This window comes from Rattus rattus, chromosome 6, assembly GCF_011064425.1.
Source record: "Rattus rattus isolate New Zealand chromosome 6, Rrattus_CSIRO_v1, whole genome shotgun sequence".
Taxonomy (NCBI): domain Eukaryota; kingdom Metazoa; phylum Chordata; class Mammalia; order Rodentia; family Muridae; genus Rattus; species Rattus rattus.
This window is the reverse complement of record NC_046159.1, coordinates 107,992,441-108,236,233: the sequence shown is the minus strand read 5'-3', so window position 1 is coordinate 108,236,233 and position 243,793 is coordinate 107,992,441. Positions and strand designations below refer to the sequence as shown.

Sequence of the window (243,793 nt, the reverse complement as noted above, 5' to 3'; positions counted from 1 at the left end):
CCATGTCTAAATAAAATGTGAAAACTTAGGGACAAGGATGTAGCTCAGTAGTAGAAGGCTTATTCAACACATACGAGGTTCAACCCCCAGCACCAAAGCCAAACAACAACAAACAAACAAACAAACGTACATATTCCTCTCCTTGTCTGAAATTGACCGTAATGTGTGGGTTTACCCTATATCATCAATTCTTTGCAGGTCTCCGTAGGAGGATTACTATAGGTTTTGAAACCGGGAAATAGTCATCTTCCCCATTCGTTCTTTTTCAAGGTGGTGGTGCCTCTTCTGGGCTATGACTTCCATAGGACTTTATAACCTTCCAGTCAATTCCTGAAAAAAAAAAAAAAAAAAAAAAGATGTTGAGATTTTGATAGGAACTGCATTGGACGTCATTGCTGTTTATAAAAACACAATCGATTTTACACACTTATTTTGTACCTTAACACACTTCTGAACCTGATGTGTTCTTAACTATGATTCGTTACTGCTTCCTCCCCGCGGCATTGTGTTAGACGCTATAGAAAAAACAAAGATGTTCTAAGATGACATAGGTTTAACTTACTGGGTAAACAGGAGCCATGTTAGGAGCAAACAAGGAAGTTGGTAACTGCCACTTGAATGTTACAGACAGTTGGAATTCTGACAAGACCTTCAGGGCTGGAGAAGTCTGGAGCGGGGAGGGGAAGGATTAAAGGCTTGCTGTGCGCATGCGCACCTTCCTTCCTTTCTGCCTTCTTTTTCTCCTCTCGTTTTCTTTCTCTACTTTCACCTGCCGGGGTTTCTTTGAAAACACTGGTAGAGCATAACCAGAGATGGCCGCCAGTAACCTGGCTGGTCATCAGAATTTCTTGGAAAGCCTTTAAAATCTAGATCCCAGTCTCCGGATGCAGAGCTGCTGTGTCATGCTCCCAGGTGCTGGGTCACAGAAGGACAACTGCATTTGCATTTTGATCTGATTTTCTGCCCGAGTTGGGAATTTCTGGGTATGGTTATAATTATATCCACATGTGGCTCGGCATCGATCCTCACTCCACAGTACCTCTGTTCCTTTTCAGGACACTCTCACGTCCAGAAGGTCACAAGGGCACCTGGATAAGACATCGTGAGTGAACCTCTATGGCTTCTCCAGTATTGAAAGCCACATCAGTTGCACACGTTTCTAAGAGGGTTCACTGGTGCACGTGTTTATGAAGATGTCTCACAATATAAACAGGTGCTTATTTTTCACTGTATAAAGACTGTATAAGAACCTTTTGCTATACTGGCCACATTCCTCCGACTTACTTGTAGGGTATATTACCTATTATCCAGGATTTGGGTTTTGGTTTTTTTGTTTGTTTGTTTTTGGAGATTTTTTGTCTTTTTTTTTTTTTTTTGACAGAAATCTGCCTCCTCTACCTCCCAAGTGCTATGATAAAAGGTGTGTGCCCCAACTCCTGACCTTTTAATATTCTTAAAAAATTGATGTATGTATGTATGTATGTATGCATATGAATGCTCTATCTGTATGTGCCTGCATGCCAGAAGAGGGCATCAGATCCCATTACAGATGGTTGTGAGCCTCCATGTGGTTGCTGGAAGTTGAACCCCGGTCCTCTGGAAGAGCAGCCAGTGCTCATAACCACTGAGCCATCTTTCCAGCTCTTAATGCTTTTAAATAAACTAAGTATCTGGTTTCCAAAGTCTTTTGCATCTCAGCTTTCCCAGAAGCAATTGGTCTTTTAAAGATACCTTTAACTACACAGAATATTAGTTTGCAGTGTTACACACGTATATAAGCAGTGTACATGTTTTTCTACAGCCGTTTTCTCACCATGAAGCCTTTCAGATTTATGCATGTGACACTAATAGAACTAATCTGTTCTTAATAACACGTTAATATACCCGAATGGAGTGCCGAAATAATACTATCCTGCTGTATGACTATTTTCTGTCTCCCATGAGCAGAAATTCATTATGTTAATAGTTTTGTTGGGTTTGAAATGTAAATAAAAACATATCCAATTAAAAAATAGTTTTGTTGGTGGTGGTTTTTCGGTTTTTTGTTTTGTTTTGTTTTTATTTTTGTTTTTGTCTCTTTTTAGATTTCAGTTCTTTGTGCCACCCACATCCTTGAGTATGTCTCCTGAGACACACGTGGGAGTCTGTCTGGGGTATAAATGAGGATGGACGTTGCCCGAAATGCATATGGGCTTTTGATTTCACCCGGTTGCTTTCGGGACTATTGTGCACAGTAAGTAGCTTAACCATTTCCTTTTCTCTCATCCCTGATTTATGAGAATGTCTCTGGGAACCAATACCACCAAGTCTGTAAAGTTAGCATCAGGCTGGAGAGATTGCTCAGTGGGCAGGAGCTTCTCAGTAAGGCTAACAACCTGAGTTCGATGTCCCAGACCCACGTAGTGAGAAGAGAGGACTTCCTCACGTGGTCCTCTGATCTCCACACTTGTGCCAAGGCCCACTCCACTAAATAAATGCATGTAAAATATTTTAAATCACTAGGAAATAAACATCCACCTGGGGCTTTCATAGATCCCACTAGGGTAGCTTAAGAGGAAGGTTGGAAACAGGCTTCAGATGTTTGAGGAGCTGAGATCCTCTCTGCCCCACATATGTGTATGCACAACCACCTAAGACATTGACACATGAGTGTTACTCAACTGTATGTCACTGTGACTATATGGCTGACAGCATCAGCTACGGGAGGAGAGATTCACGCTGGTTCGTAGTTTCGGGCAATATAGCCTGTTCCCCAGGGGAGACCAAGGCATTGGTGTCGGTTGGGCTTTGGCAGATTATTCACCTTCTGGTTGGCCAGGAAGCAGAGAGCTTAATAGGAAATGGGACTAGGTTTTAACCTTCAAAACTCCACCCTCAGTGACTCACCTCTGCCAGTTACATCTCCTGCCATACAGTTTGACAATCTTCCAAAGCAGTGCTACCAGCTGGCACCAAATGTTAGCACATGAACCATGAGAGAGAGTTCACACTGAACTGCCTACAGAAACGTCTGCCTTTGATTAGACAAATCTATGTTGGCTGTGCTTGGATCGGTTAAGAAAAGGTTTGCTCAGCAAACCTTGCAGATACATATTTTGGTTTGTTTGTTTGCTCGTTTGTTGAGACAAGGTGGTATAGAAATTGCAATCCTCCTGCCTCAGCTGCTCAAGAGCTAGAATTACGGATGTGCACCACCACGTCCAGCACTGCAGATGCATTTGATAAGACAGCAGGATGTGATTTACCAGTCTCCAGGTGGTACTTAAGGCCCTCCCTTCGCCAGTTATGCTGACAGGAGGTGGTTGGTCCCTTTCTGGAAGCTCTAGATACGCATCAATGCTTAGGACAGGGTGCATGTCAGAGCTGCCCGGCAGCCTGTTGGGTGGTGTCACTGTGTGGCTTTTGCAAAGCCCGGAGGAATCTGAGAAGCAAGTGAGAGGAACGATGCATGAAAACAAAAGGCAGTGGAAAGAGTGACCAGCCAGCAGGCTCCGGCAGGCTAGAACGCTCTGTCCTTGTTACTGCTGCTTCATGAAAATGCCGCGGGCCTTCTGGCAGGGTCTACACGGTAGAGGCTTCCTAGGAAAACAAAGATGAGGGATGCGGACTGGAGGTTGGGGTTCTAGTTTCCCACTTCCCTGTAGATGCTCCACAGTGAGGTCAGAGAGCCCTGTGCCCCTCAGTAGGTGTCTGCTGACCTTTCCTCTGTCCTGGCTGCTTTCCCAAGAGGTTTTCCCCTCCCACTCACAAGCAGCAAGCTCTGGTCTGAGGCCTAGCAGGGCTGGTCTGGGAGAGAGGCTGGGTGGTGCCTGCTCTCTCTGAAGGTCAGCAGAGGGGAGGCAGCAGGGCCCTCAATCCTGGTCAAAGCATGTTTGTCACAAAACAGTGACTCTGGTTGGGATGTCTTCATTCCCTCCTGCTTTCTTCCGAGTTGGGAAGAACCAGCTGCTGCTGTACTAAGGCAGCCTCTCTTCAATTTTCAAGAAACCAGGAAAGGGAAGAGCTTGAGTTTCTACTCCATAGGAGAATTCTGGATTCACCTCTTCAGAGTCTCCTTTCTTTGACCTATAAAAATACCTGCTTGCAAAGAAGGGACCTAGCCCACATTCTCTTTCTGTCTTAAACAGTGTCTGTGAGGACAACAAGTAAAAATAGGCCTTTGCGGATACAATAGGACCGAACCAAACGGGGTGTGGTTTGCCTGGCAGCTGCACAAGCCCTTGTTTCTTTTGGTCTTGGAATGCTCCAGACTTGGCCTCTGCCTCATGAAATCCTAAAACACTAGCCCGAAAGTGGCTCCTTGGGAGTGAGACTCGGTCTCTAGAGTCAGCCATTCCCATCTTTCTGATCCCCTAGCATTTCACCCTCATAGAAGGCAAGCATTGGAGCTAGGGAGTGGGGGTGTCTCAGTAAGACCACACACACATACACACACACACACACACACACACAGACACACACAGACACACACACACACAGACACACACACACAGACACACACACAGATACACACACAGACACTCACACACAGATACACACAGACACAGACATACACACACACAGACACACACAACACACACACACAGACACACACACACACACATACACACACAGAGACACAGACACACACACACACACATACACACACACACACACACAGACACACACACACACACACACACACACACACACACACACACACACACACACACACACACACACACACACACACAAACACAGACACACAGAGACATAGACATACACAGACACACACAGACACACCCACACACACAAACGCACACACACACAGACACACACACACACAGACACACACACAGACACACACACACACACAGACACACACACACACACACACACACACAGACACACACACACAGACACACACACACAAACACAGACACATACACAGACATAGACATACACACATACACACACTCAGACACACACACAGACAACACACACACACACAGACACACACAGACACACACACACACACACACGGTGGAAAGGGATTGAGACACTCTGCATACATATGTGCACAAATACACATACGCACGTACACAAGCATTCATCATATTTCGTTATAATTGCTCATTTGGGATTGTGCCTTATTGCACTTCCTTAGCATCTACAGGCTGTATTTTAGCATCATAGTTCCTTAATAGGTGTTTATTATATGAGTCAAGGTTTCTTGGCACTTGTATTTCAGTCTCAAGTTTTTATTCTGTCTGTTTGCCTGTGTGCTTGCTGATTTTTTTCAGTGCCAAGGGCAGGTAGAATACCCAGGGACTCAAAACACACTAGACAAGTAGTCTAGCATTGCACCATCCCCTCCCCACCACGCCAGCCTGCTTCTGTTTCTCAATTAGCCCTAGCCTCTTCTTCCTTTGGGTGAAATGCGGGCAGTTTGAGCTCAGTGTAGAATACAGGGTTTGCTACAATGAAATGTAATTTTTTCCCCTAAGGAACTGCTCTCTTAGGAATGGGTTTCAGATATGTCACTTCTGTTACAGGTCCAAGAGTTGTTTTCAGGAAACACTGCCACCATTACCTCCGAGAGGCACGTCAGTGTCAGTGGTTGTTATTTTCCATCTACAGATGGGCAAATGGAGGCTCTCTTTTTCATTTACCAATTACTCTGCTTAAAGGAGCGTGAGGAGTGTGAGGAGCGTATGGGTTCCCAAGGTGTGAGAGACTGGTTCTTACTCTGAAGAAGGTTTCTTTCTCATCCGAATGGAGAGACCTTTGCACTTGAAGGCAGCTGTGATTTGGGAGCCCAGGATGTGAGGTGTGTGAAGGGGTCCAGCAGAACTTCCAAATGGAATAAAGAAGGTAGGTCAAAGAGTGTCCAGCCAACCGACGTGTGGACATCATTGTGCCATTTGAGCTGAATAGATTCTGTGCTATTTATTGTCCATTTAGCCTCTGTTGGTTTCTTGTGACTGCTGTAACAAATTAGCACAAACTGGTTGACTTAAAACAACAGAATTTTATTTTCTTCCAGTTTTTAGAGGCCACAAGTCTGAAATGAAGGTTTGGGCAGGGTCTGAGTCTCTTGAGGCTTGGAGAGGGGGGATGATCTGTCTCTTGTTTCTTCCAGTTAGTGATAGCCTCAGGCTTTCTTTGGCTCCTGGCCACTCCCGTCCAATCTGTTTCTGTGGTCACATTGACTCCTCCAATGTTGTAAAACTCCCCCTGCTACTCCCTGTAGGAATGTGTGTCACTGAAGTAAGGACCCACCCAGAATGTGGGCTAAGCCTCCCCTCTCATGACCCTCAACCGAAATCACAGCTTTTGCCATGGAATGAAGTAAGTACCCTTGGGTTCTGGAATTAGGCTGTGGACATTTACTGGGGCACAGGGAAGACCGTACTCTTCTCTGCCCTGGGCCGTATCTGATAATCTTTACCCCCATGCTCTGTCACCTGGCTTCCTTCGTCCTCTGGCTAACCCTTGGGCTTTGGAATGGGAGACATTAGCAAGTATCAGAGAAGAGGAGGAGGAGGAGACAGTGAGGCTCCTCTGTCTTTAGCAGGGTGCTCTCGATGCTTGTAGTGAGAGCCATGTTCCTCCATAGTTCCTGCTCTTCCTGGGCTTCTGTTCCCTTTCCTCTTCATCCCTGGCTTCTACTAACACTAGCCTGTGAGCGCCTAGCACCCTAACTACCCATAACTCTGCCTAGGTGCTGTAGATATGTCCTAACCACCCGACGTTCAACGCCTCAGTTGATTATGTCTTCAGGTTCCTGCCATGATCTGGGTTGATAAAAATCTCTCAAGGGGCAACATCTTCATTTCTAGAACAGAGCTATACTCAGGGAGCCACAGCTAAGATGAAGTGGGCACTGGATCCGGCATACAACCCAGTCGTCTCTTTGGGGCCTCCCATAGAGAAGTGCTGTTTCTATATCCTGCTGGTGTCTTGCTGTCACAATGCTTGCTGCTGTTGGCCTGGCTCCATGATGCTTTTTATTTTATTTTATTTTATTTTATTTTATTTTTTTATTCTTCTGCCCAGTGCTGTCTGCTGCCACACTGGTGTCTGCTGCTATTGACTGTGGCTGTCATCCTCCATGTACCCTTTAGTTTAGTGCTGACTCCCTCTAGTTTTATTTCATACCCTGTTCCTCAAAGGGGCCCAGCCGGCTCAGCAGTTATTGTCCCAGCGTCATCAGAGAGAAGATTTAGAAGGATGAGAAGTTACTAATGGTATTAAACATGGGGAGCAAGAAAAAAAAATCTGTCTTAGGACTACTTAATTGATGACAGAAGCCAGTGTGGAAACAGAGAAGTTAAGAAGCAATTATAATCGTCTGAGTGAGAATGTGGGGGTCCAAACCTGGGCAAAGGGAAGGTTCCCGTGAGATAGGAAATGAGGCATGCCGGAGCAGGCCATTATGAGTTCCTGGTTGTAAGTTCTTTTTAGTACTAAGGCCTCATTCAACAATTTTATGTTCTTTTCAAACAAACTTCACATTTTAAGGGAAATATGCAAATACCACTAGGTGTGCCGATAATGATAGAGCGTGATTTTTAAAGTTTTTTTATTTTGTGTATATATATATATATATATATATATATACATAGATGACATTATTATTGGCTGTTATCTTTTGGAACACGCTCAAGCAAATTCAAGAAGAAAAATTGAACTTGAATATTTTATTTAGTTTATGTTTTCTAGAAAAACAGAACTCAAACCGAGACATTAAGCCAATGTTTTATTTAGGAGCTGAATCCTGGGGCAGCAGCGAGTGTGAGAGGAGAAGGGAAGCAGAAGAAGACAAGGTGTTCTGCCAGAGGGTGCTCGAGTATCCACGGAAAGACGGAATGCCTGCACAAGTGGCTTTGCAGAACAGTAATGTGCTACAGGATGAAGCCATACCTCAAGTAAGGCCCCATCTTCTTGGGGACTTCCCCTCTCCTATTTCCCAATGATCGAAGTCCACCCCATTGGAAATCACTTTTCTCACATACTGGGCCATGTCACCTGTTCCCACTGTTAGCGTCTTCACAAGCTACAACCGACACTCTGCAGCACAGCCTTTAACCTTGGTTGAGGAGTACAGAGAAGCTAGAAACTTGCATCAGTACCTGCTGAGCCTGCTTGCCCAGTGGTGGAGGGGCAGGCGCAGGGGTGGGGTGGGGAAACAGCTCTAGGCTGTAGGTCTATATGTGCACAAACAGAGGGAGCCACAGACAGTCATGGCGAGACAGAATAAGCAATAGGAATGGACTCCGATGAACAGCGTGCCTGGGAGAGAAGGATGGGATAGAAACATGCAGTCGCATCTGAACAAGTGCTTGAGACTCAGAACTGGAGCCACACAGGGAAGATAGGTTTTTTGAAGGCTCTAGAAGCAATATGAGTTTATATTCTAAATCTGATTAATCCTAGACAGCATTGACTAATGAGGTAGGAACATGTGTTCTAGAACCAGGCAGACTTATGCTTAAAAGTCACCCTGTGTATACAGCGGGTAGTATCCTCATCTTCTCTAAGCCTCAGTACCCCTGCCCTTTCCGTGTGGGTGATTAAAATAGTCAGTTCCTGCTGTAGAGTTTGCCTGATGTAGGATAGAGTAGATGTTAAATAAACCCCAGCTTCCACGTCCCTTAATCTTATTCTGAGATGACTGTTTGACATCACCAATAGTATCTTCTCCAGAAAAACTCTCCTGTGCTATTCCTAAGTGCGGATGGAATAGGTTTTCTAACTTGAGTCCTTCCATTATTTTCAAGACAAGTGCCTCCCTCAGGGTCCTGTTATGGAGTACCACTGAAGCCGGTAGCTCCCGTCACAGGACACATTAGGCCCTCAGAAAGCAGCATGTTAACCCATGCCCATTGGTAAATGGTAGACAGAGCATACCTGAAACAGCCCATCTGCTCTATTAACTTTTACCCCTTCAAAGTAGGAAGGTTCTTGGATGCTGTAAGAAGGGACAGGCGGTGGGGTTGGGGATTTAGCTCAGTGGTAGAGCGCTTGCCTAGGAAGCGCAAGGCCCTGGGTTCGGTCCCCAGCTCGAAAAAAAAGAACCAAAAAAAAAAAAAAGAAGGGACAGACGGGACTGGAGAGATGGCCCAGTGGTTAAGAACACTGGCTGTTGTTCCAGGGGATCCAGGTTGAATTCCCAGCACCTACATGGCAGCTCACAACTGTCTGTCACTCCAGTTCCAGAGGATCCGGCCACCCTCACACAGACATACATGTAAGTCAAACATCAAATGAACATCAAAATGAATGAATGAATAAATGAATGAATGAATAAGGCACAGACAAATAGAGTGGAGGTGGGACCACATAAGAAAAAGGCCCTTTTATAATTTTTAAGAATTATTTTTTGAGAAATTTAAAATATTTATTTTAAATATAAAATATTAATATATTTATAGCAATTCTGGACCTGGAAAATAAAATTATAAGGATTGTTTTTAATGCATGCAAGTGTATGCCTGTATAGGTATGTATGCCATGTACACACAGGTGTCCACAGAGGCCGGAAGAGGGGGCCGGATCACTCCAGTTCTGAAACACTGGATGTGGGTGGTGGGAACCCAACCTGGATCTTCTGCAAGAGCAGCATGTGTCCTTAGGCACTGAGCTACCTTTCCGGCCCTAAGACTTTAAAAAAGATAGAGTGTGTATACTAGTTATTAAATATGATCCAAAATTTTGTTTCAGTATCAGTCCCCCTCCCACATTTTCTAGACAGGGTCTCGCTATGTAGCCCTGGCTGACCTGGAGCTCACTATGTAGACCAGGCTAACACTGAACTCACAGTGATCCCCTTGCTTCTGCCCCCTAAGTCCTTAGAGCTATGCATCACCACGCATGCCCAATGTAGCCTTTTAGATGATTGCCAGTCATAATTTAAAATTGCGATGACCTATATTCCCTACTTTAATTTTTTGTTATTAATACTTACTTTATTGCATATAATTTACAAAACTATTGGGTCTTTTTTTTTTTTACCCATCTCTCCTAAATAGAATGAAAGAATAAATATTTTAGTTTCTGATATATATTCTGAAACATTTTATTGAAACATAGTGGTACTTAATACCATAACCATGTAATTCCAGGTAAGATTTGGGTTAAAAATTAAATGAATTAGGGTCTGGTGAGAGGTTAAGAGCATGCTCTTGTATAGGCCTTCAGTTCAGTTCCTAGCAAAAACGTCAGGCAATTCACTCCTACCTAGAACTCCAGAAGCTCTGATGTTCTCCGGCTCCCAAGGGCACCTGCACACACATCCCGCACAGAACCATACACACATACAGAGCAAATCTAATAAAAACAGTGAATGCTGTCATCTGGCCCCTCTTCGGGCCTCTGATACAATTAATTAGAAATAACAAGCCTATGTATGGAATGCATGTGTAACGATGACTTACGATGTATGGTTTACAGGCAGAACTGCCATCCTCACTGTGTAAGCAGACACGGTGAGAGTCTCTTAAGAGTGACACTCATCTATATGTTCTTAGAACGCACCCCTTTGCTACTCGGGGAAGTCAGCGTCTGCTTGGAGATTAATTTCCAAGGAGCTTTCTGATAGGCACGTGATGCGCTGAAGGGCTCCCCCAGGTGCTCTCCGAGGTGGAATGGTCATAATCATCCTCTTACAGTATTGCTTAAGAAATTGATCAGCACTCCTTCTTTAAAGGGGGAACAAGAATACCCTTGGCAGGGAATAGAGAGGCAAAGATTAAAACAGACACAGAAGGAACACCCATTCAGGACCTGTCCCACATGTGGCCCATACATATACAGCCACCCAATTAGACAAGATGGATGAAGCAAAGAAGTGCAAGCTGACAGGAACCGGATGTAGATCTCTCCTGAGAGACACAGCCAGAATATGGCAAATACATTGGCGAATGCCAGCAGCAAACCACTGAATTGAGAATGGGACCCCAGTTGAAGGAATCAGAGAAAGGACTGGAAGAGCTTGAAGGGGCTCGAGACCTCATATGAACAACAATGCCAACCAACCAGAGCTTCCAGGGACTAAGCCACTACCCAAAGACTATACATGGACTGACCCTGGGCTCCAACCTCATAGGTAGCAATGAATATCCTAGTAAGAGCACCAGTGGAAGGGGAAGCCCTGGGTCCTGCCAAGACTGAACCCCCAGTGAACGTGACTGTTGGGGGGCGGCAATAGGGGGGGAGGATGGGAGGGGAACACCCATATAGAAGGGGAGGGGGACGGGTTAGGGGGATGTTGGCCCGGAAACCGGGAAAGGGAATAACGATTGAAATGTAAATAAGAAATACTCAAGTTAATAAAGAAAAAGACGATGATTAAAAAAAAAAAAAAAAAAGAAATTGATCAGCAAACTCGCTGTTCCCCAAACATCTCTAAAGTTAAACTTCAACTGAAGCATAGGCCAATTATCCGAATTAGTGACTTTGATGGACTCATAGTTAACCAGTCGTGGACTCTGTGGCTCCATCATCGTCTGTCAGCACAGGAGTTATAACCTATCATCGGGATATATAAAGAACTAATGACATCTACTGTAGGCAGCTAGTCAGCTATGCTCAACATATGAGGTCAATTGCTCATCTTCAGCATGCGACAGATAGGTCCCCAGATCCTGAATCAAATAGGTGCTGTAGATCTAGGATTCAATCCACCCCCTCCCAAGGCTATGGTTTTTCTAGTCTCCCCTTTTAAGACTCCACTTCCTCCTGCATACTCTGTAGCAACACTGTTTATGTACAGAGTTGCTGTGACAATTAAGTATATGTAAAGCAGGATTCTCAGCAGATGACAGCATTCACTATGGCTGTAGTTTAGGAATGATAATGAGTTTTTTCCCCTGGGAAAAATCGTGAAACCTTTCCAGAGAGGGGGAAAAAAAATCCTTACTTGGTGGATGACAGAATTAGGTTCTGTAGAGGTGGGCGAGTTGAAATATGTTTAAAATTACAACTTTTAAAAAAGTTGAAACCCTTACTTATAAGTTGACCTCATAGACTTCCATTTTCAAGCTTGGGAAATTTGATCATGAAAATGTTTGCCTGACAGTATAAAAATATAAGGCTTAGAAGGTGGGGATCTGGAGAGTTGGCTCAGTGGTTAAGAGCACTGGCTATTTTTACAGAGGACCTGGGTTCAATTCCCAGCACCCACATGACAGCTCACAACTGTCTGTAACTCCAGTTCCAGGGGATCCGACACCCTCACACAGACAGACCTACATGTAGGCAAAACACCAATGCACATAAAATAAAAATGAATAAATGTAAAAATATATAGGGCTCGGGACACAGCTCATAGTAGAGTCCTTGCCTAGCATGGATCTGGGTTCAGTCTCTAGCACCCAAAAGAAAAATGGTTGCATATAAACACGATCATTTAAGTGATGTTTTAAAAATGAGGAGAGAAGAGAATCAGAGTTGGGTCAGCAAAACAAACCTTTGTTACAGAAAAATGACAGCTATTCTGAAGACACAATGAAGCTTGAAAAGAAATTACTGGGGGTTGGGGATTTAGCTCAGTGGTAGAGCGCTTGCCTAGCAAGTGCAAGGCCCTGGGTTCGGTCCCCAGCTCCGAAAAAAAGAAAAAAAAAAGAAAAGAAATTACTGGGCTGGAGAGATGGCTCCCCTGGCAAAATGCTTGTCATGTAAGCCTGAATTTGACCCTCAAGAACTCCTATGAAAAGGCTGGTGTGGTGGGATGTGCTTGTAACCCCAGTGCTGAGAAGGCTAACGCTGTATGGTCCTTGGGGCTTCTAGAAGCCAGTCTAGCTGAACCAATGAGCTCTAGGTTCAGTGAGAGGTCCTGTCTCACAAAGTAAGGTGAAGGTCCGGAGAGGTGGCTCAGCAATTAAAGAGTATGTGGTACTTTTCAGGGGGACCTGGGTTCAGTTCCTAGCACTCACATGGTGGCTTATAACTGACTATAACTTCAGTTCTAGGGGATCCTGTACTCTCTTCTGGCCTCCTTGGACACCAGGCAGGCATACAATATATTTATATACATTCAAACAAAATACTCATACTCATAAATTTTTTTTAAATAATAAAAGGAGCTGGGGGAGAATTATTAAGGGAGATACCCTACATCAACCTCTGGCTTACACACACACACATACAAACACACACACACACACACACACACACACACACACATACATACACACACACAGAGTGTTGTGAAACCCACAAGTTACTAACTCAATCAAGTAGTGATCATCAGTCATCGAAGACACCATTGAGGGACAACTGATAGGCTTTAGGGTTTGACTTATGACAACCGAAACAACAAAAAAATATGAGAGTCCTTCCTAGTACTCATTATCCCACAATGTGCAGGGCTATGCAGATAAAATTTGTTCAGGATGAGGTCCTACTAGAGGATGGGTTCCTAATCCAATGTGATTGGTACTTACAGTACGATGGTCACGTGAGGATCCAGACACACAAGGAGAACACCATGTGAAGATGGATACTGAATTGAAGTGCTGCCGTTGTGAGCTTTGGAATGCCCCTGGCTGAAAAGGCAAGAGATTTTCTCTACAGGATTGACAGGGAGCAAGCTCTATATTCCCGCTTCCAACCTCTGGGAAATAGATGTTTATAGTCATAAGCTACCCAGTTTGTGAATACTGTGTTACCACAGCCAGAGGAAATCAATATAATGAAGAACAGATTGCCTCTGTGCACCTTAGCATCACCTCTCAGGCATGAAAGGTAGAGCTTTCACAAGGGACATTTGTCCGTTCCACTATGTGGCTAAGAGTAGACCAACTTGATGCTGCATCCCTCTTGGTAAGGTGCAATAAGGACACAATGTCACTTCTATTTGGTAGGACAACTACAGTAGGAGGCAGAGTTTATTTCCCTACCATTGGTTTTTTTTTTTTTTTTTTTTTTTTTTTTTTCTTCGGAGCTGGGGACCAAACCCAGGGCCTTGCGCTTGCTAGGCAAGCACTCTACCACTGAGCTAAATCCCCAACTCCCTACCATTGGTTTCTAACCTGGCTTTGTTATTTGCTTTTTATTTAAAAAAAAAAGAAAAACCAAAGCACCTGTTTTTTAATTAATTGCATTTATTTATTTTGTGTGTGTGCACGTGCCACAGTATGTGCGTGGAGGTCATGGGACAACCCGTGGGTATTGTTTCTCTCCTTCTGCCATGTGAGTCCTAGGCATTGGACTCAGTTCCTCAAGCCAGGTAAAAGGTACCATACCTATCGAGCCATCTCACTGGACCCTTGTTTGCTTACGTTTGCCAACATGATACTGTTGAAGTGGCAGAGCCAGGTCTAAGCCAAGGTCTCAGTAGACCTTCCACATTCCTTTGGCCATGCCCTCTCAATGTACCAGACTAAGGAAACAGGTCCTAACGGGTGTCACCCTCAATGTTGAACTGACTGTGAAATGTCCCCCACAGGCTCATGTGCTTGGACACTTGGTCCCCAGTAGGTGGCACCATTTTTGGAAGGTTATGAAACTTTAGGAGGTATATCCAGCCTAGAGGAAGCGGCCAACTGGGGGTGGGAGGGCTTGAGGTTTTATATCCCTACCACATCTGCTGCCTGTTCCCTGCTTTTTTATTCTGCTAAGATGTGAGGAAGTGAGTAGTCCCAGCTGCATGTATGAGCCATCATGGAACTACCTGCTGCCTTGTATTCCCTCCCATGATGAACTGGATTCCTTTAAACTATGAGCCCTTCCTCACTCAAGTGGCTTCAACCTGTCAGGTTGAAACAAGAAAAGCAACAAATACACTTGAAATGCCAGAGTGAATTAACGATCAGCAGAGCACAGCCCACCTCACAGAATGGTCTAGACAGTGGTCCTTACTGTCATGCTACTGAATTGAATTTTAGCAGGTCATTTGTTATGCAACCATGGATAACTGTTACACACACCCATATTATGTTCTTGCTGTTAAAGTAAATGGGAACTAGTCACGAGGACACAATCAGGAGAAATTACAGTGTGGGACAGTCTATGATAGTTGGCCTAGATGCTATACCAGTGTCAGTGTGCTGCAAAACAAAGTGGGAGGACTGGTTAGACAGGCTACAGCTGAGTTTTTCAACCCTTGTCTTCACTTGGCTTCTTAGACCAGGTATAAGGACCAGGGAACTATTGGACACTCAGCAGGTATTGTTGGCTCTACACACCAATTGATTGGATTTGGTTTATCAGTGAAAACTTCCTGTGCTAGAAACTTAGTGTTCAGTGTGGCAAAGTTGGAAGATGGAGAACTCTTTAGAGTTCCTGCCTACTGGTAGGTGGTTAAGTCACTAAGAGCCCTGCCCTTGAGATTAACACAGTTCTTCAGGAACTTAGTCAGTTCTCACAAGTATGGATTGTTACAAGAGCCAAATGGTTCAGCCTTTCTGTATCCTGGGTTCCTTTCTATTTCTCTGCCATGTTGGACTGCAATGGGGTGGGGGTGGGGGGCTTTTGTCAAAGGCCAAGCAGATATGATCACCTGATCATGGATGTTCAGCCTCCAAAACTATAAATCAAGTAAACTTCATTGTAAAGTATCCAACCTCATGGATCTTGCTACTGTGACAGAAAATGAACTAATGCAATGCCAGAAGAACCACACAATCAAAAATACCTGTGGGCATTGCTAAATGTCCATTTTGGGACACTGGACTAGAGAAAAAGAATCAAATGCAATGGTAAGATCTTAGACCAGGGTTAGTGGAGGGAAGGGTATATATCTGCAAAGCACTCACGGGTGGAAGGAGGAGGGTCAGGAGTTCCAGGTCATCCTTAGCTTCACAGAGGATTCACAGTCAGCCTGGGCTATGTAAGACCAAAAGAGAAAAGCAAGAGAAAGGGGCGGGGGTGGGGGGAGTGGTATTTAGAACAAAGGGAAAGATTCTTATATAAGGCATTTAGACAGTTGTAGAAGTGTTAATATGAACTTAAAGATATTATTAAATCATTGCTAATTTTCCCAAGCCTGAAATGGTATTATAGTTATGTTGGATGCCCTTATTCTTTGAAGGCATATGCTGGATTTATTTTAAGTGAGATGTCTGTTAAGAAATTCTAATACTCAACTCACTTTCAAATGCCTCAATGGACAAACATATCTATCCACAGGAAAAGTGAAAAGAATATAAACAATAACTGAACAGAGTTGAAAAGTATAAGTAATTGATTGTATTTCTTCTAACTTTGTAGGTTTTTACATCTTCAAGATAAAGGGCTGGGATGGGGAACCGTCTCTGCTTCGTGAGCCCTTACTAACATGATACATTAGGAGCAGGCTGCCGTAAATGAATCTGAGATCCCTTTTGGAGTTGCCTAAACCATGTGTGTGAGGCTGGACCGAGGTCTGGGGATGGGTGTGGGTACCTGGAGAACTGTGTACAAGCTCAGTTTCCCATGAAGTCACTCTTCCTTTCTTTATAAAACATCCCACCAAAAGTCGAGGCGCTGTGTGACAGACTGCCTTGGCACCCTGACAGCTGCACCAACTACTTCCTGGTTCCCAAGACAATAGAGAGAGCCCTGGCCAGCTGAATCCATTTGCAGACCCTCCATCTCCCAAGGGAGAGAGGCTGCCCCTCTCTGTGAGTGTTAATAAACATAGTCTCATCTCCTCTACTCAGGTCAGAGCCTGGTCTCTTCCTACTTTCTGCCTCTACCCTGCCTCTAAAATTTAATACTGGGCAGTGTATATGGTTTTTTAGGCAACCCCGGTGAACAGGTACCAAAAATCCAGGCTGCCTAAGGCCAACAACATAGTCTGTTTATCCCTTTCCCTGAGGAGGTGGCCCTCATTCCAAAAAGAGAGACAGGAGTCCTTTAAATAAGCCGCAAACCATTCTCTGCTCAGATAGTTGCCCAGGGAACAATGGATGTTGGAGTCTCTATATCTTCACTTCTCTTAATGACTCTGGCTTTGTAAATGTTCTTTCCACAGTAAAACTGAATTGTGTGTGTGTGTGTGTGTGTGTGTGTGTGTGTGTGTGTGTGAGAGAGAGAGAGAGAGAGAGAGAGAGAGAGAGAGAGAGAGAGAGAGAGATTGCCTATGTGAGCAGGGAGACTAGAGCTTGGTGTCTTCGGTGATGACTTCCATTTATCTTTCTGAGGCAGGGTCTCTCACTGAACTTGGTGGTTGGTCACTGGTTGGCTAGATCGGCTGGCTATAAACTACAGGGATCTGCCTGTCTCTGTCCCTCACGAGCTCAGGTTACAGATGCCTGTGACCAGTCTGTGGCTGCTTTTGCAGCAGGCACTGTACCACTGAGCCATCTCCTCAGCCCCATAGTTATTGAGCAGGTTATGTAGCCCAGGTTGGCCTTGGAATCACAGCAGTTCTCTTGCCTTAGCCACCTACATGCTAGAATATAAGCTGATACACCCAGAATAATATCCTAATTTGATTGTGTCCATGAGACACAATAGAATTCAAATCCAGGGTTGGGGATTTGGCTCAGTGGTAGAGCGCTTGCCTAGGAAGCGCAAGGCCCTGTTCGGTCCCCAGCTCCGAAAAAAAAAAAAAAACCAAAAAAAAAAAAAAAAAAAAAAGAATTCAAATCCAACTGCAGAGGGACCCCACTCTAGGGCAACTAACATTTAAAACACAAGCAAACTCAGAAGCCGCAGAGGGAAACACTGATAATGACTCTCTGTGAGTCCTTTAAAAGTTTTGTATGGTGCAGATGAAGATGAAGGAATCAGGCAGCCGCAGACAGACACTGCAAACAGAGCCAAAGACAAAACGGAACTGAGGGGAATTGTTCGAGATCCGACAGAAACCGTGCTTAGGCGTTATGCAAGGAGGTTTTAATTTCACAACTTTATCAGAAACAAAATGAACAGATACAGGGGCAAAATATGTGAACAGATATTTCACATACTAACATTAAGAATGGCGTTGGGCGTGGTAGTGCACACCTTTGATCCCAGCATCTGGGGGAGGTAGAGGCAGGTAGATCTCCGAGTTCCAGGCTAGCCAGGGCTACACCTTGAGAACTTATCTCACGAAACAACAAAGGCAAACCAAACAAACAAAAGATAGGAATGGTCAAATTTACTTGGAGAAAACGTTCACCTTCATAGTGTTTAGAAAAATGAAACCATGACAACATGCCCTTGTTTCTATGAGTGACAGATGCTTGAAGTTCAATAAAATAATGGTTTTTAGCAAAGTTATAGTAAGTGTAGGCTGCTGATAGCCATTGAATTGGTTACAATTTGGAAGCATTCCATTGTGTATATAGTGCTGGGTTTGAACCTAGGGCCTTACACATGCTGGGCAAGGAAGTGCTGTCACTGAGAGGCAGCTTGGCTGTTCTCATCTTGAACGTACATATATTATGACCTATTCTGGGATAAAGAAACAACAGAGGTTTCTAAAGACATGAACGTAAGGTTATTGCACTGTTTATTATAATAATAGGGGAAGTAGAAAGAATTAAATGTTAATTAGGCAGTGGTTAGCTTTATGGCTTGTCTAGTGGCTGAAAGATCTTCATGTGGAATGTTGCTGATAAACTGTTAGATACAGCATAAAGGATACTGAATATAATTTACTCTGTATAGAAGCATTGTATGCAGGCTGAAGAGATGGCTCAGTGGTTAAAAGCACTGACTGCTCTTATAGAGGTCCTGAGTTCAAATCCTGGCAACCACATGGTGGCTCACAACCATCTGTAAAGGGATCTGACAAGCTCTTCCGGTGTGTGTCTGAAGGCAGCTACAGTGCACTCATATAATTATAAAGTAAATCTTTTAAAAATTAAGAAGCATTATATGCATTTGATATCCTTATATAGAAAACATAGACCAAGACATAGTTTCGTTTAACTTGTGTAAAGTCAAAAAGGATTTTTTTTCTTTCTACACGAAACCACTTTGAAGTTTCCATTTATTTTAAACATTGTCATGTCTTACTTTTACAATTAAAAATGTGCAAAATATACTTCAAAACAACTTTCAAGATGTCAATCAATGCCCTTCTGATGCTTTTGTAGGAAATGTCTGAGCTACTGAAGGGAGATAAAGTTGCATGCTGGTTAAATGGCTTCTAGCTGTGAGTGCAAACACGGAAATGTACTGAGCCATTGCAATGAGGAAGCTGCTTCTCGCACCTAAGAAGGCTGCAGCAGAGCTGCGGGCAAGTTCCTGAAGCAGCTGAGGTCATTCACCCTTCTCGCTGGCTCAGGCCTGGCCTTCAGCAAGATTAAGATTTGGATTTGGAAAACCTGAGTGACCCATCAAGACAAAAACAATGTGATAAGAAATTTTCTTTCTCCTCTTCTTTTCCCTGTGTCTGGAGTTTCTTCAAGAACATGAAATGAGAGAGAAAACCATAACTTAAAGGTATTGAGATAGGAGAACATTTTGAGAAGGCACTTGGGTGGCGCTGTCTGTAACTGAACCTTGCCTGTGCTTGGCTGGCACTCCCTTTACAGCACGCAGAGTCTTGAGGTCCAAAGCCCCTCTTCCTGCAAAATGGTTATCCTGGTGGCATTGCTCTAAATAGAAGGACTTTGGTAGGGTAAACAGGAGGATTGTGAGCAAGCCTTAAGGTTTCTGTTCACTAGAAAAGCAGATCTTTTAAGAGGGTTTACCAGGAACCTCAGCCTTTAACCTTTCCTGCAAAGGTCAGCTACCACAGGCAAGGGAATCTAGATCCTGCTCAGTCCTGATGGCCTGTATCAGCTCAGGTCCCCACCCCGATGACTGTCCTATCTGCTTGGCTTCCCACCATTTTGCTTTTCTCTCTGCCTTGGCAGTTTGAGCCCCAGTGAATCTTTCTTTCTGCCCATAGACCAGTCTAGTTCAGTAGTTTCTCTGCCCCGAGTCTCAGGTATTAATCTGCGAGGACGGCCTCCATCTGGGGACTTTTTTCTGTTCTCAGTGAAGTGGCACATTCAGTTCCTGGTGTGGCGTCCGTTCATTTCTTTTAGTCATTTCACAGCTGTTTGCTGGGAGGAGCAAAATTGAAATACTTGGGGCTGATTTCACAAGTAAGCTGAAAACAAGGCCTTCCCAGTTCCTGTTTGTGATTTTCAAGTCAATAAAGCATGTCTGTCTTGGTGGATGTTTCTCTCTAACTGGTTTCAGTTGTCTGCTGAGCTGTCTACCTGGCTTCCCCTTGGCTGGGAAACCTCGGTTTGTGGCCATCCTGTTACAGGTGGATGGCTGCCCGGCTGCCCACCGTTGTTTGTTATTAAATTGGTGATGCAATTTCTGTTTGGCAGTTTGTGACTGCAAGGTTATTCAAGGATGCTGTTTAGAAATACAAGTGAGCTACAGAACGAGACATCGGAGCGGATGGTCGGTTTGTTCTGTTTTTTGTTTTTTGTTTTTTTTAGGCTGTTCAGGGACAGTAGACGAATGCACAAATTTGTTATTGTGGATTGTTATGAATCCCAAAGACGCACATACGGGGATCATTATTGTAGATTGGCTTGTGACAGCTGGCCCTGATTTACTTATTTCCTCAAGAAGACACTTTGAACAATTATTGAAATGCCTCCCCTCTGTAATTATAATAATAATGATGATGATTTTGCAACTGAATATGCAATTCAGGGCGTACACACTCAACTGTTTTTAGCTTGTTTCTCTTTTTACATTGATGTCAGCTGCTGTCTTGGCTTGTGAAGAGCTGAGAAGGACTTTCCAACCAAGGGTCAATGAGCTACATGAAGAGTCATCTGTGGCCAACCCGGGAAATTACTAAAATAATAATTTTAGTAATATACATTACAATACAATAATATTACAGTTAGTATGTACGGAGCAAGCTAACTATGGGCAGGGTTCTGCTTTCTCCTTTTTGGGGGTCTTTGGAGAAGAAACCTATTTTTAGTACTTATCTGCTCTTAAGATTAAAAATAATGTATCTTATTGAATAATAAAATTACAAGTGTTTGACAATGCCTCTGTTCCCCCCCCCTTTCTAATTAAGGAGCTTCAAAGGGAAAAGCTCAACTAGAATAAAGAGGTATGTACTGTGGGGTCAGGGGAGAGAGCAGAGAAGGGGAGTAGGAGCTGCAGAAGGACAGACAGCAATGAGGACAGACAGGGAAGTTAGGATAGTTTGGCAGTGATAAGCAGAAGGTAAGAGGGACCCAGACAGGAAGAGAGGATAGGGCAGAGAAAATGGGGAAAGTGGGGAAAGTACAGGGAGACTGCAGCAAGATTGATGGCCAGACCCTAGCCTGGCCTACTCAGGCAGGTCCTTTCTGTTCCGCCTGCCCATCTGTCCATCTGTCCGTCCATCTGTCTGTCTCTGCCCCCCACCATCCCCCAGCATGCACACATAGAGATGAATAAATAAGGCTAAGCCTGGTGGTCCATGCCTATCCCAGTGCTTGGAAACCTAAGGCAGGAAGAACTTGAGCTCTAAGCCTTTCTGAACTACACAGTAAGACTCTTTCAATGATAAATGGGAAGATACATAAATCAGTAAATTGGGGAAAGCAAATAAACAAACAAATAAAATAAAACCAGAAAGGAGAAACACAAGACTCAGATTGGAGGATTTTTTTTTCTTTTTAAAGCATGTGATGGTTAGTGTTGTTATCTTGAGAAAAGAATCATCCGTGAGATGGCCCTCTGCGCACCTGTGGGAAGACTCTTCACTGTGTATGGACCATTCCCTAACTGGACCCTGGAAGTGGGAGCTGGGCACTAGCAGGCTGATTTCACTGCCCTTTCCTGACTGCACGTCACATGATCAGCTGCTTTCAGCTGCTGCTCCTGACTTCTCCAGCGTGGGGGGACGGTGCCTTGAACTGTGAGCTAAAATGGGTCCGTTCTTCCTCAAGTTGCTTTGGTCAGAATATTTTATCACAGCCTTGGTGAAAGACACTGAGATAGGTGGGGTGAGGGGCGCAAGCCTTTACTCTTGGCACCTGGTAGGCAGAGGCAGGTAGGCCTGCCAATACAAGGCTAGCCCAGTCAACATGGTGAGTCCCAGGCCACCCCAAACCACACAAGAAGACTCTGTCTAATGATAGAAGGAGGAGGAGGAGGAGGAGGAGGAGAAGGAGGAGGAGGAGGAGGAGGAGGGGGGGGGGAGGGGGGGAGGGGAGGAGGAAGAGGAAGAGGAGAAGAAGAAGAAGAAGAAGAAGAAGAAGAAGAAGAAGAAGAAGAAGAAGAAGAAGAAGAAGAAGAAGAAGAAGAAAAAAATGAAACAAAGACAATATATGTCATATGAAATCAGTACGCCCCAACCCAAGCTGGATAAAATAAGCCAGAGGCTCTCAACCTTAATGCTGTATATTTAGTGTATGGCATCACTTTAAGTTAGTTGTGGAGTTGGGCAGAGATGGTTTTTAGAGCATTATTTGTAAATATGCAGGAAGAGCAGAAATCCAACTTTTAGGGACTAGCAAGATAGCTCAGTAGGTAAAGGCACTTACTGCCAAGCCCTCTTCTCCTATCCCTGCCCCCATATGAACAATTTAAAAAAACTCAAAAGCATGATGAAGCCTACAGAACTTCATGTTTGAAGGCCTGGCAGCAGGGCTCATTGGTAAGGGGGCTTGCTGCCAAGCTTGATGACCTAAGTTCAATCCTCAGGACCCACAAGGAAGAAGGAGAGAGCCAACTCCTACAATTACCCTGGGGCATGAGATGATTCAACTTCATTCCAACACTATAAGGACATCTAGTATATTTTTGACCTTGAATGTCAGTTCAATTCAGACTGATCTGGGATGTGGTAGAACTAGGAGATATGATTACATTCTCTTTTTTTGCTTTGTGCTATTGTCTGGGACATTCTATGTCATTCTGGATATCCCTGTGTCCCCTTGTTCTCTAACTTGCCCTCTGGGTTCTCCTCTCTAATGTAGAGTTGTCCAGAATTATTTTTTATTACCAACTTTCCTATCACAGTCACTCCCCAGTTTACTGTTTCTATATCTATATAGATGCAGATGTCTGTGTGCATATATGTGCTCATGTATATGTATGTATATATTTCCCCACTGACACTGATACTGGCTTTCTGGAGCCACAGCTCCTAATCTGGAAGAGAATCCAAAATGGTGCCTCTTGTCTGAACGAGGAAGGGTTGTCTTGGCAGATTCATGGGTGCCAATTCCTATGGAACTAAAGGAGTATTATCCTATCTAGATGATTCTACTCTTGTCTATCAATACTCGTCATTAGACATTTGACATTTGGTCTGTGGCCTTACAGAAACCAGATTACAGCCATCACCAACATCACCACCACTACCATGTATATTTTTATATTGACTACTTCTTACTAGACATAGGCCAGGTGTATTCTCTATACCTGGTACATGGGAGAGGATGGGCAATTGCTTACTGCAGTGAACAGACAGAAGTTTAACAAAGCAAGGGGAGTAGAGCCAGCCAGATGAAAGGGGGAAATGAGTGAACCTAGTCATGCCTGGAGTTTCACAAAAACCAGGATATGGCAGGGAAGGGAAGCACAGGAAGAGTGTAGCTTCAAAGCTCCTTAACCTTGGACATTTCAACCCGATGGATGGAATTCTCTTCTGCTGAGCCAGTACCACCCACCCACCCCCACCCCAACCCCCGAGGCCTTTGGTTCCAAATACACTAGGAATCAGTGTTAATTGCTCTTTTGAAATATCGTTTTTGTCGGCTCCATTCGGATGTGGCAATTTGCAAAGCAATCTCCAGCAGTTGACAGTTCATCCATAGCTGTGTGGTATCCAGACGTTTCCTGGGACTTCTGCCCACCTCCTATGCAGCTGGCAGTGTCTGCCAAACCAGGATATGTGCTCAGCTGGGATTAACTTGGAACCGAGTAGCGCTTTGTTGTGTCTAAGATTTGTTTAAATTCTACAAAGGTGAAGGGTAGTCCTACTTAATCCAAATAATAAAAGTGAAATTTAATAATTAGAACTGAGGATATAGCTCAGCTTGGTAGAAAGCTCATTCGTGCAAGTAGGAGGACCTAAATTCCACCTCCAGGAGCCATGTGAAAAAAATCAGAGTGGCAGTGTGCACGTATACTCCCAGCACTGGAAGGGTAGGTTGCCGCTGGCCAGCTAGCCTAACCTCCTTGGTGAGCTCCAGGTCAGTGAGAGGACATGTCTCAAAAAGGCAAAGTGGATGACACTTGAGTTGACCTCTGGCTTCCATGCTCATGGGCACAAGTGTCCATGCCCACGCTCTCCAAATTAAAAATTAGCAGGTGCTTGAAGACTGCCTTAGTCCACAGTGGATTGCTAAGGATGGGTTCAAGGACGAGGTCAGCAGGCTGGTGGCTGGGAGCCCAGGTCAAGAATCTGTATTCTTTGTATGATGCCCTCTAGATTTCTGTGTGGGGGGCTGGGAGAGTAAAGTTACTGTTTCCTTTTGAAGCTCTTGCCTTTTGGCCAGAGACTTTCTCAGCTCCTTCACACGCGCTTCAAGGTCGTAGCCTAGACCAAAATGTTTACAGAAAAAGCTAGGCACTTCTAAAGAGGACTCTCTGCCAGCTCCTACACTCCCAGTGCCTGGCTCCAAACAAGCTCAGCAAACCAAGGAAGGGAGAAAGTGGCCTCTGGAACCAAGAATTTTTAGGTTTGAGTGCCAAAGGAAAGCAGATGCATTCTGCCCTACTTCTCCAACCGCTGACACTGCTGCTGCTGCTGCCACCGCCGCTGCTGCCACCACTGCTGCCACCTCCTGGGAGAACACAGGCCTGAACTTCACACCTGAAGCCCAAGTCTGGGCTCACCCCTGACTGGGCTAAAGGCCCTGTGGGGCAAAAGACTGAAATACCCTTGCCTTAAGAAACAAACAGCCCCAAACTAATTACCTACATACTCAACAACAACAACAGAAATATCACACCTGTCCTTTTTGCATTTCTTTTTTTCCTTTTGGACAGCATTTTACTTAAAGAAGTGATTCCAGGGCTAGGGAGTAGAGCCTTAGTAGGAAAGGCTTGTGTAGTGTGCCCGAGGCCCAGAACTCCACTCCCCAAACTGGAGAACGTAGACTTCATAACTGTCAGTTTTGGGAATATATCAGAGACTCCTCCTTTTCCTCTCTGAACCCTGGGCCTCAGGGTAATGGTGAGGGCACAAACACGTGGGGTTTCTAAAGGAGAGGATGCGTAGGAGCTCGGTGATCCTTGATGTCCAATCATCTCAGTTTACTTGCTGGGCTGTTCTGAGAGTTGGGATAGCAATGGAAGCTCCGAGCATTCAAGAAATGTTTAATGGGGATGAGTTCGTGCTTCCAATCTCCAGGGGGACTTTCTTCAGTATCTTAGTTTTTTTCCTGTCGCTGGGATTTTTTTTTTTTTTTAAAAAGGCAAGCTAATAAAACAACAAACAGACTAAGAACAAACAAAAAAGGAAAGGGTTTTTTTTTCAGCTCATACACTCCATTCTGGCAGAGAAAGCAGCAGTTGGTCACACTACATTCAGAGTCAGAAAGCAAAGAGAGATGAGCCCTCATCTAAAGCGCTCAGCTCACTTTATCACTTTATTTAATTCAGAATTTGTACCCAGGGAATAGTCTCCCTTATAGTTGAAAGGGTCTTCTGCAGCTGGCGAGATCGCTCTGTAGTTGAGAATACTTCTTCTTCTTACAGAGGACCGGGTTTAGCTCCCAGAATCCACATAGTGGCTCATAATCAGCTGTGAATCTAGTCCCAAAGGACCCAACCCCTTGTCCTCATAGGCTTATGACCATCTTTTAAAGCAACGTGCATGCGTTCCAACACCAAAGGTCCCTATAACCCAATGGTTCTCAACCTTCCTAATGCTGCAGTCCTTTAATACAGTTCCTCATGTAGTGCTAACCCCCAACCATAAATTTTTTGTTGCTACTTCATAACCATAATTTTGCTATTGTTATGAATTATAATATAAACATTTGATATGTAGGATATCTGTTATGCAACCCTGTGAAAGGGTCCTTCAGCCCCCAAAGGGGTCATGATCCATAAGCTAAGAACTACTGCCATAGCCAATAGCAATTACAAAGTCTCTTAACTGTGACTCCTACAAAATAAGCAACTTAAGTACTTCCAACATAAAATGGCGCCGAGTAAGCATTCCCGTTCCAAACAGGAAGAATAGGGCACTGCACCAAAGCAAGACCAAAACCCAGTAGGGCAAACACCAAATCCTACAGCTCTGGGTCTCACATCAAAAGCTTGTAGTACAATCATCTGGGCTCCAAATGGGCTGGACGGCTTCACTCCTCCAGCTCTGCTGCCTACAACACACATAGCCTCACTCCTGTGTGTGGGCTGGCTCCATTCATCCCGTCAGCTCTCCTTGGCAGACATCCCATGGTCCTAGTTATCTCCAGTGCCCCCAGGCCACCTTCGAAGTCGCACGCACTGCCTTTTCAGGACCTCCGTGTGGGGATTCTGACCCTTGCACACATGACCTGGCTTCAGTGGCTCTGCAGTATCACTGCAGATCAGGACTCCATGACTGCCTCTAAGTTTTCATTTTTAGTGATTCCCAAACCAGTGCCATGTAGATGATGCCGTGTGCCAGTTCATGATGTAGTCCAGCCGCCCTGTACCACAGTCATAGCAACAGCCGTATGCTTTCTGGGCCAACTTTGGTGAAACACTTCCTTAGGTGGCTGTGTTTGAGCAGAGGACACCTTAAGCTTGGGCTTTCTCCTTTCAAACAAATTTAGACCATCATGAAACGGAGCCTCTGATGGGTGGGTCTTGCTCTCAGGGTGCCTTTCTCCTTTATCCCCATGCAGTGTAGGAGGTTCTTCTTCTGTGCTGCTGTCTTATTTAATGATTACACTGTCACTCATTACTGCCCCGGATGCTCTCCTAACTTGAACTTTCCTCTGCTAAACAAGTTAATCTATTAGCTTTAAATTCAACTTCATTCAGGTTCTTAGTTTATAGTCAAAATGAAGCCAGATTCTGTGGGATGATGTCACAGGTGAGGCATTGGATGAGAAGGAAGGATGGGCAGGAGAAAAGTTTGAAGGAAGAGGAGGAGACTGGAATGGAAAGGAGGAAGAGACCGGAGGGAAAGGGAGAGAAGCCGTGGCAGGACAATATGGCGGGTGACCTTAAGATCCCACGCTGTAGCTTTACAGGTTGTTATAAATGTTTTTAAGGGATGGATGTGTATTGGGTTTTGTATGGTTAGGTGGGCAATAAGATCTTATCAATTGGGCCAAAGGTAATTGTGTTGTGTGTTCTTTTATGTGTCGGTTTGAGTGTAGGAGACACTGGGCTGCCACTGCGGAGTTGGGATTTGTTTCCACCAAGATATCTAGCAGATATCTTGGGGCACTGTGGTGCTGGACCTAAAGGGGGTAAAAGACCTTTTATATTTTTTATATTTTTACAACAACAAGATTCTTACCCAAATATCACATGGATGAATGGTCTCTGGCCCAGTTCCTGGTAGTCTTTGGTTCTGTCTGATAGCTCATGGGCTGGACCTCCCCGTCTGTGTTTGTTCTGCACTCTTGTACTCTAAGGCCCTATCAGAACAATCATGAGACACTGTTTCCAGCCTCCCAGGGCCTTTTTAGTCCTAAGTGCCAGACTCTTCCACAGTCCACCATTTCCAAAGGCCTAAGAGCCATGTGGTCAGGGTTATCTAGCAATGACCCCACTCTTGGCACCAATTTTCTATCTTCCTTTCTCTTCCTGTTGGTATAAAATGCCCTGACAAAAGCAACTTATGGGAGAAAGGGTTTATTTTAGCTCACAGTTCAAAGGGACGTAAGATGGCCTGAGCTTGAGGTCACACTGCATCCGGTCAGGAAGCAGAGAACAACAGATGCTAGCACTCTGCCTGCTTTATTCATAGCACACACTTTAGAATCCCCACCTAGGGAATAGCCTTCCCCCATCAATCAACATAATCGAAATAATTCTTCACAGACCTTCTCAGAAAGCAACCTTCATCTACATTGTAACATACAAGTTCACTTGGAGGCTTTCCTTCTTTCCACTCTAGGTCCTGCCAGGGTGACACCGCTAACCATCACACTGACCAAAATTTGAACTGACAACCTCTGTGTCTTTCACTCTGTCTAGTCTCTGATTTTGTGGAAAACATAATTATAAATTGTCAGGAAGAAAATCCGAGGGAAGCAAGAGACATGTTTCTTGAATACCTAGCATGTGCCTGTGGTAGGGGATTTGACGAATAGTAACATAAATACAGACATATATAACACACATTTCACATGAAAAGCCTAGGAAAAATTGGGGATTTGGGTTCTGGATGCACATCTATGGACAGCTCAGTTGTACACATGTCTTTGGCATTGGTGTTTTCATCTGTTGTATACCACTGTAGAAGGACATTTTTCGTCTACATCAGAGTTTGCTTTGAAGACAGCAGATTGAATAATTTGTTGTGTTTCACCTGTTCTAAGCTTCGAGATCTGTTAGTGATCTCTGAGCAGCCCTAGTAAGAAAACAAGAACCTCAGGGGGCTTTATGTCAAGAGTGCTTTCCTTAGCTATTTCATTTTAGTCTTATTTTAACCAATCATGTAGAGTAATGAGTATATTCCAGTCTTCTTTCAAATATGTTTCACTCCTTTGCTATGGTTTAAACGTTAGATCCCCTCCAACATCCATGTTGAAACGTAATCCCCAGTTAAGAGATGGGGTTTCTCAGAGATAATTAACTGTAGAGGGCCTCACCTTTACTCATGGGGCTACTACTCTATTATAAAGAGGTGGGAGGGAGCTAGCTAGGCTTCTCTTCCTCCTCTTCCATTATTGTGAGGTAACACACACACATTCCCTCAGATGACATAAGCCATCTTAGAAGAAACAGAAAGACAAGACTCTCACCAAACACCAAACACACTGGCCATTTGATCTTGAACTGCCAGCCTTTGAAACTCTGAGAAATACATTTCTTTTCCTTATAAATTACCCTGCCTCAAGTGTTTTGTCATGGCAGTGTATAATCTACCAAGCACAGCAACTATAAAAATCCCTTCCTTAACAATAAGCAAATGCCTTTTGCCTTTAGCCAATTGGTATGTGTTCCTTTGCATAAAAATAGACCCAGCTGTGTTTGTTTTGCTTTATATCTCTCGTGGTCTTTATTACTATAACTTGGCTACATTTGATATTTGAACAGTACCTCATAGATTATTAGATTTATTCTCAATTATCAACTCATTTTGGAAGAATTAGGATCAAACAGGATGGGCTTTTGAACCATCGAGGGTCTGCATGGGTCACCGAGAGCTGGGCCTCTTTGGATAAAGCATTGCAGCAGTCAACGATCCATTGCTTTAAAGGCCAGGAAGTTTTTTAAGCCAGTCTTTTACAGTGGTTGGCTCTTCCTCATTATATAGGCATTAGCTTAAATATTACCTTCTTAGGGAACCTGGGCAATCTAAGAATTACTCTGGATTAGTCTCTTTTTAGAATTTCGCACAGACTAAAATTAGCTAGATGATTTATTATATGTGTTGGCCGATCAGAGAATGGTAGTAGCTTCATGAAGTGGATGAAGCCTTGTCTAGCTCCGCTACTCAACATTGTCTCTCTAGCATCTGGGAATGGCTGGGGCATCATAGCTTCCCTTGATCAGTCTTCCTTGGGGAGAGAGAGAGAGAGAGAGAGAGAGAGAGAGAGAGAGAGAGAGAGAGAGAGAGAGAGAGAGAGAACTGGAAAACCCCAAAGATAATTAGCTACCCTCTGGGAGAAGTATTTGCACATATCACACAGGCCTCTGGGGACAGGAAGATGGGCTCACTGGGGCTATGTTGCCATCACACTGCGGATCCCTGAAAATTGACGGCCCTCATGCTCTGTGATGGTGTATAATAGACCCCGTGTGTGAGGTACGATGGTACAGGGTGACCATCTGGCTGCTGTCAGTTCCCAGGCCTTCCCTGTGCATCTCTGAAAACAATCCCATCACCTAAAGCCATGCCTCAAAGGCGGAAGAGAGGAAAGATGGTCCCCTAGAAGTCTGGCTTGTCAGAGATCTCCTGAGGACTCTGCAGTTTCTTGAGTCTCCAATTTTTATTTTAACATTCCTACAAATTTTGGGCTGAGTACCAACACACCTGTTTGTATTTCTCTTAACACAGGAATACTTTAAGTTTGTCATCATCTGTGAGATTTGTGTCATAGGAAAACGGTGCTCTCCTAGCTCCTCATCCCAGGCTTGGCAATCATACCTAAGGGGCACACATGTACAGTGTGTGACACTCATTTTTCCTTTGTAGCACACTTGCCTCTGACTGGAACTCTCGGCACAGCTTCTTTATTGTTCAGTGAGCGCTCACTGAGCATCTACCACGTATGAGACTACAATCCATCGAGACTACAAAACGGGAGGTATCTTAGCAGGACAGAGCAGGACAAAAGAAACAGAAACCCACTGTGGTGGTTGTTAAGCTAAGGGAAGAGAACTCTGGATGTTAAGGGAAATGTAAAACTGTCGAGTGAATTTAAAGTAGGTGATGGGGAAGATTCTCCAAGATAAAATAATCCAAAGAACAGGCAGGGTAGAATGTGGGGTGGAGATATTCATTCCAGGCCAGGAAGAGACTATGCCTTGAGGACAGGGGATGTACACCACGTGGTAAGTAGCAATTTGGAATGCTTGTTTAGTGTTGCTGGAATAGAGATCTGATGAGGAAGGGTGTGTGTGTGTGTGTGTGTGTGTGTGTGTGTGTGTGTGTGTGTGTGTGTGTGTGTAAGGGAAGCAGGAAAAGGAGAGAGAGCCTGAGCACTCAGTGAAGGGATAATGAAGGCCTCCTGGTAAGCCATTTATAATGGAAGGAGAGAGCTGAAGCATGGTGAAGCCACAGAGGAGCTGAGCATGGTGATCCCAGCCCTCAAGAGAAGCAAAGGCAAGAGGTGCTCTGCAAACTCGAGGCCAGACAGGTTTACATAGTAGGAATCTGTCTTGAAAACAACCACCATGGCAACTCTCCCCTCCAAAACAAACAAACAAACAAACAAACAATTGCAGGAGGGTTGAACACTTTAGAAGAATTGGTTTAAAGTTGCATGGAGGGTCAGGCATGGAGAAGCCCATGGGCCTCAAACCTACTCGAAGAACTACAGGCACTGAGCAAAGCTGTGAGCTGGACAGTGGCTCCCCAGGGAAGAGCACACCAATTGTTGTCCACAGGGTCACACCTGAAAACGTATAACATTAGATGGACCCAACAGGTTATATTGGAGAATAAATATATACAAGTCCATAAATGCAATATGAATGAATGAAAAGGTGGCCCTGAATCTGAAGGGTAGGGACAGCTAAACAGAAGGTTTGGAGGGAGGAAAGGGACCGGAAAAATATTGTAATTAAGTTGCAATCTCAATAAGAAGAATTGGTTTAGGGGATGGGGATTTAGCTCAGTGGTAGAGCGCTTGCCTAGCAAGTGCAAGGCCCTGGGTTCAGTCCCCAGCTCTGAAAAAAAAAAAAAAAAAGAATTGGTTTATATCCATTTTTTCACAAAGTTTGGTCAGGAACTATATAATTCTATGCCTAGAAAAACAACAACAACAGCAGCAGCAGCAGCAACAACAACAATAACAACAACAATAAGAGAAAGAAGAGAAATTAGCAAGTTGTGGGTCCTCTAACTGGAGTGAATCACCAGCTTATCTTCTCCCTTTTAGAAACACTCTTTCCCTCCAAGATAATCTCTCTGTAGCTAACTTCCTCCATTACAGGCAGTTGTCTAAGTCAAGTCAGTGACCAGACTAGAGCATTACCTCAGGGGTCATTACCTCAGAGGTTATACCCATTCCCAACAAAGTCTCACACTTAAAGTATGCGGAATCTTCAACACTGAGTATGCTTGTGACCTAGCTGACCTTTCTAATGGTATCACAGTAGAGGCTCTACTAAAATTTCACCAATGGAAATAAAGCTAATAAAGAATTGGAGAGAGCTGATGGGCAGGTTAATGATCATAATCAAAGAGAGTAAAACTATTGGATCATTTATTGAGAAACTCTTTGTTTGAGGTTTGTCATCCTCTGGTTGACACAGTGATGGGATCCAAATTTCCAGGAGTCCAACCTCTTAGGCAAGGAGTGACACAATTTTGGGTAATGACAATGGGTGCAAGGAAATATTTATAACCCTGACAAACAGGTACTTGACAGGGGAGCATTATCTAACTCTGTCACGTATTTAGACCAGATGTTCCTTTTGTGATAAAAAGCTGGGATGATGCCTACTGTCAGGCTTTCTGAACAGTATGTATGCTCTGTGTGTGTGTGTGTGTACACGCGCGCGCGTGCTCATTATTCCTTCTGAAGAGGACACATCTTTTCTCAAGCATCTCCCTCTTTCCAAACATTTGAGCTAAATTTATGTTAATATTAAAAGCAAGCAAATTTACCACCCGAGACAAATGACACACTGCTTTCCAACTCTAAGAGTGTTTTCCTGGTACGTGGGTGAATATCATTTCTGAGTATATCAATACCATAAGACTATTAGTAAGAGAGGCTCATGAGAAATGTTTACAATGAAGGACATTAGAGACTGATAGCTGAACATACTAGCTTTTCTTTTTTGGCCTCCACCCGACTCTTGAACACGGTGACAAGGACATTTTTTTTTAACCCCAGGACAACTGTAGAGACAAAGGCCATGCATTATTATCACACTTCAATTCTCCTCACTTCTGTTTCCGTAAAGGATTTATAAACAGGCTAGGGCAGTGGTTTCCAAAGTCGGAAAGGTATTCTCTTTCCAAGCTCATCTAATTTTCCCTTCCTGTTCTATAACTAAGATTTTTTTTTTCAAAATGTCCTTGGCTTTGTCTTTACCTGTGCTTGTAAGAAAAGTCCTCTGTGCCACTCCTCTTCCAGCCTCCCAGGAAAGCCTCCTTGGGAGGGTCAGCTAGGAAAGGACAGCGTGGGAAACCTGAGGAAGCGGCCTCCAACCAGCCAGTCACGGCCCTGCGCGGTTGGGCTCACGGCGCGGCCCCTTTAAGAGCAGGCCACGTCCCCGCCCTCCTCCTGGCGGGGCTGGCAGTCGGCGGCGGCCGCTACGGTGCTGACAAGATGGCGGCTGGCGGGGCTGTTGCTGCGGCGCCCGAGTGCCGGCTTCTGCCCTACGCGCTGCATAAGTGGAGCTCCTTCTCCTCCACCTACCTTCCCGAGTAAGTGCGGGGCCCTGCGCTCGAGCTGTCGCCGCTGCTCGGCGAGAGCGCGGCCCGCCCGAGCGTGCGGTGGAGGGGAGCGGAGCCCTGAGGCCCAGGCGGGGCCTGTGAGGGGAACGCGCGGCCTCCGGAGCGTCTCGGTGCGGCGGCCGAGAGCTCCGGCCTGGGGGGCCGAGACCAGGGTGAGGGCCCCGGAGAGAGCTCGGGGCGGCGGCGAGGCGGGCCTGCGCAGCGGGAGTTGAAGCGGAGCGGGGCTCCAGGCCCGGGCCGCGGGCGAGCCTCCCTCGCGGTCGGAGGTGGTCAGGGCGACGGGGGGCCGGGTCTTTCCAGTACCGCTCGGACGTGCAGCACCAGGGACGTAAGCACGAGTTCCCGAGCCCGTATTAAAAGTGCTTAGCTCTGCAGGAGTGGCGAGAGAAGTTGCGGAGTCCATCTGCATCCTGGCAAGAACTTGGAGGACTGGCAAGAGGGGTGTCTTTGCTTTGGGGGCTGGAAGTTCTGAAAAAGATAGGGAAGGAGGGCAGGTCTGGAGGAGTGCCGCTTGTCCTGGAGAACCACCGTCTCAGCAGAAATGGCTTTATGAACCGAACGTGTAACTGGTACAATTTTGTGTTGCTATTCAAATTAAATTGCCACATCTCGGGGCGGGTACTCAACGGTGATTGTTTTCCATTTGTATTTTAAAAATTCCTCACGTCTTTTCAGATTTGATTTCTCAAGTCCAGTCCAGTCAGGGCAGCTGCAGGTGAAGAGTCAAGTCTCCCTTGACTGCCTACCTGCCCTCCTATCCACCCGGTCAAGGGTTGGCACTGAAGCAGTGTAGCTCTGGCCCGATGAAGGCTGACCTGTGGTTTGATCTGGCCGGTTGTGGCCTGTTGATGGCTGGTGTATGGCCACATCTCTGATTGATGTTGGAAGCCAACTTTTAATTTGAGGGTGAGCTGGATAAACACTAACCTTCAGTTGGAGTGAACTTGTTCCTTATGTGAACTAATAGGGGATTTTTAGTGGGCTTTTCTTTGGAGTTTTGTTTTTTAGTTTGTTTTGACCAACTGCTTTGAATCTGAAGATAACATTTTCTGTGTCGCTGCTGCAACCCCCCACGCCCCTTTAGTTAGACACTTTAGGTTGTCTGCCTTTCCTTTACATTCTGGTGTAGGCATGAGACTTGGATATCCCAAATCCCAGTCGAGTTACCTGTTGTACGGACATATTAAGTAGGAAGGCATTTCCAAAAGGAGTTGTTGATCTGATGGGATCGTGGCTTTAGTCAGCCTCCAGTTTGGAGCGGCCAGCACCTGCTGTTAGAGTTAGACTGTAGCTGGAAGGAGCCATTACTATAGCTTCCTTAAGGCCACAGAGAAAACAGCACTTAGTGCATCTTGTTTACCTCCAACGACATTTCAAACATGCAGCATAGTTTTTTATTTTAAAGCACTTTAGAGTTCAGTAATCCGAAGTTTTTCCTTTGAAGGAGTGTAGTTGAGTGTTAGGTTAGGAAACTTGAGTTTGAGAATTTCATCAGGCAGGCTGGTATGTGTCTGCCTTAGTTGTGAAATTCTTGGTTCTGAACTTAGGTTAGCAAGTGTGGATGCTATATCTTTGTATGACAGAAAATTTAAGAAAAGAGATTGATCCCCCACCCCTAAAATCACCTCTAATGGGGTGAAACAGTGGAAGGCATTATGTAATGCCTTAAGCAGGTGGGTTTTTTGTTTCTTGTTTTTTGTTTTTAAAGGCCTAGCCACCATTGTTGAAATTGTTCAGAAAAGATTTATAGAAGAAATCTAGGCATTTAGGGGTGGTGGTAATAATTACAAAAATGGTGATTATTTATGCCTTTCATATTGCTAATCTTTACTAGGAATACTTCAAGTGTTTTCACCTCATTTAAACCTTACCAGTCTTTTAAAGAATCCCAAAGAACTGGGCCTGGTGTTGGGCCTGGACGAGATGCCTGCAGCTTAGGAAGCAGAGGCAGGAGGATCAGAAGGGTGAGGTCATCCTCAGCTACCTAGTAAAGTTCAGGTCAGCTTGGGCTAGATGAGATCTGTGTTGTCACCCTTGACCCCAAGTCTTCATTTTCCAGATGAGGAAACAGGCATAAGAGGTTCAAATTTGCCTATGGTCATCCACTCAGATGAGGACAGAGTTGAATCCAGAGAACCTGCTCCACAGTTCATGACCCAGTGTGCTTTCTTTACTGCTTCTGTCCAAGTGTTTGTGGAGATTGGATAGGATTCTAAAGGTGTTTGTGTTTTAGTTGTTTAAAGACATGTAGGGGCTGGAGAGATGACTCAATGAGTGTGTTTTGTGAACAAGCTTGAGGACCTGAGTTCAAATGCTAGCATAGACAGCCTTGTATGGTGTACCTGTAACCCCATTGCTCTTGGTGGGGTAGAGACTGGAGGATCCCTGGGGCTAACTGGGTACTAGCTTCTAGGTTCAGTGAGAAAAGGAACAGGTGGAGAGTGATGGAGTAGGAAGTCCTGTGTCCTCCTCTGGCCTCTCAGGCACACACAGTTATCTGTACACATAGGTGCACATATACCACATATGGGTAGGACCCTCCCCCCATGAAGTCATGAAAAGGATTTCAATCTCAGATTTCTTTCTAGGACTTCTATTTCTTTTTTCTAATGCAGAAAACCATTTCTCCTTTTAACTCCTAAGATTGATTTGAACCTTAAAATGTTAAAACAAGTCTAAATAAAGATCACACATTTTTTTAATTTAAAGCTAACTCAGTGGTCTTTTGTTTTTCAATGTGTTTAAATGAATTTTCCTGTATTTTACTTTTTCATCTCAAATTTATACCTAATTTTGGAATTGAGAGAGGGACATGTAAGTGATAGTTGATATTGAACATACTACATATAAAAACATTTTATAAATCATTGAGCTGTATTCTTAAATGTTTATTGTTGTAGGCTGTAGTGATGTTGGTGATTGTTTATTGGGTTCTTAGTGTTTTGTTTAGTCTTAGGCACAAATGTGCAGTGAGTTTCATATGTTCTACAGCTGAGGAAGCTGAGGTCAATATGTAAGATACTTGCCCACATCGTACAGCTTTCCAGAGGCTTGTCAATAAGCAATTATAAAGCATTTTCGGTTCTCAATTGTTCTGTGCAATTAGATATGTTTAGTCCTCACCCTGACACCAATATGAATGTGATATATTTTACAGCTAGGGAATCTGAGATTTAGAGAGGTTAACTTGTTTAGGTCTGAGGTCAAAAAGCATCGGAGAGAGAATTCTGGTTCCCAGTTGGTGAACTGTTTAGGAAGGATTAGGAGGTGTGGCCTTGTTGGAGGGAATATGTCACTGGGGGTGGGCTTCCATGGCAGGTCCAGTCTCTGTCTGTCCGTGTGTGCCCTCCCTGCCCCCCCCCCGCACTCTTCTTCTCCCCCTGTGCCTCCCACTTGTAAACTCTCAGCTACTGCTCCAGTACTCTGTTTGCCTGCCTACTGCTATGCTCCCTGCTTCTGACGCTCACCTCTGAAACTGTAAGTAAGCCCCAGTTACATGCTTTCTTTTACAAGTTGCCTTGGTCATGGTGTTTCTTCACTGCAGTAGAGAAGTGTCCAAGATGGGCACTTACTGTTATCACCTGTGCTGTTGTGGAACAAATGGACTTAGATGGAGAAAACTGCCCGTTTACTTGTAGCAGCTTCATGTGCCTTCTTCCTTTTCATTGTCCACCTCCCCTCCCATCTGCCTTAGGTAGTCTCCATTAGAAGAATCATAAGACTTAACTCCTGTTCTTCAAATGTAACTTAACATACTGTTTACTAGAGCGCCTTGTGTGCCCCAGTCTTCCTCCCTAAGTCTATCTCCCACCTCTGCGATTGAATACTTGAGTAAGTGCCTGTCTGATATATCACATATTACAGCTTTTAGCCATTTGTATGGTTACTTGCTTAATATCTATTTCCCTCAAGTGGATCATGAACTCCATAAGGAGTATGTAGTGACCCCCATGATTGTGTCTGAACATAATGTTTATTAATGAATAGATGAGTGAATTAATTAGCTATTTTTTTTATATTTCTATTTTTTAAGTACTATTTTGGTTCGGGGTGGAATATCATGTTGACTTATTCAAAATAGAAAATAATTTATTTTAAATGTCTTAAGTGGTTTTCAACAAAGGTTGAGAATATCTTAAATGAAATGGGTAAGGATATAATGTTTGGAAGGACTTGGAATAGAGTTTCTAATCTGTGTCTTTGAGATATTTATTATGAAGTTATTTAAGATTTTACAGATGATATTTCTAATAAGACCTTTATTTCTAGCTCAGTTTAATGCAGAATTTGATTTTCCAAATAACAATAATTTAGAGGATTAGTACCCACATTTTGATTACTTTTAGGTTATGGTTTCTTCTAGTTCCTTGATTATAAGTGTTTTTTAGTTTTTTTTTAAATGTAATACTGCTTTAATGTATAATGTATGTACAGTACATTTTAGCTACTTAAAGTAACCAGATCAGTGAGGTTTAGTATAGTGAGAGATAAATGTGACTGTGACTGTAGTCATTTTACACCTTTTTGTAGTCTGTAGAGAGCAGTACCCCTTGGCCACCCTTCTCTCTGTAAGCAGTTCCTGCAGTGCCTCTCCAGGAAGATTGCCTGCTCCAGGTCTTTCGGATAGATGGAGTGATGAAAGGCATTCTTTCATTATTGACTTTTTCCTGGGGTCCTGGTTTTAAAGATCACAATACTATATCATATGTCAGTGCCATACGTGTTTTCTGACTGGTAATATGAATATGTATAGAGGTATCGCAGTTTGTATATCCATTAGTTGATGGGCATTTGGATTCTATCTATATTATGAACAATGCTTCCACAAACATTGTTTATGTGAGTGTAATATTTTGATTTCTTTTGCATGTATGCCTAGGGGTAGAATTTTTAGATTTAACTATTTGTGCAACTGTCAGGTTTTTGTTTTTTGTTTTGTTTTGTTTTTGGTCAGTTCTCTTTTGTCCTTTGTTATTAAAGAAGTGCCTAAAAACTACTTAATTACTTAATATAACTTTATAAACAAAAGCTCTATATTGACATGACCATATGGGATTAGATTATCTTGCCTTTAACTCAATTGCACTACTTTTTATGACAGGTTAGTCTTTTATCTTCCTTTATTTTTGTTGAGTGTGTGTGACTGTGTGTATGCGATTGTTTGAGTATGAGTGTGTGAATGTGAGCGTGATTGTGTGTGAGTGTATGTATGAGTGTATGAGTGAGTGTGTGTATGTGTGTGTGTGAATGTTGTGTGTGTGTGAATGTTGTGTGTGTGCTCTATACTTTCATCCTTGAAGATCCTTTGCTCCTCCCTATTAATGTGTATACTTTTCACATATTAGTGCTGAGAATTTGATTGAAATTTGACTTTTAGAATTATATTATTTAAGGATGTGGCATACAGCTTTATTTCCAGCATTCAGGAGGCAGAGGCAGGTGGATCTCCAAGTTTGAGGCCAGGTTGTTCTATATAGCAAGTTCCAGGCCAGCCTAGAAAACAGAAAAACCCTGTCTCAAAACAAACACAATTTATATTGTTTATATATAAAATATATAAAATATGAGTAAGATATTTCTGAAAGGGTCGAAAGTTGTTTATGAACTCGCTCCTCATATAAATGGAGGCATATATTTTTAAAGTGTCCTAACTCTAGATCACTTTAATTTCTCCCAGATCTTAGAATTTTGGGTAGTTGAAAATTCATACATCTAGGTCTTTGGCATTTGTTGAATGAAGTCTTGATTTTCAACAGACTGTGATACTTTGGATGATAAATTTAAAGACAGATTTTTAAAAATATTTTCTTGCTATATTATAGAATTTGAGCTGCAATTAGAGAGCTTTTCAGATTTCTGGCTATCTTTACCACAAAGAATAGGGTACTTTGTTGGCTTCTGGGTACTCGTTGGGCCTGTTGGAAGGTAAAGGGTGAGAATATCTGATGATGCTGTAGTCATCGTTGTTCAGTAGAGTGGCTGAGTTGAAGGTGATAAAGGCTGAGTTTAGAGTTTCAATGGAATTGTACTGCTAAGCTCTTATTTTGTTTACACTCACTTATAAAAGGAATGGCACAACAAGTATCATAAAATGCAAAAAGGAGTGCTGAAGTGTGAAGATGGCAGTCTGTGGAAACATTGTTATTAGAGGGTTCAGGTCTTTATGTCTTGGACAGAGAATTGAACAGGACACGGAAAGGGAGAGGTGAAAGTGTAAGTTTATTAAAAGTGCGAGTATTCGAGTATTCGTGCAGAGTGCACCCCACAGTATGGAAGCAGGCTCAAGCAAGCCTATGACTCGAGTCAGGAGTTCTTTTCTGGGAGTTCTTTTTATAATTGTAGGTGGAGGGAGGAGACAACCTCCAGGGGGTGGATTCTTACCCTGATTGGCAAGCGGGCTGCTATAAGTTCTGTTGATCTGCATCTAAGCGTGCTGTATATCCTATAATTTTGAGCTTATGGATGTCTTGAGTATGCAAGATGGTAAACAGAAAGTTTTCCTGACAGACCATAAGGACAGGTTGGCAGTAGCTGTACCTGGTTCCAATGTCAGTCTAAGCTGGCTTCTTTAGTTTTCTGTGTACTATGATGTGCCTGTCCATAAATTATCCATTAGAGAGGAGGTTCCAGGTGTTGCCTTACTGAGAAGGGACAGATAAGAATATATTTCATGAACAGGTGCTGTAAGTCACTGAGCTGTCTTAGACTTGTGTATCTCAAAATATTGGCCAGTTTGTTAGGACCATCCTAGCAAATATGCCTTGAATGTTCTTATTTAAAGATACATTTTTATTTATGTCTTTGTGTGTTCATGAATGTGTGACACCTATGTGCTGGTGCTGGCACTGTTAGAACACAGATGAGGGCCTCAGATCCTTAGGAGCTGGAGTTGCAGGGAGTCGCATGTCACAAGACATGAGCGCAGGAAGAACAGCAACACTTTTTAGTCCCAGAGCCATCTCTCTAGTCCTTAAACTATTATTTGCTGGTAGAAAGATTGATGGCTCAATTGTCTGAAAGTTGAACAACGATGCTGGTTACCTATAATCTTAACTTCAAAGTCATCTTTGATTTGCTTACATTCTCTATAATTTGAAGATAAATAAAGCACTCTGAATTTATGTATATTATCTATAACCCATATGTGCCATAGACCATCTTAGTGATTGATAAGGGAAGAATGAACATTTTAGATGCATAGGAAATTACTCCCCTGTCCTTTGAAGAGTTGTTGCAATAAACTAATAGGAGAAAAGGCCCATCATTTTATTAATATGCAAAAGGAAAATGTCAAATCTTGGGGGAAGGCTTTTGTGTACTTACTACCCCCAGCATAATATATGTATTCCTTTTCTATAAAGGTTAAGGAAATGGGGGAATGTTAATCATTTTAGGAAAGTAGTAATGCTTTAGTGGAACTCAATGGGCTTGGAGAACACACTGTGACTTGAATAAAGTCTGCTGCGCCCACAGAATAGATGACAGTGGTTTGTAAATTATTCTTTATGGGATTGAAATAGAAGATAAGTGGCATTTGAAAAGAGTGTGACTAGGTATATAAACAGAGTTCAATCTTTGTCCCTGTGATAAGAATTTGGTTTTCTCTTATTAGTGAGATTAAAGTGAGAGACTGAAGGCAATTGTGTTCCCCTTTGGCAGGTCCAGTCAGGATAGGAAGATAGTGGGTATGTCAGAAAACCTCTCCATGTGCTGGGAAGGGTAAAATAAAGTCAGAGGGACCTTGATTCTGAAATATGCTCTGTTGCCTTTTTTTAAAAATATTTATTTTTATTTATATGAGTACATTGTAACTGTCTTTAGACACAAACTAGAAGAGGGCATTGGATTCCATTACAGATGATTGTGAGCCACCGTGTGGTTGCTGGGATTTGAACTCAGGACCTCTGGAAGAGCAGTCAGTGCTCTTAACTGCTGAGCCATCTCTCCAACCTGCTCTGTTGCCTTTTAGGCTGATAAAGTTCTAGTCTTCAGGCTGTCATTTCTCAGCCCCACACAGTTAAATTGCTCCGCCCAATCCTGTGAGTATGATAGAGTTGTGGACTCATCTAATTTTACATGAACAGATCTGTAGAATGGCTTTAATAGGAGCATATTACTCAGTGACTTGGTTTGGAAATGTTTGTGGGGTAGTATACAGGGGTGGGTGAGATGGGTGGCTCCGTGGGTAAAAGCACTTGCTGCACAGCCCATGGCCTGAGTTTGATCCAAAGAACCCATGAAAGGAGAGGACTGGCTCCACACAGTTGTCCTCCTGCCTGCACACACAAGTTATGGCACATCATGTTCCTCCATCATGCATGCATGTACATGCACCTATGTACATACTAATAATAAGTAAAAGTGTTTTAGAAGATAGCACGTAAGTCTAGCTCTTGAAATTTTATTTGAAATCTACAACAAAAATGGTTTTATGGTTGATGGTCTCCCTTATGTTAAGGTTTAGTATATGGTATTGAAAATTTTAGCAGTTCTAAGATAAGAATAGTTAATATAGTTTGTACATTCTTGTGAGTATTTTGGGGTATTTCTGAGAAATAACACTGAAAAATACTTTCCAATATGTATCAGGACTTTGGCCTTGGTCAAAGATACTGTCGTGGGAGTGTGTTGTCAGTGAGTGAGTAGCTTGGGATTAGTGGAAGTTTGCTTGGCCTTTCATCAGTACAGTTTAAATTAGTGGACTCCACTGAGGGAGGACGGCCAGCTCTAGAAAGAAAGAGGTGTGTGGTGGGAAGTGCAGTGTGATAGGACACGGAACAAGGAGGTGCTCTGGCCCAGTCCTGGTGTTGACACTTCTACAGCAGTCTGATTCTCGGTTCTCTCTTCTCATACAGTGTGAGTGGTGTAGGGGTTGATGGTCTTTGGAAAGGGATGGCATAAAGTTGACAGAACAGAAAAACTTCTGTTTTAGGTTAGCATACACTGCTTCGGGTTTCATTTTAGTTTCTGCATGCATGTGTGCCATTATACGTTTTAAATATCCGTCCCCCTCACTCCCCTTTTCTAGACTCGGTCCAGCTTCTACCTTTTTTCTAGTTAGCTTTACTTCTGCATCCCCATATAGCTCATTTTCCTCTCTGTATCATGTCTTTTAAGATGTTTTAGAATAAATTTTAAAAGTCAGGCATCACACCCCAGTAATGCAATAAATTGAATGATTGCCCAGAAAAATATTTTGAGTTAGTAAAGTTACCTACATATAGGGGATGGGGAGGGGAATGGGGATGCGATAGGGGGCTTATGGATAGGAAACCAGGAAAGGGAGTAACATTTGAAATGTAAATAAAAAATATCCAATAAAAAAAGAAAATTGGAAAAAAAAAACACGTTACCTACATATAAATGAGCCTAGTAGGGTGGCTGGGCATAGTTTGATCTCTTAAATATTTATACACTTTTTGTATGTACTGTTGTTTTGTCTAATACAAATGAATGTGTGTATTAAAACCAGTAAGCCTTTCCCTAAGTCATGTTCATTTTTAATAATTTTTACTTTAGGTCGAAGTAGGGCAATCCTTAGTATTGGAATATGCATGAGACAATTTTTCAGTTTGATTTTTGACCACTGAGAGTTTCCCCATCTATCTCTGCACTGGAATGCTTATTTTCTTTCATTGGCATGCTTTCCCCAGTGGTTACTCTGTTTGCTTGTGTGGAGTATGTAGGCAGGGTTGTGTCCCCAGAGAGCTTTGAATCCTTAGAGATAATTATCACAGGCGCAAACATGCTCAATTCCATGGTGATAATAAGCTGAGTCAGTCTTTCCTTTGTGTGATAGTAAGTAGGTCCTACAGTGACCTTGTGTTTGCATCCAAAATGTCCAGGCTCTATTTGCACTTACTTATTTCCTCTCAATCTGAGTGAAGAAGGGCACACTACATTATCTTTTGCCTCAGTGACAGTCTGCCACAAATTACAGCATAAAATAATACATTTATTACATAATACTTAAGTGTCAAGGGTTTGGGCATAATTTAGAAGGGTGTTCTGCTCCAAGTCTCTTACAGGACTTCAGTCATGTTCTGCTTCACCAAAGCCAGCTAGGGAGAGTCTATTAGTAAGAGCTAAGTCACTTTTATGTATCTGGAGTTTAGAAATGGCACTACATTGCATTCCTTTGTTATGTTGTTTGAAATAAGTCTCTAGGCCATTCTCCAATAGAGATAGGCCACATGAAGAGGTAAATACCAAGAAGTCATTTGGAGCCTTTGGAATTGCTGTGCTAGAGATGTGTTCTCCTTATAGCTTCATCGATGTCAGTGGTGCGTTAGTAACAACTGATGTCACTTCCACTTCCAGCTTTCTCTGTCACTGTTTGACTCAGAATCTAAACACTCGTATTGTTATGTTCCTTTAACATTCTTTTATCAAGAAGTCTTCCCATTCTCTTGCCATTTTTTTTTTTAATTCATTGGGGTTTGTTGTTGTTTGTTGGTTGGTTTTGTTTTATTCTTTTAAGACAGGCTCTTGTATATCCTAGGGTGTTCTCAATCTGTAACCAGGTATGGCCTAGAACTTCTGACCCTTAGCCTTTTACCTTTATATTGCTAAGAATATAGGTGTTTGCTATCATGCCCAGTTAGTTTATTAGGAGTTAAGAATTGAACTCAGGGCTTTGTGCATGTTACTAGCTAGGCAAGCTACTAACTTGAGCTATATCCTTACCCCTACCAACTGCTGCTTTTAAAGAAACTGTCATTTGCCCTGAAAGGACTTTTATATTTGTATATGTCTAGTTGCTTTTTCATACTAGCATTTAACTACTTTCTCTAGTTTTAAACAGTACTGGGGATTATATTTTGAATCTTTTTTTTAAAAAAAAGATTTATTTAATCTATTTATATGAATACACTGTAGCTGTTTTCAGACACATCAGAAGAAGGCATCAGATCCCATTACAGATGGTCATGAGCCACTGTGTGGTTGCTGGGAATTGGACTCAGGACCTCTGGAAGAGCAGACAATGCTCTTAACCGCTGAGCCATCTCTCCAGCCCTTGAATTTTTTTTTTTTTAAAGACTATTCTCTAGGTAATATAATGTGCTTTGTGTTGTTAATATTTCAGGATGCATAATCTAGTGGTAATTTCTGGTAAGATTTCCCATTGGTTTTTTATTACTGGTATTAGCAGACATTGATAATCATTGTTGTAATAAAAATGTTTAACAAGAGTTATGAAAGTTGGACATACGCAATTATTTTATTTTCACACTTGTTAGTTGCAGCCTCCCACTAACTTTGTCATCAAACCCAAGGCCTCACCACACACACTAGTTGACTTTTATGCATAGAGATTGCTCAGAGGTCCTGAGTTCAATTCCCAGCAACCACATGGTGGCTCACAACCATCTGTAATGGGATCTGATGCCCTCTTCTGGTGTGTCTGAAGACGGCTACAGTATACTCATATAAATAAAAATAAATAAATAAATAAATCTTTAAAAAAAAGAAATTACCCTCTGATAAGAGCTTTTAGTTACTGAAAACAGGTCAATTGGTAAGCAAGATAAGTGTTTAATTCTTTCTTTTTAATGATCAATTGCAGAATAATGAATTAAGTTGGGTATTTCCCTAGATATGTAGTTTGGTTTTTAAAAAAGTCTTTGTTCATTAGGCTGTTTATATATCTACTATATTTTATCTTTCAAATTTTTAATTAACTTATATATATGGGTGATCTGTCTACATGTATGTCTCTTGCACCAGTTGCCTGCCTGGTACTTGATGAGACCAGAAGAGGGTGTTAGATCCCTAGAACTGGAGTTACAGACAGATGTGAGCTACTATGTGGGTGCTGGGAAGCAAACCTGAAGCCTTTGGAAGAACAACTAATGCTCTGAACTATTGAGCCTTCTCTCTAGCCCCTCCGCTATATTTTGAACAACTTTAGTAGTCATTACTTTTGATGCCAGATTGTAAACATTTTGAACAGTTGGAGGCTCCCTAGGCTCGTTCCTATGCTCCTTTGACATGGCCTCATTATTTGAATTTTTTTGACATAGGAAGTATGTCCTTTATATACACATTAGTAAAAGGATGATATTTAGAATATATAACTGGAAGCTAGGAAAAATTGTTGGCACCAGATTGTCATCTTTTTAAACCTCTATAGGAGACATGTCTAGGAAGTAATTTTTAAAGATTAAAATTTTTAAAGATTTTTAAAGAGAAATAATGTGCATTTTAGACTATTTTAATTATAGATTGGATTTGCCAGATTGTATTTTTTCATGTCACGTTTGTTATTTAATTTAACGAAACACTGTAATACTTTAATGTGTATGTGTGCCTGTGTGTTGTTATGTACCAAGTGCATGGGGGTACTCACAGAGGCCAGAAGAGGGACTTGATCTCTTGGAACTGGTGTGGTAACTGGTTGTCAGCTACTGTGCTGATGCTAGGAACTGATCCTGGGCCTCTGAAAGTGTTCTTCCCTCTGGCCCCATTGTTACTGTCAGCGTTGGCAGAATTTCCTGACAGCATTAGTGGAATTACCAGTTTCCCATTTCATTATTTGGGGTACACAAGTGTGTCTTCAAATATAACTTCCAAAGAAAAGCATCAGTATTACTAGGTTAAGTTTAAGAATTCTTTGCATGCCCAAAGATTATTCAACTGAGGGGGAATTTTAAAAATTGCTTTTAATCTTAAAATAAGTGTTTTTTTTTAAAAAAATAGTTTCTTATGGTTATATCACTAACTAGATACCCAATCACATTAATTAGCTTCTGCTTATTGTCTTTTTTTTTTTCATTTGGAGATATTTTTTCAGTCTATTTTCAGTTTTTAGAGATTCTTTTGTTTCTTTATGCCTTGTTTATACTATGTAAAAATATTTCCATTGTTTCAAATTAAGAAAAGTTTTTAGATTTAGTGTGTGTGTGTGTGTGTGTGTGTGTGTGTGTGTGTGTATGTGTGTATGAATGAATGTATGTATGTTTTACCTATCTGTCTGTGTACACATGCTGCTTACCTCTGGAGGTGGGAAGAAAGTCTCTGATCCCTTAGAACTGAAGTTATGAATGGTTGTGAGACACCGTGTGGGGCTTGGGAACCCAACCTGGGTCCTCTCTAAAAGCAACATGTACTTTTATCTTAGGAGCCGTCTGTCCAGCCCCTGTGGTTTCAAATTTTAAGCTGTCCGACTTCGTATCTGTCCCTTTAGCACTTTTTATTCCTTCTAATTTGAGTAGCCATTTTAGTTTTTGGTTCAAGCAAATAAAAGCAATTAGCATGTGTTTCTGTTCATTTACGTCTACTATGGTTTATCTTTATTAATGGAAGGACATCTAGGTTGTTTCAGTTTGGAATTATTAGAAATAAGGCAGTTTTAAACATTTGTATGTTGTTTTTATTTGGGCATAAACTTTTATTTCCCTTGAATCAGTGATTAAAAGTCTAGGCTGTTTGCTTGTTTGTTTGTTTGTTTTCTTGACAGAGCTTTTCCATGTAGCCTTGGATGTGGTGGAACTTGCTCTGTAGACCAGGCTGGCCTCAAGCTTATAGAGATCCACCTGCCTCCCAATGCTGGCACTAATGGCATGGGCCACTATGGCATGTTTAGTTACTGAATCACACAGAAAAAACCTTTGTAAGAAACGTAATATATACCTAAAATGGTACAGGTATTCCAGTTTCTGAGTTCTGTTTATGTGTGTGTGTGTGTGTGTGTGTGTGTGTGTGTGTGTGTGAGAGAGAGAGAGAGAGAGAGAGACATGCAAGGTCTGCTTTCTCTTCTACCTTATGGTTTGGGGATTGAATTCAGGTCATTACACACTGAGCCATGTCAGTCATCAGAGGTTTCTCTGAATTGGTAATAGCCTTGAGCCATCACTGTTTTTAAGTTTAGCTGTTCTGATAGGCAGGTATTGATAAATGTCTGTAGACATTTGAGATGGCTGTGGTGCTGCACATGTTTTCATGTGCTTACTCAATGAGTTGTTAGCCTCGTCCTGCCTGTTTTCTAATCAAATTGTTTGCTTTTTTCTAAAAGCCTAATGGTTATGAATACTTGTGTATTTTAGATGTAATTCCTCTTTCGAACATATAAATAGGTCCTTCCAGGCTGTATATTCTCATTTTATCCTTTTAACAGAGTCCTTACCAGAACAAGATTTTAATCTTTCTGTAGACTGATTTTTTGCTCTTACAGATTAGTGGGGTTTTGTGTAAGAACTTGTCTAGGATTTAGAGAAAGGATAATCGTATATTGTGGGTAGTGATATGAGAAAGGAAAGAAAAAATAACATTGTGTAGCTATTTTAGAAATAGTACAGAGATCCCTCACAGAACCTTAGTTCCCAGCAGCCCTACTCCTGGGTATGTAAAAGTCATTACATCAAAGAGATACCCACATCCCTGCTTATTGGCAGCACTAGTCATAGGAACCATAATTACAGAGTCAGCCAAGATGTCCATCAGCAGATGAATGGATTTAAAAAATTGTGTGGTAACAGAGATGGCTCAGTGGTTAAGAACACTTGCTGCTCTGCATTTGATTGAAGTTTTATTGACAGCATCTGTATAGTGGCTCACGATCATCTAGAACTCCAGTCTCAGGGGTTCTGGTGCCCTCTTCTGGCCTCCAACGCATACACACAAATGATTCACATACACAGGCATACTTGTGTATACACAGATTATTTTTAAAGATGTGTGTGTGTGTGTGTGTGTGTGTGTGTGTGTGTGTGTTTGTGTGTGTGTGTGTTCATGAATATATGTGCGTGGCAAGGAGCAGGGGTTGGGAAGAATACTGTTTAACTATAAAAAGGATGCAATCCTGCCATCGCATGACTGAAACTTGAGGACATTATGTTAAGTAAAATAAATTAGGTATAGAAAGACAAATATTGCAGAATCTGAAGACATTAATCACATAATAGTAGATGTGCAATAGTACTTAGTAGAAACTAGGAGAGAAAGCAGTCATAGATACAGTTGCTATAGTTCTCATATATTAGAAAATTGGGCAGGTTGGGTTTGATCAGTGGTAGAGCATTTGCCTAGCAAGAGCAAGGCCCATGTTCGATCCCCAGCTCCGGAAAAAAGAAAGAAAAAAAAAAAAAAAAAGAAAATTGGGAATCCCAGAGCAATTAATTGTACATATCAAAATAACTATAAAGACTTGAGTTCCCAGGATCATAGGCATGTTGGTATTTGAGGAATAGAAGTTCTAAGTACTCTGGTTTGGTCATTATACAGTGTATTTGCACATAGATTTGATTTATAATGTCACATAAGTGAGTACAAATATTATATGTTAGTTAAAAAAAAATAGAAACCTGGGAGCTGGAAAGATGGCTCAGTAGTTAGAAAGACCATTTGGTAGTCTCAGAGGTCCCGAGTCCATTTCCAGCTTTCATGTTTGTTGATGTACAAATGCCTGAAACTCCAACTCCAGAGAATCTGACATCCTCTTTGGTCTCTGTGGGCACTTAAATGCAGACAAGCAGGCAAGCAGTCACTCACCCAAGTGGGGACACATACACATTCCCCCCTCTCCTCCCCCCCTCCCTCCTTCCTTCCTTCCCTTCCTCTCTCCCTCTCTCCCTCCATCTCTCCCTCCCTCTCTCCCCTCCCTCCTCCTCCCTCCCTCTCCCTCCCCCTCTCTCTCCCTTTCTTTCTCCCTCTCCCTCCTCTCTCTCCCTCCCTCTCTCCCCCTCCCTCCCTCTCCCTCCTCCCTCCCTCTCTCCCCTCCCAACATACTCTCACACACTTTTTAATGAGTCCCCTCCTTCCTTGGAGCTTAGTTTCCATTGTTGCTGAAAAGAAATTGTTGGGGGTGGGTGTGGGTGTGGGTGTTAGGAAATAGTTGGGCATTAAAGCCAGGAATGGAAGCTACTTTGTGCTGGTAGAGATGGAGCCCCCGTTAGGTCCTAGCTGCTGCCAGCCAGGCCATTGCCTCCTTCTCAAGGTTGCCCAGCACCCCTGACTCTGTGCAAGAAGGGACATCTGAACCCCCCAAACCCCAAACTTCCAGGCCTGCTGGTTTGTGTGTTCTGTTCTACATTTGTTTGTTTTGTTTTTCCCTTTTTCTTGCTTATCCTAGCTAGAGGTCTGGAATTTTTGTTTGTTTTGTTTTAAGTACTGAGGCTTCGTCTTCATTCTTTTTCCCTAGTTCTCATTTTTAGTTTGATTTTTACTGAAATTTTGTTTTTACTTTTTATTTTTTGTGATAGTCAAGGTTACATGTCTTTTTTTTTTTTTTTTCCTAGCTTTTTAGGGTGAAAGCTTAGGTGGTTGATTTTAAAATCTTACTAATTTTCTAGTATGTATTTAACACATCTGTTAGTGTTGTTTTCATAGTATTACACCGTTTCAGTAAAATTTCTTTTCTTTAAAATTTTTTTTATCTAGTTCGATTTATTTCTGTGTTTATCCTGAGGCTTCCTTGATTTGTGTATTACTTGGAACTGTGTTGTATCTACTAAGTATTTTAAGATTTTTCTAGCTATCTTCTGTGAATGATTCTAATTTAATCCCGTTGAGGTCTGAGCTGCTCGTGTGTTCCTAACAGGTTTTCCAGTGGTAGTGAGTGTGCCTGTGTGAGTTGAGGAGAATGCACTTTGCTGTAGGTGAAGTGTTCTGTGTACGTCAGTTACATCCAGTTGATTGATAGTGCTTTTTAGTTCAGTGGTGTTCTGAGTGTCTGCCTGCTGAATCTGTCAGTTGCTGAAAGTGGGAGGTTGGGAATCTGCAATTATAATAGTGCTTCTTGCAATTCTGACAATTTTTCCCTCCAGTATTTTGACACTTTTTTTGTTTGGTACTGTCACATTAAGAATTGTTGTGTCTTCTTGAAGAATTGACATATTTCATTAATGCCCCTCTGTCCCTGATGATTTCCCCTTCTTAAGTAAGCCTGATGGATCCGGCCATCCCGCCTTCTATCTAAAACATGCTGCATTTTCATCTGGTTCTTTACATTCCCCCGAGTCCTTCATTTTTATGTGGGCTTCTCATAGGTGATGTATTGGAGCAGTTGTTTTTCTTACCCATTCCAGCATTTTTTTAAGTTGGTTTAGTTCAGCCATTTACATACAAATTGATTATTGATATAATTGGATTGATAGCTACCATATATAAAACTGTTTTCCATTTCATACACTTGTTTCTTGCATCTTTTTTCTATCTCTGATTTGAAGAGAGCCTCCAATGTAACTTTATTTTTTTACATATTTATTATATTTCTCTTAAATTTTTTAGTGCTTGTGTTAATACAAGAGTGTATTTTGTACACTTCTAGAGGGTTAGAGTCCGCAAAGGCTGGAACAGGAAGCTAAAAATTCACACCTTGAACTGCAAGCTTGAAGCAAAGAGAGCAACTAGAAGCAGGCAAGAAGGCCGTATTACCTGAACCTCCCCAGACAGTGCTATCAGCTGAGGCCCCCGTGTTGAAATGCCTGAGACTGCAGAGGCATTTTCTTATTTAAACCATCATGCTGCTTATCCTAAAGATTGCTAAATATGTTTATAATTAATCTAACTCTAACTTTAATATTAAACTACTTATGAGTGGTATAGATAGTGATTTTTAGAATATATTCTGTTCCTCTTTTGTTAGAACTGTAGCAGAGTGCCACAGAGTAGGGGGTTTGTAATAGGGAATGTATTGGATTACAGTTTTCGAAGCTGAGCTATCCAAGATTCAGGAACTAGCGTGTGGAAAAAGGTCTTCTGTGGGAAGTGTCCTGTGGCAGAAGGGTAGGAAAGGGCGTGAGGGTAACAGAGACTCTGCTTTATCCTTCCTGAATGTGCTCAGTGTCAGTATGCAGGATATGTGACAAAATCGAAACAGTCAGGAGTCTGCTTTATGACTACTTATCTCGGGAAGTTCTCGTATTGATTGGGAAAATATTGATTCTTTGTCAGTTTCATACATGTGTACATTGATCTTACACACCCCCAACATGCCATCATGATCCCAACATGTTTCCTTCTCATCTTTATGCCCTCTCCTTTTTTATAAAACAAAGCAACAACAACAAAATCTCACTGAGTCCAGGTAGTGCTACCGACTGGACTGTGGACTGATCTTGTTGTGCAGGTAATCAGATAATCATGATTGCAGTGAGGTCATGAATAGAGCAGCCGTGTCATGCCCAGCATGCTGCATCTCACAGGTTCCACCCCATCCTTCAACTTGTACATTCTTTCTCCCCTTTCCTCACTGTGTTGCGGGAGTGTGGCAGAACAACGGAGAAGTTGTCACATTTGAGTACTTAACAGTCATTTTTTCTCAGTACTTTGACCTAGTTATGACTCTTTTCATTAATTGTTGCTTGCTATCGAATCCGCTTCTCTGGTAGGGGTTGAGAGCAGCACTCATCTGTGGGCATAAGCAAATATCTGGAAGGCATTTTGACATGGGTTGCCCCCACTCTCATGACCTGTGATCTCTAGAACCATGGCTTTTTGACTAGGTTTACAGTGCCAGGCACGAATTCCCTTCTGAGGAGCAGGGCTTAGAGCCAACCAGAAAGTGGTTGATTATCCTGTAATCTGTAATCTTCACGCCATTACTGTACTGGTGGGTACTTCTTACCTGGTAAATTAGTATTGTAATGACCAGGATTCATTGCTGGGTCATACCTTTGATGACTCAACTCTCTGACCTGTCTGCGTAGCACCTTCCAGCGTTATGAAGATTAACTGTGAAGAAGTCTCGAGGTCAGCTCCAGGTTGATTTCTGTATGTCCAACAATCAAATGTGTGCTGAGGGGCAGTAGAGTATTTAAGATCTAGTTTTTGTGGTCATGAAGAGCAGTGGGACTATTGTTTTCGGGAGTGAGGGGTGGGGGAGTAATGGAACTTTTTTGATGAATAACTTACAAGGAAGCATCTCACTCCTGGTACTAAGTTTCATTTAATAACCCATGTCTTCTGAGAAAATTATTGCTCACCCACACAGGAAACTGTGTTCAAATTCAAATACTTTTACTTTCTTTTTAATAGCTTACAAAGTAGTGGAGGATCTTTAATACATTCTTAGTTTTGACTACCCCTGTCTCTTCCTCCACTCACTCACTATGACCTGCCCCACTTAAACCTTTAACCCTGAGTACTCCCTCTCTGTTTGCCTGTAGAGTTTTGATGAGAAGTTTAATGTAATTCTTATCTTTGTTTCTCTGTAGTGGACTTTTTCCTACTCTTTGTGACTTTTTTTCATGACTTTCTCCGTGGTTTTGGTTTTCTACCGTTTGAATATGCTATGCCTGTGTGCTAGTTTTTATCAGCTTGACACAAACCTAGATTTTCCTAAGAAGAGGGAACCCTAATTAAGGGGTTTCCCCTATCAGAGTGGCCTGTGGACATGGCTGTGGGGCATTCTCTTGGTTAATGATTGATTGCTACCATAGGCAAGTGGTCCTGGGTTGTATGAAAAGCAAATAAACTTGAGCAAGCTGTAGAGAACAAGCCAGTATGCTGAGTTCCTCTGTGCTGCTTGCCTCTGCCCCTGCTTCAGTTCTTAGTCTGATTTTTCTTAAACACAGCCGTCTACCCCCTACCTCCCCTGTTTGGTTTTGGTATAGCTTTTATCACAACAATAGAGAAACTTAACCAATATAGTCTAGATGTAGATTTTCTTCCCTGTTTTCTTTCTATTATTTTTTTGTTGTTGTATTTGTTTCTTGGTTTTGTCTTGTCTTCCTGGATAGATTGTTTGATATCTGTCTGTTATTGGCTTCTAAAATTTCTCCGTCCCTGTATTTCCTTAAGTATTTCTGTTCCTGTTTTTTTATTGCAGCTATGCATATGTCATAGCTCTTTGATTTCTTGCTGCCCTTAGACACCCCCAATCTCCCCTCACTCCCTTTTCAGCTTAGAAGTTTCTGTTAGAATATTTCCAAGCACAGCTTCTTTCTTTAATGTTACTACCTATCCTATGTACTACCTACTTATTTCCTTAGAACCCTTAAAGTGATACTCATAGTTATTGAAAAACATTTCTTATCTGGCAATTCTAAAACCTGTATTACCTCTGAATCTGGTTCTAATATGTTATCTATTCAAAGTTAAAAAGAAAAAGATCTTTGAGGAACCTTTCCCTCTCCGCTCCCAGTCTTTCCTTCTCCCCTCTCATGTCCTCTCCTCCCAGTTCCCGTGCAGCCTCTTATGCATTGGGATTACAGGTGTTTGCTTGATACTGTGTTCAGTTCTAGCATGCTTTCTTATTGTGAATTCATTGGTAAGTGTCCATCCAGTTCCTTTTCTATGACATGTCATCACAAGGAGGTAACCTATAACCTCTGTACAACATTGTCTTCCTGAGGTGGTGAGCCTCCAGGCAGGGTGCTAGGAATTCAACACTGGTTCTCTGCAAAAACAAGGTCTTTTAACCACCGAGCCACCTCTGCAGCAGCCCTGTTTGTTTTTCAGTTGATAGCATTTGGAAGAATACTAGTCATATTATTATTATTATTTTTTTAAGTTTCACAGTTAGGGTTTGTGTGTGTGTGTGTGTGTGTTTTTTTTTTTGACTCTGGGTATTATTTTAGGCTTCCTGTTAGAACCTCATTCTACAGCCTTTGTTTCTATTCTTTTCCAGCTTCTCTCATACCTCTAGATTGGCTCCTTCTTGGCCCAGCATTCTTTCTAATGCTTTTTAAAATTTATATTAATTAGAGGCTTCCTGTGCTTCTTTTTACTGTTTATATACTATTCTCTTTCAAACTGCAAACATTGTATAACTTTGTGGTAGTTCCAATAGTTTTATGATGGTGAATTATTTCCTCTTTTTGACCATTGATTTACTATTTTAACTAATCACTTCAGTTTTCTTTCTTTCTATTCTTTTAATTCTAGGAACATTTTAGTGGATAAACCAAATGATCAGTCTTCCAGATGGTCTTCAGAGAGCAACTATCCCCCCCAGGTAAGATCACATGTAGCAATCTACATTAGACCGTTAGAAGGTGGCATAGATGGGCACTTGCTCAATTGCTGTCTGTTTTCTAGGATCCGTTGAGAGTTGATTTTTGTCTTTGGGATTGTGAGCAACATTTTCTTTTTGGTCTGTTAAATTTTTATTTTATGGGTAAAAACAATATAGGATCTGATGAGACACTTTTACTTCCTATTGAAATTTTAAATTCTGATTTATATTTTTAATGTATCAATAAGGATGCAAAATTAAGTTGTTTTGTTTTGTTCTTAAAAAAAAAAAACCAACTTATGAAGAAAATGTTAGGTAAGGACTATAGAGCTGCTCTGTGTAAGCCAGGTTATGTTCTCATTCTGTTACACTCACATCATTCTGTAAATGTTAGTAAGTTGAATTTTGACTGAGTGGCCTTTTGAGAAAAGTCAACATGGTTTGTTACACTATTATTTATTTTTTAAAAATTATCTTTACTTATGTGTGTATGTGTTGAGTGTGGATGAGTGTGTGCAGGGGATATGCAAGGATGAATTATGAGAGTCCGTCCTTCCATCATATGAGTTTTGCAAGCACCATCACCCACTAAGCCATTGTGCTGGCTAGGAATGCTGTGTTCAGATGGCATGCATAGACGGTGCTATGGCCAGGAGCTGTAGACTCCGTTTTCCTGCTAGGTACTGCTCTTATTTACAGAGATGACTCTTTCATTATGCATGCTTACGGTGTAATAGACGCATTTATAGTGAGTGTCTGTCTCTTCGAAGGTGTCATAAAGTAGATGGGTAAACAATGTAGTAGAGTTCATGGGAACCTTGTTTCTACACTTACTTTTCTTTTTCTTTATTTGTTATAATAGCTATTTGGGTCACTTGATAGTTATATACTTTATCTCAAAATGTTATGTATTACCCAAACATGGTGCCACTATATTGTCAGAGCGAAGATTGTATTTTTATTTACTTTGACATTATTACTGAAATTATAATGTTTTACTGTGAATTTTCCATTTTTAACTATTTTAAAGGTAATATCATTTAATGTTTTTATATATTTCTTTCTCATTCGTTAAAAAAAGTATTTAGTAAGTACTCAAAAGGCACCAAATCAAATATTGGGAATAGAGCTGTGAAATGTTTTCTCTGTTCCTGATGAATCAAGCAGAATCCTGAATCAGCATTCCATCTATTTTTTTTAAAGATTTATTTATTTATTTTATGTATTATGTACACTGTAACTGTCTTCAGGCACACCAGAAAAGCACATCAGACCTCATAACAGAGGGTTGTGAGCCAGCATATGGCTGCTGGGAATTGAACTCAGGACCTTTGGAAGAGCAGGCAGTGCTTTTAACCACTGAGCCATCTCTCCAGCCTAGCATTCCATCTATTGCATCATTGGATAAAAGAAACCTAAAGTTTTGTAATTAAGTAAACTTAGTTTAATTTTGAAGTAGATAACATGTAATCAATGTGTCTTAGTTGTAATTGTGACCCAGATCTGAGATTCTTTGTGGACAGTTTCAAGGGGCATGAGCAGTTTGGAAAGAATAGGCACAGTTTTGGTGTATAGATAAATAACAAGAAGTTTTATATTATTAGTGGTTGTTGGTTGTACAACTTGTTTCTGACTCCTGGTTTGAAGACTGTGCAAAGGACTTGATTTAAAGCCGTGTGTGTGTATTTAAGGCTTATGAAAGCTAGGACCTTTAAACAGCAGTGACAGCCAACTATTGAATTCCTGAGATATACATATATACATATATACATATATACATATATACATATGTACATATATACATATACACATACACATATACATACACACACACACACATATATATATATATACATATATATATATATATATATATATATGAACTTGATTCAAAGTAGTTATCTTCAGATTAATCTTAGAACCACACCTGTGAGGTCCGAGACTGTACGATACCTTTTAGAGCTGGGATTACTTGAGCATCTTCACCCATAAATCGGCAACACTGATCTCCATGACTGAACTTTACACACGCCTAGCTGAACCAAGACCAGCTAAGGCAAGGAAACACTGAACACCAACCCAATTATTCATGCAGTACAGGAATGCCAGAAACTCGTTTCAGTCCTTGGGCACCCACTTGCAGAGGCGAGGCTTTGGAATGTCATGCCAAAACCAGGACTAGAGCCTGATCTGGATCCAGAGCCAGAGTCAAGCAAGATTAGTCCTTAGATACAGAGGGTAGGAAGAAGTGGGAAAGAAGCCTTCTGGGAAGTAGGAAGGGAGTGTGAGAGTTGACAAATGGAACTTAACAGTCAGATGTCTATTGTTGTAACTAATAGTTTACTCTCAGAAGAGGACTAAGAATAGAATTTGATTCCCTGAACAATATTTTAACAGTGGAAAAATGACACCTCAACCATTCTGCTACTTAGTCCTTCCAAGAAACTACAGATAGTGCCATTGGAAAAAAAAAAGGTGACCCTAAAACAGCAGTGACAACTAATTATTGAATTCCTGATGCATAAGTCCCAATGCAAAAACAGTAGGTAACATGAAAAACCAATTACCCTCCCCCTACAATTCCAGCACATGACCACCACTAAGAAAGAGGCAGCCTACTCTGAAGAAACAAAGGATATTTCATACACTACTACAGCCTGGCAATTTCAAGGTTGTGTCAAGAAGTAAACCAAATCATCTGGATTCTCACTTATAGACCAAATGGACTTAACAAATAACTACAAAACATTCTCTTCTAAAACTGCAGAATGCACTGGAACTTTGTCTAAAATTTTATTTTAAGACATAAAAGAAATCTTAACAATTATAGGAAAATAGAAATAATTTCTTGTATTCTGTTTGATTACAAGGAAAGAAAAAACTACAAACCAACAGTAAGAATGACTATAGAACATATATAAATTCACGGAGGTTTAACAGCACACTATCAAAATTAAATAAAAACACTTTAAAATCAAGTGAAAATGAAACACAATATACCAAAGCCTGTGGGATAGAGTGAAAGTAATCCTGAGAGAGACAGTTGGAATTAGTGCCTACATGAGAGATCAGAGCTCATAACTTAATACTGCATCTCAGGGCCATAGAAAAGTAAGAACAAACTTGGCATCGTGGGGCATGCCTTTAATTTTCACACACAAGAGGCAGAGGCAGGAGGATCTCTCCATTCAAGACGGTTAGCTGTAGCTCTGAGGGGTCAGGGACAAGACAACTGTTAGGGTTTGTTGGCTGCCAGCCTGGTTGGAAAAACAAACAAACAAACAAACAAACAAACAAGAATGAAAAGAAAAAAGAACTTCAAGTTCAGGGAGTTGTATTATTTAAATAAATCCTGTCTGTGAGAGATTTATTACTGGCTCCAAGTATGAAAAACACATACACAGCCTTTATATTTTGATATGCCTTAAACAGTGCAATAGCCGGGCCACTTCCTAACCTCCGTGTGGTCAATCCACCTCCCACCAATAATCCTGACTTATCAATTACCAAATTCTATATCCTACCGTGGCTGCTCTGTACCCATTGGGCAGCCCTCTGGGCCACGCTCTTCTGGCTCCTTCACATGGCTGATATGTCTCCTGTCCTCCACTCTTCTCAGTATGCTGTCTCCTCTCTTCCACCTCTCTTGGCAAGGCAGACCTTCCTCCTTCCTCCTCCTCCTCCTCCTCCTCCTCTCCCCTCCTCCTCCTCTTCCTCCTCCCCCTCCTCCCCCTCCCCCTCCCCCCCCTCCTCCCCCTCCTCCTCCTCCTCTTCTTCCTCCTCCTCCCCTCCTCCTCCTCCTCCCCTCCTTTCAGTCTCAAATCCTGCCTCTGTCTGCCCTGCCCAGCCATTGGCTGACTGCATCTTTATTTACCAGTCAGAACCAACTGGGGGCAAGGACTATCAGTGTCTTTCTCATGCAAACAATTTTGGGGACCCAAATGAGTATCAGAATATAAGCAGCATTAGGCCCACTATGGGGAGTGAGTTGGCCTCAAAGGAATAACGTGAAAATAATGGAGGTCATTCAACACCTTCTTTTAGCCTCTATACACTATTTCCTCATACACACAAATAAATACATAAATAATAAGTTCAGGGAGAAATTAATGAGAAACAAAAAGTAGTACCAAAAAATTATTAAAACAAAGAGCTGTTTTTTTGAAAAGATAAACAAGATCTATAAACTTAGACAAAATGACCGAAAGAGATATCTCAAATTTATAAAATTAGAAATGGAAATACTTTAAAAATATCTGCTCACTGAGTGTGATGACACATGCCTTTAACCAAGGACTCCTGAGGTAGGCAGAGACTGGCAGATCCTAGGCCAGCCAGATTTACATAGCAAGTGCCACACCAATCAGGGCTACTTAGTGAGACCCTGTCTCAAAACCCAACATAGGTATGTACATACTTGTGCTCTATTACGTTGGGAAATCTGAAAGGAATGATGTGTTTCTAGGTTCATATAACCTACCAAAATTAGACTATGGTGAAATAATTTAAACACTTCTGTAACAAGCCAAGAGATTGAATAAATAATAATAAAAAATCTAACTAGAGGGGCTGGAGAGATGGCTCAGCGGTTAAGAGCACTGACTGCTCTTCTCGAGGTTCTGAATTCAAATCCCAGCAACCACATGGTGGTTTACAACCATCTGTAATGGGATCTGATGCCCTCTTCTGGTGTGTCTGAAGACAGTTATAGTGTACTTATATATTAATTAATTAAATAAATGAATAAATAAATAAATATCTAACTAGAAAAATATAGTTCCAGTTGGATTCACTGGTGAGTTTTACCACACCTCCAAAGAACTAAAAGTAATTCTTCTGAAATTCTTTCATAAAATAGGAAATGAAGAAACATTACCAAACACTTAATTATAAAGGCAGTATTATTTGTATCAAAATTCTGTAAGCACACAATTAGATTAATCTATTGCCATAAAATTTCTCAGCAGAGTTCTTACAAACTGAATATAGGAGCACATAAAAAGGATCACTACTTTGATCAAGTCAGCTTTAGTCCACAGATATTGGAGGGGCTCAACATTCAGGAATCAGGGAATGTAATATGTCATAGGAATGGACTCAGTGACCATAATTGCACGATCGTCTCAATGGTTGCTAAAAACATTTTTGATATCATACAACTTGTTATCATGATTAAAAAAAAAAAACCTGAAGTGGGAGCTGAAGATATGGTTCAACAGTTCAGACTGTTAGCTGCACTTCTGGAAGATATGGGTTCAATTCCCAGCACCCACATGGCAATTTAAAACCTTCTATAACTCTGGAGGGTCCATCACCCTCTTCTGGCCTTCACTGGCACCAACAATACTTTTATGCATGCAGGCAAAACACCTGAGGAGCTGAGTGGAAGGAACATATCTCCATGTTATAAAGGCTATATATAACCAATCTATAGCCGACATACTAGATGGGGCAGCGCTCAAAGCATTTCCACTAAAGTCAAAGAAGATAAGGGTGTTCATTTTCATCAGTTATTCTGTACAGTTCTGGGATTCTTAGCTAGAGGGTCAAGACTAGAGAACAAAAGGCATAAAAGTAGGACAGATCTGCAGATGATTATAAGATTCTACAGACTGTATCAGAAAACTCTTAGAGCTGACAGACACTTTGAGTAAAGTGGCAGGCTACAAAATCAGTAGCAGTCTTGTACACCAGCAGCATGTTGAGAAAGAAGTTAAGAGAACAGTCCTATCACAGTTCACACCCATATCCTGAACTAAATCTAACGAGGGATGGGAAAGACATTGAAAACATTAAAGCAGTCAAAAGAGAAATTCAAAAAGGCACTAGAAGATAAGATCACTGTGTTCATGGATTGGAGGACATGGCTATAACAATAGTAGTCTACAGGATTGAACGGAATCCCAATAAAAAAGCCAATACCATCTTTAACAAAAATAGAAAAAGCAATCTTAAAATTTATTTGGGAAAACAAAAGAATTCCAATATCCAATATTATCGATCCTGTGTTGTCTGTCCACTCCTCTCCACACACCCCACTCCCAGAAAGAAAGAAAGCAACTGAGCAAGGAGAGGTGTTATTATGGAGCCAAAGTTTAGCGTGATACTGCACAATCAGAAATGCAGATCAGTGCAGCAGAGTAGAATATCCAGATACAAGTCCATGCTGCTACAGCCACCCAGTTTTTCACAGAGATGCTAAAAATACTCAATAGAGTAGAGATAGACCCTTTAACATGATATCTGGAAAAACTGGGTATCTGCATGTGAAACTTTATGGTGTGCTTTTCTGATATTATACCTGAGAATCTGTAGTCAAATCTAATACCATAAAAATTTACTCATGTGCTTTTTGTGTAGTGCTTCCAAGTTTTAATCTAAATTATATCTAAATATTTTAGTCTAAAATGAATTTTGATCAGTTTTGATTAATTGTAAGTGTCGTGTGTATGTATAATTATGCAATGAGATTTTTTTGATCTGCCAACTTCATTCTGTGGGAATAGGTAGTTGCTATTTTTGAATTTTAATCTTGCTCTATCTGGTTAGTCCTGGTCTGGTGTGTCTTTATTTCATTCAGTATCATTCACTGAAATGATCACTATGCTTCTTTCAGTCTGTTTTCAGCATTTAGGAGAATATAGTTGGCAGCCTCTGTTGAGTGAAGAATAGTAACAGTCATTATTAGGGTGTTGTATATTATTCTCTTAGCTTTAAAACAAAATAAAACGAAAACTTTTGAAGCCTGCCATCCTAAGTTGGAACTTTCTTACTATTCTGTTAGCTGTCAGAAGTTCTAATGTCTAAAGTTGTTACATGTGTTAAGCAGAGAGTATAGTTTGTTTCTTCTTTTTTCCTTTTTCCCTTAGTACTTGATTCTGAAGCTTGAAAGGCCTGCTATAGTTCAGAATATTACATTTGGAAAATATGAGAAAACTCATGTCTGCAATTTGAAGAAATTCAAAGTTTTTGGTGGAATGAATGAAGAAAATATGACAGAGCTGTTGTCCAGGTGGGTTTGGATGTAGGGTAGAATGGACTGTCTTTGAAACATACTGCAGACCTTGTCTACTTTCTTCATAAGGACTCTCTCTGTGCCCCTTTCTGGTTTTATCCCTAGAACCTTTGTTAATACTGCGGCTTAAGTTAATAGGTTTTTGTTTTTGTTTTTGTTTTTTTAAGTACCAGATAGATACTGGTTAAAATTGTTAAATAATGGAGAATCAAATATTTGTTTCTTTTTTCCCCACTCATAATTTTGATCTGTCAATAACTTTAGAAATATTTTCTACTTTATGATAATCTCTGATTCTGCCAAAGGCCTGCGTTCAGTTCCCATCACTTCCAAAACAAACTACCCATTTGTGGGTAGTAGGACAAAAGCCATGGCTATTAGAAAATATAAATCTAACTCAAAGCATGAATTGCCTATTCCAGAAATAATACTATAAGATTTTGCAGTTAGAAATGAAAAAAGGGGAAGGTTCGGTAATTGAAAACAAAAAATGACAGCATGTCTTACCATCTGGAAAGAGCACTATAACCAGGAGTTCTAGAACATTAAATCCCAAGCATGAGGAAAGGTCATACAGTCAGCAGAAACAAAGCCATGGCGATTTGGAATGTATTTGTGACATAGTTACCCCATTAAGAAAATACTTTATTCTCTGATTTAAGTCATGTGAGTATTTTAGGGTGTCAGGTGGTCTGATGGTAAGGGATTTTCCTTTAAACATTTGCATCAATCTTGGTTAAACAAGAGATGATATGGGTTCGTTTTTATTTAGGTTAAAGGAGATATTAAATCAGAACAAGATTGCTTTTTGAAATTTGTGGATGATAAAAAGATAACTAAGAAATATAATTACTTGACAAATTCTAATATTTGGCCTTTTGCAGTTGTTAGATATGACTGACTTGTTTTTAATTCTTTTCCTACTACTTGAAATTTTTTAAGATTAAATTATACATTAAAGGTAGCCATACATTTCCATACAGCTCGCCACATTCTCTGGTTCGTGTGGAACATTCCTCATTTGCTTTTGTGTAGTTGTAAGACATACAGTATTGCAGTTGACTTGGATGTTCACATTTTGACCAGTTTCCATTTTCAGCCACTTGTTTATATTGTCTTGAGTATACAATGTAAGCTTTGGTGTAAGTTAGCCTCTGAGTATAGGATTAGAGTGGTTTACTGTGTTTACTAAATTATGAAATCATGTTTGATAACATGCAGTATTCTCCCCCCCAACAGCGGCTTGAAGAATGATTATAACAAAGAGACATTTACCTTGAAACATAAAATTGATGAACAGATGTTCCCTTGTCGATTCATTAAAATTGGTAAGGTTTTAGTGTTTTTGAATTAAAACCATTTTTTAATGCCTTTGGTTCATAGACTCTAGTGTATGGATGAGGTTTTATAGGTTTCTATGTTTTAGTTTTTAAATTAGTTTGTGGTTATTTTGTGCACTGGTTTTGACTGCTTTGTGCCCCTAAGGCAGAGATAAATAGTTGGAAGAGATCACATAGCCCATCAAGCTGAAGAGATTCTGTTGGCCCTTTACAGACTGTTTACCTACAATTATTTTATGAATCCATTTTTAAGTGACAGTTAACTTCATGAGGATATTTTCCAAATGTTTTCGTACTTGGAAGGGTTCTTACAGGGTTTTGTGAGGGTGTAGTTACCTAATTACCTTAATTATCTATGGAGGCTTGTCATTAATTCTAGAGCTGTCATCTGAAACCAAACCCTGATGAGGTTTTGAGGAACTGGAATGTGATTATTTGCTTTGTTCTTGTTTCACCTTTTACACGAAATGTTAACTAAACTGACTTAGTCAATCTCATAGTTCAGATTTACAAACCACAGTTCAGAAACACTGTCTTAACACATATATTTACCATCAAGGATTTTAGCTTATGATGGTGCTTGTAATACGTGCTTCTTGGGTTCTTTGTGTTCCTTTAGATTTAGTGTTACGAGGGCAGGGACATTGAGGACTGAGCCTTCGGATTTCCATTTCTGCTTCACCTTTAGAAGTATTTTATTAAAATTAGAATCAAAGAAGTCAAATTTATTAGTGAAGAACAATAATTAATGCCAGAGTCCCACACATTTGTATTTGAATTTATTTTTGTAATAATAGTGTTCAAGAATAGAGGCTTAAAGGAATAGTTGAAACTCAAGACTATGGTATGAATTATTGTATTTATTCAGGTTCCAGAAAAGCATTGATTTATTAAAGCCCTTTAAAGACTTGTGTTATAGTCTAATTTCTTCCATGTACCTAGTAGTTGAAAAGAAATATTGGATAGGCAGTCAAGTCTTTTAAAATTTCAGTTAGACAGCTATGTCATCTTCAAGTGATCTGTTTCTTATTGTAACTTTCTTTTTTTTTTTTTAATAGTTTTTTAATGACTTTATCCATATGCTTTACCTGCATGTATGTGTGTGCAGGTACTATGTACCTATGTATTTATGGTGCCTAATGCATGAGGAGGTCAGAAGAGGGCATCAGATCCCCTGGATTTGGAATTATGTGTGGTTGTGAGCTGCTATGTGAGTCCTGGGAACTGAACCTGGGTCCCCCGGAAAGAGCTGCAAGTACTCTTAACTGCTGAGCCATCGCTTTATCTCCCCCACCTCCGTTGTTCTCATTACGACATCTAGTGTGCCCCACACATATACAGCAGATGTGCAGCTTGACTTTCATGTGGGTCCTGAACAATTAGAACTGGGGCTATTCCAAAAGATGTTTCCTGTATGTGGGATATGTTCCTCTATCTGGGTTGCCTTGTCTGGCCTTAGTGGAAGAGAAAGTGCCTAGCCTGGCAGAGACTTGAAGTACCAGGTGAGGGATGGATACCAAGGGGGCCTCCACCGGCTCAGAGAAGGCATGGGAGATGGGGGAAGTATTGTGGGAGGGTTGAGTGGGAGGGGGGCAGTGAGTGGGATATAAAGTGAGTAAGAAATAAAAATAACTAATAAAAAAAAGACATCTAGTGTAGTATTGAATTAGTAGAGAAATTGGCTTCTTTGTCTTGTTCTGACTTGATTAAGAGTACTTAATATTTCCCCAGGTTTATGTTTAAGGATTAAGATGAATTTTTAAAGTAATTGAACACATTTTTTTCCTTTTAGCTTTTGTTAAGGTGGTAAATTTCTTCACTGTATCTCTTTGGATTGAATCATCTTGTCATTGAATCATCCTTGAATGAAGTCTGGTTTCTTACAAAGAATACTGGAGATATTTTTGTTGTTGTTACATCTTTCCTACTATTTGGATGTGTCTTCAGAGATGAGATTGCCTTTAAAGATTTGTCCCTTTAACTTTGTTTTCAGGGTTCTATATTGATATATTGATACATATTTGAAATTTACTTTCTATAGTTGGATATATGTTAATAAAAATATCTGCTCTATATAGTGCCAGTATATATCATCTCTTATATTGTCTATTTATGGTTTTATTTATTTAGGAATAGATGTATCATGACTTATGTTACAGTTTTTATTAACTAAGAAAATATGATGGCATCAGTCAGATTTGCTTTTTAATATCACAAACCATATTTTAAAAATTAAACACTTGTTTTTAAAATGCATTTGCTAAAATCAGTAATATGTTTGTGTTGTTTGTCCTTTTGAGACAAGAGTTTCACTTTATAGTCCAGACACTCTTGTTCTTTCTACCATAGTCTCCTGAGGGCTCAAAATCTAGGTGTGTGGTATGTGCATAGTAATTTTGATGAATAAATTCATATAGACTTAAACATTAGTGACTTTGCTTTGTTAAACTTTATTTGAATCATATTAATTTTTTCTCTTTTTGCTTTTCCTCCTTAAAGTTCCACTTTTGTCCTGGGGGCCCAGCTTTAATTTTAGCATCTGGTATGTTGAACTCAGTGGTATTGATGATCCTGATATAGTGCAACCCTGTCTGAACTGGTACAGCAAGGTAGGACCGTGCTTTAAAATTAGACTTTGATACCTAGCAAGGGAGAAATGTGCCAATTTCTTTATTGTGACCAATTTAAAATGTTGGTAATAGTAAGGATTATGAATAATCAGCTAACATTTTTAAGCATTGTGGTTTGTCAGCAGTCTTAGCTAATTTAAATTATTACTAGTCTATGAGAAGTAATTATCAATCCTCATTATTTTATACATGAGGGAATAGAGCAGAGCGGTTCACACAGTTGTAAAGTGCTTGGGCCAGTCTTTGGGCTCAAGCAGCATGGCTGTTATTATCTTTACTTAGCCCTCAATTTTATTTATATACAGTGATATGAGTATTTTGAATGCATTTTTTAGTGGGTTACTTACACCCTGGTAGAACATTTTATGTTTGACCACGATTGAAATGCCTGAGTCGGCATGCTAGCTAGATGTTGCTCACTCTACTAGAACCGCTGTTACATACATTACAATACACCAGGCCAAAGGCAAAAAAATAAATCAGCAGTATACAGAATCACTCTGATTATTTGATGCGTTTACATATTGACAGTTGTATTGTATAAGGAATAGGTATTTGACAATGTTGTATTAGTTGAGAAGTGAGGTAACTCTAAACTGTCTGTTTTTCAAGTCTTTGGTATATTTTTTATTCACGGGTAATGTTTATTGGTAAATCTTTTTAGTTGCATACAGTGTTTTATGTAATTGGTTTTTTTAATTCTCATTGTAAAGCAATGCGCTTAGAAAATTTAAGGTAATTTCAGAACATATTTTTAACTTGTTTGTTTCTCAACTATTTTTCTGAGCTTGTATTTGTTTCTAGCGTTCACCCTGTTAAAGAAAGTGCTTTGTAAATTGAGTGCTGACTTTGAGATTCATGCTGTGCTTTATCTTAGTCTCTGCACTGGAATATTATTAGTTGATGTCCTGGGAATTGTAAAATGTACATCCTAAAGGGGCTTTTAATATAGACATTTTTTGTTGTTTTGTTTTTTGAGATAGAGTTTCTCTGTGTAGTCTTGGCTGTCTTGGAGCTTGCTCTGTAGAGCAGGCTGTCGTCAAACTCACAGAGCTCTACTTGCCTCTGCCTCCTGAGTGCTGGGATTAAAGGCGTGTGCTATCACTGCCTGGCAGCTTTTTGCTTTTTCTTTTTTTTCCTTCTTTAGTAAAAGGCTTTTGAGTTATATCTGGTTTGGTCTCCTTTGATAGCATACTTGTGACCTGGGCTAGTTATTACAGTAGCATTCAGTTTCAGTCTTACTATTTGACAGGTGAAAATAAAGGCAACCAGTGTACAAGATTAAATACAGCGCTTGGTGTATAGTAAATGCCCAGTTTACTTTGTTTAATCGTTAACTGTTTCCTACGGTAGCAGCTAAGCAGCTCTCTTTTTTTTCCCTACTTTTCTTGTGTTCTAGTAGTACCGCGAACAGGAAGCCATTCGCCTTTGCCTAAAACACTTCAGACAACACAACTATACAGAGGCTTTTGAATCCCTGCAGAAGAAAACCAAGATTGCACTGGAGCATCCAATGTTGACGGATATGCACGACAAATTGGTGTTAAAGGGTGACTTTGATGCTTGCGAGGAGTTGATTGAAAAAGCGGTAAATGGTAAGAAACTATGAAACTTGTATTAGGAATATTGCAGTATTTACAGGAAACCTTCTAAAAGAGTATATGCTTCCTGCATCTATTCTCTTTTACATATTTTTCTGTGCTCTTTATAAAGTTTGCTTATTTTCTTGGAGTAGGGAATTCTTTAATTAAGATAGGTTTATAATATCACAGGAATTTAGAAAAAGAAACAGGTTTGAATTCATTTACCTACATTACAATGTCATGCTGGGAAACCAGGAGCTTAACTAACAATAAATCAGGAAAACATTTGTTGGTACTACTGTTATCAGTGATTTATTGCTTTAAGTGATTCTTTTCAATAGCCAGTGTTCACTTTTTAATAGTATGATTTGCATAGGAGGGGGTTACATAACCAAAAAGTATTGACAGATGTAACAGACAAGGAAATCGGCACTAAAATGATTTTCTTTGTAGTGTGAATGAGATAATACATAATCTTTGATTTTTCTTGTAGAATTGTGACTTCCTTAAGTAGCCTATAATTTGGCTTTCAATATGTATATATGATATAATGAGATGCTTTGAATTTTAATATTTAAGGTTTCAGTTATTTGAAATAGAAAGAAGGCTCTGTTGTTTTTTAGTGAATGAAAAGAACTTTCTTTTATCCTTTTCCCCCGTTTTTTTCTTCCACAGTGGTTTTCATAGTGACCAAGAATATTATAGATACTCAGTATAAAGCTTGTGAAGGGCCGCGGTCTGGCTCATTTGTAGAATACTTGTTTAGCATACCCAAAGCTCTGGTTTTGAACGTCAGCATTGCATGAACTAGGCCTGATCCAGCCCTGGAGAGAGTAGAAGCAAGAGGGTCAGTAGTTCAATGACATTTTGAGTGACACAGCAAGTTCCAAGCTTGCCTGTGCTACTTAAGACTTTATCAGCAAACAAACTTGTGGAGTTGAATCCAGCATATCTTTTTATATAGAGAATAAGGAATAGTAATAATGTATTTTAGTCCTTTGATTTCATACATTTTAATCTCTTTGCTGTTGTTATCCATTATTGCTAGGTGTTTGCATTATTCAGAGATTGTGTTAGGTAATTTATAACTAAGAAAACCAGAACTTGTTCTTTTCTGCTTTAGTTTTTAACTTTGCCCTAAACCAACTGCTCCCATTGTTAAGTACATTGGCAAAACTACTCCCAAGCCTTATACACCACTGTAACTTACTTGATGACGACTCCTATTTACAAATAAGGGAGCAATAGTGTTGAAATTGAGGATACTTAAGAAGAATGCTGATAATTAATGTCATATCAAACTATTAAAAATGAAAGTATATAAATGTGTCTCAATTTCTAAGTGTGAGTTTGCATATTTTTTCTCATCTCAGCATGAGAGAGGTATATAGGTCATTTTATAATTTTAAGTTGACCTGTTTTGCATCTTTATTACTAAGGCATCTGATTTTATTGTGTTTGTGATATAACGTAATAGCAGCTACCATGTGTAATTTCATTCGATTGTAAGGTAGATTAATGATAATTACATTTCTAAACTGACTTCAATTGAATGCCCATTGTTAGGAAAAGCTGTTAAAAGCTCATGCAACTCTCTTTCCTGTAGTTGCTTGCAATTCTGAGTCTAGAAAGGGAGCCTGGTTTAGCAGAAGTGATAGTAACCCAAACTTAGAGCCACATCGTATCCTGTGTTGCCAAGGGCTTTCTCAGTTGCCTGGGAGCACTTAGTTCATAGTGATTCCTTTCAGGGTTCTTCAGCTCGCTGCTGACCTCACTGATGATGATTTGTTGAACAAATAAGGAAAAGAACAGTGGAGAAATTTTTGGCTTCTCTTCCACTGAAAACGTAGAAGAGGCCAAGAAGTTTTTGCCCACTGCGTAGGAAAGTAGGACATCGAAACATCTTTTATCCAGCTTCTTACAATGGAGCAAGCAAAAATCTCTTTTTTTTCTAACACCTAAAATTTTCATATGAGAATAAGACTAAGCTTTGTTAAAAAAAAAAAAAAAAGACAAGCTCATTTTGCCTTTGTAGAGGTTGGTTTATAGATATATATATAACGGCACTATAAGCTATACATACTTGGAATATATAGTGTGATCTACATGTTGACATGTGTGTGTGCCCACATACCTGACCCACCACCACTCTACATAGTAGCAAGCATTGACAGTCCCTGCGTTTTCCTTCCTTCTCTTGTGATCTAGCCCTCCTTCATTGCTTGCCTTTTATCCTTTGGCAGCTGTTTGCTTTCTGTCACTATAGATGAGATTGAGTTTCTGTAACTTCATGTAAATAGACCATACTCTTGGACTTCTTTCAGTTGACTTATTTGGAATTTCATCTATGTTTGTCGAAACTCGTTTTCTCATTGCTAAGTCAGACATGATACAGATATACTAATTTTCTTCTGCGCTCATCTGTTGATAGACATTTGGGCTATTCACACTTGCGGGCTATTGCTGTTGATATGAACATTTGTATGTACATCTTTGTATGGAAATACACTTTCACTTCTTTGTGTAGATACTCAGGAATAGAACCAGCAGGTGACATATTATTGTCTGTCTGTTTTAATGTTTAAACTCTCAGTTCTTCAGCATTGCTGTCTTTTCTCCATACAATAATGCATAAAAGTTTCATTTGTGTGGCAATGATTAAGATAAGGTCATGACATTGAGAAGGAGTAAGGAGGGTATGGCAAGAGGTGAAAGGAAGAGTGGCTGGTGAAAATGATGTAAATATGGTGCTCATGTTTGGAATTCTAGTAAAACAAAATAATAAAAATTTAAAAAGCCAGTTGCTATGCACAATTGCCCATACACTGTAATGTCTGTCAATAATTGTAATATTAGCTATTCTAACCTATGTCTATGTTTTCTGCTTTCAATTAATAATAACTAATGCTTGTCATATTGTCATCTTTGAGTCTTCATTGGTGAAGCATTCGTTCTTATCTTCACCCATTCTTCTTTTAGTGAATTATTTTCCTATATCTGTGTTTTGAAACTTCTATCTGGAGACAAGTCATTTATTAAGAGAGATATGAGGGACTTTAAAATACATTCTTTTAGTGTTGAGGAGATATGATTCTAATGGGGTATGATTTTAAATGTCATAATGAAACCCACTATTTTGTACAATTAATATATATTAATAAAAAAGAAAATAATAAAGTACATTTTTCATAAGTCAGATGGTACAGGCCTGTATTTAGTGATGGAGGTAGAACAGATGTATACCAAGTGGCTGTCTAGGAAACATCAGACTCTGTCCCCAAAACAAACAAAACAAAAGTAAAACATCCCAGACATACACAATGATAATATATGCTACAGTCTGTGGTTTATTTTTTCATCTTACTGCATCTTTCGAACATTGGAAATTTTACCTTGTGATAAGAATTTTTCTGTGTGCTTGTTAATATGCTCTTGATGTTAGAACTGAGCATTTTCTTGCCTTAACTAAAGATCAGAACTTCTCTTTGTTTTCTTAAAAGAGTTTTATAATTAAGATTTTCATTCATGATTATGTTTGGTTTTGAGTTAATTTTTGTGTATGGCACCAGGTAGGAATCTAATAATTTTTTTGAAAATGCAGTATGTCTCACCAGTATCACACCGTCTTGATTACTCAGCTTGATAGTAAGTCTTTAAATGAAGTACTGTGAGTCTTCAAGCATTGTTCTATTCCAAAACTATTTTGACCATTCTGGGTGCTCTGAATTCTCATGTGAGTTTTAGAACTTTAGAAGCATGTGACACTGGTTGTTAGTGCCTAAAACATATCTAATAGGGTTTTATTTTGTTTATAATACAGTCATGGATCAACTTGGCAAGAATTGAAATCTTCAGTGCTTTATTTCAAACATGGATTGTACGTTCTGTTTTTCCAGTTCCTTTAACATTTATTTTATTGTCTTAGTTCTTAGTAGCTGGGTCTTGGATATGATAGGTATATTGGCATTCCATAGTATTGTAGGGATAATCTCTGTGTACTGTGTGGAAGAATTCTCAGTCATTTAGAAGCTGATGGCCTATTAGCAAATCAAAGGAAGTAGAAGGTGGGAGTTCTGGTAGAGAGATAGGAACTCTGGGAGGTAGTCAGTCCTGGGAAGATCACCCAGGGAAGTTAGATGTAAGAAACTGAGGAGAGGTAACCAGCCATATGGCAGACATAGACTAATTTAAATGGGTTAAATAAGTTAGGAGCTACTAAGAACAAGCCTAGCGTATGGCCTAGGCATTTTTAATAAATTAGGAGCCTCCGAGTGGTTACTTGGGAACTGGAGCATGGGTAGAAAAGCCCACAGTTATATAGTATTTTATGTTTTATGTTCCTATTACAAATAGCACTTTAAAAATTCAAGTTCTAATTGGTAATTGCTAGTATATATGAATGAAACAAGTATTTTTATGTTAGTTTTCTACTCTGCAGCCTTGCTAAATTCACTTCTTTTGGTATCCTGAGGGACTCGGCAGAGGTTTAGTCTTGTCATACTGTTAGAAGACAGATCCTTGTCACATTTTCATCCAGTCATGGTATTTTTAGGTTTTTTTCTTACTGTAGTAGTTCAGACTTTCCATAGTATATTGAATATTGTGGAGACAGGAGATATCTTTGCTTTGTAAAGCAGTCATTAAGTATAGTGCTAGTAATAATTTTTATAGACACCTTTTATCAGATTGAGGGAGTGTAGTTATAATCTTGATCAGGAATAGATACTGCATTTTATCAAGCATGTTTCCTGCGTCTCTTTGAGGTGGTGAAAAGATCTTCCCTTTTCAACTTCTCATACCTTAAGTCGCATTAATTTTCATTTTTAGGTTCAACTTTGCAATACTTTGAAAATCCTTGTTTGGTACTCATTTTAGGTCTTGTTATGTTTGATTTATAAAATTGTATGGTGTATTCCTATGTGTAGTTGAGTAGTTTGGATACTGGCCTACAATTTTGTTGTAATGTGTTGATATTTCTGACCTTTAGAAAAAGAATGAGGTGAAATTAGTCCCAATTTAATTTTCTAAAGAAAATTTATATAAATTAATAGTACCATGGTGGACTTTTAAAAGGATGAATGGTGAAAAGTGGGCCTGAAGTTCATTTTGAGATTTCTAAATTTCAAACTTATTACATTAATAGATAAAAGGCTGATTATATTTTATGTTCTTGAATAAGTATTGGTAATTAATGCCTTTTGAGTAATATGCACAGTATGCACACCTCATTTAAGTTGATAAATATATCAGTATAAACTTGTTCATTTTTTTTAAATTTCCTTTTTGAATCTTTATGCTGTGATTTATTCTTATGGTTTCTTTTTCTTCTCCTTACTTTGTTCTTCCTCTTTTGCTCTTTTTTCTTTCTTTCTTTTTTTCTTCATTCCCTGAGACAGGGTCTTTTTATGAATCTTTTTATGAATCTTTTTATGTTACTGGCCTGTAACAAGTTTTATACTCTAGGCTGGCCTTGAACGTGTGGCAGTCCACCTGCTTCTGTCTTCTTAGGGTTGGTATTCCAATTGTGTTTCCCCCTTTTTTTAATTTTAGGCTGGCTTTTTATATCTCAGATGTACTTAACAGTGTCATCATGTATTATTTCCTTGGATCTGTCATAGATTTAGATTGGTTTACCCTGAATTCTTCCCCATGGTTTTATCAGTGAGAAGGTCGTATATGCTCCTCTATATTTCTCTCAGATTCTGATTCACCTAGTGAACTCAGAAGGTAATCTCTTCTTGCTGTGTTAAGATTTGAATGCTTGCTTGCTCGCCTGGAAGAGGTTCTTAGAGTTGGGTATTCTGTTTTTAAAGGGGCCTGGTGGGAACACTTTACCTAACTGTTCAATTCTATGATGAGTACAGGACTCCTCGGGCTCATTTGCTTCAGCATATCAATTATGATATTTTAAGAATCATCTATTGACATGTAAAACCGAACTCTTAGGGCAATTAAGTACTATTTAATATCTTTCTAACTGTTTAAAGTTTGCAAGATTTCCTGGGATTTTGTTGTTGTTTATATTGGTTAGTTATTATGAATTGTTATATTTTAAAATCTCCACACAGTTACAAGCAATTTATTTGGCTTATTGGTTGTTTAGGATTAACTCCTGCTTTGTTTTATCTTTTCTGTTATTTTCTACACTCTGTTTACTATTATTCTTTTTCTGTTTCTCTTTGAGATTTCCTCCTAACCCCCCCCCTGTGTGTGTGTGTGTGTGTGTGTGTGTGTGTGTGTGTGTGTGTGTGTGTGTGTGTGTGTTTTATATTGAGACAGGGTCTAGCTGGCCTAGACCTTGCTTTGTAGACAAGGCTGGTCTTGAAGTCACAGAGTTCCTCCTGCTCTGTCTCCTGAGTGCTGGAATTAAAGGCATGCACCACTATGCCTAGCCTATGCCTAGCCTTTATATCTTTTTTAACTAACATCTTTAGATAGATGCCAAGCCAATTATCAGATTTTTAAATTTTTTTCACATGGATTAAGGATCTAAAATTAGATCTACATATGTTGTTGTCTGGTTCAGTATTTTCATTATGTAATGAAATGGCTTTTTTTGTGAATCATAGTTTTATAGTTTTAAGTTACATGGAGTTTTCTGGTTATTGTCCTTGTTTCTGACTTGTAGTGGAGTTGCGCAGTGGTCAGGTCCATGTCCTTGCAAACTTAGACTTGCTCCATGGCCAGACTTGTTCAGCTTTTCTGTGCCTCATGCTTGTGCAGCCTGTGGCTTGGCAGTGGTTGGGGGGGCAGTGCTCTGTAGATCCCTAAGTCAGGTTTGCTGCTCCCATTGCACAGGCCTTTATCAGTAGCTTCTGTTTGATACAGTTACTAAGAAGAATAGACGTTCAGATTGCATGGCTCTTTGTGGTTCTCATTTTCTCCCTAGATTTTGTTGTCATGTTTTTAGCTATACATCATAATTTCTTAAAATTTTAGTTAAATTTTACTATGAGTTGCTTACCCACTTTTACATAGTATTTGCAAAATGTATCTTTTTCAGTCTGTTAATGACAATATTATCTATTTTAAGCATGGTTTCTTTTTTTTTTTTTTTTTTTTGTTTTTTTTTTGGAGCTGGGGACCGAACCCAGGGCCTTGCGCTTCCTTGGCAAGCGCTCTACCACTGAGCTAAATCCCCAACCCCGCATGGTTTCTTATAACCCATTCTGCTTTAGAGTTGAGGATGACTTGGAACTTGTGACCCCTCGCCTCCATCTTTTGAGTGCTGGGTTTAGATGGTTGTTAACACGCCCAGTTTTATGTGGTGTGGAGATTGGAGCCAGGGCTTTGTGCATGCTAGTCAAGCACTTGCTGAATTACAGTCTTTAGCCCATTTTCAGTCTTTTAATTCCAACTTTTCTGTATCTTGCTTTAAAGAAGTGACTTATAAATGTTATTTACTTTTTATTGTTAATTAATTTTTTGTGTATATGGTGCGTGTACACGTACAAAGGCCAGGTGAGGATGATAGGTGTCTTCCTTTAACATTCTCTTACTTTGTCTCTTGAGACAAGGTCTCTCACTGAGCTTTTCTCACCAGCCCCTCCTGAGCCCCTCCTGACCCCCTCCTCTTTCTGCCCTGCAGGAGGGCTTATGAGCGTCCTGGACAGCCAGCTCTCCACTTACATGTGTGTAGGGCATTCCGGGCAGCCAGCTCTCCACAGCACATATGTGTTTTGTCATCCTTTTTATTTCTTCCTCGTGGTTGTCATTTTAGTATTTTCCGTTTTCCCTCCGTTTGTTTGGCTCTAATATAGTCTGCATTATTTTTCTGATAGAAATTATAAGTATGCAGGTAGTATGGTGAGTGCCTTTTTGTCTTCTAATACAAGGATTATAAATGCAGTTTCAACCTTGTTTACTTATGCCTGCCCTCACTGTCATTTATGATGGCATACTTGAGGCCCTGCAAATATTGCTTCATTTTATATAGGGTTCCTGAGTTTTCCCCTATCTTTACTGATCTGATATATTCTCTTTAGTACTGTGTACATCTTTGATCTTACATCTAAGATTTTAATCCTTTGACTTAAAGCTCATCTTTTAGAAATTCTTACAATAACAAAGGCAAGTCTCTTTTGTTTGTCTGAATCATTCGTCTCTTAAAAATGGGTATTTTTGTTGGATATAGAATTTTTTTGGCTGATAGTTATTCTTTTAAACACATTTTGAATATTATTCCACTGTTAACTGTCTTCTATTGTTATTGTTGAGAAAAGTATGTTGCTATTTGACTACTTGTTTCTTTCAGAGAAATCTGCTGTTTCCTTGGGTTGTTTAAATAGTCCATTTGCATGTTAGTTCTTTTGTGGAGTTGTCTTTAGTTACGGTGTTGAACTCGCCAGCCTGTTAAAAACTGATTTGCTTCATCTAGCTCACCACAGCAGAATAGTTACAGACACATGTGCCCATGCCTTTTTTTTAAATGTAGATGTTGGAATCAGACCTCAGATGTTCATGCTTGTATAATAGGTGCTCTTACTCACTAAGCTGTCTCTCAAGCCTGTTCCTTCTCTTTAAGAATTACCTTTTGTTGGATTATTATCAGCAATACTCATAAGTTAACCATTCCATAGGCTACACTGTGGAGACTGTTTATTCGAATGCAATGTCACACCAGAGTTTCCAGTAAATACTTCTAATCCCCTAAAGGGGTAGGAGCTCCATGTCCAGAAGAGCGTTTCTGAAGCAGTAGCTCAAAGATGAAGACTATCTTTTCAAGAGTTGCTTTGAAAAAAATGGAAATCCCTTCTGACATCTAACAGAGACGACGAAAATACTAGCACGTACAGTGCTTTGATCTTTAGGACAAGACATTTAAATAAAATATACTCTTAATATGAATTACAAAAAAAACCTGATTTGCTTTACTCTTAATTTCATCTTCTTATCCTAATAAAGTTGACATTTCTGTTTACTTTTTCATGCTTCTTTGCATTCTTTGTTCCATTTCAGTTATTGTATTATTACTAGCATCTCTTAACACTTTGATCATTTCTTTAATGTTTCAGTTTTGTTCTTTTCATCAACTTTGACGATTTCTGCTTCATGTCTTCGGGTGTGAGCTTTTCCGTCTGTTTATCATGTCTCTGCTGAGCAGCAGTTATGTCTGTTTGGTGCTACGGTCTTGTGCCATGACCTGCTTACTTTTTACATTCATGGTTTGTATTTAGATTATCTTCGTCTATTGCATGTGTTCTTACTTAATCTGGTTTATTGTTACTAATCTTCAGATGTTCTGGGTGTGGTGGCACAGCCTTTGACCCTAGCACTCAGGAGGCAGAGAACAAAACAACAGCAATAACTAGTTTCTGAAAGAGGAGTTTCCCATGGTTAATTTAAAGGAGCTTCTCCTGATGAGTCAGGCACTAGAGCTGTTGTTGGGAATAGCAAGTTGTTTCCTTAGTCTTTTTTTTTTTTTTAAGATTTATTTATTTATTTTATGTACAGCATTCTGCCTGCATATGTGACTGCAGGCCAGAAGAGGACACCAGATCTCATTACAGGTGGTTGTGAGCCACCATGTGGTTGCTGGGAATCAAACTCATGACCTCTGGAAGAGCAGTCAGTGCTCTTAACCACTGAGCCATCTCTCCAGCCCGTTTCCTTAGTCTTTACCTTGGGATTTTGTTCATTCTCAGCAGTGCTCAAAAATGCAAAAGCTACCTTCTCTTCCCGTATAACCACCAGTCTGCTTCCTGGCACATGGCTTCTTCCCCAAATCCCTACTCACCTATGCCTTCATGCCTTTGCCTATGCCTGTTCTCTTTGCTGTTTACTTTCCTATTCACTGTTTACTCCAACTCATTCTTCATGGCTAGTTCTTTTCAAATAGCTTCTTTTATGCCTTCCCTGGTAATCTCTCTTAACTCCTACTTGATTGAGTGCCATATTTCTCACTTGGTGCATAAAAAGATTGGTAGTTTTCTTGCAACTATAATTCCAAGCTCTACTACATCATCGTCATTGTCATCACTGTTTCTGCCATAGCTACTGCTGCCACTGCCGCAGCCAGCGCATATGTTTGAAGTTTTACAATGGACCTTGTATTTTTTAAGTTCTTTCTATGAACTTTATGATTGTCATACCTGCTTTCTAGGGTATGTGTACTATTATCATTGTCTCTGTTAAATGAAGCAGAGTGATTAATTTGTAAGACAGCATAACCAGTCAGTGACTTAAGATATGGGGTTCCATAGTCTGGTACCAATATCTGTTTAACAACTGTGCTTTACTGTTGTAAATTTTTAGTAGTTCCAGAATATAACCTAAAGTGGGGAATTATTTGGGCTCTCAGTTTCAAGACATTTTGGTTTAATGTGTTTGCCTGTGTTGATTCTGGGTCATTAATGATGCAGAATATCATGGTGGGGGGAACACGTGGGAGAAGCTACTTCCTGGCTGGGCAGGAAGGAGAAAGAGAGGGAATGGGGCCAGGGACTGGGTTTATCTTTGATAGGACACTTGTAGTGGTCTACTCCTTCTAACTAGACTCTACTTCCACAGTTTCTATCTCCTCTGTTGCTGTTGTTAGGATTTCTTAGTGCTGTGATAAAGCGCCACTAAAGCAGTTTGGGGAGTATGTTAGTCTGGTTCACTAGAGGAACAAAATTTATAGAATGAATCCTCCCCTTCTCTCTGTGTCTGTCTCTATACACACACACACACACACACACACACACACACACACACACACACACACACACACACACACACCACAAGGACTGTAAACTAAAATGTCTTGAAACTGAAAGCCAAAATTATTCCCCACTTTAGGTTATATTTTGATAACAGCTACAGAAAGTTACACACACATACACACATATGTAGAAAGAGAGAGATTTATTGGAACTGGTCCCCCTAATTTTTCTAAGGCTACAAAGGCAAAGAAAGAAAGAAATTCAATGATTATATAGGGTTGGTTACAACAGCTTCATGATCAACCCAGAAAAGAAAGCTATTAGGGTTGTTGTTATGTTCCAAGTATGCACGTTGTGGAAAAGAGACATTTTATTATGTTTTTGAACAAGTCTGTGTTTTCAGTGTCAGGGGAAAGTCCTCATTCAGATAGAAATTGGAGTCAAAGGAGAGATTCATGAGAGAACAAGTGTGGTCTTGGTTATATATGTGGATAGATGGAAAAGAAGAGTGTGACCCAACAAGAAGCCCAAAGCGAGGTGGCTTTCCTGGTTGGTTGATTCACTGATCTAGTTTCTCTGTCTTCCTCTGCGCTGCCATTATTACAGAGTTGGCTGTTTCCCTAGGTCTACAAATAGGTTTTATATATTGCTTATGTATATGAAAATGTGTCCAGAGTATAAAAGTCTCTTTTTTTCTTGGCTAATGTCTGTTTAGAAGCACGAAACATTATTTACAAGTCCTCTAGAATATTCCTCCTGTTTCCTTATCTAGAATTGGGTTCTAGATATCATTTATAAATTGGTGTAGGGTGTGATAATTATTTGGAGTAGGGTAGATGTGTGGTGGAAGGACAGCCTCTATGTGGAGACAGTAGCTAGTGTAATAACTCCTCCAGGACGTAGATGAAAAGTGTACTGAGGAAAGATTCAGAAGGAAGGCAAAGCAGAATCTGAGTCATCGCTCTACTAAAGACATTTGTGAGTTTGATGAATCTCCTTAATTCTCTAAACAGGCACTTCTCCATCTTAGATTAGGGAAGTGCAAATCCTTCTTTGGCTTGTTTTTAGGGTTAAATGAACCAAGACACAACAGATTTTTAACATTTGGCAGCATCAGTAAATACAGTTCCATTGCTACTGGCAGTACCTTCATTTCTCTGTCAGTTTGTACCCAGAGAAAACTGGAGTTCGAGTGTTAGAGTGTTTTCTCTTTCTCTGAGCTTATACTATAAGTACCTACACCAAAGCTGTTGGCATTCCTAGTTCCTTATTTTTTTTTTCCTTTTGTTTTTGTTTTTTTGTATTCTGGTAACAAAATGTATGGGCTCTAAGTACTTTTAATGGGAAGACATTGGAATTCAAATATAGATTATTATAAGAGGCTATGACTTTAAAGGTAATACATAGAGAGTAGTGATGCGAATCACCAGGGCAGACATTCTTCCAGGCTTTCATTATTCTTCCTTTTCTTCATTTGTGTTTATATTGATGACAGAAATTAATAAGGTGTATATGGTTGTATAAGGTATAATATATTGATGAAATAAAGCATATATTCAAATTATTTATGAGTTATTTTCTGCTGCTTCTGGTTTCTAGCTTTCAACTGTCCTTTTTTCCCTCCCATTTTCCTTCTTGCAGAGTCTTTGTTGAGGTTACATATTTATCCATTGAGTGCATTAGTAACTTTACAGCAACTAATGTGGGAACATCTACTTAATATGGGCTGCTGCTGCTGCTGCGTTTTGTTTCTGTTCTTGTGTCAACTAATAATTTACTATTTATATTTGGGTAGCATACAGGGAAACTATATATGTTATACATATAATATATATAAGAAAATATAATTCTTATTTTTTTTTATACTTGCAGACGGCTTGTTCAATCAGTATATCAGTCAACAGGAGTATAAGCCACGGTGGAGTCAGATTATTCCTAAGAGCACCAAAGGTGAGCTGCCCGCCTGGCCAGTTGTGTTTCTTCCTTACAGTCTATTTTCATTAGATAGCCCAAGCATTCTCCTGCTCTGTTAATAGAGAACAGGTGTTTAATATTAAAGCATAGGTTATGTAACTAGATGGGGGATTATTATATATAATTTTTTTCCACTGAGGTTCTGTTTATGAGGTGCTGTTCCTGATGAGCAGTAGCTCCAGCCCTAGGTTACTGTATTGAAACTTTAAGTTCTTGTTTCATCACTGTGACAGCATATCGAGCAATGCTGTTTGTTCTTCATACAGAATATGTTCCAAACTACTATAGTGTGTAATATCATAGGTACACTGCTGTCGCTGCATATGCTCCTGGAAACCTAACTTCTACAAAATATCTCACTAAACAGGACCTTTTAAGAGTGAAAGGGACAAATGATGAACTTTATACACAGATAATAGTAAGGTTGACATAATTCTAATTAAAGCACAGTACAGTTGCATCTTAGAGGCACTTGATTTGAGTATCCGAATGCCTTAGTGATTACATCTCATGCTTTCTTCTGGGAGGTGCAGATCCTCAGGGCTTTTATGTCTAATAGGGACCAGTTTGTTTGTTTTTGATTTGAATCTGATTCAGAGTTGAGTCTTCTTCATTAACCCATTATTTTTGTATGGGGAGATTTTGTCACTTTATTGTAGATTGTATTCACTCTTTTGTCAGATAGAAGCAATATTTTGTTGCAGATGTTTACATTAAAGAAAGATGGCTCTGGAAGTGTTCACTTGGTTCTTGGTCTTCATATATTTCTCTTCCCTTGTGAGAAACCTTTTATAGCTTTAATCATAATTATATGCATGGAAATTTTCCCTTGAACTTATATTTGCTGTATGAAAATACTTGTATTTTTTTAGTCCTTTGTAAGGTGATTTTATTCAGACACATATTTGTAAACAAACAGATTAAATACACAAAACACTAATACCAAAAATTAATATCTTAGTATTTTGTTAATTTGTTTTTGAGAGAAACAAATTAGACTGGCTGGAGGAGAGAGAAGGGCAAGGCCTCAGTGATACTGATCTGCAAGGTCTAAAGGGCACCTAGCTGTGACAAAGGAGGAGGAATTATTGAGTGCAGTGTAGATGAAAGGATTTGGCTTTGTTCTGGTTTCTGTATACAATCATAGCTTAATAGTGACATTTTGGTCAATAATGATGGTCCCAAGAGCTTTTAATTGTGCTGAAGAATTTCTATCTAGTGTAATTACTTCACCTTTTCTGTAATTATGTATTCTGAAAAATGCAGACATTGTAGTTGCCTGAGGTTATTACATAATGTAGTAACATGCTTTGCCATATGGCTAGGTATAAAATAGGCAATCCACGTAGATTTGTGTAAATATACTGATGTTTGCACAAAACCAGAATTCACCTAATGATGCATTTCTTATAAAGTATTCAAGTAACTGTGGCTGTAGAAAAGTTGACGTTATTTTATAGTGCTCCTGGGAAATTAGTACAGAGTTAGATGATGTCAATTTACATACAAAAACCGGGGAAGTTTATTTGCCAAACTAATTTATGTCAACTAATGGGAGATTTATTTAGAAAACCTTAGGCCTTCTAGTTTATACCAAATGTGATACTAGCATCCTGTAACCTTAGAGCTAGGAATGTAACTCGGTGGTTATCCTTGCTTATTATTTGTGAGGGTCTGTGTTTGATTCTTAATACATGTGCAGACACACTATATTCTAGAATCCTCTAACCTTTTGAATATTTGAAGCAAAAGTATTTTTCTTTTATGAATTCTTTTACTTATTTTTAGTATTTTGAAGAAGTACATGTGGAATGTTTGTTACTACCCTTTATAGACTTACAGTGGGTTTACTTCTCTAGAATATAAGGTTTTACTATTTCTTTATAGAAAATATATTTTCTTCTCCAGGTGATGGAGAAGATAACCGTCCAGGAATGAGAGGGGGCCATCAGATGGTCATTGATGTTCAGACAGGTGAGTCGCACTTCAGTATCATTCTAAAGCTACATGCCATAATGTATCATTGGCCTGCATTTAACATACTCTACAGGAGTGGACACTTCTCTCTCCATTTATGATTAAGGTTAAATATCATTCACTAAACTGAGTAAAAACAGTAAGCACTGGCTGCGCATCTGAAAGTCAACAGAGAGCAAGGTGAGCAAGGAGCTGCTGTGCTGATGACATTAGATACCTAAGAGAGACATGGCCCTCCTTTATAAAACTTCACTCTGTACAGTGCCCTGGTTGCTCAAGCAACATTCTACTTTTTTCCAAGAGTATGTATACCATTTTATTACTTTGTTGTGCTTCCTTTGTACTTAAGGAATAAAAGCATTTATTTTGTAGACTCATTTTGTGAATAATGAGAAAAATAAACTTAGTTTGGATACTAAGTTTCGACTGTTTTCAAAAATTGTTGGTAATAAGATTGAAGACTTCACTTTAAACTGTGTTAAATATATATAGTAACATTAGAATTTGAGAATACTGTTAGAGTCTTTGGAAAACTTTTCTTTCAAGGTATAGGATTTTGCTTCCTAATCTGTGCCCCTGCTCGCCCATCTTACATAAATAGGCTTGACTAGGATCCAACCTCTTAGGCGTTTGTTTCCTGTGTCAGAGTAACAAGTTTGCCTATGTTTGCTCCCCCCACCCCCCAGCTGAGGACCGAACCCAGGGCCTTGCGCTTGCTAGGCAAGCGCTCTACCACTGAGCTAAATCCCCAACCCCCTATGTTTGCTTCTTAAAGAGGCAGATTTAGATAGAGAGTATTTTCTTATTATTAACACACTAAGGGAAATTGTAATGAAAAACCCCTTAAATTTCCTCAGCAAAATGTACTTTGTTCCAGTTTGGCAAGCTTGACACTTAAAGCCGACCTTTTAGAGGCTGAAGCTCCAGAGTGCTTGTTGCTCTGCTGTGTGTGGGAAAGAGACCATACATGACTAGGCATATTGATTAGCATAGGTCAGATACAGGATACAGTAGCCGTCATGCTCCTTTCCCAGCAAGGCTTAAAAGGGAAAAGATAAAATAGCCACAAGTGAGTCATGTATGGAAATAAATTAAAAGGCAAGTATGGCTAGGCATCATGGTGCATGCCTATAAGACTAGTAAGTTTTAATTTTGGCTTATTTGGTGTGGTTGTATGCCAAAGCAGTTGTCCTTCCTGGTGTTTCATATACCTTGTTTTCTTAAAAATTAAGGTTAATAATTCTACATTTCAGTGTTCTTTTCCAGTCAGTAGTTTGATTGGAAGCTTGCTTAATGCCAGATCCAGGTGTAAAGTAATCAAAAATTTTAATATTTAATTGCCAAAACTTGTTCCATCATATGAGAATCATACTGTACTGAGCATAGTAGAAGAGGAGTGTGACACTTTGTCCTGCTGTATCTATCAGTATGTTAGTTTTACTAACTAGTCCCTGAAACTAATAACCTTTCTACTTGACATTCTTCAATTGTGAGTCAGGTTTCAACTGTGATTTAGGTAAAACAGGTTATGTGAAAAGACATGTATTTTCTTTTCAGCATAGAACGTCTTAGTTTAGATTATTTATTCTTCCTGTGTAATTATTGCTGAATTTTAGGAACTTAAACTATAAATCCCATGATTGCCCTCTGAGTAGATTATAAGACTCGGGCAACATATCCCCATTATTTGATACATGCAAGAGAAGCTGATGGGGAGTTGTCACAGAGGCTCTCTTCTGTAACTTCCTGAATCTTGAACTACCTCTGTAGCAATTATATTAAAGCACTTTAAAAAACTACCTTAAGCTTTCAATGAAGTGAATAAGGAGGAGTTTGGGTTGTTAACTACAGTCAGACATTCATGTGGCTATAATTCTGCCCTTTTCTATTGTGTGTGTTTGATTTGTGTGTGGGTGTGAGTGTCACAATGTGTATATGGAGGTCAGAGGACAACTTTGTATAGTCAAGTGAACTCAGGTCATCAGGCTTTATCCACTGAGCCATTTCACTGGCTCCTGCCTTCTTATTGACACTTGACTTTGTGTGTGACTTTTTGGCTGTCTCTATTAGAACATAGTTGGTACGGCCTATAGTTTCATAATGAACAACTTGTTTAATTGTAGTGTGCCATCTTGTGGAGGTTTATGCAATCAGCAGTCTGATTTACTAAGAGTGAATGGTAGTTACTGCAGTCGAGCACTTGAAGTAAAACCCATTTTACTGTACAAAAATGTGTGCACATGGTGTAGAAAAGCCAGATTCTTTACTTGTGTTACTATACCTCCTTTATTTTTAATTCATGTTCAGTGTGTAGATTGTAGCACTGTAGATCCATGGTATGTTTGGTTCTAGTACTAAATGTTTTATCCTTTCTAATTGTAACGTTTGTGAAATACTAGTGTGTGGATTGTTTGGTGATTGCCTGATGTGGTCCCTTACATGAAATTGGCTTTAAATTTTGCAAATAGACTGCCGTTAATCATATCACCACCGATCTCTCTCATTCCCTATGTCTTCCTTTTCAGTCAGTTCTGAGCAAGTTCAGATCCTAACCCCTCTGCTTAAACTTTTCTGTAGTTCCTTCAGTGTTTGTGGGACTAAGTTTAAGCCCTAATAGTTGAACCTTGACTTGAACTAGTCACTGCTTGTCTTTATAAACTACCTGTCTGGTTACTACCTTTGTGTCGTGATTTTTTTATACATTTTCTTTAATTTACTTATTTATTACATAGTTTAACTTCTTTGAATGCAATGTATTAGTTTAGCCTTCACTGTGTCTTTATGAAAGATAACCAAATCACATTTTTGAAATTAGGAAACTAGTGGTTCAAGAACGTTAGCAGCCATACAGCTGTAGTTAGAGAGTGGAAATTGAAGCCTGACTTTGGAGTTTGTGCCTTTAAAACACTGTCGCTGTGCTCTGTCTCCGTATCATTGTTACTCATTTTACTTTGCTTGAACAGCTTCCCTGTGCCTCATTCTGCTTACCAGGACAAAGCTCCTCTTACCACAGATCTGCACTGAGTCCCTCAGCCAGGTTCTCTTCCCCTTTAAGAACCCCTGTTGTGTTTTTTTTACCTTCATACGGGACTTGGTCTACTCTGCCCTGTGGTCACTTACTTACCCTTTATAGTCACAACCATATTGTAAGTTCTTTAAGGATAAGGGACTGTTCCAACTTTCTTTTCTGTGGTTTTTTAATTCAAATCAGTGCTTTAATCTTTTCAAATAGATATTGTTGGAGTGCTAAGAGAAATGCATAGCCAGATAGCCTATATTCCTTTAAGGGGAAAATGAAGAGAAGAAGGTTCCTGGTGAGGAAGATTGTGTTGCCTCAGGGTATCCATGCATGTTGTTACAGGACTCTGTGTGTGTGTGTGTGTGTGTGTGTGTGTGTGTGTGTGTGTGTGTGTGTGTGTGTGTGTGAGTGCACATGCATGTATTCTCAGTAGGCCAGATTCCCTGCTAAGATGTATGCTTTTCCTTTCTTTCTACACTGTACTTCTTACCATAGTTCTTTCCAGACAGCTTCATAGTTTAAACCTTTTTATTTTTTATGCATTAGTGACACTTTTTGGTATTTGTTTCTAGATGATTTATCTTTGTGATACTTAAGTGATTAGGTGATATAATTAAAAATTTTGTTATGCCTCTTTCATTCGGGTATATCAAAAAAATCAAGTTTTTACAGAATCCATTTCACTGTACTATTGCTTCAGTTGGGCTACAAAGCTTCCATGGACAGGAATGACATCTTGGCTCAATTCTGTTGGGATGCTTGCCCTGTGCCAGATTTTATTTTGCTCAGCTATCAATGAGGCTGTTGTGGAAATGTGGGCTTTCTTTGCTGTGAGAGTTTATGTGTACAAAGAGACCTGCTTTTCAGAAAGAACATTGAGAACTCAGAGCCTAAGAGGAAGGGTCATTAAAGTTAATGAACCAGGGTAACCTTATCCAGAGGGTGCTCAGAAGTACTATAAAACAAAAGGTCAATCGCTATTGCTATTTTAGTTATGTGGTCCTCCCTCTACAAGCTTCAGAAATTAACGGGGTTAATTGCTGTTATAGTGAGGTCTTGGCAAATAATCTTAAGCCAGATGAAAATTATTTGATTTCTTCTTCCTGTAAAAGTCTGTGTCTGGACATTACTATATGTCATTTAGGAAACAATGCCATTAAATTAATGATAATGGATCATTTTATAGTTATGAAATAACACAGATTTTTAGTAGTTTAAAATAATTATCATTGTTTCATAGTTTTACAGTGCCAAAGGGATTCCAGGTATTGGTTAGTTTGGAGTCCAGTTCAGTAATACTGTTGTTACTGTGTCTGGGAACTGAAAGATAACTGGAGGTTTGTTTTTGTTCATTTTTTCTTTTTAAAAATAGAAATGTTCATTTTTGACAACTTTCAGAATGTTTTTTTATATAACTTAAATCTGGTGGACCTCCCAACAGAGTTTTGTAAATAAAATACAAAAACTGGGGAAGATGGAATGAATGGTGCTTGGTCACTCTGCATTGATCTCCTGCCATTGTTACCAGATACCTCAGAAAAATAGCTTAGGGGAAGAATATTTATTTTGGTTCACAGTTTTAGAGGTGTTAGTTCATCATGATGACCATCAAGCAGAGGGAAGAAAGGAGGGAGGATAGACAGGAACTGAGAGAAGATACTACTCTTAAGAGCATTGCTTCAGTGACCTACTTCTAGCTATACCCACCTCTTAAAGTTCCTAGAACCTACTGAAATAGTGCTTCTAGTCATGACCAAGCCTTTAAGAGTTGCCCTGTAGGGGGTAGAAATTCAAGTCCAAAATCTCTGATAAGACTCGAGGTAAGCTTTTAAAGGTATCCCCCTATAAAATAACTTAGGTAAACTTCAAACATAAAATTACAAGAGTAAATATTTTCATTCCTAAATGGAGAAGTGGACTTACAGAAATGAAATTTATAGTCTATTTCTGTACCCAGGGTATGTGAGTTATGTTATGATATGAGAAAGAGACCTGCTTTTCAGAAACAACATTGAGAGCCCAGCTGTAAGAGGGATTTCTTCCCACCATTCGATTGTTAACATTCACATGGCCTCTCTTTAAGGCTAGTTTTTCTTGTTGCCTAAAGCATTCCTCAGTACAATCCCATGTTCCTGAAATCTCTTAAGTTCCTGGTGTTCATTTATATCTTTGACTTCGTTCTTACAGCCTCATACATTTCCCTTTCAGGAACTCTCTGTACACATTGTCTCACTTCTAAGCCTTCCTTTGAAATCTGAGTAAAAACCTTGATGATTTTGACTCTAGCTTTCTATATGTCTGCAAAACCAGCATCAGGTAAACTACACCAAAAGCTGCTGCCAGTGTAAGTAGGCTCAGAGCTCTAGGTAGATCAACATGGTGAAATAATCTTTGGGAAATAACTTCATTCGGTGTGAGGTCATAGTGCCCTGGAGGCACTGACTTCTCAATGAAAAGTCTTCTAATTTGTTTACTCTTTGCAGTGGATGGGCATCTGGCCAATTCCTGACACGTTCCCATGGCATCTTTCCTATTGTCCATTCAAAAGAACCTGGCTTCTTTTGAAATGGTACTAAGCTCTTCAGAAACCATGTCTTCATGTTTTAAACTTGTCCAGTTTCCCCAAACAAACCATGTTTTTCACACCTTTCTTTCTGCCCTTTGCTCGCAGTTCCCACTGGAACAGCACTGAGCTCTACTCCGCCATCCTAGCTCTCCAGCCTGTTCCCTACACTCTTCTAACGACAGCAGCCAGTGACAACAGGCCTGCTTCTCTGGAGTCAGGTTTCTGTGTCAGTCAAGGCTTCTTGTCACTGTGACAACAGACCTGAGAAAAGTTTTAGGGGATTTTTGTTCAGTGTAGGAAAGGGTTGGCAGAACTGCTCACACGATGGAGGCCAGGAGAGAGGACAAGAGTGCCAGGACAGCACATTGTCTTACAAGACATACTCCTACTAACCTACCTTACAACTAAGGCCTCCTGAGAGTTCCAGAAACTCCAGATACTGCCACCAACTAGGACCGACTTCAAGAATAGCCTTTGGGGGGTTGGGGATTTAGCTCAGTGGTAGAGCGCTTGCCTAGCAAGTGCAAGGCCCTGGGTTCTGTCCCCAGCTTTGGGGGGAAAAAAAAAAGAATAGCCTTTGTGAGATACTTCATTTTTGAACCATAATGTCCAGTTTGCACTAGAACTCAGTCTTCCTCCAGTGACCTGTTCTTACTCTGAGAGCAGGTGAAGCATTTATGGATGTTTTACTTAAAATTTGAAATACTATGAGAACATGACAGAATCTTAGATGACAGCCCAGCTGTGACTGGAAAGAGCTTTTTTGGTGTCCCAGTAGTTCCACAGGCAGTTTTAGATTTCACATCTTCACGGCCCGTCACAATTTAGATGACAGCTACCATGTGTACAGTCTTACACACATTCTTCAGTGGGTCCGAAGCTTGACCGTTTGTAAGTACGTAACAAAGGAAAGGCATTATATAGGAAAGGGTCTGTAATGTCGTGTTGTATAAAGATTCACAGAGACAAGTAATTTTGTTACAGTAATAAAGTACAGTAGACATTTCAGAGAGACAGAGTATTCATTTCTTAAGGTATTAGATTAATCTTTAAAAAGGAAGACCAGTTCTTATGGGACTACCAATGTTTTATTAGTTTATTCTTAAGTTTTAGCTAGTAAACCATTGCTCTGGTATTAAGGCGACATCACCTTTAATGTGATCCTCCCCCCATAATCCCCTAGTGACAGTCATGTGTCCTCATGTTATTCTTTTTCCCTGTGTATTCTAAATTTTGATTTTTACAGTTTCGAGTGATTCTGTCAGTCTTTAGTAGCTAAAGGGTTGCTGCATTGTTAAGTTGATAAATATAAACAGCACATGATCTAACAGATTCTTAAACTGGCTGCACCAATTTCATCTGGGATACTTTAAAAATACAGGCTCTTTATCTACTCAAAAAATCTTTAGAATCAGAATTCTGGGGGACATGGTCTAGTATCTGATTTTAAGTAAATTTCTCAGAATATAGTTCTGCACAGTCTTTCCACATACTCAGGTTTAGGAATGGCTGGAGTACATTCTGAAAGCTACACATGTAAAGATACCGCTTTAAAAATTATGAAAGTACCTTCTTAAGTATGCTTTGAAACAATTGAGTGAGGCTGGTGCCTAAACCCTTATCCTTAAGGCATTTTTTAATATATACTTTTTTTGATTTTCATAGAGACTGTTTATTTGTTTGGTGGCTGGGATGGAACACAAGATCTTGCTGACTTCTGGGCATACAGTGTGAAGGAGAACCAGTGGACATGTATTTCTAGAGACACTGAGAAAGAGGCAAGTTCCTAGTCTTTTCATTCGTCTGTGTCATGGTAGGAGTGTGGTTCTACACTTTCTGCATGTTTGTCTTCTTCTCTGATGTTTCCCTACAGTTGTAGCAAAAGAATTTTGAAGTAAGAAAATCAATTAGTTTTAAGAACCCTTGCATTTGAATTTCTATCCCTGGCTCATCAATTGCTCCTGTACTTAGCCAGGTCTGTTCTGTCGAGTTAGACAGCAGGAGGTTTCTGTTGTTGTTGTTGTTACTGTTTTTTAACTTTTGAGCTACTTTACCTTAGCAGTGTAATCAGGTAGTATCTTCTCATGCCTCAGCACTCTACTCTTGTTCCCCACATCCATCCATCCATCCATCCATCCATCCATCCATCCATCCATCCATCCATCCTCTCCTTCCTTTCTCTCTCTCTCTCTCTCTCTCTCTCTTTCTTTCTCTCTCTCTCTCTCTCTCTCTTTCTTTCTTTCTTTCTTTTTTTTTCTTCACATGCACTGGTAAGGATGGAACGTGGGGCCTCAAAGTACAGTGTTACTCAGTTAGTCTAGCCTCCACCATCTTATTGTGTTTCCTCTCGAAAACATTCTTTTGATGTCTACTTTTGATGTCCACACTGTCTAGCTTTAAAAAAAAAAAGACCGTTTATTTTCTGTGTATGAGTGTTTTGCCAGCATGCATGTATGTGCATCACATGCAGGCCTGGGGTCTGCAGAGGTCTTAAAAGGCCATCAGATTCCCCCTGAACTGGAGTTAGGGATGGTTGTGGCCCACCATGTGAGTTCTCCTTTGCAAGAGCAGCAAGTGCTCTTAACTGCTGAGCCATCTCTCCAGCCCCTTGTCTCACTATCTTAACCCCTCATTATTTCACTATACAATCATGTGTAGTCAAGACAAAAATAGTTGTTTATATAGATATAATATAGAATGTTGGCACATGATGAAATTGCCTAACAATGCATTTCTAAGAGTGACTCCTCATCATTAAGCTAGACCTGTCAGTTTTTTTTTTTTTTTTTTTTTTTTTTTTTTGAGTATTTCTTATGTACATTTGGCAAACTTCCCTTCCCTCCCCCCCTTCCTTATCCTCCCCACCCCTCCCCCATTGCCCCCTCCCCCAACAGTCTAGTTCACTGGGGGTTCAGTCTTAGCAGGACCCAGGGCTTTTTCCACTGGTCCTCTTACTAGGATATTCATTTCTACCTATGAGGTCAGAGTCCAGGGTCAGTCCATGTATAGTCTTTAGGTAGTGGCTTAGTCCCTGGAAGCTCTGGTTGCTTGGCATTGTTGTACATATGGAGTCTCAAGCCCCTTCAAGCTCTTCCAGTTCATTCTCTGATTCCTTCAACGGGGGTCCCGTTCTCAGTTCAGTGGTTTGCTGCTTAGACCTGTCAGTTTTATAAGTGACAGGTTTAAGTAAAATAGTACTTATATATGTATTTGTGTTTGTGCCTATATATGTATAAATGAAACATTTCTATAATAAAAATAGCTTTTTGTTTATGGCTTTGAATTAAATAATTACATAGTTTTATATATATATATATATATATATATACACACATACACACACACACACACACACATATATATATGGAAAAGGAAATTTCACCTTTTGATTTTATTTAGGAAGGCTGATTCAAATATCTGGTGACGTGCCTTCAGTCTTTGAAAATTGGGTACTTGCTTAACATAGTCATTTGGGTAATACTTGTTTTTCATAAGACCTTGAAATTCTAATTTCTTTTTTTTAATCCCAAGTACATTAAAAAAAAAAGGTGGTCTTCAATCTTCAGTGTTGAAGTATCATTTTCTGAAATGTTTTCTTCTGTACTCAATATAAATAAAGACATACCTAAAATCAATTTGCTTATTCTCAGGTGTTTTGAATTGAGTTAATTACATCTGTAACTGTTCTTTCAGTAACCATAGAGTTCATCTTAAAATCTTCCCTCTTCATTGATTGTGTCAAATTCACGCCAAAGGTCCATTGATGTCAGTGCTTCATTTCAGATATCCTTTCTCCTCCTCTTCCCCTCTGCCCTTTCTAACTTATGAAATTACCTAGGCTGGCTTTGATTTGTGATACTTCTCCATTCCTGGAATTACAGAAATGCACGGCCATGCTGAACAGCCTCTTAGGGTTGCCTTAAGTTTGAGTCCAGCTGTGTCTACATAGAGAAGGTCCACATTAACCTGTGCCACACATCTAGACCCTGCCTCTAAACAGTAAACACAATTAGTAAGTTATTAGTCTTTCAGAAACATTGACTTCGATCCCTGCTGCGTTACCTCTACTGTTAGTGACTAACAGGTCTTCAGTGTTGTGTGCCTGTAAGCCTTGGTTTGCTTGCGAGGCAGTAGGTTATCTGGGGGCAGTCACTGGGAGACATCTGTGGGCTAGCCCAGGATTCTTCAGCTGAGACTATGTGACTGTGCTTTACTTAATTGTTTTGCCTATCTGTAGGCTTGTTCTTGCAGCAAGAACAAGCCTGCCAGGGGATGAAGCCATGAACAATTCACCAAGTTTTTTTTTTTTTTTCCTCTCTTGTGAAAAGGAGCCAGATAACTAAATCCAGAGTCAGTGTATGGTGGAATCTTAAAGGGTACAGGGACGTATGTATGGAGGGAGCCATAATAAACCAGTGAGTCTACCCATACTTCTTCTTCTCTAGTGAAAGCCTCCATGTGTCATGCAGGGTGAGGCCTCACCCACTTGCCAGCAGTACACCCTGACTGTGTGACAGTCGCATTTAACCTTCTCTGCAGCTCAGCCATGTCTTCCCTCATCTCATTTGCCAGTGCTTTCCCTGTGTCCTCAGTGGGATCCAGTGGGATCCCCTGTCTCCAGCTTCAGCCGTGGTTCTCTAAAGCTCGGTTTAGACTTCCCTTGTTCATTCAGCCTTTCTTGATGCTACAGAGAATTCAAGCCTCCTTTGGTGTGCCCCTTCATTTGAATTTGTATTCTTGTTTTCCCACGTAGAGTCTGAGTTCCCAATAGGCATGAAGCATATTATTTAGGACTTAGTTTAAACAACTAATAGATATGCTTATTCTTTTTTAAGTAAATAGATGAAGTAACTTAATAAAAAGTTAGTGTTGAAGTATAGCAAAAGAATGATAAATACAAAATTCAGAAGATTGGATATGGGTGTGGGGCTTTCTTTATTGGATGTTTTGTGTTTTTGAGACATTGTCTTACTAGATAGGGCAGTCCAGCTTCAAATCAAGGCTGTCCTTGGGCTTCGCCACACCTGGCTTTACCTGTTCTGTGCTGGAGTAACTATGTCACTATGCCTAGCTCCTTCTATTATTTTTTATACCATATTCATACATTGTAATATGAAGTTAAAAATGACAGTAATTACTTGGATGAAAACATTTTCTGTTACTTTGAAGCTAATAAAATATTTTAGTAGTGGAGCTCAGGTTTCTTATAATTTGTTTCTCCATCATGCCTGTGGTGGTTTAAATAAAAATGCCCTCCCCCATAGGTCCATATATTTAAAATGCTTAGTCATCGGGGTATAGCATTATTTGAGAACGATTAGGAAGTGTGGCCTTGGAGGGCTTTGAGATTTCAAAAGCCTATGTCATGCCCAGAGACTTTTTTTTTCTCTTCCTCTCCGCCTACTGATCAGAATGTAGTTCTCAGCTGCTGCTACATGCTGCCATGGAGTTCCCTCCATGATGATAATGGACAAACCTCTGAAATGATAGGGGAAGCCTCCCAAAATTAAATGCTCTTCTTCATAAGAGTTGCCTTGATTATGGTGTCTTCTCACAGCAATAGAACAGTGACTTAAGTCAATGTCTAAAAATCTTCAGTTGGTCTATCTATGAACTGAATGGTAACGTTGTCCTGACATAAATAGCTCATTGTTTCTAACATTCAGAAGTTACTAGTTTGCATACCTAATTTTTTTGTACCAGTGAGTATAGGTTATTGTTGGTGGAATCTCAAGGTGTGTGTTTCAAAAGCATGATATACAATCAGCAAAATAACTTAAACCACTTGAATTTATTTAAATATGTGTCTAGTAAAACACTTAGTGGTCAAAGGCTAATAAAGACTGAGTTCTTTTTTTTTTTTTTTTTTGGTTCTTTTTTTTTTTCGGAGCTGGGGACCGAACCCAGGGCCTTGCGTTTCCTAGGCAAGCGCTCTACCACTGAGCTAATCCCCAACCCCTAAAGACTGAGTTCTTAAGGAGAAAATAATTTTAAATGTTTATGTGGCTAGGCTAGTATGTTTTTGTTGGTTTGAAATGTTCTTTAAAGTAGTTAATGATGAAAGAATGCTAGAATGAAATAATAAAAGGCTGGGGTGTTATTAAGTGGTAGAGCCACTGTACCTTGTACAAATACCTTGTACTTGTCTTGTACAAGAGCCTGGGTTTCTTGGCACTACAAGTAAGCACAAAGAAAAGCATTTTTATTAACCATGATCCACGTTTAGTATTCTTTCCAGGCTAACAGTATTAATAAAAATGAGTTTTATAGCAAGAGATGTCTTCTTTAAAAAGGCTGGGTTAGTTTTTCATAAAGGGAGTTCTGGAAAATGTCATCTATGCACACACACATATTTTAATTGTTATCTCTTGTTTTCTTAAACATCTCTGACTTCATAGGATTAGTGAGACAGAAGGCATTAGACAGAGCTCTGCTTACTGGATACTGATTTGTATTAGTGATTTTCAAATCTAGGGTTTTAGGATTTTTTATTTACTTAAAAAACCTACTAGGGTTTTCTCAGGTTATTTAGGTTATGCTTATTGAAAGGTATTATGTTAGAAATACCTTTAATATTTATCAATTAATTGTTTTCAAAAATGGCATTGTTTCAGATTTTTAGATATTATTAATGACTAGGTTAATCAAGGACAACTAGATTCTTGTATCTGTTTATATATTTACTCTCATAGGACATGTTTTACATGAAAAAAAAGGAGAAAATTGGACCATATTTAGATGTATTTGAGGCATGGGAATGGATCTTTAGGAGCCTTTCCAGGCAGCCGTATATAGCTTTCTTTAATGTTGTGTCTCAAATAGACAAATCTTTCTTTTTTTTATTGGATATATTTCTTTATTTACATTTAAAATGTTATTCCCTTTCCTGGTTTCCTGTCTATAAGCCCCTTCTCCTCCCCCTCCCCCATAAGGGTGCCCCCCATCTACCCCACCTTACTTCCCCCCTTTTCCCGACATTCCCCTGCACTGGGGATCCAACCTTGGCAGGATCAAGGGCTTCCCCTTCCACTGGTGCCCAACAAGGCCATCCTCTGCTACATATGCAGTTGGAGGCCTAGGTCAGTCCATGTATAGTCTTTGGGTAGTAGTTTATTTAGTCCTTGGAAGCTCTGCTTGGTTGGCATTGTTATTCTTATGGGGTTGCAAGCTTCTTCAACTCTTTCAATCCTTTCTCTAATTCCCCCCAACGGGGTCCTGTTCACAGTTCAGTGGTTTGCTTCTTTATTTGACATGCTCTGGTTGTGTCTCTCAGGAGAGATCTATATCCAGTTCCTGTTAGCATGCACTTACTTCTTAGCTTCATCTATCTTATCAAGTTTTTGTGGCTGTATATATGGGCCACATGTGGGGCAGGCTCTGAATGGCCGTTCCTTTAGTCTCTGCTCTAAACTTTGTCTCCATATTCCCTCCTATGGATATTTTTGTTCCCCCTTTTAAGGAGGAGTGGAAGCATCCTGGTCATCCTTCTTCTTGAGCTTCATGTGGTCTGTGGATTACATCTTGGGTAATTTGAGCTTTGGGGCTAATATCCACTTATTAATGAGTGCATACCATTTGTGTTTTTCTGTGATTGGGTTACTTCACTCAAGATGATATTTTCTAGTTCATTCCATTTGCCTATGAATTTCATGAAGTCATTGTTTTTGATAGCTGAGTAATATTCAGCTAGTATTACTTTTTTTACTAGCTGTTTTTGATAGCTGGTAAATGTACCACATTTTCTGAATCCATTTCTCTGTTGAAGGGTATCTGGGTTCTTTCCAGCTTCTGACTATTATAAATGAGGCTTCTATGAACATAGTGGAGCATGTGTCTTTGTTGTATGTTGGGGCATCTTTTGGGTATATGCCCAAGAGAGGTATAGCTGGGTCCTTAGGTAGTAGAATGTCCAATTTTCTGAGGAACCTTCAGACTGATTTCCAGAGAGATTGTACCAGTCTGCAATCCCACCAACAATGGAGGAGTGTTCCTCTTTCTCCACATCCTCACCAGCATCTGCTGTCACCTGAGTTTTTTATCTTAGCCATTCCGATTAGTTGGTATGAGGTGGAATCTCAGGGTTGTTTTGATTTGTATTTCCCTGATGACTAAGAATGTTGAACATTTCTTTAGGTGCTTCTCAGCCCTTTGATATTCCTCAGCTGAGAATTCTTTGTTTAGCTCTGTACCCCATTTTTTTAATAGGGTTATTTGGCTCTCTGGAGTCTAACTTCTTGAGTTCTTTGTATATTTTGGATATCAGCCCTCTATCAGATGTAGAATTGGTAAAGATCTTTTCCCCAATCTGTTGGTTACTGTTTTGTCCTAAAGACAATGTCCTTTGCCTTACAGAAGCTTTGTAGTTTTATGAGGTCCCATTTGTCTATTCTTGATCTTAGAGCATAAGCCATTGGTGTTTTGTTCAGGAAATTTTTCCCAGTGCCCATGTGTTCGAGACTCTTGCCCACTTTCTCTTCTGTTAGTTTGAGTGTGTCTGGTTTGATGTGGTAGTTTGTTAGTGGTAGTTTGTCATGTAGTTCGTATCACTTAGCGCTTTGTGTCTGTTGTGATAAAATTCATGGTCTTGTTTGCTGGTTGGATCGATTTTATAAAACCTGTACATGCTTTTTCACTTATGTGTTGGTCATGTGAAAAGTACTAATTCATTTCTAAATGTTGGCCTATTTTATCATATGATATCTCAAAACACATTTGTTCATTTGCTGTCAGTCTCAGTACAAAAGTCTTGGAGCATTGAGAAGATGTTGAGATCAAGGACAGTCTTCCATAATTCTGTTTCTTTAAAACATGTTTTATATCATTAGCAACAGAATTGGTCCATTTTACTTCAATTCTGATATCGCTCTTTTTTCTAAGACAATGTCTGTCTCGATTATAATTTCTGAATAAGCGAACTATTTGGGTTTTGTTGTTTTTGTTTCCCGAGATAGGGTCTCACTTATGTAGCCTTGGCTATCCTGGAACTTACTATGTAGATCAGGCTGACCTCAAACTCACAGAAATCTGCTTACAACTCCTTCCCTAGGGCTGGATCTCCCAATATAGTCCATGGGAAAAATTACTGTGTGAATTTGGAACGCCAACAACTATATAGATGTTTTTTTAGACAACCATTCTACACAAAATTGGCATTGTTTCATACTTTTCAAGTCTCCTTAATGTTTGATGCAATAGAAGGAAGTTGAAGTAGTTGAACCACATCTGCTTCTGCATTCAGACTTTTGGTGTATCAGAAAAGCATTTAACCTCTGGGAACTTTTGCCTATAGATGAGAATGAAGAGACAAATGTTTAAGTATTATCATGGAAAGAACTTTGGTTGTAGACTGCCTGAAGGACCCCAGAGAGAGAGAGGGAGAGGGAGGCGTTTGTTTGGATTGTATGATTTTTACCAAGTCCACTGACTATAATTAAGTTATGTATGACTAGAGACAGCCTCACATACTCTTCCTCTTTACCTCATAACTTCATTGCTTTCTAATGTCTTTCCCATTTCACCAGTGACCTTGACTATAAAATAGAGTGGTGAGTGTGAACATCCTTGTCTTTAGATCTTAGTTGTAGAATATTTGTATGTTACTGCTAAGTGATGGTTAGGCTTCAAATTTCCTCATTCCTTTATCAGATTGAAGCACTTTCTACTCCTCTTTTGCTATGTTTTTTTTGTTTTGGTTTTTTATTATGAACATACATTGAATTGTATCAAAAATTCCTTTTGTATTGGTATTAATATTTTTTATTCTATTAATGTAACAAATTACCATGATTATTTCAGCCATAAAATTAGTCTTGAATTCCTACAAGAAACTTTTTAATGAAATATACTATTCAAAATTGCTGGATCTGGTAATAAGAGATGGCTCAGCAGTTAAGAGGGTGTGCCACTCTTTCAGAGGACCTGAGTGCAGTTCTTAGCACCCACCTGGCAGTTCACAATGTCTACTTTCACAAAATCTAATTCTTTCCTGATCCTTGTGGCATCAGACATGCACATGGTACACATATATGCATGCATGCATGAAAAACACATAAAATATATAAAATAAAATTAAATAATTTTTGAAATCACTAGATCCTATTGATGACATGTTAACAGTTATTTTTATGTGCATGTTCTTAAAGTATCCTCACTATGTATCAATTAGCTTTCCTTTCCTTTTTCCTTCTTTTAACTCTGCTACCTATGATATTAGTAATTTAGTTTCAGAGCTGTTATCTGCAGAAAATTTACTTAGAGGTGAAATAGAACAGATTTTTAAAATGGAGCTTGTCTAAAATTGATAATTTTTTATATGAATGCTTGATAAAATGTACCAGGGCAGATAGATATGAGTCCACTGTTAGAGGAAGAACTTAGAATGATAATTCACTTTTTATGTGGAAGGGCTCTCCATTTCTATCTCACAACATTTGGTAGGTCATATTTTTTTCAAGGATTGTATCTATTTTATCTACATATTTTATTTGTCAATTTTTTACCTATACTATTAACTATTGTTAAATTGTACTTGCTTTTCTTAATAAATATTTTCCTTGTAATTTCTGTTATTCTTTAGTAATATTCCTGAGCTTATTTCTGATGTTGGTAGAATTTTCTCTCTATAAGAAACTAGCTTTGTTGGTGTTTAAAATACTGTCAATCTTTGCAAGGACCTCCATGTTCACATTCTCTAGTTGTTTTCTGTTTTCCTTTCCATCACTTTAATTTCCCATTCCCCTCTCCCTGGGGTACAGTTTACTTGTCATTTTAGTGGTATTAATGATACCTGAACAGAAGCAAGAGTTCTGTCTCTTGATTAAAAATTAAAATTTCATACTAAAGAAAATGGGCTTCGGGCATATAACTTCATCTTTGTTTCTGAGGTTATCTAGCCATGGAGGAAACCCTCCCCTAAGATTTCTTCTTATCTATGAAATCTTAGCAAAAGAAAGTTCTAAAATATATGTATTAGAATAATTTGTACAAATACAAAAGATTCCAATCAGCTTACTTTCTCAATTGCTATTACTAATGTCAAGCCTTTTGTGTGTGTAATATTCCCTCATTTAGTCAAGTTAATTACATTATGTTACTTCTCTTAAAATATTGGTATTTTGTGTTCGGTCTTGTTGTAGGAACTTACAGTGGCTTTTTATTTCCTGCAGATTACATCCGGGCTCAAGTTAGGCATTCAACAGTCTTCCTATGTCTCATCATCTCAGTCATGAGCATAGACATTTTAGTAGCAGTTTGATCTTTGCTTATTTCTCTCTTCCGAGGAAAAACAACTGTTTATAAAAGTGAGGAGGAAAGGGCTTTCTGATGTTTTAAATCTGATTACAGAGGGACTCAGATATCATCATCTCTTTCTAGTTTTGAGACTAGTAGTTCAGACTCTGAAGTAGTGATAATGGCTTCATTGTAGGATTTTGTAAGGATTTGATGAAGCACATCTATCCTCAGTAATAATGGAAACAGAATTTAGCAAATATGCAGGTTGGTTTTTGTCAGCCTGACACAAACTTAGGCATAACTGGGGAGCTGGAATCTTGACTGAGAAAATGTACTGGCCAGTTTTATGTCAAGTTAAAAAAAGGTAGAGTCATTCAGAGAAAAAGTCAAACTAAGGCGACTGATGTTTACTTTAGGGTTACACACACACACACACACACACACACACACACACACACACACACACACACACACCCCTTATGCATATATAAGATCATACACATAGTTTTTTTATTTTGATTTTTGTTCACAATACTTTTAAAGACCCCATATGCCTTAAACTAGATTAAGGTGTAATAGGGAGTTGAGTTGTGTTCAAGGCAAGTAAAACACAATGTTGCATAAGATATTGAATCAAGTACCAGAGAGGAAAGAGTGGTTTATGCTTGTTTCCTGGCTGATTTAAAACACTTGTAGGGTAAAGTTTGTGTCTCCCACTGCTTCTTTTGCTTTCTTTTAGAGATTATGATCTAGTCTACCGTGAGATCCACATTAGTTGACTTGTTAGGAGTTTTAATGAAGTACAGCAGAGGAGAGCATTTCTACTCTTTGCTTTTTGATACCCCCTTTTCTTTCCTCCCCTTTCTCCAGAATGGTCCTAGTGCCAGATCATGTCATAAAATGTGCATTGACATTCAGCGGAGACAAATCTACACATTGGGCCGTTACTTGGATTCCTCTGTGAGGAACAGCAAATCTCTGAAAAGTGATTTCTACCGTTACGACATTGACACCAACACCTGGATGTTACTAAGTGAAGACACTGCTGCCGACGGTGGACCAAAATTGGTGTTTGATCATCAGGTTTGGTGCAGTTAATGCTAGTAAAGTTATTAGTGCTGAGTAACCTTTGCTCTTCAGGTCTGCTTTAGATGTGTATGCTGTGCTGTCTAACTGTTGATGCCATTGCAGGTAATAAAATTACTTTAGGAAGTACAAGGTTATTTTTATATTTTTTAGTTTGGTACAAGATAAAATATTAAGCTATTAATCTTAATACCTATGTAATTATTAATGTATTTAAAACTTTAGTGTAGAGAGTAGATGGAGCAGTATTAGAAAAAAGAAATTTAGAGTTTTACAAGTATACACACACTGTAAGAATTATAACTTACCCTATTAATATTTTTGTTCTGTTTTTCTGAAAGAAATTTAAAATCATTTGTTAATGAGTTTGAAATCTAGAGCCTTCCTTCCAGTTAAACTAAAATTTACTTACTTTTGTTTGTAATCAGAAACTTGTTACAAAGCTATGTAGGAACTTGGCATATTCTAGATTAACTTTAAACTCAGCATATGATGGTGTTGTGGACAAGACAGTCATGACTAGTGATGTAGAAGCCACTTTAATTATTATAGATGTCCTCTTTTCATCATCCTTATCATAGTCAAAGGGAACAGGATCTCCTTTGAATTTTTAGGCAGTTTTACTTAGTGAAGCTGTTTAGAACAGCTTTCAGAGTGTGGGAGAGACTTAAGGTCTGTCCACTGGATCAGCTAGTGTTGTATGTTACTTGGGAAATCAGAGGTAATGATAGAATTGTGCTGGTTTCCACCTTTGGCCTACAGTCTAACGTAGCAGCTAATTCCAGACCTTTATTTATTGTTTCTTTATAGACCATTTTGCTTTGCTTTGAAAATTTTTTTTACAGTTTTGTTAATGCACGGCTGGTATAGAGAAAAAGATTTACATCTGCTAAGTACTGAGGGGAAAATAAAAATGGCAATGCCCTCTGGTTAAGTTTGGAACTCTGCGGGATCTTTTTTCTTCTTTCTTTTTTTTTTTTTTTTTTTTGAGGGGGAAAAAATTTATTTGATTTATCACTGTTCATCATCAAAGGAAGTTAGGACAGGAACTCAAACAGGACAGGAACTTGGAAGCAGGAGCTGATGCAGACCCAATGAAGGAGTGAGTCTTTCATGGTCTTCTCATCCCGGTTTTCTCATCCTGCTTTCTTATAGAATCTGGGACCACAAGGTCAGTGATGGCATAACCCACAATGAACTGGGCCATTTCTCATCAGTCTCTAATTTTATAAATGCCCCTTGGCTGGATCTTATGGAGGCATTTTCTCAATTTAGGCTTCCTCCTCTCAGATGACTATAGGTCATATTAAGTTGACACACAGCTAGCTAGACAAGAGACGTGTTGATGTGATGTAGAGAGAAATGAAAAGGCCTTGGGGGGCTTTCATCTGCCTGTGCTCCAGGTCACAACAGCCTCTGCAGATTATAAATTGGTGTGGGACAATCTCTGCTCTCACCACTGAATCTCCCTCAGTTCCTCTTTCGTATTTATCAGTGTTAACACTGAATGCAAAAATCACCAAGGTGCTGCTCGGCCTAGTAGAAACTTCTGTTCTTTTCCCACACTCAGACAGCTGGACTGTCTTCTCCATGTATTACAGCTGTACTTCTCTCTCCACTACAGTATGATTGATTTGTAAGTAATCCATTAACTGTAGCATCAGTCTTAAAAAAGTAGTGATTGTTTTACCCTTTTAATATTTAAAACATGAAATTGTGGACTGACTGGTCAACCCTGGAGAATAAATTGATTAAGTGATTCTCCTAAAGGAATAAATCTGTCTTGTTCAGAGAAAACTGATTGAAACTCAGGCCTCAGATCTCTTAGTTTTGTGCAGGATCTTTCTGATTGAGTTTTTCAAAGCCATGCTTAATCTTTTTTTTTTTTTTTTTTTTTGTATTTCATAACACTTTATTAAGAAGGAACTGATGTCAGCAATGCTATGTGAATAATGACAAAGATCAAGGGAAACACATCAGAGATCATGTAGACAGTAATATACATTGTATATACATTGTATAATATATAATATACATTGTCCTTTATATAATCAATATATAATAGTTAAGGAAACTTTAATCCTTATTAAGCAAGCATTTTTGCATGTATTGCCTTCTCTTTATCTTTCTGTGCCTTTATCATTTGTTTAGCTTTAGACAATTCTGCCTGGACAGCTTTATCTCCTGGGTTCTCTCCCACGCCTTCTTAAGAGCAGCCAATATTCTTTTAAGTTCATATTCTTTTAAGCCTTGCCGTCCTTGCGCTTTTCCATGTAGTGCCTAAGTATTTCAAGGGTCCATTTCAAGAGCTTTCAAGCAACTGTCAGTTGCTCCCTGCTAATTTGACATCTTCAATTTACAAGCACCAATACTCAGCACACAACTTAAGGCTATGGGTTGCAATCTGGATAGATCTGCTTTCTTAATAACAGCCTTTGAACTATCCACACACCTTAAAACCTTTGCATATTTTTTAATAGTCATCTCTCAGTTCTGAGACTTGAAAAAAGTATTTCCAATCTTTAATTTAATGAACATTAATTTAATAAAATTTTATCTACATCTTTTAAGTCTACTTCTGCATCCTCGGGGAAATCTGGATGACTGTCACCAGAGCCACTTTGGGGAATATTCCCCAGTCATCCCCTTCTTTCGATTCTCCACATTCTACAATAACATAGTTTGGCAGGTTTTTCACCACTCACTTCTACATTTTCAAGAATCCTTGCCACACCTAGCCCTTTTATTACTTGACCAAATACCACATGTTTCCCATCCACATGAGGAGTTGGACCTGTTGTGATAAAGAACTGATAACCATTTGTATTGGGGCCTGCATGTGCCATGCTCAGCAAACCCTCCCGGTCATGCTTTTAAAGTTCTCGTCTTCAAAGTTTTCACCATAAATACTCTCTTCACCTGTCCCATTCTGATTTGAGTAGTCTCCACCCTGAATCATAAATTTCTTAATAATTCGGTGGAAAGGACATCCTTTAAAATGAAGAGATTTTCCAGTTGTGAATCCAGTGCCCTTTTCTCCTGTACACAATGCAGAAAAAATTTCTGCAGTTTTAGGAACAATATCTGCAAACAATTCTAAAACAATTCGTCCAACCCACTCCCCACTGATGTCCTCGTCAAAGAAGACTGGCAGGGTTTTGGAATTGGAGGGCGTGGCTGCTGGGGATAGGTGGGACGTCTTTGCTGCAGGTGCTGGAAAGCAGGACACGAGTGCTTCGTGCGCGGCAGGGGCTCTATTATCGCCATGCTTATTGTTGATGGCATCCTTGGGGTTGTTCTCCTGGGAGCAAAGAACTCTAAAAGATGTTAGGCTGATTCTGGTTGTTTAAGAACAGAACATGAGGGTGATATTATCAAGGAACAATTTATCTTTTTGATCAAAAATTACTAATACTTTACCAGAAAAGTACTGAAGTTTTCAAAAATTACTTGTATAGGTTGAAAATAGAATAGCTCAGGATATTCTGGCTGTGGCACACAGAGTTGTATGTGACATTTGTTTGTCTGTGATAAAATTGGCTGTTCCTTGGAAATTAGCTAGTATTATATAACTAATATTGGGCTTTTACCTGATCACATGGTGTAAAAGAATGGTAAAAGAGAGGAAGACACCAGGACTTGGTCCTGAGTCATCTCGTCACTGACAGCCTGTGCTGCACTGCTGAGCATGCGGCGTCTGTCGCAGCCTCCAGTGTACAGTTTATTTTGTGTAAATGAAGTGGTGAGTTAGAACTTACTAACGTGTGCCTTTGACACTCCAAAAACCATTTGTGATACCACGATGCTTTAGGGCTCAATACTTCATGTTTTAAAATTCAGAAGAATGTAGGAAAGAAAAGGATATTTTAAAAATTACTTTTCCATTTTGACTTTTAACATTAAAAAAATGAAATTCAAAGAATCATATTTCTGGTGAACATATGGCAGCTTAGCTATCAGACTTTTCATGTTGTTGCTTTGCCTAGGAGAATTCCAACAGAAAGGCTTTTTAAACCATATGTAAATCACACATCCAGAAAAATTGGGAGCCAGAGAAAGTTCACAATTTATTGTAAGTTTAATCAAAAACAACAGAAAACTTTGGTTCATGTGCTAAAGCCCACACAGTGCAATGAAGAGAGCTTGAGATACAAGGTAACCCTGCAGTAATACAGCAAACTCCTCAATGCAAGAACAGAGCAGCCACAGGGAGAGAGGTTAGCTTATAGCAGTGTCAGGAAGCACATGGTGTTTCCTAAAAGGGAAACACTTTGACTGGGGTGGGGTAGGGGGAGGGAATATTGGTTCCTTTGCAGTAGTAGCTAGTGAGCTAGGAGGATTCAAATTATGAGAACCAGGCAGTGAGATGGCTTAGTGGGTAAAGGAACTTATTGCCAAGTTTAATCTCCAGCATGGACAAGATGAAAGGAAAGAACTGACTCCTGCAAGTTATCTGACATCCATACGGACACTGGCACATGTGTGCACACACAGGTATATAAACAGACTTATACAGAGACCTTGAGATAGACGACCTCTAAACCAGATGCATTCTAGGGTCCTTAAGCCCTATTGTCCCTCTTCAATAGGAACTCTCTGAAAGCTGTTGGGTCCGAGGGAAACCAACTTACTTAAATGTGCAAAAATTATATACAGTTACAAGCACCGGATCTTTAGAGAAACACTTTAAAGAAAATAATGGAGGGATTGGAGAGATGGCTCAGTAGTTAAGTGCACTGACTGCTCTTCCAGAGGTCCTGAGATCAAGTCCCAGCCACCACATGGTGGTTCACAACCATCTATGATATCCGTGATGTCTTCTGGTGTGTCTGAAGACAGTAACAGTGCACTCACATACATAAAATAAATAAATCTAACAAAGAAAATAATGGAGAAAAGATACTTTCTTTTGAACAAAAGTAGTAGGTGAGAGTTATATTTCAACAATCTAACAGTTGTAACAACATAATGAAGCCTGAAACTGAATATAACTACATACAAAGTATATGTTGAAAAATGCACATGTGATAACCAAATTATAAGAGCAGGTGAAAGAAACCACATACAAATCAGAAATGAGGGCTGACAAGGTGGCTCCGGGATGTAAAAGCACCCGTGACTCAAACTTAGTGACCTAAGTTCAATCCCTGGGCCCCTGGGAAAGGTGAAAGCCAGAAACTACTCTACAGAGTTCTCACCCAACCACTGTGCACACACACCTTCACCTCACAGTGTAAAAACAGGAATAAAAATCAAAGAAGAATATATCATTTTCAGAAATGGAGACTGATCTATTAGCATAAATGAGAATAGGGATTATAGTAGCATAATACAGACATAAAGTATACAGGGAAGACTGCAAATGACAGTCAGCCAGCTTCTCTTAAGATATTAATAACACTAAACTTAAAACCACTATTTTTAGCTAGTAGACAAAATTATGAAGCCACTAAGAATTAAAATGAGACTGGTATCCATCTACTTTCTGTGCTCTTTTGGCTTTCCATAACTATGGTGAAATAACTGAAGCCTTTAACTTAGGAAGAGAAAAAGACTAATTTTGGCTCCTGGTGGTGATGTTGTAGTCTAGGTGGCATCATTGCTCTGGGATTCTGGTAAGAGCAGCACATTATGACAGAACCGTGTGGCAGAGCCACACTGCTAACATGAACTGATGCACAGAAGAGAAAGAAAGGGCAGACCAGGGTCTCAGTCTTCTTTGTGCTCACAATCCTAATGGTCGAATGACCTTCCAAAGACCACAGCAACTGTCAGTAAAGCCAGACTATTAGCCTGTAGACCTTTGGGAGGCACTGCCCATATAAATATAGCAAATGCCTAGAAACAAAAGAGCAACATTTAAAAACATATTCAAGAAAAAAATAATACGAGCCAAGTGTTAAAGTTCTTACTGAACTGCCCTTTAAACAAACTACACACTTTAAGAAATTATGGAATGTGAGCTAGCCAGGAAGTAACAGGAAGAGTCCTGTGAAGATCCATCTTGACTTCTTTCTGTACCAAAGTGGGTAATTGACAGAGCAAATAGATAAAGATGCTGTTGCAGGAGAACACTTTAGCAGTGATGCTGAAAACAAGTGTTCTTCCTATAGGAAGTCACCAGTTTGTGCAAGCTTTCTTGAAGGTAGACAGCAGCAAGATCACATCCAGCCACTAAAATCAGGAACTAGAAGTCTGTATACCTTGAGCCAATAGTACGCTATGGGTTAGGGACTAAATAGCAGGGCATCCTCTAGTCTGATGAAGTAGCACTCAGCTGTGATAATTCATGAAAAATTAGAAAATGGGTAGAATATAGAAGAAGAAAATTGGGATTCTCCACTGCCTATTGGGTTTTAGAAAATATCAACCCGATAGAGTAGATAAGTAGTTTTCAACTTTTAAATACAATTAGGGTTTGTTTATAGAGTGTGTGTGTTGGGGGAAAAGTGGGTGTTCATTTTGTAGCCCTAGCTGGTTAGAAGATTACAATGTGGACGAGACTAGCCTCAAACTCAAAAGAGATTTGCCTTGGCTTCCTGAATGCTGAGATCAAAGGTATGTGTCACTACACGCACTAGTTGTTCAAATTTGATTTATAAATTTTTATGAAAATACCACAATTTATCATTTTTTAAACTATTTCTCAAAGATCAAAAAGTACAAAATAGCACAGTTAAAATATGTGTTCCCCTTGCAGGGGATCCAAGTTCCTAGGCTCTACGTCCAGTAAACTACAACTACCTATAACACCAGCTCCGGGAGCCAGACCTTCTTTTGAGATTCAAGGACACTTTTCATACATGTGTACATGTCCATGCATAGACACAGGCACACACATTTAAAGCTAAATGCTAAAAAATATAGATGAAAGACTAAATAAAGATATAAAATGAAGAACTAATTATTAAACTGGGTAAACAGCATCAAGATGCCTAGAGTGATGAAAATTCATTGATAATTAACTAATAAAAAGTAATATGTATCAGTACAGGAATACATAGTATAAAAATAAAAGTTATCCCTGTTCCATATTCTATGTGCTGGCAGTGTGGGGAAGTCTCCATGCTAGTACTGTGCCCCTCTCTGGTTTTTGTGAATTAGCAAAACCAAGATGCTTATACTGTAGCCCTGATGATAGTTAAGAATGTCACACCAAAAACTCAAAAGGAAAGAGCAATACCAGGCCAGCTAGGCTATAGAGAGAGACCTTGTTTCAAATAGACACACACACACACACACACACACACACACACACACACACACACACACACACACACACTCACGAGAGAGAGAGAGAGAGAGAGAGAGAGAGAGAGAGAGAGAGAGAGAGAGAACACATGCTAGAACCTCTTTGTAGTAGTTTTTCTTTTAAATTGGTCTTTATAACTATTAAAATAGCTTTGTGTTAAAAATTAAAAAGTAATTATATGATAAAAGCAGTTCGGTGGAAGAAGAGCATCAAACTTGTAACAACAGTGTTGTGCTTCAGTGAAAACACAGATGTTTTCTGAACATAATCTATTCTTCAAGCATAAGTGCCACATAGCTTTGATAGCTGAACTTGAGCTTGACTTTGAGATGGGATTTGATTGTTAATATCTTGTAACAAACATCTTTTCCCCTGTGTTATTTTATAGAAGGCTGCAATTTTTATTTGAAGGAGTGTAAGAAATCAAGGTTGTTTTGAATCACGTTTAAGTCAAGGAAAATTAAACTTATAAAAAGATGCAGAGTTCTTCACGCTATGGAAATCAGTCTGGAGATATGTTTGCAAATGGTTTTTGTTTTTGCTTTGTTTTGTTTCAGACAGGGTTTCCCTGTCTTAGCTGTCCTGGAACTCACTCTGTAGACTGTGCTGGCCTCAAACTCAGAGATCTGGCTGCCTCCTGAGGATCTGGGATTAAAGGGGTGTGCCCCCCACTACCTGCTCGGTGTATTATTTTACAACATAGTTTGAAGAGTTCTGTTAAATACGTGTAGAAGTTAATTTAGCTGCATCACTCTAATTTGCATGTTGGGTATCTGCTCTCATTAAACAGTGACAGCATCTCAAATTATGATGCTTTCCTAGTACTGAAAGGTCGGAGTTTTTCTGAGGAGGATTAAGAGGAGCATATGACCATGAAATATCCATAGAGTTATGATCAGTATGTACTTATAGTGAGAACCAGTATATCATGATCATTGTGACTTTGGTAAAAATGTTTATATCATAGCATCAAGAAAACAAAGTTCCTTAACTTAGTATATTTTAATTAGGATGAATGAAAATTCAAAAGGTATTTTAAAAACTATACTGAATTTCTGGACAGAATGTGTGTATAATAATTAAGACATATTTAGCCTCATTAAGAGCAAAGTTCAGGGTTTCTTTGAGAATGTGAAAGCATACACACTAACCTCATTTTGGTACCTGGGACAGGAACAAATGAAAACCGTTCAATCTGTTGCTTTGTTCTTATAGATGTGTATGGACTCAGAAAAGCATATGATCTATACCTTTGGTGGTAGGATTTTGACATGTAATGGCAGTGTAGATGACAGCAGAGCCAGCGAACCACAATTCAGTGGGCTGTTTGCATTCAACTGCCAGTGTCAAACCTGGAAACTTCTTCGAGAGGACTCCTGTAATGCAGGCCCTGAGGACATCCAGTCTCGGATTGGACACTGCATGCTGTTCCACTCGGTAGGACTGTTCTGTGCATTGTTATTTTGTCTTGTGTATCTATAGGAAAGCAAAGCTTTCTGTAGAAATAAATGATTAGTACAGCAGTGGCAGGAAGAATAGAACATTAGCTGTGAACTGTCCTGTAGTCATTCCCATCAGCTTAGAAACCCCTAGATGATTACTACCTGAAGATAAAGCTCGATGCTTTCACTATTGACCGCACCGCTTGCCTAGCTAATGTATAGTTAGCTTTCCTTTTTAGGACTTGATAATTTACAAACTTTCCTTAGCAACTAGAAAGATAGTTTTAGGTTATTTTTTAATTTTGGATTGATTTTATAGAATTAAAACAAGAGTTTATTGGAAAAATCTACAAGAAGAGTTTCCTTTCACTTTTTGAATCATATACTGAAATCCTCCTTTTGATGAACAGAGCCCTAGAGCATATGGTCTTGAGCATGCCTGTTTAAAGTATTCATTCTAGGAAGTACAAAAAGGATGTAAGAGTGAATTCCCATGTACAGTTGTCTGTTTGGTCAGTAAACAATCTGTATGTTTTTAATATTGTTTTCCTACCTTAGTTTCATTCTCTGTCATCTTTTAGAGCTTATTTCATTTTATTGTGTTGGGAATATTTTCAGGAAGACTTCAGCTAGGATGTCCTGATTTTGCAGGCCCTTCATGTCTGTGGGCTATGCATCCACAGATTCAAACAACTATAGATGGATAAATATTTTTAAAAATTTTTGTCTCCACTGAACATGTACAGACTTTTAAAAAAACTTTATTAAAAAACTGCTCTTGTGTCCTATAGTATAGTTCATACTAGGTATTAAAACTAATGTAGAGATGGTTTAAAGTACCCAAGAGGATATGTATATGTTATATGCAAATCCTAAAGGACTTTGGGGCCATCAGGATGAGGACCTGTGCTGATACTGTGTGACAACTGCACGTACAAATAACACTGTTCTGTGTGACAGACCGATACAACCTTAAACATGGTGTTTACCATCATCATACCCACTCACAACAGAGCAATGTTATTGATAATGCCCAGTCTGCATTTGTGCTGTTCTGACTCCCTGAGTGGTGTCTTTTCAGAATTGGTTTGTTGAGGTCAGGATCCCATTACATCTGTGTACTGCACTTCTCTCCATCCATATCAGTACCTAGGCTCTTCTTTTCTCCACATGCATGCTACTTACTTCTGCTTTAAAAAAATCAGAATCATTTATAGTCTACTATGTTCCCCATCCTCGTTTGACTGTTGTATTGTCATTCTGTCTTTTAATGTATTTCTCTATCATACTTTCTGTAAGCTAGTATTTCTATCTGGAGGCTTGGTCTGTATTCACTATCCTTTCCGGGGAAGCCGCGAGCAAACACCAGCACTTCACCAATACTCTGATCATAGGATATCAATAGGCATTTAATGTCTAGTTGTAGTGCTTTTTATGTGTACCAGTGAGTTTAGGAACTATTAGTTTGATCAGTTATGAAATTTCCCGTAACATTTTACCTATTGCTTTCAGCAATAGTCATCGATAGTCATTGTGTAGAGTTCATTAGATATCACACAATGGTGATTTTCACATGTTCTTGTTTCTTCTACATTTATTACTTGTAATTCTACTTTAGAATTAAAGAACAGCAAAGCATTATCCTTGTGTCATGAATTGTTTGGTTATTCTAAAATGAAACCATATGATTCTTGGGCCAGGCCTTAAGGTGCACACCTGTGATCCCAGCAAGTTGGAGACTTTAAAGACATGCAGACCATGAACCTGGGCTATACACAGCAAGTTCAAAGCTATTCTGGAACATACAGAAAACCCCCATCTTAAAAAAATCTAAGTGAATGTTGGGTATGGTGGTACACGCCTTTAATATGAGCAGAGGCAGTGGAACTCTGTCAGTTCCAGGCCACTCTGGCCTACATAGTGAGTTGTAGGTCAGCCAGGGCTATGTAGTAAAACCGTCTCAAACAAGTAAATCTAAGTGAATGGATGAATGTCTGATTACTTGTCGATTTGCATGTTAATAGATTCAGGTTTCAACGTTAGCCAGTGAATCATATAAAATATTGTAATCATGAGCTCATGAATTTTTATATACATATTTAAAAGTAAATACTGTCTTTTTATCAGTTTTTTTTGTTTTGTTTTGTTTTATTTTTTAAATCTGTCTTTGGCCATAAGGAACTTCTTCTTTACCCTTATGTGCACACTTAATTTCTTTTGGCAAAACAAAGGGCAAATCATGAGTTCTTGCTAATAAACCTAATGCAAGTTAATTCTTTTCTTTACCTAGTGACTTTGACTTTTGTGCTTGTGTATCTTTGAAGATTGAGGTCTTAGTTCATGGCTGTTACAGTATGTTTCATCAGTGATTTGTTGTCAAAGCTCACTGTGCTTTCCTGGTGAATTTTAATTTAGGACTTAGACCATAAAAGTATATTATCGAAAAACTGAATTTAAAATCAGTACAATATTTCTGATATGGTTAGAATTCTATGTATAAAGTCGTAGCTTTATATACAGATAGATTTTTTTATTTTTGTTTCTGTTTTTAAGTTTAATATTCTAATAAAATATATGTGGTTATAAATTAAAACTATAACTCAGGGTACTTTTAGAGAACTCTGGTTTATTTTAGGAGTGAGAAGTTAATTTCTTCCTTATGAGTAGCTGTCCTTTATTATGTTTTGACTTATACAAACACATTTCTTGCTTGCTTGCTCACTCTTATTTCTGCTCTCATAGTTATACAAAAGGCAGTGTCTTAGTTAAGGTTTTATTGCTGTGAACAGACACCATGATCATAGCAAGTTTTATAAGGACAACATTTAATTGGGACTGGCGTACAGATTCTGAGGTTCAGTCCATTGTCATCAAGGCGGGAGCCTGGCAGCATCCAGGCAGGCATGGTGCAGTAGGAGCTGAGTTCTACATCTTCATCTGAAGGAAGCCAGGAACAGACTGTGCATCCTCAGGCAGCTAGGAGGAGGGTCTCCAAGCCCACCTCCACAGTGCCACACTTCCTCCAACAAGGTCACACCTTCTAATAGTGCCAGTCCCTGGGCCAAGCATATGCAAACCATCACAGGCAGCAACCTGGCTATTCAGTTTTAGTAGGATACCTTAGCAGTGGCAGTGTGGAGAGACCTGCCTCGTCCTCCTTCATTTGAGCAAAGTAGTGATATGTGGGATCACTCCGGAGACTGTTCACATAGGGATGTAAAGTGTGAAGGCTCATTCTCAGTGCTTTATTGGAAATGACAACTCCCTTTTCTCTTTTTTTTTTCTTTTTAGAAAAACCGTTGTTTATATGTGTTTGGTGGCCAGAGGTCTAAGACCTATTTGAATGATTTTTTTAGTTATGATGTGGACTCTGATCATGTAGACATAATTTCAGATGGCACCAAGAAAGACTCTGGAATGGGTAAGAATATTTCCTGTGTTGTAACTGCTTTTTATAGGAAATTAATGTCCATTTTCTTCTCTTTGTAACCTTCTCTACTTTAATCGAAATAATTCTAAATTAAAGGAATAAAACTGTCTAATTCCACTGTTCAAAATCACATGATTTACTATTATTTTAAGGAAACTATAGTGTGTGAATTTCTGAAGTAAACGTGTATGTCTGTGCTTTGGGGAATGGGCTTTGTGAAAAAGCAGCATCTGAAGAAATATTCTGACTTTGGCGACACCACCAACTTGAGTTCACTGTAGTAAACTGTAGGTGAGGCATGAGCACAGCAGAGTGTGGTCTCTAGGGTAGCCTCCTGCAGTCATTCATATCTTGCAAATGTGCGAGCTTATCATCTAAGTAGGACCTCCTACTAAAAAGGTGGTTATTTACTACCCAGATTCTGTACATTGTCCTGGCATGGTTAGTAGTAATTCATCGTACACACTACTTTTTAAAGTCTCATTTTGATAATTAACAGTTAACCAACACAGTAATTGCTTTACCTATGAATACTTTATCCAGAAGAGTAGATTTGATTAAGGCCCAGTTTGGCACTGGAGATAGAATTTTTTTGGAGCTGGGGACTGAACCCAGGGCCTTGCGCTTGCTAGGCAAGCGCTCTACCACTGAGCTAAATCCCCAACCTTGATGTCCTTATTCTTAATAGCTAAAAGTATAACATTATATAAATGAACCACATTTTCTGTATCCATTCTTCTGTTGTGGGACATCTGGGTTGTCTCCAACTTCTGGCTATCACAGACAAGGCTGCTATGAACATAGTGGAGCATGGTGGCATGGCACCTTTTGGGTATATGCCCAGGAGTGGTATGGCTAGATCTTCAGATAAATCTATATCCAATTTTCTGAGAAATCTCCAGATTGATTTCCAGAGTGGTTGTACCAGTGTGCAGTCCCACCAGTAATGGAGGAGTGTTCCTCTTTCTCCACATCCTTGCCAACATATGCTGTGACCTGAGTTTTGATCTTAGCCATTCTGATTGGTGTAAGGTGGAATCTCAGGCCATTTTGATTTGCTTATCCCTGATCACTAAGGACTTTGAACATTTCTTTAAGTGCTTCTCAGCCCTTAAACATTCCTCTGCCTCTGTTTTTGATTGAGTTGTTTGTTTGTTTGTTTTTGGTTTTTTTTGTTTTGTTTTGTTTTGTTTTGTTTTGTTTTGTTTTGTTTTTTTGGGGGGGGTGATTAGCTTCTTGAGTTCTTTATATATTTTGGATATTAGCCTTCTATTGGATGTGGGGGGTCAGTGAAGATTTTTTTTTCCCAATCTGCAGGATGACAATTTGTCTTATTGACTATGTTCTTTGCCTTACAGAAGCTTTCCAGTTTCATGAGGTCCCATTTATCAATTCTTGATCCTAGAGCATGAGCCATTGGAATTCTGTTTAAGAAATTTATCCTGTGCCAATGAGTTTGAGGTTCTTTCTCATTGTCTCTATTAGATTCAGTGTATCTGGTTTTATGTTGAGGTCTTTGATCCATTTGGACTTGAGCTTTGTGCAAGGTGACAAATCTGGAAATACTTTCATTTTTCTACATAAAGATTGCCAGTTAGACCAGCACCATTTATTTAAGATGCTTTCTTTTTTCCATTGTGTATTTTTGGCTTCTTTGTCAAAGATCAAGTGTCTGTAAGTGTGTGGTTTTATTTCTGGGTCTTAAATTCTGTTCTGTTGATCAATGTATCAGTCTCTACCAATAAATTTAGCTGACATATGCAAAAAGGATTCCCTTATCAACAGTGCTTTTACAGAATAAATCTTAAATACCTGTATTGGAGCTGGGAAGGTGACTCTGTCAGTAAAGTGCTGCTGCAGAAGCATGAGGCCCCGAGTTCAGCTCGACAGCACCCATTTAAAAGCTAGGCAGGGGGTATGTGTCTGTAAGGCCTGTGCTAGGAGTGAAACAAGCAGGCCATGGGAGCCTGCTCTGCCACTCTAGCTGAGCCGATGGGATGGTGTCTGTCTCGGAAAATAATAAGGTAGAGAACAATGGAAGAAAACACCCAGTGTTGACCTCTGGCCTCCACTGGCAGCGAGCATGCACACACACAAATACATATGTTGTTGGCATCATTTATGGGCACTATGTTAGAGAACCCTTTTTTAATTAAAGTTGTTTACATAGAAGAGGAAAAAAGCTGGTCTAGTGAGATGGCTCAGTGAGTAAAGCCCTTGTGGTACACACCAGGTAACCTGAGTTCTATCCCTGGATCTCATGGTTTAAGGAGAACTGAGTCCTAGAAGTCACCCCCTGACCTCTTGCAGACATAATTTATGACAAGTAGCCTATTTACTCACAAACAATTGCAATAAATAAAAATTTAAAAGAAGAAAATTTTTCTTTAAATAAAACAACACTGAAGAAAAATGCGGAATCATTTGGCGCTTAGGAACCATTCTCAGATCCTTCTGACTGGAGTTCAGGTTAGAGGTTTATTCGCTATTTTCTTTTCTTTGTGACTACCAGTAAGATGGACAGTCTTATAGCCTAGTCTCTGATTCAGTGACCAGGTCTACAGTCTTATATCCCTAGAGTTTTCCCAACAGTAAAGAACTGAGTAAATGGAAGAAGTGGAAAAAAACACTTGAAAATTTCCTCAGACCCAAAACACTTCAGATTACAAATGGCCTCTACAAAAAGAAGAGTTGAATTTTCAGAAGACCAAAAAGTCTTCTTGCCATTAAGGCAGATCATTGTGTATCATAGTGCATTTTTACATACTGTCAGAAAGAAGCCCTCCTAAACTCTCCTAGAGCAAAAAGGGCTGCGCTCATGGAAACACGAGTAAGAAGACATAGAAACTCTCAGTGCCATTAGATGCTACAAGATAAAGAAGAGGAGCTTCTGAAACTTCTTAGAAAAGTTACTAAACTAGAGATATTTTTGTAGCCAAAATAGTGAAGAAAAAAGAAAAGAAGAAATATTTTTAGTCTACTAGGTAAATCCATGTTTTTCTTCTAGACCTACCCAGTTAGACAGCAGCTTAAACAGTTGCAAAATCATCTCTCTAAGAACAAGAAATCCAGAGTAGACCATCTGGGACTGATACAGTGATTCGGTGGTGTCTCCAAGGCCCCCAGGTTCACTCTTCTGCTGCACTGTTTTTAATAAAAGGCATTAGCTACCTGGAGACAAATTACTACAAACACAAACACTACGCTACAAACATCATTCCTTTCCTTCAAAAGGAGGTGGGCAGGGAATGTGCTCCTTGTCCTGACAGCTCCCGGTGGGATTCTGCTTAGATTTCATTGGCTAGAGCTGTGAAACCAGGCTTCACTAGAGAGTCTGGGGAAGCATGTGTTTAGAGGAAAGGGATTTGGAAATAGCTGTTGTCTCAAGATAGGTAGAACTTTTATATACTATCTTTTTTTTCCTTTTCTTTTCTTCTTTTTGGAACTGGGGACCGAACCCAGGGCCTTGTGCTTGCTAGGCAAGCGCTCTACCACTGAACGAAATCCCCAACCCCTATATACTATCTTTTTTAGGAAGATACTTTATATACTAACAAAACAATAAAAGTGGCAAAAGAGAAACACAGAAGCTAAGAAAAAAAGAAAATTGAAGGTAGGAAAACAAAGGGGATTTCTAAGATGTGACCCAGTGAGCACCAGTAGGGCACGGGGTTTTAGATCAAAGTAGGCTTTAAAGATGTATTTGAGCATTTGTAATAAAAATACTAATAGTCAGGTAGCATGTGACATAAAAGATTGGGGATAGGAACATGATAGAGAAAAGAAATTTTTTAAGAAAAAAAGATCATTACAAATTAATTTGTTTGGTCCTATAACAAGCAGTACTTTTTAAAAACAATAGAATACAAAAACTACAATCAGCTTAACAAAAAAATTGGAATTGAAATTTAGTGGGATGATAGTATCATGTAGTCAGCCTTTCCTGAGACAGAAAGTTGTTTGGCCATACCTGGGACAGCAGCCTCAGCTTATGATTCAGAAATACAAGCTTAGATGTTCATGCTGTCTTTCTGTCTACTAAGATCTCACTGTAGGAGGATATTGTGGAGGTGCATGACTTAATTTATAATTACTTCTGACTTGTAAGAGTTATTCTAGATTTTTCTGGCATTCCTAGGGGACACGGGGACATGTGATTCAACTCTCCCTGTAAAAGCTTCAAGGATGGTAACTGGTAGAACCAGGTACATTGAAAGTTATGAGAGGATAGACTTCAGAAACACAGGTGGTTACGTTCATTCTCGCAGAGCGTTTGCAGACGAGCTACTAAGTAGGATTTGATGGACAGTAATAACTTCATGTCTTTGGTGGTATCATTTCTTAGTTTTACTGTTAATTGAATACTAATGGCATGCTATTAATCGAATCCATCAGGGCCCCGTCTTCATGTCAGCCCCAGCAGCTGTTGTTATTTCGACCTTACTATATACTAGATTATCTTTTATTGATGGTAAGATTCTGATATGGTTAATCAATCATTGAAGCTAATTCAACTACATGGTGATAGAGCAGAGATTGAAGATTTCACTGTACTGAACCTCTTCTCAAAACTTAAAAAAAAGAAAAGTCAAAGAGTAATAATAGTGGAAACAAAGCTACTTTAAAAATTTTTATTGTGATAAATTTAATGGTTATAATTTGAAAACATTTAAATTAAGAATAATCATATAGTCATTTACAACATTATTATCTTTAATCAGTTATGACTACCAAATTGTGGCAGTTCTTTTAATATGTTTTTTGTTGTACCTACAAAGGTGATCTCATGGTAGAGATTCTAAAGCAGTGGCAACAACAGAACTCAGAACGACACACGCAATCCCACTGTTCAGAGTAATCTTTAACATTTGATGCATCACCTCCTAATCTTTCAAAGGGTGTGTGTAGTCAGTTTTGGTTTTGATATGTTAAATTTTACATAATTTTTTGTGATGATTTTTCATAGTTTTATTTCTGCGAACTTAACAGAAAGGCAAGTTGTCTCATTCACTAGTTACTGCTGTTGCCAACTCTTCCAAAATTAGCATTAATGTTTGCTGTGCATTGTTTAATTTTTAATTGGTTTACAGGGAATTAACCACACAAAGCACACAAATCCATTCATTAATTTAATAGTATTTGATTGTTTACTAGCATTTAAGGTTTTTTAGACCCTCTCTCCTCAAATTGTTCATTAACTTCTATTTACCAAAGATTGTTTTAGGCAATAAGGATCCATTATGTGGGCCCCAGGGAATAAGCTAATTCAAAAAGTTCATATTCCAGTGAAGACTGGTGCAGTTGCATTCTTAGCACTGAGAAGAGAAGAAGTTGGGTGCTTTGCTAATGAGTAGCATGAGAGGCACCCTTACGATACAGTAGTTTGGGAAAGCATCTCTGAGGAGGGAATATTCATAGTAAAAATGAGGAGTAAAGAATTAGAACCACCACACAATGTTTGTTTTGTTTTTTCTTAAATAAGCTTTTATAAGATTTTGTTTCTGGGGGTTAGATTTATTTTGAGGATACCACTATTAAGTATACATTTTCTAAGTGGCTGATTTTTACAATAATCCTAACAATTTCATTGCTCAAAAATCTCTATACTAGTATATTATGTGTTCAGTGTTTTACTGAGAACTTTTCTGGCAGAGTTGAACATTGAGTTTTAACTAGCTGGTAAATGTGCCCACCTAAAACTTGAAGAGTTATGCTTGGGATTGAAGAACACACTGACTCAGTTGACCTGAAGTTAATCTTTTACTTCTCTGTTGGTTGGTTTTGGTCTGCCCCCATCTGTACTGCCCCTTTCCTTTTCTCCTTCCTTCCTGCTCTCTTTCTCATGCCTTCCCTTTTTGCTCTCCCTCTTTTTATTTTCTTTCTTAAAGTATTGTAGTATCTGGTGGGGATTGAGAACCCCAGTTTTAGCTCTAGGATTCTATTTCTGTTCTTAGGTAGCCTTACGCAATGTCTTAGACCGTGCATCTGCACTTGTAAATTACCAGGGATATAGTTGAAGAAAGAGGAGTCCTGGCCTGTGCATGGCCTCTGTGTTAGTGGAGGTAATCTAATCCTTTAGTTTGACTGGTATTGTTGGGTATCTTCGTTTTCTCCAGTGATGCCATCACTACCCTCCGGTAGCATTGATTCATCCAGTCACCATCAGGTCACCTCACTGTTGCATTACTTATGAAGGACAGAGCCATAGACCTAACATTTAATCTGTAGGTTGTTTCTGGTCACTTATAGGTGCCAAATGATAAGCCAGGCGGTAGGAATACAGTGATGAATGAATATGGGCTCTGTCTTCATATAGCTCTTTTTGTGAATGGAGGAGACAAAGCAGTAAGCTGATCTAACTTTTTGATTAGAGCTAATTCAGATAAGAGGAATCTTTTGCTTTTGACAACCTGACTTCATGAGAGGTTATAGCTTAGTTCCCCAGCCCTGTTCTTGCTGCTGTATTCCTTCTGCACTGCTTATCTCATTAGCACCGATTATTGCCTTTAGATATGACATTGCTCTTGCCTTTGACCCTTCTGCTATCCTAGACCCTGGTTTCCCATCTTACTTCCAAAATCTAATTTTCCTCACTCCTCAGATCTTACCTTGTAGATTTTGGTCTGGAAATTCTTTCCCAGCTTCTCAAGACGGGCTAGGAATTGAAGCATTGTGGTTCCATCCTTAGTGGCTAACACTATCAAGGGGCAGCCTTGACTGTGCATTCCACAAGCTTGGGAAAACTCTGAGGAGGGACACATATTTTATTCAGAATTTCTTTAAAAGCATCTAGACTCTTGCATACCTTAAATCTCCTGTTGACATATACTGTATAAAGTTAGATATTCAGAAGACCTCATATCATAAAGCATGGCATGTTGTGTTGTGTTTGCATAGAATTATTTTTACTTTAACCAGTGTACACTTACATTTTATCTCACTAAAGCACTACTCATCTTTTAAGGCAAGAAAAAATTTTTTGTCATGAGGTGAAACACTACTTAAATTCCCACATTGTCAAATGTGCCTAGAAAACACCAGTTTTACCTGTTATGTAGTTGTTTTGTAATGTATTAAGCCATTCTGGTATTTATTAGCTGTTTTTCTGAAGCTTTTTTCTTTCAGTTAATTACTGTAATTTGAGATGGATTTAATATATAATTACATGTTTGTGCTTCACTCATGTGGGTTCTTTGATTAAAACTACATTTACAATGTGAGTTTTACATTGTATTGTTTGAAATCATAGAATAAGTTTAACTATTGAAATCCCCAGTTAGAGATGATATATCTCTTATAGCAAAATAGCTCTTCTTTATTAACGCTTTCTATGTGTCAAATACTATAAAATCTTCAACCGTTGCTCTTTATAATTATTTAAATATATTTCACAGATTCAGCATCAGTATATAAAAAAACCTTCAACCTTTTTATTTTCTAACTCGATTCAACTCTTATTTTCTAACCTGTATATAACAACAGTTTTGCATTTCCCTTAGAAGAAAATTATAATGTAATTGGTGGATGGCTGTAGCTTAGAAAGAAGGGATTTATTAGCATTATTAGTGTTGTGTTTAACATCAAAATTCAGTATGCTAAAAGTTGGGTTTTTTTCTAAATTGCCTTTGTTAACACTGAACACAAGTCGTTTAGCATACTTCTCACATTCAACCTCCGTGTTTGGCGCAGTTGTGAATTATGCTTAGAGGATATGTGAGGCACGCAGCTTTAGAGTTAGCTGTGGGCTGTGTTAGACCGCTGCTTCTGCTTGGCTGAGGTCAGAAAGGTACATGTTGCAGAAATGTAACCCTCCTGTATTGCAGATCCCAAATCCAGCATTGGTGATGAAGAGCTCTAGAGCCTCATCCTGCTACTGTGGTAGCTTCCTGTTTCCTTGTTTTGGTCTTTAAATCCTGTCTCCTCTGACTTTCCATACTTGCCATTCTTTATTCCATTGTGTTCTGTTACAGCAGATTGATTGTTTGGTAAATTGAATCAAAAGACTTGGTCTGCGCCTTCAACAGTAGCATCTTGTCTAGCATCTCTGGACCTACTAATTCATGGGACAATGAGAGGAGGATTGGGCCAGCTGAGCTTAAAGTGTTATCCTTCTCTGACACTGTATTAGATTTACTCTTTCCTCTCGTACAAGGGTTGAATGAGTCAGTGTATCAGTTTATTTCCCTGAAAACCTTAAAACAAAATCATACTTTAAAGTTGTCTGTGGGAATGTATTTATCATGCTTATTAACATTGAAGAAAACAGAAAGTTGTAAGAAGTTGCTTTGGTTTTGACCCTCTTATATTATATCAGTGATTAAGACCCAGTCAGGCAGTACAGAGGTCCTAAGCTAATGACTTCTTGTTATTCTTACTGTAAGTACTGGTTAGGATGGTGGTTTTTTCATGTATCTTTTTTGAGACAGGGTCTGGTGCATCCCTGAGTAGGCCCTCGCTGGCTGTGTAGCTTGATCTTTCAATACTTCTGCCTTGACATTACGTGCATGCACCGTGACCCCTAGTCTGTGCAGTGCTGGGAACGGGTTATATGCCATATGTACAAATATACATGTGTACAAAACACATATATACATAAAGTAAAATACACATTTTTGTTTAAAAAAATGACAACACTGTTGTTGCCTACCCAAGAGCCACTGCCCCGCCCCCTTTTATCTATACCATAATTTTTTTTTAATGACAGTTACCCAGTCCCAGGGGAGGAATCATAGCTACTTTAGCCAGTCGTTGTTATCCTTACCGAGGTTCTTACATTTTACCTCTGTGTGTGACTCAGGTCTAGGTAGTCACACATAGCAAAGTGTTAAAAGGCATTTAGAAAAACATGCTTTGTCATGACAGTAGAGAGGTGCTAAGGGAGTGCTCTATCTCGTGAATGCTTTATGAAAGTGTGTGACACTTAGAGCTCCAGCTGGCGACTTTGAGAAAAGAGGTGTAGGCCAGGAGCTCTGCAGAGATGGGAGCATAGCACTGTGATTTAGTCTGTGTGCTAAGACAACCTGGAGCTTGTGTGAGTTAGTTAACTCCTCGGGCTTTTCTGCCTTGGGTTTAAAAGTATTGTAACAAATAGAGGGCCTGTGGAGAGCTGTTCTTGTCTCACGTTTCTGTAGTAGACAGATTGTTCTTTGTCTGTGTCTTAGCTAAAGAAACTAATGAAGATGTACTTTGGACCATAAAGCAAAATAGAGATGAGATTAAGTTATTAATTAATATAACAGATTTCCTCAGAAATTGAAAGGACTTAAAAATATTAGTTTCTTTGACTCCTTTCTAAGGTTTTTTTTCTAAGTAAAAATTCTGTATTCTGCTTATCATGTTGTCAAACCAGGGAAGGGGAAAAGAAACAAATAATATTCAGACTGTCACAATTTCTTATTTCCCCTCTTACTTTTCCTGTTTTATGTTTTAAAGATGCTAACAAAAAGTAGGGAAGATGAAGAATTATCACAATTTTTTTAAACAAACCAAAAATATCAGAGTGACAGATAATTGCTGTGTAATTTACTGTTTTCTCAAGTATATTCAGAATCCAGTTTTTAGTTTATTTTATAAAGGTAGTACTTATAATTAATAAAGCAGGATTCAAACAATAATATAGGATATTATAGTACAAAGTATTATTACTGAAGTAGTAAACTAACACAGTTTGCTAATTTCTTTATCCAAATTCAATCTAAGAGAAGTAAAGATGAGAATGTGATGGTTTGTATGTGCTTGGCCCAGGGAGTGGCACTATTAGGAGGCGTGACCTTGTTGGAGGAAGCATGTCACTTGTTGGAGTGGGCATTGATATCCTCCTCCTGGCTGTGTAGAAGACAGTCTGCTCTTGGCTTCTTTTGGATGAAGATGAGAACTCTCAGCTCCTCCAGTGCCCATGCCTGCCTGGACACTCCCATCATTCCCACCTTGATGATGATGGGCTGAACCTCTGAACCTATAAGCTAGTCCCAGTTAAATGTTGTCCTTTATAAGAGTTGCCTTGGTCATGGTGTCTGTTCACAACAGTAAAACCCTAAGACAGAGAGGAAAGCGAAGTCTAAGAACTCAGTCTAGGTGACCTAAAGGCTTTATCTCCAAACTACCTTGAATAATTGATTCTTAGCCCATCATTATAGAATAAACACTTAGCAGTAGCCCATTCATTGTCAGAATCCAAAGAGAAGCCTTATGCAATGCAGGTGATCAAGGAGTTTAATTTGGGGGTTGGGGATTTAGCTCAGTGGTAGAGCGCTTGCTAGGCCCTGGGTTCGGTCCCCAGCTCTGAAAAAAAGAAAAAAGAAAAAAAAAAAAAGGAGTTTAATTTGGGGCTTACATTTCTAGAGGATTAGACCCCATGACTGTCATAGCAGGGAAATGGCAGCAGGGAGCTAAACATGGCACTGGCACAGGAGCTCAGAGCTTACAACCTCATCCAAAATGGGAAAGCAGAGACAGAGAGGAACTAGGAATGGTGTGGGCTTTTGAAACTTCAAAATCTACCCCCACCCCACTCCTACCCCACCTCCAGGAAAGAGTTCCCCTATTCAAACGTAGGAGACTGTGGGGCCATTCTCATTCAGACCACCAGAGCAGGAACTCCTGAGGTGCTCAGAGTTGGTGAAAGCAGAAGCGTGCTGGCCTCTGAGCTCACTAGTTCATTTCTTCTCTTCTTCTCTTTCAGTGCCTGCCTTACGTTGAAAATACAGAGCCCCTGTATAGGGCTGTGGTCATTGTTGCCTAGGCTCACTCCCTTAGTGCTCTTCCCTAGTATTTACCATAAACCCACTGGCCGCTGAATCCTCACCTTTATATAATCCAAAGAATATATTGTTCCTTCCCTGAAAAACACTACTGCCTCATAGGTCAACACGAGTAGACACGAAAGGACTCTAGTTGTCTCAAAAAGAGATCAGTAAACTCACAACATATGTGATCAAACCCTCCATCTTAAATTCTTCCTAAGCTTCCTGAGTGCTAGGATTATAGGGGTGTATGTCACCTTGCCTGCATAAGATGATACTGTATCGTGGTTTGGACTTGTGTTTCTCAAGGACTAATGATGTTGAGTAGCATTTACTGTGCCTATTGACCACTTCTGTATATTCTTGGAAATGCCTTACCTGTTAAGAATGAGTTATCAATTATTTACCCTGGACACAGGACTTTAAATCTATGACTTGCACATCTTTGTTCCCATTCTGTAGGTTACCGTTCCATTTTTAAAATCATTTTCACCCTTGTTCTGGTGCTCACTCTTGTGCACAAACTCATTTGTGTGTTCCCGCTGTCCTCCTCTTCCTCTCCCTTCCCTCTTTCTATGTGTGTGCATGTGTGTTGTGTGCTGTTCTACTTTTGACACTGAAAACAAGTAGTGAGCAAAGCAACCTCTGCCTTTATGTTGATTACATTCTAGAGCAAGAGGAAGGCTGTAAACATTGTCTATTGTTTAATTCAAAAGATTGTGAGGTGTGTTAAAAGATAAATACAGTGGGCATATAGAGCAAATTAAAGATACATAATGAGTTAGTTCTAGTCTGCTGATTATTGTAACTATGGCCATCTTAAGTGTTCCTTTCATTTTTAGTTCCAATGACCGGATTCACACAGAGAGCAACTATTGATCCAGAACTGAATGAAATACATGTTTTATCCGGACTTAGCAAAGACAAAGAAAAGAGGGAAGAGAATGTCAGAAATTCATTCTGGATTTATGACATTGTGAGGAATAGCTGGTAAGGACTCTTGTCTGTACTGCAGTCCTAGTGATACATAATGATGTTGGTTTATTTAAAAATGAGAGGAGTGGGAGGCTTGTGTTAATTTGTGATATTGAAAGAATGCTAAATTTTTGTTATTAAATTTTGAGACAGACTTATTATATAGCCCTAGCTGGCCTTGGACTCACAATTTCCTTGCTTCTCCCTGGGATTATAAGTGTGAGCTACCCTACATGGCCTAAAATATTAATACTTTTAAAAAAAGTATTGTAAATAAAATCAGTACTTATGTACACAGCGGTATTAAAAGTGGAATTTTACTCTGTTCACTTTCTGATACTTCCTTTTCTGGAGATTTTAAAGAGTTATATGCTGGTCTAGGTTCTGCCACCAAGTAGCTTATCTAGCTAGTTGAAACTAATGTTCTGTAAACATCTCCATGTCCTAATGCTGGTAAAGGGATAGGTTTAACTTAGCATTTCCAAGCCAAGCCTTGTCCCAGAGCATCTGGCTAAGCAGAAGCTACGTGTTTTGCTGGGGAAACACAGTTGCGGAAGATCCAGCTCTTGTATTCAGTGACAGAACAGAAACCCTTCCAAGAACAGCTCTATTTTCTATGGCAGTATGCTTGGCAACTGAAAGCTGTTGTTTTCTGAGAAAGACGTTCTGTTTGCATTCAGAGCAAGAGTGCTTGAGTCTTCTACTGTGAGTACACAGTAAAACACCATATCAGTCTGTTCGTGTGAACAATTCCTGTTTCCCAGTACAAGATAGGTAGTTCTGAAGTGAGCTATTTTGAAAGGTCAGAATTCGTTCTAAAAAGTGTGTGTCCTTTTATGAGAGTTACTGTCTTTGCACTCTGATGTGAACAAGTGTATATTTGTTTCTACTGTTAATTTGGGCACTGGCAATTGATTTACTGGCTATAGTTGTATAAACAATATGGCTGCTGGTGATCCTCTGAAGTACAGTGTCTTAAAAGCAGTGTCTTCCAGGTCTTGTGTCTATAAGAATGATCAAGCTGCAAAAGAGAATCTGAGTAAAAGTCTTCAGGAAGAAGAACCATGTCCAAGGTTTGCCCATCAGCTCGTTTATGATGAATTACACAAGGTATGCTGACTACTCTGATTCTGTACATTTTCAGTGAAATGCAGTCTGAAGGTATCTCTAAATGGGTCTTATTTCTGATTATTTCTAAATGCATTTGAGTGGAAAGTTTTACAGAGGTGGGCATTTAACAGAGTATATAGCAGGCATTTAATATTATTTTTAATAGCCCCTCAACACAATAGGGATTGAATTTAGGGCCTTACACATTCTAAGCAGGCACCATACCTATATATCTGTCTTCCGCCCTGTTTTTAGTTTTTATTTTAATACTGGGTAAGTAGCCTAGGATGCTTTGTACTCTTTGTAGCCCAAGCAAAGCTTAGAATCCTCCTACCTCAGCTTACCAAATACCTAGGACTACAGGACTATCCTACTCTCCCCAGTTTTTCCTAAAATTCTTGAAGAGAATTTGTATGGTCCATAATTCTTGGCACTTCTTATGTTATTTGTATTGCTCTATCCCACTCTAGAACAGGGTCTCACATAGTATTCTAGGCTGGTCTCAAACTCTAGCTTCTGCCTTAGCCTTCCAAAAGTTGAGATTACAGGTTACACCATAACATTTTCCTATTTTGAAAATTGTCACTGGCTTCTTTATCACTCTACAGAACAGATATATAACCTGTATTATTATATATATGTTGTGAATATCTGTCTTAGTTCAGATTTTACTGCTGTGAACAGAACCCATGACCAAGGCAACTTTTATAAGGACATTTAATTGGGTGTGGCTTAGAGGTTCAGGAGTTCAGTCCATTATCATCAAGGTGGGAACATGACAGAGTCCAGGCAGGCATGGTGCAGAAGGCCTGTAGAAGACTGGGTCCCAGGCAGATAGAATGAGGGTCTTTAAGGCCATACCTACTCCAATAAAGCTATACCTCCTAACAGTGCCACTCCCTGGGCCAAGCAAATCTAAACCATTACAATGTCCAAGTATAAAATACAGTTTTTGCATTTTGAAAGGGAGAAGGCATTAGCTTTTCAATTATATAAGAAGTCATTTCATCTATATATTTCTGGTATAAGTGACCCCTCTCTACCCGCATTGTAAAAATAATTTTTGTGTCATTAAGTGTTCAGAGTAGTTTCTATAACTATTTTCACTAAAATTTTATGTGTAATTTAGTGACTGGACTCAGATTATCTTGAAATTTACTTTTGTGTTTCAACTATAGAGGAACTTTTAATATTTGTGCTATGTAACTTGAAACCAGAGAAACAGTAACATGAAAAGGAATACAAGCCATTACTCCTAGAGTTTTCCAACTTATGAGGTTAATGAAGAATTTTCATTTAATGGGCTAGAAATAATATTTATTTTGTAATATCTCACACATGCTAAGCTAGGACATAGAAATGTTTTCAAATTTTCAGGAAAATGTTTTAATATTTAATATATGTTTAGAATAACATTAAACTACTCTAATGTGAAATCGCTACTGGAATTCTTTTACATTTCTTGTTTAGTAGTAATCAAACAACGGAACAATATTCTGAAAGTTTTAAGTATCATTTACTAGTTGGCATTTAGGTTAAAGCAAAGGAAGATATTAACATTTTTTATTCTCTTGCCCTTCAATGCTTCTATTAAATATTGTGTCAGAATTATTTTAAATATACTATTTTCTAGTTTGATCGATACTTAATTAACTGGATAACCCTTTCATTTGGAGTTATCCAAAAACTATGTTCGATTAGTTTATTCCTACATTGGCTTTTCTTTTATCTTCCATTATCACTGTAATTATGATAGTATGATTTTAATACAAATGTAGGTTAGGAAAATGCTTTAGAGTAGAATGAAAATGGAGAAAAATCATGGAAAACCTTTGGTAATAATTTAAAAGATTGTCAAATGAATAAGGCAAAGAGAGTTAACTATTATGTACTCCTGGTAAAATAAATTTTATTAAGACCTTTGTAGTCTTTAGAGTGTGTATGTGTTCTTTAATTTCTGGTTTGTTGTCTGTGCATGTTTCTTTCTTTTTTTATAGGTTCATTATTTATTTGGTGGGAATCCAGGAAAGTCTTGCTCTCCAAAGATGAGACTAGATGACTTCTGGTCGCTGAAGTTGTGCAGACCTTCGAAGGACTACTTACTGAGGCATTGCAAGTACCTCATCAGGAAGCACAGGTATAAATGCAACTCACTGAGTTGGGCAAGGTTGCTCTCACCTTTGATACTAGCACTCAGGAGGCAGAGGCAGACGGAGCTCTGTGAGGTCAAGACCTGCATGACCTACATAGTCAGTTCTAGGATAGAACTACATAGTGAGACCCTGTCTAAAAAGAATTTCTTTAAAAACTAAAAGACTTTAATTAGCACTGTTAGTTACTCTTCGTATGACCTAGCTGTGGGATGTGGGTCTCTTGCTGTGATTGTCAAGTTCTCTAAAGGTCCTGGGTTTTATAAATGTCTGTTCTTACATTTTGCTTTTTTCTTTCAAAGGAAGATACAAAGTAAGGATACATACAGGTGCTAATTTTTTTTTAAGAAAACAAGTGAAATTTTGTGAGCGTTAGTAGACAAAAATGTCATCAATTGTCAAATTATTAGAAAATTGTGTGACTGGTTAGACATGATTTATTCTAATTTAGCAAGTCACTAAAAATGTAGAAATGTACTTGTTTGGGTTACTGACAGTCTTAAGTGCTAATAAAAACTCGTAGTTTAGAAGGTCATCATTTATTTATTACTATATGTTAGTGTCTGATTCTTAGTCTCATAACTAGATAATGGAGTAAAAACTACCATTGTCATTATTTTGTCAAACTAGAAAACTGAGGGAATTTTTAAATTTTTAAACTCATAAGGTCACTCAGCTGAACTGGTAAAGTGAGGGTTTGATCCTGACCGTTCTGGCTACAGAGAACTCCATGTAACTACTTTGCATGTGGTATGTATGGGGGTATACATATATATACATATGTGTGCATTTTTATGTTTATCACATGTATTTATGTATTAGATTTTATGTAGAGTATAAGTACCTAAAATGTCTGTATGTGTATAAAGCAAGCCTGTGCCTTTTTAAACTGTGCTTACTTACCTTTCCCAGCTTTCACAAGGGTTATTTAGAGAAACTAATGCAGAAGCTACTGTGAGGCATCCATCTTTGTAAATAAACAAGTTTATTTCCTGTAGAATCTAAAAGGAGGAAGTATGACTTTCATAGGCAGTATGACTAGGAATGAACTATTAATAAGGTTTAAACAGTAAGGCATTTTTGAGCTAGCTGGAACAACTGGTATGTGGAAAGTTAAGGTTAGCTTTTAAAAGACTTCTAATGCAGCCCAGAGAAGCAATTCAGGCCTTTAATCCCTGCACTTAGCAAGCAAAGTCAGGAGGATGTATATGAGTTCAAGGCCAGCCTGGAATATATATATATATATATGCATACACACAAAAAGAATAAGTAAAGTTCTTTTAAGATTTATTTATTTTATGTATATGAGTACACTGTAGCTGTCCTCAGTCAGACACACCAGAAGAGGGCATCAGACCCCATTACAGACAGTTGTGGGCCACTATGTGGTTGCTGGGAATTGAACTCAGAGCCTCTGGAAGAGCAGTCAGTGCTTTTAACATTGAACAATCTCTCTAGCCCATAAGCAAACCTTTAAAAGACAAAAATAAATATGTATTCGAGGTTCTTTTTCCAATATTAGCCGTTAGCCATCGAAACAAATGCCAAAAGTTACCATAAGAAAGGACTGAGACAGCCTGTTCTGTATTTTTATGTCACTACTACTGCTCTAAGTAGTGAAACTGCATACATGGTAGACTTTAAACACTGCATTCTGTTTCAAGGGCTTTTGTGGGTTAAGTGTTGAGATGAATTGGCCATTCAGCTAGACTGACTCCAGAGATCCTTCCTGTCTCCACCTCCTGCAAGTGTGCACTGCCACTCCAGGCTTTTGACATGGGTTCTGGAGCTCTGGACTCAGGACCCCATGCTCGCTCAGTAAGCACTGTACCTCCCCTGCCTTTCCTTTAGGTTTTAATGAAGCAAGTAATGCCTGAAAACAGTATTTGATAGTTGGTTATAGCCTTTACATTTTTACTACATATAGACTTTATTTAACTGAAAATTAGGAGTCTTATTCTCTTGAGTCAACGAGTGACATACCATAAACAGTATTAATATGCTAACAAGTACCAATCATGTAATGCTGTATGGTATTCTGTTTTATATGTAATAGACTGGTCTCCTCTTATTAGAATCTTTGGATTACATCAACTTACTAAATGTCTTAGCTAATGCTGTAATATTATTAAAAATTATATTCCAAAAATACAAATGATGATATGATGGGTTAGCAAAGTGTTCTCCAGAGAGTTACTTTTTATTTCTTCTAGAAATACATGCATAGATCATTCATTTTCCCATGCCAGCCTAATTTTTTTTAATTGTTATTGTTTATTTTCCTTCTTTAAAGATATTCTGGGTCAGGGTTATAGCTCAGTGGTAGAATACTTTTCCTAGCCATAGCTTTGGTTCTTAGCATTGCAAAATAACTATAACACCTCCTCGCTCCCCACCCCTGAGACAGGGTTTCTCTGCATGGCCCTCACTGGCTTGGAACTCACTCTGTAGACCTGAGTGCTGGGATAGAAGGCATATACCATCACTACCCAGTGACTATAACACTTTCGATGGGCAGGTAGGATCATAGTTTATAAGAAGAAATGTGTAGTCAAGTCCTAAAGAGAATAAAAATGGATTAAAAAGTAAAGGATCCTTTGAACTTTTTTCCTTCTTTATTTTATTTATTTATTCACTTTACATCCCCCAATCGTAGCCCCCCTCCTCTCCTCCTAGTCCCACCCACAACCCACCAACTTTTTTTAATGACATGCTGTTTCTTTTTCTCTTTTAAATGATTTATTTATTCTTAGTTTATGTGCATTGGTGTTTTGCCTGCATGTATGTCTGTGTGAGGGTATTGGAGCCACTGGAACTAGAGTTGGGAGCTGCCATATGGGTGATGGGGATTGAACTTAGATCCTCTGGAACTGCAACCAGTGCTTTTTTCACTTGCACTCCTCTCTCCAGTCCTGGATCCTCTAAACTTTTAAATATGTGGCAGAAGACTACCAGACCGTCAGAGTATCAGATCAATTCATAAAGTAACTAAAATTAAAAGACAACAAGTTTACGACCAGGAGTTTACTCCAGTGGGGCAAGAACTGCTGATTCATCTCAGAACTTGAACCACTGAAGTCTTGAGATAGAATGTAGAGAATATAAAGGCCCACCAGTCATGCACTCTTAGAGTAGAAGTGGATATAGTAATAGAGTAACACAGCACATACGATCTCAGCCTTTCTGACAGCCACTTTTGGCATTTGTTCCAGTAGCTAGTGTCTACTGTTAGAAAAGGTCCTGGAATACATACTCACTTGGTCTTCTTAAAATTTACTTCCGGGGTTGGGGATTTAGCTCAGTGGTAGAGCGCTTGCCTAGCAAGCGCAAGGCCCTGGGTTCGGTCCCCAGCTCCGAAAAAAAAGAAAAGAAAAAAAAATTTACTTCCTTTCTTTCTATCTGTCTCTCTATATCAATCAGTCTATATCTATCTATCCCCTCCCTCCCTCCCTCCCTCCCTCCTTCCCTCCCTCCCTCCCTCCCTCTATCTATCTATCTATACATGCTGGTTATTGAATCCAGACCCTGTGCATGCCAGACAAGCATTCTACCACTGAGCTACATCTCAATATAATACACATTATTTTTTTATTTACTCTTTTGTACTAAATTGCTTACCTTGACTTTTCTGGAGACTGCCTTCTCAGTTGTGGATTGGTCAGCCACATAGAGCCTTTAGAAGCATTAATAAAGCCATTCATTTGAAAAATACTTTTTTGAGCACCTGTGTGTGGCAGACATGGGCCTGGTCTCTGAGAATATTTCCTCTCTTATAAATGGAGCCTAACAGTAAGTATATGCTAGGTTGTAAGAATAGGATTAAAACAAAATATAACGAAAGATGCCATGTCTACTTACAAGGGAGCTGAGGGTGTTATTTCCAGTAAAAATACGTGATTTTTTTTTAAAAAACAGTTCTACCCAAAGGCTTAAGAAAATAACCACTTAAGGTGGAAATAGCTGTTTAAGGTGGAAATGTTCTAGCCAGGTGATTCAGGGCTCTTGGTTTAAAGGAGTGTTCGTGCTTACATTAGTTGAGGAGGACTGTGTGTAGAAGTAGAATGAGTGTAATCAAAGTAACAGATCAGAAGGACAGATTGTGAAAGGCTCCAGCTCTTACCTGAGGAAATAGGGGTTAGAAACTTTCAACAATAAGTGATACGTTCAGACTTACCAAAAATGGGGTAAAAGGTCATTGGGGAGTCTTCAAAAACAGTAGGCTTCTGCATTGGGAAAGCTAAGTCCAATTTGGGAAGCTTTTGTGTGCTTTGGAAGTCCTCTGTGAGCATTTCAAGAAGTACCTGGACCTAACCTTACTTTATTCAGCCATCGGCAGAGAGTTTACAGAATGAAAAGAGCAGAGTGATGTTTGGTGTTATCTGGAGGCACACTACAGGGCAGGCTGAGATGCACCCCAAGGTTCTGGTGAGCACCAGAGGTTCTACAAATAGAAGTTTTGGACATTTTTGTATGGATGTGAGACAAAGAGGTATCAAGGAGCATTCAGATGGATAATAGAAGGCCCATTTTAAACATTTGAAAATGTGGACCTTCTGCTAAACTTTTGCCAAATTTAAGTTTACTATATTACATATAGAAACTTGTTTCTATAAAGTGGCTAACACATTTTGATAGAAATAACATATTAATTAGACAGTCTTTGATTATATGGACATCTTACTACTAAGATGACTTTTTATTTTTCTTGGGGAAAGTTGTTTGTTCTATTTAGATAAAGTATAGATTTTGAGGAAATGAAGAATCTTGTGAAGCAATTGGCTTTTCATATAATATTCAGCTTCTAAAATTGATGATATGTGTGTAAAAAGGAGCAAGACTTCTTATAGTATTAAAATCATATTTAGCAATAGAGAAGAATTGTTGACTAAGCATAGTTCTAGACTGCAGAAACCAATTTTGGAAACACTGTTTACTGGTTAAGAGGAGCCGAAAGTGGAAACAACAACGTCCACAAACAAGAGGGAAGATGGAGCTTTTGGGACACTCATTTCCTTAATGAACTTAATAGAATGCAAAGTAAATGTGGGTTTATGTCACATTGCAGAGGATCGCGGTATGCATCGGGTACCTCAGTTAAAACAGTTATTTTCGCAGAAGCCCAGGTGTAAAGGCCCCTTCTCTGCTGAGTGAGGCCAGATGAAGAGTTGTGTGTTATGCTGCATCCCGTGGCTTTATTGTTTGCCTCGTTGTCTCCTACTGTCAGCTGGCTGCTTCTGAGCTTGATTTCTCTAGGGCCTCAGAGCCTAGGTACATAATCGAGACTTTGAGTCCAAGGAAGCAATTTTAGTCTCTAACCACTTGGTTTTGATGTGACACCTTGTGGTCTTTTAAAGTTATTGTGTGAGTATGTATGCATACTTACATGTGTGTGCACACTACAGTATGTGTATGGAGGCTAGAGAAGTCTTAGAAGGCTTAGGGAAGTCAGTTGTGAGGAGTGAACTCCCCTCAGCGTCAGTAACAGAGATGGTAAAGACTCTGCCTACTGAGGCGTCTTGCCAGCCTTCACACGTTCCACAGGGAAAGCCTGTTCATAGGAAAAGATAGGAAGCTCTGTCACGGACGTCCTCGCAGCACAGCTGTGTCTGTGCCACAGAGCGTTTCTATTGCCTCTACAGAGCCGACATCTGTACTGTGCATGGGAGGCTTCCTCTCTGGGTGCTGGAACACAGTGTTTTTAGACACCCAGACGAGTTCATCTCTAAGCAGTGCGCCTTTACAGAGCTGACATCTGTACTGTCTGCCTGGGAGGCTTCCTCTCTGACATCTGTACTGTGCATGGGAGGCTTCCTCTCTGGGTGTTGGAACAGTGTTTTTAGACACCCAGACGAGTTCATCTCAGCAGTGAGCCTTTCTGCAAGCCTTAAAGGCATTTCTTACAACTCAAAGTAATTGTTTCCCTTGTTTTGTATTTTCTAGGTTTGAAGAAAAGGCCCAGATGGATCCCCTTAGTGCTCTGAAGTATTTACAGAATGATCTTTATATAACTGTGGATCATTCGGACCCAGAAGAGACAAAAGAGGTAAAGAAAAATAGATAAAATTCAGAAATAGAATATTCTTTTAAATGTTTTTAAACTATGAAGAAACTATGATGCACTGCTCTTAAGGGTGCTCAGTTCGGTGAAATAAAAGTGAACAGCTGTAGTGGTAAATGCCTACACTCCAGCATTGGGAAAGTTGAGGCAGGAGGATCAGTCGCTAATTAAAGGCTAGTCAAACTGACAAGGTGTCTCATAATATCATCCATCTGAGGAGAAAGACAGAAATTGAACAGGCATATTTGATTCATTCAAAAATAATTTTTAGGTATAAAATTTCAAATTAGATGTTATTCAGGATTTATGGAGAAAAAATTTTAAAGTCTAGGTTTTATACATTATCATGAAATGCTTTTCTGTTGAAGTTCAAGAAAGAGGAATTAAACTTCCCTTGTTTGTATGGAGAAAGTAGAGAGAAAAAGAGGTTAGCAGGTTTGTAATATTTGCAGTGTTGATATTTATAAGAAGGTTCTAGCAGTATAACCTGACTATGACCTAGTAACTTCCTTCAGCTAATTCCTAAGCTTGAAAAATGACTCAGGATTTAGTTCCATGCAGTCTCGAGATTTCTGTCTTGCAGGCATATTTGCCTGTCTGCTGTGTGAACATGTCTTCAGCAGATCTTAGTCTCTCTTTCCAGCAGCCTCAGAGATCTCTGTCCCTTTGCTTGCCATTTTTGTTCATTTCAGCAGCATCTGAACTGCATCCATTTTGACTTTCAACTCGCAGCTGGAGTGGATGAGCTGCAGCTCTGCTCCTTAACCTGTTCCTTGTTCAGTGCTGCCTCACTTTGGCTCGTGACTGCGATGTCAAGCACTTTTCTTTCTTCAGTATTAACATGGATTTGGTTCAATGTCAGATTCTTGCAGGCAGCAGTATCATTGTGTTTTTAAGGCAATAAAGCCTGCATATCTTCCTCACCAAAACAGAGGGGGATGCGCTCTCCTAGCCTGCTGTGAGAATAAGTTCTGACTTTCTCACTTGGATTGGTTATAGTTCTCACTGGCTGTAGAATTAACAAACTACAATTTAGAACGCTCAATTTGGTGACAGGAAGTTGCTTTTCTTTGAGTGTTTGCCTGATTCATATCTTTTGAAATATGGGAAATTATTACAGTTTTGCTGAGTAAGAGTAAGTTTGGTTTAATCTGCTATGATTTATTATACCATGTAGTTATGAGAATACATTAATGAACATTTTTGTTACACCAAGCATTTGAGAGTTCTAAGTAGATTTCCTTGTGTTTTCTTCATGTTCTATATAAAATGACCATAACTAGACACATGGATTTTCTCTTTATTTTTAAAAAACCAGACCAAAACAATACTTCAGAGTAAATAATTTCAGCCGTGGGAGCTGTAAGTAGGTCAAATAAAGCATTTTGGTTTTAGAATTGATGGGGAGAAATCAGAACAGGGAGCTTTTGTAAATTCAAACATAGGCATTTTAAAGTATTGATAGTCAGCTCTAATATTTTGTGAATTATAATATTTTATATGATATAGGTTACCATTGCTTTGTCTAAAAGCTTAAGCACGAGTTCTTTAGCCCTAGAAGTTAGTAAGACAGTATGTGCTTGTGAACATCAGAACTGTCCCTTAACTTCACACTATACCCTCACGCTCTGTTCTGTTTGTGTGTATAACGAAACACAAGAAACTTGATGCTGGGAATGGTGGGTCTAGAAGACCATAATGTAGTTTCAAAATGGAGAATCAGGTTTAACTTTTAAACTACCTTATAATCCAAAAATCTGAGTTATTTTTTCCCTGTGTATATGTTTTATGTTTTACACATTTTCTCATTTTTAACTTCTCATTAACCAGAAGTATCTTATGTTTTGAGTAGATGTGGCTATTATCATAATCATCATTGTTTTATACCTAGTATAATATACCTATACCTAGGCAGTGACTATTGCCTACAGTTGTAAATCAAAACCTGGTTCTTTGTTTCCTTCAGTCTCTAGAATGTTGGTTCTGAATTGGTGATGAACTTGCAATAAGTGTATAAAAATTATATTGATTCTACGCTTTTGTAAGTCTCAGAATCCTGTGTTTTGTTTTTTGGGTTTTTTTTTTAAACTAATAAAATGGAGTAGTTAAAAAACAACCACCAAAAACAAGAACCAAACAAACAAAAAATCACGAAAAAGAAACGGGATCAACTGGTGCGAGAGGACCTGTGTGTGTGTGTGTGTGTGTGTGTGTGTGTGTGTGTGTGTGTGTGTGTGTGTATGTATGTGTGTATATATATATATATATATATATACACACACACAATGTATGTATACATTATATACATGTATGAAAACATTATGATGAAACTTATTATATGTAATTAATATGATAATATAAATGATGTATTTTTTCCTAGAACAGGTTTGAGGTAAAAAATGCCAAAATCAAACCTGCCATTTTTCAAAAGGACATTATAATAAAAGAGTGGGAAAAAACAAGTTTTCAACTACTAGACCACATTTTGTACTAATTATACAATTCTTCTCTTATGTTCCCAAAATATTACTCTCATTCATTTAATAGCTGTGTTGATTCCTTACACAATGCCAGGCATTGTTGGAGTAGGAAATATATTTATAAACAGAACAAGATCCTAGTTCAGAAGGTGCTGACATCCTATAAACATATCAACTAAGCAAATTACATACTTCATTATAATTTGGTTGGCAGTATGGAAGGATAATGTTATAAGAAGGGTACAGGAGCAGTGTAGAGCTCACACCTGAGATCTCAGCACTTGAGATGTGCAGGCAGGAGAATATGACAGTCCAGGTCATTCTCAGCAACATTGTGCATTCAAACCCTGCCTGGGCTACATAAGACCCTGTGTGAAAAGTCTGTGGAAGGGCTCATAGTTTATAAGGGTAAGAACTGGGGTAGTTGAAGTCTAAAATGAGCTTATCACATTAGGCCTCAATAGAAATTAGATTTGCACAAAGACTTGAAAGATGTAAGGGAGTTCTCTGAAGACAATTTCCGACAGCGGGAACAGAGGTCCAGGGGAGTATGGGAGCATCTGGGCATAGTTAGGACAATGGCGAGGAGCTCTTGCTAACTGAAGTGGAGAAGTGAGGATGAAAGAAGTGTGATATGGGGCACACACAGCGATTGGGAAAGCAGACTGCGAATGGCTTCATACGCCTGCTTAGAATATTTCAGCTTTTACTTTGACTAAGGAATTAATTCAGATATGGTGCACAGGAATGGTAAGACTGCTGTATTTTAATTAGACCACTCTGACTACTGTATTAGGAAAGACTAAAAGGGGAGCAGGGATAGAGCCAGGAAGACCCATGAGAGAGGCAGCAGAAATCCAAACAGATTATGTCGTTCAGATCACAGGAGCAGCAGGAGACTGGTAAGAAGTAAAAATAGATCAGCAACATACAGGTAGAATGGACATATGAAGACGTTAGTGTAATTTAAAAGGAGTGAGCTGAAAGTTTTAACCTGGAAAGGTAGAATTATCATCAGCTGAATAAGGGAAGCTGTGGCACAGCTTGTGGTCCTGAGGAAGAGGGTTCCTGACTGAAATACGAGCCTAATTTGCATACGGCCATCTCGAAGTGTTTAGGTGCCAGTTAGTCATTTGAGAAACTTGAGAACGAGGTCTGTGATACGAGTTGGTATTGGTTGAAATGATAGTAGTAGTACATATCAGTTCAGTGTACTGTGTCCGTTTGTTAAACGACTTCTCTGGAACTTCCCATAAGGAATCAGTGAAGTTCACTTTTCAATTTAGGAGTTAGAAAAGAAGAAAAACTCAAGATAAAATAGAATATTAGTGAAGTAGAAAACATGCTATAAAAAATAAAGTACAACTGTGATGTGGTTCTTTAAAAAACTAAAATGGATAACCCCTTATTAAGATTCATGAAGAAAACATAAACCGTCAACATTACATGAAAAAGTGAAGTCATTAGAAGCCCAGCAGTATGAAGAAAGTAGCAAAAAGATACAGTCAAAAATGTTGTCAGCACACTGAGGAACTGGGCAGACTCCTTAGAACATGTAATTTATCAAAACTCGCATTAGAAGAAATGAGATCTTAAAGAATTCTACAATTGTTACTTAGTTATATTTGTAATAAAAACTGTTCTGGCACAATACTTCAGCCTCGGTGTCTCTGTAAGTACTTTAATTAATCATTTTAGAAACATTAAAATTCTATATAAGTTCTCAGAAATTAGATGAAGATAATTCCTAAATCTTTGGGTGAATCCAGCGAAATTCTGCTGTGAGAGTGAAGCAAAGTGTACAGACTGGGACTGGAAAGATCACTTTCCACCAGTCTCTCTTCAGAGGACCTGGGTTCAATTTGAGGCAGCCACATGGTGGCTCACAGCCATCTGTGACTCCAGTTCTAGGGCATCCGGCATCCTCATCTGCCCTCCATGGGCACCAGAGAGACCTGCAACCAAAACATTCATATGCATAATAGTAAAAATAATTTAAAAAAGTTAAGTCTGAAATATTGTCCCATTTTGGACTTCTGAAAGGCAGTGTATAAACACTAGATGACAATTTAAAGGCGTCCAAGCTGATGGAGCTACGAGGAGTGTGAGTTCAAGGATAGTCTGGGCAACACTGTGAAAACTTTGTTTCAAAAAATAAACAATGAAGACGAGAAAACAGCATGTTTTTTAATCTAAATGTAGTGAGGTTTGTTTGTTTTTGTTTTCCAATATTTGGTGATTAGATCTGTACAATATATGCATAAAAACAGGCTAATGATAAATGAAAAGCCTCAGAAGTTATTTCTCTTAAGTGTGCTAGCTGGCTAATTTCCTCGTTTTTGTTTTTGTTTCTGTTGTTTTTGTTTTTGTTGTTTACAGTTTCAACTCCTAGCCTCAGCCCTGTTCAAATCTGGCTCAGATTTCACAGCTCTAGGTAAGTGTGCCAGCGGTCTGTCTTTTCACACTGACATCTGGTTGGGTTTTGGTCTCTTGTGTGGAACATTAGGTGAGACACATATCCAAATAAGCACACACATTGTTTCGTGGCTGCTCAGAGGGACCATTGGTCAGCTCCTGCTTGCAGCTCGCAGTTGACATGCCACGTGATGCAGCAGATGGCAGCAGAAGCCTGGTCAAAACCCTGATCTCTGCCACACTGCCTGTTTCTTCTTGTTCTTTGGGGAGTTGTGTTGTGTCAGGAATTGGCAAATGGGGTGGGGAACGAAATGTTTTGAAAGTAAAAAAAGTATATATCTTTTTTTTTTAAATGAAAAGTGTTACTTGTTGATAAATTAATTCCTCAAGTTCCCTTTACATTTTCCCCTCAGGAAGTAGTCTCCATTAAGAAATACTCTTACTTAGTATTAACGAGTTACTTGGAAAGAATGTTGGTGCTAGGGATTGAATGGTATTAATGAATGATGAACTAACTAGAATCCCAGTAGTAAAAGAAAAGATCACAAGAATTTGAAAATTACACGAAGTCAAGTAGCCTTTGCACAGGTACACTGTCAACATAATAAACAGCTTATAGACTCTTTGGAAATCATCGCCAGCTACACTTTAGTGTTCTCTTGTTCTCTGCCTGTCCCCTTGAGTCTGCAGCGTCCTCCCTTGATTCTTATATCCCATGTGTTCTCTTACTCTCCATCTCCCTTCTTGAGGCCTCGTTTGTCTTCTCTCACTGCTCCTTTATAGTTTTCTGGCATCTTCTCCATCAATAAACACATGAAAAAAGCTATGAAATTTCAGTACACATAACAGAAACCTAATAAGTTAATTAATTAAGCCAACCAATAACTGGGCTAAAGAGCTGAACAGACAGTTTTCAAAAGCAGACATGCAAATGGCCAGTGAGTGGTTTTAAAAGTTTCCGATATAGCTAGTTATCAGACAAGTCCATGCAAATGAGAAATACTTTGAGACTCCACTGTAGTCTTCAGAATGGCTGTTCTCAAGGAGATATGATACCAAACTCTGGCAAAGGACATAGGGAAAGAGGATCCCTTTTTCAGTATTGGTGGGGGGTGTAAACTGCTACAGCAACTATGGAAACTGATGTGGTAGTTTCTTAAAAGCTAAAGTGCAAGTATGATATGATCCAGCTACATCATTTCTGGGTGTGAACCCAAAGGACTCTATCCCACCCCAGAAATACACATCTTTATTCATTGCTGTTCTGTTCAGTAGGAAATAGAACCACCTTAAATGTCTTGTCAGCAGATGAGTAGATAATGACAGTGTGGTGCATGCACACACACAATATTAGTCATCCATCAACAAAAGTGAAATATGCAGTAAAATGGGTGGAACCAGAAAATGGTATACTAAGAGAGGTCACTCAAACTCAGAGAGACAAGCACTACGTGTGTCACACACAGATCCTAGCTTGTAAATTTCATGTGTTTATTGATGGAGAAGATGCCAGAAAACTATAAAGGAGCAGTGAGAGAAGACAAACGAGGCCTCAAGAAGGGAGATGGAGAGTAAGAGAACACATGGGATATAAGAATCAAGGGAGGCTCTGCAGACTCAAGGGTACAGGCAGAGAACACAGGCAAGAGATGCACAGGAGGACTGTCGGACAGGCAGAGGATCAGGTGAGCTAGGAATGTATGACAACACCAAGAGGAAACCTGTTACTTTGTGTACTGATTTAAAAGTTAAAGTACACCAGCAACTAAAGTAGGCTATCATAAAAAGAAGTCTGGGATTCTGTAGAAGTTTCAGAAACCAGAGCTTTATGCTGGTGAGTTTTCAAGACTGTTTTTATTAGGACAGCTCACGATAGGCAGCTTCAGTCTTTGCCACATTGTACTTGTTTAGTTCTACACTGGTCTAGGACTAAAGTGTCTTTTGCCTCAAAGACTAATCTTTGAGACATGAGAAATTGTAGCTCTGAAGTTTGCATTGTGAAATATAATTGTATGTGAGTTCATACTAATCCACTTGATGCCGTGCTGTTAGTATTTTCTCAAGAGTTGTGAGTAGTGTGCATAATATACATATTGCTCTCCATTCGGAATCAGGTGACTCCTGGATAGTGTTAGTTTACTTTTTTTTTTTTAAGATTTATTCATTTATTATATAAAGTACACTGTAGCTGTCTTCAGACTTCTGGTGAGAAGAGGGCATCAGATCTCTTTACAGATGGTTGTGAGCCACCATGTGGTTGCTGGGAATTGAACTCATGACCTCTGGAAGAGCAGTCGGGTTCTCTTAACCGCTGAGCCATCTCTCCAGCCCGTTAGTTTACTTTTTAAATTGGTGGTTCTTTTTTTTTTTTCCCTAAAAGTAGATGATTTCCAGAAGAAAAAAGAGCATCTCTATATGATTCTAGTGCTATTGCCTGGGATGAGAAAGATAGCAGTGTTCTTGGGATTTTGCCTAGCTTTTTCTGTAGCAAGTAGTTGAGGCATCCCTAACAATTAAGGTAACCCTTGTCTCCACTTCTAACTCCAGATCAGAATAGTGTGAGAGAATTCTGATAAGATAAGAAAGTAAAAGAAGAAGATGGAAAACTGTCAGTCCCTAACCCCAGAGTATGCAGGACTCCACAGGCTAAATTAGCAAGTACTGTGAGACATCAGTGCACTGGGTGTGAGATATCAGTGCACTGGGTGTGAGATATCAGTGCACTGGGTGTGAGACATCAGTGCACTGGGTGTGAGACATCAGTGCACTGGGTGTGTCTTAGGCTATAAAACATTGCAGCCCTGTCATGATGAAAAACTAGGAGAAACATAAACATTGCTGGAAAGCTCCTGCCTTTCCTAATTGTATCCTTTGAAGCAGACATTGTGGTACCCAATCGTGACTCTGCCACTCGTTTCAAAGCATCTGTGCTTAATATGTACAGATAGCACAGCCCAGAGCCGTTATTTTTATTTATTGATGGGCAGCACTAAACTGTCTTTGGCTAATGTTTAGCCATTAAGACAAGAATTTCTTGACAGTGATTAAATAGCTTAGGATTGTGTCAGCAAATATTTTTACCATTTAGCTTAATTCCTTTCTCCTGTTTTCTACCCTGCTCCCTGCCAGAGAACATATTTTGTCAAGAACGGTTTGTTTTTCTTGGAGTATAGATGGCTTATTCCTAATAGATCCTCTCCTCTTTAGCGCAGTCGCTGTCTTCTCATGGTTAGTAAGAGCAATGGAGGTGAGAAATGATAAGGAGCAACAGACTTGGCTTTCCCTGTATTCATGTGGGTTCAGGCTTTGTATTGTGTCAGTGAGTGTCCTGGATTCTTGCCTGTAAATGTCACTTTTATTTCCTCAGAAAAAGTGAGATGAGAACTATAACCAAGCTGTGCAAATACATGGCTTAGTCTGAGCCCAGACTGTTTCCTTCTTTGTTCTATCTCTAAGCCTAAGCCTAGAAGCTTCTAGCCTCCATACAATCTCATCTTCCAAGCTGACTGATTCAACCTGGCTTTTCTCAGCTTCTGACTGCATTGCTCTGCTTGGCCACATGCTGACTCTAACAATCTGCTCTAATCTTCTGGCTCCTTCTCACTCCGGCTCATTCTGTCTTCATGTGTCTAGCTTGTGCTCTCTGTTACCTGTCTGTAAAACTGTTCAGTAACATGGACACACACAACACAACACACACTGCACTACCTTTGTTCCCTCTCTCTGCTCTAAAGTAGCCTTTTCTTCTTGTCTTTTCTTGTGCAAGTTGGGCATATTCTTTCTCTGACTCGTTCTGTCAAATCTTTTTTCATTCATTTCTTTGCCTCTCAATTAGACGTCTGTTACAGTTTTTACTACAACAGATGTCCTTTCAAACATAGCTGCTTCCTTACACAAACTAACCCTAGAGGTGTGTACTAAGGGCATGTCTGCATTCTGGCTGGATTCTATCTTTGGATATGATCCCTTGGCAGAGCAGCCATGTTGCTGGATTAAAATTCCTCTACACCTGTAAAAGGAAAATACTGACTAAGTATTAAGTGTAAGGTCCTGCTCTACCTGTATCTTTACCCAACACTACATTATAAAGAGACCTGTTGATATGTTTGATTCTGATTATTCAAAGTAATTATGTTTTATAATCTACAGGGACAATAAATTAGTGAAGGCAAGTCATCACCACTCTTGTGGGAAATTCAGAGGTTTCTGCAAGCCTCTCCAACAGACTATTGCATACATTGATTTCTTAGTATTTCTATTTAATGCCTCCTTGTTTAGTATACATTATTTGTTAACATTGAACTCATGGTTAGGAGGACCAACGCCCTTACTAGAATGAAGCTTGTGTAACCTGTTCTCTCTGAAAGGCATATCATACCTTCCTACTCTTAGAAACCCTAGACAGCACTAGCCTGCAGCTCAAGCACATTGAATGGTGAGATCACCATCAAACATCACAGAATATGAAAAAACTGTGCCTCCAAGCAGAGTGAAGTGACACCTATATATGCTTGAGACCTGAAACAAGAAGGCAGACTTTAGTTGGAATGTGCTTCTGGAGCTCAACTCTTCTGCTATTCTGCACCTGTCTATAAATATTTGCAGAAGTGCACAAGTCTTGGTTATGGAATTACAAATAAATTTCAATGATAAATGATGACTTCATAAATATGAAGTTTTTAAATAATGAAGATTTTCTATAAATGTGCATATATAAGCACATGGTTTTTAATAGGCTGGTTTTGTTACATAGTGTAAAAACATACTCTATAGCATATTTTATTTAATTGTGTGGCTTTGAAATATTTTTATGAAACTGCTATATCTGCTCTTGTCCTTATGAAGGGATGGATACTAGGGACCCTTCATAGTTGAAAAGTTCATCTGATGGTAGTGTAAGTTTTGATTTTTTTATTGGTAAATAATGTTGAAAGTCAAGATACTTTTGAGGACTAAATGAGCATATCACATTGCCCTACACACTCAGTAAATGCAATATGAGTAAGTAGATGGACTTTAGAGTCTTCCTCTCCCACTGTCTGACAAACCTCATTAAACAGCTAAATTTCTTAAGTGATTCTAAGAATGCAGTGTATATGTACAGCCTAGAAATGATAATGTTGGCTGTTAGTGTAACTGATTTTGTATTGCTCAAGTTATTTACTACTACAAAGAATCATGGCTCCTTGGGAAAATAACTGACTCCGGAGTAGTGTTAGGAATAAGATTGAGCCCTTCAGCTGCAGCAGCCATCTTCCAGTAACTCACCAAAATGGAGAACACAAAGGGAAAGGAGGAGAGGCACTCAGTACATGTTCTCTAGGCCTTTTAGGAAACATGGAGTTGTTCCTTTGGCCTCATACATAAGAATCTACAAGAAGGGTGATGTTGTAGAGATCAAGGGAATGGGCACTGTTCAGAAAGGAATGCCCTATAAGTGTTAACCACGGCAAAACCAGAAGTCTTCAGTGTCACCCAGCATGTCGTGAGCATCATTGTAAACAAGCAAGTTAAAGGCAAGATTCTGGCCAAGAGGATCAATCAATGTGCGGACTGAGCACCACAAGCACTGACGAGCAGAGACAGCTTCCTGAAGCGGGTGAGGGAGAACGATCAGAAGAAAAAGGAAGCCAAAGAGAAGGGTGCCTGGGTTCAGCTGAAGTATCAGCCTGTGCCACGCAGAGCAGCACATTCTGTGAAGAGTAACGGGAAGGAGCCTGAACTGCTAGAGCCCATTCCATATGGATTCTTGGCCTAATGGACAAAAAGGAAATGAAGGACAGGATTGCAAAAAAAAATAATAAGATTGAGGTTTGACTCATAACCATCTGTAAGAGATCTGATGCCCTCTTCTGGTGTGTCTGCAGACAGACAGACAGACAGACAGATCTATCTTTAAAGAAAAAGAAAAAGAATAAGATTGAGGGCTGAGGGCTGGAGAGATGGCTCAGCAGTTAAGAGTACTGACTGCTCTTCCAGAGGTCCTGTGTTCAATTTCCAGCACCCACATGTCAGTTTACAACTCCGTGTAACTCCACAATCTGACATTCTTACACAGGCATACATGCCAGCAAAACACATATAAACATAAAATGAAAAAATTATTTAATTAAAAATTATTTTTAAAAAGAATAAGCTTGAAATCTTACTGTATAGAAAAGTGAAGAAATGCTTAAAATTGGTGGGTCTGTTTCCTACTGGTCAAGTCTGAGATGATGTGAATATCAAATGAGCAGGAGAAGAATTGAGGAGTGCACACTGACCAAACAACTGAGTTAAACAGAATGCCAGTTAGAAAGACTCACAGTCAGAACATCACAGTGGCTTAGATAATTGCTTTCTCAGTGATTACTAAATCATAGTAATAGAGTCTTGAGAAGCACAGTATTTCTGCAGTGTCGAACAATTCCCCATTAATAGTTTTAATTTCAGAGGTAGAACTAAAAGTTGATCAGAGAAATTTGGCATAGGTCTAGTTAACAGTATAACATTTAGACCATCAACAGTACTGACACTGGTCTAAGCTGAAGACCATGTGCTTTCTGAGATAATGCACTGAGAGGGACAGTGTCACTCTGTAGTATTCCACCAAGACTGCATAGTCAACATCTGATCAAGGAGACAAAATTAACCCAAATTTAACACACACTAAAACTTTTCTATATGCTTCAAAAATATCCCATTAGAAAACAGAGATGCTGCAGATCTGATTCAGGTCAAAGAGACTTCAAAACTAAATGCAGTATGTGATCTTAGATTAGAACTTTGGTTAGAGATAAATGAATAACTTCAAGATTGTTAGGTGTCCTGAGTTTAATATATAGTTAGGGTGAAGATGTAGCTTAATGGAATAACACTGCCGAGTTCAGTGTCCTTTATTCATCCCTAACACCACAGAGAATATGTGTAGGGTTAGGACGGCGTAGAAGAGGAAGGGATGGTTACTCATATGAACGGAGAGTCTGTGCTTAGCTGAAACAAGTTCAAGAATTCAGGAGTGAGGCTGTATAGAATCCACAGGTGCTTCCACACAAAGGTTAGGGAGCTGGGCTGGATACATCCACAGGACGCAGTGCCAAGGGACATTGAACCACAGACTCACCGGCCAAGGGTCCCTGAGGGAGTGAGTGGGGATAGAGGAGGAGGAGGAGGAGGAGGAGGAGGAGGAGGAGGAGTGAGGGGAGTGAGGAGGACTGAGTGAGGAGGCGTGAGGAGGAATGAGGAGGGGGGAGGAATGAGGAGGAGGAGGAGGAGGAGGAGGAGGAGGAGGAGGAGGAGGAGGAGGACGAGGAGGAGGAGGAGAAGGAGGAGGAGGAGAAGGGGGAGGAGGGGGGGGAGAAGGAGGGGAGGAGGAGGAGAGGGAGGAGGAGGAGAGGAGGAATGAGGAGGAGGGGGGGGAGGAGTGAATGAGGGAGTGAGAGGGAGGAGGATGGAGTGGAGTGAGGAATGGGGGAGTAAGGAGTGAGGAGGAGGAGGTGAGTGGTGGAGGAGGAATGAGGAGTAAGGGTGGGGGAGGAGGAGGGGAGGAGGAGGAGGAGGAGGAGGGAGGAGTGAGGGAATGAGGAATGAGTGAGGGAGTGAGGAGGGGGAGGGTGGAATGGTGAGGGGGAGGGGAGTGAGTGAATGAGGAGGAGGAGAATGGTGGGAGGAGGAGGAGTGAATGAGGAGGAGAGTGGAATGAATGAGGAGTGAGTGAGGAGTGAGTGAGGAGGAGGTGAGGAGGGAGGAGTGAGGAGGAGGAGGAGGAGTGAGTGAGTGAATGAGGAGTGGAGGAGGAGGTGGAGTGAGGAGGAGGAGGGTGAGGGGGGGTGAGTGGAGGGAGGAGGAGGAGGGGGAGGAGTGAGTGAATGGGGAGGGGTGAGGAGGAGGAGGTGGAGTGGTGGAGGAGGAGGATGGGAGTGAGTGGAGGAGTAAGTGAGTGAGGAGGAGGAGGGGTGAGGGTGAGGAGTGAGTGCACATTATACTTTGAAACCTCTGTGTGTTTGAAATGTTTGAAAGTAAAGCAGTTTGGAAAATTCAGAAAAAGCATTAAAAAAAAGAGGATTATAATCTTACCTTCACAAATAAGCTTCATTAGTGTTTTGTAGTATTTCCTATTCATTTCTGTGGTGTGATGGTCGGCTTTGTTAAGCTACGTTCAAAGGAGGAAATATTTCCCCCTCAAACTTAAAACAACAACAATCATAATTTTTTTTAAATAAAAAGGAATGGATCATTCTTGGGGCATTGTTTATTCCTTCCAGGAAACTGGTGTCCTTGACAGTGGTGTGTTCTATTTCTATTCTTTACAAGATTAAAACAAACTGAATCTAAAAATGTTGAATGGAATTGGTCCGATTTACATTTTCCCTGAACTATCACAGCCCTGGTGGTTCTTTTTCTGATAGTACAACAGGCTAACATGTCCCAGCTAGCCGTCACTATAATAGGAAAATCATCTATCACATAAGTATTTGATTTGAGGGCTGGAGAGATGGCTCAGTGGTTAAGAGCACTGGCTGCTCTTCCAGAGGACCTGGGTTCAATTCCCAGCAACCACATGGTGGCTCACAACTGTCTATAACTCCAGTTCCAGGGAATATCACATCCTCACACACACATACATGCAGGCAGAACACCAATGCACATTAAAAAATTAAGTATTTAATCTGTATGTTAGAAGTCTGAAATAACTGAGATCAAAGTGACCAAAATGGGATATTGGTTGCTGTGAACTTGAAAATTAAATGTTTGCTAGATGAAGGGAAGAATCCTTTGTATTAACACACACTGTCTTGTTAAAATGCCTTCTATCCTCTGGTATTTATTTGCATAAAGTACTTAACTGTTCTCATTAAATATGCTTAGTGCGGAACCTGTTACATAGTAACATAGTAATGGCGTCTGCTAAGGTACCCTATGTGCTATACACACGTCTCTTTCTCTTGGTTGTCTATACTTTCACTCAATTCTCTGACAGTATGTCCTCCTCTAAAGATCTTTCTGATTTTAGCCTGTTTTCCTAAATATCTCTTAATTGTCATTTTATTTTTATTACCCTTCCAAAAAGATTAATGGATCAGAAGCACTAAAGAGATAGAGGAATGGAGTTTCCTTAATGAAAAGGAATAGTGCAACAAAGGAGACATGAGAAGTCAGTTTTAATTATCAAAATTAACAGTATTTCTCTTAGGTATTTTCATGTAATTGCATTTAATCTGCATGATAGTCTGTGAAGTAAACTGGCTTCACACATGCACGTCTGTGAGGAAATGGATGCTAAACACCAAGGAGGCCAATAGCTGAGTGTACACTGCTGTGTCCTCCTGCTAGGTCAGTGGTTCTCACTCAACCTGTGGGCCCTGACCTTTTTGAGGTTAGAAAACCCTTTCACAGGGGTCACCTAAGACCATCAGAAAACACAGATATTTACATTATGATTCATAACTGTAGCAAAATTACAGTTCTGAAGTAGCAATGAAAATAATTTTATGGTTGGGGGTCACAACATGAGGAACTGTGTTATTAAAGGGTCACAGCATTAGGAAGGTTGAGAACCACTGCCCTAGGTGTTGTAGTTTTAAAGCCTATTTTGATTTTCCCACTGTACATGACTAACTAAATAAAGTTAGTACACACTAACTTTTGTGTTCTATGTTGAATTTTTGAAATAATACATACATTTGTTTTATTTTCTTCACCAGGCTTTTCAGACGTGGATCACACCTATGCTCAGAGAACTCAGCTCTTTGACACCTTAGTGAATTTCTTTCCTGACAGCATGACTCCTCCTAAGGGCAACCTGGTAGACCTCATCACACTGTAACTGGGCGTGGATTGAGAATTACTGGGCTCAGAAGTGGAGACAGGAACCGGAGGTGGCTGTTTGTGTGGGCAGAGGTGACGTTGCAGTGACTGAGGACTGAGGACTGCATCCGAGTTTTGAAGGATCCTTATTGTCACAAGTTTTAACCCTCTTCCTTCATACCTGACCTCAATCCCCTTTTCCTTATATTCCTGCATTAGGCTAATAAAGTGAAATTGATATACTTCCCATTTAATTATGTATATTTTTCTTTAGCTTTTAAGAATTAACAAATATTAATGAAAATTAGGCATTTTTTTTCTGGTTTCCAAGTTTTCAGAATTTATTTTTAGTTAGGAGAACAGCACTGTTGATAGTCTTAGTGCTGTAGGAATTTGGGGATTTGCTGTTGAGTGTTTGGCCTTTGTTTCCTGTTTCTTCTCTTCCCCTTTCACTTTCCCTCACATCACAGCTGGTGTGAGCGCTGTCTCTGGTTTACTCCCTCATCCTTAACAGACATGAGGCTCTGTGGGACACGGGTGGTATATGTTTAGGTGATGTGTGCTTATTGACTTCTTGTATTAAAATAAAGTGGTTAGAGGGCTTGAATTTACACTCTTTCCCATACCACCAAAAGCTCAAGATTGGCCCAGACACCTGATCAGAAATTGATATTTTTGTATTGGTATTCTGTAGTGGACATTACAGTAGCCATTGGCATAGAATCACAGAAAACTGAAACCAAGGCTCTTATCCAGAGAAGACCAGCAGCAAAGGCCCTGTCCTGACCTCTGTTTCAGTGGTGTCTTTGCAGGGACCCTCATTTAAAAGGAAATGACTCTCTGCTGGTAGAGTGATGGAGAACCCACGCTCTCACTCTCCTTTGAGTTACCTTTTTGTCGTCGTTTTATCTGGGAAGATAGGTTCCAGAGCTACCATATGTAGCCCTACTATTTTGAAGAGTAGCAGTGTGTGGTTGTTTTTGGCATACAGCTTACAGGCATTTTAGTAATAAGCACATGGGCCAGACTTTTTTTTTTTTTTTTTTTCGGAGCTGGGGACCGAACCCAGGGCCTAGCAAGCGCTCTACCACTAAGCTAAATCCCCAACCCCTTGGGTCAGACTTTTTTAAATGAATAAAAAGAAAAGTACATAATACAAGAGTTTTTCATTAGACAGTTTGCCATTTTCATTGTTCTCGTTCTGTACATACAGGAACAGGGGCATACCCTCATCTCAGATGCTGTGGAATGAATGTATCATAGGAAACCCACCTCTGGCTAGCTAGCATTCACATTTGCTCAAAAGCGTGCCATATGCAGCTAGTACCACTGTGTTGAAAACAGGATCTGTCCTACCGACATGCCAGCTAGTAGGTGTGTGTGACTGAAATTCCAGAAGTGTCATGTGTAGGAAGGAGACTTTGATGCATCCTTCCCTCTGTATTTACTTCATGGCTTTACTTTTGCAGGTGAATGGGAATATATTTTTGCCAGTTGTAGGCTTTTTAGCTTTACAAGCATCTCAAAGCAATCAGTAGTGACTTAATAAACACATGTATCAATACCCTACCCTGTGAAAAGTATGTATGCAGTGTCAGTTAGGAGGTACCACATTGTATAAAATGCAGAATAATCCCTTACCTGTACATTTGAGCAAATCCATTCTCTCCAAAGACTTTACAGCTTCTAAAGTGATTCTTCTAAGTAACAGCCAAGAGCAAGAACAAAAACTGTGTAGCTAATAGTGTAGCCTGGTGGGTCTCATTTCAAGAAGACAGGTGCAAATCAGTAGTTGACCAAAAATGTTTTTTCTTTTTTGAACTGGAAATTGCCAGTGTAGAGAGCTGTGGCTGAGCGCTGTGAGCTTGGGCACCTTGACCGTACAGCCAGATGGGGTTCTGCTGCCTGAAGCTTCTGTCTGTACCTGATTAACCCCCCCACCCCAAGTTTTCTTATCAATTCCTCTGATTCTATTATTTGGGTGGAATTCATTTCTTAACCTTGGTGGCTACCCCCTCCCCCTTTTCTCTGTTTTTATTCCATCCTCCCTCACTTTTATTTAGTTTAGAATTTTTTACTTTTTACTACTATGTTTAAATGAGTGAATCCTAGGAAACCACTCGGAGCTGCCTGAGTGAAGATGCTTTCAGTAGTGAGGAGGTGAATGGCACGACTGACTCAAGCAAGTCAGGCTGCGCCTTGGGGATTCAGCGGGGCACTCCAGGGCTAACTTAGGAAGCGTAGCGCTCACACATCCAGGACCAAGCTGGCCATGCTGCTCACCACGTCCCACATGACACCTCTCACTGAGAGCTTGTATAGATGTTTATAAGGAGTAACAGCAGAATATTATAATTTAAACTGTAAACATTAGTATTTAAGGAACTAAATATATGTGCTTTACTAAAAATTTCTTTTGCATTCTAGCTTATCCCCAATTAAAACACTAGCTGTAGATATATTAATTGGTGGAGAACCTCTGGCTTCAGCCTCCCCTCCAGCTCCTGTTTTTGTAGCAGGATATATGGCTTTTGTTCCACCAGAAAGAAGCTACTGATGCCTGATGCTGCTTTCACCCTTGTGTTCTGTAAGAATCTGGATTGCAAGTCACTTCACAAATGCATTTACATTTCACTTATGAAATAGCATGAGACCTTACGGGGCCAGTTTCTTTGATTCAGAGGTATGTCACATTTTTAGACACAAAGTAATTTAGAATTGGATTCCCACCTCTGTGTTAAAGGTGACCAACAACCTTAACCTCCGTCAAAGTCACCTTTTTTTGATTTGGTTTCCATCTCTACAAAACCTGACCTTTCTGTGTCCGAGGAGTAAAAACTGATAGAAAACATTGGAAAGTTCGGTCAGTGGTTTGTTGTAGTACAGTGTGTCAGATTTAACGCCCAGTGCTTTGTTTGTTTATAAAACTATATTGAGTAAATATGTATTCTGTGTGTAAATGTTGGCAGCCTGCCATTCCGCTGGCTCTCCACATCTGCCTTAAAGTGCCATATAAAATACACAGTAACAGTTTCACGTAACAGAACAGCCTTAAAGGCAGTCTGTAGATAAAAGGAAGTTGAGGACTGAGTCTCTACTGAGAGACTGGGATTGTCGCTTAATAAGTCAAAAGCACTTAATGCTCCTGATTGCTATTCTCCGAGTTATATTAAGTCGTATGGTAATTATATTAAGAGTTACCTTGTCATTATTTCCTGTGAAACAATGGGAAACCCTTTGATGACTGTCATGTGACAGCTGGGTTCTGCTATGAAGTGACTTTGGGGGCGGAAGTCATAATAGTGTGCACTTTAGGCGAAGCCACAGACCCCTTTAAAGATGCCCTTCCTACACTTGCTTCCTTAAAAATCCCTGTTCATCTACAGTCTCATCTCTCTGCAGAAATTTTGACCTGAATTGTCACCAAGTTTTAATTAGTCTATGGTTTAGGATGTACAGGCTATACAAGAAAAAAAATTAAAGTTGTTGGAGGTATGTCAAAGAGGTCTGTATATGACAATATTTACAGATTAAGATGTTGGGCTCTTTAATGCAGTTTTTGTTTTCTGTATTAGGCAAATAATACTAATTTTTATATGTGGATTTTGACTGTGGGGGTTTGTCTCTATAATTTGTCTTAATGTTGAAATGACTTGACTATCCAAAGCTTCTAGTATATGTCAGGTATGTGTGTATGTCTATATAATATATATTATATATTCTCTCTATATAGATGTATCAGTTGAAGGTCAGAGTTCCCACTTGTGTTGATATTCTGTGGAACTGACCAGTACAGCTGAGTGACATGAATAGTTTGCTTGTTTACGGGGGAGGGTTATTACAGTCAATTGTTCTCTTCACCAAATGAGCTTCTTGTTTTCTTATTAAATGCTATCTCAGATTTTATTTTTAGATGATTTTTCAACCTTAAATTCATTCTATTCACCAATTACTGTGAATTGTGTTTCTATTTATTTTCCTTGGCTAATTTAACTTTATTCATTACTTTCTAAATTTTTCTATGGCAATGTTTAGAACTATTGTATTGCTTTAAAAAAAGTCAAATCATTGTAAATCATATATGCTTCTGTTTATGATAAGAGAATAATGAGATTAAAAAGTGTATATTGGTAAAGAAGTAATAACATTTAGATATTGCTATAAAACGTGTGTGCCATTTTCATTTGGGGATAGTGGTCAACACTATGGCAGCTTTAACTAAGAAGCCCGATTTAGCTTCTTTTCCTGGTTCTAGAAACTATTGTCATAGAACTATTAGCAGTATACAGGTTCTAAAAGAGCTAGCTCATGGAAATCAGTGTACCACCACACTTTGCCGTCACCCTCTCTTCTTTTTGTATTTTTAGCCTAGCCTTTCTGTTTCTGCCTCCATCAAGAGCATTAATTTTCGGTTGAAGTTGAAACTTGTGCTAAAAGTTGACTTTTAGTGCTGTACATGCTTTTAATCCCAGTGTTTGGAAGGCAGAAACAAGAGGATATATGTCTAAGTTTAAGGCCAACCTCTCTATATAGTAAGTTCCAGGCCAACCAGGACTTCAGAGTGAGACCCTGTCTGGGTGGGCTGGGGGAGAGGAGGCTAAACTTATGATGCAGTTTGAATATTAGAAATGACTTTTATGGCCACTAATTGATATTTTTTATTTTTATAATTAAAAATAATACAGTGATAAAAATATCTCCTGCCTTCAAGAATATGAATTTAGGTAGGGGAGATGGCTCAAGCATGTAAAGAGGCTTGTTGGCAAAGCTGACCACCAGAGTTGTCAGGACACACGTCCATGTTGGAAGTGAAGAGCTGCTTCCCACAGTTGTCCTCTGACCTCTACACATGCACAAACATACAAAATAAGTGAATAAGTAAATGAATTTTTAAAAAATTTAAAATATGAACTTAGATTCAATTCCAAGTGAGCAATTGGATTTTCAGTCATAAAGCTAGTGATAAAATTGTTGGACAGTAGCATGTATACCCTTTAACCCAGGGAGTCCTTAGACAGCATAGTAAGTTAGACTTCCTAGTACTCAGGGAGAAACACCTTCTGGAAAAATTCTGCTACTGTCTTTTTCAAAAGCCACAGATCTTGAAGTGGAATCCTGTTCACAACACAAAGCAAAGGATAGTTCTAATTTCTCTTCTGCATTCAAGATCTTTATAAATCATATGTGCAAATGTGCAGTCTCATCCCTGAATACTGCCAGGCTTGCTTGGAAACAGAACTCCATGTGGATGTCATCTGACAGCTATGGAATAAACAACAGAAAAGGTGGTGGTAGTGATGGGGTGTTTAATAAGGAAGGGAACCAGTTCTGAGGGCTATGAAATTGTGCGTCTTTCTTTTCTCTGCTACTCAGAGAGCCTCCGTGGGCTGTTATGCGTGCATGTTCACTGTCCTGAGAACTCTGACTTGGCTGTGCTAAACCTCAGGAAGAGAGCTACAAAGGAAAAAAAGTGTGCTAGTAAAATAAAAAAACAACAAAAAGAAAAAAACAAAAAACAAACCCTGGAGTTTGAATGTTCCCAAAGCTAGGCAAAGCAAAAAGCTCTCCATTGTTAACCTAGAATAATTTGATGGATTCAGTACTACTAAAAAAAGTTTTCAAAGGAGGTCAAAGCTTGTGTTCTGTATAGTCTTGGGAAAGTAGCATTTTTTTAGGTAGCTAACATTCTTCTTGAAAATAAAGGCCTTAATACAAAGCCCAGTGTTATCTTTAACTTTTAAAACTCTGTAAGTAGTTTCCTATGTATGGCCAGTTCCCTGATAAGCCCTTAGGAAAAAATGATAAATGAAACATTGCAGTTTGCAATTTGGAGGCTCCCAAAGAACTTGCTGAGTCGTCATTTCTGAGCTCCTCCTGCAGTGCAGCCCTGAACTGTCTTACACGCAAGCCTCAAGCCCAGCAAAGAGTTTTGATACTTGAACTGGCCGCCACACAGGAAATCAGCCCAAAGACATCATTGGTCTTCATTTTCATTTGCTGCTTAGTGGATGCCAAGTTAGCTGGCAAAAAAGAAATATAGTGTGTTCCATATCACAGCATGCCAGTGTGTGTGAGTAAGGGTTGCTCACACTCAGAGAACCTCTTGGGAACTTTATTTTTCTCCCTTGTTAGCAAGTCTCAAGAAAGTACTGAAAGCTTAGCTCATGTTACTAGGTTGGTGTTCATTTACTAAATCCAAGAATGGAAAGAAAGTGGTTATTGTGCACTTGAAAAACATACAGAACTAAACGGACAGATCTTATGCCTTAAAATGAATTACTCCTATATGGTCCTTATGGGTCCGACTCGTTAGTCTGCAGTGTTGCAGGCATCTAGCAATGTTACTTTTAGGTGTTCTACACATCTGTATAGTGGTGAATGAAATTGGAGAAGAACCTAGAGTTTGCGCCAGTTCCCTAAACAGCTGTCACAGCTTTTCAGATTCAGTTACAGCCAAAGACTAGAAACCATCCGGCCATGCGGGCCTGAACTTGCAAATGACCTTTAAACACATTGCTGTGGAATTGCCGCGTCTACCCTCTTAGGACAGTGACCACTGAGCACAGCTGTGTGCAGCTTCTCATTTTTGTGCCCATTTCTTGCTTGTGAGAACACATGGAAAAGTAATTGTCAGCCAAGCCCACTTAATGGTAAATGTCAAACTCCAAAGTGGGTGATGTGTGAGTGTGCTTCTATGGGGAAAGATTTTTTAATTGGGGTGAAGCAATACACACATGCAGCAAACTCACAGTGAGGAAGACTCACAGAAAAGCAAAGGGGACTCAGGAGGCTGGAGCCCCAGATATTTAATTTTTTGCCTGTTTCGTGAGAGAAGAAGAACATGTGTTTGGTGCTTCCAGAGATCATCAATAAACAGTGTTGCTCCCTTTCCTAACCATCCCCTAAGCCTAGACAGTGTTTTTTTTTTTTTAAAGGTGGTCTGCCTTTTGACATGCGTGCAGTGTCTACCAACAAGATTGTACAGTATTATCTTTTCTGTCCAGCCTCCTGCTTCATTTAGATGTTGCAAAATAATGTGTTTTCTTTGAGCAGCTTTTGTTTGGTGTGTATGTGTATGCACTTTCTCTTTTAGAAGTAAATATTTCCCCTTTACCACCACTCTGAAGTTCTGCTCTGCTGAGCCTTCAGGCTCACAGGAGTACAGAGAAGCAGAGGACCTTTTGCATATCTTTAGTTTTGAGAACATGCAGTGTTCCATCTCTGAAAAAGACATGTTTGTAAGCCACATAAGAAAAAAATGCTAGAATTTGTTAAAGTCAGCTTTTGTGAATTAGAAGTACTTAGTGACCATCTCCCTGGCCTACCTCCATCTGTACATAGCCCTTCTGGGTGAGGACATCTGGCCTGGACACACCCGAGATCAGATTGCAAGCTAGGGTGTTAAGTGGTCTTTGTGAATTTTAATAACATTAATAAAACTACGCCTATTACAGAAAACTGAGAAATAACTAAGTTGAAGGAAAAAAGGCTTTAAAAAAAACGTCACACACACACACACACACACACACACACGCGCCCCTTTGGTTTTTTGAGACAGGGTCTCACTTTGTAGCTCTGACTGTCTTGGAATTGTGTAGACCAGGCTGGCCTGGAACGCAGAGGGCCTGTCTCTACCTCCCAAGCACTGGCAGTTAAAGGTGCGCCATCAGGCCTGGACAGCCATTTTCTTCTTCTTTTTTTAAGACATTGTTTTTCTTATTTTTCCTTATCAAAATAGCCAATGCCAACTTTCTGTCTTTTGCTACCGGTGTGCAGGAGGCCCAGGTTGCAGAGGTCTAGCTCCTCCCTGCTTATGTTCTTAAGCAGTACCTTGCCATAAATAACTTGAAAAGTAGTCTTGTTATGTCTCTAATGATGGACTTTGGAGAAAAAGAAAACCTCCCCAGCAGCTATGGAGTGTTACTTGTAGAGGTTGTTGGAAATTCTATCCCTAAGACTGAATTTTTATGGCCTTTAGGCAGCATCACAGGCATAAGAACATAAGCAGACTTCTGTTGGTGATGAACTTTTTATATAGCCATAATTAACCTCACTCAAAAGGCCAAAGCAAAGCGAAAGAAATACAGCGTAAACAGAATACGAGAAGTCTTTCTCCGGAATGTAAGCTCCTTACCGTGTTAAACAAGTGCTTAAAAACAGTGTATGAACAGCAGCAAGGAGCCAGGCATTTCTTCCTCAGTTCCCCATTAGAGCCTTCCTCTTGGGGTGTGGAGGAAAAAGTCACCTTGTTGTGTTCTGCCTTTCACCCCCTTTCTGTGGCAGTGCTAGCACCAGACAGTAGCATCAGAAGCAGTATCATGAGATACCTGAAAGGCCAGCATGCATGAGCATTTAAGCAGTGCTCTTGGGTCTGACCTCATCTCCAGCTCTGTTGAGTTGTGCGATCTTCCACATCCCCAAGCTGGCGTGGTCCTCTCTGGTTTATCTGTTGTCTAATCCTTGTGGACTTTCTAGGATTTCTTTTTGGTAAAAGTAATTTTCTCACCCTGAGTTTGGTACATGTTATCACTACTTTGTGAGTAAATAAACGAGTGATCTCTGCTAAACAACAGCGGTTGTAGAATTGTGTTGTATATAATGTGCATACAGAGAGTGTATTTGTCCCTTTTCTTAATAAAAATTATGAACACGTTTGCCAAAATTACTTTGAAATTTTAAGAAATTACATTTATGGGGTGAAGTCAGTGGAATGTTTGCCTAGCATGCGGGAGGTTTTAGATTTGTTCCTCACTCATAAACCCCAGGGTGGGGTACACATATCTATAATCCAAGTCTATAGAAAGTGAGCAGGATAAGGAACTCAAGGTCATCCTTAACTACATAGAGATTTTGGGGCTAACCTGAGCTACACGATACTCTGAAGTGTGAGTCAGGCCTTCAGAGATGGACAGTAATGGACTGCACAGGCCTTGGGTGCTTTCCCCTGAGACTGCTCAGGTAGAGTACTGGACATGCTCAGTTTCTGGGGAAGTTTCCATTTTTGAGAAACAGTGGCAAATTGTTCCATGGGGGAAAATAATCTGCTGTCTGCAACCAACAATTTCCCTTTTTGTGTGTTTGAGTTTGCTTCCTGGGTATTCGTCATAGAGGTTTAAAAGTAGGAGGCAAACTAGACTGAAACAAAATTAATTGTAGGAAAAGTAGTAAACGGAGAGATGCTAGTTTCCAAGTTTAGGAAAGTCTAGGTTTCTGTCTCAGCTATGGAGGAGGAAGACCTAAAAAGTACATTCAGAACCACACCAAGTGGAATGTTAGGGTTAAGAGAGTTCTGGGGGTGGGCTCTAAAGCAAGGTCTCTCCACCAGTCGTCTGATAGGGTTCCCATGCTCCAGGCTTTATGAGCCTGCATTGTCAGGTATGTATTCAATCAACCTCTTCCTGCATTGCTTTCATTGCTCGGGTGTACTTTAGTATGGCTCAGAAGTAATATTTCTTTGTGTTCTGAAAACAGGAAAACATGAGGTACACTGATAAGGTAAGCAATCGCCTTTCCCCTTGGCTAATCCTCCTGAGAATTAAAGGGATCAGAACGAGGAGCATACTGACAAATTTGTCACTACCTCCCATCTGGAAGATGGCAGTGAGAAAGTGCATTGAAGGTACCAGCTGCTCCTGTCCAGTGCATTCAGGCCCACTGGTCAGAAGTTGCAGCTTTGTCGTCAGTATGGCCACCCACATGCACTTTCTCACCAGTGACAGCCAGAGGTCATGGTAGTGGGTGGGGTGTGGGAGTGGAGCACGGTCACGTCCACAACAGCAAACTTATGAACTTTCAGTTGGAAGAAGGGGCTGGCTGTGCTGCAGCAGGGCTGGCTTCGTTCTCCTCCAGCTTTAATACGATGTACCCTCCTCTGCAGTTTGTTTTAGAAGAGTGGAGATGTGAGGCAGCTGGGCGTGATGCTTCCAGTTACCCAGCCCTTTCTACAGTGCCCTTGATGTCCACAGAAACTGTTCTGTGCACTCAACCAGGAAAAGCAGGGGCAGTCAAATGCACCCTTGCCAGAGACACTCGATAACAGGGAAAAGCCAAGGAAAAGGGATCCGTCCACTGTGTTGCACAGTCTTGGTGATTGACGAATCCCAGAGATAAGGATGTTTGGCAGTGTACATACTGTACCAACTCGTACGTCTTGCCCAATCTCAACTCTACGGTAAATATTCACAGTAGATCGTCTCTGTGAGACTCCTGATAAGTTCCCCATGTTCGTTAGAGAAGCCAGTCCCATCTTTTCTTTTGGGGTTCAGAAAAGATGTGGTTTGGAAGGAAGCTTATAGGTTGAAAAAAAATCAGTAATTAAGAGGACCTCTAAATTGTTAGGGCAAGGAGCCAGGCAAGTAGCCTAGTCCGGAAGAGAATGGAGCCTTAGAGCTAGTGTGTGGGCTGTGATAAATTGTGAGTCACTGTTAGAACAGTGTGCCCAGCAGGGCCATGGTCCTTTGGGAGTTCCTGGCATTGGGATCTTTTCTGTGTCTTTGGCATACTCATGAGGTCAACCTCAAAATACCCTGGCCCTAACTCTGGCCTGCCCCTCTGGGTGTCACTTGCCTACCAGTGCACAAAACGGGGAAAAATGCATGGTAACTGTGGATATAATCTAGAAATGAAGTTTGTTTTTAGAATTCAAGCATCATGGTGGTATGGAGAAAAGAACCTGGCACTAGAGAGAGAAAAGATGGAGTCAGGGCCTAGGCCAAAGAGAGGAAGTCTGCAGTTTATCATGTGCCGTGCTGGGTTTCCTGTAAGTGAAGTGAAAATGTCATGACTGCCGAGGTGGAGGCAGAGATGGGCCAGATCTGCAGGACAGACCTTTCCCTACTTCAAGCTGGTAATTCAGGGTTCCTTTGCCCTGAGAAAATGTACCTGTCCGTAATTCGGCCAAGAGATGGCTCATGTTCACGGCCATCAACTCCATCCTTCACTGTGAGAAGAGAAACAGGCAACTTGTAGCAACCATCTGTGCGGAACTGAGCTGATTTGTAGGGAGCTCGTTTTGATCTCTTGATGTTTTTATACCCAACTGGCATGGCATCTTTCTTTGATGGTGGTCACTTATCGTTACACTCCAGACAGAAGTAAAGGGGAGTTAGATAGTGACAAATTTGTAAACAGTGCACAGTGAGGAAAGCAGTCCTCTCAGGCTGAGGCCCTGGAGTCCTCCACCCCTTCCAGCATCTCCTCTTCCCGCTCTACTGGTGGAATGCAGCAGATACTGGTAAGAGCAGCAGATACTGCCCGAATTAGACCTCAAAGTAGCTGATAGCCTCAGGTCATGGATGAAGACTTTTAAGCCAGAGCAAAACACTAGGGTCTGAACCAGCTTACACAAAAGCATTTTAATTGACAGTGTACGATTTTCCAAAATATACTTTATAAGAAAATGTAATAGTTAACTATAGTCTCTCGATAAATTCCAGTGTACTTTAGACCCCTGTCCACTACCACATACACTCCCCCAATCTCCTGGGCAAGCTGGTTGGCATTCACAAAGAAGCAGAAAAACCCCATGAAACAGTGATCCCAGCTCAGTGGTGGATTTTTCGCAGACCTGAGAGGGAAGCATCATATGACTGACAGTGACACAGGCTGCACTACAGGGCTTCTCCCTCTCTACCTTCATCTATGCTAGTCCCTTTGATCCTCATTCTACTGGACATTCCTCAGGAACTTTTCAAAATTATTTCCTGACAGGAAAAAAAAAACAAGTCCCCAAAATGTTTATTGATATCTGGACCATGTGATTCCAGAGCCCAGCACATGGCTGTTTGTGTCCCTTGTGTCCTCCTAGCCCTTCCAGGGTTATTATGAGGAAGGACTGATGGTATCCTGTATTAACCTTGTACCTGGGAGCTGTAGTCCTTAATTCCCTGTTCTTGAGAAACATGCAGCACAGGGCGGGCAGTCTGGGATGCATGTTTTCATCTTGTCTCTGGCCCTCGGGAGATTCTTTGTGGCTTCAGATGTGTTTTCTTGTAGAAAGACTGTATCTCCTAAATTTCCCCCGTGACCATCACAGACCATGCTAAACTCCAGCCCGAACTGCAGCAGGATGGAGACTTGGCTGGGGAGGACAAGGACAGTATTTTAAAATTTTAAATCCCCTATTTACAAGGCAAATTCTCGTGTTACCAGCCTGTCTTGTTATGTTCTTCAGTTCTTTAAAAAAGTCATTTCTACTAAATAGACATTTACATTCTTATTCAGAAAATGGGGGGTGGGAGGCTTAGCTATCAAGTCTTTCCCAAAGTTTACCCTCTGGAAGCAGTACAGGGTAAAATAAACATGTGGCTCTTGTATTTACATTGTCAAAAACGTGCATAGGTCTTGTCAACTTCAACTTACTCTTCAAAGTTTCACCAGTGTGTTGTCCAAAAAGTAGGCAAAAAACAAAACAAAACAAAACAAAACAACAAAAACCAAACAAAACAGTAAAACACCTGCTGGTTCTCTCTATCAGGAAGATAGAGAGCGTGAGTGTCCTAAATGAGTCTGGATCCTGCTCGGCCAAGCAGACTGCTCTGTGCCCTGTGCTCAGCTGCTTCCCTCGCCATTCACACGGCAGGCAGCACAAGAGCGGCTGGCTTTGTTCAGCCAACCATCAGGCCCTTGGGTTTTGCAGCTGGGGGAAGCCATTTTGCCCCTGCAATGTGAAGTTCTGATTTCTCTTTGGTACAGCTGGTTCTAAAGTCCCCTCCGCTTCCTTCTCTCAGACTGGGCCTGAGATTCTGAACTCACAGACAGCTCTAAAAACCCAGTAATAGACACAGGAAGATAACTTTTATAGACGCTAGCAGCATGTCTTGTGGAACAGATGTCCCAGTGGTTAAGAGTGGTGAAGGCCACATTCTCAAGCTGTACGGAAACGCTACACAATTTGAGTGCACAGGAAGGGACACTGGGCCAGCCTGGGCAGAGTTTCCATGGGCTTACCCTGGGCAGAGCTATTCCAACAGCTCAGACACAGTATCTGTTGTCTAATGTTAAGCCATATCTGACAGGCTGTAGGGTTATAATCTGACCCGTTTGCAGAGAGCGCATGTGCTGTCTGTCATGGCCTTACCCATTGACTGTAGCAAAGGAGAAGGAGTGCTGGCTGCCTCTCAGGACAGAACCTAATTTCCCCCCAAATTGGCACTGCTCCCCACCCTCCCCTGCAAATCTGAGAGATGCAGGCCAAGGGGTTGTGAGTTCTTGTTAGCGTTCTTTTTCAACTCCTGTGAAACTCACGGAGAGCCTTCCTTGACTTCTGGCAGCCTTTCTCCTTAGCCTATCTCAGAGTGACAGCTCTAACAATGGGATTAGGCAGACAACACCTGTCTGTCCCCTAGCTCCCCTAAATACGCTGCTTCAAACCAGACAGTCAGTCATGGGGATTTATGCCCAAGAACAATCCAGACCATAGGCCTAACTCAAAGCCCCACACAGGGTCCCCCACCCCTTTCTCAGAAAACCAGATGAAACATTGCTATGCCGGGCCCTCGACAGCCTTGTACATGGCTGCTTGACTCTGCTGGGCCTGTGAAACTCCTGTGCTGGGTCCTAGGCATGGTTTTGTTTCCCTGAGAGGCCACCAGAAATGGTACAGCTGGGGTGCTACAAAGAACACCGGAAACAAAAACCTGGCTCCGTGCTAGGAGAATGGGTAAAAGAATCTTAAAACTGCATGTTCTGGGCCTCTTTCCATGGCAAAGGAGGGTGCAAACCAATGAAATGAGATAACAGTCTCCAGGATCTGAGCTTTGGCCTTTGGCAGTTAGGAGCTGAATTAAACACACACACATGCACACAACACACGCACACACACACAACACACACCATAACACAACCACCCAAGTTCTCGGTAACTTGAAAAGCCCCTGAGCTTCCTGTGGAATAATGCCAGGTAGGTTCGATCGATTGTCTACTGAGACACATTTGCCAATCAGGAACCAATTAAGGACCGGTCAGAACCCCAGGACATGTTTGTCCCTAGACAGCTGCTCTGTGACACTCGGATTTGAGGAGTCACCCCCTCAGCTGAGCAGTGAACAAGGAAAAGAGGAACATCTTGCTTTCAGTAGCTACTGCAGATTTGTTCCTAGAGGGAGCAGAAGGCCAGAGGACATTGGGGGGAGTGTCTTCTAGGGAGTGCCTTGGATGATAGGCCAGTGTCAGTACAGAAGCAGCTGCCATGAGGAAGCCATCCCAGCCTGAGCTTCCTTTTCCTCTGCCTGCCCACCCACCCCTTAGGCAGACTCCATTAGATAGTGAGGCCTGTGAGTTAGGTCCCAATCCCGCTAAGCAAAGGCAAGGAAATCTTCCCAAGAGGTTCAAAGCCCTGCCCTGGGAGACAGTGGGACTAAAGACTGACTCACAGGAAGCGGGATTCAACAAGCTGGCAGAGGCTGTGTTAGAGGAGATGGAAATTTGGGGCCTGTCCTTGAGACCATAGAGGATTGGTTTTCTTTCTAGCCTGCCGGCTCGAGTGTCTTGTGCCTTGGGGGATGGACACAGATGAACACAGTAGTCTTGATGCAACGAAGCACCAGACCGAGGGAAACCACCCTTGTCACCAAATGGCCGTGTGGCCCTGTGTGGGTTACCTGACCTCTTAAGGCCTTGGTCATCTTACTTATGAGATGGGTGGGTGCCATTCCTGGAGGAGCGCCAGAGCCTCTCGCATGGCGTTCTCCACCTTCCTGCCTTCCAGCGGCTCTGGGCTCAGGCACAAGTAGGTTTTTTTTACATGAGGAAACTGGACAGAATGTGACTTCGTTGAACTCGAAAGGGAAAATTAAGGCCTTGTGGGGATGGGGAGGAGGGAGACAACCCTCGGCGTCCATTCTCCCTCCCCAATCTTTCTGTCTTCAGGTGGGAAGTCCCCTCCCCCCCCCGCCCCCGTCCGAATGGCACTTTGGGTGGTCGAGAGCGCTGCGGTGCGGTCGGAGTGGCTGGCAGACTGATCAGAGGTGTGTATCTTCTTCCTCATCTAGGTCCTCCTTGGTCAAGTTGTCCAGAGGGACGATCCAACTGTCTCCCAGCTCCCCGTTGAGGTTGACCACCTTCTTCTCCTGCATCTCAGAAGGCGTCTCCATCACTTCCAAGGTTGGGTTGTCATGGTAACCATTCTCTACTGTCTGCAGCTCCTCTGTGAGTCGTTGCTAAAGTGGGGACCATAACACAGGAAAGAAGGTGATTCTGGAGTGCTGTGAGCTTTCATAGGAAACATTTCCCCATTCACCCCAGGGACCTCAAGTGGGCTAGATTAAATTCGGGTGGTTCACTTGTGGGGGCAGAGGCCACCCTGGCCTTGACCGTCTCATGAGTGCTCCCCCATATCCTAAAATTACCATCTGCTCTCTATCTTCATCCCAGTGGCAGTCTGTGACGTCATGGAGAAAGATTTCTGAAGACATTTTTTTTGTCCTTAAGTTCTTTTTTCTCTTCTCTATCCCTCCCCCTAAGACCTCTGCTTTTCTACCTCATTCCATATAGTAAATAACAGGGGGCGGGGGCGGAGAAGAAGCTCCTTCAGACCATCTGGACAGGACTTTCCAAATGGTCAAGGTGAACAACGGGGTGGTCCTTATGGACCTCCAGGCAGTAGTTTGTGCACTGAGATTTGGCTGTGGAAACGCATTGCCATCACTCATGCCTCATTCAGTGTTTGAGGTCAGTAGGTGTGGGAACTGTCCTGACGCTCTCAGTAGTCTGCAGCTAGGGCGCATACCCACAGCAGAACGGCACCGGAAAGATGAGACAGGGTCATGCTGTGTAGCCCAGGCTGACTTCAAACTTGTGATCCCCCTGCCTCAGCTTCCCAAGTGGTTACAGATGTATGCCACCACACCAGAGAAGATGTAGTTCTAGTAGATCGGGTAGAGGAGCGCTTGCCTAAGGTGATAGGATAGATGATATAATGAGGGATCATAACCCTAAATCTCCAGAACAGCTCTGCAATGTACCATTCCCACTATGCTGATGACAAGGCTGCAGACTTAGCACTGACTTTCAGACACGGACAGAACCAGGGCTTAAGGCCCGTGTCTCTGCTCTTGCTTCCACATCGAGTCTCCACTGTTAGAGACAAGCTGGCTTGATAGTGGGGACCTTGTTCAAAGGGTCCAGGCCCACTCATGTGGAGGGACCCAGTGAAAGGTGCACTGGGTAACGGGGCTACCTAGAGTAAGAAAATACCCACTTGGTCCTTCCTCTGGGAGATCCGCTGGTGACAGCAGCCGTAGAGGGCAGCAACGAGGAGCAGGAAGGACGCCATGCAGACGATGGTGATGATGAGAGGAAGGCTGAAGCGGTCCTCGTTGACTTCTGGAGGTCCTTCCTTCCCCAGCCGCATGTCACTGACTCCAGCCTGCCGAGACACAGAACTTAAGTGGCAGAAAACAGAGTCCGGACCTCCTGTCCCCACTCTAGTCAAATGGGAGCCCTTCTTCTGTGTCTGCTGCCCCATCCTACTGCCCACCCTGTCCACTGGGATGTGCCTCTCCTGTATACTTATACCATCAAAGGACCTCCTATACCAGAGGACGCTGGGCTTAGGACAGTACAGGGCAAAGCTTCTTACCTCTCTCAGGTCGTCCCATTTGTCCTTCAGCAGTTCAAACACAGCCTTAGGAGAAAGCTTCGCTGTGGGAGAGACAGAGACCAATGCCTCCAGAGTCCAGCCCAGAGTGAAATGGCAGGGGCAGAGCGGGTACCCCAAGAAGAGAATGTCCTGTATCCCAGTCCCTCGGGTCTCCTGGGATGGTTGCTGGCTTGTTTATTTTTAGGTGCCTCCACTCCCCAACCATTCTTCTGGGGCACCCCCGCCCGCACAGGCCCAGGTCCCCTCACTCTCGACTCACTCTCAATAACGATTCTCTTCACTGCCACCGCCTGGTTGTCTAGAATGGGGGCCAGCTCCACAGCACACGAGTCCTCAGCTGGCTTGAAGGACGCTTTGGCTGAGTGACACAGCAGTTCCAAGAATCTTTCATTCGGAGGGCTCCCCTTCTAGTGTATAGAGAACACAGGTGATTCCCAGGCTGTGCCATGACTGCTCGGGCTTCTGAGGCTGCCCCCTGCCCACTCAGCCTGCAAGAGTCCCTTCTCCATACTTCACTGCTGCTACTCCAGGAAGTAGCACCAGTGATCGCCGGGAATTAAGTTTTGTATTTTTCTCTCAGGTTAGTCCTTATCCTCTCAATCTCATTCCAAATTCTTTTCCCATCCCCTCAGCCTGGACATCTTGTCTGCTTATCACCCCCGAGGCTTCCTCTGTCCTCCCTGCAAGGTCCCAGAGGCTCTGGAACCAGTGACTGTATTATGCCTCAGCTAGGAGTGGGATAAAACAGGGTACAGGAGCTGTGGCACTCCTCCACTGCCAGGGAGAGAGGCAATGCAGGGATCGAAACCTGCCCGTCTCCAGCCTCTTGTCGCCACCTCAGGCTGAGAGGGAAAGAGAAGCACACAGGTTCTGGGGATATCCACAGTGTTACATACATGGACCTAAGCCCAAAGAAGACAGAAACAGGGCTTTCGGGCTGATGCTGAGGTGTAAGCTATGGGCTTTTATTTGGCACTGCCAATTCAGGCATCGCTCGCTGATGTTTTCCCTCTCTGATTCTGAATTAAATGCTAAGATTGAAAGCATGAGCTCTTGACCTTTAAGTCTCCCACATGCTACCCCGCTACACTTCCCATGTGCCGGTTCCTTCGACCTAGAAGCGCTTTACTCCACCACCAGGAGTGGATCCAGCACTTTCCATCATCTTTTTCTAGAACAGGGAAGAATGCGTCCCACTAACAATACATATCCGGTGGACTTCAACCTAGACATCATCTTGGGGGCAATTTCAATGCTATTCCTGCCTTCTCGCCAAAGCTCAATCCCAGAACAACATTCCTCCCTCTAAACCCCTGATGGCCAAGTTCATGCCTCTGTAGTTCACTCGGTAAGTTACAGCAAAATAAAACCCTGGAAGAAAATAGCAGAGCCCAAGGTCTCCAACCTAGAGAGAACCCAAGCAAGCCCTCTTCTATTCTTGATCCTAGAAGTGGCTGCAAAAATGGCAATGGCCAGTAGAGGGCAGCAACGAATCAGCCGCCTCCTGTACCAAGGAGGTCAATGGCTATGTGCTGTGCAGGTCCACCAAACCCTTGGTCCCAGAACACTGGTGGTGAGAAGGGAGCTGTACACATTTCTATACCCTCTTATATGGATCTATGCAGGGGACCAGGAACTATGGCTGCACTATCAGGACAGAGGGCGATTGCTCAGAATGTAACTCTTCTGAGGCCTTGGAGAGTGCTTCCTCTAGCACTCCTGTTACTTTTAATAAGAAAAGTCTCATTAAGTTGCCAGGGCTAGCCTCAAATACACTTGGTGGCCAAGGCACCACTTTGACTTCAGTCCTCCTGCCTCAATGTCCTAACTAGCTGGAACTAGAGAGGGGTGGGGATGGGGGTGGAGAAGGGAGAGGAGAGGGGAGAGAGGAGGGGGGGGGGGGGGGGGAGGGGGAAGGAGGGGGGGGGGGAGGGGGGGAGAGAGAGGAGGAGAGGGAGAGAGAGAGAGAGAGAGAGAGAGAGAGAGAGAGAGAGAGACTGAGAGAACGCGTGCAACTAGAGCAGTAAAAGTGGTGGCGCGTGCTCTGCGCATGCTCTGCGCATGCTCTGCGCATGCTCTGCACATTCTCTGGGCCTGAAGCAGGCCCGTGTGTACTGCCTGACTTAGAGAAGTCTGAACTTGGATGGGAAAAGACTATTCTCCCTTTCAGGAGCTCACGTACTGGGTGGGATGTATGGTGAACTCAGGCATGTGTACTCACACAAAAGCTGTCTCTTGTGAGGTTCAGAATGAGGAGTTCCTCGTGGGGCTTTATGGCAGGATCACATTTTAGCTGGAAGAGGTCAAAAGATGAAGGTTTAGGCACAGAGTCACCTGATCTTGGATTCTCCTCTTGGTGAGCGTGGGTGGCACAGGGGAAGTGCAGATAGCATGCTCCGGCGTGGCTAGTCAGTTCCAAAACCAAGAGTACCTGGTTACCCAGCCTCTTGGAAAACTGGGTAAGAACGGAGGAAGCGGGAGACGGACAACTTTTCCTTAAAGCGCCCGCCCAACCAGGAGCTCTGAGAAGGCCAAAGGAAAAGACTTCCCTTGAGTCTGGGCTTTCTCACCCCATGCTCTGCTAGAATTACCTTGTAACTCCCAGAGGTCCAGGTGGAAGAGGGTGAGGGTGTGCTCGGCCCTTGAGAGACCACTGGAGTCCAACTAGAAGTGGAGTGTGTGAATTCTTCGGTTGTAGGCACCGACTTAGTTCCCCCTGGAGACCCCGTAGGCTGTAGTGGTGTGGAGACCGGTGTGGTGATGCCTGGCGTCGGGATAGCGCTGGGCTGAGTGCCTTCAGAGGTACCTATCGGTTCTATAACAGACAAAGCAAAGGCGGAGGAAGCCAGCTGTACCCGCCAAGGAAGGGAGTCTTTTCTGGCTTTATGATTCTCACAAGCTGACACCAGTAGCTATGAAAAGGAAAAAGGCAGGAATGAAGAAGTACTGTCCTGGGCCGTGGTGCATAATGAGTTAGACTTGGATAAAGTAAGAACTAAGCAGGAGTCACAGAAATTACGCTGCAGTTACCTCTCTGAGGCACAGATGGGGCCCGTGGACAGGCGAGCCACAGCTAACAAATTGTGCAAGCCTTGTAGGAGGGGCTGTGCTTGGTGTTTAAAAGGCATGCGCTCCTTTCAGACAGTCCCTGCTTATGAGCAGGGAAACTGAACCTTGGTGACTTGTCCAAGGTCACATGGTACAACTGCAAGAGTGGACGATTTGAACAGACCACTCTGAGCCTGTGCACTCTGAGCCCCGCCACAGGGTGTGGCCCTGTCTCCCAGGGCCTAGGCTCATGCTCAGAAACTCCGACTCGGGATTTTAAGGCTTCCGGGCTGGCCATAGATTTAAGCACCCAGTTAAGGTGGCACTTTTAAAACTAAGTAAGTAGAGACAGAAATAAGATTGGATGTGATGGTGCAGCTTTAATCCCAGCATCTGGGAGGCTGAGGCAGACAGATCTCTCGTGAGTTTGAAGCCAGGCTGGTCTACAGAGCGAGTTCCTTCTGGGCCAGCCAGTCTCAGAAAAGGAAAGGAGGGAAGAACAGAGGAAGCGAGGGAGGGAAGGAGGAAGAAAAGGAAAGAGAGGAAGGGAGGCAGGAAACAGCAGTACGCATAACATGCCACAAGTCCTGAAAGAATGAATGAAAGCTTGTAGGAGTCGGCCACTCTCCTGTTCCATTATATGTGTCCAGGGATCCAACTCAGGTCATCAGGCCTGGCAGCAAGTGCCTTCACACACTGACCTTTATTGACTTATTTTTACTTATTTAAAAGTGTGCTTCCTACGGTGGGTTGCTACCAAACAAGTCTGAGAAGCACTGCTTGAGAATTTTCTAACACCCTGCTGTCACAACCACATCATCATGCCTGGGAATATTCTGTCTTGGTTGAATTATGCACTACTCACGTCCATCACTGCTCAGAGGGGTATCCAAGGCTAGGTCTGATGAAGGCACAAGACAGCATAGAATGGCTAAAACTCAGCAAACCGTTATCTTCCAACTGAGTGAGAGTAGGAGAAAATGCACTGCCAAGTCAGTCTGTCTCTGTCTCTGTCTCTCTCTGTCTCTCTGTCTCTCTCTCTGTCTCTCTCTCTCTCTCTCTCTCTCTCTCTCTCTCTCACACACACACACACACACACACACACACACACACACACACGTGTTTTTACCTGCCTTTTTCTCTATGGACCACATGTATGCAGTACCCACGTAGGCCAGCAGAGGGTGTCAGATGATTACAAATGGTAGTCAATTGCCCTGCATGTGTTGGGAATTGAACCTGGGTCCTCTGTAGGTGCAACCAGTGCTCTTAAACAAAAGAGCCTTTTCTCCAGCCCTTCTCAATTCTTAAGAAAAACAAAAGCAACCTGACATGGTGGTGCACACCTTTAATCCCAGCACTCAGGAGGCAGAGGCAGTTAGAGCTCTTGAGTTAGAGGCCAACCTTGGTGTACAGAGTGAGTTCCAGGCCAGCCAAGGCTACACAGTGAAACCCTCTCTTGAAAAACCAAAAGAGAGGGAAAAAAAGGATGCAAAAAGAAAGAAAGGAAAGAAGGAAGAAAAGCAAAAACAAACAAAAATTGCCAAGGAATGACTTACTGGGTGTAGTAGGTATCCACGACAGCGTAGCATTGTCAATGCTGGACACAGAAGCAGAGCTGCTCTGAACAGTGGTGTGCTGTCCCTCAGTGTGGTTCACAGGCTGGTGAGGGCTTGCTGTGCTGTTTGTTGTGGGGGTAGAAGGAAGCTTTGTCGAGGTATTCAGGTCAGTAGGTTGAGAAGAGGCGTTGACTGGTCCCAAAGTGGTTGGTAGGGCTGTGGTAATTTTGTCACTGCTCTTGCCTCCAGAGGGGACTGTCTGCCCACTGCTAGTAGTAGTGGGGACAGTGCTAGTGGAAGAGCTTGTCACATCAGTGGTGGAGTCACTGGGAGTTGTAACTGAACTGTTACTGCTTTGAGTGGCCTTGGGGTCTGGGGTGGAGGTTGAAATAGATGTCGGTGTCGGAGATTGGACTAAGCTTTTAGATGATGTAGCACTGCTTGGCTGGTTTGTCGCTGGTTTGTCTTGGTTCTGGTCAATGCTAGTTATACCAGATGTGTCAGTCTTATTTCCTGTCGATAAAGACAACACAGCATCAAGCCAGGTGTTAGCCAGAATGTTTGTGGACTTCTCTAGGTCATCCCCAAGGTGTAAGGCTCCCATCCGTCTCTGGCATTTGCCTTGCTGAAGCCTGCATCCTTCCTTTTTTTTTTTTTTTTTTTTTTTGTCACAAACCAGATTTGGTGTAATATTTTACAACAGCAGAAAACACACCCAAATACTAAACACTAACATCACAATACAAACCAGGGAAGAGGACACGCAGAGGCTACAGGCACAAGCTAAGTCTTTACGGTTGACGGACGGGACTGGCTACGACCCCATTGTGCTGGTGACAGGGCTAGCAACTGTTGTATCTGGAGATGTCATATTACCCTGGGACCTACCTGCAGCAAACACAATCGGACACTTTTATCTCCTTCACACAAGAGTAAGAGGCCATTCCCAGTGTTCAGTCATCGCAACGAGCAGAGGAGGACCTTTTGGTGGCCTCACCGGCTTTTTCTAAACTGCTTGTACTCAAGCGTCTACTAACTTACAATATCCCATCATTCCTGGGTGAGACGGCCACCTCCAAAGGTGTGGATCTTCATCAGTCTCAGTGTGAGCCGCAGCTCTGCTGATCACGCCACAAGAATGATGCCGCAGCCAGCCAACCTTCATCTTCCGAGGCTCTTAGTTAAGACCCTGTTCCTACGAACACACTTGGGGCACAGCATGGTGTCCTCCAGGTGTGGGGGTGGAAATGTGCAGGCCGGAAGCAGGAGGAGGGCAATCGCTTTCCCTTTCTTATCGGGTACCCAGGCTTGTCCAGCATGGAACTGCGGCCGAACCCAACCACTTGAGGTGGCAGGGAGGCTTGTCCTATGCACCACCACACACCACGTTTCCCCATAGGTCTCTGGTGTCGCATTGGAAGGCACTGCCTTGAACATCTTAGCATTGGCTGCAAGTCTGGCCCCAGATGCCATCACGGCCCGGGAGGCAGATGTATTTACCACGTTGGTGCTAACTTCCTCATAGAGCATAGGAGGATCAATGAGAGCAGGTATCTGCCCCGAACTGTCACCTGACAGTCTTCCCCAGGTTTGGTCTTCATTATTTTGCGAGATGTCTTCATCTCAGGATCTTGTGCATTCTTCTCTTTTGGTTTACAATCTCCATCTATCTCTGACCTTTTTTGCCCCCCCCATCCTCCCCCCCACCCCCGTTGCTTTAGTCTTTGCAGAACACGTGCTACACATCTGGCCTTCCACTTCTCCCCTCGGCCCTCCTGCGCTCTGCTTCTTGCTTCCAGCAGTCTCCATCTTGAGCTTAGACGAAACCTCCGAAAGAAAGTTCTCCCAGCTTCCAAATCGCCTGCATCCTTCCCAAATCGACAGTTACACAGCCCCTCACGTCTGTCATGGGGCTTTGCTGCCCCACCCCCAACCCCATCCCCACAGCTCCCAGATGGCCCTGCTTTCCAAAACATGACAGCAAGTACTGGCAAGAGCCTCATAGTCTTTCCAGGGATGACAGAGCCTACACGGACAAATGGATGACAGACGGCAGCTACGCAAATGCTCACAAGGACCCTCTGTGGACTGCGCTAGGGAAAAGCAGTGTGCTGGGCTGGGTTTAGCTTGGCGGCTTAACCTAAGTGGGGTACGGGTCAAGGAAGAGAGGCTTTTTGTTTGGTGGTTTAAAAAAATGGGTGTTGAGGGCGTTGTTACAGGACAGGGCTTGTGGTGACTTGTGTGGAACAAGACCCAGAACCTAAAACCCCAGGGAGATGACAAGAAGACAGAACAAGCGAACAACAGACTTGGGTAACTTCGGGAAGAATGAATAGGGAAAGAAAACGAGGCGTGGTGGGGGTGAAGCAACTCTGTGGATAAAATGGGGTTTATTATGGCTATAGTAGGGGTCCTGCTCCATTATATCAGGAAGTTAAAATAAGAACATAAGAGCACCATACCCAGTCACACGCACGGGGAATGACCATGTGGTCCTCGCACGGTCGCTCAGCTGCCACTCTGCTCCCTTAGACTGTCTACATCCCTGGTCCCTGGCCAGGAGGAGGATGCCACAGTGGCTGGGTCTTCCTACACCAATTAACAGTCAGGATAATCTTCCACAGACACGCCCACCAGGCCAACTTGATCTAGGTAACTAATTACTCCGTTAATACTCTCTTCCCTGATGACTCCAGGTTGTATCAGGTTGGCAGTTAAAAGTAACCAACATAACTCAGCCCTCGTCAACCTGACAGGCAAATCCATCGCTTTAAGCCATTAACAGCAGCCCCCTAAGGACCATTAAGCCAAGGGGAATGCTGTGTGGACAAGAATTATCTCCAGCAGAGAACAACAGGAACAAATGTGAAGGGAAAGGGACTGAGGGCAGGCAGGAACGCCAGCATGGAGCTTAGAGAGTAGGGGAGGGGCAGCTGAGACTGCTGGCCTTAGAGAGCGAGCGGCCCAAACTGAACAGCTCTGAGAATAGAACAAGGTTCTCGTAAAAATATAGCCCAGCCCGTGTGTGCTGAGGGAGTTCTTTAATCCCAGTACTTGGGAGGCAAAAGCAGATGAATCTCTGTGAGTTCCAGGCCAGGCTGGTCTTCATAGTCTAGAAGAGTCAGAGCTACATAGAGACCCCATCTCAAAAACAATGAAAATGACATAATACACACATATATAAATATTTATATATAAATATATAATATATACGTTAAAGGATATATATGCATGTGTATGTAATACATATATAAAAATACTATATATAAATATATATAATTTATAAATTAAAGGTTATATATATGACTGGGATCTTGACTATTTATGGAGAAGACATATACATATAGATATACATATATACATATATACACACATATAGGTGAGTGTGTGTATATATGTATATATATATATATATATATATATATATATATATCCTAGATCAAATGATACCTAAATTCAGAGGCCAAAATAAGGCCTTTAATCTTAATCACATGTAAGGGTGAAAGTTATCACACGGGTGAGAAACCCATGCTTTCACTTTTGTAGAGTACGATCTAAAGGGAGACAGCCTAGGACCAGTGTCTTTCAGTCACCCAAGGGAAGGGCTGGTGGCTGGAGGTGGAGAGCTAGACACTAGAGACAAGCAGAGGTTGGATTCAGGACTGCATTTTGATCAAGCCAGTGTGGGGAAGGAGGAAAATCAGAGACTGTTGAGAGGGTGTTGGTGACTTCTGATTTTCTCCTTCAGCAGAAGCGAGGCTGTGCGGGGAAGGGGTGCAGTGGCCAGCTACGTTTCTGTCTGGATAACTCCTCACCCCGTGAGACTGGCCAGACCGAGACTGAAGATACCACACATCAGTTTGCCCAGTATTTCCTGGATCCACAAGCAGGTGTCAGATACACGGGACAGGCAACTAGCTAGGAAGGGAAGGCGGCAGTAGGAGACTGTGTTCAAGGGCAGGCAGTGCTGAAAGGTGACGTCGGTGAGCATCCAGTGCTCTGCTGGGCATCTTGAACCACAGTCTGAAGAGGGGAGTGTCTTTCTCCGTAAATAGGCAAGACCCAGTCTCTCTCACACATGGTGTGGCACCATCAAGTCTTATGGGAGCCAAAGGCAGTCAAAAATCTACTAAGGGGACAGCATTCTGGTTCACGAAGTGGCATTTGTGGGACTGACTGCTATATTTGACTGAAGGGCACACAAAATAGAATTTAAAAAAAAAATCAGTCTACCCAGATGTAGTGGTGCATATCTCTTGTCTCGCTACAGTGAGTGCAGGGAGTTTGGACCATTGAGACCCTGTTTCAATTCCTGGCACATACAAACAAATCTAGAGCCATGTTGCAGGAGTGGAGTGGGGGTGGGGCTGGGGGGGGAGTGAATTGGCACATACATGTGATCATATATGTATGTTGGTGTGTGCAGCACATGTGGGTCCATGTGGAAACTGACAGCCTTGGGCATCGTTCCTCAGGAGCCATCCACCTTCTTTTTTGGGACAAGGTCTCTCACTGGCCTGGAACTCACTAGTTAGACTAGGCTGGCCAGTGCGCCTGAGAGGAACGGTGAAGGGGCAGGTTGTTCCCCCTGTCCCAGCCCTGAATTATAAGCAAGGCTGTGGGGGATTGGACATCAGTTCCTCATGTTTGCATGGCCAGGGTTTTATCCACTGAAACACATCTTCCCAACCATCTAGGTGCCACACTTTGACTGAGGATTTCCCAACGGATAGCATCATAATTTCTTGTCACCCTGACATTGCTAAGGAGGTGACAATGTCAGTGGGATTTAAGAGATACAGAGTCAGACCGTAACTCTGTGGTGATTTGAATAAGAATGTCCCCCATAGGCTCATACATTTGAATACTTAGTCATCAGGGAGTGACACTATTTGAGAAGAATTAGGAGGTGTGACCTCATTGGAGTAGTGTAGTCTTGTTGGAGGAAGTGTGTCACTGAGGGTGGGCTTTAGGGTTTAAAAGCTTGCCTGCCTCTGCTTCTCTGCCTCTGCTTCTCTGCCTCTGCCCCTGCTCCCTCTGCTTCTGCCTCTGCCTCTGCCTCTGCCCAATTTGGCAATCAGCACAATCTCTGCCTGTATTTTTAAGATTTATTTATTATTTATTTATTAATTAATTATATGTGTGTGTGTATGTGTGTGTGTGTGTGTGTGTGTGTGTGTGTGTGTGTGTGTGTGTGTGTGTGTATACTCTGCCTCTTCAGCCTCTCTCATTTACAGATGGTTGTGAGCTCCCCCCTTCTGGAAGAGCAGTCTCTCTCTCTCATGTATTCTTAAAGACCATATATATATATATATATATAGAGAGAGAGATCTAGAGAGATCTGATTTTGGATTAGGATATTGTTCTCAGCTACCACTCTAGCACTACATCTGTATGTCTGCATGTATGTCTGTATGTCTGTCTGCCATGACGACAGTAGACTAATCTCTGAAACCATAAGAAAGCACCCTGTTAAATGCTTTCTTTTTCTAAGAGTTACCATGACCAGCCAGCTGGGTGGTGAGTAGAAACACGCCTTTAATCCCAGCACTTAGGAGGCAGAAGAAGGAGATCTCTGAATTCAAGCTCGGTATACATAGTGCATTCTGGGACAGTCAAGTCTACACAGAGAAGCCCTGTCTGGGGAAAAAAAAATAGAAGAGTTGCTTTGGTCACGGTGTCTCCTCACAACAATAGAATGGTAACTAAGTGAACAGAGGCAAACGCTTCTCAATCTGGAGCTGTGGACATTTTGAACTGGAATCTTCTCTGTTGTAGGCAGCTTCCTTGTGCATTAGAGTGTTCTAGCAACATCTCTGGCCTCTGTCCACTAGATAGCAGTAACAGACACACATAGCCACTCCAACTCTTGCAACTAAAAATGCCCCCGATACTACCATATACCCTTGAAGGCATCAGTGACTTCCCAGTGAAAACCATCTAACATGAGAGAAGACCAAATTCATTCCATAAAGCCCCAACCAGCACAGAATAGAAACCAAAGGTCTTCTAAGACCAAAGGAGTTTCCCCTCAGCAGCTGAAAGCTGGGGGTTGCCAAATCCCAGAGTTAGTTTAATTGATCACATCATTAGGTCTCTAGTAATAGAAATAGACCTTGTCACATGGGGATACACACAAATGAACCGAACCACCCATAGCCTGTCTCTGATGGCATTCCCTTGTCAGTACAGTCAACCATGTTTCTATCTGGTAAGTCCTATCTTGCTGAGGACTCCCAAAAATACCAGCTCTCAAAACACACACACACACACCCACACACACACACACACACACACACAAAATAACTTTTGCAACCAGGATAAATGTTTCGATGTAGGTACACAATCAGAGAGCTGACAACGCCACATGCTGGCTCAAGGTACCGCGCCTTGGATCCTCTGTTCCAGAAAGACAAAACTGAACGGCTAATTACATTGCCAAGAATACCCAAGAACAGCGGTGCAAGAAGAAACCCAAAGTCTTGGGACAGATAGTAGCGTTAATCAAGAGTGTCGGCTTGAGGGGGCTAGAGACGCCATGCAGGCATACGGACCTGAGTTTGGATTTCTAGAATCCCAGGAAGGCTGGATTCAGTCAGTATCATGTATCTGAAATCACGGCATTCCTGCAGTGAGACGGGAGGTGGAGCGTCTGCAAGGTAAGGAACTACCCCTAAGATTGTGTATGTATGGGCCGGAGAGATGGCTCAGCGGTTAAGAGCACCCGACTACTCTTCCATAGGTCCTGAGTTCAATTCCCAGCAACCACATGGTGGCTCACAACCATCTGTAAAGAGATCCGATGCCTGGGGACCGAACCCAGGGCCTTGCACTTGGTAGGCAAGCGCTCTACCACTGAGCCAAATCCCCAACCCCATAAACAAAGATTTTTAAAGTGTCGTTTGACCCCCAGCACCATTGTATAGACAGTGATGAACACCTACCGTTGTATGTCTTGTCCATGTGCACTGGAACTCTATTTCCTTAGCTCAGATAACACAACTCTTGGCAAGGTTTTCAGCAGCAGCTTACCACATGTTCCAAGATGAACATCTAATTGTGTCTCTCTAATGAAGTCAGATTATAAATGTCTGTTGATCATGTTTTCAGAGTTGTTTTTTGTTTTTGTTTTTAGTGGTTTTATAAAATAGCTATTCTGGGCCGGAGAGATGGCTCAGTGGTTAAGAGCACTGACTGCTCTTCCAGAGGTCCTGAGTTCAATTCCCAGCAACCACATGGTGGCTCACAATCATCTACAACAGATTCTGGTGTATCTGAAGACAGCTACAATGTACTCATAAATACTAAATAAATAAAATATTAAAAAAATAAAAATAAAATAGCTATTCTTTCTTTTTCTGACTTTCCCTCAACATTCATTTTTGGGAGGCAGAGTTTTACTCACGGTGACGCTCTTCCTACCTCAGCCTCCTAAATGCTAGGATTCCAAGCATGAGTCACCATGTCTGGCTAACTGTGAATTTTATAACTGATGGTGGCTTGGATTTTATAGAACTGAGGGCGCTGTTAGCACAGTGTAGAGTTTTACTGTGGTTCTCTCTTCTTAGCCAGATATATTAATCCCACACTGGTTATAGCTAGTTTGGACACAAACTTGCCTGCGTGTGGAGATGGAGTAGAACTTCTAGGGGAAAAAGATCCATGCGATTCTATATTCTAGGCAGGAAGACCAATTTGGCAATCAGCACAATCTGGCAAAGGGGATTGAGAATAGTGGCTAAGTATCATGTATTTTTTAAGATTTATTTATTATTTATTTATTAATTAATTATGTGTGTGTGTGTATGTGTGTGTGTGTGTGTGTGTGTGTGTACACTGTCGCTGTCTTCAGAGACACCAGAAGAAGGCATCGGATCTCATTTACAGATGGTTGTGAGCCACCATGTGGTTGCTGGGAATTGAACTCAGGACTTCTGGAAGAGCAGTCAGTGCTCTTAACCGCTGAGCCCCAGCATCATGTATTCTTAAAGACCAATTGTGAGAGCTATATCGAATGACTCCTAGTTGCCAGGAGTCTATGCACCCACAGACAAGTACCTCCAGTGGAGTGCAGATTCCTCCTGTATAGGTGGCTTCATAGGAGCTGTACTGTCCCCAGCTCCAGAGGTTGGAAGCCAGCAGGGAGTCCCACATTTCTTCTTCCCTCATTTCTTCCTCAGTTCCTGGCACTCGTTGGCTACTAGCTGTGTCACTGAGCTCTCTGACTTATCGACACATGGCCTTTTCCTTTGTGTGCCCCTCTAGTTTTGTCAAGGGAGGGGAACAAGGAGTCCCAACCCAAGTCCTCATGGATACCAAGCAAACACTTTACTCCTGGGTACGGTAGTTCAGGGCCTGCCCTACTCCAGTGTGTTGCAGGAGGTTTGATCATACTCTGAAACCTGTGATTGTAGTATTTACTGAAAAAAAAAATGTTTCCAGTTATGGTGTGGCTCGACCCTTAGGACACACCTTTAATCCCAAACAAGGTGTGTGGTAAAGTCAGTTTATAGAAGGAAGCAGAGACTTTTGAAAGTGATGTCTAATTGAGAGGCAAAGTGATGAATCAGAGAAGGATTTGACAGAATAGGATATACCAGACCCTCACGAGAAGAGAAAGGGAAGCTACTTAAGAGAGCAGTGGAGGGGGAGAGGGGGAGGGGAGGGAGAGGGAGAAGGAAAGGGAGGGGGAGGGGGAGCGGGAGGTTTTTCTGGGACAGTTGTATAGAGAGGTTGCAGAGAAAGAAGGGTAAACTTACTCAGCAGTAAATCTCAGAGGCTGAAAACATTGTAGGCCTAGATCAGATTATACAGAAGCTAGTTCCAGGACTAGTTGTAGGTTAGCAGACTGAGGCAGTAAACCTTAAAGGTGACAATTATATCAGGCAAATAAAAAATACAATAACACCAGTGTGATCTTACAGTAACCCGATTACACCTTAAATGACTGTGTATGCCTCAGGTCACATTCACAATGTTCGTGGTAAAGACGTGAATGTATCATTCTGGGATAACTACCTCCTAATCTAGTCCCCCACCCCACCTCATATTCCATCAAACCTGTGACAGCTTGTTTGAAATATCAACTTGCCACAACCTAGAACCCTCTAAGAAAGCTTCAACCGAGAGACTAGCCTGTAGGAATATCTGAACAATATTGTCTTGATGTAGGAAGATTCAGCCTATTGTGGGCAGCACCATTCCCTAGACAGGGGGTCCCAAGCGATGTAACACGGGAGAAAGTCAGCTAGCAACAGCAAAGAGGAAGTGAGGTCAACACTGTGTGCTTTAGGTAGGTTAGAAACCGTGTCAAATCCTCCTCTGAGGTAACCTGGGAAAGCCATTGGTCCACCATGACCATTTTACAGCCCAAATCTGTGAGTGCTAGAAAGCAGATTCATTTCTGAGAATTGTGGTCTCTGGGGACACTCTACATTTACTTTTAGGACTGGGCCTGCCTGGGAACCCCTTGGGTATCATCCATCTTCCTCCTGATTTATTATTTAGTAGCATGTAGATTCGATGGCAATGAGTGCACACCAGCAGCTCTGCGTTCCATACTTTGCTTACAGCCAGCATGTTCCGTGCATCTCACAGCTCTGAGGAAGGCATGTGAAGGTTGCTGCTACTGGAAACATGGCTGCGGGAAACACACACACACACACACACACACACACACACACACACACACACACCCTTAGAACATATGTGCTTTAGCCACCTACCTGCACGGTGGCTACACAGTCATGAGCCCTTGGAGCAGCCATGAGGTGACGGACAAAGAATCGATACACACGAGCCCTGGAGACCAATGCAAGTCAGACAGGCAGCCCCACTCCAGCCACATCCTCCCACTAGTGCAGCCATAGCCTTGTCCCTCAGTACCCATACATGCTGGGTTCTATCTCTTTTCCTGCTCCTTCTAAACCACTGGCTTTAACCCTTCAGATACTGCCGGTGAAGCTCTTCACAGGGCCTAGAGGGTAAGAGCATGAAAGGCTCTAGGGAAAGCTTTGGCCACTGGAAGAATGTTCTCTTCCAGCTCTCCTATAGGATCTCCCCTAATAGGCTAAGGGCCTGTAGCATTCTGCCCCTGGGTGGTATCGGGCTGACATTACGTAGAAGAATCAGGCTAGACATGAGCATCCAACTAGGGGAAGATGAAGAACCACGCTTCCTAGGAAGCATCAGGCTTGGGCTTAGGGGAGCCCACCACGTAGTAGGTGGGCCCAGGCATGCTGAGGACGGGCCCACACTGCCACTATCCTGGTCTTTCTTTAGGACTGAGTCAATTCTTGTTTGAATTCTGTGGTGCCATGGGTGGAATCCAGGGTCTGTGATTTGATCGTGAAAACTGAACAATGGGGTGAACTGGTAATGATAAAAATCAATGAAACTGAAACTAAAATTCAACAGCAGCACCAAGCACACCAAACAGTTTTGTTTTGATTGGGTGTGTGTTGGGGGGGGTGTGTGTCACTATGTAGCCCAGGCTAGCCTCAAACCTACCATATTCCCACCTTCTCCTGAGTAACTGAGACTACAAGTGGACAATGCAGTGCCCACTTGTAACGAGTAAAAGATAACTACAAAGTAGTGACGGTGCTACAAGGGCTCTCCGGGACTGAGCCTAGCTAACCTCTAGGGAGAGGAAGGGACAGGGGAAAGCCACACCCCCGATCCACAGTTTCCTGAGTGGGGCTTAATCAGAACATCAGAGAAGGTCCCCGCCCCTGCCCCACAATGCCAGCAAGGACCTTAACAATGGAATGAGTTGGTTAAATTGAAAAAGACTCTTTAAGAGCAGAAGAAAAACCAAACCAAAACAAAACACTGCAGGCGCTAGAGAGATGGCTCAGCAGATTAGAGCAGTGGCTGCTCTTGCAGAAGACCTGGGTTCAAGTCCCAGGACCCATATGGTGGCTCACATCTCTCTGTAACACCAATTTCAGGGAATCCGATTCTGGCCTCTTTGGGCACCAGGCATGCTCGTGGTATATAAATCTAAATCTGAAATAATGTTGTTGTTTCTAAAGAACTACAGTCACGTAGGGAGACAGACAAACAGGCATTTCTGGAGTACACCCCAGCCTCTACTGAACTAAATGTATCCATAGCAACAACAGAACTTAAACTCAACCCTGCTGGACCAACGCACCTTTCACGCTTAAGACATAGTAGATAGAGAAAAGGCTCTGACTGCCCATGGCAGCCTCTCATCTACTGTGCATGGAGTAGGACACGTTTTGTGACGTGACTCCCCTCAGTCTTGTTTTCAAGCCGTTCGTTCCCTATCCGGTTGCCTTCACATTGCATCCCCTCTGCAGGTCATCCTGTTCTTTATCCTTTCGCTTTGCTACACTGTTTCACCGGACAATTCTACTGTGAACAATGTTTCTAGGGACATTTGTGTGTGTGTCTGTATTTTATGTGGGATGTATGTTTCTATTTCTCTAAGAGTAGAAATGCCAAGTTGTATGGAAACTCTGTTTAGCAACTTTATAAGCTATTTTCCAAAGTGGCTACCCAATATTACATAAGCCGGAAGGTTTGTTTTTGCTGTTTTGTGGAACTTGCCTTTCTATATAGTCTCATTGAGTTCATCTGCCTTTGTCATGAGTATGGAGTGGTATCTCTACGCCTGTTGATCAGCCAAACCCACGATACCCCAAAAGGACAGCACTCAATGACCAAGTGGGATTCTCATGCATAGCTCAGAATTTAAAAACAGAATAAAATATAAATCACCATACTAACAAAATAAAATAAAAAACTACAATCATCTTATTCCCCATTTACTTTTGAAGATTGTTTTGTTTTTAATTCTGTGTACATGCTTGCGAGCATATACACATAATAAATGCAGAAGAGGACATCGGATCCCCTGGAGCTGGCTTTGTGAGCTGCCTGACGTGGGGTGGGAACTGCACTCAGGTCCTCTGCAGAAAGTGCTCTTAACCACCGAGTCATCATCTCGACAGACCCCTTAAGACAGAAGGAGCAGGAGGGAGGGTGGCATGACAGTCTGCAAATGAACTAGGAATAGAAGAAAATGTTCCTTACCTAATACATGAATGAATGAGGTCTCCAAATAAGCTTATGGCGTGCAGACACTGGGAGAGACAGGCTGGGTGCTTTGGGGAAAACAGAGCGGGTCTTTCTTACCTCGCTTACTGAATGCAAGTCCTGCCAACCCCACGAAGGGGGAGGTGCCCAAAGCAATAAAAGCATGGCAGCAGGGGCATGCCTATGACCAAAACACTCAGTAAGCTGAGGCAGAAGACTGCTGGGACTTTGAGGTCAATGTGGGCTACAGAGTGAGACCCCCATCCCTCCAAAAGAAAAAGAAAAAAATTGACAAAGATACATGAGCAGAAAATAAACAGACAAGATGCTCAACCTTAGTCCTTAGGCAAATCCAAATTAAAATTACAACGCATCGTTACATATCTACTGGGACTGCTGAAAGCAAAGGTTAGGAGAGGGAACGCCATACGCAGTAGAAATGCAAATTAGGTCAGCACTTTGGAAAACAGGTTAGCCATTTATTTTAGTATTTTTTGCAGGACTGACAATTGAACCAGGGACGGGTGGGTTATGCTAGGCAAGCACTCCATCACTGAGCTCTCTCTATAGATCTTTGGCTTTTTAACATTTTTTAATCACTTACTCGTGTGCATACAAGTGTGCAAGGGCATGTGTGCACCACATAGCACACGTGGAAGTCAGAGGACAGCTCTCAGAATCTGAGCTCTCCTTCCTGTTGGTTCCAGAGATTGAACTCGGCTTCTCAGGCTTGACGACAATCACCTTCTCTCACCGAGCCACCTGGCTGACCCAGCCTTTGATTTTTTTTTTTTTTTTCCCCTTTTTGGAGACAGTGTCTCACTACACACTCCAGGCTTTCTGTAACCCTGGAACCCCCTTTCTTCCCATTCAGAGTGCTGGGATTGCAGGCATGCAGCAACCCAGCAACTTAAAATATATACGTATGTGTGCGTGCGTGCGTACGTGTGTGCGTGCGTACGTGCGTGCGCGCGCACACGCCATGTTTTTCCGAAACGAAAATAGCCAAGAGGTTTAACGGTGTTTGGTCCACCTATGTGATATAATGCAAAAGGCAACGCTGTGGGGGCGGAGAACAGAAGGGCGGCTAGAGAGGCTGAAGAAGGGGAATGGCTATGCGAGGTTATTCGGGGGGCAACTGGAGCACTGTGGCGGTGGATGAGGATAAGCAGAGCCAAGCACCTCCAAGGCGTGGCTTCCTTGGTGCAAACATGAGACTGAGTCAATCCGGATGCTGAGGAAACCCCAGGACCAGCGAAGTCTACGGAAAATAAAGTTAGCCACATTCTAGACAAACCAATCACACGGCCTCGCTGCATGGTGGAGGGAACAATTTCCCTCTGCAGGAAGGAGAACTTGACTGAGCTTCCCACGTTGTGTTCAATCAACTGTTCAGTCCAACTTTACAGGTCAAGTCAGTTTGAAATTCATAGCCCATGCCTTTGGGCGAAACACACTTTTACCACTTAAAAAACGCAAAGTCCACAGTTCTCTGCAGATTTTAGTCAAAAGGCCACTCGCTGTTCAGACAAGTTGCAAACAAGCAAGAGAGAGGTGAATGAAGAAACTAAACAAGTCCTTAAGTCCAGAGATGTCAGTATGAACTCAAGTTTTTACACCTCATTCATTCATTCATTCATTCATATTCATTCATTTATTGTGTTCGGGAGTGCCTGGGCATGAGTTTAAAGGTCAGTAGACAGCTTGCAGGAATCATCTCTCCTTCCACTGTGTGGTTTCTGGATCAAGCAGCTTGTCAGTCATGGCAGCAAGCACCTTGACCCTCTGAGCCATCTTGCCAGCTCACGAGCTCGCTTACTGTTAGGTGCAGTGAGATGGATGAACATCAATGACTGTGCGTTTTCTCGCTCTGCCCTGTGGCAGCACCTAGAAGGTCCGACAGAGTAGCAGCACGCAACCCGGGTTCAGACGCAGCCTAATGTCATCCTCCAGAAACACGCACCACCCAGAGCTCCTGGGGAATTGGCCTGCGCTTGCTTCTACTGCTGATGGAGCGGGGTGCAAGCTGAGCCCAGAACGTGGTGCAATGCCAGGTTAAGTGAGGGGGAAAACAAGAAACAAAGAGCAAGTCCAAAAGACAGAAACCAGCCAAACGAGGGCTCCACTGGACGAGCCAGGTGTGGGCCATTTGAAAACAACAATACTGCACCAGGATGAGTACCTGGGGTGTGGGAAGCCATAAGTAAGCAAAGATCAAACCTTACAGGATCCCAGAGGGTCCAGTTATCCTCCTCCAAGAAGTCTGCAAAAGCAAACCCAAGAGAAAACAGACACACTGTGGACACTCCGCTTGACACAATCTTCCCCAAAGGCTTTTTGCCGGATAGTTGGTCCCCACATGACGTAGGTCAGCAGATGACCAAAGGTGTGCCTTGGAGAGGTGTATCTTTGCCCTGTCGGGGCCCCTGTCTCTCCCCCCCCCTGAAGCTCTGCCTCACCACCAGCTCAGACTCACAGAGCCAAGTGACCATGAAACCCTCTGAAACCATGGGCCAAAATAAACATGTCTTCCTTTGGTTTTCTTATGTTGTTACAACAGGAAGCCACTAACACGAGGCATTTCACAGAAAAAAAAAGAGAAACAGCACGTATGAGCCGTGAGCATGAAGAAATGTCATTAGCTGAGGAAATGAAAGATAAAAGGAGGGTTTGACATTTTATATCCTCCAACCAGCAAAACGTGTAAATCCAGACAAGGGGTAGGTAGCAAGAATACGGAGTAAAGGTCAGAATACAAGCGCAAAGGTAAACCCCATTTGCTACCCGGAACGGCTGTACACTACATTTTTGATGCACGTACAGAGGAATGTAGCACAAAGTCAGCTCCAAGGGATGATGGCGGTGCCGATGGGTTAGTTCAGAGACTGATCTCTTCTTAAAAGCAAATGGCTAAGTGGAAATCTGCCCAAATACTTTGCAAAATAGAACACTATTATCAAGTAAGGCATGCACAAGTCCCTCATCCTACAACTTTTGAGTGTACCACTCGCTGCTTACCCTAAGGAGTTTCAGAAACACCTCTACGGTTGGTTTTCTATTGGCCCCATATAGACAAGAATAAATGTTTATCAAGAGAGGCTGCAGTAAGATGTGATTGTATTCACATCCCTGAGTGCTATAGAACAGGAACATGGGTGAGTTATGCTTACATTTACAAGCATTAATTCATTGAAAAATAAAAAGCCCAGAAGACTTCTTATTTGAGAGAGCAAGCACTTCACGTTCCAGCCAGCATCAGCAGGCTGCAACAGTAGTCCACTTAGGCTACACAGAGAGACCACGCTCCAAAGCCAAGCAAAGACAACACATACTTCATTATAGGATTCTCAAATTGCCAAAATGTATCCTTAGGGATAGAAACGAGAAAATACTTGTTTAACTTTACAGAGATCCCAACACTGCATTCTGGGTTAATCGTTACCAATAGTGGGAAACAGAGACACCAAGGGTTTCTGCCATCTATTTTTCTGGCAAGAATAGCTGCTGAGCCATGAGCCTAGCAACATCTGGGCATGAGGGGTCCTGGAAAGCTCAACGTGCGGTGTGCAGAGAGAGGCACTGGGCAGTTGGAAGCCTCCCGCTGAGGCAGCCCGAGCACAGCTGGGAGTTCTAGGTGCAGGTGAGAAGAGCCTGCTCAGGCAGGAATCCTCTTCTGCACTGTGACTGGTCTCCTACTGTTTCCCTGGGCCTTTGAGAGAGAAAGAGAGCTACATTGGTCCCTGAACATGGGACATCTCTATCTTTGAAACGGCAAGGAAGAGGATGACAGATACAGACCTCTTTGTAATTTGGGGATGGGGAGATGTTACACATGGCAGTTCAAACGTTTACATTTGGGGCTCTCCATGTGGTTCTCTAATGACGGCAGCAGCTATTGGGGTGGTGCTGAGGAAGTGAAGGAGGTGGGGAGGTTATGGGAGGTGAGGGAAGGGGTTAAGGAATGCCCTGGGTGATGGTGGTGTACACCTTTAATCTCAGCACTCAGGAGGCATTGGCAGGCAGATCTGAGTTCGAGGCCAGGCTGATCTGCAAGGTGAGTTCCAGGACAGGTACACAGAGAAACCCTGTCTCTAAATAAATAAGTAAATAAGTGCATAAACAAATAAATACGAATTTCCCATTGGAGATAACAAACAAGAACCTATTACCAGAGTGGTTCTCAAGCCCCAACCAGCATCAAAACTCCACGAGGGTTTGCAAAGCTCCAATGCTTACACAGCTCTGGAAATAGACTGTAGTATGACAACCTGCCCATTTTTCGGATTCCTACTGTCGGATGCAGCTGGTCAGAGGACCGCTTTCAGAAACGTTACACTAGACAAATAAGACGTGATCGTTGGGTAGCATTCGGGGGCAAAGTAAAGCACAATTCGTGAATGTTACAATGAGCTGAGTCAGCTGTGTGCCTCTGCTCCGGCAGGGGTCAGTTGCTTAGAAGCTGGGAGAGAAAGCAGAGGGCAAGGACAACCTGGAAAGGGGAGAACAGGGGGCTGTGATGGAGGACCCGTGAAACCCAGGGTGGCCAAAGAAGAAGACGGATTGTAGAGCTCAATCTCTGTGAGTGATGTGGGTGCATGGTCAGCCCTCCCTAGAGACACAGTGGGCTTGGAGACAGCCCAGTGTTTAAGAACTCTAGTTGCCCTTGCAATGGACCTGGGTTCAGTTCCCAGCACTCATAAGGAGTCTCACAACCACCTATATAACTCCAGTTCTGACCTCCACGGGCACCAGAAATGCACATGATGCTCATACAAGCAGACACATAAAATAAATCTAAAGAGAAAGAAAACAGGCGAACTTGCAACCGCAGTGAATGGTGCACCATAAAGATCCCTGGGTCTAGGAGACTTGAAGAACATAGAAGGGTCTATGCAGGCTGTATGCAAAGGCTATGCTGTGTACTAAGCAACTGCACCAAGTGGGGGAAGAAAAGGGTCCTAGCACCAACCTCCTGCAGGTACCAAAGGATGGCTCTGCAAATGAGTTGGGACAGAGGGGCAGCATTCTACTCAGGGCTGGTGCTGAGATTCGAGGTGTGGAAGGGAAATGGCTGAATGAAACGCAGATGGAAAAGGGTTGGTAAATGGGCCAGAGACTGTTTCCCTGCTTATCTGAAAGGACGCCCAGATATAGAAGGGATGGAGAACAGGGCAGAGATCGGCAGATACCTGCTGGGCGGGAAGGTTACCTCAGCCTGGAGTAGTTGCCCCAGCAGGGAGCAAGAGAAGCCCCTTTCAGCCTCCTCCCCAGGGAGAGGTGGGTGCTGCTTAAACCTTCTATAAGGGCTGACTTCCTCCTGTTCCTGGCTGCTCCCAGACCTGGGACTGACTCCACTATTAATAGCAGAAAAGGAAACTGGAAAGAATGCCCCAGGAAGAGGGCGTGTGGAAGGCAGGCAGGAAGGCAGTAAGACTGGACTCCACCCGGACACTCGCCTGGCCTCTCCTTCCTTCAGCCACAGCTCACCACTCCAAGCTGTCACCTCCAGAGAAATGAAAAAGGACAGAGAACAGAAACCAAGCTGGACCTGAGGCAGCCCTCCTTGGCTGAATGGGATCTAAGAGCACACGCTACAGATGGAGACGTAGACCCTGCCCCTAGCCTCTGACCCTGAGACCCAGGCACTGTAAAGCATAGACAGGTTCCAAGGTCCCACAGAATATGAGTAATTTCCTGGCGTGGTGCTGTGTAATGCTGCAAACGCACAGTGCAATACACAGGTAAAGTCAGCTTTTCCTGGGACTTCGGAGTCACACACACAGCCACCACGGAAGGCTTGCTCTGGGCCTCCCTGGAGGCAAGGCTTCAAGGGCTGCCTGCTCTGACGCTCGAAGGGACATCCACTCCATGAGACCCTAGCTTCCCAGAAGGACCTAGGGGGAGGCAACTGGGGTCTGTCTGAGTTCTCCCCTCCCCCTCTCCAGGGCCCGGTTTTTCCCTGGGTCCCTGATTTACAGCCTGATTTACAGAGAGGCAGAAACATATGGGAGTGATACTGGAGCATATTCAGTCTGGAAGAATAAAGTCTTAAATCAGTGTCTGCATGAATCCTGGAGGCTCTCTGGCTTCACCCTTTCACTGCAGCTCCCAGCAACGCCATCCTCCGCTTGGCCTCGAGGGCCACCTTCTCTGGTTCTCGGTGAGACAACTGCGGCTGGATGTAGAGCCCACACACACACGATCCATCTCATCTCAAAAACCTTAATATCTTGGCAGCTAAGGCTTTGTCCAAATCAAGCAGTAATTACGCTCTTTTGTCTTTTGAGGGGACACCACGGAAAACGTGGCCCATGTCCTGGCATGGTTTCTCCACTGCTCTGTTTAGCTTCCCACATGGGCCTGCTCAGTTTTTCCTTTGCAGGATACCCCGGCTCCTATAGGCCACACATCCATACTTGGTCCCACTGAGACTAAAGCGGAGGAAGAGGGTAGGAAGGAGCCCAACCGTCTGACTTAAGTCTCCACAGTAGCTGTGTGGCCAGGCAATTGCCCACGTTCCATTTTTTCCCATTGTATCTAAGTGAGAAGTGGGCAGGAAGGGCAGAATGATACCTCTTAGCTTTAAGAACCCAGAGCAGTGGGGTCACAAGGCTCAACTACCATGAGCTGTGCCCCCATGCTTGCAGGCGAGCATCTCCGAGTCCTCAGTTTGGTCCCTATTTCCCGCTACAGAGCTGTGCACCACCTCTGCCTTCACCCCTCACCTCTGCACGGCCCTCAGCAAGTGGAGGGAGGCCGGGGCTTGCGTAGACCCACAGTGTTCTCCCCTCCAGTGCTTCTGGAAGCAGACAAGTGAACAACGGTAGGGGGACAGCGTTGGCTGTCAAGCAGGGTCCCAGATGAGGGACTAAGCCACTGTGACACAGGAAAGGAGGAGAACAAAGGTTCTAGTGAGTCCCAAAGCCTTTCTCACAAACATTCAACTCTGCCCAGAGTGAGCCCAAAGGCAATCAGAGATGATATTGTAAATTAATTAGGCATGGATGTATACCAATAAAACTTTATTTACAACCGCATACAGACAAATGCCTATTGGCGGACCTTTGATGTGATATTTCTCCTGGGGGGTGGGGATTGAAGCTTCTGCTTTCATCCAGCTACAAATCCAGCTCTATGGTTTCCCTAGAGCCTCTCGGTGTCACTTGTAAGCCTACTATTAGAAGCAGAGCCAAGGCCTTGCATACAAACAGAGAAAATACACTCAACCCCTGAGAAAACAACCAACCTGTTACCTACCCGCCCCTCCAAAAAAAGGGAGAAGTAGAAATTAATTTACAGACCTAAAGTTCTATACAGCTCAGCAACAGACCCAGATGACTGGTGTTGTGATGGGACCTTGTAGGATTCTTGCCCTCCGTATGGCTGTTACCAACAACAACACTCCCTACTGCTTAGCGGGGAGGGACCGTGCCCATCCACCTCGCAGCCCTGCCACCCACATGGTACTCTGTCCTAGTGGACACCGAGAGTATTCCAGGGTCTTGCCAACAGGGGCCATACATCCTGGCTCTCGAGGGACTATCAGTGCCAGCTGGGTACGGTCAGCCAGCGCTCCACCCAACTTGCCTTCCGCTTCCCTTCCCACCAGAATAGGTGCCTGGAGCCTGGTGGTGTGGGTCCCAGGGCAGCCTCACAATAGCCTCTTCCTCCTCAATTTAAAAACTGCCCCATGCATATCAAGGCTGGACAAGGCAACCCAGTAGGAGGAAGAGTCCTCAGAGCAGGGAGAAGAGTCAGAGATACCCCCGCTCCCACCGTCCGGAGTCCTGTAAGCACCTCAGGCTAAACGGCATGTACAGAGCACTTAGTGCAGACCCATGCAGGCACTGTGATTGCCAAATCTATCTATGTGAGCCGATGTGAGTCCTGCTTAGTTGATTCTGTGGGCTGTGTTCTCCTGGTGACCTCGACCCCTTTGGCTCCTACAACCCTTTCCTCTCTCTCTATTTGGAGGAGTTTACTAAGCTCTACCTATGTTTGTGAGGTCTGTTCCTTTCTGAAGGGAAATGGAGGAGCAGTGGATCTGGGGAAGAGGCACGGTGGGGGAAGGGACTTGGAGGAGTAGAGCGAGGGGAGTTTATGCTCAAGATGTGTTGTATGAAAGAAGAATACATTTTTAAAAAAAACTGTCCCATTGAGGTGCTTGGCTTACTGGTTTTCTATTTCATGTTAATTTCATGTTAATTACTAGGAACTAACTGTCAGCCGAACTTCAGTCATGAAGACCTGGCTGGTTGGGGGTGGGGAGTGTCATCCTCACATCTGCGGCAGCCTTCCCAACCCTCGTGTGCTCTCGAACCCACCAGTCAGAAGGCTCCCTCCACACACTAATCTCCCACCACAGGCAGAGTCCGCCTATGGGCTGGAATTTCTTGCCAAGCCAAATTCTTATTTCTCCCATGTTCATGAGAGCCCCAACCAAGACACATCCAGGTGACCAAGATGGAGATTTGACTCCAGTAGACAATTTGGGGAAGAGAGGCTTGACTGACCAAGAAGTGATCCACTTGACCTGGCTGTCCTATAATGGGCCTGTGACACTTCTCGCCTGGTGGCTAGGGGAGCTGCCTCTAAGAGACTCTGTTCCTAGGATCACTAGGAACACAGCATAGACGGGTGTGCAGCTGAGTGTGCAGCAGGATGTGCCACACTGCCCAACAACAACATGATAGACTTGGGATAGGTGGGGTTCATACTTTGGCATATCGACACTCAGTCACATGAACATGTGTACACGTACACACACACACACACACACACACACACACACACACGAAGAGAGGGGGGATTAAAAAGGACACATCACATCTTACAAAGAGTATTAAAATTGGACCTTTATTTAAGCCTGCACTGTCTTCTCTATCTGTCTCCCAAAGCAGGAGGTGCTAATAATTGAACCCGGGGTGTCACACATGTTAGTGAAGCACTTTGTGACCAAACTGTATCTGCAGCCCCATTGTGCCTTTTTGAATTTTCTACCACCACCACCATCACACACCACTACCACCATCATCACCACCACCACCATCACCACCACCACCATCATCACCACTACCACCACCACATCACCACCACCACCATCATCACCACCATCACCACCACCACCACCATCACCACCATCACCACCACCACCACCACTGCCATCACCACCACCACCACCATCATCACCATCACCACCACCACCACCACTACCACTTGGCACTTCATGGTTTGCGATTGTTAACTCTCCTCATATTGTTTCACAGGGCAAGTACACCCATTCCTTATTTGTTTGTATCCTGTACTGGGTCTGACAGAAATTAAGATAGTCTAAAGACATACTTGTCTCTTAATCCATCAAATGTTTCAAACAATGGACCCCGAAGAAGTGGACATTTCCCCAGGGAGTTCATGCTGGGAGAAAGACAAGTCAGCAGCCAGAGGGAGAACTAGTTTCCCAGGGAGATGTCTCATAGTTCAGTAACTTGTTAGAGAGCATCTTGCTGGATGCCGAAGCCTAGTTTCGGTCAGGACTACACCCTGACCAGCACTTCTTAGATGTGTCCATCTTTGGCCCTTCACTTCAGGACCCCAAAGATGGACTTGGGCATTTGCTGGACTTTTACAGTGTGGCCACAGTAAAGTCTTTCTCTGCCTTCCACTTTTAATTGGTGCGTGGACCTGCTTGGAACAGTCCCACTGCTGCTGGTGGACTCCGCCATCCCAGCTTACTTTAGGCCATTATGAACGGCAGTGCAACGCACACTGCAGGCCGTGTCCCATGAACTTCTGTGTGCACTTCAGGCAGCCCAGTGACAGGACTGGCAGAGCCTGTTGCTGAGGTCCTGCAGAGCAGGGATAGAAGAATCGTCCCAGGGGCTCCCATTCCCATGTACCCCAGCCCGAGTCGGGTCTTCTCTACGTGGCCACCCCACTCAGCTCTGCCCCAACAGCCTCTGGCTATCAGTGGTGGGGACAGAGACAGAGTTCTCGAGAGCCAGCATCCTGCTCTAAGGCTCATTCGGAAGCTGAGCAACCCTCAGTTTCCACATGAGGCCGAAGGGGAAGGTGCCCAGCTAGCTAAGGTCACAGCTGAGTGATCTCTCCCATCTTTTCTGATAAAACTTGGAGAGGCCCAGTGTGAGCAATATCCCACCCACTTGGTGCTTCTCCAGGGAGGTCAAGGCCCCAATCTCACCCCAGGTCTACCCTTGAGCCCTCAGCAGGAATCTTAGGAACATTCTGTGACTCAGAGAGGAGGGTAAGAAGAGAGCCGGGAATGCCATCCTGTGCTCAGCTCTGCCCTGCTGCTGAGAGCTGCCCCCGGCTGCTGAGAGCTGCCCACGGCTGCTCCCTCTGGTTCTTCCCCCTGCCTCTGCTTCCCTGCCAGTCACGGTTGCTCTATCTCTACTGGAAGCCTCGTCTAAGGATGCCAGCCTGCCCAGAGAAGGGAAGGGGCTGGATCTTCCTGAGGAGGAATGAGCCAGCCATTAGCGTCCTTCAACAGCACCCTCACAGGGCCTCCTAATCTCCTGGCCTGTGGCTGGCCATGTGAATCCCAGTCAGTCGGTCTGGGCAAGGTGCCCAGAGGCAGCCTGCCCACTGCCAGTGGTGGGCAGGGATAGAGGTGAGGCCCAGCTGCCTTGCCCTCCCTCCCACCTGCCAACACAGGTTGCTGGACGAAGCCACAACAGAAGACGGCTCCTGGAAAAGTGTTTCCCAAAGGAGCCCTTCACCCTGTCATAGCAGTTTCAACGGGCACCACAGAGAGAACTAGGGAAGGCCTGAGATTTATGTGAGCAGGGTCTCCCAGGACCTGGATTTCCTGTCTGACAACCGTGGGTCAAAATGAGCATACGAGAGAGAGAGAGAGAGAGAGAGAGAGAGAGAGAGAGAGAGAGAGAGAGATCTCAAATCCACAGTGACTGCAGGCAAGGGGAGCCAGACAGTATCCAACACCCTACGGTGGACTGGGGACACCAGTGCATGGCCCAGGCTAGACGGTGTATGTCTTGATATACCTGTGACCACAGAGACACCAAGTCAGAGGTGTGGATATGCTCTTGGTCTCTTTGTCTTTGTCTCTCTCCTCTCTGTCTCTCTCTCTGTCTTTCTCTCAGTGCAATTTTCTATTCATCCCCCTTTTATAACACCTCTCTACCTCTTGCCAGGCAATGGTGGCACACCTTTCGTCCCAGCACTCACTCAAGAGGCAGAGATAGACAGATCTCTGAGTTTGAGGCCAACCTGGTCTACAGAATGAGTTTCAAGATGAGCAGGGCCACTCAAAAACAACAAAACAAAACAAAATAAAGCCTACCTCTTAAACTTAACCATCAAGGTTTATTTACTAAAGCGCTCACATATTGGCCAGACACAGCCTATCTACACCAACCAGGCCACTGCTTTAACTGCTTTGTTTCCCTTATGCGTGAGGAGAAGCAGACTACTGGCTTGGGTGGCTAGGTGGGACTAGTCTCTCAGTCATGTGAGGAAGCTGGACTGGAACCCAGGGCAACCTAGGGGAACCAGAGGGCTACACTTCTCCTTCAGCAACACTCGTTCACTTTGGTATTGGCCCCTTGTAGTGTTGGCTCCTCCCAGCAGAGCGCCTAGGACTCGATCCTGGGCAAACTCACACTTCCAGAGTCATAGCGCGTGTGCATTTGGCACTCTTCCCCTCACAGTGCAGTCAAAAAACAACCTCGGTAAATATTTTTCTGAAGGGGTGGCGCAGTGTCATTCCCACGCCACCTCCCTGTCCCGTGAACATAGCCAGATGTGTACAGTTTCGAAGTGGACCCTGGAGTCCTCTGCCAGGGACCAGCCTCCACTCTTGGCCTGACACAAACAAAGGCATGCAGCCAGAGGGAAGTCCTGCATTCCCAGCTGTGGAACGGTGTCTCTGGGAACTAGATTGCAGGTTCCGTCTCTGAAATGGACCCTGTGAATTTCCCAGGGAATGACTGCCTTTCGTCAGGTGGAAGCCAGGGGTCATGACCACAAGTGACCTCAAGTGTAGCTTCCCAGATTTTCCAGCTTTGTGTGTTCTGTGCTGCACAAGTCCCTCTTCCAGGAAAGACACCCGTGAGCTTCTGGCTGAAGACTAATTCTCACTGTTACACCTTCCCCACCCCTGTGCTTGGTGTTGGGGAAACCATTTTGCCAAAGTTTGGCTTCTTCTGTACTCCAACTGATGCATCCTGAAGCAAAAAAATAAGAAAGCGAGCATTCCATTACCCAACTCCCCAGCCGGACCCAGGAGAGGGAAGCACGACCACCCACCAGAGCGCACAAGTCTGGTCTTCTGTGGGAGTGGGTGAGGAGTGAGCAAACCAAGTCAATGGCTAAGCTAAGCCACGAGGGCTGGCTCCTTTTAAAACCAAGTCTTAACTCACTGGAGACTCAGAGCTAGTCTACTACAGGTTACTTTCTACAGGTTCAGCCTAAGATGTGAGCCAAGAATCCAGGCAGCCACTGGGAAGCAGATGTCCAGACGGCACATGCTCATTCCCCTAAGGCTGTCGAGGTTTAATGACATCACACGGAGGACATGACCACAGTAAATGCACACAAATGCATACGCAGGATGGGGGCTATTTTAAAGCTCTACCTTTCTTAGGAATCTGGAGCTGCATTCAATGTTCCTTCTGAAGTGTCCCAAGTCATGGAAAGGGTCTGGCTGTCTTAGATCACTGGAGCTTGCTTTTGAAGTTTGCCTTGAGGTGGGTAGGGAAGGTTCTGCCCCTTTCCAGAACCTGGAAAGTAGAGACAGCTCCACACCAACCAGGATCCATCCCTCCATTCCAGACTGACCAAAGCACAAGCAGGTCCTCAGCTTGTCTCAGCATCCCTTTGAGTCTGGTCCCTACTGGGACAGGGTGATATGCCTGGAGTTACCCAGGCAAAGGAATGGATACCCATCCTTCAGGCTGGGTAAGCTGAGGCCAGGCAGTGAGCCACTGAGCAGTCAGGGCAGGCTGTGGCTAAGTCTACAATGCTCCACAGTCAGTGGCTAGGTCCTTTTATTCTCGATAAAATCCAGGGAATGAAGCTCTGAACACAGCTCATTGGCAGCACTTGACGTTCATCCATCACCCAGGATTGAACCACAGCTCAATCCTGAGGAGAGATGATTGACCTCACCTTGCTCCCCCTGCCTACAGCCCCACAGCACACATGTGCAGCCATAGCTGGAGTCGCAGAGGCCCCAGGGAAGCTGAAGTATCAGGAATGCAAACCTCTGGGACCTACCCTTGGCATTTTTTTTCTCTGCCTCTCACAGTCATATCAGAGCTAGGGGACCCTGGGTACCACTTGATCCCATCCCAACAAGTGAGAAATTGACTCTGGCTGTGACAGATGGCCAGAGTCACTCTTCTGTGCCACCTAGAAACCCTGTGGTCCAGTACAGCCATTTATCCTTGCCCTGAAACATGAATAGCCCTGGGCTGCCAACCTCAGCTTCTGCCTCGTTTAGCTTTTAGACAGACAGGGGAAGGGGTTCATCTGACCTGCAGTGAGAAGGAGCGAGGCTTCCATGGCACTGTGGGCAGGCACTTGTGTCCTCTACTGTGATCCAGGGGTTGGCAGCATCCCAGACTGTCCTAAGCAGGCCACTGCCTTTAAGACACCTCCCCTGAAGACATCCACAGTAGGTCAGAGTATCAACACAGCATGTTCCTAGATCCCCCTCCTTGGGTGTATCCACACATGAAGTCAAATGGTCAGATGAGTGGAAGCCAACTGAAGACACCCCAGGAGCTGTTCCATTGGTTCCTATTTGCAGATGAGAAAACCGAGGCCAACAGGAGACTTCATGCTGTCCAGGAGGAACGGCCTCTTCTACAAGCCAGCCTTCTCTTTCTCCCTGCCCCACAGCGCAATCATGAGTTCCCATGATCCACCTCTCCTTACTCCCACTGCCAACATGCCTCTCTGCCACATATATCTGAGCAGCACACATGGGCAACCATATAGCTATAATTACAGAGGGCCCAGGGAGAGCTGTGGCTGGCATGTTGCTGTGATTGTCCTAAGGTGTCCTGGAATCTGTCACTATGAATGTTCTGTGAGCATACGGGACAGAACTCTCAGGTTCTCCCCGAGCTTGAGGGCATAAACCCAGAAACTGTCCTGCCTAAGTGCCTACTCCTATCCCACCCCAGGGAGCCCAGGGGAAGGAGAATGGACAATAGGATCCCATCCCCTGCCTCTTCTGAGCTACAGCCCAGGCCCTCCAAGCCCTCTGAAGCCACAAAGCCAGAACCAGGGTGGCCTTACAAGAAGCAAGTGTGGGGCGCTCCTAGCTGGACTATGACCCAGCAATGCAGGGAAGAGAGACAGGGAACACACTGCACTCAGGCTGGGGTGGGGGCTGATCCTGCTTCAGCAAGGGGTGCTCCTTGTCACTGTTGGGGGATTTGTGGGTTGAGGGGCAGCAGCTGCTAGGGAAGCTAAGCCGGCCAGTGGCTCCCCAGGCTACCGTTTGGCTTACCTCAGCCCTGCTTAACCAGCTCTATAGCAGCTCTACATGCTCCAGAATGCCTCCCCCTCTGACACCTGCGACCTGAGATACCTGGGAGGTGTTACAGGAATGGGGTAGGAGGCACGGGAGGGAAAGTGGAGCCAAGAGCAACCAGAAAACAGTTAGTCAGCAATGAACTCAACAGATCAAAAACCCCAAAACAAGGGTCCACAAATCCAGTTTCTGTTTGTTTGTTTTTTGGTTTTTGTTTGTTTGTTTGAAACAAGGTCTCATGCAGATTCGGCTATCTTCAAACTCTATGAAGTTAAAGGTTAACTTTGAACGTCTGATCCTCCTGTCTCCACTTCCCCAGTGCTGGGATTACAAGTATAGGTCCTCTCACAGCCTAGTTGATGCAATGCTGGGCTTAAATGGTATTGAAGGTCAAAGCTAGGGCTCTGGGCTAGGCAAGCACTCTACCAACTGAACTGCATCCTCAGCTCCCACCCCTATTCCTTCCCACTGAGGAGCAAGCCTGGCTAACACCCAGAGAGTGCTCCAAGACTTTTCAACTTGTTCCCATGCACCTGGTTCAAGCACCTTCATAAGCCTGGCCTCTGGTAACCCTGGTTTCCCTAGAAACCCTCTGGAAGAGCTCTCTGGGGAGTTCATTTTCTCTTTTCCCAGCTATCCCTAGATCAAAGTGTTTTCACTGATGATTTTGCAGTGTGGTCCAGGTCTTTACAGATTGTCTGGAACTTATAATGGAGACAGCCTGTCTGTCTAGGCAAGTGGAGACACTGCCTATCCCCAAATGTATTGACAGAGGGAGCCTGAGAACTTTACGAAATATATGGTCTCACCTTCCTCCCCTCTCTCTCTCTCTCTCTCTCTCTCTCTCTCTCTCTCTCTCTCTCTCTCTCTCTCTCTCTCTCCCTCTCCCTCTCTCTCTCTCTCTCTCTCTCTCTCTCTCTCTCTCTCTCTCTCTCTCTGTGTGTGTGTGTGTGTGTGTGTGTGTTGAGACAGGGTCTCACTGTATATATAACCTTGGCTAACCTAGAACTCACTATGGAGACCAGATTGGCCTCAAATTCATAAGAGATCTGCTTGCCTCTTCCTCCCAAATGCTGGAATTAAAGAAAAGCATGTGCCACCATGCCCAGTAATATATATGTTCTCTTAAAAGAGAAATAGATATTTTCTATTCGATGCTACAGTATATCAGGGGTGCTGGGCTACAGTCAGGTCAGTAGGAATGGAAACACGAGACTGTATTTAGAACCAGCAACAGTGAGGCACACCTTAGACCCAGCACTCAGAGGCAAAGGCAGGGGGATCTCTGAGTTTGAGGCCAACCTGGTCTACACAGAAAGTTCCAGGACAGCCCAAGGCTACAAAGAGAAATCCTGTTTCAAAAAACCAAGGGGGAGGGTAATGAAAAGAGGGATGGAGATTGATTGATTGATTGATTGACTGACTGGCACTGAGCCTCAATGAAGGGAAAGAGTAGGTGGCATTTCTCCAAATTTGCATCACAGTTTCCCTTTTAATCATAAGACACGTATTTAACTCACTGATCAAGTGCTGCTGAGAGCCAGCCTATTAAATCTTGAGGGGCCACTAGTGTTCTTCCCAGACAGTTTGGTAAGCAGCTTGCTGTATGCACTGTGAAAGTACAAACACAGTCCCCCTATGATGCTAGCCCTGATTTACCTTTTGGGTAAACTGAGGCATGCAATGGTGTCCCAACTGGAGTGTCCCAATGGCACACAGATCTGTGAGAACTTTAAACTTTCTTCCTTTCTCCCAGTTCTCTGCTTTGTAGGAAAACATCTCCTCCCCCTCCCTCCCCTCCTCCCCCCTCCCTCCCTCTCCTCCCCTCCCTTCCCCTCCCTCCCTCCCTCCCTTCCCTCCCCTCCCCTGCAGGCTCTCAGCAGGAGGCCTGCAGCTTTGTAAATCTCTTTCCATCCTCTACCTGCCCCACCCCATCGCCAGAGTAGGAAAATGTGGAGCTGGAAGCCCCAAAGCCCACACCACACCATGTTTGGATGGCAGATGGCATCACTGGAAAGGGATGGCGGAGTCTGAGTAGGGTGGGTTGACACCAGGAAGGAAGTTGCTTGGTGGGACTGAAAAGGGAGCTGGCAGATAGATATGCAGCAGGACTGCCCAGGGAAACCATCAGCCAATTACATGGGCATTGATTCCGGTAGAGAAGAGGGGCCATGAGAGCCCAGACCACAGTCCTCGGGGCTCCCAGGATCAGCAAACCTGTGGCTTCAGGAAAGCCTGCATTAGCAAGAGAACCTAAAGGTGAGGAGAGCACCCACTGCCCAGGGCTGAGGTGAGAAACATTGGGTAGGAACCAGGAATGTGGGGCTAGAGTCCAGAACACCTACTAAGCTAAGTTCCTCTGAACATTCTCATCTGGTTGAAACTAAGCCTCAAACGGTGGTCCTACATAACCTGGCCAGGAGATAGTCAGTCACCTTGGCCTTGAAGGAGAAAGCTTGACCTAAAGAAGGTACCATGGGTGGAAGATGCCAGGAGCAGAATCTATTTAATTACACCCCATAACTGGCTAGGTTTGTCCTTGAGAAAAGGAATAAATAAAGTCAAAATATTACTTACGCTTTGCCATGTGACAGGCACACCACTTCCCGTGACTCTATTTAACCAGCACTGTTAAGGAATGGGTTCATTACGCTGATTGGAAACCAAGGCCCAGGAGCAAGTCCAAGGTCACCAGCCAGCAAGTAAAAGGCAAAGTGGAGGCTAAATCCCAAGCCTGTGACTCCAAAGTCTGGGACACTGTATCAAGATATCTCCATTTACCTTGTCCTGACAGTGAAACATTTTCTCCAAGGAACTCCCAGGCAGAGCAGACAAATGCAGTTATGCTCAATGGATAGACACAAACTTGCCCCCAAGATGAAAATGATAAGTAAACTCTTAGTTTTTCTTTCAGGTATGCTCCACCCACCCACCCCTGCTCTTGGTAGCCCCTAGGTAGCTCCACAGAGCACCTCTACCAGGCTTGTCAATCATTGGCTCCAGCTGTTTCTCACCTCCCAACAAAGACCCTAGGGGGCGCGCCCCTGTCTTTTGGCATTTTGTCAATCGGGTTTTCCTGACGCCACAGATGTGCCCACCTAGGTGCAGTTTGGTGTGGGACTCTTAGAAGATGTTTGCCCTCTGCCCATACATGTATCCATGGAAACATGAAGGTGGTGGGTGTGATGTAGTGTGGTGTGGTGTGGTGTGGGTGTCTGAGTGTGTACTCTACTCATACACATGCATGCAGAGATATTCCAATCCTATCCCCAGGCCAGTGGGGGAACCCAAGTCCTCCTCCACGCTTCCCCTGGCTGCCCTGCAGCTCATGGGAAATTTCAGGACAATTGGCTCGGTGGCCTAGCTGAGGACAGAGGAGCCTGGGTAGGGAACTGGTTTCTCTTCCTTAAAAGGCTCTTTTCCCTTTTACCCCACACCTAGAGTCTCCAAACTGCAGGAGGTCAGAGGCATCAATGCCTAAGGCCGAGGAGAAACCAATTAACTCTCCTCTTCCGCACAGCTGGAGCTGATGCATCAGTGAAAGGAGGGCTGACTAGAGCCACAAGCAGCCTGAGGCAGCCACAAACAAGGCCTCCAGTGGAACTTGCCAGGCACCCACCTCAGTATCCATCTCTGCTTCTTTATAACAGTAGCTATTTTTGGTCAAATGAAAGTTACTCTTTCCAAAGGAAAGCACTCTTTCCTGATTCTCTTGCAGTTAGATATCAGCATATGATTAAGTTCAGTTCAGCAAAATGCTCTTGGAAAAGTTCATGTGTAGTCTGGGGTAGATACCTCAAAGGAGGAGCTACAGTGAGTGGTGTTCTTATTCCTTCCCTTTTACCTGACAGGTGTGATCCTGTTGTTGGTCGTAGGGCTGTGAGATAATGAAGGCAGAACCGACATTGTAGTATCCTGAACTTCCAATATGCGAACAACGTAACTTGTCTTAGATGTTGTCTCCACTGAAGGACTTTTAGGGTGAGGAGCACACAGCCACACAGGAGACCCGAGGCTACTGAACTCCTGTGGCTCTCCTCCTCAGAGTCTCCCCGTTCATGCTCACTTGTCTATTTCTCCAAGATCCATGGCCAGCTCCTGGCAGCCATCTCCACATTCTGGACTCAGGTCAGGAGTGGAGGGTACAGAGTTGGTACATGAACCTTTAGGCTTCAAACCAGCTCTGCCCATTACTCACTCACTTGGCAAGCATTTATTGATCATCTACTATGGGCCAGGGACTTTTCTAGAGGCTGTGGCTACAGTACTAACAAATGTTTCTGCCCTCATGATACAGTGTAGCACAGTGTTTCTCAACCTTCCAAAAGCTTCAACGCTTTAAAATACAGTTCCTCCTGTTGTGGTGACCTCCTCCACCATAAAATTATTTTTGTTGCTACTTCCTAAGTGTAATTTTGCTACTGTTATGAGTGGTAATATAAATATCTGATATGCAGGATATCTGATATGCAACCTCTGTTAAAGGGTCATGACCCACAGGTTGAAAACTGCTGGTCTAGCGGTGGGGGGGAGGCATGCAATGGGAAAGAGCATGGAGGGCAAGGAAATGGGGAGGGGGTAGGTTCTATGTCCTGGAAAGTTCCCTCGAGAAGGTGACACTTGGGCAGGGTGTGACAGGTCAGCTGGTAGAATGCTTGTCTAGCATGCATGAAGCCTTTCATTTATCTCCAGCACTGTGTCAAACTGTTGGTCACGGTGATACATACCTAGAGGTGGAGGCAGGAGAATAAGACAGTCAAGCCCTCCTTGGCTACACAGGGCAGTTCCAGGCCAGCTGGAGTTCTGTGAAACGGTCTAAAAGATAAAAGAAGTCTTGAAGTAAGATGCTAGGAGCCTGAGAATGTTTGAGGAAAGACGTAGTTAGGTGGCCAACCGACTGTAAGTCTTGTGCCTCAACTTCCCTTCTCTGGAATGGACAGAAATAGAGGCCACCCAGTGGCAAGCTTGTGCTCTCCCAGCTTTAGCACTCTGTGACACTAGTGGGGATGCTCTCAGAGAGCAGCAGGGGCATCCAGTTAGACGGGAGTCTCAAGAGCCAAGCCTTGCAGCTCAGGTTAAGTTCTGTGGATTTGAGCTCCTCAGACATTGGCTGTGTGCTTAGGGATCACAGAACGCCTGGGCCTTGTCACAGTACTGCCCTGTCTACCTGACCAATCAGACAGTTTCAAGGTTTGAACTGACGTGTGGGCTCTTGAGGGGGGCTCCCTGGACCCCAACCTGGTTAATCTATTCAAAAGAATAGAATGCAAGCCTAGATCGGTCACTCCTCACAATTCTCTACCCTTGGAGTTGAAGCATGTAGCTTTTTGGCTATGACAATTGGCGGACGGGGTGTCACACTGCACCCTGGCCCTAGGGAAGTATGAGGTGGCTGACCTAAGGGGGATGAGGGTACAAAGGAAGAGAGAGGGGGTGATGGTGTGGGCTGAGAGAGTAGGAAAAGAACTGTCAGCCCTGTGGCCAACACAGTGACTATATTGGTGGGCCTGTGTCTCAGATTCGGGGAGCTGAGGCTTAGAAAGCTAGCAATGAGGCCGCTTTTCCTGTGAGCACCTCTTTGACCACCTGTTTATTGCAGGTACTGGCTGGCTGCTGTGGATGCCACAGGAGCTCTCAGGCCCATTGGGGACACTGACATACACAATCACAACTCAGGCCGCCAGCTCCGTGACTGGCGTTGATTGGCCAGATAACAGCAAGCTTCAGTTGCCTTGATGGTAGACAGGAAGGGACAGATTTGGTTAAAGGCTATATTAATTGACCTTCACTAAATTCCTCCAGACCCCAGAAGAGAAATGACACCAAAAAGGCTGAGGTCAGTTTTACAGCCACACACACCTGTACACACTTGTCTCTTGCCAGGCCCTTGGGAACACACAGAAGCAGGCGATGTCCCTCCTGCTTGGACTACACCTCTCTCTTGTCTGAAAAATAAGTGTGTTCTAGCAGGTGAGTTGCAGGTGGCTCTCGGCCCTTGGAGTCTGTCTTAGAACAGTTTTGCAGAGATGGTATAGAAACTATCCTTGGGCAACCGAATTCCATCGTTTACGTGTTTTACTTTGAGACAGGGTCTCCTGTAGCCTAGGCTGACCTAGAACTTCGTATTCTCCTCCCTCCCACGCCCTCCAAGTACTAGGATTACAGACTACGCTCACTTTCTGTGGTACTGGGGACTTTGTGTATTCTAGGCAAGCATTCTACCCTGTGAGCTCCCCCCTGAGTTCCTGGATTCCACTTTGAATAAGCAGTGGGCTGCTACTTAAAGGAACCTTATCTCAAGTATTACTGCAAATGAGAAGCTCCTTACAGTGTTTTCCTTTTAGGGACAGGGTCTCATGTATCCTAGGCTGACCTCCAGTTTCCTATGAAACCAATGACTTTCAACTTCTGGTGACCCCGAGTCAGCCTCCCAAGTGCTTGAACTATAGACGTGTGCCACCATGCCGGGTTTATTCAGTGCCAGAAGCTACACTGAGAGTTCAAGCATGTCCCATTCCATAATGTATCTTTTGAATAGATTATTTTCCTGAAAGCTTTTTTTTTTTTTTTTTTTTTGAGACATGGTGCCACTATGTAGCTGGCCTGGGACTCAGAAATCCCCTCGTTTCTGAATGCCAGTACTAAGGACATGTTCCACCACATCCGGCTTTGATGTCTTCACTTAAAGAACACACTTAGGCTTCTGTGGCCCTGGGAGTCATGATCCCAGATCTGACACTTCCTTGGATCTTTCACAGCCTCCCAAGTGGATGAGACGCACAACAGAAAGACTTGTCCCACAGTGTTTCTGGGAACAGGCTGTGACAGGAAACTGTATCAACTGAGCTCCTTGCCCTGCCTCAGACACAGAGCCCAGAGCTGAAAATCCTCCTGGCTCTAGGTCTGCTGGGTCTCCAGGTCAGCTCAGGTGGGTAAGCAGAGAGCAGCTTCATCATGTCTCTGGCTGTGGAGGGCAGCATTGGCTGGAGCAGAGACCGGCTCCTACTACACAACTGGACAGGGAGTCCACTGTGTAGACATCTTTGCCCAGGAGTCAAGCTGCTGCGATTCCCTTTCAGGTCAACAGCCAAGGAGCACATGCTCACCACAAGGTTCTGGCTCTCTAAGGCACAGCAGGCTATGGAGCCCAGTAGGGTTCCACAGGCTCAAGAGATAACCCATTCCACAGCCTCCTCCCCAGGCGACCCTAACCCCATGGTCCCTCCCCCTCAGCTTCCAAAGGTAGTGTCCTCCCTGTGAAGGGAGGGGCCGAGGAAGAGAGGCAGACTCTCTGGCTCTCTTCACCTGAGTCTAACATTCCACATAGGTATCGTGACCTCCAGAGGACTTTAGACTGCTGGTCTCTGTCCCACTGAGGGAGGCCACACCCCACCTGAAGCCTCTGTGCCTTTAGTGACTCTCAGTCTGTCTCTCAGTCCGGCTACCTCTGTTGAGGAATACCTCAGAAAGAATCCTGTCAGAAAACCCCTGTCTCCTCCCCACTTCTGGAACCTTCCCTTCAACCCAGAGGCTGGTTCCCTCCCCTATAGAATTCCTCACAGAGCCTACCTCAAACTCCCTAGAGTGGCTCCAATCCCCCACACCCCAGTCTGCATTTCCCCTACACCTTACAATTCATCCTAGCTTAGTGACCCTAGGGAGAGCTCTCCCACCCCCTGCAGATCCTTTTTTTATTTAAAAATCTCCATACGAAAACACTCCAGGAAGCTCTTCACAACTCACCCTGGGCTCATTAAGACAGCCAGCCTCCCCTTGTCCCTGGGAAGCAGCCACATTCCGACTGCCAATCGCTAACAGCAGCAGAATCCCAAGGCTCAAGCCCATGAAGCGCCCAATACACCCATTCAATTCACAGCAGTACCCAGGGGCCGCTGATACTAGTGACTTGGCAACAATGTTAAACCTGTTCCCCTCACCGTTGCTCAGATGAAGACCACCTGCGATCACTTTAGTAGGAAACTGTGGCTTGGAAAGTACACTACCTCGTCCACAGGCACACAAGTGTGGGGCCCAGTCTGAGATGGGGTCAACCCATCTTTCTCCTGACCCGGATTTATCCATCATCCGGCTATCAACCAGAGAGGACTAAATCAGTCTTTCTTTTCATCAGCCAAGGACCATGAAAGCCAAGACATCTACAGCAGTGGAAAGAGCGGTCCCCTTCTGTCCCTCCATTCTACTTCACAGATAGGAAAGTGGAGTGCAAAGGTCTGACTAGCCCTGTGGCAAAGGAAAAGCACCAAAAGAATCCCAGGATAAAGGTTGTTTACCTCTAGGGTGTGCTCCAGCCACCAGCTTAGGAGGAAAGCTGGAGGGGACCGGTCCGGATAATTCCTTTGTTACAGAGACTTTCACCATAAGCCTCCAGTTTTGCATCTCATCACAGAATCTCACCGACTGAGGTTGGGGCTGGGGGTGGGGGGAGATATGGCTGATGACAGCCGCTAAGGGAGCTGACCTAGAGAAAGGTGTAAAACCACCACACCCCAATCCCAGGTTTGTCCCCTAAGCCTTTTACCCTGGATGTAATTCACCATCATCATCATAATCAGTTGCTGTAACCGTTCCTCCTGGTCACCAAACACTGTCAAAGAACTTCTCTATATTGCCACATACTGTAAAAATGACATTTCGGGGTTTGGGTATCCGGGGCTCAGTGATGCTTAAGAGACTTGCTGCTTGCAAGGACAAGTTTCTGGGCACATTTATTCGCACATGTTGATCTCTGATGATGAACTGTTCCTGCCTGAGGTAGAGTCTGGAGAGGGCTTCTCAGCAGATGGGGTTCCTAGGCAGTTCTTGGGTGCCAGACAAGAACCCCAGCCTTGATGTCCAGGGATCAGGTTGAAAGCAGTTCACTGTTGACTTCGGGCATCTCCCCTTAGGACAGGACAGCAAGGCCTTTCCCATACCCTGTATCTTCTCCAAGCTTGGCTTCTATAAGATCAGAATCACTGTGGACTAACTAGCCCATCTGGCTTTTGAATGGTACTAGGAGGCTCCCCCTCCAAAAGACTGCGTGTGAAGATGCACCATGAAATTGCCAAGGCACGCCACAAACTTGTCATCCCTTCTGATTGTGTCAACTGTAGACTGGGGTCCTCTAAGCTGTTCCCATCTTCCTCGAATTGCACCCCTCCTCAAGAGACACAGGCCCTTCCAGTGGAATACTCTAACCTTTCAGGCCATGCTGGAGTCCCAGGCCACCCCCAGAGGCTTTAACCTCCATTCCCTGAGGAACAGCCCTCACCACGCAGCCATTTCTCATTGTTCTCCCGTAGAATCCGGGCCCCCCAACACTAACTCCCATATCAACAGAGTCCCTTCCCCGTCTGGGCGGTCACCCCAGTACTTCTGACCCTGGAAAGCTTCCCCTCGCTACTTTCTCCCTACAACTACCTGGTCAGGAAGGATAGGCTCCTCAGTTTATGAAACGTGCCTCTCTCTCCTGGGCTGAGTCTCTCAGCTGTTTGGCAGGGACTTTGGGACACCTGCTCTGGTTACGTTTGCAAACACTGCCTGACCTCTCAAACAGAAAGTAGCATTCCACCTCCGGAAAGAAGATAGTGGGACTGTCTCCAAGCTGGGTCTGATGGGAGAAGGGTGCCTGGGGTATCACTAAGACACAGCTCAAACCTCATTTGTGAAAGAAGTTTCTTGTTTACACAAAGGGGTGGGAGGGGCCCACCATCCTGGCCATGCTCTGAGAAAGGATCCGGTCCTGAGGCATCGTGAAGGCAAGGTCCCGGCTGAATCAGACTCTGGGACCGTGGTAGGAGCACTTACTCCACCCGTCCCGGAGCAGGCTTAAGAAAAAGCGCATGGACAAGAAGCACGGTGCACGCGTGGGCACCTAAAGGTTTGCGATCTGTTTCAGGCTTGTGTAACTAGCTTGTCGTTTTGCTTAGTTTCAACGACCTCGCAATGCAGTCCCTGGTCGCCCCAAACACGAGAAAGAGAAATCGCACTTTGGTGGTCCCGCGGGAATCTGGGACCTTCCAACAACCCAGAGTTTCCCCCCTTTCTCCAGCGAACCCACCAAGTACCCCCTTTACAACCTCACAAGCTCCAGCTCACTCTATACCAGTGAAGACTAGAGGTACATCCACGATCTGGCCCCGCACCTGCGGCGTTCTCCAATTTGGAGGGGGCGTGGATGGTGCCAAGGTCAGGCTCTGCGTGCGGCCACGCGGGAGAGGCTGCAAGCGGTCCGACCACGCGGTGCAGCCGGCCTCCCAGGAGCCTCTCCAGGCTTGGGGCGGAGGGGAATAACCAAGGGTCGGGGCAGAGCCGCGCGGCTATCCACTCACCATTATCCTGGGAGAGAGATGGAGTCGACAGTAACAGCAGCTGCAGCAAGAGCAGCGCGGAGAGCGCCAGAGTGGGGCGCATGGTTGTGCTCGTCCGGGGACTCGGAGCAGGTGGCTGCGGCTCTGGCGCAGGGTCCGGCGTCCGGCCGGCGGGAGAGTCGGCGCCACTCCGGGAGGCCTGGCGACAGCCGGGAACTCTGGAGTCACTATCTGGCTGCTCCTCCTGCCTGCCGCAGAGCTGGGCTGGGACGCGGAGCCAGAAGCGAGGAGGGAAGGTGGCTGCGGCCCGGACGGTGACTGCGCGGCTGCGGCCCCGCGCACGCTGCTGCGAGGACTCCCGCCCCGTCCCGTCCGCGCTGGCCTCCGCCCCCTCCCCCAGGAGCTCTCCCAAAGCGGCGGCGGGGTCGGGCGGGGCGGCGGCTGGGCGGGCAGGCGCTGGGCTGCGAACAATAAGCAGAGGAGGAAACTCCGCCCTGGAGCGCGGCGGGCGGGGGAACAGGGGCTGGCGGTCCCGGGCAATGCGTGCGTGTGTGTGTGTGTGTGTGTGTGTGTGTGTGTGTGTGTGTGTGTGTGTGTGTGTGTGTGTGTGTGTGTGTGTGTGTGTGTGTTTGTGTGTGTGTGTGTGTTTGTGCAATGCGTGTGTGTGTTCGCGCGCGTGTGCGTGTGTGTGCAATGCGTGTGTGTATGGGGGTAATGCGTGTGTGTGTGTGTGTGTGTGTGTGTGTGTGTGTGTGTGTGTGCGCGCGCGCGCGCCAGGGACCCTGTCAGACAATCAATCCCTGGCACAGATGTCCTACGCATTGCTTTTGCCCGGGGATCCACCGGGATCCTCCATAATGCCGGGGCCCTTTACGCAGGCATAGATTCTCAACCTGGAAGTTCGGCTAAGAATGGGATCCTTCCAGGGCCCCCAGACCTCAGCACCTTCTGCGGCAGAGCCGGGGAATCAGGTCCCCTACCCAGCAGGTGCCTGGATCCATGCAATTCCCAAACAAGTCTGGGCTCCAAGATGAGCCCCGTACCATCTGGAGCGGGTTTTTACTTAACCTCTCCCACCGATGTACAAATGGATGTGACTCCCTGAAGGCAAAATTTTCAGCGCTTACTTCGTGCGGGTCTGTGGTCTAAGTGCTTTGCACGTATTAATTCTCTTGATCTTCACAGCAGTCACATTTTTTATGCCTCGTTTTGCAGACAGGAAAATAGAGTTTTAAAAAAAGGTTTAAAAAGTTGTTTAAGATTCCTTAGGTGGTAAATAGCAGCCTTGCCTCTGAGACTAACCTGGAAAACTACTTTGCACAGTGCTCATAATACCGTAATTGCTCCATAAGAATTGATATTGCCAAGTAAAAAGCAGCAATGGAGATTTAAGGGCCTCGGCGTGAAATCAAACTTGGTCTCAAAACCTAGTTGTGCTATGTCACTCTGTGTGCTTTGATTCTTTTCATAACAAAAAGCAGGGCTAGTGAAACTTCCAAAAGCTGCTGATCCACTTGCTTGGGAGAAACACTTAGCGTAGGGCCAGAATCTCAGACAGCCTTTATGAGAGAAGCAGCCCTCGCTAGTGAGATATGCGTAGACTTGGGGTTGGGAGATCGGAATTAGAGAATCTCATAAAGCTGAGCTTACTCTGTGAAAGGTCAAAGAAGCTCGCATCCTATTCACTCCAGTTTGGGGGCCTTTGCGGGCTGCAGACCCTGGAGTCCGCTGCAAAGGTGGCCCCTCAAGGCGCTGGGATACAGAGCTGGAGAGACAGGGGAGGCTAACACCGAAGGGAGATCGCGAAAATTTGTCGCACATTATTCCTGGGCTGCTAATATGGAGTCTTTCTGCCAGATGAGCCTAAGTGGAGAGATTGCTCTCGGATCCCAAGGACGGTATACCTTGTGAATCCCTCAAGTGGGCCGCGCGCAGGCTCCTCATGAAGCTGCTTAGGAAGCGCGGAGCGGGGTTGGGGTGTCGCTGCAGCCGGTCTCAAGTTTAGGAAGAGCTTACTGGCTGTTTTTACTAGGAAGTTTCTGCATAATCGTTCTGGCATGGTTTTCCACACCGCATATGGGAAAGGCAGAGGGTGTTCCCTATGAATACACGTGTGTGTGTGTGTGTGTGTGTGTGTGTGTGTGATGGTTTTTCTTTAGCGCTGTTCTCCTCGACATTAATACCAACAAATGGCTTTATCAAAATTGAGGTTGAAATGTTTATTTTGTATGTTCTCTGATTAATCCATGCCTTTGCATTCAGCGAATCAACTTTTATACAAACTCCAAAACAATCAGTATTTGTGAATAGAGTTTGGGGCATTTTTAAATTCCCCTGATTTCGGATTGACCCCACTATCAGATCACACATGGTTAAAAATGACAGCAGATATGTAGACTTAGGAAGTGGGGTACTGTTTGTATCTAAAAACTGCAATGTCAGAATTACAGTTTCCAATCTTCAGTATCTGACATGACCCCCAATTTACTTAGAATAGAACTTCCAGAATGAGGCCCACAGAAAGCGCTCTTGGCAGCGTTGAAGCCCCGGCCCTGTCTGCACAGTGAACTTGCTGGTCTGGAACCCAAGACTGTAACTCTCTGCAATGCTCTTTACAGATGCTAGTCCCCATACTTCTGGAACTCAATGCACTTTGGCCACTAGTATCCATGTGTTCTCTCTCTCTCTCTCTCTCTCTCTCTCTCTCTCTCTCTCTCTCTCAAACCCAAGCCTTGTGCATGCTAAGCAAGCAATCTATCATTGAGTGACACTCCAGCCCATCCCGCTTGTAGATTTAAACATCTAAACATGGGATCTTCCGTGTCTACTTTTCACTTCTTCAGAGCAGCCAGGAGAGCACAGCAGCACAAATTACATATATGTATGTGTATGTGTATATATAGTGTGTGTTTGCTAATCTACAGATGCAGACATGCATACCAGCTTGGAACTATATCTTTTCTTTTTCTTTTTTCTTTTTCTTTTTTTTTTTTTTTTTTTTCTGGAGCTAGGGACCCAACCCAGGGCCTTGTGCTTGCTAGGCAAGAGCTCAACACTGAGCTAAATCCCCAGCCCCCAGCTTGGAACTATATCTCAGGAAACTATGGCATGAGGTTTAAAATTGTCTTCTTGTTGTCCCTGTCAGTCCTCGTTGTTAGGAGCAATTTGACAATGCAGCTGACCACATCCCTAAATGCAGACCTGGTAAGTCCTCTTGGTCTTAATCCTGAAACACTTTGATCCTCATCCCAATGTCTATTGAGGTAGGACAGACCTGTCCATCAGGCCTCCTAAAATGCAATGCACTCACTCACCACCCAGATGCCTCTGTATCTGCCTAAAGGACCAGGGCTGCCTGTGTAAGGACCATGGAAAAGCTTACATGGGCTTTCTACCCCTGAGCCAGAGCGGTGCTCCATTTATCTTCAATTCCAGGACCTAGAAGACAGTGCCTTATCCAAAGAAAATGCGCACAGGTAGACAGATGGAGAAGCGCTTGGCTTGGATTTTATCATAAAAGCTGCACTTTATTTCTGACTGCCAGCTTTTGTAATGCTATGAACTTCCACTGGGGCTTAAACTACGCACCTCACTCCAAAGTCATGCCCTGCGTGTTATGCTTTAACCGCGGCTACTGTAACAGGCCGCGTGCCAGACATTATGCACCGTGCCGAGAATCCAAACATAGGCGGCATGTTCTCCCCTCTCTTCAGGGAGAAGTAATACCTGTACACAAACATGGTTAGTAGGTGGTAAGAACTATGTGGGCAGCAGAGAACAAGGCACACAGCTCAGAGGTAAGAGAAGACTCCAGGAGGAGGAATGTGGGACTCTGGCTAGGTCTTCAAGAGAAGGAAAGGTAGAACATTTCAGAAGACAGAGAGAGGTCAACAAGAGGCTGGAAGCTGAGCTCTGCAGGGACACCCCCCCACCCCCCAAGGAGAAGGCCATTTTATAGAGTGTTAGGGCTTGACAATGGAGAGGTGACGACAGCTAATATCTTTAAGACAATGGCCGACTTTCCATGTGAAAACAATCATTCTAGCTCCAGCATGCTCAGAATGGCTGAACATATGTAACCTAGAGGGGGGCCACAGCATAATGTGAAGCCAGTTCAATGGTCAGGAAGGTCTTGAACTCAAACACTAGAGACAGGAATGAGGGGAAGGTCCTAAGCGGGAGGTATTTGGGGGAACATAAAGATGTGGGCATGGTGTGGTGGCTGTGTCTGTGGAGCACTGTGGCATAAAGGGTTCCAGGTCTCGGCTGGTTACTAGGTGGACTAGGTGCAGAGGCTGTGGGGGTGGGGGGAGTGGTAGCATTCCTGCAATAGAGATGAGGGGAGGAAAAGAAGCAGATTTGGGAGAAGAAATGCCTCGTTACAAGATGGGCTGATGCTAAAGACCCGTGACATACTTGGATTCATATCTGGAGGTCCCATTTGTGACACTGGAGCTCAGGCAGAGGTCAGGACCGTAGGAGCCGTAGGAGAGTCGTCAGGGTACAGGTGTAGCTCAGGCAGGACTGATGGGGGTGTACTCGGGATAGTTTCAGTGGATGCGTGAAAAGACTGATCCACTTTCAAGGCTGGGGTGCAGAGGGGGAAGGGCTGAGGAGAATGCACCCCTGAGTTCCTGAGCTGAGGAGCTGGAGGGAGGCGGAGTCATCCAAGTCACCCGCTGTGAGGGCTGAGAGGCACTGAGCCACTGTGGTTTCCACTAAGTAGAATGAATTGGCAGGGAGGGGCTGAACAGAGGACGGAGGTAAGGACTATGTAGATCTGGGGTGGGGGTGGGGGTGGGGGGGACAGAATGTGGAGTCAAAGGAAGGCTTATGAGCTGTCTGATCCTAAGATCAGGGAAACCTCCACGATTGTGAGCTGGGCAGAAGGAGCTAGCCTAAAAGGGGAAGCAAGAAGCGGCAGAGGCAGTGAGCGTCATCCTAAGCCAAAGAGCGTCATTGCTCAAGGTTTGGAGTTGAGGGCTAGGGCGATGGCTCAGCTGGAAAGGACCCGAGTTCAAATCTCTCCATCCCCCCCTTCCACCACACGCCACAGAAACAAAACAAAAGACATAGAAAGCTGGGTGTAGAAGTATCAATCTGTAATCGAAGTGCTTCTAGATCGAGATGAGAGGCCAAGACAAGAAAATCTCCAGAAATTTGGGGATCAGTGAGCTTGTGGGGATCAGTCAACAGTGAAAATCCTGTCTCAAGATGGTAGGTGAGGTTTGACTTCCAAGATTGTCCTTTAGCCTCCATATACACTCTGTGACATACATGCGTGAGTGCTTGCACGCACGCACACACACACACACACACACACACACACACACACAGATTTGGGCAGAGTACTGTTTTGAGACACTGTCTATAATTGCAGACAGGGAGTTACACCTTGGATTGAGTCAGCCCAGAATTTTATCGTCTGACTTGGTGGCCGTAGATTCCAGTCTTATCCTTAACCCCTATAACCCAGTCTCTTCCTCTATAAAATAAACCTCAACCCACAGAATCCTGTGGGAGTTAGGGGGGCTTGGGTTTTGGATATTTTTTGCATCCACAGAAGAGACACCTCAGTCTCTGCTTTGCTCCAGAAGTATTCGTTTCTTCTTACAAGCCTGAGTCTAGGGTCATAAGAACCCAAAATGCTGTGCCCCAGAGTGACAAGTGAGAGGCTTTCCGCCCCTCTCAAGTCAGAATTACAGGTTACAAAGTCTGCACGTACCTGCCCTCTTCTCAAATGGAAAAGAACTATGCGTGCACTCCCCAGAATTCCCACCCCTGACGTTTGGACAAAGCCTAAGGCTCGGCCCATGTTAGGGGTCACTGGACCTGAAGTCTTCTTCGCCCATGGGAAGAAAGCTGAGGCCCAGAGAGCTCAGACAACATCCTCACTCATGTAGCTTGCAAAGAAGGTTCCAGAAACAGTCTATCCCTCCAGCTACTGTTTTAACAGGCTGCTCCAAACCCCTTGTCAATGTTATTCTCATATATCTGCATCTCACAATTCGGGAAGTCTCAGGTCCCCTGGCAGGAACAGAAGCTCTATGTCATGGAGACAGAAGTAGAGGAGTTCAGAGAAAAGACACCCAAGCATCAGCTTTCACTCAGTCCCCAACCTTCTTCCTAGGCTCACTTCCTTCTCTGCTCTCCTGCAATAAAACCAGCATGTGTTAATTTCCTCCACCCCGGAGTCTGAGCTCGCCGGAAACCTGCACCTGGGTACTACTGAATGGAACTTGGTTTGTATTCTGCAAATGTTTTTCCACATATCACTGTCCTGGCATGATTACATCCTTATAGACCCAGAAGGGTAAATGGATGGCCATTGTCTCATCTTCTAGTTGAGGAAATGATAACTCATTTCCCTGGCACTGACGTGAAGGTAGTTGTGGCTTTGTTCTATGATCTCCCTCTTGGATGTTGACACACATGTCTTATTTCTCCAGTGAGCTCCGGGCACCATAAGGCTGGAACTGTTGTGTCTGGCTCCTTTTCCCACCTTGGGTCTGACATTTGTCCCTCATCTCTCTCTGCTTTCCCTCCACCTGACACCAGAGTATGGGACCCCAGAATTAACTGTGATCTTGTTCCCCATCTGTTCACATGCCTCTGCTTCATGTTGCCCAAATTCCCTAAGTTGGCTTTCAAGACCTTCTAAATTCTGGTCCCTACTAACTTTCCCTCCTTCTCTCTCCCTGTCTGGGAGAAGGTCTCTTACACTGGATACCACACACCCTCTTATCGGCAGGTCTTTGCAGGTGGTGATTCTTGTCCCCAGAGTTAGCTTACTTGTCACGGTTTGTGCATTTGGAGGCTCAGACATCATGTTGTGATCTGGTCTCTGCCCCACAGATGAGAATTAATCATTTTCTCCTCTTCTTGCCTAATTCACTGTCTGAATGAATGGTTTTTGTGACATACCTCAGTTCTTTCTGTGAGAGCAAGCGCCTCCCTTTATTAACTTGTTTGCCCTCTTGGTGTGTATTTTGCACAGCACTGTAAGTACCCAATAGTTGAACGAGCGTGTGTTAGTCCAATTTGTGTTGCTGTAATAGAATTCGTGAGGCTGAGCAATTTATAAAGAAGATAAGTTTTTGTTTGATTTTGCTCCCAGGTATGGAGGCTAGGAAGTCCAAACACATGGCATTGGCATTCTCTTGGTAAGGGCCTTTTCATTGTATCATAAGGGAGTTAAGAGTATCATGTTCTGGGCTGGAGAGATGGCTCAGTGGTTAAGAGAACTGACTGCTCTTCCAGGGGTCCTGAGTTCAATTCCCAGCAACCACATGGTGGCTCACAACCATCTGTAATGAGATCTGATGCCCTCTTCTGGTGTGTCTGAACACAGCTGCAGTGTACTCATATAAATAAATAAACAGGGGAAAAAAAAGGATATCATGTGCTGAGACATAGCGGGCAAGCTAATTAAAGCTTGCTTTAAAAAAAATAGTAAAACTACCTTCCATATATCTCATTTACTTATGAATCCATTCATGATGACACAGTCCTCATGATCCGGTCACCTCCTAAAGGTACCACCTCTTGGTACTGCTGCACTGGGGACCAAGTTTCTAGCCCAGCAAATTTAGAGACTCCTACAAATGATCCCACTTGACAGTCAATGATAAAACAAACAAACAGAACAAAAACAATGTAACATCTGTGACCAAATACCCTACCTAAACAGCCTATAGGAGCAAAGATTTATTTTGGCTCACAGGTTCAGACCAGCTTGGGCAGACATCATGGCAATGTGAGTGTGTAGCTTCCCATGGTGGACAGGAAGCACTAATAGAGTCAGGAAATAGTGCCCACGTAGGATCCTCTGGCTTGCCGCCAATGTCGTAATTCCTCTAGCGAGGCATCTTTCTTAAGTCTCCACTACTTCCCCAATTGCACCTGGGGACCAGTAGTTCAACCGTGAGCCTATGAGATGCTTCAGACTCATTACAGTTGGAGTTCATCAGTCCTCGCTGTATGTTCCAGTGCTGATCCAGCCACGCTGCATCTTCACAACCATTCCATGAAGCCAGCACTGCTGTCAATCCCGATTTCTGGGTAAGGATTTGGAGGCTCTTGGAGAAGTTAAATGGCTTGCCTAAAATCCGGCAGCTGTGAATAGCAGGGCAAGAATTAACCCTGTCAGCCTCACTTCTAAACCTCTCACTGTTCAGAGATTAAGAGCATAGGGTGTAACTACAGAGTGAGATTTATTGTGCTATAATTTTGCCTGCTGAGTCTCATAAACACAGTTAAAAGATGAAATATTTGCCCTTAGGAACAATCCGAAGTATACTGTGCAGATGAAGCGGATGCCGTTCTCCATTCAAGGAAACAATTGTTTCGCCCACACAGCCACACTGCATGCTGTCACAACCACACTGTGCTGTATCCCCAAACCCACTTGACTCCGATAGAAATCACATGGGGTTTCCGACTACTGAACCATCGGCGCTCCATAGCATGCATGAGAGAGACCATGTGAGGTGTGTTTAAGCTAAACACACACACACACACACACACACACACACACAAATTTAGCATCACATCACAGAATTCCGAGCAGGCAGATGGCTCAGTGGATAAAGGCACCTGCTGCCGAGACTGATGAGCCAAGTTCAATCCCCAGGACCCTCACGGTAGCAGTGAAGGGACTCCTGTAAGTTGTACTTTGTCTAGTTTTTGTTTTTCAAACTAGGGCTTTTTCTGTATAGCCCTGGCTGTCCTGGAACTAGCTCTGTAGACCAGGCTGGCCTCTGCCTCTGGGGTGCTGGGATTAAAGGTGTGCACCACCATGTCTGGCTATGTAAATTGTACTCTTACTTCCACATGTATATGCTCCCAATAAATAAACAAATGTAACAAAAGATTACTGAATCATAAAGTCTTTTACATCTTCCTCTACCTGCAAATACCAGGATGACCACAGCACCCCAGTGGTTTCATCCTCTAAACCCTGTCATAGATCTTCCAGTCTCCCTTGGTTGGTATTATTAAGGGTTTTCTTCTTCCCATCTTCCCAGTTACTTGATTGGCAACGTCCAGGGTTTCGTAGCTCCGATATGACATGTGTCTTGGGGTACATATTCCATTTCATGTCTCTAGATCAGGTGTCCTTATCCCTGACTACAGAATGGGGACAACTGGAGTCGCCCTGCCTTGCTCCCTAAGGACAGGACTGTGACCAAGGAGGCAATCACACTGGCCAGTTATGGACGGATGGCAGCAACGGCTGGGCTGGGACTGAGCCCTGGAGCTTCCCATGACTTTATTAACCTTTGGGGAATTTCTCTTCCCCATGCCGCCTGGACATTTTGATAACATTTGCACATTCAGGCACACAACCTGCTGTAGGAGCTGCCTTTGAGCAGGAAGGATTTGAACAGTGGCTGAGAATCACAGCCAAAGAAGACAAGGAAATGCCCTTTTCATCTCCCCAGTACACACATACACACCACACACACAGACACACACACCACACATACACGCACACCACACATACACACACACACACCACACACCACACACCACACATACATACACATTACGTGTATACCCACAAGCATACTACACACACATATACACACAAACCACACACAGACTCATATATACACACACATCAACACACATACCAACACACACAACACAAACACATGCACACACACTATTACACACACACACACCACACATGTACATATAAACCACACACACACATACCACACATGTGTACACACAATACACACATCATCACATATACACTCACATATACATATACACACCAACACACAACACACACTCACAATACATAAACACCAACATATACCACACACATACTATATACATGGATATGCACACACATACACCACACACGCATACACACACCAACACACACTGTACATACACACTACACCAACACACACTTATACACACACTACATATACATGGACACACACCAACACAAACTACACTAATACACACTACACATACATGCACACCAATATATACACACCCCACACATATACCCCACACATACACACACACATGCACACACATATACAACACATACTATATATACACACACATACACAGACACACAAACCAACACATACAAACCACATGCACTGTCTTCACAGAGGCATTTTGCAGAGGTACAGTAGGAAATTTCGGAATTTTCAAGTTGCATCCTGGCAAGTAGGCTTTTGAATGAAAGGACGGAGCTGGGCTGGCGCTGTAGTTGAATTGTGCATTTGTGAAGGCCTGGGTTCGATTCCACTGAAGAATAAATGGATACACTAAAATAAAGACACAAGCTAGAGTGTTAACGTTTAAGGGGGGTCTCCTGGTAGTTTCTCCCCCACCCCATACCATAGTCCGTGTCTGCATTTATAAACCTTTCTCTGTGTGTGCAGTCCTGTGCTCCCCTCTCTACCCCAAGCTCTCTGAGGTCACAGCCATGTTCCTGGGTTCTTGGGAGTAGCTCAGTTAACAGCAGTTAGAGAAATGAGCAAATCTTTACAGATAATTTAAAGGATAAAATGGCTAGTTCAGAGGTCTCAATCTGTGGGTGGAGACCCCTTTGGCAAAACTTCTATCTCCAAAAAAGAAAAAAATTTATGAAGCAGCAACAAAAATAATTCTATGGCTGGGGGTCAACACAACGTGAGGATCTGTGCTAAAGGGCGGCAGCCTCAGGAAGGGCGAGAACCTCTGCTTCAGTTTGTAGTCTTTGCTCTGCTCCTCACTCATGTGTGAGATCAGGAGACTCGAGTGTGGATTCCTTATCTGCGACACAGGTGTAAGGAAGTGTCTGCCCTAACTCCTGTGTAGACACAACTCTAAGCTCCAAAGCAAAGTTGGTGCAGAAGTTTGGAGAATACTGTTTTGTTTGTAGGGATCGCATGTCCAAATGAATACTTAAATCTTATCATATCTCCCGTGGGCTCCACACCATTGGCTTTCTAACCCTGACTAAGAGTAATTGGTTCAACTTCAGGGATGGTCCTACCATCTGGTGCCCTAGGGGGTATCAAGAATGGTGGTTTACCATTCAGAGCCTGCCCCACATGTGGCCCATATATATACAGCCACCCAATTAGATAAGATGGATGAAGCAAAGAAGTGCAGAAGTGTAGATCGCTCCTGAGAGACACAGCCAGAATACAGCAAATACAGAGGCGAATGTCAGCAGCAAACCACTGAACTGAGAATAGGACCCCGTTGAAGGAATCAGAGAAAGAACTGGAAGAGCTTGAAGGGGCTCGAGACCCCATATGTACAACAATGCCAAGCAACCAGAGCTTCCAGGGACTAAGCCACTACCTAAAGACTATACATGGACTGACCCTGGACTCTGACCTCATAGGTAGCAATGAATATCCTAGTAAGAGCACCAGTGGAAGAGGAAGCCCTGGGTCCTGCTAAGACTGAACCCCAGTGAACTAGACAGTTGGGGGAGGGCGGCAATAGGGGGAGGGTGGGGAGGGGAACACCCATAAGGAAGGGGAGGGGGGAGGGGGATGTTTGCCCGGAAACCGGGAAAGGGAATAACACTCGAAATGTATATAAGAAAGATTCAAGTTAATAAAAAAAAAAAAAAAAAAAAAAAAAAAATCAAGTAAAAAAAAAAAATGTTAATTAATAAGCACTAAGACACAGCTACAAAGTGAAAGTAATCATAGCATTTCCTGTACCATATGGTAGATACAGATAAGGGTGGTTACATTTTTTCCATAAAAGAGGAATAAAGGATTTTTAATATTCTCAAAAAAAAAAAAAAAAAAAAAGAATGGTGGTTTAACCTAGGCAACGAATTGTGACATAGCCTTGCCTAGAGCATCTAAGGGCCTGAGTTCTGTCCTCTTCTTAATCTTCTAACCATTAGGAGAAGGTTTGTTTGTTTATTCATGACACTGGGAATTAAAGCCAGGGTCTCACACAGGAGAGGCAAGCACTTTGTCCACTGTCTGTCTCCAGCCATTTGTGGACTTTTTTTTTTTTAATTGTTGTTGTTGTTGCTTTTGGTTTTGTTTTTATTTTATTTTGAGACAGGGTCTCTTTAAGTTACCCAGACTGGCCTCAAATGAATTCTACAACTCAGACAGACCTTACCTTGTGATCCTCCTGCCTCAGCCTCCCAAGTACATTGGGTACATGTTTGTACCACCAGGCCCATCTTATGGAAGCATTTATAATTAGCTCCTGTGTTCTCTTTACCATGAACCCCATATTCATGCCAGGGACGCAGCCATGGTGACTAACAAGGCCCGGGATATATCAGGCAGGTGGATCTCATAGTCCCTTCACCTCTTCAGAAGCATCTTAATCCCTCTGACCCAACTAGTCCTTCTGTCTAGTCATTGGGTAAAAGAGTTCAGAATGTTCAGAAGAAAACCGGGGACGTGGATTAAGATGTCACCCTTCATCATGGCAACCAAAGAAAGGGTCTTCACTTTTCTTAAATTGACTGCCTCCTGCAGGGTGGAGAGACTACACTGTCTCTGCCACAAGCCGATCTGCAGCTTCAGCCTACTGATTTGTGCCCAGGAATGAGATCCAGGAAGGAGGACTCCCTCCCTCCTCCTGCCAGGGTCTCTGCAGTTTAATAACCAAAGGTTCTGCAGCTTTATTTCCCCACGGTGACTCCTCAGCACCCCCTTTCCAGTGTTTTAGCATGGGTATTGATGGAAGGGAACGTGGGTTTCCAGAGTCTCATGCAGCCCAGCTTGGTCTTGAACTCATTGTGAAGCCAAGGAAGGCCTTGAACTCCTTATTTCCTCTTCTACCTTCCAAGTGAGGGGATTTCATTTACGTGCCACCTCATTGGGCCTATTTGTTGTAATGTTTTTGGTTTGGCTGTTTGAATATGTATTTATTTTTATCGCTTGTGTGTATGGGCAGGTGCTGCAACAGTGGCCAGGGTCAGAGAATGGGCTGGGGATCAAAGGGGCAGAGTGGTTTGGAGGCCCCATAGCTGGGAAGGAGCATTAGTCGCTTCCTTCCTTTAGAAGTTTGCACGGCAGCTTCTGGAACCATGAAAACTAGTCCTCAAGGAGGAGGCTTTCAGGTCAAATGCAGCTCAGATCCTATGAGTCCTGTGTCCGGAGGTCACGTTGTCTTCAGCAATGGAGACTCACCTTCCATCTCAGGGGGTTAATCAAGCAACAACAATACCTCAGAATGTTTGGGGAAGCTCTTAGACATCCATGACCCCCGTTATATTTTATATTCTATTTATTGATTGAAACACACACCGTTAATTACGGCACTTGGGGGACAGATGCAGGTGGATCTCTGTGAGTTCAAGGCCAGCCTAGTCTGCATAGCAAGTTCCCGGGCCAGGTAGAACTACATAATGAGATCAGGGCAAAAAGAAAAGGAGGAGGAGGAGGAGGAGGAGGAGGAGGAGAGAGGGGAGGAGGAGGAGGAGGGGGGGGGGGAGGAGGAGGAGGAGAGAAGGAGAAGGAGAAGGAGGAGGAGGAGGGCAGGGAGAGAGAAAGGGGAAGGGGAGGGGAAGGGGGGAGGGAAGGGGAAGGGGAAGGGAAGGGGAAGGAAAAAGGGAAGGGGAAGGGGGAAGGGAAAGGGAAGGAAGGGGAAGGAAGGGGGAAGGGGAAGGGGGAAAGGAAAGGGGAAGGAAAGGGGAAGGGGAAAGGGAAGGGAAAGGGGAAGGAGGAGAAGAAGCAAGAAATAGCAAGCTCACTCAACTGCTCACATCCTTAGGTTTTAAAGGAGAATGAATGGCCCTCTCTGTCCAGTGTCTCTGGAAACCCACCAGAAAGCAAATCGTTGTGAAGCAGCTCATGTCTTCTCCATAAAAATAACGCTGCCGTGGAGGCTGCCTTCTAGAGGAAGGACTTGGCCTGAGAAGCCCAGGCGTGACTGGGGATGGCACGGGAGTGAAGAACTATAAACCTTTGTCATCATTTAAAATAATAATCGTGTGCTCCGATGCCTTTTTAAATGCCTAGGAACGTAGCGCGCACGCCGATCACACAGAAGGCCGTAAAGTGAACATGCCACACATAAAAAATTACACCATCTTATAAATTTTCCTGAAGACCGATGTATCATTTATGATGAACATTAATTAAAAGATTAATTACTAATGCTCGCTGCCTTTGTAGAATTTAGCAGAAGTTTTAAAGTCCATGATATTTGGGGGTAATAGTTTTGGAGGCATTTTAATGGGTGACTCATGAGAGGGTACTTTCCTACCATAATCTACCCCAAACTACACAACTTCTTTGTTTTTGTTCTTCTGGGTTTTTTGTTTGTTTGTTTGTTTGTTTGTGTTTCAAGACAGGGTTTCTCTGTGTAGCCTTGGCTGTCCTGGAACTCACTCTGTAAACCAGGCTGGCATCAAACTCAAAAACTGCCTGCCTCTGCCTCCTGAGTCCTGGGGTTAAAGGTGTGAACCACGATGCCTGGTTCCTGGAGGTATTTTTTTTTTTTTTTAGCTTAAAAATGGTGAGCATTTTTAGAATCCAGAACTCATAAAACACACACACACACACACACACACACACACACACACAAACACACATATGCACACACACAAAACACACACACAGACACACACACACAAACACACACACAACACACACACACACACACACACACACACACACACACACACACACACACACACACACACACACACACACACACACAGACACACACACAAACACACACACACACACACACACACACACACACACACACACACACACACACACACACACACACACACACAAACACACAAACACAAACACACACACACACACACACACACACACACACACACACACACACACACACACACACACACACACACACACACACACACACACACAAACACACACACACACACACACACACACACACACACACACACACACACACACACACACACACACACACACACACACACACACACACACACACACACACACACACACAGACACACACAGACACACACAGACACACACACACACACACACACACACACACACACACACATTGCTCCAGGGGCTGGTGATTCTCAGTGGGTAAAGGTGCCTTCCACCCAGCCTGATGACCTGAATCCAATCCTCAGGCCCCACATGGTGGAAGGAGAAAACCTCTACTCTACTACAGTGCACACACACAGTGGCAGGGGGGGGCATAAATGAAATATATTTTAAAAATATTTATCAGTGGAGGAATAAATTAGAAGGTGTGCTCAGTGAGGGGACTCATGCTTGGCATTTGGGAGACTCTGGAGTTTGTCTCCAGCGCCACAAACAAAAGGAGAATAAGAACAAACAACAACAACAAATCTATCTTATCAAAGAAAGTAGAAGAATGCCCTAACTCTTTCCTTAATTTTATTTTTGATGATGTTATTGGTGGTACTGGAGATGACCCTCAGGGTCCCATGGATATCACAGAGCTAGGGTTCCTGTGGGGAAGAACCGACAACAGATGGCCAAGCTATGAGGTTGGTAACGACAGAAGATACTTTTGAAAACGTTTGCTGTGTAATAGACTAAGCGTCCTACGTTGGTCAGTTTTACATCCCTGTGAACCAGACTGCTGAGCAGAAACAACCTCAGGGCGTGTGATGGTTAACGACTCTTGTCAACTGAAAGGATCTAGAGTCACCTGAGAGACAAGGGATTACCTTAACTACATTACAGGGGGAAAGGTCTACCATGAGGGTGGGCAGCACCAATCCAGGCCTCGGGGTCCCATATTGCATAAAAAGGAGAAAGCGACATGAGCACTAGTGTTCATTTCCCCCTGCTTCCTCATGGTGGAAGCATTATGAACAGCCTCCCGCCCCGTGTCCATAGCTTTCCCACCATAAAGAGTGGTACCTTGGAGCTGTGAGCCTATCAAACCCTCTTTTCCTTGAGTTGCCTTTGTCAGGGAGGGGATTTTGTTCCAGCAACAAGATAAGCAACTAACACATACAGAAGAGACTCGTTTGAGCTCACAGGGCTTCCATTCATTATGATCAAGAGGGCATGACAAGCAGGGCGGTGGTGGTGTATGTCTTTAATCAGAGCACTCAGGAGGCAGCAGCAGGTGGATCTCTGTGAGTTCAAGGCCAGCCTGGTCTACAGAGCTAGTTCCAGGACAACCAGGGCTGCTTAAAGTTTTGACTCCAGGGACCAGCCAGGGTCTACATCCTTCAAGACTCTATAGCCTTCAAGACAACCCCATAAGCTGGGCACCAAGCATTCAGTACACGAGCCTGTGAGGGACATTCCTTAATCAAACCACAACGCATTGGACACCCGTGGACTCCTTTCACAGACACGTGAGGAGGGAAACACTCTCCATAGCACATGTCTTAGAGAGGAAGAAAAGTTTAAATTTACTCAAGTGATTGAACTGTGTTACCAGAAAGCCTATCCAAGTCTTAAATCCCGGTACCTCAGAACACAGACATATTTGGAAACACATACAGTCAGGTTGGACAAATGGCTCAGTAGTTAAGAACACTGGCTACTTTTCCAGAGAACCTGGGTTCAAATCTCAGCACCTACATGGCAGCTCACAACTGTCTGTAACTCCACTTCCGGGGGATCCGGCATCCTCTCACATACATACATACATACATACATACATACATACATACATACATACATACATACATACTGGGTAAATACCAGCACACATAAAACTAAATAAAAATCTTTTTTAAAAGTAATCACATACAGCTTCTAGATTATGATGGTCCAATTTTATGATGAGAGAAAGACACATGCACTCCGTAGAAACTGCCCTTTGAGTTTTTCATTTTCATCTCTTCCCAGATTAATACTCTCTGGAGATCCCAGGGACAGTAGCAGTCAGTCAGTGATTATGAGAGGAAAAATCTGTTTCAAAGTTAGTGTGTGTGATAGTTTGTAGGAGTATTAAACACACCTTCCACTTGGAATGTTCTCTTCTTCTGATGGGTTTATCAGGATGTAACCCCATTGTAAGTGAAGGTGGACCTGGAGAGGCTGAGCTAAAAAAACAGGTTAGCGTCAGGTAATACTTATTCTTGTTTGACTGACATGTTTATAAGAAATAAGAAAAGGAGAAGATGGCTGGGGTGTGGTTCGGTGGTAGAATGTAAATTGACATGCATGTGACCTTGGATTTCATCTGTAGGAAGGAGAAGGAAGGAAAAAAAGAAGGAAGGAAGGAAGGAAGGAAGGAAAGAAAAGAGGAAGGGTGAATGTCATATGAAGACACAAAGATAAAGAAAAAGATAATGCGAAGATGGTGATGAGAATGTGGTGATATGTCATAAGCCAGGTATTAGTCAGGGTTCTCTGAAGGAGCAGAATTGATAGAAAAATAAATATTCATATTTATATATTCATATGCACACATAGACATATTCTTAGTTACCGTTCTGTTGTAGTAAAGATGTAAAGAGACACCATGACCAAGTCCACCTATAAATGGAAGCATTTAACTGGAGGCTTGCTTACAGTCTCAGAGGGTGAGTTCAGGACTGTGGATCACAGTAGGGAGTGTGGTACTCTAGCATGATGCTGGAGCAGTAGCTCAGCGCTTATATCTGAGCCATAAGCATGAGGGAGACTGAGAGCTTGGGAAGGGTACAGGGTTTTGAAACCTCAAAAGCCACCCCCAGTGACTTGCCTCCTCCAAGGTCACACTCCTAACCATTCATTCCCCAAACAGTTCACTATGTAGGGGCCAACTATTCAAATATATGACCTTATGAGAGTTGTTCTCCTTCAGACATCCACAGATATAAAGGGGGTTGGTTTATTAGAGTATCTTAAAGGCAGTAGTCCTGGTCATCCAGCAATGGTTGTCTATCAGAGGAAATGCCAAGAATCCAATTGGGATGTCTCAGCCCTCCCAATCTGATGGCGGAGTACCCAAGGATTCCTAGAGCTGCTGGTCTTCATCCCACCTTGAACTGCTGAGGAAGTAGGTTTTAATGTTGTCCAAGAAATTCCCCAGCAAGGTAGATGAACTTCCCAGCAAGAGTATGGCAAACAAGCAAAAAATGAGAAACTTCATTTTTCCACGTTCTTTCATGTGGACTGCAAATCAGATGGTGTGGCCTGGATTCAGAATGGGTCTTTCTGCCTCAAAAGAGCCAGTCAGAAACAAAAACAAAAACAAAAACAAAAACAAAAATAAAAAAGTCATAGGGAATCCAGCTGCTTGAGTTTTAGTTGATTCCAAATGTAGTCTAATTGGCAACCAATTCACACCAAGGAATGCTAAGGGCTGTTGGCTGTCTCTGATAGGAAGGAGATATGAGGTCCCAAGAAAGAGTCACTGTTGCCCATCCCCCAACTTTGAACTTCAGCCTCCAGAACCGTAAATCTACTCATTTGTTGTTACTGTGGATCTGTTTGTTTGTTTCCTGAGACAGGGTCTATCTATTTAGTCCCGACTGTCCTGGAACTCACTATGTAGACCAGGTGAGCCTGGAACTTACAGAGATCCTCCTGTCTCTGCCTCTCAGGCGCTGGGATTAAAGGCCTGAGCTCCCGTGTCCCCAGTCATTTTTGTTGTTGAAGCTGCCCAGATGGTTGGAGCCCAGTCTAGACTTGAACTCTCCATAGCCAAGCATGATCTCTTGCCATCTCCTCTCAACAGATGCCATGAGGGAGTTTCTGAAGACTGGGTAAGAGCAGACAGCTTGTCTCTCTTCATGGCACCCACGTGGGAGGTGAGTCTTGCAGGTGAGTCAGGCCTACTTTCCTGGGTGACACACTGTGAAGAAGGAAGGCTTAGTGCACACTCACAGCTGGAGTGGAACAAAGGCGATGGTCCCAAAAGGCCCATGACAAAGGAAGCCATGTGTGCAAATGGCTTAGCTATTAGCCAGGATCAAGCTGGGGAGGTATCTTAGACAGTGACCAAGTCTCTCAGAGAGCAGTGACCTCAAGGGCACTTTCAAAGAGCTAACCATTATTGAGTGGTTCTTCAGTGACGGGCACTGTGACATGTGTTGATGGGTTGCATAAATCAAGTCACTTAGTTCCCACAGCTAGGGGATGATGGGGATAATGATGCCCACAGAAGTAGTCCGAGTGCTGCACAGCCTAGCTGGACTGATGAGAGGGCCTGGAGGACCAAAGGGGACTGGTCCCATGAGGGTGAGCCTCTGGCATGCCTTGTGTTCTTCATCACCAAGTGTGCAGGTCTAACTCAGTGCCCGGGGCAAAGGGGGCATTCAGTAAAGGTCTGGGATGAGTGAGAACCGTGACTATGCATTAGATGACTGTGAATTATGTCATAAGACCACACCACACACCACACACACACACGCACCGAGCAGACACACACACACACCACATTACACACCACACACACAGACACACACCACACACCACACACACACACACACACACACACCGAGCAGACACACACATGCATACACACACACCACACACACACACACACACACCACACACACACAAACACACACACACACACACACACACACACACACACACACACCACACCACACACACCACACACACACACACACACACCGTGCAGACACACACATGCATACACACACACCACATTACACACCACACACACACACCACACACACACCACACACACACACACACACACACACATACCACACATACACACATACCACACACACACACACACACACACACACACCACATTACACACACCACACACCCACACACACACACACACACACACACACACACACACACACACACACACACACACACACACCACGCAGACATACACACGGAGTGGCTCAAGCCCTCCTTTGCCCTCTCTGAGAAGGATGAGAGAAAACATTACTGTAAAACATTAGCAGTCACTGAGCTAGCTAGCATCCTTGTTTTGCAGAGATGGGAATTGGGAGCTTAGAAGGTTTTAGCTTCCTTGGGATCAGTTAAGGCTTACTCAGGTTGGTGTTGGAGCCCTTGCACTGAAAAATGGAAACAAAAATAAAAAGCAACTGGGGTTCCAGCACTGAGGATCCAGATGAGACTTTCTGACCTCAAACCCCAGATCTCGTGAGGACAGGCTGTGAGTACATTGAATCTACACCACATCCCCTAGTCTTGAGATTCTCCTACCTCTACCTCCCAATGCTGAGATGTCAGACTGTGGGGCCAAGTATCCTGTCCTTTTTACGAGGGCTGAGGATCCACTCCAGGGCTTTGTGCATGGTAGGCAAACACTCTGCCACTTAGCCCTGGACCCTATTCCAGGCCTGAGTAGGGACCCATTTTCAGAAATGCAATGTTTGTTTTTATTTGTGGCTATGTCTGTGTGAGTGTACGTCACATGGGATCAGGTGTCCATGGAAACTACAAGAGGACCCGGGGTTTCAGGCAACTGTGAACTGCCTGATGACATAGGTGCTGGAGAACACGTTTGAGTGCTCAGGAAGACTGGCAAGTTCCACAACCGCTAAGCCTTCTCTCTAACCCAGAAATGCTCCTTTTAAAAATGTTCTTTCCTTCCTTCCTTCCTTCCTTCCTTCCTTCCTTCCTTCCTTCCTTCCTTCCTTCCTTCTTCCCTTCCTCCCCCTCCCCCTTCCTCTCCCTTTCTTCCTACCTTTCTTCCTTCCTTCCTCCTCCTCTCCTCTACCTTTCTTCCTTCTTTTCCTTCCTTCTTCCTTTTTTTTTTTTTTTTTTTCTTTTTTTTTTTTTTTTAAGAGACAGGTTCTCACTACATAGCTTTGGATGAATTAGACCTTGTTACAGAGCAAACTGGCCCTGAACTCACAGAGATCTGCCTGTCTCTGCCTCCTCCTGCTGGGACTAAAGATATGCACCACTGATTCTGGGTTCAGAAATGCAATTTAAAGGTGATTTTGTTGTCCTGCAGACATCGTAATAGAATCCTAGATGGTGCTCATCAGCTTTTCTTCATGGCGTGTGCATGTGTGTGTGTGTGTGTGTGTGTGTGTGTGTGTGTGTGTAAATGTGATGTGTGTATGTAAAAGCGATATGTGTGTATGTTGCGTGTATATATTTGTATGTGGTGTGTGTGATGTGTGTATATTGTGTGTAAATGTGGTATGTGTGTATGTTGTGTGTATGTATTTGTATGTGATGTGTGTATATTGTGTGTGTGTGTGTAAATGTGGTATGTGTGTATGTTGTGTGTATGTATTTGTATATGGTGTGTGTATATTGTGTGTGTGTGTAAATGTGGTATGTGTGTATGTTGTGTATATGTATTTGTATGTGGTGTGTGTGATGTGTGTATATTGTGTGTATGTGTGTGTGTTGTGTGTGTGTTTCTGGTGTTAGGTGGTCCAACCTAGAGTCTCACCTATGCCATTAACGTGCTTATCCTCTGAACTGCAGCCCCAGCCCCTCTGGATACAACCAGGAGCCAAAGAAAGGGTGAGATGTACAAGATACTGTTGGTTTAACACAGCTGACTGCTTCCCAGCACACTGCTTTAGAGTAGAAGTGAGCTCTAGACTAACAATAAAAAGTACAGTATAATAGACACGCAGACCAGTAACACAGCCATTTTCTGCCAGGTTCCACCCTCTGGACTGCATGTGGCTCTCTGTGCTTCGCTTTTATGTGCCCAGCAGTGCAGTAGGTGCGTTCAGGCAGCCCTGACTCCTGGTGCAGTGTCTTCACAAGGCAACAGGAAGTTTTCAATGGGCACCATGCAATCCTCCATTTTCTGTTGACGGATATGCCATGATGTGCTCTTGAGAGTCTTGTGTATGTCCAAGTCTGTACTAGCAATGTTCCTTACGTTCACTGATGATCAGGCTTCATTGCCAAGTTGAGTGGATCAAGGTGGACCTCCAGGTGTGTCTGTGAGGGTTAACTGGGGAAGGGAGGATGCCTCTCAATGGTAGTAGCATCGTCCCATTAGCTGGGGGACCAGGTGGCATAAATCCCCCTTTAAATTTATTTTATTTGTCTTAGCGATGAAAAATCCTACAAACACAATCATGTTCTCTTCTTTTTATTTAGATTTTGCAGTGCTGGAGACCAAACTCAGGGCCCTTGCATGCTCAGCAAGTGCAGACACAGGCACATGCTGGACTTATGCCACAGTTACACAGGAAAGCGCGTGCGTTGGTACACTGACTCTGAACTTACTGGTGTTTTGCACATAGCCCTAACAGATTGAGAAGTCACAAACTTGGGCTGTTGAGATGGCTCATAGGTAAAGGTATTTGCTGCCAAGCCTGAAGACCTGAGCTTAATTCCCAGGGCCCACATTTGTAAAAGCGAGAACCAGTTCCTGCAAGGTGTCCTTTGACTTCCACATTCCAGCACCTAAACAAACAAACAAACAAACAAACAAACAAACAAACAAAGTAATTTTTTTTTTTTAAAGAATGACTTAAGAAGTCAAGAAACTGAGTGTTGCTACTGTAGATGGGTCTTTAAATCTGAACTCAGAGGGATCTTCCTTCCTCTGCCTTCTGTGTGCTGGGCTGAAAGGCATTCACCACCACACCCACCGAGCCTCACAACTACTGAGCCAAAATTAGCTTCAACACAAGGTAACAGACAGTAGAGTGAGCGCCTAGCATGCGTGTGTCTCTGGGTTCAACCTCCAGCACTGAAAAGAAGGAACAAAAATTAGCACTGAGGATGACTCAGCAGTTACAGATGTGTTCTGCTCTTCCAGAGGACCTTAGTGCATGACTAAAACTCCCGTAACTACGGCTGCAGGGGATCCAATCTCCTGATGTTCATGGGCTCAGACAGACCCACAGACACAGACACATACATAGACAGACAGACAGACACACATACAGACAGACACACACAAATAAAAATGAAATTTAATTTAGAAAAAGAAAGAGAGAAAGAGAGAGAGAGAGAGAGAGAGAGAGAGGAGAGAGAAAGAAAGAAAGAGAGAAAGAAAGAAAGGAAGAAAAGAGGAGCCTGGAGAGATGGCTCAGTGATTAAGAGCACTGGCTGCTCTTCAGAGGACCTGGATTCAATTTCCAGCACCCTCATGGCAACCCACAACCATCTGTAACTCCAATTCCAGAGGATCCAACACCACCTTCTGGTCCCCATGTGTACCAGACACACAAATGGTGCATAGATATACAAGCAGACAAAACACTCACACACTTAAGAATAAAATAAAATATTTTTTAAAAAGAAAGGAAAGATTGGGGATTTAGCTCAGGATAGAGCGCTTGCCTAGCAAACACAAGGCCCTGGGTTTGGTCCTCAGCTCCAGAGGGGGGAAAAAAAGAAAGGAAACCTATCCATGCAGATGAAAAGAGAATACACCAAACCCGGCAGTCTGGGTAGTCAATGCTCACTGACGAGTGTGTAAGATAAGTGACCTTGTGGACCTCCGTGACCGTTTTACTGGCCTCAGTGCTGTGACAGATATCACATGCTAATAGGCATATCTTAAAGCACAGAGTGTGAGGAACGAGGAGAACACGGTGTGACAGGGCCAATGTCTGCAACAGAAACGACGAAGGAACTTGCTCCAGGTTGCATCGCCAGTCAATCGGAGGGAGGACCAGATCTCTTGAGTCTCCCTGATTGCAGGCTTTCTCTCTCTACTTTATGTGGGACTCTGAGCGCAGGCCCAGAGATTCCAAGAAAAGCTCACATTCTGTCTTCTAAATAAGCTCTGTGTAAAGATGGGAATGCAGACAGGGATGTAAGTGGTTCCAGGGTATCAGTGTTCAACCATGTATACAGTAGCAGTGAACAAGGTTTCCTGTGGCAGAAAGAAACGGCTCTTCCTTCAGGGCACCCATGAAGATCAGCAGGGTACAGGGGCGCAAGGATGGGGCAGCCAGCGAAGGGTGCTGTAGATAGACTGTGATCCTCTGACACAAGCCATGGGAGTTCATGGGACATCTCCATAGGTATAGAAATGACAGATGGGCTCATGATTGGTATATATGGTGACAGTATTTCCATTTGGCAGCCCTGTCCCGGCAGGCATCCTGCCAGTCCACATTCCTACATCCTCTGCTGACTCCTGGGCCCACCCGTTTCTATATTGAGCTGCTCCTAGCCTTAAATAAGGAACAGGAGCCAGGCACGAAAGAAAGGCTGTCCCACAGGCCAACAAAGGGCAGGAAGTAACTGGGCGGTGGCCGTGTGTGTCCCCTCCTAAAGGCTAGCTCACCTGGCTGGGCTCTGGGGCCTTTGTGCAAAAAATGTCAGTCCCTGACTTCCTGCCATTTGTCAGGCTGTGCCATGACCTGGAGTTCACCAAGATGCCTTCAGCTCCCAACAATGCACATAGACATCCTTTGGAAAAATTCTCCCCTCTCCCCAGTCCAGGCTCTGGAGCTTGGTGTGGAAGCAGCTGGAGGCTGCAGGCTGAGCGATGGAAAGTTTAGATTGCGCTTGTGAGCCTTGAAGGGAGAGGAAAGAGAAAGGGATCATATCTCAGGGACACCAGGCGCTGCGCTCACTCCCAAGGGCAATGAAACCACAGTAGAGCGTCTATGGCTGAGATTCATTGCCTCCTGTTCTTGTCCCGCATTCCAGATGCCTTGGTCTGACCCATCTCTCTGCAGACGCCGGGGCACCACAGCCAGGAAGCAGGACAGAGTCAGAACTGACTGATAGTGGCATAGAATCAGGGTGAACATTCGAGGTAGCATTGAGCAGGTGGGTCCAAGTTGTGGTCCATGAGTCACGCACAACCGCATTTGGCCAAGGATAGATATGAATTCAGTGTGTGTGTGTGTGTGTGTGTGTGTGTGTGTGTGTGTGTGTAACTTCATCGCTCAGTTCTGGATCTTGAACTTGGTAAATTATAGCTTTCTTTTGTGATCTCAAAAGGTTGAATACACTTGACAGCTGGGGTCACCAACATCAGGAGCAGCCATGGCCATGGTGGGGTTCCAGCGATTTGTCCTCTGTGGCAGGACAGTCAGGGTACCTTCTCCAGCTGACAACAGGACAAAGCATCCTCCAAGGGATCTGCTGACGTTGCTGCTCAGCCCTGGCCCAGATGCAGCCATCATCACTCGTCCTCTGTGAATGGAAGGGAAGGAGACATTGATGACTCTCCCATCTCGCTAAGTCTGCTCCATTCAGTCGATGGTCCTTTTGCTCTGAGACGATGCTCAGGACTGAAGACAGAGAAACCTGGTACAGTCAATCTTGGTGCCCGGATTCATCAATTTCAAGGGTTGTCCTTTATTTTGGGGCTGTGTTTTTCTTCCTTCCTCACTGCTAAAAGGTGCTTTTACTCGTGGCAACATGACAACTGAAAGATGTATTCGTGTGATAAGGCGGAAAGTGGGCAGTCTTATGCTAGCTTCCCCTCTCACCCCCCAAAAACCAAACAAACAGATGGAAACAAGTTGGAGAATAGGCTTTGCTTTCAGGAAGCGTAGGGCCCAATTGGGGGAGTCTGTGGAACAGTCAGTGGGATTTATACTACCACAGGAGGCTGGTGGCTAGTATCCATCTGTTCCAGAACAAGCTTCCCTAGCACAGGCTGACCAGATGAAGAATGACCACAGAAGACACAACAAAACAGACTTGGAGGGAGAGGAAGTCTTGGGGAGGTAGAGGAAATACTGAGGGTGCTTTTGGTTAGGGAGAGTTTGGATGACTTTCCTCTGTACCGAGTAACCATCATTTTGAAGGTGCAAAAGGGTTATCCCAGCTGGGCTTGTTGACATTCCCATCCCTTCCTGGAGGGTTGGGGAACAGTCACAAGACCCTCACCTTAGGATCCAGCTACTCACCACCATCCGTTGTACGCAACTCTGCCTTAATTGCAAGTGACCTTTGGGACTGACTAGAGTATGTAGGCTCAGAAAGAGTATGCAGCTATTGGAATGTCCTCACCCCTTGCTGGATAAAGCCTTTCCAGGTGCAGTCTTTTGAGGGGAGAGCCCTACACCCCTGTAAATAACCCCTCACTTATGCTTTGCAAGGAAGCCCAATAAACTCAAGGATTCCCCGGAGTGAACTTTGGTGGAGGTCTGGCCTCAGTTGCCCTTGGGACCTTAGGAGAAAGGGTACACATCTCCCCTTGGGATGGAATTTTAGCAAAGGATGCCTGGCCTGTTATTCTGGCCCAACGGGCAGTAAATAAGTGGAGTTGTACCTTGAAGAACATGTTTAAACTTGATGCAGCCAGGAGCAAGGAGTTGTGGGATATTCTTGAGCAAAAGTACCTAGAAATGACTGTTGTCATCCATTCTCTGATGGCTGGGGTGGAAGGCTGGGTGGAGTGGGTTGTTAGAGGACTCAACCAGGAAGGGGGTCGGGGGCCTGGATATGGGGGATGATGCTGGGAAAAGGCACAAATAGAATGCCAGGGGCCCAAGAAGGTGAGGTGAGATTCCGATCTGGGAGTTTTGGAGAGTTCTGAGCTGTTCGCACAGAAGGTACTACATGGGAGGTGGAGAGTTTGGGACTAGGTGAAAGGTAAGTATGGCTTTTAGGGGTCATTTGTAAGTAGGGATCTCAGCTGCGTGGGACTGATATGAGGAGAATGACAGGCCCAGCGTCCTCACAAGTGACCACAACTTCAAGGAGGGAGAGAAGGGGTAACCCAGGGTGCCTTCATAGGGGTGCTCCCAGGAAGGCCTCCATCTTGGCTAGTATCTGGGCCTCTTCCTGTGGAATTTGGTTCGGAGAAAGGAGAAAGGACCACCTAGGATGAGCAAACACTGCCTCTGGGGGGCAGGGTGTCTGTAGGCAGACAGGCAGGCCCTGCCTAGGCTCCCAGCTTAGATAACCCTGCGCTATTCCAGGAAGAAAGCCCTAAGAAGATAAACAGGCTGGGGCCAGCAGATGGACAGATAACCTGCCCTTATCCCCAAGGAGAGGGGAGAGAGGGCTCTTTGGGGACAGGGAGGTGCCAGAAGGAGAGGAGGGGGGACTAAAGCAGACCTGGGAGACAGCTCCAGCTGAGGAGCAGACAGCAGGTCCCCAGCCCAGAAAGGGTAGACTGGAAGGTTCTTGGGTTTGTGATTGGCAGTGGAATCAGGAGTCCCCCGAGGTCACACTAAAGTCAGGAGGACTCTCATTTGGATCTTAGTGTTCAGTACTAACACTCAAGGCCAATAATATGCTCTTTGCCCATGTATCAGAAGCCTATGATTATTGAAGGTGTCATTCTAGTGAGATGGGGTGGGTGTGTGTGTGTGTGTGTGTGCGTGTGTGTGTGTGTGTGTGTGAGAGAGAGAGAGAGAGAGAGAGAGAGAGAGAGAGAGAGAGAGAGAGAGGAGGCAATGAGGCAGTCCAGTGGGTGTGAATGAGATGTGTTCCAGCTCCATGTGGGAGTATTTTGGATGTTTTGAGCCTGTGTACCTGTGAGTATGGTCTATGGTTTCATCAGTAGTGGTACTATGAACATGTGTACTTGTATGAAAGAATGTGTAGCTCTGTATTGTGTATGTGCGGACATGTATTATGGGTGTGTGTCTGTGGTGGTGGCATATTTGTATAGATGTTTATGTGGGATTGATGTGAAGATGTACACACGTGGAGTTAGTGCTTGGGTTGTGTTTCCATTAGGGTTTTACTGCTGTGAACAGACCCTATGACCAAGGCAACTCTTATAAAGGACAACATTTAATTGGGGCTGGCTTACAGGTTCAGAGGTTCAGTCCATTTTTATCAAGGCAGGAGCATGGCAGTGTCCAGGCAGATGTGGGCCTAGAGGACCTGAGAGTTCTATATCCTCACCCAAAAGCAGACATGAAAAGACCGGCTTCCAGGCAGCTAGGGCAAGGGTCTTAAGCCCATGATCACAATGACACATCTACTCCAACAAGGCCACACCTCCTAATAGTGCCACTCCCAGGGCCAAGCATATTCTAACCACCACAGGTAGGTATGTATAATAGGTTGTGTGTGTGTGTGTGTGTGTGATGGGGCACTAGATATGAAGTATGTACAGTGCAGCATGCATATGTATGCGCTGAGGGGCAGTTGGAGTGGAGAGACAGTGGATCACAGTGTGGTCCTGTAGGCATCACTTTTCTGGAAGCAGAGTAGGGTCTTCCCACATACTAGGTTCCCTCAGAGAGTGGCCAACCCAGGAACCTTCTCCAGTCAGCCCCAGGCCATATCTCCCTTCCCCTTGCCCTCCTAGGGACCTCCTTGTCTCCCTTTGCGGGTTGGCCCATGTGCTTTCCTGTGGCCTCCGTTTAGGACATTTCCTCCCTAGGGAGAACCCTGCCCATCCTTTGACCTTAGAAAGCATCTGTGTGATTGAAGATGAGCCCACTGCTGCAAGACTGAACCTCTGGTGATGAATCCTGGGCTTTTCCATCACCATGTCTACTCCCTTACTGCGTACTCTTCTCCTTCCTGTCACTGTCTCTGCTGACAGTCGTACCTATTGGGGTTTTAATTCTTGCCTATTAGATTAATGACAAAATATTTCATTTCCTTAGACTCTGTAAGAATTGCTTATTCAAATGAATTCACAGTCTCCAAGTCCAAACTCCACATAAAGTAAGACTAGCTATCATCCTGCAAGGCCCCTTGTAGACCTGGGAGAGATTTTATTTCCTTCCTTCCTTCCTTCCTTCCTTCCTTCCTTCCTTCCTTCCTCTCTATCTCATTTTAAAATGTATTCTTTTAAAAACAAAACAAAACCTGTCTGTGTGTTTGAGTGTGTGCATGTGTGTATGCATGTGCATTGAAGTATGTATATATGTGTGTGCATATTGTTTGCATATTGTGTATGTGTGCATACATGTGTGTTTGAATGTGTGTGTGTATGTGTGTGTGTGTGTGTGTGTTCGTATGTTTGAGTGTTTGTGTGTGTGGACTGTGCAGTTCTCTGTAACCACCAGGGCCAACAGACCAATGTTCCATGTGAGGTAAGAAGGAAATCCAATTCGACATGATTGTCTTAGTTAGGGTTTCTATTGCTGCTACAAAACACCATGACCAAAAAGCAAGTTGAAGAGGAAAGGGTGTATGTGGTTATTGGAGGAAGTCAGGACAGGAACTCAAGCATGTCTAGAACCCGGAGGCAGAAGCTGATACAGAGGCCGTGGAGGGGTGCTGCTTACTGGCTTGCTTCTGCTGCTTTATAATAGAACCAGGATCATCAGCCGAGGGATGGCACCACCCACCATGGGCGGGTCCCCTCGGCCATCGATCACTAACTGAGAAAACGCCTTACAGCTGGATCTCCTGGAGGCCTTTCTCATGAGGCTCCTTCTTCTCTGATGACTCTAAGTTGCGTCAAGTTGACACACAAAACCAGCCAGTACGATAACTTAGTGAGCCAGTGTTGATTCGAACGTCTAGAGTCTGGCCCTGAGCAGTTTATTACAGTCGTATTGAAGAACAGTATAGTTAGAAAAAAGTTTCCTGGTGTAACACAATTCCCCTGTGCACAAGAAGTCATACTTACATTGAAATTTCTCAAAGTGCCTATCACTTCTTCTATGAAGATGGGCTCTAGAGATAGGCTGCCTGCATTACCTTAATGGCCTAGGGGAGGATCTGGCATGGTCATGTGGACTATTGGTCACCTCTGGTCCTGGTTGTGGGTGTTTGGGGAAACCTCTGGTCATATGGATAATGCAAAGGTTGCCTAGACTATTAGCCTCCTCCAGTCCTGCTGTGGGAGCTTGCTATGCCCTGGCCCTGCAGATAACACCAGGCTATTGAGCACCTCCATTCTCAGCCTTCTGGGTGGAAAAACAGGTTGTGTACCTCTCCTGTTGAAGAGACAACTCTGTGTGTTTAACATTCCTAGTTCCTCCTGTGGCTTATCTGTGAGCCGGAGGACCTTTGTGCTCCCAACAGCAAATCCTGTCTCAAAAAATAAGGTAGATAACAATCTGGAGACTCTCTTTATTTGCATACTCAGCAGCCAAAGAGCTGGGTCATGTCCACCACCTCCTGTCACCATGCACCTGGAACTGCTCAGAGAGGCTTGTCACCTGGCACACCTTGTGCCTCTCAGCACTCCCACACTCCCACCCCACAGAGCTTTCCTTGCAGGCTCTGTAGCTGTTCCCATCCTTGAATTTTCATCAAGAATTTCTAGAAGTTGACCCTCTCCTCTTTGATTTCCAAAAGTCCCTTGCGTACTCATATTAGGGTACGTCTGGCCTTCATATCTCCCATACCTTCACCAGGATGCAAATTTTACCTATAAAACTTTGTTTTGTTATTCAGCCTTTCTAACTCCTGCAAGTGCTTTGGAAACTCTAAGTCATTTTTCCACTCCCCAGATCACAAAATTATTCTCATCTGTTTTCCGGCGTGAGCCTTCTGTGTTTGCCTGTGTCCAGTATTTTCCAGAGTGGCAGGAATTAAATGAGGCAGAGACTGTTTTAGACACTTTACATGGATTAATTTATGTAACCCTTATCACATCATGGGGAGGTGGTGACTATTTTTGTAATATTTTCAAACAGCACAGCATGGAGGAGACATAGGCACTCAGGTTAACCAATGTCTCCAGGCCCTCACAAGTAATGAGCTGAAATACCAAGGCATCTGGCCGGTGCGCTTCAGCCTTTGTGCTAACCATTTGCTTGAGCTGACCTGCACCCAATCCTCTGTTAAGATGATTATTAGATTAGATCGTAGATTAGCCTCTTGCCCTAGCTCCCAACCCTCACCAGGATCAGAGACATATGAACCAGAACCTCATTCACTGTGCCGTAGCCTGCTCTTGTTGGGAAAGACAGAGACGGAAACTGGACCCATATGGTTCCCTAGGGAAGTGACTCCCTATGCATAGGAGTAGAAGTGGAGAGAATGCTGGCAAGAGGACAGGCTTTCAGGCTGGTCTCTGCTAGGAACAGCCAGGGAATACATACAATGGGTCCCAAATTGTCCTGGTGGTATCTTTCTACCAGTTCCTGCATTCTCCTGGCTATGGCCATCCCATCTCATATTTGGATATCCAGACAAAAGAGTCCTGGAACAGAATTCAGATAGCTGTAAATATGGCCCAGGACAGGTATTGTCACATGACTTCTGGGCAGAGGTAAGGTCACCATGCTGCTGGATGTCACTGATCCTGACCTAACCAACACTCTTTTCTGGACACTTCTGTGCTACCTCTCTGGTTCCTTTCTTCTAACTGACATCTGGCTTCTGACAGGAGGACATATTTAGGTCCTTCCCCTTATGCCCTTCACAGCACGCACAATGTGACGCTAGGCACAGAACATAGGATAGGAAGAAGCTCACTTTATAAGGAGCACTTTTAGGTTCTGGGAACCTGAGTGGGCTCACTGTGGGTATCATGGTGTTGGCATCCTGGCCAGTGTATTCTTTAACAGCTGTAGCATGGAGATAGTGAAGTCGGGAATACCGCAGAGTTTAAACAGAACTTAGATGCCCCAGGGGCTCTGTGCTAGAGGGATCAGCCTCCAGGCTCTCCTGCTTAACCGTGGGGAGACATGGGTGTGAGTGAGGAGGAGTCTGTAAGCAGAGGAAACAGCTAGAGCCTAACAAAGAATCCAGGCAGGAAGCCAGGGTTTGTACAAAGACCAGTGTCCAAGTGAAACTCAAAGGAGGCCTCAGGGAACTAACTGTTGAGTTACCTCTGCAGGGGTAGTGAGGGGTAGTGAGGGGTAGAGGAGGAAGCTGGTGGGGGACACAATAGTATAGCTGGCAATGTCTTGTGTTTCCTGAGGCTAGGAATCCCTTCTCCTTTGTATTGGAGAAGGCAGAGTTGTCCTTCTTCCCACCTGGATCTCTCTCTCTCTCTCTCTCTCTCTCTCTCTCTCTCTCTCTCTCTCTCTCTCTCTGTGTGTGTGTGTGTGTGTGTGTGTGTGTGTGTGTGTAGTGCATCACTCTGCGTCATGGACACAAAAGACAGAAAGATAAGCTCAGAGCCAGAGTCACCAGGGTGGGGACTGGTGTTGGTGACTTTCTCGACTAGCCCCCCTGGTGACCTTTTCCTTCCACCTCCCTGTCATCATTTCCCCTACTGGCCTTCAGAAAACCACCCCAGAGTCCTTGGGGGAAGTTCTGGAAGTGCTCCCTTATGTTGCCCCCAGCAAGGTCCAAGAGGATCCTCAGAGCCGAGGCTGGAGAGGGGAGAGGGATAGAATGTCCTTCTCTCTCTTCTCAACCTTCCTCACCCAGCTGTGGCAAGTCGTCTACCTCTGCACATACCTGGGCTCCTTCAGCCTGGCCTTGAATATCCTATGTGGTCAATCTCTGGCAAACAGGTGGGGGCATTCTCAGAAAGTGCTCTACCCCGAGCTGTGTGTTCAACCTTCTCATTGCTTTTTTTTTTTTTACTGAAGCCTCGATACAGCCATGTTCTAGGAAGCAGAATTCATGCTATGTTATGGGAGGCAGGAGATGTACATGTGACCGGACCCGAAGCAGGAACACTGTGAATGGCATGAAAGAAATATTATCAAGAAAATAAAGCAGGGACTGGGGACTCTGGAGAAAGGGCCATTATGGTGGTAACACTTGACAACTCAAATCTGAACTTGTAGAGTCTATGCAAGGTGTGTCTCTTGTGTCACCACACACTGATGGTGACACCTCTGAACCATAGGGAATCATGACATGATTGTCCTTCAACTCACGTGGGAGCAGCCTGGTGACACTAGCTTTCCCTCTTACCATGTGTCTTTGGCAGGGTGCTAAGGGACAAAAGTCACAGGCCTCAACACTCTGTGAGCTCTTTTTCTACTCCAGCAGGCCTGGCTGGTGCTAGGAGGACCTAGCTTTGAGTACCTCTCCACCAGTGGCCTGAGGGCCATGACTCTCTGCCCTCACAGAGTGCTAATGGAGCCTCCTTGTCTATAAAGCGGGTGGGTGCTTCTGCCCTTACAGAATGGGTCACTGGCCGGAGCATGCTGCTCAGGAGCCTAACGGAGTCACCATAAGAGGCGCCAGAAATCGGGAGGCTCCAAACCGCTGAAGTCTGTTGTTTCTTAGTGCTGACCCAAAACCTTCTTCCTTCTGGGGCCTCAGTCAGGCTCCAAAGCCTTTCTCCTAGTTTCTGGCAGCTAGCAGCAACTCTTTGACATCCTTTGGTTGTAACACCTTTACTCCAGTCTCTGTCTGGCCATTACGTGGTTCCCTCCCTGTGTATCTTTGTCCAAATGTCCCTCTTCTAAGGACAGCAGTCATTAGATTGGAACTGATACTAATGACCTCATCTTAACTTTTGTGTGTGTGCGTGCATGCATATGTGTGTGTGCGTGCGTGTGTGTGTGTGTGTATGTGTGTGTCTTGTATGTATGTATATGTATATGTGTATATACACATATATGTATATATCTGATATATACACGTGTGTGTGTATGTGTGTGTATGTGTGTTTCTGTGTGTGTGTTTGTTTGTTTGTACAGTGATCCTATTTCCAAATGCATCTGAGATGGGAGGTGTTAGGACTTGGCTGCATGCTTCTCTAGGAAGATACAATCCAGCTTACAACAGTATCTAATGCCACCTTGGTTATTAGTAACATCATTGTCACGGGTATCGTAAAACACTGATGTTGAGGGCTGGAGAGATGGCCTAGTGGTTAAGAATAGTAAGTACTCACTGCTCTTGCAGAGGACTTAGCTCCCACATCAGGCGGCTCACGACTGTCTGTAGGTTCCAGGGGGATTTGACACCTGTTGTAGAAATTATTTAATCCCAATCCAGGGTTCCTACCCTGCCTTAGATCATTTAATTCCCAGCTAAAAACCACACTCCACCTTTATATTTATAATAAGCCTTAAACAGAACAAGAACTGGGCAGCTGCCTACCCTCTATGCCATTAGAATCTGCTTTCCTATTGATAACCCCAAGTTATTGCTTACTATGATTAATATGGGCTGCTCTTAACTCCAATTGGCCAGCCCTCAGGGCCATGTTCTCTTGACCCCCTAACCTATGGCAGCTTCTCCTTCTTCCCCCTGAACCTTTTTCTCCCTCATGGTCCCTTTCCCTAAACCCCACCTATGTCTCTTCTGCCCAGCTATTGGCTGTTGGCATCTTTATTTACCAATCAGAAATAACTTGGGGCCAAGGTGAATGTGCAGACTCTCTCACCTCTGAGGCAACCGGGTCTTGGGGGGTTACTTAGCATTACAGTAGTCAGCAAAAGGGCAAACCTCAACAGACACCCTCTTCTGGTCTCCTTGGGCACTGTACACAAGTGGTGGACATACATTCACATGGTACATACATGTACCATGTAGGCAAAACACTCAGATATACAAAATAAAACTTAAAAACATTTTAAAACATTTAAAAGGAGGTTGGAGAGATAGCTCAAAGCTTAGGAGAGCTTATTGCTCTTGCAGAGGACCCAGGTTCAATTCCTAGAAACTATATGGTAGCTCCTTTAATCCCAGTACTAGGGAAGCAAGTGGATTCCTCTGAGTTTGAGGCCAGCCTGATCTAGAAAGTGAGTTCCAGGACAGCTAGGGCTACAAAGAGAAACCCTGTCTCAGAAAACAAACAAAAACAAGCAAGCAAAAAACAAAACAAAACAACAACAAAACCCACTACCTCAAAAAAAAATAGAAAGGAAGAAAGAAAGAAAGAAAGAAAGGAAGGAAGGAAGGAAGGAAGAAAGAAAGAAAGAAAGAAAGAAAGAAAGAAGAAAGAAAGGAAGAAAGAAAAAGTAACAAATGTCATGCCAAAGAGATGTGTCAAGGTTAAAGATACCGGGCTACCAAGCCTACAACCTGAGCTCAGTTCTGCACAGGAATCACATGGTGGAAGGAGAGAGAAGTTTGCTTGGCCCAGTGTTTAGCCCTCATTGACTTGGATTTGTAACGAGCCAGGTGCCTCAGTCTCCCAAGGACTACAGCTGTGAACTACAACGCCCATCAGTCACTCTAGCTTCTGAATTAACAGCAAAAATGCCACCCAGGGTGCTGGGGCATACTGCATTTCTATGGGGCTCCTGAGAGCCACTGGTCCTTTTGTGCCATGGCCCATGCTGTGGGCAGCAGGAGTCTATGTGTCGCTCCCATCTGGGCCTCCATCAAAGGCCCATCAGTCTCTTTGGGGAAGACTGGAGGGATCTTCGCTTGTCTTTGGCTTGTGACCTTTATGCTTTCAAGCACCCAGCCTGGCAGGCTTCATGCAAGTCACCTCTGCGTAGGCCGTACAACCTGTGACGTCTGTCCCTCTCCTTCCTCAGTCCGTATTAGTATTCCAGGGAGCCGGCCTCACAGGCGTGCACACATCAGGGGAGCCAGAGGAAGCTTAGCAAAAGAAGGGCCACAAACCCAGCAGAACACAAAACACAAATACTCAGCCAAAGACCCTCGTCCCTGGACCCCAGCCAGGACTGTCCCTTGATTATTTTTGTTCTCTTTCCTCTTTAACTAGATCTTGCCTGAAAACAGCCTGGGCGTTGCTAAGGTAACGCCTTGGAGCCTCCCTGAACACATCATTGTTTAATTCCAGCAGCAGCGGCAACCCAGAGGAATTTGCTATTTGTTTAAGAGATGAAAGCCTCGAATTTCCACAGATTCTTCTCTAGCTTCACTCCCCTTCCACTGCAAGGCTGGGCTGGAGAGGGGCACATTGGGTGGAAAGGACCCAGGAGACTAGTGGGTGATCTTTACCACTTGAGGAGAGAGAGAGAAGTGTCTTTGGAGTGGGTGTTAGGGGAAGAGGCATCCTCCTGGGAGGGTCTGAAGGAATTGACAGATGATAATGTTCTAGTCTTTTTTTTTTTAATTTTTTTTTTTTCCCCCCGAGCTGGGGACCAACCCAGGGCCTTGCGCCCCAGGCAAATGCTCTACCACTGAGCTAAATCCCCAACCGCTGATAATGTTCTAGTCTTAAATCAGTACTCTATGAATTGACGCCCCCCCCCCCAATGTTTCAATTTCACAAATGGTAACCAAAGACCTTGATGAGTGGCAAACCTATCCTGTATGTAGTGCACATGACAACAGGATCTGCCAGAGTTCGGGGTGAAGCTGCATCAATAGCTTACTGGCCAAGAAGGCAGAACTTTGCTGCTAAGCCTGTCTGATTTTTCAAAGAGTCATCTTCCTCCTCTCCCCTCTCCCTCCCTCTCCCTCTCCCTCTCCCTCCCTCTCCCTCTCCCTCCCTCTCCCTCTTCCTCTTCCTCCTCCTCCTCCTTCTTCCTCTCTCCCTCCTCCTCCCTCCCCCCTCCCTCCCCCCTTCCTTCCTTTTTTTGGACAGGGTTTCTGTGTTGTCCTTGAACCTGTAGACCAGGATGACTTCGAACTCAGAGATCTACTGCCTCTGCTCCCTGAGTGCTGGGATTAAGGTGTGAACCACTGTGCCTGGCTGCCCATTCATTCTGTGTATACCAGCCAAAATCCTAAACACACTTGTTCTGATACCCTGAGCTTTTTCATTTTTCTCTCTGATGTCTCCCACTTTTTTTTTTTTACACTTCTTGCTGATCTTCATGACTAAATCTGGTTCCCTTCTTTTTTAAAATTCATTTTTCTTTCAGTTATTCTCTCTCTCCCTCCTTTTTTTCCTTTTTTTTTTTTTTTTTTTTTTTTTTTTTTTGAGGCAAGGTCTCACTATGTAGCCCTCACTATATCTTGAAACTCATTATGTAGGACAGGCTGGCTTCGAACTTGCAGAGATCCACCTTCCTCTGCCTCCTGAACTCTGGGATCCCTGGCAGATGCTACCACTCCCAGTTTATTTGTTCGTTTACTTTAAGACAGGGTCTCTTATGTAGCCCTGGTGGACCTGGAACTTACTAAGTAGACCATACTGGCCTGGAATTCAGAGAGATCCATCTGCCTCTGCCTTCTGATTTCTGGGATCAAAGGTGTGTGCCACCACCCCTGCCGCTGTCTGGTGTTTTATAGTCTAATTCAAAGGCATTTCTCTTTTTAATTCTTATCTATCTCTTTCCTCCCAGCATCTGCTAAGATTTACAGTCTGTCTGCCCTATTGTTTTTCTCTGTGACAATTTTAAAATGGCCCCTGAGCTGCTTCTGGGCCCATTTATGAGTGAGACTAAAGAATTCATGGAAGAGAATTCCCCAGAAAAGCTGTGGCCAGTGTGGCTAAGAGATACTGTACTGAAGACTAGCTGTCACCTGCCTGTGGTTATCATTCTATAGCTGCCCAACAGGGTTGAACCATAAACAGCTAGGAGCTGGATGCTCGTCACAGGGAACGCTCTGCAGGGCCAGCACCGAAGGAGGGAGGGGGTGGGGGAGCTATGGATGTGTAGCTCATACTTGCACCCTGGGATGTCAGCTGTGAAGAAGCATAAGGGTCTTCAAGTCAACTCTCTCCATTCAGAGGTGGAAGCTGGAGCTCGGGGGTGATGGGACCCCGCCCCCGAGGTCCTGTACTGAGTGATTGCAGGCCTGGCAAACTCACTCACAGATGTCCCTTCAAAGGACGGTGACCTTTTACCTTTCCGGTGGGAGTTTTGGGAGGTAAATTTCTCCCCATTTTCTGTGATGCTGTCTACCACTTTGGGAAGATGGGGATGTCATAATTTGGTGACAAAAGGGACAGGATGGCCCAAGTGTAGTAAAATAACGAAAAATCCCAGCTCTTCAGATCAGGGTGGGGGAGGGGTGGAAGAGGAAAGACAGGCTGCTAGCATAGCATGGCTTTGTGGACCGTGTGGGGGAGGGGGTATGTGACATACCCACTGAGCTCCAGCCTCCTCTGAGATGCAGAGTTGTCTAGACAACTTCTAGGATTCTTCTCAACTGACAGCCCGGGGTGCTGGGATGAGTTATGCATGCCCCTGGGTTGGCTTAGGAACCGGCTGGCTCGGGTGAAAAGTGGCTTGTGGTGGAGGGTTGGTGAACAGTTCACAGGAGGAAAAGGACGTGGGTTTTATACCAGTAATAGAGTGACCCTTGTTCACAACTCTGATAAAAAAGCCTTACTGCCTATAGATGTTCCTAGGACTCCTCTGACTCCTTTCTCCACCCTTTCCCTGGGTGCCAGGTGTTGAACCCAGAACCGACCACACACGGGAAGAACACATACTCTCTCACAGGATTCCATCCCCAGCATCTGGCCAACCTCCTAGTGAAACTTAGCTATGGTGTCTAAGCACATGGACCAGTCCTCATATCGCAGTGCCTAGTGCCCACCTTTCATCCGGGTCCCTCTGCGCTCCCCACTACCGGGGTGTAGATCGGACCAACCATTTCGGACGAAGGCACCACATTTGCATCACTGAGCTTGTGAACCAGGCCCTAGTAGCCTCGAAAGGGAAACTCAGGAACACAAGACCAGAAGAAAGCCTGCCTCACAGCCAGCCCCGCCACTGCGTCACCACTGAGATGAAAAGGGAGCCAGGCGATTCTTCGGCGCTCAGTTAGGATCTGCCTTTTGAATGCAAAGGAGAGATGGGAAACTGGAACAGAGTCAACCGCGACTCTCCATCTCAATGCCCAGAGACAAAGGGCAAAAAAATGTAAGGAATTTCCAAAGAGCCTCCTTCATACAGCATCTCTCCCACCACTCTGTCTCCACCCCACAGCTCTGGTGGATGGGAACAGCAGCTTTCTTCTCTAGGCTGGCTCTGGCTGGCTGCCCGCTCCATTAAAGCTTGCATCAGAGCTGAAAAAAAAAAAAATAGGAATCTCCCTGTGTAGCCCATGCTCTTGCTGCCAGGTAAAATGATACTTCCGTATACTGGAAGGGTGATGGGCCTTGTTCGTGATTCTCCTGGTCTTTCTTACTCAGGGACATTTGCACTGGACAGTGACACTCCCGCCCCACGAGAAGTCACCTATGGCAGGCAGAGTGGATGCTGAACAAGAGAAAATAAGGAATGAAGACAGGCGAGGACCCACAGATTCCTCCGTTAAGGTCTCAGGTTCAGAAAGTAACCCACACAAGATCCGGAGTTTAACCCCAAACA

At 42.8% G+C, this 243,793-nt stretch overlaps 2 protein-coding genes, 1 long non-coding RNA gene and 2 pseudogenes across 5 annotated transcripts; 1 reads left to right on the top strand and 4 right to left on the bottom strand.

Moving 5' to 3' along the window:
* Window positions 1-438: 438 nt before the first annotated feature.
* LOC116903993 lies at window positions 439-32,992 on the bottom strand. The gene is made up of 3 exons (XR_004388322.1): window positions 32,751-32,992; window positions 13,428-13,529; window positions 439-515 (listed from the first exon to the last, which is right to left on the bottom strand). It is a non-coding gene; the product is annotated as an uncharacterized LOC116903993 (long non-coding RNA).
* Window positions 2,117-151,077, top strand: Mkln1 (muskelin 1). 3 transcript variants are annotated; one of them, XM_032906799.1, is made up of 18 exons: window positions 2,117-2,233; window positions 53,942-54,011; window positions 60,881-61,023; window positions 62,266-62,354; window positions 64,866-64,975; window positions 66,399-66,591; window positions 79,095-79,172; window positions 81,105-81,170; window positions 88,424-88,536; window positions 98,861-99,073; window positions 107,544-107,765; window positions 111,062-111,191; window positions 122,785-122,932; window positions 123,913-124,027; window positions 126,025-126,164; window positions 132,118-132,220; window positions 137,095-137,149; window positions 146,814-151,077. In XM_032906799.1, exons 1-18 carry the CDS (start codon window positions 2,160-2,162, stop codon window positions 146,933-146,935), a joined length of 2,184 nt encoding a protein of 727 aa, XP_032762690.1. In that variant the 5' UTR covers window positions 2,117-2,159; the 3' UTR covers window positions 146,936-151,077. The 3 variants fall into 3 exon arrangements, with proteins under 3 accessions (XP_032762690.1, XP_032762689.1, XP_032762691.1); XM_032906798.1 differs by lacking the exon at window positions 2,117-2,233 and adding an exon at window positions 32,955-33,085; XM_032906800.1 differs by lacking the exon at window positions 2,117-2,233 and adding an exon at window positions 33,489-33,684.
* On the bottom strand, window positions 101,163-107,484 carry LOC116903623 (annotated as a pseudogene).
* A 7,174-nt stretch (window positions 151,078-158,251) lies between the features above and the next one.
* On the bottom strand, window positions 158,252-205,322 carry Podxl (podocalyxin like). The gene is made up of 7 exons (XM_032906797.1): window positions 205,042-205,322; window positions 168,124-168,636; window positions 166,108-166,331; window positions 165,738-165,809; window positions 163,776-163,923; window positions 163,115-163,557; window positions 158,252-162,074 (listed from the first exon to the last, which is right to left on the bottom strand). Exons 1-7 carry the CDS (start codon window positions 205,121-205,123, stop codon window positions 161,877-161,879), a joined length of 1,680 nt encoding a protein of 559 aa, XP_032762688.1. The 5' UTR covers window positions 205,124-205,322; the 3' UTR covers window positions 158,252-161,876.
* On the bottom strand, window positions 169,285-169,932 carry LOC116903616 (annotated as a pseudogene).
* Window positions 205,323-243,793: the final 38,471 nt, after the last annotated feature.

Bases quoted from the DNA above. Each gene is read 5' to 3' on its own strand.
- Mkln1 (XM_032906798.1), top strand. From the start codon at position 32,988: ATGGCGGCTGGCGGGGCTGTTGCTGCGGCGCCCGAGTGCCGGCTTCTG. The intron at 81,171-88,423 runs GTGAGTCGCACT...TGATTTTCATAG, and splicing joins GGTCATTGATGTTCAGACAG to AGACTGTTTATTTGTTTGGT. The intron at 88,537-98,860 runs GCAAGTTCCTAG...CCCTTTCTCCAG, and splicing joins CTAGAGACACTGAGAAAGAG to AATGGTCCTAGTGCCAGATC.
- Podxl (XM_032906797.1), bottom strand. From the start codon at position 205,123: ATGCGCCCCACTCTGGCGCTCTCCGCGCTGCTCTTGCTGCAGCTGCTG. The intron at 163,924-165,737 runs GTGAGTACACAT...TCTATACACTAG, and splicing joins TCACAAGAGACAGCTTTTGT to AAGGGGAGCCCTCCGAATGA. The intron at 162,075-163,114 runs GTGGGTATTTTC...TCCCCACTTTAG, and splicing joins TCTCCCAGAGGAAGGACCAA to CAACGACTCACAGAGGAGCT.